Source organism: Bubalus kerabau, chromosome 13 (assembly GCF_029407905.1).
Source record: "Bubalus kerabau isolate K-KA32 ecotype Philippines breed swamp buffalo chromosome 13, PCC_UOA_SB_1v2, whole genome shotgun sequence".
Lineage (NCBI taxonomy): Eukaryota > Metazoa > Chordata > Mammalia > Artiodactyla > Bovidae > Bubalus > Bubalus kerabau.
This window is the reverse complement of record NC_073636.1, coordinates 32,289,581-32,533,373: the sequence shown is the minus strand read 5'-3', so window position 1 is coordinate 32,533,373 and position 243,793 is coordinate 32,289,581. Positions and strand designations below refer to the sequence as shown.

The following is a 243,793-nucleotide window of genomic DNA, read 5'->3' as shown; positions in this document are numbered from 1 at the left end:
TAGAAGCCCAGGCAAAGTTAGTAAGCATGGCGGGCTCCGCGCTCCAGATGGAGACTCAGCCAGAGTTTGAGAGAGAGAGCGACATGGGGAGACCAGTCTTTCGAGAAACTGATCCCAATTCTTTATTTTCCGGAGTCTGTTTTTATACACTGAGATGTTATACAAAAGTCACACGGGGTCAGCAGTCCTGACTTTTATTAAAGTCAGGTGCTTCATACAAATGTATACAGAGGTCTTAGGGGTGTTACATCATCTTCTGGCCAGGGGGGCCTGCTGACAATTTATGACCCTCTCCTTGTGACAGCGGTCAGTCAACCAGAACACTTATTTCTCCAAGGGTGATTATTCTTAAAACAGATGCCACCCAAATACAGTTACATTCCTATAGGGTGAGGGTGTAGTGGGTTTTAGTTAAGGAAAGAATTTACTTGGCCTAAGGTCTAACGTGATTTATATCAAAGGTTAATACTTATTTCTTCTAGATATTCATTAATGTGTATGGGCAGGGGATGTGGAGACTTAACAGTAAACATTGGCTCAACAAATGAAAAACCCTTCACCAATACAATTTCTAATCAGCCCGCTATACTTATACTAATGGTTTTCTAACTTTTCTAAGGAACCTGTTTTTAGAAGGCTTAAAGCATCTCGTGCCTCTCACGGTTGGGAGGCTGTGAGCAATCACGTGTGGCCGGACAAGTCTGTCAGGCAGGCTAGAGAACCTTCAGAGGAGTTTGTAAGTTTGGAACACTCCTGTCATGCCCAGGAATTATTATTAACTGGAGCTCTAAGTTAACTCCTTCTCCAAAAGAGGTGGTGGGGGACAGCCCCCCGTAAAGTCAGAGGTGTAGGTGAGAGCACAAAGTAGTAAAATAGGCAGCCTCTGGTTATGGGGGTAGATGCTCAAGGTTTTTCAGGGGGACTCCTGAGGCTCAATCCCGCCTTTGCGTATGTCGAGCCTCCTTCCTCATGACCTTTGCCAAGGGCAGAGTGCCTCCCGCCAGCCCCCCGCACCACATTCACCGCAGCATTATTCACAACAGCCAAGAAATGGAAACAACCCAAATGTGCACTAGCAGATGAGTGAATATGGAATGTATACACAATGCAATATTATTCTGCCTTTAAAAAGGAAATTCTACTCTTTGCAACAACACTGAAGACATGATGAATGAAATAAGTCAGTCACAGGAAGACAAATACTGAGTGATCCCTCTTATGTGAGGCATGTAATATAGTCAGACGTAGAGAAGTAGACAATATAACGGTGGTACCTGGAGATGGAGGAGGAAATGGGAAGTTGTCACTCAAGGGTACAGAGCTAGTTATACAAGATGTTAAGTTCCACAAATGTGCTCTAAAGCATTGTGCCAGTAGTTAATAATAAAGTATCATGCATTTAAAAATTTGTTAAGGTGAATCTCATGTCTACTGTTTGTATCACAAAAAACAAAACAAAGGGACACAAAGAAAATTTGGAGCTGATGGATATGTTCATCACCTTGACTATGGGGATGGTAACATGAGTATATACACATCCAAACTCATATAAGGGTAATTTTAATTATATGGGTTTTTTTGTGTGTTTATTACTGCAATGAAGTTGAAGAAAAAATTTTGTTCCCAACACTGAAATGACTATAGCCTGTACCTAACTCCCCAGTTGCAATATTAGCGCTTAGCTCCTCTTGTAGTACTGAACACCTTACTAAATTCAACCTTGTGCTATAGCTTTAAATGTATGTGTTTTATTTCCTTACACATTTGTGAACATCCAAAGGCAGTGACAGGACCTTGCTGTGTTGAAGGGACCCCAATGCCACTCGTGGTTTTGATGATCCACTAGGACGACTCTCAGGGCTCAGTATACTGCGCTCATGGCTGTAATTTATTGCACCAAAAGGACTTCAAGCAAAGTCAGAAAAGAAAAAAGGTGCATGGGGGGCTGTCAACGGAAACCAGGTACAAGCTTCTATGAGTCCTTGAACCAAAGTCACACAGGACGAGTTTAATTCCCCCAGCAACAAGGCGTGACAACACGTGTATAATGTTGCCAATCAGGAAAGCTCACTACCCTCGGTGCCTAGCTCTTTACTGGGGCTGATCATGTCCCCAGATTATGTCCTACTTGACATGTCCCCAGATTCCAGACTCCCAGAAGGAAGCAAATGATCAGCATAAAACACATCATTTGTGCAAAGTTTGGGCCCAATGTGCCACTCTTCTCCATTCTGAGAATAGGAGGAACCCTCCCCAAATCCAAGCTCCCAAAGCCAGTCTAGGCCAAACTTGGAAAAGGGACCCTCACAAGATGGCAGTCAGGCCCGCTATGCCAGATTTTTTTCTGTCCACTTAGTCATTGTTAGATCTCCCTGGTATGCAAACATCTGCTGAATTCCATTTTCCACCTCACATTTTTGCTAAAGCGAGATGATGGGAAATAAATGATCACTTCATGTATACAAAGAACTGTTTCATGTTTTAGAACTGGTCTACATGTGTTTTTAAAAACCCTGTGTACAAGACAGCAAAAGAGACACTGATGTATAGAACAGTCTTATGGACTCTGTGGGAGAGGGAGAGGGTGGGAAAAATTTGGGAGAATGGCATTGAAACATGTAAAATATCATGTATGAAACGAGTTGCCAGTCCAGGTTCAACACACAATACTGGATGCTTGGGGTTAGTGCACTGGGACGACCCAGAGGGATGGTATGGGGAGGGAGGAGGGAGGAGGGTTCAGGATGGGGAACACATGTATACCTGTGGCGGATTCATTTTGATATTTGGCAAAACTAATACAATTTTGTCAAGTTAAAAAAAAAATTATAAATCAACTATACAATAAAATTTAAAAAATAAAATAAAATAAATAAATAAATAAATTGACCGTCAGAGAAATGGGGCGATCTTCAACAAGGGGTAGGAGGAAATAGGGAGTGACTGTTAATGAATATAGGGTTTCTTTTTGGGGGCAATAGTGAAAATGTTCTAAAATCGATTGTGCTGACAGTTATACATTATTGATGACTATATTAAAAGCCATTTAATTACATATTTCCAATAAGTGAACTGTATAACATGTGAATTATATCTCAATAAAACTATTTAAAAATAAAAAAATAAAAACTTTGTCTTGCCACTCAACATAGTTTTATTTTACCCTTTAATACGTAAGCTTGGATAAACCAATTTTACATAAACAGCTAGTTAATCACTATAATAAATATAAAAGTAAACACAAAGTAGTGGTTAAATCACCACCACAGAGGTAATGGCCTGGATATGATTTCTATTTTTAATATCTGTTTGGGATCTGACCTAAGGTATTTTAGTCTACAGACCTTCTTCTGTAATGATAACACTTCAAACTTATGTTAACAGTCAGCAGCAGACTGCTAAGTCGATTCTGACTAGTAACAAACTTAGTCTCAATAATAAAGAACTTTGAGTGACTTGGCAGCTCCACTGTCAGGATCCAGGCCTGGTGATGTCAAAGGATGCTTTGGTAAAAAACTGGAGAATTCTGTCACGAGTCCCCATGTTTCACCACCAGCCTGGCAGGACTTTTCCTGTGGGACATCATGGCCCTAAAATTATGCTCGAAATAAGATGCTTGTCTTTGAGAATAGAAAAAAGGTGGCTTGACAGATCAACACAATCTCCTTTTCCTTTTTTTCTTTTTTCCCCTGGACAATGCCCATGACTGCAAAGTATGAAAGCCTGCCTAAATGATTTCCTCAGTTGACTCTCTTGTGTGTTTTGAAGAATTCCTATGGATTGTAAGGAAAGCATACAGGTTCTGTGAATTTAGCTTTTCCATGTGTTCAGGAACACAATATCTAAAATCTGCTCATCTTCACAGCTCCCAACTCTGATGGCAATATTGGGGCAAAAGGGTCCATCAGTGGGATGGGCCAAGCTTAGGGCAACCCTTGATGCCTAGACTGAAAAGTTTTAAACAGATTTTACAGCACAGGGGTTCACAGACAGGATATATAGATGGATTTTAAGTATCTCTGAAACACCTGAAATTATATGCAGCACTCTAGGTGGGGGCATTTTTCTGGGGAGAAGATCCAAAGCTTTCTTTATCTTTTCAAATGTGACTGTGACCTCAGAATGTTTGTGGAAACTCAGGCCAACTGGATAAGGCCAAAAAAAGGTTGCATATCGTCAGCATTTTCCAAACCAGTGTTACCAGGAGGGTCATCTGGGGCACTTGTTAAATTGCATGTAATTCTCTTCTCCAGGAAATTAAAATTGAATCACTTAAAAAATTTTGAGGGACTCCCCTGGTGGTCCAGTGGTTAGGACTTCACCTTCTAATGCAGGGGGTACGGGTTTGATCCCTGGTCAGGGAGCTAAGATTCCCATATATGCCTCACAGCCCCAAAGCCAAAAAACAGAAATAATACTGTAAAAAAATCAGTAAAGACTTTAAAATGTTTTTAATTAAAAAAAATCTTGATATGCATTATGATTCATTGCTTCTATCTCAAAAAGTAAATTAAAACAAGAAGGCAAGTGGTAAACCCCAGTATAGCACGTCAGAAAATTATCAGTAATTATGTTCTATAACATGCTTATCCTTCAGATTCTGTGGAGACACATCCACTGCTGCCCCTATGTTGGGCAAATCCAGAATATTTCACATATTAAGTAAATCAAAATCCTAAAAACTGATGTTTTTCAGATGTCATGAAAAACAATAAATCACAAATTGATGGTTCTGTAACATTCTTTCCCAACCTGTCTGAAATCCTAATCGTCAAGAAATGCCTACTATAGATTTTTCTAGATTCAATCTCAGCAGCACCACCTACTGATAACTTGAAGTCAGTGCTTTATATAAACTCAGCAATAGGAAGATTAACCAACTAATTGGAAATCACCTAGAACATGCTTGGCTTTTCATAAAATATGTACGATAATTTAACTGACAGAGGAAAAATGTTTTAATATTTTTGCAAGTGGTGAATCAAATTGCATTCAATGACAAGGGTTGCTTCAATCATGCAACAGATTGAATACTTATGTTCCCTGAAAAATTTGTTGGAATTCTAAGCCCCAGGGTGATGGTGTTTGGAGGTAGGGCCTTTGAGAAGTGATTGGGAGAGAGACCCATTGTAAATGGGATTAGTATCTTCTAAGAGAGACCCCAAGGAGCTGTCTCCCTCCTTTCTTTTGCCATGAGAGGCTATCATGAGAAGACAGCTATGAACCAAGAAGCAGGCCCTCACAAACTGAATCTCCTAGCATCTTGACCTTGGACTTTACAGCTTCCAGAACTGAGAAATAAATTTGTTACTTATGTAATTTCCATCTCCCCTCTGCTACAGTTTTTTTTTTCGCTTTGCCATGCAGCATGTGGAATCTTAGTTCCCTGAACAGGGATTCAATCTATGAACCCTTCAGTGGAAGCATGGAGTCCTAACCACTGGATCACCAGGAAAGTCCCCTGGCTATGGTAATATTACAGCAGCTTGAAGGGACAAACACACACCCAGGTATGTTTCTACTATGTTGGCTATTCTCCATCCATCTCCTCACCTGTGCCCCCATCATTCTGTATTCCAGTTGGGTTCGGCCAGTGAGATGACTAGCAAGAAATCAGTGGGTAGTGGGAGACACTAGGGTATTTATTCCTCTCGTCCTTCTCTCCTGACCACTGTGCCATTCATAGCTCTGTCCGTCTGTCCCTCCTCCACTAGTCCAGCTCTCCTCTTGTGTTGCTGTGTAACACTTACCCCTCTTGACTCAGAGGTCCTGACAGTAAAGGATGCCTCCACTACCCTTGCTGGCTCCTTCAGTCTTCAGTTAAGGAGTTCTTTTGCAAAAGCCTGTTTAGTTGACCTCCTGTGTGTAATCTGACTTTCTGGCAGGCCCCTGACAAGGACACAGAGCTCTCTGGAGACTCATCGTGCTTACTGTAAAACTGAAGTGATCACTTACTCAACACTTAGGTACCTGAGTACAGTGGAAAAGATATTGCTCTAGGTACAATATACATGAAAATATGAAAAAGATTCCACTATTAGGAATCTCCCATTAATGAGAAGTTCATATTAATAGACATACAAGGGGGTTGGGTTGACTGAAAACTTCAATGATTCCACATAACTATTCTAATTTCTATACATAGTATCACTAATCTTAGGTATCAAATAAGTCAGCCTTTTAGCTATCACGTTTAGCTATCACGTTTCCACAGTGCCCTAAAAGAGTTTCACCGAGTTTATCACCATCAGACTGGAACCTTGTGGTTTATTTAAATAATCTTAAATAAGCCAGCTGGAAACCTGCAACCAACTACTTAACCTGAAAATGTGTATTTTTACATTCTAATGAGGTAGTCTCACCAACAAATGTTTACTTTAGAGTTCTTCTGTGGGACATAAACACACACACACAGTACAAAATTCTCCCTTTATGTGAAGATTCTGGAGAGAAGGGGCTGCCTCATTCTCCCCTGTAGCTTCTAGAGTTCCTATACGTTAGAAAAGGAATCATCATTCTAATGACAAGCTGATGAGTAAGAGCACAAACTTTACTTAGCTTTAAGCCCCAGCCTTGCCCCCATCTGGCTGGACAACCTTGAGTAAATTACCAAACTCTGTGCCTTGGTTTCCTTTCTCCATCAGCCCACTTTAAATGAGAGATTTGAAAAGCACTTAAGAGTGGTACCCATCCTACAGTAAGAACAATGCAAGTGCTTGTTTAATAAATAAAATTAAAGTGATGCCTTTTTTTCACATCACTGCAGGAACAGCAGCTGGAACAGAACTTAAGACATAATTCTCTCATTTTATAGATGATAAAGCTGAGGACCAGGAAAAGTTAATGCAATAAGCCGGGGTAGAAAATGTGACTGAGGGAGATATCACCCCTAGGAGGCTCACTCACCAACACAGCATGCTTTAGAAAGAAATGGAGCAATTTTGTCCAAGGAACAAAACTCTGATGTCAAAATGAACCTATAAATGACCTGCATTTGCATCTCCTGATTTATAAAAGTATTTAAATAAGTATCTACTAAGTGTTATGAAATATAAAAATTTAGAATGCAGTAAACCTGGAAAACCTGATACATGACTCAAAAGTCAGCCAACTGAAGGTCAAATCGATAGTTAATTTTTTAAAAATCAGTGGAAATAATGGCACGATGGCCTTGCCCATTTAACTCAGAAAATGATGGTTTTAATTTTCCTCTTTTCTCTTTTTTTGGAGGGAGATGGCAGAGTTGTCAGTCATATAATCTCACAGATTGTACTTTGGCAAAACACAATTCTTTGAATCTGAACATGCTCACAGGCTCTACTGGGATCCTTTCGACCTTGTAAAGAGGAAAGAACATTTTATATCCTAGATATACCTGATTCTTTTCCAATACTTAAAAACATATTTTTTTTTAAGTTAGAAATAAATGGTGACTAGCCACTCACCCTCCATCTCTAAATGACTTTGAGAGTTAGTATGGATATAACTGCTCTTTGGAAAACAAAAACTTGTTGCAGGAGGTGATACAATTAAGGAACAATGTGAGCAAAATGCAAATTTCCAGGAGAAATTTGTCCAGGAGAAAGGGTAGGTGAAATGCAGGCTTTGTGGCTTTGTGGCTTTTGAAATGTGGCTTTGTCCAGGAGAAACAGTAGGTGAAATGCAGAAGATGCACCCAGATAAACTGAGTCGTGCAGGAACACGCAAAACACCTGCAGAAACAGGCAAAACCCACACGAGGGCGTGCCTCACCCCACCACCAGCAAGCACCCTCAGCTCACCCGGGGCTGAGTCACACATACCCAGATCTGGTGTCACAACAGGCTCTCCTACTCTAGCAGTCCCTATGCCCATCTGCATGTTAATTCACAAATAAATCCTTCCCATATCCACTCCCAAAGGCTCACGTCAGGTCTTTGTCAAGGTAAAGCGTCATATTCACTGTAATGTTCATGTCTTCGTAAACCATTTAACACATGAAACAGTGCTACTATTTATATTAGTTTCCTATTTTTATTCTTAAGCATGTTATTGCAGATGCTCTGCAATGTTGTGCCTCTAATGGGTTTTTCCCATAAACTCTAAGGCTTTTTTTATCGTGTAGTAATGCATGTTGCATAGTGATTTTTAGGACACATAAATGCCCGACAGCAGAATTTCCTGTATTCTGAGCTCCAGGTCATCAAAGTTACAACATTTTAAATCCAATAAACAGGAATTATCTGTGAGAACCACAACCAGTCTTCAGGTTTCTCTTCAGTTGATTTCATTCTGCATAGAATTTTACATTTCTCAAACCACAGCTCTTGGAATAACTATCTAGAAAAAAAATGAGTTATACACAGCATTTGATTAATAAACATGTGAATTACTAGATAAATAGGACTTTCAAAAGATACTATACATAGTAATTTAGATTATTCTACTCAATTTTAATAATGCTCACCTCTTGGTCAAAAATGAAAAATACTTCAGAGTTTTTAATCTCAAAATGTGTTTGACAAAACTGTTAAAACATATTACTTAAACTCAGCTCCTTCAGCTATTAATCTATCCTCCTTTGCTTAATTTTTGAGACCAATTTCCCTGACCACTGTGAATTACAACATACATAAAACAAACATTTGGTATAAACTAGACACTTACTCAATTTTAGTGCTCCCACTGAAAGCATAAATAGAATCATGTTCCAGTAAGTATTCTTTAGCAAGTAAAAACTGGAGAATATTTTTTTTTGGAAGACATTTTTTGGTTTTCAAATAGACAAATCAGCATAGTTAGACACAAATGCTGAGTAAGAGTTAAAATAAAAAATAGAACTTTACTCCCTTCATACTGAAAACCTGAAGGAAATGATTCTCTTTCAAGTCCATGAAAGGCATGCAGAGGAGAGATACTCCTGTTCTGTGGAACGAAGCAAAAGCACAACACTTTACCTTACAGCCTAATAAAGTTCCATTCTGGACACCAGAAGTCTTCCTGTTTCAAATGCATATTTAACTTAATCCGAAGGAAACCCACTGGCCTACCTGCTCCCCCTCCAAATAAATTAAATTTGGCAACCATGTCAATGAAATAAAAGTATCCTGATGTTTTGATATCAAATTATTTCACTAAGACCAATTAGAATGTAAGTAATCTTTTAAAAATAAAAAAGAAACATTACCTATACAAATACAAAATTTATTTTCACTATGACATAAAATAAAGAACTTTGTCTTTTTTTGTTTGTTTGCTTGCTTTGGTAAAACCTAACCAGTATTCACTCTTGAAATTACTCTTAAAAAAATCAGCATTAGATAGCAAAAAAGTTTCTAAAAAGGAACTGACTATTCCTGCTGGGAATATAACACAACCAGTGATAACAACTGGAAATTCTGTCTTTCCCCTCTATAAAAAGCTTATTTACTTTCTGTAATACTTGACAAAAGCCTTTTAATGAGATTCCATGAAATATCATAAACTAATTTAGGAAAGAATTTTTAATGCCAGCAGGATATCTAATTTCCTGAAGTCCAAACAAGAACACTACAAAAAAAAAATATTCGTTTTATTTTTGAAATTGTCCTATATAACTATGGAAAATACTGTACACATGTAACTGACATTGACACATAAGAAAAAGTTGGTTAGAAAAAACTAACCTTTAAAAGCTAATGTTTATGTGTATTAATAACTTGTAATCACACAATACCTTTTTCTAGGTCAAATATTTGTGATGCAAAAAAATAATGCCATTGCTGATTTTGTACCTTATTTGGAATATTCGAAAAAGACTTGCTCAGCCTGTCTCAAAGATGGAAGCTCCTAGTTTCCACAGTTCTCCAGCATTTCAGGTGATCTGCTTATTTGGTAAATAAAACAGAAAAAGTATATATCGGTTTTGTCACCATTCTCACCTCGGTGAGTCCAAGGGTACTGTTCTGCTTACAAGAACATCAAAAGCAATAAAATTTCATAATAGTCTTAGTCTGTTGTTGCCTCTCCTTTAGCTTGAAACAAGATACAAAAATGGTATATGCTTCAGAGCCATAATTATTTAATTTTTCCTCCAAATCGGCACCAGTGAAAGTACTATCACGTCAACGTGCTTCTACTCAAAGCGCAGATATTCCTCATGGGGTCACGCAAACATCAACAAAAGGCTCAGGAGCTGACTAACGCAGGGGTCCCAACCTCCAGGATCTAATGCTTGATGATCTGAGGCGCAGCTGATGTAGTGATAGAGTGCATAATAAATGTGAAGCGCTTGATCATCCTCAAACCATCCCCCTGACCCTGGTCTGTGGAAAAACAGTCTTCCACGCAACCGGTCCCTAGTGCCAAAAAGGCTGGGGATCGCTGGACTAACGGACATCAAGTATCCCAGATTACACACAGGGACTGTTATGACCATATGCTGGGAACATGTTCCCAAGTTTCTGTACCTTGTCTGCCTCTGGGCTGAGAGGTAACAGCAGCGGCACAGATGAGCTGTCCAGGCTGAGTGGCCAGAAGGCTGAGGCTCTGAAGCACAGAATTTCTGCAGGCTTCAAAGGATCATGTAACAGTTATACTAAAGTGACAATTTATAAATAAGTAGAAGGCTGGAGAGATTCATGGAACTGCTAAGGATCACATATCTAGCAAGATAATTTTTTTGACAAAAGACATACCTGGGTTAAAATCTGAATTCCTAAGGGTCATGAACTAAAATGTCCACATCATAGTAGAATAGAACCCCAATAAACTCGTGAAACATAATTTAGTTCTTATTCTTTTCTTCAACCAGAAGTATCACCACATCCTTTACAAAAAAACCCATGTGGTCAAAATGGATATAATTTACAGTGCAAATACTAAAACCATTTGTTTTATCCTGTGCCATCTACCATGTATAGAAATGGGCTTGCTGTAATGAAGCTTCTTTGGTAAATATTTAGTGAATTTACCTGTATTCTTCACTACAACTTCTTTAGTCATGTTTCACAACTCCTTTAGGGTTACCATATTTTAAAACTACAGAATATCAAACATATTAAATTGAAACATTTTTCCCCCCTCTGAGGGAAAAGGAACAAAATTCAAAACCAGTACACAAGTATTTTAATCATACCATATGGACGTTTCATATTTGGCATCTTAAAATACCTTCCAGATAGTATCACACACAATTAATCAAAAACATTCTTAATTGTTTACATACTAGATCTCTTTTTGAAGTAGTAAGATATGTAATTATCCTGCACTTAAGAAATTTCATATAGCCTGACACAGAAACAATGGATTACAAATACTGGGATTTTTTTTTTTAAGCCATTAACCAACTGAAATAATATGAGGGTTTAAACCAGCTAATTAACAACCTGAGAGTGTATATTATTGTAACTTGCATGTGTTTCTAACTTTACTCTGGGTATAAATTTTACTCAGCCTGATTCCAATTTGGCAACCAATCTCAAGTAAAAACTAGATTTTTTTAAAAAGGAAGTACTTCCCTTCCCTTAAAGTGATTTCAGTATCCTAATAGAAGATATGAATAAAAGGTAATGAGTCTTTTAAAACAAACATGCCAAAATGTACACACCCTAAAACAAAGTTCTATACTTGTTGATGCCATTTCTAAAATACTTAAAAGCCACTGCGAGTGAATCAGGTACATACAAGCTTGAGAAAAGCTGATGTGGGTTTGAATGGGGATAGAAGGGAGCCAATTATTTTTAAGGGTTCAGATTTTCTTCATTGACTCTAATTGCAATTTGATAAGAAGGAGACAAAACTACTAAGCATTAGTGGACTGAGCACACAGCCTCTATTTATACAGAATAACCACATCTGAAGGCTCAAAATGTTCACTTATATATACACTTTTCTGATATGAGATTGAAAAATTTAGATTCACCACCTTTAACCATAAATCACATAATTCTGACTAACTTTTGAAGGGTTAAGAAAAAAGAGGACTATAATGAGAACAGAGCATCAAATAATAAATAATAATTAACATAAAAAAAAGAGCGATAAATCCAGAATGTGGAACACACTAAAAGACAAACAGGTTTGATCTTTAAAAAGGCAAAAAAAAAGAAGATTAATCTAGACTCATAGAGAATAAAGGGACATAAAAAATGTGATCTATTTCCTGGAATTTAAAAAAAAACTGTACCTATAAAACAGGGATTATTAGGGATGTTTGATAACAATTATATTACAAAATTGCTACTGTTAAATTTTCTTAGATGTGATAAAGGTTTAGGTTATGAAGGAAGAGGTACTTATCTTTAACAAAATACATGATGAAATGCTTAGGTATATAGTTTAGTGCAAAGTCTAACTTTGTCTATTCACACAATATAGTATTTGTGGATATGCACATAGAGACATACCTATATACAAGCATGAATACACATACACACACATATATATATAAACATAAAGAGATAAAGCAAATGTAACAAAATGTTAATGATTCATGAATCAAGGTGAAGAGTACTCAGGTATTCAATATATTACTTCAATCTTTTTATAACTCTGAAAATTCTCAACATAGAGAGTGGCTAGGAAAAGCAGCACTTGTAGTATCAGATGCTGACTTCAAAGGGCCAAGCTAGTATCACAGTACTTCACTCTGTCTAATCGTAACCTCTAAATCAGTGGTCTCCAAATCGGGCAGATACATTCTAGGGTACCGACTAACGAACCAGAGATAAGCGAAGAAATATTAGAATTTCTAGTCATAATTTTTCCTCTTATCCTTGTAAGATTTCTTGGGTTTCATAATGTACTACATGTATCACTACCGTAGAACTTGTACCATTTGTAAATACACATATTTTGAGGCCATAAACTCAAAAATATTTGTTACTAATGGCATAAGATAAAAAAATTTGAATATACTCTTTTCTAAAATACACATAACTTTCTTAAGTCTATGAACACCAAAAGGTATTAGAACCAGTTCCTTTCATGTTTATCCAGGAGCTTACTGACACTTAATATGTAATCCTTATCAGAAACCCTGACTCGAAAAGAAACAGGGAACGGAGAATAATGGCAATGGCAAGTATTAACATAAAGCTAGGAGTAGGAAAATCAGCAAAGAACAGTGATGAATACAAGTTATCACCAATAAAGAGTTAGGCTTTGTTCAATAAGGAAATCTGTATGGAAACAATATTTCTGAAGCTAGAAAAATCAGGGGGTAAAAATAATCTCAAAGGAAGACCATATTAAAAAAAAGTGCATAAAATTCAAGGCAGTTTTGATTAGAAACAGGGGCTGTAATCATAAATAGCATAGAAAATAATCTAGGGACTTCCCTGGTGGTCCAGTGGTTAAGACTTCAACTTCCAAAGCACGGGGTGCAGGTTCGATCCCTGGTCAAGGAGCTAAGATTCCACATGCCTCACGCTCATAAAAAAACAAAATATAAAATAGAAACAATATTGTAACAAACTCATTAAAGATTTTAAAAATGGTTCACATCAAAAAAAATCTTTAAAAAAAGAAAGAAAATAATCTGTTTAGTAACAGACAAGAACACTTAATCATGATTCTAAAATAAAAAGATAACTGAACATAAGGTCTTTGAGAAATAGTTAAGTTTTTTTCTTTACATTTATTCTAAAGGGTACAAAGATTCATTGACAATGAAAAACTTTTTAAATTAGAAAATGATATGGTTTTGTTATAAATAAATAATGATACAACAGGACTCTATAATTGCTAACTGGTAAGATGAGAAAAAGAAAACAGTGACTTTAATGTCTTAAATGAAAATTTGACCAATTATACCAATGGACCTCAATTTAGAAAATAACTGTATGGTTTTTGCAGTTGCAGAGTTTATCATATAGGACACTAATTTATCTTTTATAAACTTGAAGCCTGGGACTAAAGATAAGTTTCATGCTAAATTATACATGTGTCATTTATGAAAACTATGAGAAAAGAATGCTAGGGGTCTACTAAGCATTTTAATTACAAAAATTAAGAGGTATAGAGACAAACTTTCAGAAGTTTTTAATACAGTGAAGAAAATCTCTGGCACAGAAAAAGGTTCTTCATGAGTAGGAGAGACAGTAACAGCAAAGCAGGACCACAGAGTTAGGGGAAATGAGGGGAAGGACGCACCATGTGTTATTACTAGTAGGTGGGTTTAGGACACTGATGTGTTGGCTACTCATGCTAGACAGTAACTGGGCAGAATTTTTCCATTCAGATGTCACTGGCTTATGGATACACAAACTTTATAAAACTTTATAAAAGTAAAAAAATTTTTTTACTTTTACTTTATAAAAGTAAAAAAAATTTTACCGAGAAGTAAAATTTGCTTCCCAGAAATTCATTTTATAGCTAATTTATTTTATAAATAATTCAATTCCCTTTAAAAGGGGACAGCTACCTGTTAAAGAAAAATTTTACAAAGTGAAGCACATACTCTGGTTGCAGAACAAAATCACTGTGCTCCTAATTGGTCCTTTCCTATTTCTATCCTTGCCGTGTCACCTGAAAGATGGAAAATCCAGTGCTTCCTTTTTAGGGGAATTTTTTCCATCTGGTATTTTCATACCTAGTAAGTGAAAGCTTTTTAGTTGCTAAGTCATGTACAGCTCTTTTGTGACCCCATGGACCATAACACGCCAGGATCCTCTATCCATGGGATTTCCCAGGCAAGAAAACTGGAGTGAGTTGCCATTTCCTTCTCCAGGGAATCCTCTCAACTCAGGGATCAAGCCAGCATCTCCTGCTCTGCAGGCAGATTCTTTACCGCTGAGCCACTGGGAAAGCCTAGTAAAAGAAAACTGCAAGCTTATAATATAGTATTAGTTTTAAGTATTTTTAAGTATTCATCATTTAAATCTTTATAAAAGCCTAGTAATATGACTAGGCAAAGAAACTTACACATGCCTTGTAATAAGGGTAGCCTTTGTTCATTTCACCATTCTTTGACGTTTACAAGGCAAACACATACTAGAGAATATGTCATTGATTTTACAGCACAAAGCTATCAAAATAAAATGGGACAATGATACATTTTGCCATTGGTATTGGGGAATTTATCAAAAGAGAAAAATACAGTATGAATTGAGACAAAGTGTATCACTTAAACTATTCAAATGGCTATGAAAAATATTACAATCTTTTGACAATGTTTAGCAAAAACCAACATATTAAAAATTTTAATGTAAAGTTTGATTTGGAATTTTAAAATTACTGTTTGAGGGCAATGTACTCTAAACTCAGGAAGGCACAAATTAGATATAAGATGGTGATTTAAATTTGAACCTACCTTGAACCTACCTCAGAAAATACAAATTAAATCTTCATTTATGGTGTGAAACCTGTTAATAAATCAATTCATTTACTATGGTACTCAATTCTTCAGTTGTTTCAATAATAGTGTTCAATAACAGCACAACTAGGGGAATTATAAATATTTAAGGAGATTAAAATATCAGTAGAAAACATATTTCATATGGATTAAAAGAAAAAGCATTCACTCAAAACTACTTCTGAATAAGAAGCCAAAATAATTCCATTTGGGAACTTTAAAAGAGAGGAGAGAGAGAAAACAGCTTATAAATCCAGTTTCAAAGACAAGAATAAATATACAAACTGTTAAGCAAAGCCAGGAACCTCGATGACTTTGAAACATCTACTTACACTTATTTTAATGAAGAATTAAAGGATACAATATGTTAAAGACATATTTAAAAGACTAGCAGTGGAATAAGACAGATGAATTGAGTTTCACCATAGCCTAAATAATTACAAGAGACTGAAATTGTAGTGTAATTCATGTTCTCTTTCCAGTTTAAAAACTTCTATCCTTTGCCTCTATCTTTGGTGTCACTGCCACCAATAAACACAGTATACAGCTTAGAAACCTAATTACTATCTTTGACTAGGAAAAAGTAAATTGACATTATCTCTTTAAAAGTTAAGATATAAAAGAATGCAGTCCGACTTGACTTTTGTCTCATGGTCCCACAGTATTCTGATATATCATGCCAAAATGTCAAAGTTTAAAAGGGAACATCATCATTTGCTAGAAGTGCACCAAAAATTTAGCTACTGTACGCTGGTGTGATGACAGCTAGTAGTATTAGAGGCTACAGAATGATATAACATATGTGCGTTCAGCTCCCAATTACTCCCAGGAAGGTTCAACTGAATGGGAAACTGAAACAGGGACAACATAACACCTTCATGTACATATGCTACAGTTTTGTTCTCTTGCAGTTTAAAAGGATAGTGTAATTATCTTCAATTTACACAAAACTTTATGAAACATGGTAGCTGTTCATGATTAAAATAAAATAGCAATGTCAATTAATTTAACAGTGTTAAATATATTCACATGATCACCACTTGTGATTCAAAATGGCCAGTAGTGAAGTTACACAGCAACCTATGTACACAACGTTTGCCACAACAGTGTTGGTAAGATTGACTCTTTGCAGGCCAGGTGATTTTACGAGACAGATAATCTTGCATTGATCCTTTCATATTATGAAAGGAATTATATGTTGTAAGTAGTTTCATTCCTCACAGGGGAGGGGAGGGGAGACCCTCTAAAAAGTCAGTGCAAATTGAAGAGGGATCTCCCTTCTTGAACATTGGAACGTGTTGACCAAGATACGATTCCTATAAGCTGAGGGTAAACCAATCTTAAGATATTAAAGGATCTCGTAACATTGCCATTGGCAATCGGTGGGTATTTGCCACAAAGGGGACTCCAGTCCTATAGCAGAGCCTTCTGGGAGTACGGCTGCTGTGGCTGAGGTGGCTGCTGGCTGCCCCCAGGTTGGGGCAGTGTGGACGGTAACGTATAGTTCGGCACCTGGGACAGGCTGGTCCCTGCATTCTGGTAGATGGTGACGTCAGGAGCAGCTGTGGCGGCAGGGGGAGGACTGTACACTGAAGCCTGGCTGGGATACGTACTTCCCGGGACGGAGCTGACCATTGTGCTGCAGAGGGGAAAGAACACTCAGTTAGGTCAACACTGACTTACACAGCCATTCAGAGATCAATAGCAAAACTGTTCACTAAACAGTTACTCATTCAAGCAATCCATTGCATTAAGTATTTATTAAATGGCTAGAATGTGCCAGACACTGCTATTTGAGGCACTGGGATATCATAAAGGAAGAAGGGGGGAAGTCCCCACCATCATGGAACTTATATTCTAATAGGAGGATAAAAGATGAGAAAAAAAATGTGTAATATGTCAAGAGGTGGTGATAAGAGGTGATATGAAGAAACACTGGGACTTCCCTGGTGGTTCAGAGGTTGAGACTTTTGCCTTCCAATGCAGGGGGTGAGTTTGATCCCTGGCCAGGGAGTTAAGATCCCACATGACAAAAAAACCAAAACATAAAGCAGAAGCAACATTGTAACAAGTTCAATGAAGACTTTAAAAATGGTCTAAATCAAAAAAAGAGAGAAAGAAACAAAGCATCCCAGGAGGACCACTAGCTCCTGGGACAAGAGATGCCTGTGGATCCAGGATGGTGGGAGAGGGCACTCAGATACAGCAACACTGAAGGAGAGACCCGAAAAGGGCGGGAGGGGGTGACACCAACGATCTAGGAAAAAGGGCACGTCAGGCAAAGAGGACAGCAAGCCCGTGCGAAAAGGCCAGGCACGTACAAGAGACAGCAAGGAGGTCTTGATGGCTGAGCAGAGTAGGCAAGGGCAGAGTGGCATGAAGTGAGACAGCAGAAACAGAGGAGAGGAGCCTGCGTACACAGGCCCTGTAGACTCTGGTCAGGATCCTGGCCTGTGGCTGCGGGGGATGGAAAAACACTGGTTGGTTGTGGACAGAAGAGCAATCGGGACTTTGCTGGTTCAGTGGTTAAGAATCCGTCTGCCAAAGTAAGGGACTTGGGTTCGATCCCTGGTGGCAAACTAAGATCCCACATGCCGAGGGGGAACTAAGACTGAGCACCATAACCAGAGAGCCCATGCGCTGCAACTGCTGAGCCTGCGCACCACGAGAGAGGCCCACATGCCACAACCAGAGACGTCCACGTGCTGCAACTAGGCAGAGAAGCCCCTACATGCCGCAGTGAAGACCCACCACAGTCAAAAAAGGACAATGTGATGGTTTTAACAGGCTCACCCTAGGGTGATGGAAGTCTGGAAAAGTGACAACCCGAGAATTGAAAATCTATGTAAAAGAATAAGAAACTGTCTGCTAGATATGGACCAAGGGACACTAAAATACCTGCCTACCAAAAACACAGGAAAAAAATTCCTCTTGACTGTGATTTACAAACACTTCCACCTCCATTTTCACTACTTCCAATTTAGTTAGCGTATGTTTGTTTTGCCATCAGTTTTCTCATTCAAACACACAAAGATGCACATGTACCTACACACAACTGTTCCTAATGTATCTTTTTAAAAATTGCCTCAAGGTCTTTGTGAAGACTTTTCAAGGAACTGAAATGTAGAACTCATTGGCCTAACACAGCCCTTGAAACTCCCATCAAAACATTTATTTATCAAGTATCTACTGAGCTCCTACCAGGTGTAAAACTCTGTGCTACACAGTGTGGCTCTGAAGGTGACAGAGCCCACTCCAGCTCTCAGGATACAATGGCCTAGTTGGGGATACAGACGACGACAGTGCGCTGGGGGCCTGTGACAGCAACAGAGGAGCACCAGTGCCATCGAGGGGGAGAGCGAGACGGCCTTGGATAACGATGGAGCTAAGAACTAGAGAATGAGTAGAACAGCCAAATGAAGAGGACTCAATATTTTGATATTAATGCTCTGCCAAAAGCACCTCTTGAAATGCACCTGTGTTTCTGGAGAGGTGATATTTATAGCTAGCCAATAGCCAAGCTGGGGGATACAGCACAGGCCATGGGTCCAGGACAGGGGTTCATGTCCAGGTGGCAAGAGAGGACAGAACAGTCCCCAGCCAACAATGACACGGCACTCTGACTCTGCAGCACCTACTATCAGAGCAGCTCATTTACAAGGATAATACCTCAAGGCTCTGGACTAAGAGATCCAAGTAGCCTTCAGTGACGAGAGCAACTAGAGCCGCATGTGACAGGGTCACCGAGGACCAGCTGGGATAGAGCAGTACCTCTGGATAAGGCTCAAGTTTCTAAGAGCTTCCTACTTCATTCCGGTACACTGGCTCACTCCTCAACAATTTCCACCTCTACTCACTTTGATCTAATTGTAAAGTAACATGTTACTCTCCTAAAAGCTGCTCCCTATTGATTTCCATGTAAGGGTATTTGGTTTTAACAAACTGAGAATTAAAAAAAATAAAAATGTCCTTGGACAGACAGAAAGGGTTCCACCTAACTTTTCCGCTAAACTCTATAACCCTGTAGGTGGTGCCATCTTTTGGCTGCTGTCATCTGATGCCTGTAACAGGCTTCCCCACTACCCTCCTTCTTAAGGTCACTTCAGAATACAAGATGTGACCACAAAATCATGTTTGGCAATCCCTCAGCATCCCTAGAGGGGGGGCTCCTGAGCTTGAACAGTACAACAGTGAAGGCAGGACAGGAGCTCTGAGACGACTCCAACATGGATGGAGGTTCCTAGAAATTGTGCTTGTGTTACTGAGAAATTTCTGTTGTGAACTCTTAAGTCTACCTGTTTGAGTCAAAGGAATGACTTCCCGTTGAAGTAGAAAAAGCATTCATAAATTATGAATAATATAATGCATACATATAATCATTTACATGATGGGGCATTATATGTAAATGACCAGAACAATGAGCCTGACATTTCATTACCAGCTACTCGCCCCATGAACCATGGGGGTGTCAGCTTCTTGTTACTGTCTCCTTCCACGTGGTTTACTATGCTGTGATATATATATACTAACTTCCTACCAGGGTAAAAAGAAGGAAATATTTGCTTCTAAGATACAGCTCAGAACTATAAATTGTAAAGGAATAATCAAAGAACATTTAGCTTTTTATGTGAAATTTGTATAAAATGTTAAATTACAGTAATCAAAATAAACTTAAGTTTCATTAAAGTCCTTAGCTAATATCACAGACTCAGATAAAAACAATAGAAATTCTGATGGGAAAGAATATCAAAAATACCTAGCTACAATGTTATGTGGCAGCCTGGATGGGAGGGGAGTCTGAGGGAGAATGGACTCATGTATAGGTCTGGCTGAGTCCCTCTGCTGTCCACCTGAGACTATCACAACACTGTTAACTGGCTATACCCCAATACAAAACAAAAAGTTAAAAAAAAAAAAGGTAAAATCACAATCCAGCAGTTCAAGGATCAGTAGGACAGAGGACTGGCATGCTGGCTGGCACTGCCACGCTGCAGGGGGTCCCAGAGAACCCATTTGCCACCACAGACAGGGCTGATCTTCTGCTATCAGTGATGACACCCATCCTGCATTTTTTAAATCCATTTTTCATGATTACAGACGATCGATGGCACTTGAGGGTTTCAACAGCGCTACCCGCCAACAACAGCCAATAATCAAATTACCTGGGGTAGGAAGCCTGGGCTTGCTGAGTAGGAAGGGCCGGGTTTGCAGATGGTGGCACCGCTCCTTGGCTGAGGGAAGACAGCTGCTCTGGGGGCAGGCTGTAGCTCTGCAGGTGGCTCATCTGGGCACTCCCTGCGACCAGGTAAGCACCACTCTGAGGAGGGTACACCTAGAACAGTTCCACATAAAACATGTTAGGTTCCCTCTGATTTTAACAGGCATGCTTTCAATTACAAACAGAACAACAATCGCATCTCTGAAATCCTTTAAGTTACTTCTGCTGTCAGGCATTTGAAAAAATTACTTTTCAGTGAAGTGGACTTGATGATTTTTGTTCTTAGGTAAACAATAGCAAAATTCATGTTCCCCTCCATTCAGAAGCAGTAAAGAAACTTACCTTGAAATCTGATACTAATATAATCTCTCTGTCCATGTTGATACTATATCTCCCTAAAAGGAATCCCTGACTCAATGGACATGAGTTTCAGCAAACTCCAGGAAATAGTGAAGGACAGGGAAGGCTGGCACGCTGCAGTCCATGGGGTCACAAAGAGTCACATGACTTAGTGACTGAACAATAACAACAAAGGGATCCCCCAAAATGCTTAAGAAAGTGTATTTGAATTCACTGTTTTACAGCAACAGTTCACACATGTTTCTCAATACCTATTAGAGATATACTAAATATTTCCTAAGTTACAGTTTATTGAGCACAGAGCAAGCTAAGCTACCCTTCAAAGTCTGCAGGGTCAGCAGACTTTGTGAAGGGCCCGGACAGTACATGTGTCAGACTTTGTGGACCACACGGTCTCTGTCGACACTACTGAGCTCTGCTTACAGAGAAAGCAGTCAGAAACGATGTAAAACCGAAGAGAATGGCTGTATTTCAGTAAAAGTTAAAATAGGTGCAAGGGCTGGATTTTTGCCCTTGGGCCATTGTTTGTGAATCTCTGCATCTAAAAACTGTATTTGTTTTAAGCCAGAGAGATTAAGGTCTCAAGTGCCTCCCAAATCTTAACATGCATAATATTCTAATTTTCTGTAGTATTCATTAGATCCTTCCATTTCACATGTTTGAAAACTGTTCAGGGAGTGCGACTCTCACTAGCTGTTACTGTAAGACGGTAATACTACCATCAGGACACAAAACCACCACCATCTGAGCGCGTGTTAAAGCCACAAGAGACACACTACACACAGAATCCAAAAGGTCTTCATCGTAAACACAGTTAGTCCAGTCCTCACAAATGCAATTGTTTGTACTTTGCAAAACCAACAGGAAGGGGTTCTGTTTGTCTGCTGGCTCGCGCTGGTATCATGAGTCATGGGTGCGTGCTGTCCAGCCCCACATTCCTCAGGTCTGGCTGCTCTTCTTCAGGGTTCTGGCCCCTCCCTGCAGAAGTGCACCTCACCAAAAAACAAAAAAAAACTCACCTGCACAAAGTTTATGGTACTCTGTGTGGATAAAATACAGTGTCTGGCAAACTGCTCCCTACACTCTGCACTTGGTGAGTTTGTGGGAAATGGGCTCTGGAAATAAATGCTGGTGTGACGAGTTTTAGGGGCCTGTGCTGCATCACACATGTTCCCATGTAATGGAACAGAAAAAAATCCAGATCAAGGCAGCTCACTGTAAAACTGAAAATGGTAGATATTCACAAGGACCTAGTAATATTAAGAAACTTTACTCAGACAGACAAAAACTGTCCTTCTTAACCAGAAAATTAGATGTGAAACTTTGAAAATACACAGACCTTTGGATCTCACACCTGGATTCAATATGCCTGGGGCAGGGCCAATGCATCTGTATTTTTTTTTGACTTGATGGTGACTGATGTGCACTTCTGCATAAATATAATTTTTTAGAACAAGAACTATCGGTATAGTTAGCATACTATACGTTGTATTTGTCAATTAAGAAATCTTCTAAACTTTATTTTTACTCTGAACATTACTTTTGGGAAGTTTCACATTTTACAAAAACATAGCTATTTCAAATAATCTCAAATATATTTGAAAATTTTAAATGAGATGCTTGAGCTTTTAAAAGCTTACCTGAGAACCAGAAACTCCAGATGACTGAATATAATACTGCTGATTCTGTAATTTTGCATACATGGAATACATGGGGTCTTCATTCATTAACTTGGTATACAAGGACAGGGCTTCCATCACTTTAACATTCAGTTCTGAGAGTTCTGAATGTTTTCTGAAATATTATACAAGAATGTAAAACATCACTGCTATTTAAATGTTCTAAGTAATAAGATGCATCAAAATAGCAAAAGTAGGCAAGAATGGTGTTAAGTAGACTCTATTAAAAATGTAACTTGGTGACAAAAAAAAAATATCTTATAGTTTAACTCCAAGGCAACCAAAAAAAGATTTAGGTGTTGTATGGGTAAGATTTAGGTGTTGTGCGGGAAGGACTTGAGCTTATTGCACTTGACTTTACCTCAAAATATCTAGGTTTCCCTCATTAGTAACAGATGGGTCATTTGTGGGGCTTGATGATGCCACTAACAGCAAGTATGATTACAACAGTTAACCCTTATTAAAAAACAGGACTAACATCAGAAAGTCACACAAATTCTCACTTTTAAAAGGGGGCGGGGAGACAGATGGGTCTAATTTCGATTCTCACATCTAGTGGAAAACAAGTGAAAACTGGCATATCTGTCAAAATAAAATAAAAAGGCATCTCCATTCCAAGATGCAGCTTAGAGAGCTCTGTAGGGAAGAGGGCACGCAGCACAGGCAGCACACACACGGTCTTACCTATCAATATCCTCCAGCTTCTCATCAATGAGAGGCCCCATCTGGTGACACATTGCTAAGACGACGAGATGGAAGAAATGTAAGACAATGCAGCAAAAGACAGCAACTCTCTAAAAGATGTCATTTGGAATAATAAAAATTCTATCAATTAACCTTAGGCCCACAGAAGCCAAGACTGGTTTTCCTGGATAGTTATAAAATCAATACTTTTGACTGACTGCATTGCTCTCAGAAAACTTTAGTACCAATCTTCATTTTACAACATTTTAAAATGTTGAATAAAATATTTACTTTGGGTAGAAAAGTATAAAAATTTGAATTCTACTAAAGGTTTAAACTGCATGTAAACATAAGACTGGTCACAGAAGAGCGGAAAATGTTTTTATATCGTCTTCAATTTTATTTAATAATAAAAGCACTCTGTAAGAGAACATTAGATATAACCCTTAATTATTTTTCACTTGCAAGGTAAATGGAAAACAAGGTTTACCTTCAAGATGAAGTAACTCTGGAAGATCTGGTTGATCATCACTGGGATCTGTACTTTGCAACATCTGTAGCAACTGGTCCATTTTATCCTACAGGAATTAAACAGTTAATATAAAAAGCAACAAATCACGCTGCCACAATGACTTCTCACTTTGTTAATTAGATAATGGATGAACTTGTAATTCACAGACATGAAAACTTCAATTTTGCTTTAATGTGTTTACTATCCATGTATTTTCTTTACTATCATGTGAAGTCAGAGTCTTGAAACCTATTTCTTCTTGTTTTTGAAACTGATAACAGAAATTCTTTTTTTTTTAATTTTATTTTATTTTTAAACTTTACAATATTGTATTAGTTTTGCCAAATATCGAAATGAATCCGCCACAGGTATACCTGTGTTCCCCATCCTGAACCCTCCTCCCTCCTCCCTCCCCATACCCTCCCTCTGGGTCATCCCAGTGCAACAGTCCCAAGCATCCAGTATCATGCATCGAACCTGGACTGGCGACTCGTTTCATACATGATATTATACATGTTTCAATGCCATTCTCCCAAATCTCCCCACCCATTCTCTTAAATAAGAAGAAATAGAGCAACATTTAAACTTACAACATGTAAGTTCATTAACCTCTTATGTCATGCTAGTGGATTTCGGTCTCACTTTGTTTTGGAGCATCAGTAGCCTGGCCACGGTGACAGGTGTACCCTATCAAGCTGGCATCATTACTTATGACTAACAACTTGGTCACTACTTCTCCACTGGGGAGAATACAGCAGCTGTTTTATAAGGCACAGCTCAGCTCTATTCCAGCTGTTCCTCTTCTAAGTCGCACCAGAAGGATTTATTCTACATTCTCTTTCCACCAATGTTTCAGTTTGTCATCAAAAAAAGGGAGGATGATTTGTGGTTTCTCTATTCTCCTGTGTGAAAGGCTGGAAGGCATCTCAAAGCAGTGACTCAGATCTATTTCAGAATCTTTTGTTTTAGACCAACAGAAATAAAGAAGCCATCATGACATAAACACATGTAAGCATTATATTAGCAGAGATGTATCTATATGTAAGTTTAAAAAATCAAAATATAGATCTCCTGTACCAAACATTACTATAATAATTGCAAACTTTTCTCCATTCATGGTTTTGACAAAGTTATACTACTAAGCATAGCTACTTAGGTAAATTATTTAAAGACTATCAATTCAAAGCCAAGTCGTTACATAAACCAAAACAAAACTACAGTCTGCACAGAAGGAGAATAGTTTGAGAGATGAATTAATCACGGAGTGAAAATGACACAAGTATATTAAAAAAAACTCTCTTGAAGTCAAAGAATTTCATATTCTGAAATAAATACTACTTTTCAATGTAAAAGAGTCCTAATTTCATTTTAAGTAGTCTAAAAGAGAAGGCACATGTCAGCAAAGTGTCTGAAGTCAAAAAAAGAGAAGGGTAAAATGAGAGTCAGCTAACATGTGGGTAACTTCTGTCCTCTTGGTTTACAGAATTCTATACCCTATTTGAAATTATCTATCAGAGAAATGAGGTTTCTAGATAGACCCTACATTCATTTTCCTTATTAATATTTATTTATTTGGCTCTGCCAGATTAGTTACAGCACATGAGATCTTTGATCTTGTTGTGGCATGTGGGATCCAATTCCTGGACCAGGGATCAAACCTGGGCCCCCAGTGTTGGGAGAGTGGAGTCTTAGCCACTGGACCACCAGGGAAGTCCCCACACATTTTCTGATGTCGTGCTATAGCCAAAGCTGACTTTCCCTGCCCCTATACAGGCTCTGGCTCTCCGCACAGCCTTCAAAAGAGTGCTCTTCGAACTTTAGTCCTCTGGCTCCCTCCAAACAAGGCTAAAAATCTACAAATCCCTTCACATATTTTAAACATGAATTCTCATTTTCATCATTAGTTTAAAATGTTACAAAGGATATAACTGCCAAAAAATTAACTACTGAGATTTAAAAATAAAAGTCAAGGACGTCAGTAGCAGTCCAGTGCTTAGAACTCCACATTTCCAACGTAGGGGGCTTGGATTCGATAGCTGGCCGGTGAACTAAGATCTCACACGCTGTGCAATGCAGCCAAAAAGTAAAAAGTAAAGTAAATAAATAATAAAAATAAAAGTCACACATTCTTTTGAATTTATCCAAAAAGTCTCATTACAATAGTGTTTGTAACAGCAAAAAGAAAAAAAAACCCACAGAGAAATGAAAACAACCTAACTGTCCAACAAGAGAATGAAGTCATGATAAACCCACACTATGGAAGATTAAGCAGGAACTTAAAATGAGAAGGGACAACTATACCTACTGACATGGCAAGGAGGGGACTAGAAAGGAAATTTCCAGGAGAATTTTGACTTGGTCTGTATTATTTGAATTTTTGTAACAACAAAATACACACATTAATCAAGGACTGAATTTTTTAGAGAAGAGAAGCAAACCATTTCAACTTCAATATCAAGTAAGGTGCTCTCGGGCACAAAGTCACTTACCTCATCAATGTAGGCTGGTTCTGGCTCTGGTTCTATCGTTTCTACCTGAACTTCATCACTAAATTGTACCGTCTTCTTCTCTGTTTTAACTGAAAAACATGTAACAATTATCTTTTCCATATCATAAATTTACAATTTTATCTTAAAGTACTTTAAGTTCCAGCAAAGAATCTAGGTGTTTCCTATATTCTCTTCAATCTGACAGACTCAATTTAAGGGATACACCGCTAGCAGATTAAGGCAATAATGACAGAACAATACATTATGAAACTGCGTAAAGACTTCTTAATTTTCTCTTCTAAAGATTATATGTTTTCCATAACAGATACTTCACTAAAAATAAGAGCTATATTTCTGGAACAAAGATTAATCACCTATTACAAATGAGAGTTCAGTAAATTGCTGAACGAAAAGCAAAGTTTTACAATGGTATAAATGAACTCTGCTATTTAAAATTAATCCTCTTTTCAAATTACCAGTTCTTTCAAAGAAAAATCTCTGCTTTTCCACAGGCCATATGCTTTCAATATAGTGAATTTGGGAAGTGAGCTGTATATTCCCTGCACGCCACTCAGACTTTTTTTTTTTTTTTACTAAGGGAATGACATTTAGGCCAGTGGAGAACTTTACAAATGGCCTTGGCAGGGATCTGAGCTTTTCCACTAAATCAGTCTGTATTTTTTTTAGTTACATTATTCATTGCAATGAAAGGGTGGTTACTAAGGGATCTGCAAACTAGAAGTACATATTTCTCTTGCTCAACAAAGCAATCTTTAAAAAGTATTCAATATATCACTAACTAGCAAGTATAAGGTTATGATTTCCACAGCAACTGACCTCCTCCAAAGTAATACTGAGAGGCACATACAGCCTTAAAGGAATGAACTTTCTTTGGGATCTTTTTATCCATGTATCAATATAGTTGCCTTCCCCTGTGGCTTAGTGGTAAAGAATCCACCTGCCAATGCAGGAGACACAGGTTTGATTCCTGTGTTGGGAAGATTCCCTGGAGAAGAAGGTGGCGACCCACCCCAGTATTCTTGCCTGGAAAATCCCATGGACAGAGGAGCCTGGCGGGCTACAGTCCATGGAGATGCAAAGAGTCAGACAAGACTAAGCGTCTAAATAACAATAAATCAATGTAGTCAAGCAGTATTCATAAAAATTAAGACTCAAGGTGGAAAAGGGGGGAGTGGAAAGGCACAGAATTAAGGAAGGAAAATAATATTTATTAAACCACTAAATGTGCTTAATGGAATACTGCACTTCCCCCAATGAGTCTCCAATATAATCCTCTAAGATACACCCACCCTGTGAATGAGGTCAACAGTGGCTTAGAAAGATTAAAAGCAAATCAATGGCAAGGCCTGGACCTGAATGCCCATCATTCTAGCTGCACTAGCCCACACTACTGGAATCCAGCCTGTGACTTTACTCTGAGAACAATAAGTCATATCACTTATATATCCTATGTTGGACTTCCCTGGTGGCTCAGATGGTAAAAGCGTCTGCCTACAATGGGGGAGGACCCAGGTTCGATCCCTGGGTCGGGAAGATCCCCTGGAGCAGGAAATGGCAACCCACTCCAGAATATAAATGGAAAAGAGTTTAATCTCCAATAAAGGAATATATTCATTCCACAGAAGTCACAATAAAGAAAAAGTCTACATACACAAGAAATTTCAGCTTATTTTACTTTCCCATGGGAGAAAAAGAGCCACCTGCTATAGACATTTCTGCTTTTTATCCTGAACTATAGACACGTAGAGAGCTGGGACAGCCCTGCAAGGTAGACTTGCCATCCTAATAATCTCCAATAAAGAAATATATTCATCCCACAGAAGTCACAATAAAGAAAAAGTCTACATACACAAGAAATTTCAGCTTATTTCACTTTCCCATGGGAGAAAAAGAGCCACCTGCTATAGACATTTCCACTTTTTATCCTGAACTATAGACACATAGAGAGCTGGGACAGCCCTGCAAGGTAGACTTGCCATCCTAACAGCTGGCCATGCACAAGTCTGCAGTGTTTTTTCTCTTAGGTGCTAATACTGTTACTTTGTTTGCGTGCATTATGTTTGTGTATTATGTGTCACATGTGTATAAATATCATACACACACACATATACACATATATTATAAAGTCCTTTCGCAAAATCTTACTGCCTTGTCAAAATGTAAACAAACTAAGTAGCTCAGGCATTTCTAATGATACATTAAGTGAAGTGGACCTCTATTTCCTCATACAGAACAATACTACAAGGATCTTGCTAACACTCCTTTTCCAAACTTGAGAACTATAACTCCATTACATAAGTTCTGATGCTCTCTTTTAGGTGGTCCAGAATGAAACACGTGAAAATAGCTAGAAAATTCATTTTAAGGCTATCTTGCTATGTGACAGGGAAGAAGGTAAGATGGCTACTTTATCCATGTGACATACTGGATCTCATCTGAAATGGACATTCAACACAATTCTATCCAACAACTAACTCAACATAAACAAACAAAATAAAATCAGAGATAAAAACAAAAACAAAAAATACCTCACAGCAAAATATATAAAAGTTCACCATTATCAAAATGGGCACATTATGCACTGCCATTTAAACTAGGTTCTACAACCTGTTCTTGAGTTTAACAAAAAAGAACTTCATGAAGGAATGGGTATCGGAATCTGTCTGTATTAAAGTGACATAAGACATCCTGACAATAACTATGAGACGGCACTGTTTTATCCAGGATCTGTAATGTATGCTATTGAAGCCTTCTCTTGAAAGAGAAGCATTTCTGTATTTTCAAAGAAAAGTGTATCTTTACTAATACAGACACTTATTTATCATTTATTGTATAAACATTTATACAGTCTGTATTCTGGATATGGAGAAGGCAATGGCATCCCACTCCAGTACTCTTGCCTGGAAAATCCCATGGACGGAGGGCCTGGTGGGCTGTAGTCCATGGGGTCGCTAAGAGTCGGACACGACTGAGTGACTTCACTGTCATTTTTCACTTTCATGCATTGGAGAAGGAAATGGCAACCCACTCCAGTGTTCTTGCCTGGAGAATCCCAGGGACGGGGGAGCCTCGTGGGCTGCCATGTATGGGGTCGCACAGAGTCAGACATGACTGAAGCGACTTAGCAGCAGCATTCTGGATAAGACTCAATACCAAGTACTGCTGTAAATAAAACAACTGAGACAAAGATCTTTTCTTAAAATTCTCGTAAACTGAAAAAGACCAAAGCAAATGGTGATTTATATCTCTCTTTGATCTCTTCTATCTGGCATTACAGAAAGATAAGATGAGCTGAGACATTTTGCCAAGATAACTAACATACAAAAGCCCTTAAAACTCAAAACATTTCAGTCACTAATAGAAATCTTTCTAGATGAGAACATATTTCTGCTTCCTTAAACACAGGAAGAATATGACTTACTCCTGATGACTCAAACTTATCATTAGGAAGATTCATCACAGTATTTTGTGGAAATACAGTGGCCCGCCTACAAACATTTCGATAGGCTACTGGGAGTTGACATCTCCTGCAATGATTATGCCTGCCCATAATACCACTTTTCCTCCTTGGCCCCACTTTTTAGTCGGTTTCTCCTTGTCAGCAAAGCTTTGGAAATCAGGAAGTACTGACATGGTTAGGTATGGTTCCTTCTGAATATCTGACATTAAGTGTAGGAAAGCCATTAAGTTGCTTAGAGGCCACTGCTTCCAAGTTTGAGGCTGGACACTAGGGAAATGAACTAACCTTAGAATAGGAAGAAATCTCCACAAGGTTACACTGCATTTGTTGCACTATTGTCAACTGATGATACCAAAAATACAAGATTAAATTCTACAACACTTAATTTGCATTTCTGCAACGACAAATACACACACACATATTTTTTTTCCTAAATAAAAGTCTACAGCCTGATAAACTGACTAGAGAATTGCATTTTTAATAAACACCTTGGAGGCTCTAAAATTTGAGAATTCTTGCTCCAGAAAGCTGAATTTTAGAGAATGAAGGATTACTGTCCAGTGACAGACCAGAAAATACTTACTCATTTCAGGCTCAACAGTGAGATCTGCAGTCACAAAATTTGAGGGGAAGAGCCCCATGCCTTGATGGGTTTCCCCTTTCCACCAGTTCGGGTCACTAAGAGGAACAAAAAAAAAAGAAAGCTTTACTATAACAAAGAATTCTTATTTTTATATATCTTTACCTTTTATGGTGTTTAACTTATATCATTACCAGATGTGAAGCCCACAAGAATCCAACGAAGGAGGAAATGAATGTAGCATTATTACAAATACAAGATGAGGTCTCAGAGAAGACATGAGACTATAAACACAGTTCTTTTTCATATTTTGGAAGGCTAGCAAATGCTCTGAGGATCTAATATAAGGCTCTGAACTCTCTCCCCCGCAAAAGACAGATCCCCAGACTTAACTGTCAACTTCAGGACTTCTCTGCTGGTCTAGTGGTTAAGAATCTCCCTGCCAATGCAGGGGACATGGTTTCAATCCCTGGTCCGGGAAGATCCCACATGCAGCAGGGCAACTAAGTCCACATGCTGCACTAGAGCTCTAGAGCCCACGCTCCACAAGAAAAGCCACCACAATGAAAAGCCCACACACCACAACTACAGCAGCCAGACCCTGCTCGGTGCAACTGGAGAAAGCCCATGCGCAGCAACGAAGACCCAGCACAGCCACAAATAAAAAATTAATATTTTTTTTAAAAACTGTCAACTTCAGGTGGTTAATAGGCTCCAGCCTAACAATTTTTTGTAACAAGATAGATGGTAGACTCTGAATCCAGACCTCCATTCCTAAATCAGTGTTCTTTGTAGCACACATGAGCATATTGTCCATCCACAAGAGAACACACATGATAGTAACATCACGAGGAGCACAAAATGCTCCCAAGGAACACAATCCCCAGTGCATCCCCATGCTCACCACTGGATCCCCAGTGCCTAGGATAAGGAAAGCTGCTGCTGCTGCTGCTGCTAAGTCGCTTCCGTTGTGTCCGACTCTGTGCAACCCCATAGACGGCAGCCCACCAGGCTCCACCGTCCCTGGGATTCTCCAGGCAAGAATACTGGAGTGGGTTGCCATTTCTTTCTCCAATGCATGAAAGTAAAAAGTGAAAGTGAAGTCGCTCAGTCGTGTCCGACTCTTAGCGACCCCATGGACTGCAGCCTACCAAGCTCTTCTGTCCATGGATTTTCAGAGTACTGGAGTGGGGTGCCACTGCCTTCTCAAAGCTAGCCAGCACTCAAGAAAGATTTTTTGAATGAATGAATGATCAAGGTTTCGTGCAACTTCCAAATAACCAGCTCAAACTACTTCATTTTCTTTCACTCAAGAAAACATATTAGTACGCAAGTGTGATAGATACTACAGGAATAATCTTAGATCTATTTGAATTGATCTTCAAAAACCACTTGCAAAAAATTTTAGCACTTCTTTATGAGTAACAATCACCAGCAGTCATTTTCAAGTAAACATAAAACTATAGTAAAAAAGAGATACGTTGTATCATCTCCCTGATGATATAAATTAATTCAATATATTATGTATTTCTTATAAATTCCATAAATGCATATATATTTAGTGTATTTTCTAAAATCTTAACTTTTTTTACTAATTTAACAGTGTATAGTATTAGATAGACCCAAAAATGAATAGAGTAAACTAGGCCTCCAAAACAAATAGAAAGCATTTAAGTGATAGATGAGAAAAAAATTAAACTATAAAATACAAATCCCAACAGTATGACACAAACAAAGCAACCAACTGCCTGTCCTACAGAGAAAATACCTGAGTCAATATTTGATTTTATTATGTTTGATAAGGCAGTCAGCAGGAAGAAATGAAACACAGAATATATTATGTATCTTCAAGTGAGTATTCAACTTAGTAGTAACCATCACCTGTCATCAAGAACTGTAATAATTTCTCCAGCTTTAAAAGTCAGTTCATTATCTTCAGCAGCTTCAAAGTCATATATAGCACGAACTTTCCGGCCTTCATGTTGATGGTTAGCTAAGAGGTTGGATGTGCTTGGATACAAAGTGGAAAGGGTGGTTGACTGCTGCCTTTGTTCCTTCAGAGACAATTCAATGGCTGGAAAAAAATCAGTTTTTTTTTTTAAAAAAAAAAGACCCAAAATGTTAATACACCCAACAATCCTAAGAAGTACAAAAAAGTATCTGAGGGTAAAAAGTATTCTTTCAATAATGTAGTGGGAAGCTAGAACATATCCCGATATAATAATAGTGAACAAAAATAATGACATTGATTGTATTCATTCATTCACAGCTTAAAAAATAAATAAGCTAACAAAACAGCTGAAGAGCATGATGGCTTTTTTTTACTGAACAGGTACAATTTAAAATACTCTGGGTAATAAAGTGATATAAACTCAAATCTGTTTTTTAAATTTATCTACAGATATTTTATATTTTCTTTCATCTTCTCAGTTTATTTCTAATAGCTTAAGTTTACCAAATAATAATCAAAATCACTTTGGAAGTCAGAAGTCCTAAGCCGGAGTCCTTCACTGGGGGCTCATTAAACAGAAGTCTAAAAGATAGCATTTGAGAGCCTGTGTTTTATTGTTCCAAAGGTCATTCTCAGGAAAGCAATCTAAGAACTGGAATTTGGAAATAAATGCAGTGAAGTCTCACCTAACTAACACCCCAAATAAATCTTAAATGTGTCTGCTCTATCTCCTCCCCAGTGCAGGCCATCACCACTCAGGCTTTGTAATGTAATCTTAATGAATTGACTACACCATTTTCAATTCAATACATAATCCCTTCTTCCCTGCCACCTCTGTTCCAAATAAATAAAAGATTAGATGAGAAAATAAAACTTTAAAATTAACATAAGAAAAAATAGGAAATCAGGAGCCTGGGAGAGAGGAAAATATCTTAAGACATTAAAAAAAAAATTGTAAAAGAAAAGCAAAAATTTTGACTACATCAAAATTTAAAACTTGTTTAATACAACATGCCATTATCAAAGTTAAACTATAAGCCAAAACCCAAGAGTAGACATCCACAACAGATATAACAAGCAAAGGTTGATATCCAAAATAAAAATTATATATACACCATTACTAGGAAAAAAATATAGAAAAAGAGACAATCAAAGCAGCTAATAAACATACAAAAAAGGACTGAACCTCACTAGTAATCAAGAAAATAAAAATTAATTAGGTATCATTTCAAACCCATCAGATTCACAAAAATTACTCTGACGATACCCAATATCATCATGAGACTAGAAATAATAAGTGAATAATAAGAGGTTTCATACACTGCAGATGGGAAAGCCACAACTAGTAGTAAAGTTGAAGATGTACCTACTCCATAAGGTACCATAACAATACCACAAAACGATCTTTCACACACACACACACACACACTGAAGAACATGAAAAAGGATATTCAATGCTGCAAACGTGTTATAGTAAAAGAAATCAGAAAATCCAGATGTCCATCAGTAGGAAGGAAGATAGACTAAAGCAGGTGCTTATCAGAACCTAAAGCAGGTGCTAATACTGGAATATTATACAGCAGTTAAAACAAATGAACTTGACATAAATACCTCATTATGAATAGATCTCAAACATTGCATGAAAAAAACAAGTTGCAGATGGTACCTAGAGTACAGTATTTATGAAAAAAGAATTTGCTGGAAACAAACAAGTATTTGGTATTATTTATGGATACACAGATAGTATAGTAAAAATATTATACAAACAAGACTGAACAGACATACACGCCAGTAGCTGCCTTGGAAGAGGAGAGGAAAGAAGTGATACTGAAGAGAGGAACAGAGGAGAACAAAGCAGATTTCAGCTTTGGCTGTGAATTATTTCCTTTATTTTTAAACATCTCAGGGGAAAAAATATCAAGTAAGAGACCTATCATCTTCCCAGGGTCAGGGACTTGAAAAATGTACCTTTCGCTAAATCTTCCTCTTCTTTTTTGTTAGCCGCAGTACCAGGATCCTTGGCTACCAGAGCTGGGCTTGCTTTCGCTTGTTCTGCAGCCTAACACAGAAAAAAAAAAATGATATTTGAAAGCTGTTCTCCAATTTTCCTACTCCGATTAATCTAAGAACTCACAAGACCCCTCCTTGAATCAATCCACCAGACTTCTGAACAAGAAAGAAATCCAAAGGGGAGAAGTCTCCACTTTGAAAGAAGACAGAGCTGAGGCAGGACTGGAGAAAACAGACTGAGCATTCATTTCTTAGGGCTGTCAGAACAACCACACTTTGCCAGATGTGACTGAAAAGGGGACACTAAAGGCAGCCAGTATGTAAACCAGCAAACACGGGCTAGAGGAGATCTCAACATTTCTGGAAATTTTTATAACCAGAAAACGGGGTGCGAGGGGAAAGGAGATGACTACTTTTAAAACAAGTAGTTTTTAAAACATCTAGACAAGAGTTATATTTTGTTGTTTCCTTCCAGCTCAGAAGTCAGGAATCCAGATTTCTATATAATAATATAAATGCTCATAAGATTATACTATCTTCTAAACTAAAATACTAGTAGTCAATGTTGACAATATATTATTGTCCATCTTAAACATATTTTGTAAATAAAGTACTGGACAAGTAAACAAACACACACATTGATTCATGCTTATAGAATTACAAAGCTTCCAAAGCCTGAATGACCACTTACTTTTTGGTGGCCATCAAGGAGAATTAGACTCCAGCCTCCTTTTTCAACCATTCCATCATTTACCAGAACCGCTGGCACGCGCACACACACGTACACACTTTGACGCCTCTGACACACACTTGATTCTACTCATAACGTCTTCCCCTCTAGCTCCTTTTACTCCATCCACATTTTTTCCTAAGTTTCAACCCAAAAGTCAGGGAACAGCTAAAATATCACTTTCTCAGTGAAACATTCCTAAACCCTCTAAGTAAGCATCTCCTCCTTTGCGTTCCTCTGATTTTCAACAAGGTCCTAGGACATGGGTAGTTAAGAAGGCAGGCTGTGGAGTCAGGCCAATGCGGTGTATGTCCCAGATGTACCACCTTCTAATGCACGAACCTGGAGCCCATAAGCCTCCTTCTGTCTCAAGTTCCTCCTCTACAGAATGAGGCTGCTTACATGTCTATCTCCATAATCAGGATGTGTGTTCCTTGAGGGCTGTTGTGGCAGTTCAGTCGCCAAGTTGTGTTCAACTCTTTGTGACCCCATGGACTGTAGCCCACCAGGCTCCTCTGTCCATTGGATTTTCCAGGCAAGAATACTGGAGTGGCTTGCCATTTCCTTCTCCAGGGGATCTTCTCCACCCAGGTATCAAACCTGGGTCTCCTGCATTGTAAGCAGATCCTTTACCAACTGAGCTACCAGGGAGACTCCTTGAGGGTATATGGCCCTAAATATTATAAGCAATGATCGTTGACTAAATGAAAGGCAAAATATTCAACATTATAGTAAATAACAGTCTTCACATAATATATTTTATAATGTCAAACAAATGCACGAGGCATTTATTTTTAGAAAAGCTGATAAGAAAAGAGCTTTTGGACTCACTGAATAGAACATGAAGTATTTTCAATCTGACCCACCTCTAGCTGTAACCTTCCCTGGATAAAAATGTTTTATTATCACACACCTCTTAACACTGAAGGTATGCTTCATCAGAGAGAACCTTTTTCATTATATATGCTTTTTGTTTCACAATTTAGTGAATTTCACAAACTAGACATGTAGATCTTTTGTGGTCTGTGAAGGGATCTCTACTGGTCAAGAAGGAAGCGCAGAACTGAGCTATATTAAGCTCTCCATTCCTGAACTGCTCTCTTTTCAAAGTTCCTTTCTATCATCAGGTTCCAAGTATAGAACGCTACTTGTCTTATTAACCAGTCAAACGCAGCAGCAGAGCCAGCATCACTGCTCCCTCGAGCTCAAGAGTCAGTGCTATGCGAGAACCACAGCAGCGAGCGTCAGGTGACTCAGGCTGACTTTTCTTAATATTTTTACATTATTTTCTTCTGTACCTGGATGAAAAACCATACTTAGAAAAAAATCCTCATGTTTCCAGAGGCTTTTGTTAAATATGCTAACAAATATCTAGTCTGACTAAAATGTTGTAAGCATTAAGTGACTAAGTGGCTATAAAATTTGTAGGGACTTCTGCAGTTGATTCCAGATGACAGATTTTTTTTTTTTAATTAAACAAGGAGCTCTTTACAAACACGATTTTCAATGACAAACAAGCTCTTCAGAAGCTACTATTAAAAAAAAATAAAATAAAACACCATTCTACCTCATCATAGTTTATACGCATTTTACATATTTCCTGTGGGTGAAACACAGCAGCTATTAACAGAATGAGCTTTCACATACTTCATAACATCTACATGAAAAAAAGGCACTCTTTCCTACTGCTAATCTACATCTGGAATCTTCTGAACAAGACAGGAATCCCATGTCTACACCCATCAGTACGTAAGCACTCTTCCCAGTGTTCACTCCACTTCTTATCCTTCAAATCCTAGTCCGGACAGACACATATCTACTAACCTCAATAGCAAACGGAAGGCAGGATCGTGTAGTGGAAAGAACACTGCACTTAGAGTTGGAAGGCCTGTTCCAGCTCTGTCAACCACTAGCTGTGGCCCTGGGCAAGTCACTTAACCATTCTGGGGCTCAGTACCCTCATCTGTAAAATGAGGGGATTAGATTAGAGGATCACTAAAGTGGCTCCCACAACTACCTGAGACTCGAGGTTAACCCAGCAAAGCTATGGATCAATCAGATCATTAACTCTCCTTCCTTCTCTTACAGGAATGCAGTTTTCACTTGCACTGAAAGTTGTCCTTAAGAGCAGTGCTGCTCACACTTTAATGTGCACAGAGTCATTGGGGATCTTGTTTAAACGGAGCTAATGAATCCACTGCTTGGTGTGGCATGTTTCCACACATGAGTGAGATGACAGTCCTAACAAGCTTCCAGCTGATGATGACGACTGATGGTCCATGAACTACACTGTGAGCATCAAGCTGTAGAACAGGTTCTCAGGGTACAGAAACTGATATTCCACTAAGTAGCTACACTCTTCCATTCTCCATAGTGAGTACAGTCTTTGATAATTCAACGCTGCTTCTGTTGTCATGTTATTATACCGTATCTTGGATTATTCTGCATAAAATTATTCCTTAACTACAGAGATTTAGAAATTATACTGAGTTGTAAAAACGAGCTATCAATTATGAATGACTACTTCTCAAGACATAATTTATCACTGTACAATTAGTCATATGCTAATTTTTTTTTTAAGTAAGAAGAAAAATATCCTTTTCTTCTTTCATTTCCAAAATATATTTCTGGATCTTCACATCTCAAGAGTACTTAGATAAATCAGAAGTGCCTTACAAAGAAAGTCTAGATGAATCACTTCATAATTCCCTTGAAACGGCCAAAACCCTGAATGCAAGCCCTTCACAGCTAAGCGTTTTCCACTCATGTTACCACATCACTCATTACATTCCACCCCAAGCAGTATAGTGGGGAAAAACAATACAGTAAGTTACCAGACATTTTAAGCCTGCTTAGTCAGGTGGGCATCCTAAATAATGGTTACCCAGAAAACAAAAAGAATAAAAAACGTCCCCTTTCATTTTTTTTTCCTATATGACATAAGTTAGAGATTGAGCCCATTACATAAATAATTTTTTAAGGCAAAGTAAGCCTTTCAGTCAATCATATTTATTAGGAAGAAGAAAGAAGACTTCTGTGCTGGTCAGTTCTTATTAACGGGAAAGATATTTTATGTTTCCCCTCCTAATGAGCCCTTTATATCTCCCTCCCATTTAGTACAGGCGCTCATAAATTTCATAGTCCAAATAACCTCTAAACACATCCTTAAATTTTAAGGAAACTTTATTTCAGAGCTGTCATTCTTTGTAGATAAAATTACAGCATGAAGAGCATTTAACAAGAATGTCAGTACTAACTAATAAAGCAACTTGCTCTGTATCATTAAAATTATATTAAAAGAAAAACTTAAAAAACAAAACAGTTAATTCATTTAAAAAGAAGAAACACTGGGGAAATGGAAGTTGGAAAACATTAGCAATCCACTATATATTCTTTTGGGCACCTTTATATGCAAGATTACTATTACTAATAAAAGTCCTCTGGAGTATTAACAACTAACTACCTGGGTTTGTAAGAAAAAAAGAAAAATTCAAATAAACATGGTTAACTTTAGAAACAAACTGCAGCATACACACATGTCTATAAAATACCTGAGAGCCAATAGCAGGAAACGTAACACCCTGTTCTTTCAGGTTCTTAATCATTGCTGATATCAGACTGAGCTGTGGATCATTCTTGAATTCATCTGTCCATTCAACCATAAGGGCCTTCAATTTTTCACATACTTTAGGATGACCCTGAAAAATAGAGAAAAAAATTTAACAAAAAATCACTTTCTGGTTAATGATTTAATACAGTATTTCAGATCTCTCTTTAAATCATAAATTATCCCTAGCAATAGGTGACACATAAGAAAACACAGATGGTTACTAGAAATAAGCTACTTTTATTTTCATATTATGGAAAAAAAATAGATGATACCATCACATACGCCACATCAAATCAAAACATTAGATATACAGTTACTTATTTTGGAGGCCAGAAAGATATGACTTTTCAGAGTATTTTACGACTAAGAGTATTTCAGAGTATTTTACTCACTCATATTTTACTGCATATGAAGAAGACAGGAAAATCTATTTTCTTTTTTTCAGACCAATAAAAAAATAAGTTGTAAAAGAGAATAAATAATACAGTTCTTTTATTTCTAATTCCTGATTGTTTATATGCATGACTGTGTTTTCCTCCAATTACTTGAGGCCCACTACTGTCCATATTCCTGGAAACTTCATTTCTTCAAAACAGCATCTCCCTCTTAAGTATAAAACCAATAAGTTCACTATAAAATATATGTAAAATAAAGTGAAGTTCTTTCTCCTGTATGCAACTGCTTGCCTTTCAATGTAGTTGTTTATATTACTAAGTACTGAGTACACATCTTCAATTAAAGAAAATATTATATTAGAATCTCTTCATAAATAGCTATACATTTTGAATGGACATTCAAGACATCAAAAGAATGGTAAAGAATAAGTAAAAAAACAAACAAACAAACAAAAAAACCCTAAATACAATATAGCTAAATAACTGAATAAAGTAGCACAGGAAAAAATTATCACATAACCACAGTATATTAAAAGAAGTCCAGAATTTTAAATTATCTCACTTCTTTACTGTTTCCTACTAAAATTTGGAAATGCTCATTTTTCTCAAAAAAAATGAAGCATTTCCCCTTTTAACATTAAAAATAATTTTTCTTAATAATTACTCCACCCACCACCAAGAAAGGCCAGAGATAACTACCTTTAGAATGCATGAATTTTTACTGGGAAAACTTAGATATTACTTAGTAATTAAATTTTAAAAATTCCTTCAACTGCTGGATTTGAATGCCTTACATTTTGTTAAGCACATGACCTCTGTGACTAAAAAAGCACAGTAAGAACTGTGCCCAAAATAAACTGGTACCTTTTAATCAGATAGAAAAATGCACATATTTTTCATCAGAAAAAAGGACTGATGAAAAAAAAGGTTAAATGTATCCTAATTTGGCCTCACCAAAACCAACGCTCCAAGTTATATAAACACGTAGTCTCCTCAGCAAACCTAACATGGACTTATACATGGGATAGACATAGTCTACAAAGAGCTAAAAAAAACAAAAACAAAAAAACACAGACTAGTCCTTTGTGATTTAAAAATGTGAAGAACTGAACAATAAAATACATGTAAAATACATGAAGAAAGAAGACAGTCTTAATTCATTTCTGGAAATAATGTTCTTTACCTTGTTTAATACGTTGCTTACTTCACTAGCAAAATCTCTTGAACATACTTCTAAGTGAAAAATTTTGCCACAGTTTGATACACATGCTCCTAGAAGCTAAAAGGATAAAACCGGAAGTTAAAAGGGCTTGATTTTGGCAGACAATTTTGCTGCAGATCTTAAAACGAAATCACTCACGGTGAGAGCCTGCATAGCCACATGAGGATCTTTATGGTTTACCCTCCTCATAATAGACCGAAGACAATCTTTAGGTCTAAAAAATGAAAAGTGTAACAATTAGTTGTATATTCCGCTTCCCCCTCCCACCTTAACTATAAGAGGCAATAAGTTGTGATATAAAAAGGGGGAACCTGGTAGAGAATTTTAATTTTTATTAATGACACAATTGAAAAACTGTACACTAAAAAGTTCCTTCAAATTTTTCAACAAAATTAACAGGCTCTATCCTTAGCAATCACAGACTAGGCATTTGGAGCTAATTCTGGTTGGAAGGTTTTGAAAATAAAATGACAGATCAAGAGTTTTACTTCTAGTCATGATAGAATAAGTGGAACTCCTGTTGTAAATAATCAGAAAACTGGAAAAATATATTTAAAATACACTTGAGACATCAGGCCACAGGTAGCACGGAATGATGATCTGTAAGAAAGAATACGAAATAGATAAACCAGACATTTGCTTCAACTTTCTACACAGCGGCACTGCAGATACTGCAACAGGCTTTCTGTCTACAGGCAGTTTCTGGATCTCAGTGCAGAGAAGGTGATCCCAGGAAGACAGCGGTGATCTCACTGAGTTGAGGGGACATTAGGATTTTAGCAGGCTAATTTTTGCACTTTTGAAAAGCATGTTGACAAATACAAATTATCACTTCAAAGCATGGCAGGGGCCGAATATAAAAAGGATTATCTGAATACTAAAATTGAAATCATTAAAAAATAATGATCCAAAGGTGATTCAGCACTATGAGTAAAACTTTTTAGAAAATAATTCCCAATACTTGCTTTGCCACCAAGGTTTAAATGAAATTTCTCATGTATTGTTCATAAATCACATTAAAAAAAAAAAAAGAATCTAAACTGCAGAGACTTGTGGAAAGGAGGATGGAGAAAGGCACTTTGAAATGGATCTTGTACTTTGTATTTCACTCATTTCTATACTGCTGAAACATTTTGCCACAGCCAATTTTAAAAACCAAAGCAAAGACATGTCTGACACCAAAGTAAAGTTTGCTACGGCAACCATAAAAAGGATAATGCAAAACAGGAAAGTGGACTAGAATGCTTGAGTCCTGATAAACACTTCATATATGCTAACAAAGCAATATCTTTTTAGATACATTAAGCTAAAAAAAAATCCATTCAGAGTTGTATATAAAACTGGTGCTATTAAACAACGGAAGTGACCCACAAAACTCTAGTATTAACTACCTCATTCTGTTCCGTGTTTTTTTAAGTCATCTTTTCAGTATTTCCACAAGATTATAAGTAAAATACAGAAGTGAAACTGAAGTATATGTATACACATACCATTATTAAATCTTACTATGCAACAAAAAATTATGGCTAAAATATTGTTTTCAAAAAGGCGTAAGAGTTTTAAGCGATTTTATATGTATACTTATAGCTGATTCACGCTTTTGAACACAGCAGAAACACAACACTGTAAAACAATTATCCTCCCATTAAAAAACATCCTATGAAAAACCATAAAAAAGAAAATAAAGTTATAACTGAATTTAAAGTAGGCATCCTCTGGTTATTATCTTCTCGACAATAAATGAATGTGGACTACAAACACAGCATCTGTACAATTAATCACGTATACACGTGCCCCTCTGAGAGTGAAAGGCGGTGCTAACCAGGCATAATGTATGCACAGAGTGAAACCACCCAAGTCAAACTGGATGCGTGGTCATCCCAGCCAAAAATATATTCATCCAAACATTGTCTTTTTATGCATGGATCTCGGACATGTAGCTCATACGAGAGTGAGAAACAAAGGCAGTACTTGGATCAAATTGTGGCTTCTAATGTCTTTTCCTTAAATCCTAGGCCAGATAAGAAAACAGGCCTTTCACAAATGGACAGGGCTGCCTCGGCATGTATAAGCTCTGATGAACTAAAGCATCAGTTTCTTTATTCACAACATTATTCCAATCCACCTCAACACACTGCACTGTAGGCTTCAGAGAAAAGACAGCTTTAGGAGGGGGTCCCTGTCTATCCTCTCCCCCCACACCACTCTCGTCATTTAGGTTCTATGCCTTCAACATGGCCGATGCTCGAGAAAAAGTCACTGAGCCAAATGGGACAAACACTACTTTTCATTGTTACACAATTAATTAGTATTTTGAATAAATAATCTTCACTATAGAGCTCTATTTGTTACCAACTTCTGCATCTTCCACTGAGTTTGCTTCCCATGTGGAAAATGTACATGCTCTCACAAAATTTATTTCTGAAACTTGCATGGTAAGGGAAAAATGCACAATAAGAAGTGTGGTGAGAAGCACAGGATGTGAAGAAAGAGACTGATGGTACATACAGATGAAGTATTTTATAAAAATGCCTGCTAAGATAAAATCTGCATGTGCCTTTAGAGAGGACTACCACCAGATTAGATTCCACCACCAATCAGTTAAATCCTGATGCCTCTCAAAACCCTTCCCCAAACCCCATTTTCGTATTTAAACCAATCTGTAAGGCTCATTCACGGAGAAGGCGATGGCACCCCACTCCAGTACTCTTGCCTGGAAAATCCCATGGATGGAGGAGCCCAGTAGGCTGCAGTCCATGGGGTCGCTCAGAGTCGGACAGGACTGAGCGACTTCACTTTCACTTTTCACTTTCATGCATTGGAGAAGGAAATGGCAACCCACTCCAGTGTTCTTGCCTGGAGAATCCCAGGGACAGGGGAGCCTGGTGGGCTGCCGTCTGTGGGGTCGCAAAGAGTCGGAGACGACTGAAGCGACTTAGCAGCAGCAGTAAGGCTCATTCACACTTTTCCTTACCTTGGGGTGGAAAAACAAAAAGATAGGAGGGATCAAGGATACAGATGAGAACAAGGAAAGAACTTTCCCTCACCTTTTCCAGCCCCAAATAATGCTCCTAACTTAGATGTGATAAATGGCCACAGCGTAAATCACACCACTGTAAAATGTAAAGGAAGTATATTGTTTCCTGGGTTTCCAAAGTCAGGGTATAAGGCAAACATGGTGGTTAATCAGTTTTACTTGCTAGGGAGTTCCTATTGGAACTCATACCCTGCCATCTCTCAAGTATGCTCAATATGGGCAACTTCTCCTCAGTTACTGAAGCAAAACTGCTATGTTGTGCACCAAGTGAAGAACATGGCTGGTATATGTAGGGCCATGTTTAAAATATGAATACCCTGAATAATTACTCTCAGTGTAGGGAGATATTCACACTCTGTAAGAGAAACGGGAACTGAAATTCTGAGACAGCACAGAATTCACTCAGTGGACAGCAGACCAAGTTTTCAGGAAAAATAACATGGAGGGGGCTGCAAAAGAACACAGTTAAGTTCGGGAAGCTAAACACGCATACGATGCAACTCAGAGGATCAAAGAAAACTAAAACTAATTTTGCATTCCTGCAATTCTCTTTTCAAAGAACAATGAAATTTCAAATCTCTTTGAATAGCCCTGAGTACATTTCCAAAACTGTCACATTATTTATAAATATCTACTTGTAGGTATGTTGTTGTACAGTTATGATAGTTAAACAGCTCAACATTTGTCCCTGGTTACCAATTAGTGAGACTACCTGAAAAGGTCTTTCCATTAATATACAAAGAGAAAGACAAAAATATTCAGTGATTTTGCTGGATAAAAGGAGTCAAGATTTATGAAATCTTACACTTTGTACAACTTTTTAGAAGTCTCTTATTTCAAATATGCCTCATCTCTACATCTCAGATGAAAAGTACTTTTGTACCATAAAGATATCAGGTTCAACTGTAATAAGATTTTATATGCTTGGGTAAATAATTACCATTCAAAGAGCAGTGAATTTAAATTCTAATTCTGCATCTATTACTAAACCAATGACTTCAGATCAATCAACTTTTCAAAATGAGAATACCACCTCTTTATTATTCCCCTCATGGGGCCTGACAGAAGAACAATAGGGCATTTCCCTTAAAGTATTATAAATATAAAAGAAAAACAGTTAAAAAAAAAAAAAGTAACAGTAATAACAATCCATAGAACAACTCACAAATGTGCTTGCATGGTTAACCTCTCATCACCTTTGAGGCAGGACTGAAAAGGTACAGAGCTACTAGCTGTGTGTTTCTAAATAGGGGCAGAAAAATTCTTGTGATGTAAGACTATCTGGCGTATCACATCTCTGGCCCCTGCCTAATCGATGTCAGTAGTAACCTCCTGTCATCGTGAGAACCAAAACCATTCCTAACAGAGCGACACCACTGGGCTGAGAACCACTGCTAGACAAAAGCGGCACTGTGATTCAGGAGAAAGAGACGCAAGGCCTGACAGACCTCATCTGTAAAAGGGGACTTCAACACTTCCTGCTCGGTATGTTATTATGTTACTCCCAGAATCGTGCCAGGGACTTAGAGACACCCGATGTGAGTTCTAGAAAGCAAAAACGTGTCCTATTCTTCTACTGAGTTTTACTTTTACAGCTTTAGCTTTCAAAGCTATTTTAGAGTGATTTAAACTTTACATTTTCATTTTATATGCTATAAAAAGTACTTTACTACAAACTGTAATTTAAGGATATTGTAGAGTGGGGAGGGACTATATGTATGCATACTTTTACAGGTCTTAGTACCTAGCAGGCATACACTAAAAGAGATGAGAACTCAAATCTTTGCTAATCAAAGTAAAAAAAACTTAATTAACAGATAAGGTAAACCCACCTGGAATACTAAAGGGAGTCTAATTTAGAGGATGACTTTCAAAAGCATAAAGGCATTACATTAACAATAAAAGAAGTTTAATATAAAATACAAAAGAAATCTGAACTGAAATGAATAACTGTATATTCAATGTCATATTCAAAGTGCATATATGATTTGTAATATACATTACATAAAACACAGTCTACACAGCACAAGGGGAAAAGGGCAAAACATTGAATAGAAATAATCAAATTCTCAATTCTAAGCTTATTAAATAGGTATTTCTTACGAGATGACCAAGAACATGAACACGGTATACAAATTACGTTATCTGGTTAGTGAAAGAACAAGTTCATGTTCTGGAAGGACTTCAGCAGAAACACTGAGGATTAACGGAAATGCAGATAACACTCACTGAATTCTTAAATTTAGTATATCTGAGTTTCCCAGATCATATAACACAGAAGTATATATCAGTCAAACAAAACACAAGGTTATATCATGTATGTGAGAAAGAGGAATCACTAAAAACTTAATAAAATCAGTATGTCAGTATGTCTTTATATACATTTGTTGTTTTTCAGTCGCTAGGCTTGCAACCCCATGGACTGCAGCCCTCCAGACTCCTCTGTCCATGGGATTTCCCAGGCAAGAATACTGGAGTGGGTTGCCATTTCCTTCTCCAGGGGACTGTCCTGACCCAGGGATCGAACCTGTGCTTCCTGCACTGGCAGGCAGGTTCTTTTCCATCTGAGCCACCTAAGAAGCCCATTTTATATACATTACCATGTGTAAAATAGATAGCTAGTGGGAAGCTGCTGTACAGCACAAGGAGCTCAGCTCAGTGCTCTGTGAAGACCTAGGGGGCTGGGATGGGGAGAGGAGGGAGGCCTGCGAGGGAGGGATGCACACATACATACACCTGATTCACTTCGTTGTACGGCAGAAACTAACACAACACTGCAGAGCAATTTTAAACTCCAGTTGAAAAAAAAACTGGTACGTCTTACTTAGTTCATGATTTTGACTTTTGAATAACCATACACCATAGGTACTTGAGGACTCAGCACAAAAAGTGCGAAAAAACATAAAATTGGTAAAAATAACCTGAGTAAAGAAACCTGACTTCCAATTTGCCTCTACAACTTTCAGACAAGTCACATTAAAATCTCAGTGCTGTAGTTTCCTCATCTGTGAAATGATCTCGGGAGTCATGAGGACTCTGTAGATCCTGTTCTACTGAATACATGGTGCTTTAAAAAACCATGTAAAATACAAAAGGAAAATCATTGTCTGGGGCAAGTAAAGATGGAAATATCAGATCTAACCAGGCCCACATCCCACTACCTGGTCAAGGTCCTGGCACCTACAGCTGTTGCCAATTTCTCCTCAATCATCAACATCACTTTCCCCTTACAAATGGTGTACCTCTTCAGGGTACACCATTGTTATAATACAGGCTATTTTGAAAAAAGAAATTTCCCATCAAACCACCAGTTAAAGGCTTCACTTAAATAGCACCAAAAAGGACAAAATGGGCTTCTCTAGTCGGTCAGTGGTAAAGAATCTGCCTGCCAATGCAGGGGACGTAGGTTCAATCCCTGGGTCAGGAGGACCCCCTGAAGGAGAGCATGGCAACCCACTCCAGTATGCTTGCCTGGGAAATCCCATGGACAGAAAAGCCTGGTGGGCTACAGTCCGTGGTGTTGCAAAAGAGTCAGACAAAACCTAGTGACTAAACAACAACAAAAGGATAAAATACCTTATCAAAAAACTTCAACAAAAATGAATGAGATGTGTTAACAGGAAAACTTAAAAACACTATTAAAGGATATAAACAGAAAGATATGCTACATTCTCAGATAGGCAATTTTTAATATCAAAAAACTATTCATTTAAAACTAAGCCCATTTAAAAAAAAAAATAGTTCAGTTCATAAACTAGCCAGGCCAATCCAAAAGTTTATGTGAGGACAGTAGAGAGGGACAAGAATATTAAGAAACTGTAAAAAAAAAAAAAAAAAAGAAGAAGAAGAAAACCAGCCCTGCCAGTATTAAAATGTATTATAAGGTTTTAATAATTAAAACCACATGGTAGCAGCACATGAATAGATACATACCAATGGAACAAAAGAGAATTAAAAAAAACCCAAATACATAAAGCAATGTAATATATAAAAGTAGTATTTCAAATCAGAAAGGACAAAGGTCATTCAATAAATGGTGCTGAAATTTTGAGGTAGCCAAACAGAAAAGAATAAATTTAGAGCCATACCTCAAACTACATAATAAATTCCAAATAGATCAAAGACTTAAATGTAAAAAATGAAATCACAACTACAAGAGACTTTGGAAGACAGTTTGCCAGTTTCTTACAAAAGCTATGTACAGTCCAATCATATAATGCAACAACCATGCTCTTTGGTATTTACCCAGTTTTTAAAAATCTATGTCATACATACAAACAAAAAAACTGCACATGCTTTTACAGCAGCTGTATTCACAATCACCAAAAACTGGAAGCAATCAAGATATCCTTCAATAGGTGAATGTATAAACAAACTACAATACATTCACATGAGGAAATACTATTCAGAAATAAAAAGAAACGAGCCAGCAAGCCATGAAAAAAATATAGATGATGCTTAAATGTGTTTTGCTAAGTAAAAGAAGCCAGTCTGAAAAGGCTATACACACTATATGCTCCTAATTGTACATTTTGGAAAAGGGGAAATTACAAAAATAGTTTTTTTTAAAAAAAAAAAAGGTGGTTGCCAGAGGTTGAGAGAGAAAGGAGAGGGATGAACAGGGGGAACGCAGGACATTTTAAAGTTGGTGAAGCTACTCTGTGTGATTCTGTAACAATGGATGCATGTCATTATGGACTTGTCAAAATCCATAAAACTGTACAGTATAGAGTGAGCCTTAATATAAACCACAGACATTGGTTAATCCACGGACAGAGGAGCCTGGAGGGCTACTGTCTATGGGGTCGAAAGAGTCAGACGTGACTTAGCGACTAAACCACCATCACTGCCACCACCACACTGATTCATTTCTTATAATATATACCACACTAACGCAAGACATTAATCATAGGGGAAACTATATATAAGGGGGGTGGGTTATGGAATTCTTTGTACCATTGGCTCAATATTTTTGTAAATCTAAAATGCTATTTTAAAAAATAAAGTACATTAATCATAAAACAAAAACTGAAACTATAAAGAAAACATGAGCTAGTTCTACTAAAACCTTAAAGAAGGAAAGTCTATAACTCAAAATTCTAAAAACCAGAAAACTGGTTAAATTCAGCTATATAAAAATCAAAAACTTCTAAATGGGAAAACAAAGTCAAATGAACAATGGAAAAAATATATACATAACTCATATAACAGATGAGGTATGTATAAAGTCCCTAACACAGATAATAAACAGTCAATAAATGAAAGACTTCAAGACCTAAGGCCAGTCAACTGAGGGTATGACTGTCACAAAACAAAACACTGGAAGAGATCTGTTTCTTGACCTGAAGCTGCCCCTTCTAATCTGAAGACACCTAGGTCAGAGATTACTTTTCCTTAAAAAACAACAACAAAAAAATCAAGACATATTCTATCAACCTCCAGTTAAAGCCCAAAGATAGTCAAAGTCCAGGTCCTGGACAACACAAAGCCAATGAAAAATATTTTTAACAAACTCTTTCCCAAAGGCTTATATTCATATTTTTCACGAAATATCAACACCTATCATTTTCTTCTTCTAATTTTATGTGAATAAATAAAAGACTTACTATCTACATAGATCCCTTAGCCAAGTACAGACAAAAGTTTATCATGTTCTCCACTCTCAGTCAATTGTATTTTGGTCTAAGCAAAGATGGTTAAGATTTAAATAATAGCACAAATTAATCTGGATGTCAATTACAAAATATTAATTTTTTTTGTGGATAATCAATACTTACTCTCACATCTATTTTTTTACATATGAAATTATAAACAAATCAATAAAAACTAACAGACAAAAGCTATGTGAAGACACATTAAAGAAAACTGCTAGTATTATTCTGAAAGTTCTCTTGATTTTGAACAGAGACTTTTCAGTCTATCATATGACCTCACTGGCTAAGCATTTTTCAGTACTTACTCAGACACTGGAACTGCACACTAAACATCATGTGAATATCTTACAAAGTCAGAAAAAAAAAATTTCATAATTTTTTTTAAGTTTTAAGTCCAGCATATTCAAACACTTTAGGGTGACAGGATATGTTAAGGAATTAAGTAATTACAAATGTTTATTGCCTATCAATGTGGGAAAATTATTTTTGTATTTGTATAAAGGAACAATAGAAAGATACAAAGGAAACAGAAATGGTTACCTACAGAGGATGGGGGAGAGAAACAGGGACAGGAGTTATTTTGTTATTTTAAGTTATTTTAATGTTTCAGCCATGTGAGTATTTTTGAAACAAAAAAGTACATATTTCATATAAGCATAAATATTTCTATAAATCAACAAACAAATACACAGATATGTACAGTTCAAAGAAGAAGAATTAAGGAGGGTTTTCTGAAAGACTGCTGGAACCATGTTCCTGGGTCACAGTTCTCTGAGTAAATGAAATTTCACAATAATTGGCTCTTCATTTCCCCTTAGAACTTGAGAATATTTTTCCAAATGACCACAATTCCAAAATAGTTTACAAGAAAGAATTTTTTTTCTTTTAAAAAGGGCCAAAGGATTTTAAAATATTATTTTCTTAGGGGATAAACACTTTAATATAAGTTATTTTATTTATATACTAAATAATTCTACAATATATTGCTGGTAACAAATCATTTTGATTAAAATAAACAAATCTTACAAAACAGAAGTGCTTTTCTTAAAGTTCCCTCCCCCTTCCCTAAATCCATCCTCTTCAATAGATCTGTACATTTTATGAAATCACAGATTAACTCCATATGACAATGTTTTAAAAAAAAAAAAACCTAGACTGTTGCCTAGTACACGAATAACCTTATGAACTTCATACTTCAACCTGCCCTGTCTACACCAGTCTCAGGAAAACGCAAGCCCACTTTCCCTTTCACACCAGTGACATGTTTCAACCTTTTCTAAAGCACACCAGGTACTCAGAATGCTTCACTAACAATCTACAATACGTATGTTCAATACTCATATGCTACCATCACCAACCCATACTAAACATATCTAGGTTGCTAGACAATATAAACCCGATCTCCATGAGTTTTCCATATACCTAATTATAAAATGATTAAAAAAAATTAAAACAAAACTGTAAATGGTTACCAGGTTCAAGGGAAGAGGGGAATGTTAAGTTGTTTGACAAGAAGAGTTCACCTGAGATGATGAAAAGTTCTGGAGATGGATAGCGGAGATGATCTCATAGTAATGTGAATGTACTGAATGCCACAAACTTGGATCAAAGAAAATGTTTTCATGTATAATAATACATTTGTCTATAACAATGCAGCCATAAAATATTTTTATTACTTTTTATGGAGAAAGGGACCTAGGAAGACAAAAGTGCTGAGGGCCCATGAAAATCAAAATGTGGCCCAATCAAAAGTGCTGAGGGCCCATGAAAATCAAAATAAGACCCAAAATGTGGCTTATTTCCTACTATGAAGTCAAGGCACAGCAAGAAGGTGAAAATACAACCAGATATGTATGTAAAACATTATTTTAAAGAGAAATCACACACATAAACAAACTTTGTGGGTTTGCATTTTTTTGAACCCTAGTGAGATTACAATGGTATCTCAACTACTATATAGTCTTTTTCAAACAATTCTTTATTAAAAAGAGCTAGAAAGAGATATCACATTTATATAAACAAACAACTGCGTGAAAATTAATGTAATGAGACTTTAAAGGAACCAGAGAGCAAGAACTTACTATTAAGGAAGAAAAAATAAGTGAAAAGGGAAAAGAAAGAAAGAGGAAAGGAAAAAAATATTAATAAAAAACAAAAAGAACCACCTCTCTATTTAAATTAGCAAAGCTGAGAACATTTCCCGAGTAAATTCACAGATTTGGCACAATGTCAATTAAAATCTCCAAAGGGTAACAAAATATTAAAGAAAAATACTGAGAGAGAGAATGCTCTCTAAAGTAAATATGAAAAAAGTTTAAAATGAGCGTGTATGTAAACCTACTGATACTAGATAACAACAAAATACAAATAAAACACAACTGTTTAAAGCAACAAATTAGTACATTTAAAATGCATATCTAGATTCTTAGACAACATAAACCTGACCTGAGGACAATATGGATGGAACCCTGAGGGCACTGCACTAACTGAAATAAGACAGAGAAAGACAAACACTGATCTCACTGGTATGCGAAATCTAATAAAATCAAAATCACAGAAACAACCGAGTGGTGGTTGCCGGAAGGGTGGAGGGGTGGGCAAGGGGTGGGCAAGGGGTGGGCAAAATGAGTAAAATGGGCCAAAAGGTACAAACTTTCAGTTACAAGATAAGTAAGTTCTAAGGGCGTAATGCAGAGTGCAGAGAGTATAGTTACAATACTTGGTTGTTATGTTTGAAAGTTGCTGAGAGAGTACATCTTTTCACAGTTCTCATCACAAGAAAAAAACAGGAAATAAAATTAACAAATTAGAGTTTCTAATAATAATGTTAGCTGCAGAAAAACAAATTGATCTCTTTAAATCCTCACAACGTATCATATGGGATTTTTAGATGGGTTCAAATTTATTTTTTCACTAGAAAAATATGGAACATTTCTAGTCATGAAAGGGAGTTTGTCTTTTCATTTCAAGCCACTAACCACATTATTATAAAAAGCATCTCCAAAATGAAGAACACCAAACTAATGAAAACTGATGGGGTGAAGAGAGGAGGGGACTTTCCAACTGCACTGCTAGATAAAAGCTTTATCTCCAAAACACACAGGGATGGAGCTAGGTGGATACCTCATCCTCAACAAACTGTCAGACAATATCACTTTAATCAAAAAGAAGCAGAGGTACACCCACTTACCCACACTTTGCATGTAGTAACTAATCTTGCACTCACCATAAACCCTCTATGAAAAAGATACTGTTTTTATTCTCAAGTAGCAAACTAAAGTTACTATGTCCACTGGTAACACAGCTAAGCAGTCAGAGCAGGGTCCCAGCCCAGGCATCTCATCCCAGAGGCCATGCCCTTAACCACTAGGCTACTTGCTTTCCTCTGCATAACAAGCTACAAATCTACATCTACTGGACACATATAAATTACTATTACACAAGACAAAATTAAAACAAGAATGGTTTTGATAGCGTGCTTTGAGGATTTAGATTTTCAGTCATTGGGACAAGGAAAGGCTTTATGGAAGAAATAATATCCACAGTGGGTCTGGAGGATATGAGACACCACTGAGAATGGAGATGAGAATATTCCCCACTGAAGGAACAGAGGGACCAAAAGCAATACAAAAGGCTGAAAAGCACTGGAAACTCAAATATCTGAGTTGAAAAGAATGTGTTGTTGCTGTTTAGTTACTAAGTCATGACCGACTCTTTTGCAACCCTGTGGACTATAGCCCATGAGGCTCCTCCATCCATGGGATTTCCCAGACAAGAACACTGGAGAGGGTGACCATTTCCTCCTCCAGGGGGATCTTCCCCATTCAGGGATCGAAACTGCATCTCCTGCATTGGCAGGTGGATTCTTTACCACTGAGCCACCAGGGAAGTCCATTGAAAAGAATAGTGAGTACAAAAGAAGTAAATGAAAAATAAATGATTCAGAGGCCTAAGGAGGTTACTAGGCTTAATTCAGTGAAAGGCAGAGGAGTAACACGGTCAGAGTTGTCACATGGCAACTGATTATAAGAACTGGACAGAAAAAGACAGAAGGAAGTGACAGAAGGTTAACTCACTAGTCTAAGCATGGTTAAGGATGGCTCAAGTAAAGTGCAGTCAATAGAAGCAGAGAAAAAGGAACAGATAAGCAACATGCAGCAGCTACTTGAACTTCAATTAAATTAAGGAAGCAACCAGGCCGGAAAGAACAAGACTGAGGCTACTAAAATGCAAAGACAACAAAGAGGATGGATGAGACCACGCTTGGAGCCACGACTTTGGGAGCCTGCCAGGAGGAGCACATTATAGGCTAAAAAGATCTAAAGTGAAGGGGCAGAAAGGCCTTAAAAGACAAACTTTCCTGACTAATCTGACCAAGTTCAGGAACTTAACTAAGGAGACTCTATGACATCAACATCGTGAGAGAGATCATGGATCAAACTGACAGAATTCAGTAAGAAGCTGACTGCAGGGGCGAGCCTGAGGTTTTAAGCAGAAATGAAAATAACCTTGTCATTAACAGAGGTGAGGACAAAGGAGGGAATGGAGGTCTAAAGCAAAAAGGGACATGAGTTCAGGGTTCTAGGTGGTGAGATTGAGGCTTATAACATGGGATATTCTGAAATTATGCTGCATCCATGGGAGTAGTGCTTGAGTAAACAGAATCAGAGCTAAAAATATAGAAGTCACATAAAGATACTTGGAAGCTATGAGAGAAAAAAAAGAAAAAGTGCTGGGTAAAAAAAAAAGGATCAGAGAAAGTTTAAGGAACTATGTCTATTTAAAAGGGATTGAAGAAGAGCCTGAGAAGGTACCATCAGAGGGTTAATACTACAACCAGGAGAATCCAGCATGATTTAGCAGTGCTCTCAAACATTCTTCACAGGAAAGTATGTAAATAAGACAGGGTTCATGTGGCACAAAGAGATAAACGTGGCTACTCATAACTGGACGTTATTAGCCCAGGAGTGGAGGAAACCATTACTCTATATACGCCTTGCAAACCACTCTTCAGTTAATCTGCTTGCTGCACTGTTTAGAAAGTCCTGTATTAGCAAAAAGTCTGTAGGCCAAAAAGTTTACAATTCTATTTCCCTAAACTGTCTCTTTCTGTAGTCAATGATTAGTTGAGTCAAATGTGAAGATGTGACAAAGAAGACAAGAATACAGAAATAACCAAAAAATTTGGTATCTGAGAAATCAGTGATGACTTTAAATATCAGTGGGAAAAGAAACAACCTAAATATCCATCAGCAGATGAGTGTGGATAAAGACTGGTGTGTGTATATAATGGAATATTACTCGGCCCCAAAAAAGAAAAAAATAATACCACTTGCAGCAACATGGATGGACCTGGAGATTATCATACTAAGCAAAGTAAGCCAGAAAAAGACAAATGCCATATGGTATCACTTACATGTGGAATCTAAAATATGAAACAAATGAACCTATATATGAAATAGAATCAGAGACACAGAGAACAGGCTGGTGGTTGCCGAAGCGGAGGGGATGTGAGGGAGGGATGGAGTGGAAGTTTGGGATTAACAGATGCAAACTATTATACAGAGGATGGCTAAGCAACAAGGTCCTACTGTGCAGCACAGGGAAATATATTCAATATCCTGTGATAAACCACAATGGAAAAGAATATGAAAAATATATATAGGTAAAAGTGAATCACTTGGCTGTAGAGCAGAAATTAACACAACATGTAAGTCAACTATATTTCAATAAAATTTTTTTTAAAAATCAGTGGGAAAAACTAGATTTTAGGAGACAAATATGGACAAGGGTGAATAATTAAAATATCAATACTGTTACTGGTCATGCTGTCCCTACTGTTACAAGGAATAACCTAAACAAGATGATTCCTCAAATCTTGCTAGTGAAAACATTCTTTTTTCAAACCAAATTGTGATTGTAGTAATAAGCTTTACCTTCTAACTCCAGTTTTATTCCCATTAATAAATAGGACGAAAAAACAAAAATCCTTTGAAACCCTGCAACACTTACCCAGTGCGAGACTGACCGACTTTATCACAAATATCCAAAATGAGGCCCCAATCCTCAGCAGTATTCATCTCACTGGTTGCTTTCTCTGTATATTACAAGAAGAAATTGCAGAAACATTATTTCTAAAAAGTCTTTAAGAGGTAAATGACTACATTCAAATTACCAAACTGTAGTATAACCAAGGACCAACAAATCACAAGAGCTATCAACATCTGGTTAATGAAATATTTACGTCTATCTTTAAAAAGAGGTGGGTACCTTTGTTACCTATCACAATTATTTTCCCCACTTTTACTTCATTTGTTTGTTACTTGGTATTTAAAAAAAAGGGGGGGCACTGATTTTTTGTTATAAAAATGTACACACACACAGGTCTATCCCTATCTGCACACAGAAAGACCAAAATAAAGAACTCTTTCATTATCAATAGTTAATAGTTAGCTTCACTAACTATTTACAACTGTGGCTTCCCTGGTGGCTCAGACGGTAAAGCGTCTGTCTACAATGAGGGAGACCCGGGTTCGATCCCTGGGCCGGGAAGATCTCCTGGAAAAGGAAATGGCAATCCACTCCAGTACTATTGCCTGGAAAATCCCATAGACAGAGGATTTTCATAGTTAATTCATAGATGATTTACATAGTTAATTCTTAGCTTTACTTGCCCTTGAAGGAACATGACAAAGAACATGTCTCTATCAAAATGTTCCAGGGAATTAAATTAACTATCTATTTGTTGAGTTTGGATTCTGAGAAGTAGGGTGGAGGGGGCACTGAACAAAAGAAAACCAAGCTTTAACTGAATATTTTCCCTTAAATCTAAACTTGACAAGTTAAAATAAAAAAAGCCAGAGGTATGGCAGATTAAACCAAATCATTAATTTAGACCCCTTTCTTCATTACAATAAAGGAATTTTAATGAAAACACAAGGATAAGGAAAACATGAGAAGCAATAACAGCAACAATATCTCAAAAGCTACAGAACAACACTGATCCATGGTAAACTATTGAGAAGACCCAAGAAAGGTGAACCATGTATTGTTAGTAAGAAAAAAAGCTTAAGAACTAGTCTGTTGAATCCTCAGGAAATTCAACTATTGCAATTGAGAATGAAGAAAAAGAGCACTTCCAAGTTAGCAAAATGGGTTAATGCTGTTTGAAATGTAGGCAGGCTCTATTTCCTCACTCAAGGGCTCTAGCAATCACTTCCCTATTCCGAGAAAGTGAGTGATGGTTTACTTTCTGTAGATAAAGCAAACTTTTTCTAGACAGGGAGACACCAGGTATAGACTTGGGCAGCAAAAATAAGGAATTCCACCCCCCCACCCCCCCCCCCCACCCTCCCTGCAGTTTTCCAGTCTGGCATGTATGCAGCTTGGATGTATTCACTTCATCCTAACAAGTAAAACACTGAACAAAGTGAAAAATCAACGACTCTTCTTAGAGCCCCCAGAAGTGAGGTCACAAGGCAAACTGATGCCCCCAAATTAGACATACAGATAGGCAGATACACAGAACCACAACTTAACAGAGCAGAAGCTCATCAGCACAAACATCACCAGGAACCAGTATCAGGGGAGGAAAATCTACACTGAAACCATCAAACTGCTGGAGGCTAAGTGTGCACAAGTCTGAGTTAAAACCCCTGAGAAGAGGCGGCTAAGAAGACTTCCCATACTTTTGTGAATTTCAATTCCACCATTCTTCCAGGTTCTCAAGGTGAACATCACAGAAAATTTCCCCTATTTTTCCAGCAGGGGGAGAGAAACTGACCATTCTGAAATACACCAGAGTATTCTCTTCCTAAAAAATCCTACCCTCAAGAGAAATTATTTTATCAGTCTTAACCAACTAGTGTTTTACCAGAGATTAACCCAACTGTGGGAAGAGAAATCCCAAAGCTAGCTTGTTCCAGCCTTCCACGTGGGAGAAGGGGAATATCCAACTCCAGCCCACGGGAGCCATCCCATCCCACCAATGGGATGAGCAGGGGATGGACACTGAGAAGCATGTGAGAATTCACACCCCAGGGGCAGAGAGGCTCACTGAGCCCAAATCCCAGGACAGTCGGCACCTGATTATCACACCACTAAAGGCAGGTGTCCCTTCGTCTAGTATATCATATCCAGCTGCTGGCAAGCCACACTATAAGGCAATGAGCACAATTGGAAGGGTATCAGAGTAGCATCAGAACCAAACTCAGACATGAGAAGGATGTTGGAATTATCAGACCAGAATTTTTAAAGAATATGACAATATGCTAAGAGCTCTAAATGGAAAAAGGAGGTAATATGCAAGAACAGATGGACAATGTAGAGAGATGGAATTTCTAAAAACGAAATATTAGAGATCAAACAACAATATAATATAAATGAACATCCTTGGATGGGCTTATCATCAGTCTGGACACAGTTGAAGCAAGAATCTCTGAACCTAAGGACATGTCACTAGGAATTTCCAAAACTGAAACACAAAGAGGAAAAAGTGATGGAGGGAAGGGGCCGAAGCGGGGGGTGGGGTGGGGGGGGTGGTGGGGGAAACAGATTATCCAAGAGCTGTGGGAAACTATAAAAGCTGTGACAAAGGAATCACTGGAATACCAGAGAAGAAAGAGGAAAAGAAAAAGAAGAAATATTTGAACCAAATATGACCCGGAATCTCTCCCAAATTAATGTCAGACACCAAACCACAGATCCAGGAAGCTGCAGGAACACCAAGTACAATAAATGTCAAATAAAGAAACAAACACACTGGCATATCAAACAGCAGAAAATCAAAAATAAAGGGGAAAAAAAAAGAAGCCAACAGATGTACAGAATGGATTGGTGGACACAACAGAGGAAGGAGAGGGTGGAACAAATTGGGAGAGCAGCCCTGACTTTATACACTACCATCTGTAGAGAGATGGCTAGCGGGAAGCAGCTGTGCAACCCAGGGAGCTCAGCTCGGTGCTCTGTGAGGGTTAGAGGGCTGAGACTGGGGGGTGGGAGGTGGAAGGGAGGCTCAAGAGGGAGCGGGTATATGCATACTTTTAGCTAATTCCCACATGTTTACTGTATGGCAGAAACTAAGACAACATTGTAAAGCAATTATTCTCCAATTTAAAAATTTTTTTAATTTGAAAAAAAGAAGCCAGCAGAAGAAAACACCTTACCTATTCAGAAGTAAACAGAATGATTATACCTGACATCTCAGAAACCATGCAAACAAGGAGAGAATGGAATGAAATAGCATTGAGAAAATAACCACCAATCAAGGATTATATATCCTGTGGAATTATCCATAAGGAAAAGACAGTCTTTCTCAAATAAAGAAACATCAAGGGTATCTGCTGCCACTAGACTGGCCTTGCAAGAAATGTTTCAGAAGTTTTTCAGGGAGAATATAGGAGATATGCATACATGAATGTGTGTGTGCAGGCATATGTATAAATGAAATGAAGCACAGCAAGGACACCAGGAACAAAAGAGAGAAATTAGGAATATGAATATTTTGTTACTAGAAGGTGAGCTGTACTATCACTGAAGTGGCACCATGTTATTTGAAAGTGAACTTGGACTAGTTGTAAATGCATATATATATTGTAAACTCTTAGGCAGTTAAAAAAGTAGAAAAATATATATAATTAATATGCTAAAAAAAGAAAATGGAATCATATAAAATATTCAATTAAAACTCCAAAGGCAGGTCGAAGAGTATCAGAAACAGAAATAAAAAACAAGGGTTACAACTAGAAAATTATAACAGGTATGGTAGATGTTTATCCAACAATATCAATAATCACTTTAAATGTTAATGGTCTAAATATAGGCAGAGATTGTCAGAGTGATCAAAAAATAAGATACAATTAAATGTCAACTACAAGCAACCCACTTTAAATATAAAGACATACATATAAAGTAAAAGGATGGAGAAAGAAACAGCATGCTGACACTAATCACAAAGAAGTGGGATTAGTTATATTAATGTCTGATGAAGCCAACTTTGGAACAAGGAAAATCATCACGGACAAAGACATTACATAATAAAGAGGTCAATTCTCAGAGAAGACAAAAATCCTTAACATACATGTGCCTAACTAGAGAGTGTCAAAGTAACTGACACAAAAAATCATGTGAACTCCAAAGAGAACTAAGTCACTAAGTCATGTCCAACTCTTTTGTGACCGCTGTGGACTTTAAGCCTGCCAGGCTCCTCTATTTATGAGATTTCCCAGGCAAGAACACTGGAGTGGGTTTCCATTTCCTTCTCCAAGGGATCTTCCTGATCAGGGATCAAACTCATGTCTCCGGCATTGACAAGTGGGGGTCTTTACCACTGAGCCACCAGAGAAGCCCCTTGTTGGTTTACTCTATACCTAAAACAAGGTTACTGTAGACTAAGTCTTTCAAGACCTAAAGTTCTTGTCACTATGAAACAGCAACATACCAAGAAAGTCCAGAACACCTGAACTGATACACTATGTCACCATCTGCACCAGTAGAAAAGATCTGTGTCTGGAGTATTTTCTCTTTTGCCTCTTTATTGGAATCCTGAGAAAGTCCACCAGGAAAAAAATGAAGCAAGCAAGATGCAGCTACAAGTAAAAGAATTTCTAGACTCACTAAATTGTTTTAAATGAGCTTTAACCATGAGGGGATCTGTATTAATTCAAGAAACACCAGAGAGCTAAGAAAATTTTGAGCAAGGAAACACTCTGATCAGAGTTGGACTTTTAGGGAAAAAAACATGAATCTGCTGCCAACATGTAAAAAATAGTTTGGGAGAGGGAAAAGAAGAAACTATAATGAGAAACTTAACATAAATCTGGAGACAAAGTAAATGAGCTACTTTGAAAGCAAGTGCTGAAATGCTGTTTAATGTGTTCTCACTGGCAGGTGTGCCAAGATGGTAACAGTAAATTGACCTGTTTAAGCTTCCATAACTGTAAATCCCTTAAAAATAACAACTTCTACTTTGGGTAATTCTTTGAACATTCATGTTTTCAGTCTAAATGCTCAATAAATTCTAAACTTGATCATACAACTGCAATATGAATCCATAAGGGTCACAGAAACATAGACCTTTAGTAACATCTATTTCAGTGCTTTTTTCAAATTTTACTTTTCAATGCAGAAACCCTCTACAAGTTAAATCTAATGCTAGCTACCTGGAGTTAGCACACACACTTCACAGGTTGAAGGTACAGGTCTTCAAGTCTCCCCTCACTTCAGACACAAGAAACAAGCTCTGGGCTTCCCAGGCCACATACATTCTGACCAACTGGCTACAGATTCAGGGGTTTCCACTATCCTCTTGGGTTCAGTGATTCACTATAACCACTTACAGAATGAAGAAAATCACCTATAATTACAGTTTTATTATAAAATATACAAATGTCAACCAGCCAAAGAAGAGATACGCATTGTGCTGGGGCTGGGAGGATCTCAAAAGCAAAGCTTCTGCACCCTCAGGACTCCTCATCCTCCTGGCATGTCACTGTGGATCACCAACCAGGAAGCTCAATGGAGGCTGGGTGTCCACGGTTTTTATTGGGGTTTCATCAAGAAGGTATTGTTGACTGAATGAGGGGCCGCCTCCTGAAACTCCATCTCCAAGCCTCCTCCTCCTTTGTGGAGGGCCAGTTGATACCATGTGACTCAACGCGCCAGCCATCTAATCACAAGATTAGTCTTTTTGGAGCAATCAGCCCCCATACTGAGTGATTTTACTAGTATAAACCAAAGGACTGTCCCAGGAACCCACCATAAATATGAAAGATGCTCCTACCACTTGGGAAATTCCAAGGATTTAAAGGTTCCCTTCCCTGGGTGATCTAGGTTCCATCTCTGGGTTGGGAAGATCCCCTGAAGAAGGGGAAGGCTACCCACTCCAGTATTCTGACCTAGAGAGTTCCATGGACTGTACAGTCCATGGGGTCGCAAAGAGTCAGACACAACTGAGCGACTTTCACTTTCACTTTTCCCTGGTGGCTCAGATAGTAAAGATTCTCTGACTGCAATGAGGGAGACCTGGGTTCGATTCCTGAGTTGGGAAGATCCCTTGGATAAGGAAAATGGCAACCCATTCCAGTATTCTAGCCTGGAAAATCCCACGGACAGAGGAGCCTGGCGGGCTACAGCCCATGGGCTCAAAAAAGAGTCAGACACAACTGAGTGACTAACACTTTCCAGAAAACATGGACAAAGATTAGTCAAATTCTTTATTATTCAACCATTTCTAAGAAAAATTTATCTTAAAAGAAAGCCAACGTGTGAAGTAAATCCAAGGGGAACTGCTCTGAGGAGTCCCAGAACCTTGCCCCTTTTATCCCCCAAACCATTTGACACCCAAAAAGACTGAGTGAGTCATCCCGAACAAGATCCTCCAGTCTAACATTTACAGTCTGCAGATTCAGCATCCATAGGTCAAAACTGTCAGAAAAAGAAAAATTCCAAATGGTTCCCAAAAGCAAAACTTGAATGTGCTGTGCATGGGTGACTATTTACACAGCACTTACACTGTATTTACAACTATTGACATAGCATTTACGTATTACTGCTGCTGCTGCTAAGTCACTTCAGTCGTGACTCTGTGCGACCCCATAGATGGCAGCCCACCAGGGTCCCCCGTCCCTGGGATTCTCCAGGCAAGAACACATATTACTAGGCATTACAAATAATCTAGAGATGATTTAAAGCAGTGGTCCCCAACTTCTTTGGCACCAGGGACCAATTTCAGGAAGGCAGGGGTGGGGTGGGGATGGTTTGGGGGTGATTTAAGCACACTACATTTATTGTGAACTTTATTTCCATTATTAATACCTCAGCTCCATGTCAGATTATCAGGCATTAGATTCCAGAGGCTGGGGACCCCTGACTGAAAGTATATGGGAGTATTCATCTCCTTTGGGATGAACTCAGAGGGAGACGTGCTTCTTCTTCACTCTCCTGAATACCTCGAATCTGAATTTTCCTTCCAGAACCCCTGAGGGGCTTTGGTCTTGTGTGGTTCAATAAGACTGATTGAACAAGTCTCTTAAAATAACTGGAAAAGGAGGAAACACTGGCAGGAAAAGGAAAGACCTCATGTTTACAGCAAAGCCCTCCAATGCTTTATTTTTATATACATACTTTTTTAAATGTGTTCTTTTAAGATTGCAGGTTTCTTTTTGTAACCAGATACTTAAAACAAGCACTAGTAACTGCCAAAAAATATGCTAATTTTCAGAAATAATTGCCTAAACTTTACAATAAAAATATTTCACTTTTATTGTAGTTTCTCGATGTTTAATTATTAGTGAGTCAAGTGTAATATACTGTTTATATCAACTACTTGTATTTTTCTCTGTGACATACATATTCATGGCCTTTGCCCATCTCTCTTTTTGTATGTCTACATAAGTGTCGTAGGGCTTCCCTTGTAGCTCAGCTGGTAAAATATCTGCCTGCCATGCAGGAGACCAGGTTTGATTTCAGGTCATGAAGATCTCCTGGAGAAGGAAATGGCAACCCACTACAGTATTCTTGCCTGGAGAATCCCATGGATAGAGAAGCCTGCAGGCCACAGTCCATAGGGTCGCAGGAGTTGGGCACGACTAAGTAACTAAACCTAAGTGTCTTATTAATTTGTAAGTGTTCAGTATTTGTAAAGAATATTTTTAAAAATTTTCTATGGTAAAAACATCTTTTCCAACTTGTAAAAAAAAAAAGTCTATGAGAGGATGTGCATACGTTATATGAACACATTATGCCATTTTATGAGGGACTTTGAACATCTGCAGTTCTGTGTCCATGGGAAGTCCTGCAGATATTGAGGGATGACTGTACTTCATCTTAGAAAAGGAAAGCAGGCTATCATTCTGATCTGGCAGCGCACTTAAATAATTAATTCATCATTCTTACTGACTGGTAGCCAAGCAGATTTTGTAAAAGCTTAGTGCATTTTTTAAAAGAATACACTTAAATTTTGAAACCTATCAGTTTCTTTATTAAATAATACAATATGCTCTGTAACAGCCTCTATGAGAAGAGAATCTAAAAATAAAAGCGTATATATATATATATATATATATGTATATGCATAACTGATTCACTTTGCTATACAGAAACACACCCTGTAAATCAACTATACTCCAATAAAAGTTTTTAAAAACAGCAAAAAAATATATAATAGTTAAGCTTACTAAAACCTAACTTACTAAAAAGTAAATAGTTAACTAGAAATGACAAGCTTATGTCTGATCAAATACAAATTGTCTATTATCATAACTAAGGATGATCTGAATTAAGGCATACCCAGGGGTGTCTTGGAGAAGGCAATGGCAACCCACTCCAGTACTCTTGCCTGGAAAATTCCATGGACCGAGGAGCCTGGTGGGCTGCAGTCCATGGGGTCGCTAGGAGTTGGACACAACTGAGCGACTTCACTTTCACTTTTCTGCATTGGAGAAGGAAATGGCAACCCACTCCAGTGTTCTTGCCTGGAGAATCCCAGGGACGGGGGAGCCTGGTGGGCTGCCATCTATGGGGTCGCACAGAGTTGGACACGACTGAAGTGACTTAGCAGCAGCAGCAGCAGCAGCAGGGGTGTCTGGTATAGTCATTAGCAGATATTATGCTAAACATTTTCTTATGCATAAACAGGATCAGGATCTAACTCAATCTTAATAGAGATCAGAGATGCCACTCATCTCAGAACACTAAAACTATTCACATTATTTACTGATGCTGCCTCAATAGCTCAGTTCTTCTAGGCTGTAAAATAATAAACATTTTTTAAATCAGAAAAATATAAACTATCGGAGCAGTTCAACATGGATTTGTAAACAGCGACGTCAACACTCTTCATTTTCTAAGACAAAAAACAGGGTTCGCGGGAAAGGGAAAAGTGACAAGCAAATATAACAGACTTGCTTCCAAAGAATTCAAAGCTTCATAATGATCTCATTTTATCCTCAGATTATCCTTACCATTATACTCAAAAACAGGAGACTGAGAAATTTGCCTAGAAGTACCCAGAAGAATCACACAATGAGCCTCATCTGAATTTCAGTAGTCTTCTCAATGGATTGAAGAACTTTTTTCTGATAAGCAGCTACTTCTGATTTTCTCAAAATTTATGACTGCTAGAGATTTGGGGAGGTGCTGCCAGGATGACTGTGTACCATGTTCAGGCTATAGGAAAAACACTCATTCAGTCAGTCTGGAGGTGTAAGAGTTCATCAAATCAGTCAAGGGAAAACACAAGTCCTAAAGAAGTCATCCTCTTTTGGAGATCATCAGACTCAGTTTTCCAGAAATGTTTCACCTAACTTTCCTGTCCATCCTGAGCACTGGAAATCCTACTGGCAGTGCAATCTGAAGCTCTTCTAACCAGACCAGACGGGGAAGCAGGTGTCAAAGGAAAACATGAAAGTGTCTCAGAAAAGAGCCCAAGATAGAAATGAAAACCTAGACGCATCAGAAAGAATAACCTACAGGAGAAGTAAAACAGGAACAGAAGAAACATTGAGTAGAAAATCTCTTAACCCAGTGGACAGCAGACCCTTAACAGATCTGTATTCTGGATTTTCACATTTTCCTCCCCAGTATGTTTTACAATAACTGATTCCACCTCTTAGAATCTGAGTGCGTGCTAAGTCGCTTCAGTCCTGTCCAACTCTTTGCGACCTTATGGACTGTAGCCCACCAGGATCTTCTGTTCATGGGATTCTCCAGGCAAGAATACTGGAGTGGGCTGCTATCCCTAGAAGGCTCTAGGGGATCTTCCCAACCTATGGATAGTACCTGCGTCTCTTCTGTCTCCTGCATTGGCAGGTGGGTTCTTTACAACTAGCGCCACCTGGAAAGCCCTACAGAGGGTGCTTATATTCCGCTAACAATTACCAACTATTTAGTATGAGTAAAGATTGAGTTAGACAACTTGCACTTGAATTCTGGTTCAGCCATTTACTAGCCCAGCGATCTTTATAAAGTTAATTAAATTTGAAAGACAGAAGCTGAATAGCCTCCTCCAAATTGTTGTCTAACTTGATTATAAGAGGATCTGAAATGTATCCCTTGTGCAGGTACTGGGGTGAGTGCTTTACGTGCATCAGCTCCTCAAAAGAGCCTTTAATGGGGATTAATGAAGAGAAAAGTACGTCAGGTCAGAGAATCCACAAACGAAAAAGCCATGGTGTAAAACCAACCAGGAAATATGCCTTGAAGAGAAATGTAGAGGCTGAAGAGACTAGGGTTAGGTCATATATGCTATGCTGAAAAGCACAAATTCCTGTGGAAAGCTGTAGATTTACTCAACTATTTTAATCAGAGGAGCCATAAGATCACATTTACATTTTAGAAATATCACTGTCACCTGGAAAATAACTGGGGACGGACTGGAAGCAGGGATAAGACAGCTGCTGGACCACTCATCAGAGAGCAAGCTAAATGTGCCTGGGTGGAGGCAGTGAGGAAAAAAAGGATGGGAGACATGAATGGAGGGACAGATGAATAAACTTAGAAGCACACAGACTACGGCAGCACCAGAATCCTTGAGGGCAAGTTCAGGGTACCCGGCTCACAGCAGACAGCATGGATTTCTTGTGAGAATCTAGAAAATGACAATTACAGAATTTAAGAATGACACCCAGGCTCTTGACATATGTGACTACATAAACTGAAGCACCAGTCATCAGAATAGAGGAAAAGCATACTCAAGAAGTAAAGTTTGAATGTAATTCTGAACATGCTGAATTTGAATATTCAACTCCAGTAAAGAGAATCTTGTGTGTTTTTAAAGTCCACATTCTGCCCACTTACTAAGAGCTGACGCTGTACCTGTAGTTTAAACCCAAAGACCAAGCAAGGTCTTTCCCTCACACTAAACTGCAGGAGACTGTGATACTGACATTTATGAAAATTAAACACGTGGTTTGATACTGACTGGGCTAACAAAACATGTCCAAGATTGTAGGGTATGAACTGGACCAAAGCAGTGTGACTACGAATGCAAATGCATTATTATAAAAACTAAGACATGATGATTCGGCAGAAGCAGGGTAATGATTTCAAAGATGTCTCTTGGGTTTCAAACCAAGATAACTAGAACATAATAAAATAAACTACATAATTAAGAAAGAACCCATCTGGAAAGATAAGCTCAGTTTTCTGACATTGATTTTTTTAGGTGGTAACACAACACCAAATAGACAGGCAAGGCCAGAGAGGGAGAAAAATATCAACAACTCTTTATTTAATAAATACATATTGAGTGCTTCCTATGTACCAGGCATTGGCCCTATGGTACTAAGAACAGAACTGAAAATTTCTCACCCTCCAGGAATTTATATTCTACACAGGAGACAATCAATCAATCAATCAATCAACGGGAGGTAGCTGAGTACAATGAAGAAACAAAATGGAACAAGGACGCAGGGTGAAGATGGATATGTTTTACAGAAAGAAATTAGGGGAAGCCGCTCTTAGAAACTTATTTGAACAGTCTCGAACAACTGATGAATATAAAATCTTCAAATACTTGGGGGAAGAATGTCCTAGACAAAGAAAACAGCACAACGTAGATACCACAGCAGGAATGAGCTTGGTGTACAAAGAACAAGAAGCTTAGAATGAAAGTGTCTGGAGATCATAATATCAGAACACAGGAAGGACCAGACTGTGAGCCACACTGGGAACTTGCATTTCCCAATAAGTGGCATGGGAAGGCCCTGGAAGATTCTGAGCAGGTAAATGACAGTATCTCAGACTTTTAAAAGAACATGGATCTTTGTAAATGAAAACTGATTGAAAATGGCAAGAACGGAAGCAAAGAAGCCGACAGCTCCTGCCACAGTCTATCAAAGAGAGAAGGATGACTGGAGTAAGATAACAGTCATGAGCGAAGGAGAAGTGATGAGATTGTAGATATATTTTTAAAGGAGAGCCAGAAGAACTGGCTTAGAGTATAGATGTGGAGGGTGAAGGAAAAGGAGAGGAGAATCAATGATGACTCCTAGACATTAGAGCAGAGAAGGCAATGGCACCCCACTCCAGTACTCTTGCCTGGAAAATCCCATGGATGGAGGAGTCTGGTAGGCTGCAATCCATGGGGTCGCTAAGAGTTGGAGACGACTAAGCGTCTTCACTTTCACTTTTCACTTTCATGCACTGGAGAAGGAAATGGCAACCCACTCCAGTGTTCTTGACTAGAGAATCCCAGAGACAGGGGAGCCTGGTGTGCTGCCGTCTATGGGGTTGCACAGAGTCGGACACGACTGAAGCGACTTAGCAGCAGCAGCAGACATTAGATGAGTGACAGTAAATATCAGCAATGCCATCTATTGAAATAGGCAAGGATGAAGGACTGAGCAGGTTTGGGGAAGAAACCAAACACTATTATTATCTCTATTTCCCATACTAACAATAAGGAAACCACGGCACAGTATGTTTAAGCAACTAAGCAAAGTTACATGGCTGGTCAGCAGCTAACCTGGGAATTGAGTTTAGACAGTGCAGCTTCAGAGTCCGAATTCTTAACACTAAGCTAAGTTGCCTCATAAGACTCCAAAGGGGAAAAAAAATATATCAAAAAATAAGTTCTAAGACTGAACATTTGGAAGTCACAAAAAAAAAAAAAAAAAAAAGAGAGAGAGAGAAAGAGAGGGAAGCCAAAAAGACTTAAAAAGAACTAAGCAGAAAGTTAGAAAAAGTTTGGTGTCCTAGAAACCAAGAGAATGAAGTACATCAAAAACAGGAATGCTAAGAGATCAACAAAGAAATGGACTAGGAACTGACCAATGGATCTGGCAAAATGGGATTCACCAGGGACTTTGAAATAAAAGCTTGATGGAATGAGTTATCTTTATAATTCAAGAGTTCAACTGAGCAAGAAATAAAACATCTGAGATTCATGTGTTCAATAAATGTTTACTGGATGTTTATTAGTGCCAGACAGTGGTCTACATGTTGGGGATACAGTGGTGAACAAATCAAACAAAAAGCTCTGTCCTCAGGGAGCATATGTTCTAATAACATATTGAAGTGCTTCTTCAAAGGAAAAGTTATCTTCAGTATTTTACTTCTTTATGTAAAATGATACGTGGTAAAAATCAGTAAATTTCTGCTTTATGGTTTCAGTTTACCAGTTTATTGATCAATAAAGCTAACGGCAATTAATGTTGAAGTGGTAAAAGTATATGCTAATGTTAAGTGATAAATATATCAAGTGAGTTAGTGAGAGTGTATCAATGAAATGCTCACTGATGGATAAAGTGAGAAGAAATAGTTAAATGTATTATACATACTATATTCTGCATGCTATCCTAGTAAAAAAATTTTAAATGGGAGTCTGCTGGACTCTGTCCAAGGATGATTTACTGGGAGTCTCTGGCAAGTCTTCTTAGATAACCTTTCATGATATTTTGATACATGGATCATGGGGAAAGAATTGATCCAAATACTAAAACCTGGCTTTTAAAAGGTAAAATTTTCTGGGACTTCCCTGGTGGTTCAGTGGTTAGAATTCTGTTTCCACTGCCAAAGGCACAGGTTTGACAGGGAACTAAGACTCTGCCAGTCACCAGCCAGAGCAGCCAAAAACAAACAAACAAGGAAAAACTAAGCTTTTCTGGAGCAAAACAATGCTCCTATACTCAAGAAGCTTACCATAACTGATACATTCTCAATTCAACAAACTTTTATAATGCATCTCCTCTGTAGCAACAAGTAAGAGTTAAGGAGCATAACGCAACATATGACTACCTTTAATATGAAATAATTTAGTAAAGACAAAAAGTATTGCAGGAGGTCTGAAAAGGGTGGCAACAACAGTGGGATAGAACAATGTTTCTCAACTGGAAACTATTTTGTGCCCTCGGGGGACATTTAGCTGTGTCTGGAGATGTTTTAAATCATAGGTGTGGGTTGGGTGGGGAGAGGTGCCACTGGCATCAAGCCGGGAGACGTCAGGGATGCTCCTAAACACCCTACATTGCAGAGGCTAGATACCCACGACAAAGACATTTACCTGGTCCAAACCATTTGTAGTGTCACCTATGGAAACCCTAGGTTAGAGTAATCAGGATATGATTCAGGTATGAGCTGGATGCTGAGTTGGCCTTTAATCATGAGGACGTGCAGAAAGGTAGAAGAAACAATACAAGCAAAAGTGTAAAAGCAAGAAGGAGCCTGTGTCTGAATTGGGTGGTGCAGGTACTGGGAAAGGATTTGACATTAAGAATCCAATGGAAATGCAGGTTCAAGGGCAATAGGATATAAAGACGATTGGGTAGGTGGAAGCTCAGTTACATACAACCATGAAAACTAGATCAAGGTGCTGGAAACAGAAGAAGCAGGTATTAAGAAACTGCTTTATTTTAACCATTTGCCCTGGAAATTAATGTAGTAAGTTATAAAACTGCCTGAGAGCAGCGACCACATCTCTTATTCATCACTATCTCTTATGTCACTGAGCAGTGTCCTATAAACAGTGTGTGCTAAGTACTTATTAAGTTAAATGTTACTTCCCAATTATTTATTTATTAAATACTCCTAGTGACCTCTAAAGCTCCATCCACTGCTAAGATGCAGGACATTCATTTAAAATGTCCCAAAAAAGTTTTCTTTGAGTTGATGCCTACTATCTAAAGGCACTGCAGGAGATCCTCTATACATGTTATCTCATTGAACCACAAACAGGATGTATTTTCCTTTTCTTTAAAGATGAGGACACCAGGACTCAAAGAACTTAAGTAACCTGTCCATGATTTCCCTCTGAGCTAGGCAGTGGCGGGGACAGGACTGAAACCTTTTCTAATCTTAACCCAAACCCTCAAGCTTCAGTGGCAGGCTGTAAGTTGGGAATTAAAAAGCAAATTCAAACCTTTCATAATTAAACTACGCAAATATAGAAATAGCAATTCCATAAGGTCGCCCTTATTTTTCTTGACTGTAACAATTAGACATGGTATTTAACCTGCTTTCATTTCACACCTGTGAGCCAAGGTAGTTACTAAGTGGATTCAAATCACCCCAAAATTCTCTCAGGGAAAACTCAAACTCCTCTCATTATTACCCTCAGACCAGGAAAACACACACACACACAGCTAACCTGTTGAATTGATATGGTCAGTACTTAAAACCTGTGATTCACAAAACAAATAAACAAAAAAAAAGACTATTTCAAATTCAGAACAAATTAGCATTTTCAGATCCCAGGTCCTCTTCTACACTTAAAGGACTGAGACCTACACTAGGAAAGCAGCCCAGCGACTCAGGTCCTCAAGCGTGTTTATATTGTTGTCAAGTATTCCATCTTCATCTCTCTCCCAGTATCTTTAAGAGTCTACCCTTAACCAAAGCTCTCTCCTTCCTCTCCCTCGTACAGTTATAAAACAGATTTTAAAGTCGTCTAAGGAAGCTAACCTAAAACATTATTCCAGTTCCCAACGTTTGACACGTGCCCGGGAAACCCTTCATCACACAGCTTATCATCCTACGCCAGCTGGGACTCCCTAGCTCTCGATTCTGTCCTCCCAGGAGCAATGTCCCAGCACCAGATGCCACACCAGCTGTTCCTCCGCGGCCTTCGACACCCACTTCTCCAGCAGTTCTTTAGGAACCCAGAGCCCCAGCTCCAGGCCTATTTCCCAGGCTGTCTCAGTCCCCCCGCCACCTCCTTTTTTTTTTCCAAGAAGATGCGACAAGCCCCCAACCTCCTCCAAACCCTTACAGAAAGAGCCTCAGGAAAGAGGCAGGATTCCGCCCGGCCCGGGGGTCCAGACTGTCCTCCGGGAGCGGGCCAAGAGGGCTCGCGGTCCGCCGAGGGGTGGACAGGGGGCGGCAAAAGCACCTACCGACATCCTGATCGAAGGGATTCGTGGCAAACAGAGGCATCTCCACTGCGTGCAGAGGTGTCCGCAGGGACTCCTCCTCGACACCACGGGAGTCAGGGTGCGACCTAGGAAGGAAGTCTCCTCGGGCAAAAACAGCGGCCGAGACGGACTCTCCGCGTCCCGCGACAACCCCAGCTCTCCCCTACCCGCAGCAACCGCGGCAGCGGCGGCGGCGGCAAGAGCGGAGGAGCCGCGAAGGCCCCGGGCGCAGAGCCTGTCGGGAATCTGGGTGCCCTGGGATTCGCCTGTCCAGAACCTGCCCCGAACTTGCCCCGCAGAAACCGGCCCAACCCCAGAACCCCCTCTGCCCGGACCCCCTTTGACTGGCCCCACGGAACAGTGGCAGGGATGCCTGCCTTTCCTGACTTGGCCTGGATCCTGAGCCTCCGGAGGACGGGGTCCTCCAGGCGTGCCGAAGACGACTAACGAGCTCAAGCGTGAATCAGAGGTTGAGCAGAAAGAAAAGGGGTCGCGTCTTGGTAGAGAGAAACCCTCTTTTCCCCCGTGCTCCGACGGTGGTCACAAATTTGTGGTCCCTAGGGCGGAGGATGGAAACTCCTTTCCTCATCTAAGTAAAAGGGGTTATGAGTTCAGGTCGCTGCCCGCGGTGACAGGAAGCTTGCTCTGGTAAAGTCATGTGAGCAGGCGGCTTGGCCCGAATCCCGAAGAGGGGAGTGTCAGGCGCGCGGCTCCTCGCGGAGGCTGGGGCGGCGCTGGCATCATCCAGCGAGTCCCCGAAGGCCTGCCTGGAAGCTCTGTCGAAAGCTCTTCTAGCTGGGCGTTGGCAGCTACTAGCCGTGTGATCCGCAGGCTGTTAACAGTGATTGGCAGTTGACCAAAAAGGTCTGCGATAGTCAACCCCCCCCCCCCCCCAAAAAAAAGCCGAGCAAAAAAAAAAAAAAAAAAGGCTGAAAAATGGATCTAAAGCTTGATCAGTGGGTAGTAATAACTTAAACTACTTAGTAATTTTATTTATAAGTTTACTTAGTAACAAAAACTCTTCTCTGTATCCTGTAGAAATTCTAAGGAACATCTTCTAGAGATTTGTGCATCCCACTTGGAAGGAACTTGGAGCATCTTGCATGTCATCTTGCATGTAAATTGAAATTATGTAAATTTACCATAACTGCTGACTGCAGGATGTAAACGTTTAGAACGTGTCAACAAAATTAGTATTGTGATAGACGAAGAGTGCTTAGAAAAAACCCATTATGAGGTCCCGTTTTTAAAAGTGAGAAATGCAGATTAAAGTAGCGTTGAGATACGTTTTTGTCAGACAGATTAAAAAGAACCAGGGATGTGGGGAGTCGTACACTCACATTGTTAAATGAAATTATTAGTCTCCCAGTAGAAATACTCGAAAGTGTGTAACACAAGGTTAAAATGTGAATACCTCTGGACCCAACAACTTTTTGAAATTTATCCTAAAGACATTCTTTAACAACATGAACAAAGTTATTCATGGCAACATTGCTTATAATATCAAAGCACTGTTAACTAGAAAAATGTGGGATATTAGGGATTAGACAGATAACTTCCTTCTTGGTGTCTCAATTTCCTCATCTGTGTGAAACAGGAGTGATAATTGGGTTGTAAGGATCAAATGGATTCATACAAAGGAAGCCCTTGGATACCCAGCATATAGTAAGCACTAAATAAGTGTAAGTAATCATTTTAATTCATATTGATCATAGTACACACAGTCTAAAAATTCTCCAGCTATTACAAGTGTTAATACAGATCTGTGTTTATACAGAATGACACCTAAGTATATTCCTTTTAAAAAGCCACTTAAAAAACTATATAGGATTATGCAATACCCCAAATTTTCAGTTTGAAAGGATATAGGTGATAATACTTTGATTATCTCTGAATTGTAAGATTTGTGATGATATTTTGTTCTTAAGCAGTTTATATTTTACAAATATTTTAATGCTGTGTTACAAATACATGAGCCTATGTTTCTTTGAAAAGCAGAAAAATGGTTAACACAACAGTGTGAAAAATGTAAGTTAGTCCCACCGATTCTTTACAGTTTAAGAAGCCAGTACCAAGGCTTGCTTATGTTTCCTTATGACAAGTATAAAATTCTTCCAAAACATCACTGTTAATCAGTGAAGTGGAAAATTCTCTCTGAAAAACCAGTTTTTGATTACTGGGCTGACAGGATCAGGTGACAACTTGTCTACCTCAAGTTCCCAAACATTAGTGTGTCTGGGACACATTAATCATAATTGCCCTGTATCAGAGCCAGATATTTATAAAGAAGCATTTGGATGTGCTTTGTGCATCACTGAAGAACTCTGTTGCCAGCAGTAAGCTAGTGAGCAAATTGTTCAAGCCTTGCTCATCAGTATGTGCGCTCTGGAAATACTGAAGTAAAATAACACACCTAGTAATCATCATAGATAATCATAGAATTATCCATGTATTCTGACCTGGAACAATGATGTTAGCCATTTGAGAACTATGATTAATAGGCTATGAAAGCATTTTTAATATTATTTAACAAAACCAAATAGAAAAAGTGAAAGTGGTTTGTATTTTGAAGTTGCCTTTCCATGATTATCCCTTAAAACATTGAAACTACATGAGTTTCACTTTTACCATAGTTTCAATGGCACCCCACTCCAGTACTCTTGCCTGGAAAATCCCATGGATGGAGGAGCCTGGTGGGCTGCAATCCATGGGGTCACGAAGAGTAGGATACGACTGAGCGACTTCACTTTCACTTTTCACTTTCATGCACTGGAGAAGGAAATGGCAACCCACTCCAGTATTCTTGCCTGGAGAATCCCAGGGACAGGGGAGCCTGGTGGGCTGCCGTCTATGGGGTCGCACAGAGTTGGACACAACTGAAGTGACTTAGCAGCAGCAGCAGCAGTGACACATTCAGGGGCTTCCCTGGTGGCTCAGCAGTGAAGAATCTACCTGCAATGCAGGAGACACAGGAGACGCAGGTTTAATCCCTGGGTCAGGAAGATACCCTGGATAACTCCGGTATTCTTGCCTGGAAAATCCCATGGACAAAGGAGGTTGGTGGGCTACAGTCCATGGGGTCACAAAGAGTCAGACAGGACTGGGCACCAGACGAAACATTCAAGTGTTTCTGTAATATATGTTTATGTTTACTAGATTCTGTGGTTAATTTTGATATATTATTCCCTTTTTCTTGTTTGGTTTGATTTTGAAAAAAAAAAAAGAAGACACCTCCATGCAAATAGAGTTACTCCAGGAAAAATCTGTAATTTTAAGGTTTTAAAAAAGAAATATCCCAGGAACCTTACTAACACTACTTTAGTTCACACTCCTATCATCTTTTAGATGATTTATTACATTTATCTCCTGCTATGTTTTTCTCCTTTCCTACTGCTGTGGACTGAATCATGTCCCCACAAAATTCATATGTTGAAGTCTTAACTACCAATGTGATAACATTTAAAGATGAGCCTTTGGTAGATAATTGCTGCTGCTGCTGCTAAATCACTTCAGTCGTGTCCGACTCTGTGTAACCCCATAGACGGCAACCCACCAAGCTCCTCTGTCCCTGGGATTCTCCAGGCAAGAATACTGGAGTGGGTTGCCATTTCCTTCTCCAGTGCATGCATGCATGCTAAGTCGTTTCAGTTGTGTCCGACTCTGTGCAACCCCATAGACAGCAGCCCACCAGCCTCCTCTGTCTACAGGATTCTCTAGGCAAGAATACTGGATTGGGTTGCCATTTCCTTCTCTGGGTAGATAATTAGGTAATTACATTTATATGAGGACATGAAGGTGGGGCCCTCGTGGTCAGATTAGTGTCATTATAAGAACAGACACCAGGGAGCTTACTCTCTCTCGTCTCCTCTGCCATGTGAGGACGCAGTGAGAAGGCAGCTGTATCTGCAAGCCAGAAAGAGAGTGCTCCCCAGAACCTGATCATGCTGGTACCCTGATCTCAGATTTTCAGTCTCCACAACTGTTTTTAAAAATCTCTTTGTTTAAGCCCCTAGCCTAAGATATTTTCTTATAACAGCTGAGTAAATACACTTACGTTTCTCCATACCCCTGCTGGAATAATTTTTCTAAAACAAAAATCTGATTATGTTATTCCTTTAAAGTTATCACATGGTTCTTCAGTCAGTCATTTAATAAATATTTATTAACTCCTATGTGTACCAAGTACCATACTAGATGCTGGAAAAACAGAGATTAAAGGTCTTTTATAGAGTAGCTGATGGGGAATGCATCATTAAATAAATAATTAAGTCCTAATTCCTTAGTATTACCTCCTTATAGAACTGGCCCCTGAAAATCTCATTTTTTTTTTAAACTAGTCTCTCAGACCCTCTACTTTAGTCTTTCAGATTCCCCCATACTTTGCATGTCTTCAAACAAGCAATTCTTTCTACTCTCCTGCTCTGATTCTATACCTTCTCTCAATCTCCACTCAAATTCCAATTCTGAACTGTAATAGGCACATAGTAAGTATTTGTTAGTTAGTTGATTATTGACCATTTCTATAGTAGCACTTAATGGTATTATATTAAGTATCTTTTACTACATAAAAATCACCCCAAAGCTTCTGACCTAGGATAACAATCATTTCTTTTGCTTGCAAATAAAAAATTTGGACAGAACTCTGTGGGCATAGCTTGCCTGTCTTCCATACAAGGTCAGTAAGAGGGGCTCAAGGCTGGGATCATTCACCGGGACTACGGTCTTTTGAAAGCTTGCACACTTACATGACTGGTGGTTGACGCTGGCAATTGGCTGGGTCATTGGCGCTGTTGGCCGGAACACCTGCAGGGGACCTCCCGTGTGTCAGCACGTTGGACTGAGCATTGTAAGAGGCAGGAAAATGAAACTCCCAGTTTCTCAAGACCTGAACTAGAAAGTGGGCATAGCAGTGCTTCTGTCATATTCCACTGAACAAGCAATTGCAGCATCTACACTCAAGGGGAAAGGAAATAAAACCCACCTCTCCATGGAAAGAGTATTAAAGAATTTGGGGGCCATATTTGAAAGCTGCCACACTATTGCAACTTTTTACTTGTTTCCATAGCATTGGCCTGTGACTCCTTTATCTCTGGGTTCCCAGGCTTTCAACAATAGGTGTTCCATAAACATTTGTTAAATGGAGTAAATAAAATAAGTCATGATTAAATTGGCACACTGCCATTAGCAGCCATGAGGGAGTAACAGGCTCTGGCCTTACCTTTTCACCATAACCAAGTAAAACACTGGACAAAATATATGAAACAAGTGATTGCAGACCTGAAACAGCAGTGTGTGATCCTAAGGAGAAAAAAAAACAAGCAATGAGCCCTATGATTGCCACAGCCTTCTGTCTAGTGTCAGTTTCTGATTATGCCCAGGGAGGGAAAACCCCAAAATTACCATATGGGGTAATGAACGACACTTTACAAAGATACAGGCATAAATTCACTAGAAGACATAGTAATATCCAATGTGTTTAACCTAAAGACTGAACTGAAAAAAGAGGAAGCAAGATTTACAGAACTGACAGAAGAAATAGATATGTCCAGAGTTTTGTTATCTATTTTAATACTCCTCTCTCAGGCAAAGATAGAACAAATAGAAAATTAGTAATTACATAGAAAACAAAGAACTCTCTCAACCAGCTTGACCAAATTGACATTTGTGATGGCCCCACCCAAACACTCCAAGACAAACATTCTTGTCAAGTAGACAAGAACGGTAACAAAGACAGACAATATGCTGGCTGTATAACGACTCAAAACAGTTTAAAGGATAAAATTAAGTTGATTGTTTTCTTGACTAAAACAATTACCTTATAAAGGTAACAGAAAGCTATCTGAAAATTTTCAATTTATGTAAAGATTAAACAATACAGTTCTAAATAATCTGAGTCAAAGGAAAATCAGAGACTATTTTGAACTAGGTGAAAGTGAAAACAACCAATCAACATTTGTGAGATGCAATTAAAGTAATACTTAGAGGAAATACTTTAAGCATTAGATATTAGAAAAGAAACTCTAACATCAATGAGCTAAGCCTACCTTAAGAAAATAGAAAAAGAATTCAAGTAGAAAAGGGAAATAAAACCAGAAATCAATAAAACACAAAATCAATAAAATCAAAATTCAACCTTCTTAAAAGTCAAAATTGATAGCACTCTACCTAGATCGAAAGTTTAATAAGAGGAAACAAATTACCAGTATCAACAATTAAAGAAGAAGCATGACTATAGATCCTGTAATTAAAACATTACACAAAACATTCATAAAGGAATATTCTTTTAAGAATCTTTAGGCTGATAAATTTGATAACATCAGTTCAGTTCAGTCACTCAGTCGTGTCCAACTCTTTGTGACCCCATGGACTGCAACACACCAGGCCTCCCTGTCCATCACCAACTCCCGGGGTCTACTCAAACTCATGTCTATTGAGGCAGTGATGCCATCTAACCATCTCATCCTCTGTCATCCCCTTCTCCTCCCGCTTTCAATTTTTCCCAGCATCAGGGTCTTTTCCAATGAGTTCTTCGCATCAGATGGCCAAAGTATTGGGAGTTTCAGCTTCAGCATCAGTCCTTCCAAAGAATATTCAGGACTGATTTCCTTTAGGATGGACTGGTTGGATCTCCTCACAGTCCAAGGGACTCTCAAGAGTCTTCTCCAAGACCACAGCTCAAAAGCATCAATTCTTCAGCTCTCAGCTTTCTTTACAGTCCAACTCCCACACCCATACATGACTACTGGAAAAACCATAGCCTTGACCAGATGGACCTTTGTTGGCAAAGTAATGTCTCTGCTTTTTAATATACTGTCTAGGTTGGTCATAACTTGTCTTCCAAGGAGTAAGCATCACACACATTGATATATATATATATATATATATATATATTTATATTATACATATTATTTATATTTTATATATATATCAATGTGTGTGCTTAGTCACTCAATCATAACTGTTTGCGACTCCATGGACTGTAGTCCATTCAGCTCCTCTGTCCATGGGGATTCTCCAGGCAAGAATACTGGAGTGGGTTGCCATACCCTTCTCCAGGTGATCTTCCCAACCCAGGGATCAAACCCAGGTCTTCCACATTGCAGGTGGATTTTTTTACCTTCTGAGCCACCAGAGAAACCCATATATATATCAGTAGCAGAAATTAAATTCTTAATTACATTCTACAAAAATCTCTAGGCCCATTAGTTCAATTGTTAATTCTATCAAACTTCTAAGGAAGAAATAATATCAAACATTTACAAAATCTTTTAGAAAATACACCAGATGAGAACAATTTCCTAATTATTGTATGAGACCGAAAGCATCCTGACACCAAAATCAGATGTTATAATTATCAAAATTATTATTAAAATATAATATTTTAAAATATAAAATTATATTAAATAATACCTTTATTAATAGAACTATAACAATCCTTTAAAAAAAGAAATTTATAGGAATATGAAGAGAATACATCATGACCAAGTAGTGTATCCCAGGAGTATAAAGTTACTTTAGTATTTGAAGATCAGTCAACATAGTTCACCATGCTAACAGTATGTAAGAGAAAAACCATATGAAAATTTCAATAGCCACAGAAAAATACTATTTGACATAATTCAAAACCTTTGTGATAAAAACAACAAAGAGTAAAAGAAACCTTTTTCAACCTGAAAGAAGTCATCTCCAAAAAACTTAGACCTAACATCTTACTCAATGGTGAAAGAGAATGATTTTTCTACAGTAAGAAGCAACAGAAGAATGCCCATTTTTATGCTACTATTTAATGACAATCTTGGTGCTAAAGTCACGGAGAAGGCAATGGCACCCCACCAATACTCTTGCCTGGAAAATCCCATGGACGGAGGAGCCTGGTAGGCTGCAGTCCATGGGGTCGCTGAGGGTCGGACATGACTGAGTGACTTCACTTTCACTTTTCGCTTTCATGCATTGGAGAAGGCAATGGCAACCCACTCCAGTGTTCTTGCCTGGAGAATCCCAGGGACGGGGGAGCCTGGTGGGCTGCTGTCTATGGAGTCATACAGAGTTGGACATGACTGAAGTGACTTAGCAGCAGCAGCAGTGCTAAAGTCAAGAAGAAAAAGGAATATACTTTTCAGACTTTGCCGTTAGCCAAGATGGAATAACAGAGACTGGATTTACCATTTTGCCTGAAACAACTGAAAACTAGGCTAAATGATTATACTTGGAAATTTCAATTCCCCATCTCAATAGTAGAAGACTTGAATACTATCGTCAAACTTGACTTAAATGAAACTGATACATCTGATCAAAGCTGATTACATAGTCTTTTCAAATACATGACATATTTACCAAGATAGAGAATATTCCATGCCATAAAACAAATCTTGATAAATTTAAAAGGAGTCAAGTCATACAGAGTATGTTCAGTTCAGCTTGGTCGTGTCCAACTCTTTGCGACCCCATGGACTGCAACACGCCAGGCCTCCCTGTCCATTGCCAATTCCCAGAGTCTACTCAAACTCATGTCCATTGAGTCGGTGATGCCATCTAACCATCTCATCCTCTGTTGTCCCCTTCTCCTGCCTTCACTCTTTCCCAGCATCAGGGTCTTTTCCAATGAGTCAGTTCTTCACATCAGGTGGCCAAAGTGTTGGAGTTCCGCTTCAGCATCAGTCCAACCAAAGAATATTCAGGACTGATTTGGATCTCCTTGCAGTCCAAGGGACTCTCAAGAGTCTTCTCCAATACCACAGTTCAAAAGTATCTGTTCTTCAGCACTCAGCTTTCTTTATAGTTCAACTCTCCCATCCATTCATGACTACTGGAAAAACTATAGCCTTGACTAGTCAGACCTTTGTTGGCAAAGAGTATGTTCTCTGAGTGCAAATGAATTAAATTAAAAATAAATTACAGAAGGATATTTAAAAGTCCCCAAATATTTTGAAACTAAGTAACACTTCTAAATAACCCATTGGTTAGAGGAGAAATAAAGTGAAAAATAGGATGTATTGAGAATGGGCTGATACTGAAAATATAAAATAAAATTTATGGGAAGCAATTATAGCAGTACTTAGAGGGATATTTATAATATAATATAGCATATATGGGCTTCCCTGGTAGCTCAGCTGGTAAAGAATCCACCTACAATGCAGGATACCCTGGTTTGATTCCTGGGTTGGGAAGACCCCTTGGAAAAGGGATAGGCTACCCACTCCAGTCTTCTCGGGCTTCCCTAGTGACTCAGATGGTAAAGAATTCACCTGCAATGTGGGAGACCTAGATTCAATCCCTGGGTTGGGAAGATCCCTTGGAGGAGAGCGTGGCAACCCACTCCACTATTCTTGCTTGGAGAATGCCCATGGACAGAGGAGCCTGGTGGGCTACAGTGCATGGGGTCGCAAAGAATCAGACACAACTGAGTGACTAAGCACAGCACAGCATATAGCATATATACTGAAAAAGAGGAAAGTTCTCAAATCAATGATCTTGATTTCTTTCTAAGGATCTAGAAAAAACTGCAAATGAAACCCAAAGAAAGCAGAAGAAAGGAAGTATTAAACATCAGAGAGGAAAGCAATGAAAAAGGAAACAGAGAAACAATAGCAGAAACCACACTTAAAGTTCATTTTTTGAGGAGATAAATAAAATTGATAAAACTATAGTCAGATTGACAAGGGAAATAGGTAAAAGATACAAATTACCAGTTTCAGGAATTAAAGAAGTGACATCACTACAGATGCTACACATATTAAGAGAATAATATTATGGCCAATTCTCTTTAAAACAAAAATATATATAGGCCTCACAGCTTGCAGGATCTTAGTTCTCTGATCATGGATGAAACCTGGGCCCACAGAAATGAAAGTGACAAGTCCTAACACTGGACCGCCAGGGAATTCCCGTATTATGGCCTACTCTATACCTATAAATTAGATAAGAAGAAAAGGCAAATTCCTTCAACAGCACAAAATTCTAAAGCTCAAGACAGAAATAGTTCACTTGAATAGCTCTATTTCTATTAATGTAATTTCTTATTGTCACTCAATTCCTGACTTCCACTTTGACTCCTTTCTTATTATAAAGATTATAAATTTTCTTTAGCCTAATAATTGCTAATGACTGGGTAACTGGATTAGCAACACTCATCAGCTGGTCGGGGTTTATGGTGATTCTGCTGACATAGTTTGCATCTGGTGTATCATGAAGGATGTTAGAAAATAAAGACATCCCCGAGAAATCTGCTCCTCCCCAGCATTTACCAGTCAAAGACTTTTCAGAGGCTTTCATGCATGTTAAAATAAGCTACAGATTTCCAAAAGAGATAACTACAGTTACGAAGGTGGCTCAAAGTTTCAGGGCAGAATGAATCAAAATATGTAAAATTTCTAACCATACCAAGTGTTGGCTGGGATGTAGGCCCATTGAAACTCCTCCAATGTGCTGGTGGGAACGTAAAATGGTACAACCCCTTTGGAAAACACTTTAGCACTTTCTCTGAAAATTAGACAAATATCAACCATGCGACCCAGTCATTCCACTCCTAAGTATTTACCTAAGAAAAATGAAAGTGTGTCTCTGTACAAAGACTTGTCAACAAATGTTCATAGTTGCTTTATTTGTAACTGGGAGGAAAAAAAAAAACCAAATATGTAAACATGAGTAGATAAACTATGTGGTAAACAGATAAACAAACTGTGGTATATCCATGCAATAGAATGCTTCTCAGCAATAAAAGAGAGTAAATTACTGATACACACTGCCACATGGATGAATCTCTAATTCATAATTGGTGGACACAGCTACATAATTGGTGGAACACAGAGCAAAATGAAAATATGGATTCCTTTGTTCATATATTATTAAGGATTTCAAAACAGTGACAGCAGAGCATTAAAACAAGTGCCAAGCCCTTTTAAGTACAAGATCCTATAGGACTGCACCAGCCACATGTCTGTAAAGCCAGACCTGCTCAAAATAATTATCCTGAGTTAAGGAAGACAGACAAAAAGGATACATAACATATGATTTCACTTATTTTTAAATTAATTTTTATTGGAGTATGGTTGTTTTACAATGCTGTGTTAGTTTCTGCTGTACAGCAAAGTGAATCAGCTATATGCATACATACATCCCCTCTTTTTTGGATTTCCTTCCCATTTAGGTCACATCAGAGCACTGAGTAGAGTTCCCTGTGCTATACAGTAGTTTCTCCTTAGTTATCTATTTTTTGTACATGCGTGCTAAGTCACTTCAGTCGCGTTTGACTCTTGGGACTGTAGGCTACAGTCCAGGCTACCTATGGACTGTAGCCTGCCGGGCTCCTCTGGCCATAGGATTCTCTAGGCAAGAATACTTGGAGTGGGTTGCCATGCCCTTCTCCAGACTATCTTCCTGACCCAGGGATCAAACCCCTATCTCTTGTGTCTCCAGTATCAGCAGATGGGTTCTTTACCACTGGCACCACCTGGGAATCCCTATCTATTTTATATATAGTATCAATAAGGTATGTATGTCAATCTCAATCTTCCAATTCACCCCACCACCCCCTCTTCTCCTCTTGGTATCCATAAGTTTGTTCTCTACATCTGTATCTCTATTTCTGCTCTGCAAATAAGTTCATCTGTAACATTTTTTCTAGATTCCACATATAAGAGATGTATATAAAATTACAGAAAATGCAAATTTATCTAAAGTGATGGAAAGCTGATCGGTGGTTACCTGAGGAAGAGTAAGAGGAGGGATTTAAACGGAGCACAAAGAAGTTCTTTGGAATGATGTATGTGTTTACTATCTTGATTCTGGTGAAGGTTTCACAGATGATACTGTTGTGAGCTGTGCCATCCAGCCCAGGCACTGACCTCTGGAGAGTTTTCCACACTGAAGAGCCTACTTTAACATCAGACAAAAGCAGTGTTTTAGAAAAGTTCTAAAAAGTTTTAAAGTTCTAAAAGTATTTTCTTTGCTAAAAAATAGTTCTCAGAGCATCTTATTTTGTTCTAAATCCAACAAATCACTTTCTGTGGGGGGAAAAATTGCAAAACATTACTTGGCCTTTGAAAAGGATTTTTAAAAAATACAGTTCATAATCTCTATGCAGTTCTTCATCACAGCCAAAACACACACAGTTCAGTTCAGTTCAGTTGCTCAGTCGTGTCCAACTCTTTGTGACCCCATGAACTGCAGCACGCCAGGCCTCCCTGTCCATCACCGACTCCCAGAGTTTACCCAAACTCATGTCCATAGAGTTGGTGATGCCATCCAACCATCTCATCTTCTGTTGTCCCCTTCTCCTCCTGCCCTCAATCTTTCCCAGCATCAGGGTCTTTTCAAATGAGTCAGCTCTTCGCATCAGGTAGCCAAAGTATTGGAGTTTCAGCTTCAACATCAGTCCTTCCAAAGAACACCCAGGACTGATCTCCTTTAGGATGGACTGGTTGGATCTCCCTGTAGTCCAAGGGACTCTCAAGAGTCTTTTCCAACACCACAGTTCAAAGCATAAATTCTTCAGCACTCAGCTTTCTTCACAGTCCAACTCTCACATCAATACTTGACCACTGGAAAAACCATAGCCTTGACTAGACAGACCTTTGTTGACAATGTCTCTGCTTTTTAATATGCTGTCTAGGTTGGTCATAACTTTCCTTCCAAAGAGTAAGCATCTTTTAATTTCGTGGCTGCAATCACCATCTGCAGTGATTTTAGAGCCGAGAAAAATAAAGTCAGCCACTGTTTCCCCATCTATTTGCCATGAAGTGACGGGATCAGATGCCATGATCTTAGTTTTCTGAATGTTGAGCTTTAAGCCAACTTTTTCACTCTCCTCTTTTCATTTTCATCAAGAGGCTCTTTAGTTCTTCTTCACTTTCTGCCATAAGGGTGATGTCATCTGCATATCTGAGGTTATTGATATTTCTCCCGCCAATCTTGATTCCAGCCTGTGCTTCATCCAGCCCAGCATTTCTCATGATGTACTCTGCATATAAGTTAAATAAGCAGGGTGACAATATACAGCCTTGATGTACTCCTTTTCCTATTTGGAACCAGTCTGTTGTTCCATGTCCAGTTCTAATTGTTGCTTCCTGACCTGCATGTAGGTTTCTCAAGAGGCAGGTCAGGTGGTCTGGTTTTCCTATCTCTTTCAGAATTTTCCACAGTTTATTGTGATCCACACAGTCAAAGGCTTTGGCATAGTCAATAAAGCAGAAATAGATGTTTTTCTGGAACTAAAACACACACAAGTATGAGTTCAGTAAAAGCAGAAGATGATATGTAATTAACTGCTAAAATTAATGACACATTACCAGTAGAGTTTTATTTGCAGAATTATAAAGATCCAGCAGGATTTGAAGCCATCAGGGAAAGCCAATCGAAAGGCCTGCTATTGAATATAGCCTTGAAGAGTGAATGAGACTTACACAAACATGAAAGAAGGGAAAATAGCAGTTTGGGTAGGGAGAAAAGAATGGAGGTTTGGATTAAAAGTTATCCAGATCAGTTTAAAGACAATGAACAGACCTGCTTGGTTGGGTCAGTGTATTTTGGTGACAGGCACTTAATAAGAGATAACATTTGATTGGTTCCCCGGGGTTAGGATATTGTAGAGCTCTGAAGGCAAGCTGAGTAATCCATTTTTATCTGAAAGACAAGGGCTAATGTGCAGAGTGATAAAATAAAAAATGTTGTGAGAAGTGAAAGGAGGTTATATGTAAAATGCTATTTCAAATCTTCTTTGCTTTGGGGACCCCTTTCTTTCTTTTATTCTTTTTAAACTTTATTTTATATTGGAGTATAACAGATTAACAATGTTGTGAGTTTCAGGTGAACAACAAAGGGACTCAGTATATATAAAAAAGTATATGTTTATACAAGTATAAACATATATTTGTATCCATTTTCCCCCAAACTTTCCTCCGATCCAGGCTGCCACATAACATTGAGCAGAGTTCCCTGTGCTATACAGTAGGACCTGTTGGTTTTTTCATTTTAAATATAGCAGTGTGAACATGTCCATCCCCAATTCCCCAACTATCCCTTCCCTGCATCCTTCCCCACGGGCAACCATAAGTTTCTTCTTTAAGTCTGTGAGTCCATGTTTTATTTGTATCAAGTTCATTTGTATCATCTCTTACTAGATTTCACGTATAAGAGATGATGTCATGTGATATTTCTCTTCTTTCTGGCTTAGTTCACTCAGTGTGACAATCTCTAGGTCCATCCATGTTGCTGCAAATGGCATTAAATTAGGCTACCACCTCAACTTTCTTTTTCCTTGCCTCAAAATATCTCCACCTCCATTTCCTTTATTCCTGTCTGAGAAAGAAGCGTCCTTTCTCTTTTTGAAAACGAATTCCTCCATCTATCTTCTTAATTGCTTATCCTCTCACATCTTGCTTCATGAAGTAACCTATTTCACATAGACAGTCTCTTCATATCTTAATGGCACCTTTCCTTCAACAAATAAGCAAATAAAAGCTTTTGTTTGGACTCTGCTGTGTCTTCAAGAATATTAGAGATTCCAAGGGAACATTTCATGCAAAGATGGGCTCGATAAAGGACAGAAATGGTAGGGACCTAACAGAAGCAGAAGATATTAAGAAGAGGTGGCAAGAATACACAGAAGAACTGTTCAAAAAAGATCTTCATGACCCAGATAATCACAACGGTGTGATCACTGACCTAGAGCCAGACATCCTGGAATGTGAAGTCAAGTGGGCCTTAGGAAGCATCACTATGAACAAAGCTAGTGGAGGTGATGGAATTCCAGTTGAGCTATTTCAAATCCTGAAAGATGATGCTGTGAAAGTGCTGCACTCAATATGCCAGCAAATTTGGAAAACTCAGCAGTGGCCAGAGGACTGGAAAAGGTCAGTTTTCATCCCAGTCCCAAAGAAAGGCAATGCCAAAGAATGCTCAAACTATTGCACAATTGCACTCACCTCACACGCTAGTAAAGTAATGCTTAAAATTCTCCAAGCCAGGCTTCAGCAATATGTGAACTGTGAACTTCCAGATGTTCAAGCTGGTTTTATTTTATTTATTTTTTTTTCAAGCTGGTTTTAAAAAAGGCAAGGAACCAGAGATCAAATTGTCAACATCCACTGGATCATGGAAAAAGTAAGAGAGTTCCTGAAAAACATCTATTTCTGCTTTATTGACTATGCCAAAGCTTTTGACTGTGTGGATCACAATAAACTGTGGAAAATTCTGAAAGAGATGGGCATACTGGACCATCTAACCTGCCTCTTGAGAAACCGATATGCAGGTCAGGAAGCAACAGTTAGAACTAGACATGGAACAACAGACTGGTTCCAAATAGGAAAAGGAGTACATCAAGGCTGTATATTGTCACCCTGCTTATTTAACTTATATGCAGAGTACATCATGAGAAACGCTGGGCTGGATGAAGCACAAGCTGGAATCAAGATTGGCAGGAGAAATATCAATAACCTCAGATATGCAGATGACACTACCTTTATGGTAGAAATTGAAGAAGAACCAAAGAGCCTCTTGATGAAAGTGAAAGAGGAGAGACAAAAAGTTGGCTTAAAGCTCAACATTCAGAAAACTAAGATCATGGCATCCGATCCCGTCACTTCATGGCAAATAGATGGGGAAACAGTGGCAGACTTTATTTTTCTCGGCTCTAAAATCACTGCAGATGGTGATTGCAGCCACGAAATTAAAAGATGCTTACTCCTTGGAAGGAAAGTTATGACCAACCTAGACAGCATATTAAAAAACAGAGACATTACTTTGTCAAGAAAGGTCCATCTAGTCAAGGCTATGGTTTTTCCAGTGGTCATGTATGGATGTGAGAGTTGGACTATGAAGAAAGCTGAGCACCGAAGGATTGATACTTCTGAACTATGGTGTTGGAGAAGACTCTTGAGAGTCCCTTGGACTGCAAGGAGATCCAAACAGTCCATCCTAAAGGAGATCAGTCCTGGGTGTTCATTGGAAGGACTGATGTTGAAGCTGTCCAATACTTTGTCCAATACTTTGGCTACCTGATGCGAAGAGCTGACTCATTTGAAAAGACTCTGATGCTGAGAAAGATTGAGGGCAGGAGGATAAGGGGACGACAGAGGATGAGATGGTTGGATGGCATCATCAACTCGATGGACATGGGTTTGGATGGACTCCGGGAGTTGGTGATGGACAGGGAGGCCTGATGTGCTGCAGTTCATGGGGTCGCAAAGAGTTGGGGACGACTGAGCAACTGAACTGAACTGAGCTGAACTGCTGTGTCTCTGAATATTTCCTCATTTATTCCCTGATTTATGCTGTAGTTGACCACCGACCTACTTCTGGGCTTTATTACTTCTTAGACTGAAGTATCTCCTTTCCTGCATGCCTTCAGCATTCACTATACTGCTGCCAAATTAACCTTGGGAAAGAGGCTTCTTTAATATGATTTTCCTTCTCTTAAGTCTTCAGAAATTCACTACTGCCTTTTAAAATAGACTGTTTTCAATGGATTTCTATACTACCTTTCTCTTGGTGCTTTTAAGACTTAGTCAAACGGCACAGATCAGTTTTCCTCAAGTTCCTTTTTCCTGCCCGTTCCTGGAGAGCCCCCAGCTTGCAAGATCCTCTTGCAGCTGTCTGTTGGAATCAGATTCATTCTTCAAGTATTTAAATGTAATTTATTGCATGAAGCCTTTTCTGAGTCCCCCAAACAAGTTACTCCTATAGCTCTGTGCCATTCACTTTTCAAGTTTCTTTTACTCTGCATTTGATGATAGGATACAGACTTTGGTGTCAGGCCGAACATCAAAAGCTCTACTTGTTAGCTTGTGAAATTGGGCAAGTTTCTTAATCCCTCCAGACTTCAATTGCCTTATTTGAAAATGCATTTAATAATACCTATCTGTAAAGATTGTTGTATGGATTAAATCAATAGAAGTGCCTGACACATGAGAGGTGGTATGTTTCTAACATTATCTTGGCATACATTTGTTTGTATAATTTTCTTAGCCACTAAAAAGTACTTTTTTGATACCTATTTGTGCATAGTATAATTTATCTACCTTTTAAAGGGACAGTTTTATTTATTTTTTAAGTTAACTTTTATTGAAGTATAGTTGTTTTACAATGTTGTGTTAGTTTCTACTGTACAGCAAAGTGAATTAGCTATATGTACACATTTATCCATACTGTTTTGGATTTCCTTCCCGTTTAGGTCACCATAGAGCCCTGAGTAGAATTATTACTTAAGCTATACCGTAGGTTCTCATTAGTTATCAATCTTGTGTTGTTGCTGTTCTTTAGTGGCTAAGTCGTATCTGACTCTTTGTGACCCCATAGACTAGCCTGCCAGGCTCCCACTGTCCATGGGATTTCCCAGGCAAGAATACTGGAGTGGTTGCCATTTCTTTCTCTGGAGATCGTCCTGATCCAGAGATCTAAGCCGCATCCACTGCATTGGCAGGCAGATTCTTTACCACTGAGCCATAGTATCAATAGTATATATATATATATGTCAATCTTAAAGGGATAGTTCTAGAAGTCTGTTGGCATGTTATGTATTCTTAGGATATTTCAAAGTTGGTTTTTTTTTTCCCCAAAAAAATGTTACATTCAACTTTGTAAAAACATACAGCCATTCTGAAAATCAGTTATATCTCATGTCATGTTCAATGTTTTAAAGTAACAATTGGAGGAACAAATATTAACTATTAATACACAAACCCATTCTGCCACAACATTTGGATTTTATGCTAAACATATCAATATTGTAAATGTTATACTTTAAAATATTTCTTATTCAGGACACTTTAAAATCAACTCTAATAATTTATATACATAAAACACATCTGCTTTATGTGTTTGCATGATGAGTTTTACCAAATATATACACCTGTGTAAAACCACAGTCAACAAACAGAGCACTTACATTGCTCCAAAAGGATTCCTGTGTCTATTCTCAGTCTCTTCTCTTTGTACACATCCCCAGCACCAGGCAACGACTTTCCTGTTTCTTGTCACTGTAGATTTTTAGATTTAGATTTTCCTTTTCTAGCTTCATATAAATATAATTATCTATGATGCAGTCTTTCTATCTGATTTTGCCCAGTGTAGAGTTTATGAGATTCATTCCTGTTGCATGTACAGTAGTAGTTTGTTACTACAGTTTGTTTATTCATTCACATATTGATGGATGCATTGATGATTCTCAGTTTGAGGTTACTATGAACAAAGCTCTATGAACATTGGTGTCCAAGTCTTTGTACAGACCTATTTTCAGTCTCTTGGTTAAATACCTAGGAATGAAATTGCTGGGTCATATGGTCAGTGTATGTTGAGCTTTTAAAGAAATTGCCAATTTGTTTTCCAAAGTAGCATTCTCTTTAGCCATAAATGAGAATGTCAATTGCTCTGCATCCTTGCCAACCTTTGAAAATACTAGATGTAGTGATGTCTTATTGTGGGTTTAATTTGCATTTCCCTAATGACAAAAAAGATTGAACATCTTTGCTTGTGCTATTATTTCCATATGTTCTTTGAGATGTGTCTATTCAAATATCTTGCTAATTAAAAAAAGTGTTATTGTATTCTTGAGTTACAAGGATTCTTAATATATTCTGGATATAAGTTCCTTGTCAGATACATATATTGTGAATATTTTCACTTTTTTATGGTATCTTTGGGATAACAGAAGTTTTACATTTTGATGAAGTCCAATCATATTTCTTATGATTCATGCTGGGTTTTTTTTGGGGGGGGGGGTTGTATCTAAGAAATCTTTGCCTTCCAAGGTCATGAAGATTCTGCTGTTTCCTTCTAGAAGTTTAGAGATTTACCTTTTATGTTTAGGTCTATAACCCACATCAAATTAATACTTGTCTAAGGTGTAAGGTAAGGGTCAAGCATTTCCTTTTTTTTTTTTAATGTGGTACCTAGTTGTTTCAGCACTGTTTGTTAAAAAGAATTAGCTTTGCATCTTTGTTGAAAACCAGTTGACTATATGTATGGGGTCTGGACTTTATTCACTGATCTATATATCTAACCTTGTGCCTATCACACTGTCCTGGAAACTGTAGTTTTATACGAAGTTTTGAAAACAGGTATGCACATGTTCCAACTTTGTTTTTCCTACACATTTCTGTATAAATTTTAGAGTTATCTTGTCAAATTAAAGAAATATTCTGCTGGAATTTGCAGAGAACTGACAGTTTAACAATTTGAGTTCCAATTCATGAAGCCATAATACTTATTTTTAAGTATTTTAGGACTTTCTCTTGATTGTAATTTATCGTGTTCAGGGTACAGGTCTTGCACGTGTTTTGTTGAATTTATCACTCTATATTTCATGGTTTTGGATGCTAAGTATTATATGGTTTTACTCTAAATTTCAATTTACTGATTTTTGTAACATTGACCTTGTATCCTGCAACTAGTTCCAGTAGCTTTTTTGGGTGTGGATTCCTTAGGTTTTTCTAATACAATGTTGTCACTTGTAAATAGTTTTATTTATTCTTTTCCAATGTAAATACCTTTAAAAACACTAGTTATAGTTTTCATCAAACTTCGACAATTTTCAGCCAATATTTCTTCCCCAGGCACACCTCAGACTCCTCCTCCCCTATTGCAAAGTCTTCCTCAATTATGTCTAAGTTCTCTGTATCAGGCTGGAAGTGCCACTTGGGTGGCCAGAACCCAGATCAGAGCCCAGTGTGGAATAGATCCAACTTTGGTCTCTCTGGTCTTCAGGTGCTCCTCCCCTCCCTGAGGTCTGGCTCAGGTTCCAGGTAGCTGGAGAGCGTGCTCAGTCCCTTCTGTTGGACTCTTGCAACAGGAAGAGTGGACTATAGCCCACCAGGCTCCTCTGTCCATGGGATTTTCCTGAGGAGAATTCTGGAGTGAGTTGCCATTTCCTTCTCCCTTTCCCACCCAGGAATTGAACCCAGGCCTCCTGCATCTACTGCATTGCAGGCAGATTCTTTACCACTGAGCCAGCAGGGTACCGAAGAATGACCTAACAAGCAGATCGGTTTCCTTGGCCCGTGCAGCATTTCTTTCATTGGATGAACCGAACCGGGAATTGTCCCAGCAGCGATAACACTGATTTTGGGTGACTCAAACTGTCAGGCCTGTGAGTGGTGTACATGAACGATTTCACTTAAATCTCACAACGACCCCACGAGGTAGGTTTTATATTTATTCTCATTGACGAAATTGAGGTATGAAGAGATTTTAGTTGCCCAAGTTCACACAGCTACTAAGACTGGTGGAGCCAGGAATTTGGGGGTTGAATTTCAGTAATCTGACTCCAGAGCCTGTCTTTTTAACTGTGTGCTTTAGGAGGAAAGAGGAAGAGCTGTCAGGAGCATGTGTATCTGAGGAAGGGGTTTGTTTTTTTTTTTTTTTTTTTGAGGGAGATACAGTGGATAACAGTGAGATACTATGTTTCCTGCGGGAAGGGTTCTTGTTAGCTTTACAGCTATAGATTGCCTCTGTCTGTTCAAACTTCTCTCCTTTGATATCTTGTCACGTCCTGTTTCCCCCTGACTTCCTGTGTTCCGCGCTGCACTGCCATCAGTGCCCTTAGATCACTGGCTCCAGTGGAATCCACGCAGGTGGGGCGATCTGACTGCACCTCCCGCCCCCGAATACCTGCTCCACTGGCTGTGAAAAGCGAAACAGGGTGAAGTGGGTGCTCCTTCCCCAGAATCTCTTAAGAATGAGTCTTTGGCGGGAAGATACCTAGGCCCCTCTCCACATCCAGAAATTTATCTTACAAAAGTCTTGGGCGGGGCAGGGCTACGCCAAGTCCAGGTGCGTTTAGACTCCGTGCACTAGCAAGGCTCCCGTGCACTAGCAAGACTTCCCCGGCGTTTCTAAGAGGAGGTTCCCCAGTCCGTGAGGTTTTCCCGGTAGAGGGCCAAGAGATCGTAACCAGGGGCTCCCAGGACCCCCGCGCACCCGCGCCCAGGCCAGGCGGCCAGGCCCTCGCGCGGCGCGCGCTCCCGCGGGCCGGGGGCGGGGCGGCGGCCGGGGGCGCCCGCTCCTCCCACTGCGGGCGGCCAGTCTGGCGGCGCTGAGCCCCCTGCGCGCGGCACATGGGGCGCCTGACGGAGGCGGCGGCAGCGGGCGGCGGCGCTTCAGCGGCACGCTCGGCCGGGCCCCCTCCCGCTCCCCTGTCCCTCTCGTCCACGTCCCCCGGCTGCGCGGCCGCCATGGCGTCCAGCGAGGAGGACGGCACCAACGGGGGCGCCTCGGAGGCGAGCGAGGAGAGGGAGGCAGTGGGCAAGCGGAGGCGCCTGGGCTTGTTGGCCACTATCTGGCTCACCTTCTACAACATCGCCATGACCGCGGGGTACGTGCGCCCGGAGGGGGCCCTCCCCGCGCCGCCGCGCCCCCGACTTTGCGCGCTCTGGTAGCTGGCAGAGCGTGCCCGGCTCCCGGCAGGGGCGGCGAGGGGCCGGGTGCGCGTGCGCGCGGGTAGCCGGGTGGTCGCGGCGCGGGGGTGCTTGCGGCGCAGGAAGGGGGCGCGGGCGGCTGTCGTGGGGGGAGGGGCGCTGCGCCTCGGGGCTTGAATGGAGCGGTGCGGGGGGGCCGGGCCGTGCTCGCCCGGCATTGCCTAATACGGTGCACGGCGCGCGCGGCGGCCGCGGGGCGCGGGCCGGAGGTTAAGTATAGACCTGGGCAGGAATGCGGGGCCGACCCGCGGGGGAGTCTGCCCCCACGGGCGCCACCGCCGCCGCTGCTGGTGAAGAAACGCCGGGGTCCCACTGCCCCCGAGCCCGGAGCTGTCCGGAGAGTGGCCCCAGCCCTCTTTCCCGGTCGCCGGCCCCTGGACTGCACAACCTCGTGCTCCGGATCGCTGGGCAGAGTTTGCTAACTGTTCCTATCTCTGCGATTTTTTTTTTTTTTTTTAAGTAATAGTGCGCCCGAGAGCTTCTTACCTGGGACGATTTTCCAAATACCCTGCGGGATCGGAGCGTGGCACTGGTGTCCAGGATCTTGTGGCTCCGTGACTGATACTCTGTACTTTTATTTATGGCTTTGAGTGCGATTTACAAGTTAAAGTTACACAATGACTATCATAGCTCTGCAAAGAGCTGCCGCAGTGACTTTTAAAAACCTGCTGGGAAATGCTCTTCCATTTGGCATTGCCTTAAAAAAAAAAAAAAAAAAAGGCTGTTTTCTGTTATCCCACGAAGTATTACTGACCTCTAGAAATGTGGGGGGAAAGCTTAATATCGAAAACTTTCTCTAGAGCTTACAGAAAACTGTGATTGACCGAGATTTGATGAAATGATTTGAGACTGTGCTGAGTACTTTTGTGCTTAATGCCTAACGAGGACTCACTGTGAGGCAGGCACTGTGTCGGTCCATCTAGGTGTAATGTGTAATGTGTCATCATTGGTCCTCTACGACTGTGAGGGGCGCATGATGTTAAATTTGATAGAATGGGAAACTGAGGCACAAATCGATTAAGTAACTTGCTCAAGTTCACACAACCAGTAAGTGTCAGACTTAGACTTCAGCCCAGACAGTTTGACTCCAGTTTTCCACTGGAGTTACTTCTGCTTTCCACTGTTACGTTTTCTAATCTTGAAAAAGAAAACTAATTGCTCACAAGCTACTGGAGAACAGTTGGGTACCCACTGTGTGCTACAGCCTGAAAAAAATTGTCTCTTCTGTGCTCATCTCATCCAGTTAATAAACACTGGGGAAGCCTGCCATTTATTAACTTGTCTGCGGTCCCTTTCCTTTCCAGGCCACTTTCCCTTTTGAAGGCCGAGTTACCTTTTGAAAAAATGAAGATCAGTGCATACCTCCAGTTTAAAGCCTTCAGTGACTCTGCATTACCTCCACTGGTAATGGAAGGGATTTAGGCTGTCATTCAAGGCAATATCTGCCTGATTACTCTTCCCAGTTTTATTGCTTTTGGTATCTCCTCTCAGTCAACTATGCCCTCAAAGCACCGTGCAGTTTTATTTTCACAGCTCTCTCCATCTTTGCTCAGGCTGTTCATCCTGTGGATAATATTCCCTGTGTTCCTGCTATGACTTTTAACCAAGTCACCTCTTTGACGTTTTCTGGGTGTCTTACCCCACCTGGAGCAGAATTAAATGTTCTCTCTGTTGTGTTCTCAAACTTCATTCCTGACTTTCCTGCCTGGCTCGGCAAAATCACTGCTTCTGTGGAAACTTGTCTGTCTCCCAGTTGTTCAAAGGCAAGGGGAGCAGAAATAGAATAATCCATGTAACTAACTCTTTGGAAGCTTTCTAGAGGCGTTGAGATTTGAAGAAAGAATAGGATTTGCATATGTAGAGGGTGGATGTTTCAAGTGAGATGAGTTCTGAAAATAGGCATGAGATGCAATGAAACTTACTGATTTAATTGAAGGGACATAGTGCAGACGTTGTGCAGATGAGGTTGGCAAAGCTGTGGTATGCAAAGTGGGACACACACGTGTACATTGAGTGGTTTGGAGGTTCTTTTTTTTTTTTTTTTGCCTGCTTTTTTCCCCCCAGCTTTTTTGAGTTGTAACTGACAACCTAACACTGGGAGTTTAAGGTGTACAATACGATTGCTTGATGTATTACTTGGTATATGTATATATTACAAAATGATTTTCATCATAAGATTAGTTAGCACATCTGTCACCTTACATAGTTGCCATGTTTATTTTGGGATGGAGAACATTTAAGATTTAGGATCCTAGCAACTGATTTTTTTTTAAATTGAAGTTTAGTTGATTTACAGTGTTGTACCAATCTCTGCTGTATATATGCTCTGTAGCATAGTGACTGGAGAAGGCAATGGCACCCCACTCCAGTACTCTTGCCTGGAAAATCCCATGGACAGAGGAGCCTGGTGGGCTGCAGTCCATGAGGTCGCTAAGAGTCAGACACGACTGAGCGACTTCACTTTCACTTTTCACTTTCATGCATCGGAGAAGGACATGGCTACCCACTCCAGTGTTCTTGCCTGGAGAATCCCAGGGACGGAGGAGCCTGGTGGTCTGCCGTCTATGGGGTCGCACAGAGTCGGATACGACTGAAGCGACTTAGCAGCAGCATAGTGACTTAGTTATACACATATAGACATTCTGTTTTTATATATTCTTTTTTATTATGATTTATCATAGGATATTGAATATAGTTCTCTGTGCTATACAGTAGGACCTTGTGTATTTAGTCTATATGTAATAGCTTACATCTGCTAATGCAGAGGTTCTTTTTGTTTATTTGCTTGGTTTTTTGGCTTTTAGCAGAACTTTGGAAGGTTTATTGATATTTTTGGTAATAGTTTTGAAATCAAACAATATCTGAGAAATGAAATTTTTACATAAGTGTAAAAAAGAAATTGCCTAATTCTATAAGCTCAGCATGACTCTTCATTTTTCCTTGTAATGTCTCATGAGAGTAACTGTTCAGATTTTTACTCAAATTACCGTACTCAGGGAGGCCTTCCCTGGCTGTCTTCATTTAAGTAGAAGCTGCTTACAAATCACTCCTTATCCCCTTTGCCTGCTTTGTTTTTCTCCATCATGCTTGTTACCATATAACTGTATGATGAACTTTACTAAATCATCTTGTTGCTTATTGGTCTGCTTCTCAGACCCTATACAGTGTTAGTTCCATGAAACTCTCAAGAAATATTGGGTTGGCCAAAAAGTTCATTTGAGTTTCTCCATAACATCTTACAGAAAAACCCAAAGGAACCTTTTGGCCAACCCAGTAATTGTTGAGTAAATGAATGTACTGATATTATAGAGTATTGTAGTTACAATATCTACTCTGTTGGATATTCAGTTTTCATGCACTATTTCACCAAATATTTCCATGTAGTTTTCAAAATTACACTTTTTCATGGTTATATAAAAGTGAATAGAGTTAAGTTACAGTGAAAGTCCAAATCATGCCTCTAATCATATTATCCTTTAATTTGTTTCTCTTGAATTACTTGTTTAGGATCAATTCCCAGAGTAGAACTACAGGATGTAATTGATTTAGTTAAGTAATAATGTAATTTAAAGGATGTGAGGATTTTTATGGTACTTGTTCACAATAGATGCTTGGCTAGGAGCATTTTCTCGCTCTTCTTTTTTGCCACAAACACTTTTGAAGCCTGCATGTATTTGTGCATTGTCTTAGGTCAAGTGAGAGGCAAAAGCTAAATATTTTAGGCCCTGTGCTTGGAGAAGTGTTACCAGGGACATTTATAGATTGCAGTAAAAGATGGGATGAAGTAAGTGTTCTGCAGAGGTGTCATGTCTGTAGGTAGGGAGAATCAGAGAAAGGTATGTGTGTATGTGTGTGTGTGTGTGTATGTAACCATTGCATTCTAACTGAGCTTTGAAGGATGAGCAGGATTTACTTGGCAGGGTTGAGGAAGCAACAGGAGTTAGGGTACAGAGATGTGACACCACTTGACATGCTGTTGGGGTGAAAACAAGTGGGTCTGAAGCATAGGCTGGGACAGAAAGATGTACTGGTAACCTGCCCCTTTGCGCAGGCCTGACATGCTTCCCTAACATGTTTGGATTCTAACCTGTAAGCAGTATGGGAAGGTGATAATTGAAGGTTATGTTTTCACCCCTTTTTAGCCGGGTAACCTCAGATAAGTTCCATAACCTCTCTGACCCTGGGTTTTCTCATCTGTCAAAGGAACAACACAACTACTTTGCTAGATTATTACAAGGAATTAAGTGGATATGAAGTGGTTGACGGAGATGCCTGACACATAGTGGGTGTTTAGAAATGATAATTCCTATTGCTAGTGGTGAATTGAAAAGTGCACTTTGTGCAGAAACTGATATATTCTCACTGTGTACATGGTGTATGTTAGCAGAGCACCAGACCCAAGATTCAGGCATGTACATTTCTCAACTTGGTAAGTAATAGACATATATTTTATTCCTGGGGAGGATGAATCCATGTGTGGATCTGTGACAGCTTTTGTTTTTTTTTAAATTGGAGTATAGTTGCTTTACAGTGTTGTACAACAAAATAAATCAGCTATATGTGTATATATATCCCCTCCCTTTTGAATCTCCCTCTCACCCCCCACCACCCCACCCCCCTGCCTACCATCCCTCTAGGTAATCACAGAGCACAGAGCCGGTGCTCCCTGTGTTATACTGCAGCTTCCCACTAGCTAGCTATTTTATACAATGTAACATATATATGTCAATCCTACTCTCCCAGTTCATCCCCCACCCTCTGTGCCCACACATCTGCACTCATGTCTGTGTCTCTGTTCCTGCCCTGAAGATAGGTTCATCTGTACCATTTTTCTAGATTCCACATATATGCATTGATATATAATGTTTGTTTTTCTCTTTCTGACTGACTTCACTCTGAATGACAGACTCTAGGTCCATCCACATTGCTACAAATGACCCGATTTTATTCCTTCATTATGGCTGAGTAATATTCCATTGTATATATGTTCCACATTTTGTTTATCCATCCATCTGTCAAAGAACATTTGTTTATTTATTTATTAATATAAATGTATTTATTTTAATTGGAGGCTAATTACTTTACAATATTGTGGTGGTTTTGCCGTACATTGACATGAATCCGCCACAGGTGTACATGTGTTCCCCATCCTGAACCCCCGCTCCCGCCTCCCTCCCCAAAGAACATTTAGATTGCTCCATGTCCTGGCTATTGTAAATAGTGCATTTTATCCATTCAAACCACTCAATGTCTTCAACAGATAAAGTTTTTGAGAAAGAGAAAGGAGGAGAGATGAGTGGATGGATGGAAGGAGGCAAAATGTATAGATTGACATAGTCATAAAAGACATAGCAACTAATTACAGTGAATGAATCTTATTTCAGTCATGATTTCTTCATTTTTTTTTTTTTTTTTGGCTGTATTGTGTACGAGATCTTGGTTCACCAATCCAGGTCACTCCCATGCCCCCTGCATTGGCAGCACTGAGTCCTAACCACTGGACGACCAGAGAATTCCCCCAATTACGATTTTAAAAAATTCTGAGACAGTTGTATCTTAACTCCAAGTTTTGTGATTGAAGAAGTTCTCATTCAATTTTTCACATGGGATAGTGGTGTTTTGGTTCCATTTATGGACAATAAACCTTTGAGAAATACATCAATAAGCATTTATCAATCATAGAATGTATGAGATTTAATTCAGAATAATCAGAGAGGAAGGCTTGTGGGGAGAGAAGTGAATAGAAGTTTGGATGAAACAAAATTATTTGTAAGATGATATTGGTTGGGTCTTCCTGTGGTCCAGTGGTTACTCTGTGCTTCCACTGCAGGGGGCACAGGTTCAATCCCTGATTAAGGAACTAAGATCCCACATACCTTGTGGTCAAAAAATAAAATGAATTTAAAAAAATTTAAAAGATGGTACTGGTTGAAGCAGGGCAGTGGCAAACAGGGTTCATAGTACCATTCATGCTCTCAGTTCAGTTCAGTTGCTCAGATGTGTCCAGCTCTTGGTGACCCCATCGACTGCAGTACACCAGTCTTCCCTGTCCATCACCAACTCCTGGAGCTTGCTCAAACTCATGTCCATCGAGTCAGTGATGCTATCCAACCATCTCATCCTCTGTCCCCTTCTCCTCCTGTCTTCAGTCTTTCCCAGCATCAGGGTCTTTTCCATTGAGTCAGTTCTTAGCATCAGGTGGCTGAAGTATTGGAGTTTCAGCTCTACACCTTTCATTCATGCTCTACACCTTTGTATATGTTTGAAGTTGTTCATAACTTTTTTTTTAAGTAGTGTTGAAATTTTAAAAAATAGGAGATATAGGTGTAGATAACCACGTTCTTAAAAAAGCAGGTGGTCTCCAAGAGATATTAGGAGAAAAAGAGGCACCAGAAGACATCTGGAAGAGAGCTCCACCTTCAATAAGAATTTTTAGGGTCATCACAGCCATAGCGCGTAAGAAGAAGGAGTTTAGTGAGTGCCTTAGGTGTTTAGGAAATGATACATCTCTCTCCTTGCTGCACTGTTGTGTCGTCTCCACTTACTAGAACTGTCTTATCTCTAATTCCCCAGGACCTAGCACAGTACCTGGCGTAGCAATAAATGTTGATACTGAAGCTGAATGAATAAATAAATGAATCAAGCAAGTAAGAAACCTTCTACATGTGGAACACATGTTTATATTTTCCAAAGAGAGTGTTTTGTTAAGGACTGAAAATGTCTAGGTTCATATTTGTGTAATTGATAGCTCTGAAATATTTTTTAAGAAAACTTTCCAGAAAAGAATTCCCAATTGTAGAAGCTCTAGTTGCTTCTGGAAATCTTTAAAATTATAATGACTTAACTGATGGATGTAACAGTCCAGGGTTACTTAAATGTAGGACCCGTAAGAGAAATTTTGATCCTCACTCTTTGTGATGGAGGGCTTAGGAGGTGAGAATGGATTATTTCAGATGAGCTTCTGGCTGTATTTATTGAAAAACAGGCGAGAGGTTAGCATAGATGGTTCCATGGTCCTTTATAACCCTAGAGTGTTCATTTCTTTTATTTCCAACAGGTTAGTTAGTGGTGGTATTCCCCTACTACTGTACTATTAATAGTTGGTACAATACTGCCACCTATGGGACAACAGTAAAATGTGTTATTGTTAAGGATGCTTGGAGTTTTATATCATGCTTTTAAAAATATACAAAACTTATCATCACGATGAATCTTCTGATGAATTCTTTGGTAGGGTAATAATTTTTGTTTTGCGCATGTGGTATCTTCCTGGTCCAGCGATCAAACCCGTGTCTCCTACATTGGCAGGCAGGTTATTTATGCTGAGCCACAAAGGAAGCTCCAAATTAAAACAACTTATGAAGCTTGTTTTCTTACTGGAAGTCATATAAGGCCTTGGAATTGAGGATATTGAAAATCATAACATTTTACAACTGGAAGGTACCTAAAACATCCTTCAGATGAGCAAACTCAGATGAACCCAGCACAGGATTAAGTGTTGGGTCCAGTGTGGGGTGAAACCATGAGCTGAATCCAGGAAGCCATGGTGCAATAAAAAGAGAACAGCAATGGGCTTTAAGAGACCTCCACCATGAACTTAATCTAAGCCTTAGGATAAGTCCTTAGATGTCTCTGCATGGTGATTATCTTGTATTGAACAATGGCCTTCAAACTTTCCTAATAGCATACTACTATCAGCTGAAGTATCTGAGTATAACACTCTGTATAACTTTTAAAATTACTACAATTTAAATACACGTATTTTTATGATTAGCTAATTCCCCAGGCTGGTAGCTTAACTGGTAAAGAATCTCCCTGCAGTATAGGAGACCCCCACTTGATCCCTGGGTCGGGAAGATCCCCTGGGTTGGGAAGATCCCCTGGAGAAAGGATAGGCTACCCACTCCAGTCTTCTTGGGCTTTCCTGGTGGCTCAGATGGTAAAGAATCCACCTGCAATGCAGGAGACCTGGGTTTGATCCCTGGGTTGGGAAGATCCCCTGGAGGAGGGCATGGCAACCCACTCCAGTATTCTTGCCTGGAGAATCCCATGGACAGAGGAGCCTGGTGGGCTACAGTCCATGGGGTTGCAAAGAGTTGGACACGACTGAGTGACTAAGCACACACACCAGGTACAGTGTAGACTTAGGGCCCGACCAGTACAGCGGAGTAGTTGACGAGCATAGACTGTGAGATGAGTGGTGGGTTTAAGTCCCAGCTGACTGGCTCTATGGCCCTTTCTCCTATTTCCACAGCAGTGAAATAGGATAATAGTAGGTGCTACCTCATAGGGTTATTGTGAGGATGAAACATTAATATGTTAACTATATAAATATATATATGTATGTATAGGACAGTGTCTAGAAAATTGAAAGCACTCTACAAGTGTACTTGCTATTACTTTAATACTTCTGCATTTCAAAGGTCTTTGTGATAGTTTCAGACATTTGCCTGATTTCATGTCATTCTCACTAGAAAGTGATTGTTCTTTATGCATTCTGTGCTGAGGAGGGAGCATTCCCAGGGTTGAAGTGCTGTTCTACTATTTTCTCACTGTTCTATTGAATCTGCTTTTCATCCCACTCAATCAGTCATTTCTTCACAGGCAACTTTAAGCCATTTGTCTATTTTATGAGTGCTTTTTAATTAAAAAGTTAAAACTGTGTAATAATTTTTTAATTCATAAATCCATTTAACTAGTCACTTTGGAGACCACTGTTTCTAAAAGTCTGGGGCAGCTATTCATTTCCATGAGTGTGTTATTAAAGATGTTTAAAAGTTACAGGTGATGCAACTTTTTAAAACTTCAAAGCGCTTTTGTAATTGCAATGGGAAAAATGACCTCTTATCAGGGACTCTTGGAGATTAAGTATCTAACTGGTGAGAAAGCTGGTGTCCACAAGTTTGATTTGTGTTTGTAAGTACCATTAATTCACCACAACTACATTTAATGTATAAGTGGACAAAGGAGCTGAGTGGGCTACAGTCCACGGGGTCACAAGAGCCGGACCCAATTTAGTGGCTAAACTACCACCAAGTTGAAAGGGGTGGGGATGTGCATTTTTTCTTTTTTGAAAATGAACCCTTTTTAAAAAAAGTATAGTTGATTTACATTATTAGTTTCAGGTGTGCAGCATAGTGAGTCAATATTTTTATAGAATATACTCCATTTGAAGTTATTATAAAACAATGGCTGTATTTCCCTGTGCCATATGATATATCCTTGTTCCTTATTTATTTTATACATAGTAGTTTGTGTCTTTTAACCCCCTATTGTCTTAATCCCTCTCCCCTTCCCTTTGCCACTTGGTAACCACTAGTTTTAGAATCAGGCTTGGGTCTTCCCCTGGTGGCTCAGTGGTAGAGTCTGCCTGCCAATGCAGGAGACATGGGTTTAATCTCTGATCTGGGAAGCTCCCACATGCCGTGGAACAACTAAGTTTGTGCACCACAGCTATTGAACCTGTGCTCTGGAGCCCATGCGCCACAACAAGAGAAGCCAGTGCAATGAGAAGCCTGTGCACTAAAGAGTAGCCCCTGATCTCAACCAGAGAAAACCTGCATTCAACAATAAAGACCCAGCACAGCCAAAAAGAAATAAATGAATAAAAAAACATTTTTATAAAGGTTATAAAAGCAGGTTTACATCTGACCTTCTATATGTGTTCCTTCTGCAGCACCACAATTGTTTTTATTTAATGGAAATTATAAAAAACATTAATGGTTCTTATTAATGACTTTTACTTATAGCTATATATTTGTATAAAATACATATTTATACACATAGAGCTCTTTACATCAAATCTTTATATAATTATGAAATACTTTATAATAACTTCATTTTTGGTAGAGAAACCTACTTCTTAAGTCTGTCAGTTTATCTGCTGAAACCAAAAATACAGTGCACAGTTTGACATTTGTATGTAGCTGATATTAAATATGGGCTTCCCTGATAGCTCAGTTGGTAAAGAATCCGCCTGCAATGCAGGAGACCCCAGTTCGACTCAGGAAGATCCACTGGAGAAGGGATAGCCTACCCACTGCAGTATTCTTGGGCTTCCCTTATGGCTTAGCTGGTGAAGAATCTGCCTACAATGCAGGAGGCCTAGGTTTGATCCTTGGTTTGGAGCATAGCCTACCCACTGCAGTATTCTTGGGCTTCCCTTGTGGCTAAGTTGGTAAAAGAATCTGCCTGCAATGTGGGAGACCTAGGTTTGATGCCTTGGTTGGGAAGATCCCCTGGAGATGGAAAGGGCTACCCACTCCTGTTTATTTCCTTGAGGAGTCAATGTAAAAATGATGTTTGTCATTTCTTCCTGTGGGTTTTTGAAAATAAAATAATGAACTGAGCATATTAACACATACATGCTAGTACTGTATAAGTTATGACGTATCTTTTCAGGATTCAGGAGACTTCATTCTGACAGAGCTTCATAAAATGCTTTTCTTTTCTGTAGGTGGTTGGTACTAGCTATTGCCATGGTACGTTTTTACATGGAAAAAGGAACACACAAAGGTTTATATAAAAGTATTCAGAAGACACTTAAATTTTTCCAGACATTTGCCTTGCTTGAGGTAAGTTTTCAACGATGCTTGTTTTTATATCATATTTATTTGAAAATATGTCTGTTGGAGCAGAATCAGTCTTATTTTGCTTATTACTTACTCCCCATAGATTCACTTAAAACCAGTGGTGACAGGGATTTATTTTATGCTATTGACATGTGATTTTTTTGTTTATTTGTTTGCTTACAGATAGTCCACTGTTTAATTGGTGAGTTTTTTTTTTTTAATTGATTTTTATGTTTGGCAGAGATTGCATTTGGGGCAGTGGTTGACGTGTTTTTCTTTTTAAGGAATTGTACCTACTTCTGTGCTTGTGGCTGGGGTCCAAGTGAGTTCAAGAATCTTCATGGTGTGGCTCGTTACTCACAGTATAAAACCAGTAAGTGACATGACACTCTGTCTACTTGAGTCAGCAGGAAAGCTTTCTTATTAACAGGAACCCAAAATATTAACCTGACTATATTTCAGGAAGCAGAACCCTTGGCCAAAGAAGGGTTGAGTTTGGATGTAAGTGGGATTGTACATTGACTTAGCGCATTCATAGAATGGCTTTGAAACACCAGCAAACCCCCAAACTGGCATTTTTATAGCTATAATATACTCTCCTCTGGAGTTTTGTGGTTTTTAAAATCAGTGTTCCTCTGCTCAATGTTATGTGGCAGCCTGGAGGGGGAGGGGAGCTTGGGAGAGAATGGATACGTTTGCATGTATGGCTGCTCTACTGTGCACCAGAAACAAACACAGCGCTGTTAATTGGCTATACTCCAGTATAAAATAAAAATTTTTTAAATAAGTAAAATAAAATAAAGTAAAATGTTCCTATTCTGTCACATAGTGAAATGAGAATTTTCTTTTCTGTTGAAGTTGCGTGTATTGTGTTTGATTATGTAATTGAAGTTGTCAATATAAACAGTTCCTTTTTCCTCATTTAGCCTCAAGCATTGTAGCTAGAGACACACAAAGTTAATCTAGCTCTGTAGCTCTGAATACTTGGAAAAGACTCAATTAAAAGTTAGAAGAGTTAAGGAACTTAGAGAAAAATAAGCTTGCTACTTATTGAAGCATGACAGGAGAGAGACTCGAGTCTAATTAATGGCTTAAAGCCTTTTAGACAAACACCATGTTTAGCATTTCAAGCCATTGGGTCTCTTAAACCCATGACAGAAACATTTCCTACATGGGCCCTCCTGACCTTCTTGACAGCCTCTGGAGCCTCCTGTCTACTTGGGAACTGCTCTCTGGCCTCCTCTCCTTTCCCTCAGATGCCTGACTTATCCTGTCTGCTTGTGGTGACACATAACCTCCCTTCCATGGCCTGCTGGGCTCATGGCCTCCAGTCTGTATGGGGACAGATGGCTGACCTGCCTTTTACTGCTCTACACTTCAACCCTCTCGACTAGAATCTTTCACTCAGCTGACTCAGTCCACCAGGTCCCTAACCAATGCCTGCCGTACAGATGGCCCTGGACACACATGTACACGTATAAAATCAGGCCCTCATTCAGACTGCCTTGTCATTTAAGAGCAGGAGTCCAACAGATAAATAAAAGAGATCAATCAAATAAAAAGAGATGCTATTCTGGACAGTGCATACTGGTTCTGAGAGGCTGATATTGTCCTGGGATGGCTGAGTTATTGGCTGGAGCAAAAGGGGACAGAGAGGACCCAGTAGAAATTCATCCATTCCTCTGTTAACGGCATATTTAAATCTGATGTTGGTAAAGACCTAGGTAGTGGTGACTGCATTGAATTGTCTGTATTGCATCTTTCTAACCCTAACTCTCCGTTATAACAAAAGGCACGTAGTAAATAATGAAAAAAAAAAAGTCTTCATGGAGAAAGAAGTTCAACGAACCTGTGACTTTCTTTGTAATTCCACAGATCCAGAATGAGGAGAGTGTGGTGCTTTTTCTGGTCGCATGGACGGTGACAGAGATCACTCGCTACTCCTTCTACACATTCAGTCTTCTCGACCACTTGCCATACTTCATTAAATGGGCCAGGTGGCGATGATGTCTTGTAGTTTAGTTGCTCATGGTGCTGCGCATGCGTGTTTTGTGTGCTGAGCTAACACAGAAAATTAAAATGTATGTCTTAGCTGTGTGTTGCTAGGAGGCTGTCGTTTTGGATATTAGCAGTTTATAACTTGCATTCTAAAGGCTTAATTTAATGACCAGGGAACAGTCATATTAACATATATCTTGAGTGAAAGCAGTGCCAGACAAATTATGTTAGTCCTTAAATAAATTCCAAATTGGTCATTCATTTTTCCTTGAAAACAAGATATACATCTGTGGAATTATATTAAATCAACTCTTGACCCAAAATATGGCATTTTGTCTGATTGACTAAAATTTTCTTTTTGACAGCTCAGAAACTCTTTATTCTACAAAACAAAGTTAGGAAAATAAACTAAAACACTAAAAATAAACTATAAAACAGGCAAGCTTTAGAAACAAAATGGATATTAAAGAAATTTTTGGAAACTTTCAGCGCCTAGAAATTTTTTTAACATGACAGACTTTCACTGAATTAAATACATAATGTTCTTGTAATTGCTAAAAGTGATCCTTACATCAATCAGTCATTAACTTAATATTCAACCTATGTCATCTCCACATTTTTAGTATTTTGTATATACAATGTCAGCTTTGTGTGTATATTAAATAGCAGAGACGGTTTTTAAACATCATCCTTATTTGGAATTGTATTATTTGGAAGGAGGACAACATTTATATTTCAAAGGTTCTAAATATAGTTCTCCCAAAGCAACAGTTTTTAAAGTAAAAGATATTCTGTCCTTTTTAAAGTTTGCATTCTTGAGCAGCTGATATTTTACAAAGTTATTACAAAAACAAGACTGCTCTTTGGAGAACAAATCACAAATCAGCATAGATTTGTTCATTTCATTCTCTTCATACTTATAATCAGAAATAACAGTGATAATAATAACATACCCAGGTGTGAGGACAACAAAATCTCTATTCTCTTCTGATGCAAGAGAAAAAAATAAAATGACTAATAGGTGTGAGAAACACTGGGTAGGGAGAAATGTAGGGAAGCTGTTAGGGTAAGAGATGTCTGTCCCATATATGGCTATGTACTGGATTGGCCAACAAATTCGTTTGGGTTTTTGGCCAACCCAGTAGGTAGGTAGATAGATAGATAATAATAGATATTAATAGATAGATGAAGTGTGTTAGTTGCTTAGTTGTGTCTGACTCGTTGTGACCCCATGAACTGTAGCCCTCCAGGCTCCTCTGTCCATGGAATTCTCCAGGCAAAAATACTGGAATGGGAAGCATTCCCTTCTCCAGAGGATCTTCCTGACCCAGGGATCAAACCCGGGTTTCCTGCATTGCAGGCAGAGCATCTTTACCATCTGAGCCACCAGGAAAGCCCTTAATAGACAGATAGATGGATAGATATCCCACATAGGTAGGATAAAAGAGTTTGATGGTATCCTCAGTCTTTAAATTTTTAAAATTTAGCTACGAAAGTAGTATGTTTTCATTATAAAAAACACAAACAGTTTTTAGTCTATATAATAAACATCGAAAGTTCTGCTAGTATTCCTACCCGACTGCCCTGCCCTCCCCCTGGAGAAAGTTGGGAGTTTACCATCCAGACTTTTTCTTATTAACAATGGGAACACACAGATGTGAGTTTTTGAAAAATAAATGAATGACATGATACTTGATTTTTGTTTATATATTGGAGCTCTTGTTTTTCTTTTTAAAATTGGTACAGGTCCATTTAGAGCTTGCTCTCTGTCTCTTAATGCTGCATCATATTCCATAGGATGAATGACTCAGTTCTCTATTGCCAGAATTTAGATTACTTCTGGTTTTCTGATACTCTAAATACTGCTTTGTGATATCAAAACAATGCTATATCCATATTTCTGTTATTTTTTAAACAAACTCTGGTATTAGTACATAGCTAAGAAAAAGGTAATCCATATCTAGTGTTAGACTTGTTTTTGATTACCATATACTAAAAACCTAACACTTTTTCTTAAGAATAAAAACTTAAAATTGTCTATATTCCCCTTATAAAAGATAATCGCTGTTAATTATACTATCAATATATATCCTTTCAAACTTTTTTATGTTCTCTAGCTCTTTTTTTGTGGCTTACCATTTTGTATATAAAGTGAGTGAGTAAATCAAAGTCACTCAGTCATGTCTGATTCTGTGACCCCATGGACTCTACAGTCCATGGAATTCTCCAGGCCAGAATACTGGAGTGGGTAACCATTTCCTTCTCCAGGGGATCTTCCCAACCCAGGAATGAACTGGGGTTTCCCACATTTCAGGTGGATTCTTTACCAGCTGAGCTACCAGGGAAGCCCTTGTATATAAAATAAGGCTTTAAAATTATAATTTGAGCTTAAACATTTTATCTGCTGAAGGTTACACTACCATTTATAAGCGTTTGATTGGTTTTATTTTTCCTGTACCAGAAAATTTAATCACTCTAGCAATTGGGCCTTTCACAAGATTAGCAGTTTGGAATGTGGCTGGATGCTAATCCCAGAATGTGACTCAGTGTTGTTTTGCATGACCCCAGTCTTTCAGACCCTCCAGCACCTTTAAAAGTACTAATTCAAGATATAGTCTCTTTTTATTTGCTATATTTATAAAATTTGTTTGTGGAAGGTAATGATCTTTAATATTTTGTCTGCCTTTTAGAATGCATTTGCATGTCTTGAATTTCTGGAAAAGTTCAAAATTCTACCATTGCATGTTTAAATTTGCTGTCAGAAATCCTTTGTCAGTTGCCTTAATGGTAAATAGGTTCCTGTAAAATCTTTCAACTTTGAAATGCATATTTTAACATAATACATCATGTCAGTTCATCATAATCATGAATAATTACGTTTCATGTAAAAACTCATACAGATCCCAAACACCTATAGGTATTTGCCCACCCCATTAAACTAATCTAAAATAGCATTTATATTTATGTTCGAATGTTGAAGCCATTCTTAAATAAAACTTCACTTTAAAAATGGCTTCTTATTTATAAAGCATTGCCCTACTATGATGATTTGGATATTTGGATATGATTTGATTCTATTTATCTGTCAAAAGTGTTCCTAGAAAAGCTCACTGAATAGATAAATGTTTATTGTTATGCTTTCATACTGATTTCTTTTTATTTTCAAAAATGCACTCCCTTAAAAAAGTTTGTGATGACAATTGGGAATCTGTAAGGAAGCATCATATCTTTTTTGGAATATTAGTTAAATCTCTCATGCTGCTGCAGAACTTAGAGAATTGGTGACATACAACCTTTTTAAAGTGCAAAAAAAGTCAAATAAATTATGTAATTTCTTCCCATTTCATTGAAAATAATTAGTTTTTATGAATTTAATATACTTTATTCTGATTTTTTTTTCAATTAAAGAACAGTCCTACCCAAAAAAGTCATCTGAGAGCCACATAAAGTTAAAAAAATACTTAAGTTTGAATGTCTTACTTGAGAAAAGAATATAAAATGTTCAGTTATGTGCTTTTAAATTGAGATGGGACAAGATTGATTTAAGTGATATACACAGAACAACACAAGGCTGATGAGAACGGCGCTATGCACATGGCAAGGAGGGGGCATGCAGGGACTGTTGAAGAATCATTCTTTCTTTCCCAGTTCATCTATTTTGGCAAATAATTCTGCCCTCCTCTGTCATCTCTTGTCTTTGCATACACATCCTTGGCACATAGAAGTAAGGCGACTTTTAAGTTGTCTCTAAGCTCCTGCCGTATTCACACATTTGACTTCTCTTTACAAATATGTCTTAATTCCAACAAAATAATTAAAATCCAGATCAATTTGCTTGCTTTCTTTTTCCACCAAAATTTTGACCTTAACTTCTGTGGTAACTATTATAGAGCAACTGACTTGGAAAAAACTGATTTTTTTTTTTTAAATGGAGAAATGTTATTACCTGGGGTGCTTGAGGCTGTCCTGTTGGTCCACCAGTGGAGACTTTGCAGGGTACCTCTAACTGCAGGCGGAAGTGATGCCAGGCACTTGCAGGCCCAGTGTGTGTGAGAGGATGACCTGCCATCCAAATGAACAAACTGTGATTTGGATTTTGACTAGAACTTTCTCAGCTCCATTTTAAGCAAGCTAACTATTCCTTTAATATGCAGATTCAGGAAGTGACCCATCTTCCTTGTTTTATCATGAAAGCAATTTTAGACTGTAACATATTGGTTAGCAGTTATTGATGATGCTTCAGATGGTTTTTATCAGTTTTCTAAAATAGGAGTTTCTTTTAATTAATAACCACAAAGTGTTTTCCGAATGCCTCCAAACAACTATTTTGGCAGTTTCAAAATTTAGATCTAAAATTAGAATCATAACTGGCCTTTTAAAAACATAGCATTGGATCAACAAATGATTAACTTCAGGGGAAAAAAATCAGTCAGTATGATTCCAGGTGTCCAAGCAGTTACTTTTACAATCTTTTACAGTGCTTATATTTACTTTACAATAGACTGTAATAAATACTTGTAGTATTTATCATACTTAAAAATCAATCATTGACTTTAAAATTTATAGTTCAGTCCTATAGAGTAAGTTGACTTCTTACTTTATTAAGATCTTGCTGTTTAAAATGGGAACTGCTAGAAGAAAAAAACTGACAATAATTAAATTACTAAGCGAATGATTAAAGTAGAAAAAATTAACTTTGTATGTGAGGTTAATATAAGTATATAGGAAGGAGAATTTTTAAACTTAAATAAAGTAGTAGCAAAAGAATTATAAAACCCAGTAAATAATTCTCAGATTATTCTTTCTCCAGATATAATTTTTTTATCATCTTATATCCTGTTGGAGTTGCTGGTGAACTTCTTACAATATACGCTGCCTTACCATATGTGAAGAAAACAGGAATGTTCTCCATAAGACTTCCCAATAAATACAATGTCTCTTTTGACTACTATTATTTTCTTCTTATAACCATGGCCTCATATATACCATGTAAGTATGTATCTGTTAGCACTCTGATGTAGCATATGCTGTGAAAGTGCTTCGAAAGATGTCAGAAGATTGACATATATATTCTATGATATATGAAATAGATAGCTAACCAGAATCTACTATACAGCACAAGGAACTCTACTGTGCTCTGTGGTGACCTAAAGGGGAAGGAAATCCAAGAAAAGAGGGGATATATGTGGACATAGAGCTGATTCACTTTGCTTTACAGTAGAAACAAGCACAATATTGTAAAGTAACTTTACTCAAATAAAATTTTTTTAAAAAGGGAGAAATCATGTCTTACAAATACATCAAAACCTCTGTTCAGTTGCATAATTTGAAATAATTGAAAGGCAAATTTTGAGGAAAAAAGGTAAGTAAATTAACACACAAATGACTGCCTTGTCAAAATCATTTAAAAATAAGCTTAGTATGATTTATGTTTTTAAAGAAAAGATAAGCCTACAGTGAACTCTTTGAAAGCATTTAGAATTATGTATCTGAACAGAAATATTTTATCCAAGGAAATCTGAGGTCATTTTTATTCATTAAGCACATACTTAGAAAAAGTGTCCCAAGGTGCTTTTTAGTCTTATGTGTGTTTCCCTATGTACTAGAAAATAATGAATAAGCTACTTTCTTAAGGTGTTTCTAATAACTCAGCCTTTTCACTAATTTCTTCTCATCTTTGAATAGTTGCAATGAATTGATGAGACTCTATTCATTTCATTTAAATACAGAGTGGTGTATCTTTATGTCAGATTTTGATAATCACTACCAGGAAATGTGAAGATACAGCAAGACGGTTGTTTGCCCTTGTCAATAAAATTAGAGACTCTGAGGTCAGTGCAGGAGAAAAAAGAAATGAGAAACATTTATGGAATAAAAAATCAGCATTGACACAGTATGAAATATTTCATTTAGAGAGGATGAGCATAAAATTTGGCCACTTCTTTGGGGCCTCCAACTTTTAAGTTTTTCTGAAGTAAAAATTGATGTGATGGTCATATAGTGTTTTTATTTTTAGTTTAATTTTTAAAATTAATTTTTAAAATTATTTGGACTATAATTCTTTTACAGGTTGGTGTTCATTTCTGCCATATAACATTGTGAATCAGCCAGAAGTAATACATTTATAACCCCTCTTCTGGAGATTCCCCCCCAGCCCCCAACCATTCCATCCATTTAGGTCATCACAGACCACCAAGCTGAGCTCCCTGTGCTGTATAGCAGCTAGATATCTGATTTACATATGGTGGTTGTATATATGTCAGTGCTACTCTCTCTATTTGTCTCCCTTCTCCCTCCTCCCCTGTGACCCCCATGACCCCAGCATTCACTGCAGCACTATTTACAATAGCCAGGACATGGAAGCAGCCTGGATGTCCACTGACAACTGAATGGATAAAGCAGATGTGCTACATAAATACAATGGAATATTACTCAGCCATAAAAAGGAACAAAATTGGGTCGTTTGTAGTGATGTGGAGAACCTAGAGCTTGTGATACAGAGCAAACTAAGTCAGAAAGAAAACCAAATATTGTATATTAATGCATATATGTAGAATCAGTGGTACCAATGAACCTATTTGTGGGGCAGGAATAGAGAGAGATGCATACATAGAGAACAGACTTGTCATATGTTTTTATTCCCTGATCTTCTCTCTTCTCAGTCTGACTCTCCTCTTTTTCTCCACCAGAATGAGTTCAGGGGGGCTCAGGGATGCTAAGCCTACAATACTTGTTTCTTTCCCTGATTTTCCCAGCGTCTAGTGAATAGCAGCACACCTGGAGCAAGACCACACTTGTCCCCTGATACAGGTTCAGGTCTTGAGTTCCCTTTTTCTTCACAGTCACTGAGGCATGTCTGTGAAAACCCAGGGTGCAAGAGATCATGGTTTGAAACCATGAAACCAGTAACTTGTAAGAGCGCATTTTCAGGTGTCCTGTGAAGACTGGCCTTTGCCAGTAACAGCTTCTCAGTTTATCAGGCTGTCAGTTACCTGAGACCCCGCTCCTGCTGGAGGATCTGTCAGTCAGTAGGGGATGTTTTTCACCTGATGATTAGTATTAGTTTTGATGTTATTGTTTAGTCTCTAAGTAATGTCTGACTCTTTTAAATGCTTTGCCAGTTACAAGTATAAAAGTATATTTTGAGTGTTTATCTTAGCACTCAAAACAAGTCTGATCTAATAAGGATGTTATAGACGTATTTGCAAAACTTGGTCAGTTAGCTTTAAGTCTACATTGCCTGAATATATTTAGACTGTTAGATATAATATGATGGTTACATTTATGAAGGTGGATAGTACCTACTTAAATAAAAAGTAAAATCTTTGATGCATTTTGGCTCCATTTGAGCTAAATTCTATGAGTACTTATACATAGTTCCCTGAGCAAAATATTCAGAGCTTGTTTTGTCATTAAATTCATTCATTTTGGTTATTCTGTTAATCATTTTCAGATATATTTTTACATTTGTATTATTTATAGCTGATGTTAATTTGCTCATCCACTAGCATTTACCCTATAATTCAAAGTACTGGTTCAAATTGACTCAAAATAATTCTCCAAATTCAACAGGGTGGACAACCATTTGTTTAACTAATCTAATACATGTGCATTTGTGTGTTTGTAGGTAACAGACCACCCTTATGCCCAACCAGTAGGGGTTTTTGCTCTAGGCCCACACTGATCACTCTTCCACACAGGACCCCTTTCCTTCAGATCACATCCTAGAAAGCTGGAACCATGGAATTTGCTACCCAGATGGCACTGGGCATGCATCCAGGGACTGCCTTGCTCTCTTCCCCAATCTGTTCTCCTGAGGGTTAACTGCGTCACCTGTGTGCACGTCCCTGCAACAAGGGGAAGCTATTTGGGAGGTGGATGGATGCAGCTGGGTTGCGTGGGGTTGGACATCCACACAGATGTTCCTGAAACCCCTCATGACATAGGACAGCTGTTAGAACACAGAGAAGGGGCCAGATAGTTTTGTGCTGCACTGTTCTGGCACAGTATTCCTAAAAGTTATAGAAATCTTTTTTCTTAATCAGAGTTTAGCTGCTTTACAATGTTGTATTTCTGCTGTACAGCAAGGTGAATCAGCTATACATACGCATATATCCCTTCTTTGTCACCACACAGCATTGAGAAAAGTTCCTTGTGCTATACAGTTGGTTCTCATTAATTACCTATTTTATATATAGAAGGGTATACATGTCAATCCCAGTCTCCCGATTCATCCCACACGCACCTCCCCCCCCACCCCGTGGGTGTTCATATGTTTGTTCTCTATGTCTATGTCTCAGTTTCTACTTTGCAAATAGGTTCATCTGTAGCATTTTTCTAGATGCACATATATGCATTAATACATGATATTTGTTTTCTCTGTCTGAATTACTTCACCCTGTATGACAGTCTCTAGGTCCATCCAGAGTTATAGAGTTCTCAATTCAAACATGGCCTTCCACGTCATTATAAAGAGATATTTAAGAACATAGTTAAGTTTACTAAAAAAACTGACAGTTTATGGCATTGAAACATTTAGGCATATGGTATAGGAGCCTCCATTTGTACCCTTATTCTGAGCCCTGTAAGGATTAGGGCGGTAGCCATGGTGCATGACGGGCTTGCTCTCAAAGATCACCATGTTTGAGAGGCTGCAAGTATAAAACATTTCCAGCAAAAGCTTACCTTCTTGTTCTCTTTTCTCCATTAAGTGTTTCCACAACTCTACTTTCATATGTTACGTCAGAGAAGAAAGGTGCTTCATGGAGAGGTGATTGTCGAAAAGGATGATTAAATGATCCCCACAACAAGGTGCTTTTTCCAGAATAACCAGGATTACTTGACTCCAAGTTTTAATAACAAGAATAAACAACTTGATAAATATTGCGGGTTGTTTTATTTCTTAAACTATAACTTGGGGCACGTGGTATTTGCCAATATTTGTCTTCGGATTGTGCCAGCTCCATTTGCTACGAGTATAAACTCCTGGGTAGGTGATGATCATCAAAAAAAATAATTGGGTATATTTATTACCTGGGGTGGGGGTGGGGCAAAAGCTTCAGTAGTTTTTAAGTTTCACTAAGTAATTTTTGCTACATAGGTTCAAAGCTTTTAAAATCAATATTTAAAAATTAGTTTAATGATTTAACATTATGATGCCTGCCAGTGATATTTGTGTGATATTTATAAATGAAACTAAATACAGAATTATAATAACTTGTTAATAATGTATTGGCATTTCTTGAACCCAGGGTCTATTTCTCTGAAGTATAACAGGTAGCATTTTTGATTAATAACAGCTTTTGGAAACGTGGACATAATTTGCTAGGATAAATCTTTTGATTTAGATAAAGTAGCCATATAAAAGTCAAAAATATTCAAGAAAATGTCACAGTTGGAAAATAGTCTTTAGAAATGTGTTTAGGCCATTGAAATTACTGCTAAGCACATTTATTTTCATTTGAATTGACTACTCAAGGTCAACCTTTCCAACTGTAAGGATTTTAACAGATTAGAAAGAATATAAGTGTATACCTAGTTTCACTTGTAAAAGGAAAAATGATAATATCGAGTCTGATGGTAACATTGGGTCTGTTACATTGAGAACTCTGGCTGAAAAAGGCTGCTCTATACTGTGGGATCATCTAATGAAATTCATCTTGTGATATACCTTTTTGGTACTTAGGTAACAGAAATTTAGGATATAATCTAAAATAGACTTATTTTATTCTGAATTTTGTTGACCAGTAATAAGTCTTATAATAAAGCTTCTGTCCACATGTTTAATAGAAAGATATACTGAAGATAATCTAATCATGCTTTAATTCTTAAGTATATCCTTTAAAATTTTCCCCTCTAATATTAAGGTACATTGCTTTCCTGACCTGTTTTAAAGAGAATTTTAAATATGTGACTTTAAAAAAAAGGAATTTTTTGCTTGCTATAGATGTGTAGGTATAATTTTGGCTTTAATTGTTCTTTATTTTTTCCATTTATAGTTGACACGTAACTTTTCACTTTTTCAGAATTGCTTACTTTGTGTTATCACTTCCTCTTCAAATGATTTCATGTGGAAATTTGTAGTTCAGAATAGTTTTGTAAACTTACATCTTAGACAACTTGATTTTTAAAAGGTGCTATTTCTTTTATTACACTTTAATATTTTCTCTGTAATATTAGGTTACTAATTTTCAAAAATGCAATGTTCATTGTGTATTTATTTGACTTTGATTGTTTTTATCTTGAATTTTTATATGGAAGAAATTTTCAGGGACTTTTCCCCTTTGGTAACATAGTACAAGAAGTTCACATGCTTATCCTGTTAGATGCCTGTCTTATGAAAGGTATTTTCAGTCTTCTTCCTAAAATTTGCATTAATTCACCTTGTATGCCTAACCAGCAGATTTAATACTCTTTTTTTCCCCTTAAGTGATGGAATATCTTGAAGTAGCAATTGTGATCAACTTTAATAAAAATGCAATACATCAGACTATTCAGAGACTATGTTAATATGCTCAAAGTATGCCTAAACTTTAAATTTAGTTTATCTTCGGGATCTTTTATTTCAGCTAATTCTCAGCCATCTTTTGTGTAGAAAATAAAGTGCTTAAATGGTAATTTGATTGCAATAGGGAGAAATATTTGAAAGTCCTTTGCACTTGTCTCCTGTGATAGAATCTTCTTTAGAAAATCTCCAAAAGCCACTATAACATTCCTTTGAGTATGCACATCAGGCTTGAATCAAATAGATTTTGAATTCAGTCCTGAAGATTTTGGATTTGACAAACCATATACTAAGAAATTTTGATGCTAGTAACTTCCAATGGGATTTGACATTCCTTACAATTCTAGTTTTAAATTTTTCATAGCTTTATAGTTTAATATATCACACAATAATAGATATAATATGCATTTAAAAATTTTTCCACAGTCTTTTTTTTTTTTTTTAACTTTTCATGGTTCTCAATTTGTTATTTTTGTTGTTGTTCTTTGGCTATATCATGTGGCATGTGGGATCTTAATTCCCCAACCAGGGATTGAACCTGCATCCCCTATAGTGGAAGCACAGATTCCACACAGATTCTTAACCATTGGACTGCCAGGGAAGTACCTCAGTTTGATATTAATAAAGCAACTTCCCTAATAGTTATAACTTAATGAAAATGCCAAAATAAATATTAAAAAGTCACTTTTCACCAAAGGCTTTTGTTCTTTGACATCTGTAGGATCTCAGAAACATTACATCTTCAGATTGTTAAGCATCTAATTATTATGCCACTATCTCATGGTTTCTGGTGATATATTACAGAAGTGATATAAGATTGTGCAGTAATCCATTCCCCTCCTCTCTGCCCCGAAGAATATTTGTGCTCATTGTGTGCCAAGGACTGTTTTAGGGAATTAACATCTTCCTCCTAGCATACGTCTGTCTATCCAACATACACTGTGAACCTCTGACGTAATTACTAGGTCAGATTGGTTAGAAAATCACAGTGTGAAATGATTACTTGTGCTTTAACAAAATTGGGTGCATAGGTAACCTGATGTGGCAGAGTTTATTGGCTTTTTAAAAACTTTGAATGTATGTTGACGTATAGCTGATTAACTAGGTTGTGATAGTTTCAGGTGGACAGCAGAGGGACTCAGCCATACATAAATATGTATCCTTTCTCCCCATCCAGATGTGGCAAGGTTCTTTGTTACTCATGTGTATAAGTGTATCAGACTGCCATTAAATAGGTAATATTCTGGTTTAAATTTATTTTCAAACCCTTACAGATATGCAACTGTTAAATCATCAAGGTGCAACACTGAAGGAAGAATAACTGTAAGAAGCAAGATTTAAATGAATGTATAAAATGTAGACGTATTTTCCATTAATATATACATAGATCTGGAATATACATATATATACACGATAAAAAGAGCAACATAGTTTTGTAATTCCAATATGAAGGCATTAAATGAAATTGAAAATTCAGTTTGTTTAGTCTAAATTTATGAAACAGATAGACATTTGTTGTTCCTCCAGACTGGAAGCTTAAAAATATGTTCTTAAAATTTTATCTTTTTTTCTAGTGTTCCTTTTCCAGCTTTTAAAAATATATGGTTCACTTTTTGTTTTGAAAGAATTTCAAATTTACAAGAAAGTTGCAAGAATGCTAGTCTTCACTTGAATCCCTACTTGTTAACATTTTGTGATTTTGCTGTAACATTCTATTTGAAATATTTTGTGAACCATTTCTTCAGTGTATGATCTTAAGAACAAGGGCATTCTCTTAAACAGCCACAGTACAATGACCCAAATGAGGAAATTAAAACTGACAGAATATCTAAACTACGAAGTGAAAGTGAAGTTATTTTAGTCGTGTCCGACTCTGCAATCCCATGGAGCCTGCTAGGCTCCTCTGTCCATGGGATTCTCCAGGCAAGAATACCGGAGTGAGTTGCCATTTCCTTCTCCAGGGGTTCTTCCCAACCTGGGGATTGAACCCAGGTCTCTTGCATTGCAGGCGAATTCTTGACTCTCAGAGCCACCAGGGAAGCCTAACTCAACTACAGTCCTTCAAATACCAAGAGGGAAGTTCTGAACATATGTTGTGGGTCAAGAGCCCATCCAGGTTCAGGCACTTCCTTTAGTTGTCGTCTCTTCTTGTCTGTAATGATTTCTTGGTTTTTCTTCATTTCATGGTTTTAACATTTTCAACAGTACAGGACAGTTGTTTTGGAGCAAGTCTCTCGGTTTGGGTTTGTTTGATATTTCCTCATGACTAGCTTTAATTTATGCACTCTTCCACAGGAATATTGATTTGTCCCATTTACTGGTGATACTGACTTGGATGTTTTACGTGATTTGTTTTTTCATATTTTGGTTGCAGAGTAACACATAGGTCTTTTTGGTCTAATTCACTGGAGTTTGGCTTTGAAATGTGGCATTGGGAGTTTTTTTTTAACCTGATTAATATGCCTTGCTCTGATACATGGAGATTGATGTCTTTTTAAGGGATTAAAAAGTGCTAAATGATTTTTACACATGGAATTTCCAGGCGTTTTATGAATTCAAACTTTATGTTGATGTTTAAGCTCCTAGACTGCAAAACTCTGTGATTAATTAATATACTTTGGTTTTGCTTCAAGTTCTTAACTACAGTTTCTGTTCTACTTTACTGTATACTCTCACTGTGATATTCTGCTTTACCAAAATGATACATAATGCAAGATTGAGCGTGCTCTGAAAGTACATTTTAGGGTCTTCTTGGAGGTACAGTGGTTAAGACTCCAAGCTTCCACTGCCAGAGGCACGGGTTCAATCCCTGGTTGGGGAACTAAGATCCCACATGCCATGCAGCGAGACTAAAACATTAAAAAAATTTTTTTTAATACATTTTATTTCTTAATTTAGGGTATTGCCTTTCCCCTATATTTTAAAATGTCATTTGTCACCTCAAGAAGATGCCATCTATGTACCAGGAAGATGGTCTTTGTCATATTGAATCTGCCAGTGCCTTGATCTTTTGATTTTCTAACCTCCAGAACTGTGAGAAATAAATGTCTAGGATATAATAAATAAATAAATAAAATGTCATTTGTACAACTTGAAAATTAAAATTGTTCTTTAAATCCACTTAACATTTTGTGGATTTTACTTTTAGGATTAAGACTGTAGAAAAGATTTTGACCACAGCTTCTATAAGAGTGATCCTAGGACCCCAGACCCCCTGCCTTAGAGATTCTGCATCAGTGGCTTGGTAACTGAGAAATCTGCATTTTTTGCAAGGACCTGGGCAGCTTGATATAGGCAGTTTAGAGGTTCCACTATCCATTTGAGAAACACTGCCTTAGAGAAATACCAGGGGGCCGAGAAAGGTGACTTCTTACAAGTGCCGTATTTCATGTACTTACATAACTGAAAAAAATCAGCATTGCTACATTGTTCTATTGTCTCTCACCAAAATGAACACCATAGGTTTAAGTTTATATAGATGAAAAGCTTGATATTTGCATAGTGTGAGATAGTAAGACATTTTGTATGTGTTTTTAAAGTATGTATTATTTTATAGCCATGCAATTGATCTGTCTGTTCACTTAAGTAGTGTAGAGCATAGAGAACAGTATTAAAATCTAGAGTGATAATCAGGTTATTTATTGTACTGAATTTAATCTTATGAAATAAGTGGACATCATGACACTTAGATTTTAGTTTAGTAGTATTGTTCATTGAACAACTTCTAGTCTCTTTTGGTAATTAAAGACACACGCCTCTTAGAAAGGAATATATTCAAGATTTTGAAAAACATATGTGTTACTGTTTTTGAGAAATATGCACAATAGAAAGCAATTATAATTTGCCTGAGTGATTTATAATTTAATCATCACTTGAGTAAAATAGGTTTGTGGTTAAATGAATATGCTACAACTAGTTTTATTGAGTATACTTTAACTGAACTTTATTAAAAACTTTACAAAAGAAATTAATCTTAAGAACTGAGGAAATGGAAAGACTAATTTACATTAAATTTACTCAAGAAGGAAAAAAAAATGACTTAAACAGTTTTCACCTGGGAAAATGTTGATTTTTAGCATCAAATATTTTTTTTCAAAGGTACAACTTTGTGACTTTTATGCATAAGCATTTGCTCTAAAATCTAGTATTACTTTTTGATTTCAATTCCAAAATGAACTTATATAAGATAATTTATATAAAAGCTTATTTTTATCATTAAAATGTATCACATTTTTTAATTGAAATTTACAAATTTCAGGATAATTTTTTTTTTCTGCAGAAGAGTTGATACTATATGTAGTAGGCAGTGTGAACTAACAATGTGATAGGTAACAACAAAGTTAGGTATGAGCATAAGGTAGCAAAAAAGGCCTATAAAAACAGGTTTGTGAAAATGTTGGTTATTTTACAGGTTGTACATATTCATAGTTATGAAGCATTTTTGGCCCTGAAAAATCCTTATTGTATATTCTGCTTATGGAATTATATACTTTATGTAAATGCATTCAGATAGTTTTTGAAGAAGTATTTTAAAATATTTCCTGTGATTTAACTTTAAATGCTTGTATACCTTGAAAACACTTCCTGAGTTTGCTTATTTTTTGTGTTTTAAAAATTAAATTTATTTTTGGTTTTTAAAAATTGAAGTATAGTTGGTATACAATATTGTGTAGGTTTCAAGTGTACAGCACAGTGATTCACAGTTGTGTTATATATATATATATATATATATATATATATATATATATATATAGTGAAGGGAATGGCAACCCATTGCTTGTCTGAAATTCCCAAGACAGCTATTCTTGTCTGGAAAATCCCATGCACAGAGGCACCTGGATCCCTACAGTACATGGGATCCCAAAGAGTTGGATACAACTAACACACACACACACACACACATTTTTTTTCCTTATAGGTTATTACAAAATATTAAGTATAGTTCTCTGTTCTATACATTAGGTCCTTGTTTGTTATCTATTTTATATATCATAGAACAGTTTGCTTATTTTAAAATACGTGTTTTGTTCAGTAAACATTAAAAGAAGAAATCATTACCACATTTATTTTGAACTTCTGTGGGGTTAAGGCTGAGTTGTTTTAGTACTAATTCTAGTCGTGTAGTGAATAAAATGGATTCATCACAAGCTATAAATATTTATTTAGGGGTAAATTGTCCACAGATATATTTCCTGACAAATACTAACAAAATAAAGTTATAAGCAATACCATAGGTTATTATCATTCAGTTCAGTTCAGTCACTCAGTCGTGTCCGACTGTGCGACCCCATGAATCGCAGTATGCCAGGCCTCCCTGTCCATCACCAACTCCTGAAGTTCACCCAGACTCACATCCATCGAGTCAGTGATGCCATCCAGCCATCTCATCCCCTGTTGTCCCCTTCTCCTCCTGCCCCCAATCCCTCTCAGCATCAGAGTCTTTTCCAATGAGTCAACTCTTCGCATGAGGTGGCCAAAGTACTGGAGTTTAGCTTTAGCGTCATTCCTTCCAAAGAAATCCCAGGGCTGATCTCCTTCAGAATGGTCTGGTTGGATCTCCTTGCAGTCCAAGGGACTCTCAAGAGTCTTCTCTTATTATTAGATATTTAAAAATTCTCTAATCAGCTATTTTCAGCAATAGAATGGTGACAGGTATAATGGTTAAGACCTGGAGCCTGGGAGTGAGACCTGTGCTAAATTTGGGGAAATACTTAATTTTCTTAAGCTCCAGAGTCCTCTTCTGTAAAATGGGGTGAGAAATTGCTTGAGATACAAATGAGATAACATCTACAACTACATAGCACAGAGCTTGGCAAATAGAAATAATCAATGCTAATTGGAATTAATGACAATGTGCTTCTAATGGTTTTATAACAACTATATTGTGCCAGGTGAAATTTCTGGTGTCATATCAAACTCACTCACTTCTGAGGTAGAATTTAATATCATATCCAGCGAATTGTTTTGGTGGAATTTTCTTTTTCTATATTTTTTCTATTTTTATCCTTTTGAATGAAGGCTTCTAGTTAGCTATTTTCCTTATCTTGAATTAGAAGAGAAGGCTAGGGCTTCCCTGGTGGCTCAGTGGTAAAGAATCCACCTGCCAGTACAGGAGACATGGGTTCAATCTCTGGTCCACAAGGATCCCATAGGCTGTGGATCACCTAAGTCCATACATGAGCCCACATGCCACAGCTACTGAAGCCTGTGTGCCCTAGAGTCTGAGCTCATCAACAGGAGAAGCCACTGCATTGAGAAGCCTGCACATGGCAATGGAGAGTAGTCCCCACTCACTGCAACTAGAGGAAGGCCCACACAGCAACGAAGAGCCAGCACAGCCAATAAATAAAATTATTTAATTTTCAAAAAAAGGAGAAGATTATAGTTTCATTTAGCAGGAGAACAGTGGAAAGGAGCAACCTAGGCATTATCTCTTTTAGGATATATGTGGTATTCTGATTGGCAAGCCTTTTAATAGTGAATATTTCCAATTACGCAGAAGTTGTAGTGAGATATTTTCCAGCCAACCTGGCCCTCTGGCATCACTCACAGGAGCAGGGGGAGAGGAGGTGAGCTTTGAGTCACTGACAGGAGGCCCTGTGCTGAAAGGATGTGAGCACTGTCCTTACAACAGAAGATCTTTTTAGAGAATTCTCTTGTGTCAGCATATTACTAATAATTGGGGCTTTCCTGGTGGCTCAGATGGTAAAGAATGTGCCTACAATATGGGAGACCTGGGTTCGATCCCTGGGTTGGGAAGATCCCCTGGAGAAGGGAATGGGCAATCAACTCCAGTATTCTTGCCTAGAGAATCCCATGGACAGAGGAGCCTGGCGGGCTAAAGTCCATGGGGTCACAAAGAGTTGGACATGACTGAGCAAGGCACAGTATATGCTTAGGGCCCAACCAGTACAGCAGAGTAGTTGACGAGCATAGACTGTGAGATGAGTGGTGGGTTTAGGTCCCAGCTGACTGGCCTATGGCCCTTTCTCCTATTTCCACAGCAGTAAAATAGGATAATAGTAGTTGCTATCTCATAGGGTTATTGTGAGGATGAAATATTAATATGTTAACTATATGCAAAGAGTCAGATATGACTGAGTGACACTTTGACTTTATATGTATGGTATTAATCAAAGGATGTAAAAGTATTATAGGTTTCTCAAATGAAGAGTTCCTTCATCAGAATAAGATGAAATAATTGTGTTCAGAAATGCTTCATTAATCTGCTGTTTTTAGCAATAAAATGATTTTCCAGAAACCTTCAGCAACCCCATTAAAAAAATAGGTATATAAAAAAATAGGTATAAATCTCTGACATCCTAAGTGGTGTGCAGAATCTAGATTATACATTATCTTCTTTCATTTCTAATCTGAAAAACTAGATGACCACATTGGTTAGAGTTGACTGAAGTCATATGGTCCAACTGTTATGGTTTCAGATAAGTCAAGTTCACGGGTTTTGTAAGGAACATTGTAGCTTCTATTGGCTGTTCAGAAAGATCAAAATCCAGGCAACACAGAGTGACTCACAGTGAGAAAGTATGTCTCTTCACTTTTCCCTTTTGTTCCAATACTTTAGGCATACATAATAGCTTGGTATCTTTTAGACCTTTATAAAACATATTTATTTTTTCTCTTCCCCTTTACATGCAAACACACACAGACACATACACAAATTGTTACATAAATGGAAACAGTTTAAACATTTTATATGATTTTGCTCACATGTCTTGGAGATTTCATGTGTATACATATGTGCATATGCATGCTACTTCTTAATATATGATGGACATTTTTGTTTATAATTTATAATTATCGATAAGTCCAGAAAATAATGAGATGATAATGATGATAATTGTAATATCAATGTATAATAGGTATATATAATATTTATTGACACTTATATACCAGACCATTTATCTCACTTAATAAGCAAATGAGGTAAGCATGTTTTAATACATACTTTATCAATGAAGGATCAGACTTACAGAAGTTAAGTAAGAGTCTCAAGGACTTTTGGACCTTTGTACAGATGTATTCACGTAAGAGAGATTCCTCAGTGTAAAATTGTTATGTTAAAGAGAATACCCATTTTAAATTCTGATTGATGCTACTAAATTGTGTTCCAAAAATTTTATATCAATTTAATCCCAATAGCAAGGTATGGGAGCACCTGTTTCTTCATATTCTTACACTAAATACTGCAAATCTTTTCATTTTTTCCCATTTATATTTACCCAGTTATTTAAATTGAGTGTGTTTTCATGTATTTATTAGTTATTTGTATTTTTTTCTGGAATTGCCCTCCCATATTGTTTGCCCACACTTTTGTTGAATTGTTAGTCGTTTTTATTGATTTGTATACATATAGTATATATCTGTGCATTCTTTGTCACATGTGTTTCTGTGGTACACTTATGTTTAGTTTGTTTATGATGGCTTTTGTCTTACAGGAGATTTAAATTTTCAGGTACAAGATCTGCCAAAGTTTCCCCTGGTTTTATGTTTTGCTTAAAAAGACCTAGACATCTCAAAATCTTAAGTAATTTTCTTATCCTTCTATGGCTTGTGTAACTTTCTTTCCATTTGAAATTTTGAGTGTTACGGTATGGGGTAGGGTAAGAACTAATTTACTTTTACCTTTTATGAATCTCAAATTGTTCTAACAAGAATAATTTGAACAAGACATTCTTCTCACCAAAGTGGGATGCCTGTGTATATGTCAGGGAAACATTTTATTTCTGCTTTACTTGAATATACATTACTGTTATGAGATGAAAGGAAAGACCTTTTTTAAAAATGAGATTATTTATTTATTTTGCTGTGCCAAGTCTTAGTTGTGGCATGTGGGATTAAGTTCCCCAACCAGGGATGAAAACCTAGGACCCCTGCGTTGGGAACATGGAGTCCTAGCCACTGGACCACCAGTGAAGTCTCTTGGTATTTTTTTTAAACTTTATATTTTTTATTGGAGTATAGCTGATTTTAAAAGTGATTTCCCAGGTGGCTCAGTGGTAAAGAATCCGCCTGTCAACACAGGAGACACAGGAGATGCTTGTTCGATCCCTGGGTCAGGAAGATACCCTGGAGGAGGAAACGGCAACCCACTCTGGGATAATTCCATGGACAGAGGAGCCTGGTGGGCTATAGTCTAAATAATAAAATAATAAAGTAGTTGCTCAGTCATGTCTGACTGTTTGCAGTTCCATGGACTGTAGCCTGCCAGGCTCTCCTGTCCTTGGGGATTCTCCAGGCAAGAATACTGGAGTGGGTTGCCATATTCTTCTCTAGAGGATCTTCCCAACCCAGGGATCGAACCCAGGTCTCCCACATTACAGGTGGATTCTTTACTGCCTGAGCCACCAGGGATGTCTGTGGGGTCACAAAGAGTTGGACACAACTAAGCACACAATGACACTCACAGCCGATTAACCAATGTTGTGATAGTTTCAGGTGGACAGAAACGAACTCATACATACATATGCATGTATCCATTCTCCTACAAATTCCTCCTCCTTTTTTTTTTAATTAAGGAATATGATTTAAAAAATCAAGTTCCTATCATGTAAAAATCCTCCAGGATGTATTGTTAATGTGGACTAGTGTGTGTAAGAGGAATTTGTAGGAGAATGGATACATGCATATGTATCCATTATGTGACCCAGGCTGTCACATAACACTGAGCAGAGATGGGAAAGACTCTTGAACTTATCACAGGTGGAGGTGATTTGTGTGTTTTGGGTCCCATTCTTTTCTCTATTTTTGTCTCCATGTCTCTTCAAGTACAAGCATGGGTCTACTTAAACTCTGAAATTGAAATATTTGTTTGGCAGAGTTATGTTTTATGCTATTAACTAGAAATGCCCTGGGCCCGTACCACCTGGGGGAGCCTCAACAGACACTCCACTGACTGGAGCCAGTCTTGTGATGGTGTGGCTGGTCCAAGGCTTGTGGTTCTTGATATGATTGCAAGACACACCTCAGCAACAACCACCAGAGAACTTGGAAAGGCAAGGTTTGTGACTCACAAGTCTCTGTGGATTACACAGACACATCCCAGGGCCACATAGCAAGATCGTGGGGAGAGAAGGAGAGCTAACTTGGGTTCTGCCTTTACTGGGGTCAAGGATGCGATATCTAAGGTTTCTTGGGTTCACTCTTTATAGGTGAATTTAAAACATAAGAGCAGGAATTGAAGTGCAGAAAGGGGGAAAGTGGGATCACTCAAGTATCATCAGTTATCTAAGTTATCCAGGGCTTTTGTGAAGGGGGACTTCACGACTAGGGGTGCCTGACCCTTTGTCCTGTTGTGCATCTGGCAGTGTGTTTATTTGAGATAGATGTCTCTGAAATAGATGCTTCAGCAATCAGAAGCTTAATGTCAGGCACTTATTACAATAAAAAAAATCTTACACTACAAGATGAAATAGGAAAAGCCCATTATGATACTTATTGATTAATTTGTCTCCTTGTAAGGGCAGGCCTCAGAAATAGTGCTTTTGGGGGGCCATTTGTGAATCTAAAAAGGAAGAGCCACCTATGTTCTAAAATCTCTTACCTTTTTGTGGGATAAACAGCATTTTAATCTAAAACTAGTCATATTGCAGAAGTTTTTTTTTTTTTTTTTTAAATTAAGGAATATGATTTAAAAAATCAAGTTCCTACCATGTAAAAATCCTCCAGGATGTATTGTTAATGTGGACTAGTGTGTGTAAGATGCATATTTTGTTTAAAAAGTGGGAAGAGGAGAAACATAATGTATATTTGTATGTATAGATAGAAACTCGAGGAAGATATCTTACAAAATACGAATGATTTTTACCTATTTGGGACAGAGATGGGAGTGGAATTGGCCAGATGTGGGGAAAAAAACATGAGAGGAAGCTTCTTGCTGGTGACAGTTTTAAGCTTTCCAGTTTCTGAACTATATGAAAGTATTATTACCCATGCATTTTTTTTGGGGGGGTTTACCCATGCATTTTTAAACAAGGAATGGTCAGTAATCAAATGCAGCAGGAATTTCTATAAGGCAAGAATGGGACGTGTCTATCATGTTTCCCAACAATTTGTTAAATTATGAATTTTACCGGAACAGATTTGCAGGAGTGTGAATGGCCAGAGAAAGACTGCATGCAGTGAATTGAAATGTGGATGAGAAGTATTTTGTAAAGAACCCACTCCAGGACTTTCCATGGTTCGGACTCACACTTTCATTGCTGGGTCCTGAAATCAGTCCTTGGTTGAGGAACTAAGATCCTGCTAGCTGTGCAGTACAGCAAAACAAAAAAACACCCCATCATCTCAAAACAGCTTAGTGGCTTAAAACTCGTCATTTTACTCTCCCACCAGCCTCTGAGTTGACTGGGCTCAGCTGGGTGGTTCCTTTTCTCCATGTAATGTCAGCTGAGGTTGCAGTCTCCTGGGACTCAATGGGTCAGAGCACCCATGATAACTCGCACATGTGACTGTCACCTGGGGGCTGAGCTGGGGCTCTTGGCTGGCTTTTGAATGGATTTTTTTGTCTGGGCTTGGCTTCTCTGGGGTAGCTGGGTGCAGAGAGGCTGCGTCCCCAGAGCAAGGAGGGGAGTGAACTGAAAGTCACTCAGTCGTGTCGACCTCTTTGCAACCCCATGGACTATACAGTCCATGGAATTCTCCAGGCCAGAATACTGGTATGGGTAGCCGTTCCCTTTTCCAGGGGATCTTCCCAACCCAGGGATTGAACCCAGGTCTCCCACATTGCAGGCAGGTTCTTTACCAACTGAGTCACCAGGGAAGCCCAAGGAAGCAAGGAGGAGAGGCTGTCCTCATTAAGGTGAGACTCAGAACTGGCTCGGCATTACTCAAAGCCCATTCTGTTGTTCAGGCAGACCTAGGGTCAACCTGGAGTCAAGGGGAGAGGACAAGAAGCCACCTTCAGATGCAGAGAAAGACGATTCATTTATGTCTATCTTTCTTTTTATTTTGGCTCTACTACATGGCATGTGGGATCTTAGCCCCATAACTAGGGATCAAACCTGTGTGCCCTGCATTGGAAGCAGGGAGTCTTAACCACTGCCCCACTGGGGATGTCTCTAAGTCTTTCTTTAAGTAGTCACAGGAAGCCTTTACCAGAAATGTATTGCAACTCAAATGTGCACTGCACAAGTCATACTGAAACAAATCCTAGAAAGGAGATTTACAAACTTATTTGAAGAAAGTTTTAAGATTATAGCTTAACAAAAATTTTGCATGTCCCACCCCCTCAGAACAAGGAGGAATGTAACTGGCTCAGTTCAGTCACTCAGTCGTGTCCAACTTTTTGCGACCCCATGAACCGCAGCATGCCAGGCCTCCCTGTCCATCACCAACTCCCGGAATCTACCCAGACTCATGTCCATTGAGTTGGTGATGCCATCCAACCATCTCATCCTCTGTCATCCGCTTCTTCTGCCCTTAATCTTTCCCAGCATCACGGTCTTTTCCAATGAGTCAGCTCTTCGCATCAGGTGCCCAAAGTATTGGAGTTTCAGCTTCAACATCAGTCCTTCCAATGAATATCCAGGACTGATCTACTTTAGGATAGACTGGTTGGATCTCCTTGCAGTCCACGGGACTCTCAAGAGTCTTCTCCAACACCACAGTTCAAAAGCATCAATTCTTCAGTGCTCAGCTTTCTTTATAGTCCATTCTCACATCCATACCTGACCACTGGAAAAACCATAGCCTTGACTAGAACGGAACTTTGTTGACAAAGTAATGTCTCTGCTTTGTAATATGCTGTCTAGGTTGGTCATAACTTTCCTTCCAAGGAGTAAGCGTCTTTTAATTTCATGGCTGCAATCACCATCTGCTGTGATTTTGGAGCGCCAAAAATAAAGTCAGCCATTGTTTCCCCATCTATTTGCCATGAAGTGATGGGACTGGATGACATGAACTTAGTTTTCTGAATGTTGAGCTTTAAGCCAACTTTTTCATTCTCCTCTTTCACTTTCATCACGAGGCTCTTTAGTTCTTCACTTTCTGCCATAAGGGTGGTGTCATCTGTATATTTGAGGTTATTGATATTTCTCCCAGCAGTCTTGACTCCAGCTTGTGCTTCTTCTAGCCCAGCAATTCTCATGATGTACTCTGCATATAAGTTAAATAAGCAGGGTGACAATATACAGCCTTGACGTACTCCTTTGCCTATTTGGAACCAGTCTGTTTTTCCATGTCCAGTTCTAACTGTTGCTTCCTGACCTGCCTATAGGTTTCTCAAGAGGCAGGTCAGGTGGTCTGGGTCTCTTTCAGAATTTTCCACAGTTTATTGTGATCCACACAGTCAAAGGCTTTGGCATAGTCAATAAAGCAGAAATAGATGTTTTTCTGGAACTCTCTTGCTTTTTCCATGATCCAGTGGATGTTGGCAATTTGATCTCTGGTTCCTCTGCCTTTTCTAAAACCAGCTTGAACATCTGGAAGTTCACGGTTCACGTAATGCTGAAGTCTGGCTTGCAGAATTTTGAGCATTACTTCACTAGCTAACTGGCTACTTTACTAGTAACTGGCTACTTAGTCCAAAATGTTTAGGTAGCTTAGTCCAAATTGTGTTTAGTGAGTTTTGCTCTGGAAATGCCCTATTCTTACCTTAAAGGAATCAATAAACCATCACAGGCAATCTGCTTCTGCATTTCTTTCAGAGTATGGATAATATCCTCTACATTACCTATGTGAAGAGCGTTAAAGAATTTTTTCCAAACCCTAAGTGCTAGGAAACATCATGAGAAGCGCTGGGATGGAAGAAGCACAAGGTGGAGTCAAGATTGCCAGGAGAAATATCAATAACCTTAGATATGCAGATGACGCCAACTTTATGGCAGAAAGTGAAGAGGAACTAAAAAGCCTCTTGATGAAAGTGAAAGAGGAGAGTGAAAAAGTTAGCTTAAAGCTCAACATTCAGAAAACTAAGATTATGGCATCTGGTCCCATCACTTCATGGCAAATAGATGGGGAAACAGTGCAAACAGTGTCAGAATTTATTTTTCTGGGCTCCAACATCACTGCAGATGGTGACTGCAGCCATGAAATGAAAAGATGCTTACTCCTTGGAAGGAAAGTTATGACCAACCTAGATAGCATATTCAAAAGCAGAGACATTACTTTGCCAACAAAGGTCCATCTAGTCAAGGTTATGGTTTTTCCTGTGGTCATGTATGGATGTGAGAGTTGGACTGTGAAGAAAGCTGAGTAGCGAAGAATTGATGCTTTTGAACTGTGGTGTACTTTTGAATTGATACTTTTTGAACTTCTCTCAAGAGAAGACTGTTGAGAGTCCCTTGGACTGCATGGAGATCCAGCCAGTCTATTCTAAAGGAAATCAGTCCTGGGTGTTCATTGGAAGGACTGATGCTAAAGCTGAAACTCCAATACTTTGGCTACCTCATGCGAAGAGTTGACTGATTGGAAAAGACTCTGATGCTGGGAGGGATTGGGGGCAGGAGGAGAAGGGGACAACAGAGGGTGAGATGGGTGGATGGCGTCACTGACTTGATGAACATGAGTTTGAGTGAACTCCGGGAGTTGGTGATGGACAGGGAGGTCTGGCGTGCTGTGATTCATGGGGTCGCAAAGAGTCAGACACAACTGAGCGACTGAACTGAACTGAACTGAAGTGCTAGGAAATCTTTTATTTTCTATGAATAACTGATACACTTGTTTCTTACAGTCAGTGCAAAACTGATTATAAAAAACATCCAAAAAATTTACAGGTCAAATTTAATAATACTATAGCATGTGATCTGTATAAAGTTATGTGTTATTTACACCCTAGTGATGATTTTCTATACTAGCTAGACATTCCATGAAGTTATTTTCTATCTGTATTTCTATTTTCCCAGTTTGGTATATATAATAAATAAATCTTCTAAAATCTTTTGTGAAATAAAGAGTACATGAATGAATAAAACAAATGACAAAACATTATGCTAATAGAGATTAAATGTCTTAAATGTATATCCTATTGACTGAAAGCCAGAGTTTGTTTCATAGAAAGGCTCAAGCAGGAGACTGTTGAGTCTCTAAGTATCCAAAGAAATCTCGGAGGCATTAGAAAGGGCATCCTGGAGTCCCAAAGGTACTTTATCACTCAGAAAACTTTGGTTGTAGCTACCCTGTGCTTTAAGTTGAAAATGAAAGGGATTTTCTTTAACAAATACCTTTTATCTACAAAAAATCCACAGCAGACGTCATACTGAATGAAGGTGATCTAGGGAAGGGGTTCCCAGCCTCCAGGATCTAATGCCTGATGCTCGAGGTGGAGCTGATGTAATAACAATAGAAATAAAGTGCACAATAAATGTAATGAACTTGAATCATCCCTGTTGACTCAGACAGTAAAGAATCCACCTGCAGTGCAGGAGACCTGGGTTTGATCCCTGGGTTGGAAAGATCCCCTGGAGAAGGGGACGGCTATCCGCTCCAGTATTCTGGCCTGGAGAATTCCATGGACAGAGGAACCTGGCAGGCTACAGTCCATGGGGTTATAAAGAGTCGGGCATGACTGAGAGACTTTCACTTTCACTTTGATTCATCCTGAAATCACCATCCGCCCCTGTCTGTGGAAAAATTGTCTTCCATGAAACCAGTCCCTGGTGCCAAAAAGGTTGGGGACCAGTGCTCTAGTGAATGTTTCCCTTCTCGTAACAGGAAACATATGTCCGCTATTACGTTTTCAATTCAGCTTTGGCCTGGAGGTCCTGCCTAGTGAAATAAGAGGAGGAAAAAGCATGAGGAAGAAAGAAACAAAGCTGTCATTCTTCACAGGTGATACTGCAGAGATTCAGGCAGCAAATGAAGTTCTCCTGGTTATTAGGAATAGAGGAGGCTGAGAGCTGGAATAAAGATTGCAGAACTAGAAACATTAAGTGACGAAAGGTGACATTCTGCTTTGTAATTGAGACTTACAGTCATCCTCCAAATCTGTTCTCCTCTTTTATGGTAATTGAACCCTTGAGTTACAACTTGCCACAGGGACTAAAGATATTTCCCAGGGTCCCTTACATCCAGGCATGCCTGTATGACTAAGTTCTAGATGATGGCATGTGAAGAGCAGTGACACATGCAGGTTCCAGTAATTTTGCTCTTAATGGAATGTGGATGCAGTGGCAGCAGTCCATCTTGGAGCATGATGCTTGGAGCAATCCAGCTTGAAGCTCCCCAGAAATAACAGAGCAGTAGGAAATAGGAGCATGGATTTCTCTCTTTGTGGAGTTGGTACAGGACTGCTGAATACGACTGTGCAGTTGGACGTGACATAGTGGGTATCCTTCCCAGGGTCCACAGTGTGAACAGGACCCCATAGAATCATGCAGCAGACATCAGGAAAAATGAGTACACAGCATCCCAGAGTCACCTGCCCAGGTAGGGCTCCCCTGGAGGGAAGCTTACACCTGGACCATTTCAAATATTGTTACTTTGGGGAATTCCCCGGCAGTCTGTGTTTTCATTGCTGAGGGTCTGGGTTCGATCTTTGGTCAGGGAATTAAGATCCCTCAAGCCATGCAATGCAGTCAAAAAATAAATAAATAAATAAACTATGATGATTAACAAGGACCTACCATAAAGCATGGGTAACTCTGCTCAATGTTTTGTAGCCGCCTGGATGGGAGGGGAGTTTGGGGGAGAATGGATACATGTATATGTATGGCTGAGTCCCTTTGCTGTCCACTTGAAATTATCACAATGTGAAATTATCACGTTATGTCGGCTATACTTGAATATAAAATTAGAAGTTTATAAATAAATACATGACTGTTACTTTGGATCTCTGCTACAGCTTCTAAACCTCCATTACAGGTAATGAAAGTGTGTGTGTTAGCCACTCAGTTGTGTCCAACTCTCTACGACCCCATGGGCTGTAGCCCACCAGTCTCCTCTGTCCATGGAATTTTCCAGGCAAGAATACTGGAGTGGGTAGCCATTCCCTTCTCTAGGGGATCTTCTCGACTTGGGGATTGAAAGCTGGCCTCCTGCATTGCAGGCAGATTCTTTACCATCTGAGCCACCAGGGAAGTCCCGTTACAGTTAATACAAGATTCTATATCTGGGATAGGTCCTTTTAGCAAACAAAGGAAGTCAAACAGAGTAGTAGCCATGGCAGTAAGATGAATTTCACATTTGTTGAGTGAGTGCTCTGTGCAAAGATCAGTGGTCAGTGCTGGTGGAATATACATAAAGGACAGTTCCTGCCCTCCAGGAACTTAAAGTCTAGTGAGGAAAAATCCATTTATAAATTCCAACAACTTTCAAGAATATAACCCTCAAGAAATTTATAGTGAAGAAAAATATACCAATAATTTCAATACATAGGCGTGAAGTGAGGCTCTGAGGACAGCAATCTAGTAGGAAAAGACATTCATGCCAATAATATTAATATATGGCAGTGAAGTGGGTACTGGAGGTGTTTCTGATATTAAGCGGAAAATAACTAGCCAGCCTCAAGTTTCCAAATCACGGCATTCATCAGATAGCCTTAAGTTATGAGATGCAGTACTAATTTTTCTATTTCAGTGCCCTTAGACATTTGGCTTTCTGTAGCATGGAAGCAGTTTGCCTAGTGTATTTTAAAGAATTTTTCTTAGTAAAAGAAAGGGAAAAATCAATATTTTTTTATTTGCTCACAGAAATGAAAACATACTTGGCCTCAAAGGAACAAAACATCTAATTTACTTTGCAGTATTTTCTAAATGTTACTCCAGAGAGGCTTATGTTTATGGAGAGTGTCTGAATATGACCTTTAAAAAACTTACATTGATTTGGTGGTTTTTTTTCTAAACAGACTATGATAATAATAATACCCAATAAAAGAAAATGCATTTGAAAAATAACATGTGTGTGTACTGGTTATGTGTGGGCGGGGACCAACCACAAATTCTGAAAATCTTTTCTCAATATTAAGGCTCTTGTCACTGCAGGAGCAATTTGCAATTTAAGCCTACCATGGATATTTATTGAGGATCTATTCTGAGCTGTGCTCTGCTGGGCACTGTAGAGAGTAGGCAATAAAAAAAAACTCTGCATTCTCATACAGAAGGCCACTATCCAAAAGGATATATATATCCTTTATATATACATATATATGTATATAAAACCAATACAGTTTTTTTTTTTTTTAATTCAACATTCCAGAAATTAAGATCATGGGATCTGGTCCCAACACTTCAGGGCAAATAGATGGGGGGAAAATGGAAGCAGTGATAGACTGTTTTCTTGGGATCCAAAATCACTGTGGACAGTGACTGTAGCCATGAAATTAAAAGATGCTTGCTCTTTGGAAGAAAAGTTATGATGAACTTGCTGCTGCTGCTGCTACATCGCTTCAGTCGTGTCTGACTCTGTGCGACCCCACAGACGGCCTCCTACCAGGCTCCTCTGTCCCTGGGATTCTCCAGGCAAGAACACTGGAGTGGGTTGTCATTTCCTTCTCCAATGCATGAAAGTGAAAAGTGAAAATGAAGTCACTCAGTCGTGGCCGACTCTTAGCGACCTCATGGACTGCAGCCTACCAGGCTCCTCCATCCATGGGATTTTCCAGGCCAGAGTGCTGGAGTGGGGTGCCATTGCCTTCTCCGTGATGAACCTAGACAGTGTATTAAAAAACAGAGATATCACTTTGCTGACAAAGGTCTATCTAGTCAAAGTTATGGTTTTTTTCCAATAGTCATACGGATGTGAGAGTTGGACCATAAAGAAGGATGAGCACCAAAGAATTAATACTTTTGAATTGTGGTGCTGAAGAAGACTCTTGAAAGTCCCTTGGACAGCAAGGAGATCAAAGCATCCCTTGGACAGCAAGGAGATCAAAGCAGTCAATCCTAAAGGATATCAACCCTGAATATTCATTGGAAGCACTGATGCTGAAGCTCCAAATACTTTGGTCACCTGATGTGAAGAGCCGACTCATTGGAAAAGACCCTGATGCTGGGAAAGATAGAGGGCAGGAGGAGAAGGGGGCAACAGAGAATGAGATGGTTGGATGGCATCACTGACTCAATGGACATGAATTTGAGCAAACTCCAGGAGATAGTGAAGGACAGGGAAGCCTAGTGTGCTGCAGTTCATGGGGGTCTCAAAGAGTCAGACATGACTTAGCGACTGAAAAACAGCAATCAATATTGAGTGCTAAGTAGAGGCCCAAAGAAATGTGAGTACGTCGGGGAGGAAAAATATAATTTTTTTAATTAAAAAAATATTTACAGCAAGGAGTGGTGGGTGGGTTTGGCAATCAGGCTGTAGTTTTCTGATCTTGTTCTAGAAGTAGAAAGACTCCAGGTGAGGATCTTCCTTTTTGGATGATAAAGAACAATCAGAATTGCCTTAGGTCTTTCCTTTCCTTCCCTGGTTAGCTTGATTTATTCTTTTAAGACAGTATGTACCCTTAGAGTGCATTCCTAGCCTAAAAGTCATTGCCATGGGAATTAGGGCTCTGATCACCTGTTACAGCTATTTTGGTCCAAGAAGAGAGACTCATGGAATCTACTTCTTTGCCTGTGTTGGAGATGTTGTAAGGGAAAAGTCCATGGTCTCATTCTCCAGTTGTTGGCCAGTCTGGCAGGAGACTGGCTGGTCATCATCTCAGAGCCTAAGCGCAAATCTTCACCCACACTTTTATGCACCAGGGAAAAGATGAATTCTTATCTGGTGAAGCTTAAAGTCTTCATTAGAAAGATAGGCATTAAAGTTTATCCTTACTGCTTATTCATTCTATTTATAAAAGCTCACATCTGATAATCTCAACTTCCCAGTCCAACCCTCCCTTTCCACACTCCTCCTTGGCAACCACAAGTCTGTTCTCTATGTCTGTGAGTCTGTTTCTGTTTTGTAGATAGGTTGATCTGTATCATATTTTTGAGTTGACATATAAGCAATATCATATGGTATTTCTTTCTCTTCCTGAATTACTTCACTTAGTATGATAATTTCTAAGTCCATTCATGTTGCTGCAAATGGCATTATTTCATTCTTTTTTATGGCTGAGTAGTATTCCATTGTGTATATAAAATCTTTTTTTATCCATTCATCTGTCAGTAGACATTTAGGTTTTTTTCCATGTCTTGACTATTATAAATAGCATCTAATGAGTAAAGAGAAGCACCTCATTAGGAATTTCTGGTAAACTACTGTTGGTAAATTATAATTGAAAAAAAAAAAAAAGCCTAGTCTTAACAAATCTAAAATCTACAAGATCTTAGTAATCATGCTGCTTCACTGAGTTTTGCAAACTAAAAATTTCTGAGGTGTGTGGTTAGGTTAACAAGTGATTTGGGCATCATTTCAAAATAGCTCTGATCTGCAGAAATCACCCAACCAATCATATAACAAATTCATTAAACAACTATATGTTAACCCTGTGCTCTGGGCATGGAAAGATGGGAGGTTTAACCTACCCTCAAGGGTGTCACAGTCCATTAAAAAGTCAGCTTGCAACTAAAACTGTGTGTGCTGAGTGCTTTGTGAGGATGCTATGATGGAGTGGAGGGGGGCACAGAAGAGAGGCAGCTAACCCAAGTAAAGAGTCCACAGAGGCGGTCAGGCAGAGACTGAGTCTTGGAGGCTTGTTTGGGTTCCATGGAAGTGGAAGAGATGGGACGGGTCATGTTGGGTAGAGGCTATTGCAGCCGTGGGCGTACCATTCTAGAAGAGTTTGGGAAACTCCAAGTAGTTCTTTGTGGCTGGTACACAGGTGCCCTCCAAGAAGTGATGAACATGAGGATGGAGGAGTAGGAAGAGCCTAGATTATGAAATATGAGTAGATACAAAACTAATGTATGATGGTCATTCTGAACTGGGCACATTGTGATAGAAAGGGGACCTGTAGTGACAAGGGAATGAAGCAATCCATACATGTTGTCATATTATAGTTGATATTTAATTAGGGTGTTCTTTAATAGTACTTTTTCTAGAAAAACTATCAAGTATTATATGGTAAGTATAAAAATAACTAATACTGAACCTGAAGATTTTCATACTGAGTGAAGTAAGTCAGACAGAGAAAGACAAATCTTATTTGTGGAATCTAATAAAAGGCTACAAATGAACTTATCTACAAAACTGAAATAGAGTTACAGATGTAGAAAATAGGCTATGGTTACCAGGGGGTATAGGGGGGCAGGGATAAATTGGGAGATTTAAATTGACATATACACATTACTATATATATATAAACATATATATATGTCAGATATAGACATATATAATATAGACAGATATAGACGTATATAATAGATATATATATCTATTCAAGCCCTGGGTCAGGAAGATCCTCTGGAGAAGGGAATGGCAACCCACTCCAGTATTCTTGCCTGGAGAATCCCATGGACAGAGAAGCCTGGCAGGCTACAGTCTGTGGGGTCAGCAAAGAGTCAGACATGATTGAGCGATTAACACACACATACATATATATATTTGTATAACTAATTCACTTTGCTGTATACCTGAAACCAACACAACACTGTAAATCAATTACATCTCAATGAAAATTTTGAAAAAGAATAAATAATACTTTGATCACATCAATTTTGATTAGATTAATTGAATTGATAAGTTAAACATAGATGGAAAGTTACACACTTCTGTTTTATTTGTAGCAGGTAAAGTTAATGATGCCATTTGTGATTTTTAAGATTTTGAAAGTATTTTCCTTTTTGCTTTGAAAGTTCCCGTTTCTAATTCTGTGCTCCTGTGTATTTAAGGCACTTAAATAATTTTGTCAGCTCTGTAAGGCCCTCCCCACTGTCTGAGGACAAACAGCCTCGAACTACAGTTGCAGGATTTTTAGAGAAAATTCCTAGGCTTTGGAGCAGCGGAGGCAATCTCTCATGTTCAACTCACTGATTGATGGTTAGTGGCTGCTGGGGTGCTATGCCGAGGACTCAGAATCATGCCAAGATCAAGAGTGACGTCTGCATGGGAGGAGATTGCCAGTGGTGGCCTGTGTCTCTAAGTGTTATCATCCCTGCTGAGGACAGTACACTCTGTCAACTCAATCTGGTGGCGCCAAGAAATTGGACCACTCTTTTTAGCCTTCTCCTTCAAAGCCTTTGAACTCTTGGAATTTTCCAAACCACAATGACTTTTAAACTCTTTGAATCATAAGAGACACAGGGATTGAATTTCAACACATGAATGTATTTCCTGGCCATAAACTCTTAGACATCTTTTTCCTTGCTCTTGACCTTCCTTTGGCTGCTAGACAGGTTACCTATGTCTGCCAAACACCCCTGGTTTAACTGGTTGTGGAGCAGTCAACCAGTGATGCTCCTGCTTCCATACATATCAGGTAGAGCATTTTCAAACACTTATTGATATGATATTTAAACACCAAAACTATGAGTTTTAGCTTAGGTGAAAACATAAGAAGAAGGGGTGTGGCAGAGAAGAAATTGGAAGTTTTCTTTTTAATTGAAATATAACTGACCTATAACATTATATTGGTTTCAGATGTACAACAATAATCCAGCCTAAGTACATACTGCAAAATTATTGCCATGCTAAGTCGAATTAACATCCTTAGGGAAAGGGTTATCCTTATAGAATCAGGGTTATGTGCATGGGAACTACAAAGTTCTGACGTGGAATTTTTGTAGGACAAAGGTTCAGCTTATTTCTTACTAACTGCTTGCTAAAGTTAATTAGAAACCTCAAACAAAAAGTCAAGGGGTAGTAGAGGAAAACTAGTTCTTCTAACTAGTGTATACAAATGTCTTAGCAACTTACTATAAGGTCAACAATGGATTGTGAGCAGCTCGCTCCCAACAGTGACTGGGGAATCCAGACTCTTTCTCTCCCATGGCTGTGTCATATTTCACATACGGCATCGGAGAACAATGAGCCTGTCTGTATCCAGGGAGCCCAACAGAAAAGACGTACAGATTCACATGTAGGAAGTTTTATGGGCCGGATGTGACCGTGGCATTCACAGAGGTTCCACTGGCAAAGACTTTTTCATAAAGCCAAAGCAAATACTGAAGATGCTGGTGCCCAGGAGGTAAAGCAAACAGGCTGGTGAAGAACTTCCTTATTTTTCAAAGGAAATAGATATATCACAGATTTGCTTTTTCTATAAGGTGACCATGGGCTGGTGCCTTTTGATAAAGGGGCCTCCAGTTTTATTTTTTTTTTAATGTTTTTGACTGTGCCGCTCGCGTGCAATGGATCCCAGGTCCCCGCGGAGCCCCAACCCCAGGCTGCGTATCTCCAGTCTGCTGCAGCTAAGCTGCCCTAGAGCCCCGAGGGATGGGCGGAGCGATCCTGCCCCAGCCCCGCCTCACCCTGCCCCACCCCGCTCCAACCCCGCCCATGGCAGCCCCGCCCCGCTCATCACAGCCCCGCCCTGCTTATCACAGCCCCGCCCTTAACGGACGGACCCCAGGAGGCCAACCCACCTGTGAAACCAGGTCGGTCCTCCCGCTACGCACCATGTCGGCCTCAGGACCCACAACCTCTTTTCAAGGAATCTCATAGTAACTTGTGGCCTCCTGCAAGGCCAGTTATCGTCACAACTTTGGTTGACCTGGATCTGGGAGTCTCCACGGCTTTGGGTTCTGGACGACGCCTGGCTGAGGGGACACAGACAGGAGGTCGTTGTCCTCAGAACACACTGAGGCTTCAGCTTCTGGAAAACTCTGGGTCCTGTCCACGCAGACAGGAACCCAGTGTCTTCAGGACCCGCTGTGGGGAGCGACTGCTGGACTAAAAGGTGAAGAAAAATTGGGGAGCAGCTTCCTGAATGTGGCTGGCTGCTGAGGAGGGAGGGGTTAATTTTCATAGGAGCCCCCAGAGGAAGGGCTTGGTGTGGATAAGTGTGGGTTTCAGGTAGTTTTTTGGCTGTCGTGCAGACAGTTGCTAGTGTGTCTCGGTGGTGTGTGATGGGGTCTCTAACCTTGGGGCCACAGACCGGTACTTCCTGTCAGATCGGTGACGGCAATAGATTAGAAATAAAGGGCACAATCGATGTAAGGTGCTTCAATCATCCCGAAACTATCCCCACACTTCCCTGGTCTGTGGGAAAATTGTCTTCCTCCAAACCCGTCCCTGGTGTCAAACAGGTGGTGGTCTGCTGGTGTGTGGTATCTAGTTTCCTTGGCATCATTTTTTGGTTGTTGTTTTTTTTTTTTTCAGAACATAAAACATGTTTTCTGTTTTATTTCAACCTTTCAAATTTCATTCTAATTTCTATCATAGCTGACCATGTTTTGAACCTAAAGAGAAATTTTTCAAAATATCATTCCAACTTTGGTAGGTTGATAGCATATAAAGCCACCACAGTTTCTAATATTTAAAAAAATATGTTGTATAGGGTCTTTTGTGATAACGTGAAATAACACTGGATTTTAAATTAATGTTGGAGGTGTTATCCTTTTGAATGCTTCTTAATTTTAAAGACTTTGATTCTGTACCTGATTTTACAGATACTTTCTAAATAATGACTAATTATTTCTTCCTTCCTTGTGCTAACCCTTATTTTTGTTTTGCTTTCTTTGCATTAGCCAGGACCTTGAAATATTACAGTATTACCTTGCCATCATTTTTGAAGGAATTTTCTGCAGTATATGACCTTGGCAACTTTGATATAAATTAATGGACCAGATTGTTGTTGTTGTTTTCATTGCTAAATTGTGACTCTTTTGTGACCCTGTGGACAGTAGCCCACCAGGTGCCTCTGTCCATGGGATTTTCCAGGCATGAATAATGGAGTAAGTGGCCATTTCCTTCTCCAGGGTATCTTCCTGACTCAGGGATCGAACCTTCGTCTCCTGCCTTAGCAGGCGGATTCTTTATCATGGAGCCATCAGAAAAGCCCAACGGACCATAGACGTGTGGGTTGATTTCTGGGCTCTGTGTTCTGTTCCTCTGGTGCCTGTTTTTATGCCAGTTCCACCCTGTTTTGGCTCCATAGCTTCACAATGTAGTTTGAAGTCAGGGAGCAAAGTTGACTCCAGCTGTGTTCTTTCTTAGAATAGCTTTGACTCTTTGGGGTCCATTTTGGTTCTATACAACTGAGAGGACTGTTTGTTCTGTTTTTGTGAAAAATGCCATTTTCATTTTGTTCAAGATTGAATATATCCAGTGCTTTGGCTGGATGAACTTTTTTCTTAAGATTTTTTTTTTTTAATGTGGACCATTTTTAAAGTCTTTTGAATTTTTTACAGATGGCTTCTGTTTTATGTTTTTGCTTTTTGGCCCTGAGGTATGTGGGATCTTAGCTCCCTGATCCAGGATTGAGTCTGCACCCTCTGCATTGGAATGTGAATCTTAACCACTGGACCGCCAGGGAAAACCCTAGATGAATGTTTTAACAATATTCTTCCAATTCCTGACCAAAGAAATTTTTTTTAGTTCTTTGTTTCTTCTTCGGTTTCTTTACAAGGGTCCTACAGTTTTCATTGTGCAGGTCTTTCACATCACTGTTTAGATGTATACCTGGGTATTTTGTTCTTTTTGATGCAGTTGTGAGTGGGATCGTTTTCTTAATTTTTCTGATACTTCTGCTTCTTTATTAGTGTTTAAAAAAGCTCAACTGATTTTTGTGTAGTACTTTTATATCATGCAACTTTACTCAGTTCATGTATTACTTCTACCTTTTGGTGATTCAATGTGAAAATTGTAATAAAAAAATACAGTTGTTTCTGCTGTACACCAACTCATTCACAACACCCAAGACATAGTGACTACTAACATTAAAAGGTGCTGTGGGAACATTATATGTGGATTCCTACAAGAGTAATTAGCTTAACCCTTTGGGGTGAACTGAGTCTGGATATGGCTTGTCCCCTAACATGAAGTTTGATGTCTTATCTACTTTTCTGGCATGGTATTGACATGTTTGTTTTGAAAAGTTATTTGCTTTCTAGTAACTTCAAACCTACAGAAAACTTGCAATAGAAGTACAATGTCCTCTTCATTTGTAGGTTCAGATGTCCAGTCATCATTAATTTACCACCTGTGCCGGTTTACATGACAACTTCCATTGTGCTTTACCCCAAAAAGGACATTCTCCCAGGGAACACCCACATAACCCTCAAATGAGAAATCATTATGGTTTTCACTTTCTAATTTAATCCTCAGGCCCACTTCCATTTTCACCACCTGCTGCAAAGCATGAAAGTGTCCTGCCATTCTAATCGAGTTTTCTTTTTCTGAAAATGTTCTTGAGACTTTCCCTCATTTTCACAACCCTGATGGATTTAAAGCACACAGCTGAATATGACCTGCGTGGCCTTTTTTGTATAGCTTCTTTCCCTTAGGATCTTGTCCATGTTCTGCATGTTGTAACATGTACCGGTACTTCGTTCATATTTTCTATGGTGATTAAAGCTGTCAAATATAACATTTACTGTTTAAAGCATCTAAAGTATGTGTTTCTATGACATGAGCTGCATTTACATTGTTGCACAAATATCCTCACCATCCATTTTTCATACTTTTTCTTTTTTTCCAAGTGAAACTGCATCCATTAAGCACTAAATTTCTTCAACCCTTGTCAACCCCATTCTGCCTTCTAACTCTGAGTTTCATTTCTCTGGATACCTCATAGAAGTGGAATCATAATATTCATCCTTTGGTGATGGGGTTATTTCATTTAGCATAAGGACTCTAAATTTTATACATGTTGTAGCATGTGTCTGATTTTTCCTTAGTTTTTAAGGCCGAATGTGTACATATCAGATTTTGTTTATTGTTTCATCTGTCCATGGACACTTTCATGGGTTGCTTCTACCTTTGGCCAATGTGAATAATGCTGCTCTGAATACAGATGTACAAATATCTGTTTCACTCTCTACTTTCAAACCTTTTGAAAGTACATGCCCTGAAGTGGAATTGATGGATAATATGTTAATTTATTTTTAAGTTTTTGATGAACCACCATACTGTTTTTCACAGCCACTGTGCTATGTTACTCTATTTTTGTATATGGCAGAATAATAATGGAAGTTTATAGATATACCCTCTTTTGCTTATTCATTCATTTACTGATGGACATTTAAATTGTTTCTACTATTGGGCCAGTGTCAACTAGGCTGCTATGAATATTCATGTACAAGTTTTTGTTTAAGCACTTGTGTAGCAATTATAATGATTTAAAATAACTATGTCATATTTCATGGAACCAATACTATTTCCATAATTTCTCTCTTTTTGGATATTAATTTGATTTGATGCTAAGCTCTCTTCCTTCATGTTCATATATGACTGCAGTGAGCAAATTCTAGCAGATAATATTTTCATCTTTTAAATTTTTTTTTATAATTAAGCAGTTGCAGTATTATATAAATCTGAAGTGAACACATTTCAGCAGAGTTTTTTTCTTCTACTGTATTATTTTCTTGGAATAAATATATATCAGTTACTTTACTGGTTCAATAGTATGAATGCTTTAATAACTCTGAATGCATTTTTTGGGTTGTGTTGCTTTTCAGACATTTATACTAATTTTCTAATATGTATTAGTATATAGTATATATTATATTATTATATATACTAGTATATTAGTATATATATTAGTATATATTGTTAGATATAATAATAATTTTATATTATATTATAATATATGTACTAGTATGCTGCTGCTGCTGCTTAGTCGCTTCAGTCGTGTCCGACTCTGCGACCCCATAGACGGCAGCCCACCAGGCTCCCCTGTCACATATAAATGTTATTTATTTATTTTTGGATGTGCTGGGGTTCTCTTCTAGTTGCAGTGAGTGGAGACATACTCTCTAGTTGTGATGTGGGAGCTTCTCACTGTGGTGGCTTCTTAAATTGCAGAGCATGGGCTCTAGGGCGCATGTGCTTCAGTAGTTGTGGCATGTGGGCTCAGCAGCTCCCAGGCTCTAGAGTACAGGCTTAACAGCTGTGGCAAATGGGCTTAGTTACTCCATGGCGTGTGGGACCTTCTTGGAAAAGGGATCAAACCCATGTCTCCTGCACTGGCAGGTGGATTCTTTACCACTGAGCCACCAGGGAAGCCCCTATATTAATTTTCACTGCTATTAACTTTACCTTTGTTTTCCAGCCTCACCAGCATTTGTAAAACATTTTCTGAAACTCATTTAATATGTAGGTATAAATGGTATTTTTAGAGTTGTCTTCTTGATGATTACTGAGCTGAACATATTTTCATTGTTTGCATGTATAGAATTCCTGACATTTTCTTTATAAATTTGAAAGAGCTGTTGATCTGGTGGAGATATTTGTCTGTTGGTTTTGCTGCAATTTCTTTTCCTCTCTCTTGTTTCTTGTGACTGTAGGTTTTCCATACTCCCCTCTGCATGAACACAAGTGCTTCTGTGTACACAGGCTGTTTATACTTCCCATTGTGATGTTTCAGTTTAAAATTTGGAACCGTAGAAATTCATGTATAGCGGAATCTCTTTGAGACTTTGTGTGTGTATGTGTATATATATATATATATATATATATATATATATATGGTTTAGTTGCAGCATGTGGGATCTTCATTGTGGTCCCAGCTTCTCTAGCTGTGGTGTGTAAGCTTAGTTGCCCCACAACATGTGGGATCGTAGTTCCCCAATCAGGGATTGAACCCACGTCCCCTGGATTGCAAGGCGGGTTCTTAACCACTGGACCACCAGGGAAGTCCTGAGCCTTTGTGTTTTATTCTCTTGGTCTGTATATTTATCTCTGTGTCAATTCTGTATAGGGGGGTAGTTGTAATGGTACAATGTGTGGTAAAAGGAGAAATCAACCACTTAATTTTCTGCATCTAATTAGATTGACTTAAGTCTCTCAAATAATGGATGAGTATGTGTTAGTGTCTGTGTGTTGTTATGTCTGTGTCAGAAAGAGGGAGAGGTGAGGAAGAACGCAGAAGTTGGTTTTAAATTGTTGGATTGGGATAAAACTAGTGAGCTGGTAAATTGTTTGGCATTCATGTAATAATTAGCCTACATTTCTCTATGGACTTCATGGATTCCAAATGGCTTCTGAATTGTCAAACTTGATAGAGCATTAAATTTGTTTTTGATTATTAATATCTGATTTAAATAAGACTTCAAAATGAGTCATTCATGACAGTGAACTAAATTCAGGTTCTCATATTTTTCCCTAAAACAAATCAGGCAAACAACCTTAAAAGGTATTAAAATTAAGGACATGAAAAAATGCTATCAGGAAGGTAGCAGAGTGATGTTTAATAAAATAATTTTGTTTTTCAGAAAGACTTGGGATACATGACTTTTTGAATAAACACTGCAGTAACTGCATGCAGAATTCATATTTTCTTAGGCTGAAAGACAAAAAAAGGATTACTTCAAGTGCAAAGAAATTTATAGTTCAGTTATGAGAATGCATTGAAAAGTAGAATTATAGCTGCCTGGGGCTTATTTAAATTTATAATGAAGGCCATTCAGAAGGAAAGTACTGAAGACTTAATATACCCAATGTTGTGATCATTCTTAAGACTTTCCAAATTTCTTGATAATATAAAACTTAATTGTAGCAGAATTAGTGAAAGCATATAGAATCTGCACAGAATCCAAAATCTAGGGCAGTCCAAGGGAAAAGTTCTTTTGCGTGGTGAATATACAGAGGCATGATACACACTAACCTTCACCTATTTATTCTAGTTCATGGTGTGGTCATGTCCCTTGCCAAAGCTTTTCTGGGAAGCTGTAAGGAGAAAATGATTTGTTGGCCTAGCTTCTGACTTGACTTCATTTCTCTCTGTGGGGGGATCACTTTACATTTCCTTAATTGCAAGGACAGCTTGTATGGCTGGCAGTTGTTTGAATTGAGAAATGGATTTTAATGAACTACAGTTTCTTTTGCTCAGCTGGAATTGTAGTAGTCATTGACTAAATTAACAGTCATGGTCAAAGCTAAGATGACAGCTGTGTCACAGAAAAGGAAAGGTAAGGGCTTATTTTGAGGTACTATATATGGATCATGCTCTTAAAATAATGGTTTTTGCAACTTCACACTTTTGAGTTTCTTGTTATTCTTTTCAAAGTACCAAAAGGCTCCTCCAAAGCACTTTGGAAACCTCAGATGTCAGGATAGGGATAGAAACCTGGCTAAAAGTCATTCATTATTAATCAGATAGTAATTTGTATTCATCTTGTGATTTAAAGTACATAGTCTTAGATTTTTCTTCATTACAACAAAACACAATAGATCATTAACATTATCTGTCTTGAACATCTAAGGATACAAAGGCAGGTGAATGCTAAGACATATGGACCAAACAGAATAAAAATTGAATTATATTCCCTAACTTTTAATTTGGGCTTCCCAGGTGGCACTAGTGGTAAAGAGCCTGCCTGACAATGCAGGAGACTTTAGAGATGCAGATTCAATCCCTGGGTGGGGAAGATCCCCTGGAGGAGGGCACAGCAACTCACTCCAGTATTCTTGCCAGGAGAATCCCCGTGGACAGAGGAGCCTGGTGAATTACAGTCCATGTGCTGTGTTTAGTTTCTCAGTTGTGTCCCACTCTTTGCAACCCCATGGACCCCATGGACTACAGTCCACCAGGCCCTTCTGCCTATGAGGATTCTCCAGGCAAGAATACTGGAGTGGGTTGCCATGCCCTCCTTCAGGGGATCTTCCCAACCCAGGGGTCAAGCCCAGGTCTCTCGCGTTGGAGGTGGATTCTTTATGGTCTGAGCCACCGGGGAAGCCCAACAATACTGGAGTGGGTAGCCTATCCCTTCTCCAGAGGATCTTCCCGACCCGGGAATTGAACTGGGGTCTCCTGCATTGCAGGCCGATCCTTTACCAGCTGAGCTACAGTTCATAGGGTCTCAGAGTCGGATACGACTAAAGCGACTTAGCACAGCTTTTAATTTAACAAGTAGTATAGTTTTACTATTTCTGTGTGCTTTATAAACCCTCCTTCAGGCAGTTTGAAAGCACTTTTTATTAGACATTATGCAAATTAAAATTATTAGTGTTAAGTTTGTTTATGTTCATTTTTAGTTCATTACTTCCTAGGGAAAGGAACTTACCCAGTCCTTTTCCAGGAAACTGTTAACAATGTGTTTTAAATGCATTCCTATTCATTTATCATTTTGATAAATAGCCTTAGATTTAATGTATTATATGATTTAGTCTCTTTAAAAGCCATGTAGCAATTTTGCAACAGAAAGTGGAAATGCTGTGGCTTAAGTTTAAAATATACGTCTTTCTAAAACCTTGGATGAAACAGAAAGAAAAATCTAGTGAGAAAAATATTTATGGTGTTCCCTAAGTCCCTTAAGCTACCATCACTCCTTTTCATTCTCTTTTCTTTTTGTTCCTCCGACTGGATAATTTTCACCAACATACCTTCAAGATTGGTAACCCTTTCTTCCACTTGATTGAGTCTGCTATTGAACTTCTCTGTTGAATTTTTCAGTTCAGTTAGTGTGTTCTTCAATGCTGTGGTTTCTGATTGGTACTTTTAAAGTATTTTCGATTTCTTTGTTAAGCTTCTCACTTTGTTCAGGCACTGCTATCCTGACTTCAGTAGTATCTTTATGACTGTTACTATGAATGCTCTGTCACATAGATCAGTTTCCAGACACTTATTCTTTTGTTTGGAACATATTCTCCTGTTTCTTCATTTTCCTTTTCTCTCTGTGTTGATTTCTTCACATTAAATAAAACAGTCACCTCTCCCAGTCTTCATAGTCTGGCCTCATGTAGGTGGTGAACTTCTCCAGTCAGCCCAGCTCAACCTTCTGGTTACATTTGTATTTGTCCAAGCTGTTGTTTTTATTTTTAATGACTCCCAGAAGAATAGGGTGTGCCAAGACTCATCAGTGTCCCAAAGGTGTGAGAGAGAGATGCACACATGCCCATTCAGGCTCTTGGAGGACTTTTTTGTTGTTGAAGTTGATTTACAATGTTGTATTAATTTCTACTGTACAGCAAAATGATTCTGTTATATATGTTACATATATATTATTCTTTTAAAATACTCTTTTCCATTATGGTTTATGGTAAGATATTGAATATAGTTCTTTGTGATATAGAGTAGGACCTTGTTATTTATCCATTTTATATATAAAAGCTTACATCTGCTAACCCCAACCTCCCACTCCATTCCTCACCCAATCCCCTTCCCCTTGGCAACCACAAATCTGTTCTCTATGTCTGTGAGTCTTTTTCCATTTCATACATAAGTTCATTTGTGTCATATTTTAGATTCTACAGATAAGTAATATTATATGGTATTTTCTTTCTATTTCTGACTTCACTATCTGACTTTCACTATCATACTTCACTTGGTATGATAATCTCTGGTTGCATCCATGTTGCTGCAAATGGCAATATTTCATTCTTTTTTTATGGCTGAGGTAATATTCCATAGCATATGTGTATCACATCTTCTTTATCCATTCATCTATTTATAGACTTTTAGATTGTTTCCATGTCTTGGTTATTATGAATAGTGCTGCTTGAGCCTGCGGGTAACATACTATCTTTTTGAATTATAGTTTTGTCTGGCTGTATGCTCAGGAGTGGGATTGCTAGATCATATAGTAGCTCTACTTTTTAGTTTTTAAAAGAATCTCTATACTGTTCTCCATAGTGGCTGTACCAATTTACATTCCCATTAACAGTAGGAGGATTCCTTTTTTTCCACACCCTCTCCAGCAATTGTTATTTGTAGACATTTTGATGATGGCCGTTCTAACCAGTATGAAGTGATATCTCATTGTAGTTTTGATTTGCATTTTTCTAGTAATTAGCAGTGTTGAGCACCTTTTAATGTGCCTTTTAGCCATCTATATGTCTTTGGAGAGATGTCTATTTAGATCCTCTGTCCATTTTTTGAGGGTTTTTTGTTTTTTTGACATTGAACTGTATGAGCTGTTAGTATATTTTGGAGAGTAATCCTTTGTTGGTCACATCATTTACAAATATTTTCTCCCATTCTGTAGGTTGTCTTTTTGGTTTTTTTATGGTTTTCTTTGCTGTGCAAAAGCTTTCATGTTTAAGGTCTGTTTGTTTATTTTGACTTTTATTTCCATCAATGTAGGAGATGGATCCAAAAAAATTGCTGAGCTTTATGTCAAAGAGTATTCTGCCCAAATTTTCCTCTAAGAGTTTTATAGTATCTGGTATTACATTTAGGTCTTTGATCTATTTTGAGTTTATTTTTGTATATGGTATTAAAGAATGTTCTAACTTCATACTTTTACATGTAGCTGTCCAGTTTTCCTAGCACCACTTGTTGAAGAGACTGTCTCTTCTCCATTGTAGATTCTTGCCTCCCTTGTAGATTCTTTACCCCTGAGCCATCAGGGAAGCCTTATATGCAGAATACATCCTGCAAAGTGCCAGGCTGGATGAATCATAAACTGGGATTAAGATTACTGGGAGAAATATCAACAGCCTTAGATACGCAGGTGATACCACGCTAATGGCAGAAAGTGAAGAGGAACTGAAGAGTCTTTTGATGAGAGTGAAAGAGGAGAGTGAAAAAGCTGGCTTAAAACTCAACATTCAAAAAAACTAAGATCATGGCATCCAGTCCCATCACTTCATGGCAAATAGAAGGGGAAAAAGTGGATGCAACACATTTTATCTTCTTGGGCTCCAAAATCATTGCAGACAGTGACTACAGCCATGAAATCGAAAGCCGTTTACTCCTTGGAAGGAAAGCTATGACAAACCTAGTATTAAAAAGCAGAGACATCACTTTGCCAACAGAAGTCTGTCTAGTCAAAGCTATGGTTTTTCCAATAGTCAGGTAATGAGTTTAGAACTGTTCTCTCCTCTGAAAAATTTTAAAATAGTTTCAGAAGGATAGGCGTTAAGTCATCTCTAAATGCTTGGTAGAATTCACCTGTAAAGCCATCTGGTCCTGGACTTTTGTTAGTTGGGAGTTCTTAAGTGACAGATTCAGTTTCAGTACTTGTAATTGATCTGTTCATATTTTTTGTTTCCTCCTGGTTCAGTCTTGGGAGATTGTACCTTTCTAAGAATTTCTCATTTCTTCTAGGATGTCCATTTTATTGGCATATATTTGCTTGTAGTAGTCCCTTATGTAATGTTTCATTATGTGGATGTCCAGTAATCCTCTTAGTTACCTCACTGAAAATTTCACTAACCAATTTCATAAGCCAAAATGGAACTTTCTGATAATTTTATATGAGTGAGAGTCAAATATACAGAAATGATAATGGAATCAACTATATAGGCTTTGAGGGTAAAAATATGTCCTTAAAATCTCTAGTAACAATTGGGAAATTTAACTTAAGTCATGGACAATAATTTTACAACAGAGAAGACTCTTGCTTTGCCTTATTAAATAATTAGAACTTCAGACTGCATGACTTGCCTGGAGAATCCCATGGACAGAGGAGCCTGGTGAGCTATAGTCCATAGGGTGCAAACAGTGACACGACTGAAGCAACTTAGCATTGCACACATGCTGCATGATCACCAGAGGATGCAAATACTCCCTTTTCAGAGTGAGGATGTATTTTGCTATGGAAACCATTTTTTCAAAATGCCTCCTAGGAGTATTGAGAAAAGACCTTAAATGCCAACAGTTTAGGTTTTAAGAAAGGTCCAAAGAGTGAAAAAGTATTAAAAGCAGAATAAAGATCGATTATAGTTATCTGGTCATAGTAAAAGCTACTGAAAGAAATAAGATACTGATTTGATAGTATGTCAATAGCTTTCTGAGGGGTTTCCCTGATGGCTCAGTGGTAAAGAATCCACCTGCAATGCAGGAGGGGCAAGAGACATAGGTTTGATCCCTGGGTTGGGAATATTCTCTGGCAGAGGAAATGTCAACCCACTCCAGTATTATTGCCTAGAAAATCCCATAGACAGAGGAGCCTGGTGGGCTATGGTCCATAGGGCTGCAAAGAGTTAGACACACCTGAGCATGCATGCAAGCAATAGCTTTCTGAAAACAGAGTGAAGAATAATGGGTAGATCTAAAAAAGAAATGAAGAGTACCTGCAATCATTTTATTCCTGGACACTTATTTTTGTGATCCTTTAAATAAAAATTAAAAATTTGAGACAGCATATTCAGAGATGATCACCTGCACAGTTAGGGATTATGGCTCCTAGAAAGATTTTCATGTTTAAAAAAGCACAGTAGCAACTACTGACAGCAGGAAAGAAAAAAGCAGCCTTTAGCAGATAGAGCAAGAAGTTCATTCTCAGTTGTTCTGAATTTTGAGAGAAGTGACCCATGGGGACTACCTAGAGCTACAAGATGGGGTATTATCTTCAATTTTATGAGTAAGAGACACAAGATGAGAGCATTTATTAGAAAAGTCTTTTTTGCAGGGGTTTGTTACAGAAGCAAAGAAAGGAAAACTACTGTGCAGGATAAAAAGAGCCAAGTGTTTTATAGAGAGGAGTTCCACTATGTATTCAGTGTCAAGATTTGTCTTTGACAATCACATATTAAATAATTTTAGAATGGTAATATTGAACTTCAAAAAGAAAAAAATAAATGGAAAGAAAAATACAAATATGAAAGGAATAATATCCACAGTTAATTTTCCTGGCATTGTTATAATCTTGAATAAGCATGTATACAGTGTATTTGGTTTAGAAAAATTAATAACATACCCACAGTATGGGAAAAAAGTTGCAAATCATATATTATAAGGGACTTGTGTCCAGGATATGTGAAGAATTCTTAAGACTCAGCAATAAAAAGATAAGTAACTCAATTAACAAATAAGCAGAAGATTGGAATAGATATTTCCATAAAGAGGATATGCAAATGACTAATGATCACATGAAGAGATATTTCAACATTATGATTGGGGAAATGAAGACCAAAACCAATATGTGATACCAGTTCAAGCCCAGCAGAATCATTATAATTTTAATAACATACAACAAGTGTTAATAAAAACTATCTAGAAATTCAACTCTTAGTACATTGCCAGTGGGGTCATAAAATGGTTCAGCCACTTTGGAAAACAACTTGACAGTTCCTATAAAATGTTAAATATAAAATTGCCATATGACTCAGAAAAACCACTCCTAGGTATATACCCAAACTAAATGAAAACTGTTTCTATGCAAATGTTCATAACAGTGTTATGCCTAAATAGCAAAGAGTAGAATATCCCAAATGTCTGTCAATTGATGAATGGATACATACAATGAGGTATATCCATACAATTCATGGGACCTAAAGAGGAATGAAATACTGGTGAATGTTGTAATGTGGTTGAACCTTGAAAGCATTATGCTAAGTAATAGAGACCAGTCACAAAAGACCATATGTTGTATGATTTCATTTAAGTGAAATAGCCAGAGTAGGTAAACTTATGGAAACAGAAGGTGTCTTCTAGTGGTTGCTGGAAGCTGGAGGATTGGGGGATGAGGAAAGACTGCTGATGGGTATAGAGTTTCTTTTTGAGCTGATGAAAATTTTCTAAAATTAGATAATGGTGATGCTTGCACAACTTTGTGAATATACTAAAAACCATGCATTATCTACTTGAAAAGTGTGAATTTTATGGTACATAAAATATATGTGAAGAAAGCTGTTATAAAAATTGATAGCAATTAAATTTAGATTATAAACACAGAATTTCTAAAGATATGGTGCCATTAGATTTCTAGATTCATATATCACCTTTACTTTTTCTTTTAATATTATGAATAACTATACTGCCTTTGTCTACTTGACTGCATCATGAAAGTGAATTAAAGTGGTAACTACTCTTCCATCTGACCAAACTAATCTTGGTTTTGCTTTCATTCATTTATTTAAGTCTCATTTTACTAAAAATTAGGAAGGAAAATGGGACTTCTCCTTTACTTGTTGAGATAAAGGAAACATATTTCCTGTTTTTCAGTTTTAATTACTATTTTTCTTTGTGTGTTTCAATAAATTGCAAATCTTTTTACCCCCTAGAATGCACCATTAAAGAAAATAATTGGCCATACTAAGTGAATTAAGTGAGAAAGAGAAAGACAAATACCATATGATATCACTTATATGTGAAATCTAAAATATGACACAAATGAACTTATCTAGGAAACGGAAACAAACTCACAGACTGGTGGTTGCCAGTGGGGAGGGCAAGGTGGGGGAAGGATGGATTGGGAGTTTGAGATTCGCAGATGCAAGCTATTATATATAGGATGGATAAACAACAAGGTCCTACTTTATAACATAGGGAACTATATTCAGTATCCTGTGATAAACCATAATGGAAAAGAATTTTTTTAAAAAGAATGTATATAAGTATGTATAACTGAGTCACTTTGCTGTACACCAGAAATTAACACAGTATTGTAAATCAACTCTACTCCAATAAAAAAGAAAGATAGGCTAGTGTTGGAATGGTAGGGGAAGAAAAGCACTTATTATCCTGCTATTTTTATGAAACTTTTTCCACAATTAACCCTGATTGTCTATGCCATGTGTACATTTTTATGTGACATATAATTTCAATTGTGTATTTTGCTTCAATTAGCATTGTATTAGAAATACTTTTCCTTGTTTTGGCATAAATTTCCTCATCATTGCAATAGACAGATTAATCATCCTCTTTTCTGCTAAGATGTTCACATCCCAATCCTAGGTCCTGTGAATGTATTGCCTTTTGTGGCAAAAGGGACTTTGCAAATGTGGTTAGGTTAGGTTCCTCAAGATGGGGAAATTTTCTTGGACTATCCTGGATTATCCTGATGGGTCTGATATAATTATGATAGTCCTTTAAGGGAAACAAGGAGGTAGAAGAATCTCAGATGTGACCATGGGAGCAGAGGTCAGAGAGAAACAGGGAGCCAAGGACCAAGGAATGTGAGCTGCCTTAAAAATGCAGAAAACTAGATGTCCATCAGCAGGTGAATGGATAAGAAAGCTGTGGTACATATACACAATGGAGTATTACTCAGCCATTAAAAAGAATACATTTGAATCAGTTCTAATGAGGTGGGTGAAACTGGAGCCTATTATACAGAGTGAAGTAAGCCAGAAAGAAAAACACCAATACAGTATACTAACGCATATATATGGAATTTAGAAATATGGTAACAATAACCCTGTATATGAGACAGCAAAAGAGACACCGATGTATAGAACAGTCTTTTGGACTCTGTGGGAGAGGAAGAGGGTGCGATGATTTGGGAGAAAGGCATTGAAATACGTATAATATCATGTATGGAACGAGTCGCCAGTCCAGGTTCAATGCCTGATACTGGATGCTTGGGGCTGGTGCACTGGGACGACCCAGAGGGATGGAATGGGGAGGGAGGAGGGAGGAGGGTTCAGGGTGGGGAACACATGTATACCTGTGGCGGATTCATTTCGGTGTTTGGCAAAACCAATACAATATTGTAAAGTTTAAAAATAAAATAAAAATTAAAAAAAAATGCGGAAAAGGCAAGCAAACAGATTCTCTTCTAAAGCCTTCTACCAATCCATTTTGGTATGATCTTCATCACTGAAATAAATATAACTTGTTTTGAAGCCATTGAGTTTGTGGTAATTTGTCACAGTTGCAATCAGGATCTAACATGATTATCACTTAAAATTGTTGCCTGTTGTTGTCACAGTGGGCCATAGTTTCCCAAATCATTTCCTTGTTTTGAGATAGCAAACATTCTGAAATAGCAGTGGAGTCAATGAAGCCAGATCTGCATGAGGAGGTTTGGTCTGTGATTGCAGAGTGTGACCGACTTCCATGACGTTAGCCATTTGATTTGGGTGACCTCATGGTGTTCTCCTCTATGAGGGGCAATAAACATTGAACAGGACTCTAGAGCACTTGGTCTCACGGCCACACAAAAACTCTTCATTCAGTCTCAGGTATCAGTCCTTTGTTTTCTTGGGCTCCAAAATCACTGTGGATCGTGACTGCAGCCATGAAATTAAAAGATGCTTGCTCCTTGGAAGAAAAGTATGACAAACCTAGAGAGCATATTAAAAAGCAGAGACATTACTTTGCCAACAAAGGTCCTCTAGTCAAAGCTATGGTTTTTCTAGTAGTCATGTGTGGATGTGAGAGTTGGACCATAAAGAAGGCTGAGCACTGAAGAATTGATGCTTTTGAATTGTGGTGTTGGAGAAGACTCTTGAGAGTCCCTTGGTCTGCAAGGAGATCAAACCAGTCAATCCTAAAGGAAATCAACCCTGAATATTCATTGGAAGGACTGATGCTGAAGTTGAAGCTCCAATACTTTGGCCACCTGATGCAAACAGCCAACTCATTGGAAAAGACCCTGATGCTGGGAAAGATTGAAGGCAGGAGGAGAAGGGGATGACAGAGGACAAGATGGTTGGATGGCATCGCTGACTTGATGGACATGAGTTTGAGCAAACTCCAGGAGATGGTAAAGAACAGGGAAGCCTGGGGTGCTGCAGTCCATGGAGTTGCAAAGAGTCAGACACAGCTGAGTGACTAAGCAACAACAATCAGTGGTCAGGTAATGTGCAACTGGACAGTTGTGGGCCTTGAGTACAGAACCTATATTTTCTGAACCAAGAGTTGAAGGACAGAGTATTGAAAGCTAGACTTGTAGGAAACTTGGAACCCATGACTGTTGACCATATGGCTCAGTGAGTGATGGTTTATGGTCTCTTTAGTTGGTGGATAATAGTATAAGCATTGCAGAGGACAGAGCTCCTTCTTTGGTGCCTTCTTGACTGATTACCATGAGATAACACCAATTTCTTGCTGAAACAGTGGAGTTGCCATTTTGTCTTTTGAAGTTAGTCTGAATTCCAACAGATGGAAAGGCCACAGTGGTTGCAATGGATGACCATGGAGACAGACCTAAACAGAAGCAGAAGATGGCGATTCCCAACCTTGGAAAGTGTAAACCTTCCCAGAATCCAGCATTTATGGGGAAAAAAATTCATGAGGCATATGTTCCATTGAATTCCTTTAATCTATGGGCAGACAGGATAGGTTAGGCTACATGAGCTATAAACTGTGATGATGGTATACCCTGTCCAAATAAACTGAGTCCATCTGACATATTTGGTGCTCTAGATTATTGGTAATAGGCTGCATGGTGATTAGGGAAAATGACAGTTCATTCACATGAATGACTGTAATTAGTATTATTTGCACAAAGAGCCATTTTCAAACACTTGTTTTCTTCTCATTTTTTGAGTCCTCTGGTATTAGGAATCAGAATCACTATTTTTCTCTCAATTCATGCTCCATTTTCCATCCAGGTCATCATATATATTATTCTGCAGAGCAGAATCAGGAGTTTCCCCAACATTTTGCCCTCCATTGTCACTCAAGGTCTGAGATTCCTGACACTTTATTTTTGTGATCCTGTGTTCTATCCAACAGTTCTTCCATCCCCTGCACCAAATGTTCTGCACAGGGAAACTTTGTGCTAAGAGGCTTTGATGTGCTTTCTACATGCCTGGGGAAGGAGAGATGTCAAGGGACATTAAGACTAATGGACAAGAGAGGGTCCAGTAAAAATGTTATCTGAAGTTCATGAGCATGCCAATGCCATGGCAGGGAGAGCAGCCAGCCCCAGAATAGGCAGTAGGAGGATGTGCTGTTTGCAGAGAAGTGGAAAACAAAACTGGCTAAAAGTGGTTTGGCTTTTTGTTATCACCATGGAAGAACAATTCTAAACAATGTCATTGGTAAAATATTCCTCTCCCCTAAGGTCTTTTATTGGTCTAAGTTCTAAACAATTGCTGTGGTTTAGTGTTGAGTCTTCATGCTATATGTATGCTTCAAATCAGAAAATATTAGCTTCTTTCTTTTTAATCTGTATTTGATTCTATATAGAAGTTAATTTGGATAACTCAGTTTTGTAATCACCCCAGGCATACATGGACTCAGCTACACATGTTTGTTTTGAGAGTATGTTTTTCATTGTTCAGAAATTTTGGAGCTCATCTGAGGCACAGTTTGTGTGTCAAAACCTTGTGATATCACATATACCAGTGTTAAAAAAACAGATTAAAATAAAGGATGATAGTAGACTGATTATAAAGACAAAGACAAATTGAATATTTCAGTCTATCATTCTGTGTGACCACTTGGGAATTTAATTTTGTTTATAGTTTCTTGACTGTGGACACATTAGAAAGTCATTAGACTCTATCCCACAGAAACAAATACTTGGATGTATTGCAATATCTGGAATTTATTGTGAAAAACATTTTAATTTCATTTTTATTATTTTAATTTTTCTGACTTTATTGATGTGTAGTTTCTGTATATCATTGTATGAATTTAAGGTGTACAATGTGTTGATTTGGTACATTTACATATGCAAAATGATTGCCACCATAGGGTTAGCTAACATGTCCATCACATCACATAACTACCATTTATTTTTTGTGATTGGAAATGTTTAAGATCTACTCTCCTAGCAAGTTTCAAGTATACAGTATTGTATTATTGATTATAACCACCATACTGTACATTAGATCCTCCAAATTTATTTATTATAACTGGAAATTTGTACCCTTTGACTAACATCTCTCTGTAAAAAGTATTTTTAAAGTCTCTGCCAAACTTAAGATTTTCTCTATGTATCTGTTGCTTTATGTGAAATAAAATTTTTGAAGTTAAAATTAATAAAATGTGCTTTTGATCACCTATAAGCATTGATAGGTTGATAAACCTAGCTGTACTGCATGAATGTGCAAAAGGATTAGTTTTTCAAATTGAAGTATAGTTGATGTACAATATTATACAAATTGTGTGTGCTACATGCTAAGTCGCTTCAGTTGTGTCCGACTCTTTGTGACCGTATGGACTGTAGCCTGCCAGACTCCTCTGTCCATGGGATTCTCCAGGCTAGAATACTGGAGTGGGTTGCCGTGCCCTCCTCCATGGGATCTTCCTGACCCAGGGATTGAACCCACATCTCTAATGTCACCTGCATTGGCAGGTGTGTTCTTTACCACTAGTACCACCTGGGAAGCCTATTATATAAGTTACAGGTGTACAATATAGTGATTCAAAAGTTTTAAAGTTTATACTCCATTTATAGTTATTATTACTGGCTATATTCTCTGTACTGTGTACTATATGCTTATGGCTTTTTTTTAATACATAATCATTTGTACTTCTTAATCCCCTACCCCTATAATGTCCCTCCTCACTTCTCTGTCCTTATTGGTAACCACTAATTTGTCCTCTGTACATGTGAATCTGATTCATTTTTGTTATAGTCACTAGTTTGTTGTGTTTTAGAGTCCACATATAAGTCATATCATACAGTATTTGTCTTTCTCTGTCTGACTTAATTAACTTAGCATAATACCCTCCAATGCCATCCAAGTTGCTGCAGATGGCAACATTTCATTCTTTTATGACTGAGTAGTATACCATGATATGCATGCACCACATTTTCTTTATCCATTCTTCTCTTGATGAACACTTAGGTTGCTGCCATATCTTGGCATTTGCAAATAATGGTCCTATAAACGTTGGTGTAACATGTATCTTTTTGAATTAGTGTTTTTGTTCTTTTGGATATATATCTAAGAGAGAAATTGCTGGGTCATATTGTAGTTCTGGGGCTTCTTCAGTGGCTCAGCAGTAAAGAATTCACCTGCAATTCAGGAGACGAGGGTTCAATCCCTGGGTTGGGAAGATTCCCTGGAGGAAGGCATGACAACTCACTCCAGTATTCCTGCCTGGAGCATCCCATGGACTGAGAAGCCTGGCAGGCTACAGTGCACAGGGTCACAAAGAGTAGGACATGACATGTGACTGAGTATGCATGCATGGTAGTTCTGTTTTTAGTTTTTTGAGAAACTTTCATATTGTTTTTCATAACTTCTGCACCAATTTACATTCCCACCAACACTGTATGTGGGTTACCTTTTGTCCACATCCATGTCAGCTTCTGTTATTAGTGTTCTTTTTGATGATCACCATTCTAACAAGTATGAGATAATATCATACAAGTATGATTTGAACTTCCCTCTGACCTGCCTCTTGAGAAACCTATATGCAGGTCAGGAAGCAACAATTAGAACTGGACATGGAACAACAGACTTGTTCCAAATAGGAAAAGGAGTACGTCAAGGCTGTATATTGTCACCCTGTTTATTTAACTTATATGCAGAGTACATCATGAGAAACGCTGGGCTGGAAGAAACACAAGCTGGAATCAAGATTGCCGGGAGAAATATCAATAACCTCAGATATGCAGATGACACCACCCTTATGGCTGAAAGTGAAGAGGAACTAAAAAGCCTCTTGATGAAAGTGAAAGAGGAGAGTGAAAAAGTTAGCTTAAAGCTCAACATTCAGAAAACAAAGAAGATGGCATCTGGTCCCATCACTTCATGGGAAATAGATGGGGAAACAGTGGAAACAGTGTCAGACTTTATTTTTTTGGGCTCCAAAATCACTGCAGATGGTGACTGCAGCCATGAAATTAAAAGACGCTTACCCCTTGGAAGGAAAGTTATGACCAACCTAGATAGCATATTGAAAAGCAGAGATACTACTTTGCCAACAAAGGTCCGTCTATTCAAGGCTATGGATTTTCCAGTGGTCATGTATGGATGTGAGAGTTGGACTGTGAAGAAAGCTGAGCGCTGAAGAATTGATGTTTTTGAACTGTTGTGTTGGAGAAGACTCTTGAGAGTCCCTTGGACTGCAAGGAGATCCAACCAGTCCATCCTAAAGGAGATCAGTCCTTGGTGTTCATTGGAAGGAATGATGCTAAAGCTGAAACTCCAGTACTTTGGCCACTTCATGTGAAGAGTGACTCATTGGAAAAGACCCTGATGCTGGGAGGGATTGGGGGCAGGAGGAGAAGGGGATGACAGAGGATGAGATAGCTGGATGGCATCACTGACTTGATGGACATGAGTTTGAGTGAACTCCAGAAGTTGGTGATGGACAGGGAGGCCTGGTGTGCTGTGATTCATGGGGTCGCAAAGAGTTGGACACAACTGAGCGACTGAACTGAACTGAACTGAATGATTAGTGATGTTGAGAATCTTTTCATGTGCCTTTTGGACATCTGTATTTCCTGTTTGGGAAAATGTCTAATCAGTTCTTCTGCCTAATTTTAAATTGGGTTTGCTTTTCTGATGTTGAGTTGTAAGAACTGTTTATATATGTTGAATTCTGCTAAGTCACTTCAGTCGTGTCCGACTCTGTGCGACCCCATAGACAGCAGCCCACCAGGCTCCCCTGTCCCTGGGATTCTCCAGGCAAGAACGCTGGAGTGGGTTGCCATTTCCTTCTCCAATGCATGAAAGTGAAAAGTGAAAGTGAAGTCACTCAGTCGTGTCCGACTCTTTGCAACCCCACAGATTGCAGCCCACCAGGCTCCTCCATCCATGGGATTTTCCAGGCAAGAGTACTGGAGTGGGGTGCCATTGCTTTCTCCATATGTTGAATATTAACCCCTTATTGGTCATTGTTCATTTAGTAGTGTCTGACTCTTTGTGACTCCATGGACTGCAGCACCCGAGGCTTCCCTGTCCTTCACTGTCTCCTGGAATTTGCTCAAACTCATGTGCATTGAATCGGTGATGCCATCCAACCATCTCATCCTCTGTCACCCTCTTCTCCTGTCCTCAATCTTTCCCAGCGTCAGAGACTTTTCCAATGAATCAGTTCTTCACATCAGGTGGCCAAGTTATCGAAACTTCAGCTTCAGCATCAGTCCTTCCAATGAATATTCAGGGTTGATTTCCTTTAGGATTGACTGGTTTGATCTCCTTGCAGACCAAGGGACTCTCAGGAGTCTTCTCCAGCACCACAGTTTGAAAACATCAATTTTTCAGTGTTCAGCTTTCTTTATGGTCCAGCTTTCACATCCACACATGACTACTAGAAAAACCATAGCTTTGACTAGAGGACCTTTGTTGGCAAAGTGGTCTCTGCTTTTTAATGCCCTATCTAGGTTTGTCATACTTTTCTTCCAAGGAGCAAACGTCTTTTAATTTCATGGCTGCAGTCACTATCCACAGTGATTTTGGAGCTCCCAAAATTAAGTGTTTCACTATTTCCATTGTTTCCCCATCTATTTGTCATGAAGTGGGGTGGGACCTGATGCCATGATCTTCGTTTTTAGAATGTGAGTTTTAAACCAGCTTTTTCACTCTCTCCTCTTTCACCTTCGTCAAGTGGCTCTTTTAGTTCCTCTTTGCTTTCTGCCATAAGAGTGGTGTCATCTGCATATCTGAGGTATATTATTTGCACATATTTTCTTCCATTCAGTAGGTTACCTTTTTGTTTTGTTCATGGTTTCCTTTGCTCTGCAAAATCTTTTAAGTTTAATTAGGTCATATTTGTTTTATTTCTGTTTTTATTTCCTTTGCTTTAGGAGACAGATCCAAAGATATTGCTATGATTTATGTTATGAGTTTTATGGTTTCCAGTCTTATATTTAGTTCTTTAATCCATTTTGAGTTTATTTTTGTATATGGTGTTAGAAAACACTCTAAATTCATTCTATAACATGTGGTGGTCCAGTTTTCCCAGCATCACTCATCAAAGAGGCTGTCTTTTTTTCCATTGTATATTCTTGCCTGCTTTGTCATAGAGTAATTGACCATAGGTGCATGGGTTTATTTCTGGGATTTCTATCTTGCTCCATTGATCTATATTTCTGTTTTTGTGTGAATATTATACTATTTTTATGACTAGCTTTGTAGTATAGTCTGAAGTCAGGGAGCCTGATTCCTCCAGTTGTGTTTTTCTTTCTCAATATTGTTTTGATTATTTGGGGTATTTTGTGTTTCCATGCAAATTTAAAATTATTTGTTCTAATCCTGTGAAAAATGCCATTGGTATTTTGATAAGGATTGTATTGAATTTTGGAAAGTATGGACACTTGAACAAACAATTCTTTTAATCCAAGAGTTTGGTATATCTTTCCATTTATTTGTGTTTTCAGTTTCTTTCATCAGTGTCCTATAGTTTTCAGAGTATAAGTCTTTTTCCTCCCTCAGTCAGTCAGTTCAGTCCCTCAGTCGTGTCTGACTCTTTGCGACCCCATGAATCACAGCACGCCAGGCCTCCCTGTCCATCACCAACTCCCAGAATTCACTCAGACTCACGTCCATCTAGTCAGTGATGCCATCCAGCTATCTCATCCTCTGTCATCCCCTTCTCCTCCTGCCCCCAATCCCTCCCAGCATCAGAGTCTTTTCCAATGAATCAACTCTTTGCATGAGGTGGCCAAAGTACTGGAGTTTCAGCTTTAGCATTATTCCTTCCAAAGAAATCCCAGGGCTGATCTCCTTTAGAATGGACTGGTTGGATCTCCTTGTAGTCCAAGGGACTCTCAAGAGTCTTCTCCAACACAACAGTTCAAAAGCATCAATTCTTCAGCGCTCAGCTTTCTTCACAGTCCAACTCTCACGCTCATACATGACCACTGGAAAAACCATAGCCTTGACTAGACGGACCTTTGTTGGCAAAGTAGTATCTCTGCTTTTCAATATGCTATCTAGGTTGGTCATAACTTTCCTTCCAAGGAGTAAGCGTCTTTTAATTTCATGGCTGCAGTCACCATCACCATCTGCAGAGATTTTGGAGCCCCCAAAAATAAAGTCTGACACTGTTTCCACTCTTTTTCCATCTATTTCCCATGAAGTGGTGGGACCAGATGCCATGATCTTCATTTTCTGAATATTGAGTTTTAAGCCAACTTTTTCACTCTCCTCTTTCACTTTCATCAAGAGGCTTTTTAGTTCCTCTTCACTTTCTGCCCTAAGGGTGGTGTCATCTGCATATCTGAGGTTATTGATATTTCTCCTGGCAATCTTGATTCCAGCTTGTGTTTCTTCCAGCCCAGCGTTTCGCATGATGTATTCTGCATATAAGTTAAATAAGCAGGGTGACAATATACAGCCTTGACGTACTCCTTTTCCTATTTGGAACCAGTCTGTTGTTCCATGTTCCATGTCCAGTTCTAACTGTTGCTTCCTGCCCTGCATACAAATTTCTCAAGAGGCAGGTTAGGTGGTCTGGTATTCCCACCTCTTGAAGAATTTTCCAGTTTATTGTCATCCACACAGTCAAAGGCTTTTTCCTCCTTAGGTAAGTTTATTTCCAGTACTTTATTCTTTTTGATTTGGTGGTAACTGAGATTCTTTCCTCAATTTCTCTTTCATTGTTAAGTTATAGAAATGCAACAAATTTTTGTGTATTAATTTTGTATCCTGCAACTTTATAGAATTCATTGATGAGCTCTAGTAGTTTTCTGGGTATATCTTTGGGATTTTCTAAGTATAGTATTATGTCATCTACTAACAGTGGCAGCTTTACTTCTTTTCCAATTTGGATTCTTTTTACTTCTCTGATGTTGCTAGGACTTTCAATACTATGTTGAATAAGAGTGATGAGAGTAGAGAGTCTTGTCTTGTTCCTAATCTTAGAGGGAATGCTTTCATCTTTTCAATGTTGAGCATAATGTTAGCTAAAGGCTTGTCATATATGACCCTTATTTTGTTGAGATGGGTTCTCTCTAGACCCACTTTCTGGAGGGTTTTTGTTTTTATCATAAATGGATATTGAAGTTTATCAGAAGCTTTTTCTGAATCTATTGAGATGATCATATGGTTTTTATTCTTCAGTTTGTTAACATGGTATATCATGCTGGCTAATTTCTGGGTATTATAAAATCTTTGTATCCCTGGGACAAATCCAGCTTGATCTTGATCACGGTGTATGATCTTTTTAATGTATTGCTGGATTCAGTTTGCTAAAATTTTGTTGAGGATTTTTGGATCTTATTCATCAGTGATATTGGCCTGTAATTTTCTTTTTTTTATGGTATCTTTTGTCTGGTTTTGGGATCAAGGTGACGCTGGCCTCATAGAATGAGTTTAGAAGTATTCCTTCCTCTGCAGTTTTTTGGAATAGTTTCAGAAGGATAGGTATTAACTCTTCTCTAAATGTTTGGTAGAAATCACTTGTGAAGCTATATGGTCCTGGTCTTTTGTTTGTTGGGAGTTTTTAAGTCACAGATTCAATTTCAACTTGTAATTGGTCTGTTCATATTTTCTGTTTCTTTCTGGTTCAGTCTTGGGAGATTGAACCTTTCTAAGGATTTGTACATTTTCTATAGATTGTCCATTGTATTGGCATATAGTGTTCATAGTAGTCTCTTACAAGCCTTTGTATTTCTGTGGTGTTGGTTGTAACTCCTCCTTTTTAATTTCTGATTTTATTGATTTGAGGCTCTCCCTTTTTTCTCATACGCGGCAAAGTAATGCTTAAAATTCTCCAAGCTAGGCTTCAACACTACGTGAACTGAGAACTTCCAGGTGTTCAAACTGGATTTAGAAAAGGCAGAGGAATCAGAGATCAAATTGCCAACATCTGTTGGATCATAGAAAAAACAAGAGAATGCCAGAAAAATATCTGCTGCTGCTTTATTGACTATGCCAAAGCCTTTGACTGTGTGGATCCCAAAAAACTGGAACATTCTGAAAGAGTTGGGAATACCAGACCACCTTACCTGCCTCCTGAGAAACCTGTATGCAGGTCAAGAAGCAGCAGTTAGAACCAGACATAGAAAAACAAACTGATTCCAAATGGGGAAAGGATTACGTCAAGGCTGTATATTGTCACCCTGCTTGTTTAACTTCTGTGCAAAGTATATCATGTGAAATGCCAGGCTGGATGACGCACAAGCTGGAATCAAGATTGCTGGGAGAAATACCAATAAGCTCAGATATGCAGATGACACCACCCTTATGGCAGAAAGCAAAGAGGAACTAAAGAAACTTTTGATGAAAGTGAAAGAGGAGAGTGAAAAAGCTGGCTTAAAACTCAACATTAAAAAAATGAAGAGCATCACTTTCTGGCAAATAGATGGGGAAACAATGGAAAAAGTGACAGACTTTATTTTTTTGGGCTCCAAGATCACTGTAGGTGGTGACGACAGCCATGAAATTAAAAGATGTTTGCTCCTTGGAAGAAAAGCTGTGATAAACCTAGACAGCATATTAAAAAGCAGAGACATTACTTTGCTGACAAAGGTCTATCTAGTCAAAGATATGATTTTTCCAGTAGTCATGCATGGATGTGAGAGTTGGATCACAAAGAAAGCTGAGTGCTGAAGAATTGATGCATTTTAACTGTGGTATTGGAGAAGATTCTTGAGAGTCCCTTGGTCTACAAGAAGATCAAACCAGTAAATCCTAAAGGATATCAGTCCTGAATATTCATTGGAAAAATTGATGCTGAAGTTGAAACTCCAAACTTTGACCACCTGATGTGAAGGAACTGATTCATTGGAAAAGACCCTGATGTTGGGAAGGATTGAGGGCAGGAGGAGAAGAGGACGACAGAGGATGAAATAGTTGGATGGCATCACCAACTTGATGGACATGAGTTTGAGCAAGCTCCAGGAGTTGGTGATGGACAGGGAAGTCTGGCGTACTGCAGTCTTTGGGGTCAAAAAGAGCTGGACACAACTGACCTACTGAACTGATTGTACTATCTCCATTTAAAGTGAATCTTTTGTAAGCAGCAATGACTAGACTTTGTTATTTATCTAGTTTATTTCTTACTGTAATTAAAGCATTTAGTCCATTTGCATTTAACTTCTGATGTAGTTATGTCATCTTCTTACTCGTTTTCTCTTTGTCCCACTTGCTATTTGTTTTTTCCTCTCACTTCTTTTAGATTAGTCAAATAGTTTCTAGCATTATATTTTAGCTCTTCTATTAGCTTTTGGCTATATTTCTTTGAGTTATTTTAGGAGTTACACAGAGGTTCTAAAATGCAAACTTTGCAATCAACATCTGTCTGAAACACCACTTAGTAGACAATTAAGGAACCTTTGCAAACTGTAATTTACCTTACTCCCCTTCTGACTTTTATGGAATTATTGTCATATATTTGATTTTTGCACATATTAAAAATTCTATAGTACCTTATATAGTTATGACTGCTATAAGAATTTTAAATAAGAAAAAGTTTTGAAGCATTAAAAATTTTGCATCTCTACTTGCATATTTAGCTTTTCCAACACTCTTCATTCCTTCTAGGTTTTAATTCAGGATCATTTGTCTTCAACCCAAAGGACTTCCATTTGTCTTTATTACAGTGCAGGTGATGAATTCTCTCAGATTTTGCTTGCTTAAAAATTTGCTTATCTTGCCTACAGTCTTGCAGGACATTTTCACTAAGTATAGCAATCTAAGTTGACAATTTTTTTTCCCTTTGGCATGTTAAAATGTCATTCCTTTGTCTTCTAGTTTTTATTGTTTTTGAATAGAAGTTTTCTGAAATATAGAGTATTCTTTTTGTCTGGATGTTATTAAGTTTATCTCTCTAAGTGTGGTTTTCTATTATGATTTTTAGCAGTTTGGCTATTATATGTGTAGGTGTAATGTTCTTTCTTTTCCAACAACTTTTGTTTGTGGATTTTTGAGATTCTTGAATATATAGATTGATATCTTCCTTCACTTAAAAAAAACCTTTCTGCTATTATTTCTTCACATGTAGCTGTGCCCTATAATTTTCTCTGTTCTCTTTCTGGGACTCAAATTACATATTGTTCCATAATTCTCTGATGATCTGTTCTGTTTTCACTTTTTGTCTCCAGTGTGCTTGAGCTGGATAATTTCCACTGATCTGTTCAAGAACATTTTTTCTTTCTTTTGCTGTGTCAAATTTGTTATTAAATCTTTCCAGTGAATTTTTCACTTTACATATTATATTTTTTTTTGGTTATAGAATTTCTATCTGATTCTTTTAAAGCTTTTCACCTTATAATGGAAGTTTCCCCAAATTCTCAGTCTTTCCCCACCTTGTGTGCACAACTTCTTTAAAGTTCTTTAGTATATTTGTAATAGTTCTCTTAAAATTCTTGTCTCTAGTTCTAACATCTGGGTCATCTGGGGGTCTGCTTCTAGTGATCATTTTTTTCTATTGATTTAAAGTCACATTTTCAAGCTTCCCTTTATATCTATAACTTTCAATTGTATATCATTATGTGACAAAAGAGCATTAGAGATTGAAGTAGATAACATTTTTTTTCCCAGAAAAGCCTTATCTTTTAGAGTTAGAGGTTGATCTCTTTACTCAGCAGTAAATGAACAGGGTCAGACTTGCTTTGTTGCTTGACTTACTTTCAGTTTACTTCTGGTGCCAGTGGTCTTGCGAAGAGATCAAGACTTGAGAATCTAACTTAACAGACTGCTCTCTGCCTTCCAGCCCCATTTTATTTTCTATTTTAAAAATTTTACTTATTTATTTGATTGTGCTAGGTCTTAGTTACAGCATGTGGAATCTTTAGTTGCAGCATGTGGGATCTAGTTCCCTGACCAGGGATCAAACCTGGGCCCCTTGACATTAGGAGCATGGAGTCTTAGCCACTGAACCACCAGGGAAGTCCCCAGCCCCATTCATCTTCCCCAAGGTACTATTTCCTCAGCATTCTTGTTGAGGCAGGCAGGGACAGCTAGCTCCATCTCTGGAGATTCTCTAATTCTGCCCCACCAGACCAGCCGATGTGTGTAATCTTGGTATCACTCCCCTTTTGGCTACCCCTGTATCTCCACCACAAGTCTGATGGTAAGTGTTTCTTCTGTTCTTTTTCTTTTTTCATACTATAGTGTTTACAAGTTTATAAAGTCTGATGTTTGCATTTCATGTTTTGTTCTGATTGAGAGTCAGCTTGTGTAAGAATACTTGCCTAGTGAGGATATTTAGAAAATGCTCACACCACCAAATGTGTTATTGAATGTGTAATTATTTTAACACAGAAGCTTACCTGGCTACTTTCTCAATCATAATATATTTAAGTGAAATTAAAGTGATGTCTAAACATTATTTGGGGGTGGGTGTGTCTATGAGGGTGTTTCTGCATGAGGTTAACATTTGAATCATTGGACTCAGTGAAGCATATTGCCTTTACCAATGCAAGTGACCAGCACAAGTGAACATCAGCCAATCCACTGAGGACTGAACAGAGCACAGGACAGAAGAAGATTGGAATTGCCATCCCTCTGCCTGCCTGCTTAAGCTGAGATGTGGATCTTTTCCTCCCTTTGTCTGGGAATTACATCTTTATTCTGGTTCTCAGGTCTTTGGACTTCGACTGACCTATATCATCAACTTTCCTGTCTCTGTCTTGTAGATAGTTGATTGTGGGACTTGTCAGATTCCATAATCACATGAACCATTGCCACATTAACAAATCTATATACATACTTATCTCTATCTATCTATGTCTGTCACTTATTGAATCTGTTTCTCTGAATAACCCTGGCTAATATTAATACATGGGGTATTCAATTACTGGTAGTGAGAAGTCTTTAGAGTTACTATAGTGGAAATGACAGAGTAAGATGCTTGAAAAGATCAACAGAGAAGCAGTGTTCAATTCAAATGAGAAAGAATGGTCTGGATGTAGCAGCAGGGAAGAAAGAGGATCCTTAACCCATCTGTACATCTAGTGGATCAGAGCTAGAGGTTGAGTCACAATGGCCACCACTTGAAAAGAGCTGGAAAAGATGCAGCATCCTCAGGGAAAGACAGGTTTGGGCTTCTGAACAAGCGTGGACTACAGTCAGTTCTTCTGTAACACTTGTTCTAAAATTGAAATTTGTTTTAACACAATTGACCTATTAGGGAACACTTTGAGCATAAGGTGAATTTTGCTTGTGCTTAGATGCAATTTCATCTGTGAGCAATACTAAGTGAGACACAGAGGAGCTTGTCAGGCTGACTGAAGTGCCTTAGGCAGACATGAAATGCAGATGCACACTCTCCAGCCTCCATCAGTGTCCTCAGTTTCCTGCAAGTGTTGGGAGCGCATCAGGTGTTACAGAGTCTCTCGGATTTCAGCTGGCTTTTCTCTCGATGCTTTGTGACCACCCACAAGGTGTAAGCCCGCTGACATCCACTTCCGTAGTCACCTAGAGGTCTTGCTTGAGAAAAAATGCCACATTCATTGTCACATTTATGTCTTTTTTTACCATCTCACAGGTGTCAAGTTGCGCCACTGCTTTTGATTCCTATGTTTTTCTGATATGTCACAGACAAATTTCTTGACTATTCTGCCCCCATACTGTTTTTTCCCATAAGCTCTGTGGTTTTTATAAGACAATTTTAAATAGCATCGTGATTTTTGTTGCCTTAATGCAGACCTGACTGTGTTTAGAGATAGGCTGTATTGCGTGGATTTTGCTGATGAATGGCCCATACGCTCCAGAGAGCATCGTGGAAGAGGTTTTGGGAGATAAGAAGGCACAGGAGGAAAGGACAGAGAAGGGATTATGAGAACGCAGGGTATACAGTGTGACCTGGGAACCTGGAGCTGCTTGGGGATTAGACAAGAGACAAAGGGTAAAATGGGATTAATGCTGTTATCTTGAGGCCAACGGTGACAGCTAGGCTGGGAGTGTGGAGGTTGGGAATGGAGGGAGGGGGGCGGGGGTGAAGTTCTGGATCCCTTGTTCCTTCTGCCAAAGGAAGCAAAGAAATGAGGAGGTGAGAGGATCAGGGCAGGTGGAGTTTCTCTGGACAAAAGGGACTTCCCAAGATAATCAGCACTTGAGTTTGAACAAGTTCAAGATGAAAAAGAGGTAATACTCTTTATTACATCTGTTTGGATAGGAGGAGGGGATTTAAAAGTAGGAAAAGACATGACCAGGAAAATCAGAGTGAAGTGGAGAACTTATTCCCATGCAAGAAGGAGAATGTAACAAAAGAAGAGGTTGGAGACACACAGAAAGAAAAATGGTTTCACAGCTTTCCTGGTTTGCCTCAGTTTATTTTCAGTGTTTGAAAATACTTACTTACTATTTATTTTCAGTTTATTTTCAGGAATTGTGATGAGCCCTTGGTATCATTTCTGTTGAAACTGTCAGATACTTTATGAAATGGTTTGAGAAGGAAGGATAACTTTTTGAGTAGAAAATATTCTCATTTTATTAAAAAATTTTATATTTATTTTTCCTAAAAATTATATATATATATATATATATATTTTTTTTTTTTTTCCACTTGCTGAGCCACTTAAGGGATCTCAGTTTTTCCCAGCCAGGGATTGGACCCGTGTGGCCTTCAGCAGAAGCATGGAGCCTTAATCACTGAATAACCAGGGAATTCCCATAAAAAATAAAGTTTTTAAATAAAAAGCTCCCTTCCACCAGAAAAGAGAGTGAGGTCCTGAAAGTAAAAGAAGAAAAAAGAAAATCTCATTCTCCAGCAAGGAGAGGAACCACCTCTTATATTTTAGCATGTTTTCATTTGAATATTTTCAGTGTTTCATCTGAAACACTGTAATGTGAATGGACCCCAAATTAAAAGCATATACAATAAAAGCAGTAGAGCATATTCTGTTGTTGTTTAGTCGCTGAGTTATTTCCAACTCTTTGGGACCCCACGAACTGTAGCCCGCCAGGCTCCTCTGTCCATGGTATTTCCCAGGCAAGAATACTGGAGTGGGTTGCCATTTCTTTCTCTAGAGGCTCTTCTTGACCCAGGAATTGAACCCAGGTCTCCTGCCTTGGCAGGCTGATTCTTTACCACTGGGAACCTGGAACATATTCTAATTATTTTTAAAACCTTGTTTTCTGATTTTAAAAATCAACATCTCAACATGGAAGTTTTGAAACTAGAGAAGTATGAAAATTGAGTGCTAAGAACTCCATCACTTAGAGTTTAATGTATTGTATTTTCTGGAAGGTTATTTTATTTACAGTTTAATTTCACCATGTCATGTGTGTGACATAGTTATCTTGGGTCTATTTATAGATTCTGCATCCTTATTTTTCAAACTGTGGTCAGTGGGCCACCTGCTTCCAGAGCTCCTGTGAGCTTGTTGAAATGCTGAAACTTGGGCCCTGATTCAGGACCAGTAAGCTGGGATCTCCAGGGAGTGGGTTGAGGAGTTGGCATTTTACAACCTCTTCAGCTGTTTCTTACAGTAAAGTCTGGAAATATGATTTAGGTGGGGGACAACATAAAGGGACACTTAGGTATAAATATCTAGTTATTAGACTTTTCTAATTAAAATTGAACCACTGGAGTTTATTAAGCTATGAGGTGCCAAGTATTTGACATATGAAAACTTTATTTCCCTAGGACTCTGAGTACAAATTGAATCATGTTAAAGATCTTATCTTATGAATTGGTGCCCTTACCCCTCTCCAACATTTCCAGTCAGTTCTGGAAACCTGTGTTGTGTGTCTTCTGTGTCCTGGACATACTCGGTCAAGGTTGATGCTTTAAGGTACCCCTGGTGGTCCAGTGGCTAGGACTCCATGCTCCCAATACAGGGGGCCTGGGCTCATCCCTGGTCAGAGAACTAGACCTGCATGCCACAATAATGACCTGGAACAACCTGATAAATAAATTAATTTTAAAAATGTTAAAAAGAAAAATGTGATGCTTTAGTAGTTCCACTGATATTTCTCTTACTATTTCTCTTTCCTGGCTAGTTTCACTGGTACCTGCATGTTTTGGGATTCTGCAGAGAAACAGAGCAGATAGGATGTATACACATGTTTATAAAAAGAAATTTGTCATAAGGAATTGCTCACATGATAGGGAAACTGTCAAGTCCAAAGAACTATACGGTCAGTCAGCAACCTGGATGCCTAAAGAACTGATGGTGTGTTTCTAGTCTCAAGACTAGAAACCCAGGAAGTGCTAATGTTTCAGTTTGATCCAAAGGCCGAAAAAACCTGATGTCTTTGTTTTAGTAAGGAGGAATTCTCAATCTGCCTGCCAATGCAGAAGATGTAAGAGATGTGGTTTTGATCCTTGGGTCGGGATGATCCTCTGGAGTAGGAAATGGCACCTGACTCCAGTGTTCTTGCCTGAAAAACTCCATAGCCAGAGAAGCCTGGCAGACTGCAATCCACGGGCCACAAAGAGTTGGACACTACTGAACGACTGAACGCAGAGTTCCAAAGAATAGCAAGAAGAGATAAGAAAGCCTTCTTCAGCGATCAATGCAAAGAAACAGAGAAAAACAACAGAATGGGAAAGACTAGGGATCTCTTCAAGAAAATCAGAGATACCAAAGGAACATTTCATGCAAAGATGAGCTCGATGAAGGACAGAAATGGTATGGACCTAACAGAAGCAGAAGATATTAAGAAGAGATGGCAAGAATACACAGAAGAACTGTACAAAAAAGATCTTCATGACCCAGATAATCACGATGGTGTGATCACTGACCTGGAGCCAGACATCCTGGAATGTGAAGTCAAGTGGGCCTTAGAAAGCATCACTATGAACAAAGCTAGTGGAGGTGATAGAATTCCAGTTGAGCTATTCCAAATCCTGAAAGATGATGCTGTGAAGGTGCTGGACTTAATATGCCAGCAAATTTGGAAAACTCAGCAGTGGCCACAGGACTGGAAAAGGTCAGTTTTCATTCCAATCCCAAAGAAAGGCAATGCCAAAGAATGCTCAAACTACCGCACAATTGCACTCATCTCACACGCTAGTAAAGTAATGCTTAAAATTCTCCAAGCCAGGCTTCAGCAATATGTGAACTGTGAACTTCCTGAGGTTCAAGCTGGTTTTAGAAAAAGCAGAGGAACCAGAGATCAAATTGCCAACATCCGCTGGATCATGGAAAAAACAAGAGAGTTCCAGAAAAACATCTATTTCTGCTTTATTGACTATGCCAAAGCCTTTGACTGTGTGGATGACAATAAACTGTGGAAAATTCTGAAAGAGATGGGAATACCAGACCACCTGATCTGCCTCTTGAGAAATTTGTATGCAGGTCAGGAAGCAACAGTTAGAACTGGACATGTAACAACAGACTGGTTCCAAATAGGAAAAGGAGTTCGTCAAGGCTGTATATTGTCACCCTGTTTATTTAACTTATATGCAGAATACATCATGAGAAACGCTGGGCTGGAAGAAACACAAGCTGGAATCAAGATTACCGGGAGAAATATCAATAACCTGAGATATCCAGATGACACCACCCTTATGGCAGAAAGTGAAGAGGAACTAAAAAGCCTCTTGATGAAAGTGAAAGTGGAGAGTGAAAAAGTTGGCTTAAAGCTCAACATTCAGAAAACGAAGATCATGGCATCTGGTCCCACCACTTCATGGCAAATAGATGGAAAAACAGTGGAAACAGTGTCAGACTTTATTTTTGGGGGCTCCAAAATCACTGCAGATGGTGACTGCAGCCATGAAATTAAAAGACGCTTACTCCTTGGAAGGAAAGTTATGACCAACCTAGATAGCATATTCAAAAGCAGAGACATTACTTTGCCAACAAACGTCCGGCTAGTCAAGGCTATGGTTTTTCCTGTGGTCATGTATGGATGTGAGAGTTGGACTGTGAAGAAGGCTGAGCGCCGAAGAACTGGTGCTTTTGAACTGTGGTGTTGGAGAAGACTCTTGAGAGTCCCTTGGACTGCAAGGAGATCCAGCCAGTCCATTCTGAAGGAGATCAGCCCTGGGATTTCTTTGGAAGGAATGATGCTAAAGCTGAAACTCCAGTACTTTGGCCACCTCATGCGAAGAGTTGACTCATTGGAAAAGACTCTGATGCTGGGAGGGATTGGGGGCAGGAGGAGAAGGGGACGACAGAGGATGAGATGGCTGGATGGCATCACTGACTCGATGGACATGAGTCTGGGTGAACTCCGGGAGTTGGTGATGGATAGGGAGGCCTGGCGTGCTGCAATTCATGGGGTCGAAAATGTTGGACACGACTGAGTGACTGATCTGATCTGATCTGAGAAACTGAACACTACTCTCTTCCTTGGGAGAGGGTCAGCCTTTTTGTTTTATTCAGACCTTCAACTGATTGGAGGTGACCCACCACCCTAAGGAGAACAGTCTGCTTTACTCAGCCCATCAATTTAAATGTTCATCCATCAAAAACATCCTCACAGAGATATTCAGAGTGATATTTGACCCAATATCTAGGTACCATGTGGCCCAGTCAAGTTGACACATAATTAACCATCACACTGTACCTTACTTAGTCCAACCAGATGGTGCATGTGGTAATATATGAATAAATTAAATACTTTTTATATTACTACCTAATTATTCAGTTCAGTTCAGTTCAGTCACTCAGTTGTGTCCGAATCTTTGCTACCCCATGAATCACAGCACGCCAGGCCTCCCTGTCCATCACCAACTCCCGGAGTTCACTCAGACTCACGTCCATCGAGTCAGTGATGCCATCCAGCCATCTCATCCTCTGTCGTCCTCTTCTCCTCCTGCCCCCAATCCCTCCCAGCATCAGAGTCTTTTCCAATGAGTCAACTCTTCGCAACAGGTGGTCAAAGTACTGGAGTTTCAGCTTTAGCATCATTCCTTCCAAAGAAATCCCAGGGCTGATCTCCTTCAGAATAGACTGGTTGGATCTCCTTGCAGTCCAAGGGACTCTCAAGAGTCTTCTCCAACACCACAGTTCAAAAGCATCAATTCTTCAGCGCTCAGCCTTCTTCACAGTCGAACTCTCATATCCATACATGACCACAGGAAAAACCATAGCCTTGACTAGCCAGAACTTTGTTGGCAAAGTAATGTCTCTGCTTTTCAATATGCTATCTAGGTCATATATTATTATGTGTTTAAATGCTAATTCAAGTGTTTTTTTAACCATGCCATGATCCCAAGCAGGGATCAAACTTGCGCTCCCAGCATTGAAACCAAACCATGCAGTCTTAACTACAGAACCATCAGAGAAGTCCTTAAAATGCTTAATCAGGTTTTAAAAATAAAACACTACATTCTCACAAACTAAATATAAGTACAATAATTAATATAAAAGGAGAGGTATTGCAGTTGGGAATATATTCTGGTCCTTAAATGATTTTGCTTTTATTTTTTTCATTACTTTTTAAAATACTTTTTAAAAGTATTTTAAAAAAATACTTTATTTTTATTTTTAAAAATTAAAAAAATTTTTATTTTTAATACTTAATTTTTAAAAATATGCTTTAAAAAAGTATTTTAAAATTCTTTGCCTATTTTTTTACTATTTGTTGTGTTATTTATGAGTTTCTCAAAAATATCATATTCAGTAATTTTTATTAACAAGTATTTACTGAGATCTTTCCTATGTGTAGTCACTATATGTATTGTAGCTACTCCTGTGAACAGACATGGAATTGCAGACCACTTGTGAAATGCATATTAAGCAAATCAAGACATAAGTAACTTCTAGTAACACTTGTGGTCTGAAAGAAAATTGCAGCATGTGACATATTACAGGGCCTCTGTTCTGGAATTGAAGGTTTTGAAGTTGTGGAAATTTCCTCAAGCTGAGGCCATAAAAGATGATTTAGAGTTAGTTTCATGTTGGGTGTAAATAAAACTATTTCAGCATAGGAAACAGAACGTACAAAGCTTCTGAGGGAAGAAAGAACTCAGAGCATCTGGACTAAAGGAAGTATAAGGTGGTGAAAGCCAAGTACAGGGGTCCAAAGCCTATGCAGGCTTTGTTGAGAGTTTGAGATGTTTTCTCTTTCTCGTCTTTAAATTAATTTTTATTAGGGTGTAGTTGCTTTACAATGTTGTGTTAGTTTCTGCTGTACTTCAAAGTGAATCTGTTATATGTATACATATATCCCCTCTGTTTCAGATTTCCTTCCCATTTAGGCCGCCACTTAATTATTGAGTAGGGTTCCCCGTACTAAAGAGTAGGTTCTCATTAGTTATCTTTTATACATAGGGTATATGTGTTAATTCCAACCTCCCACTTCTTCCCACCCTCCCCTTCTGCACTTAATAACCATAACTTTGGTCTCTGATCTGTGACTTTATTTCTGCTTTGCCAATAAATTCAACTGTACCATTTTCTAGATTCCAAATACAAGCAAAATTATATGATATTTGTTTTTCTTTCTGACTTACTTCACTGAATTACAATCTGTATGTTCATCCATGTCTCTGCAATGGCATTATTTCCTTCCTTTTTATGACTGAGTAGTATTCCACTATATATATGTACTACATCTTTTTTTAAATCTGTTCCTCAGATGTACATTCAGGTTGTTTCCATGTCCTGGTTATTGTAAATAGTGCTGCTTGGGATGTTTTCTTAAAACACATGGGAAACTCTAAGGTTTTAGGCAGATGGTGTGGTTGGATGTGAATTGAGACGATCACTCTGGATGCTCCGTGGAGGTTGGAATGGTGTCGGGAGCTGCGTTAGGCATTACTGACAAAATGGAGGCACGGCCCCAGACCCTTCTCCTCATTCCACAGGCATGGCCCTGGGATGAAGGAGTTAGGCCTTGTAATTCTGACTTGTCTTTTCCTCTCCTTGGCTGAGTTGACTGAAGAGGAATATTAAGGTGCTTATTATTCTTGAGAGGAGCATGAGAAGGCACAAAGCCTTCTGCAGCTGTGCTCAGAAAATAATTCATAAAGTTAATCATTGACATTTGTTCAAGGACTTTTACAAATGAGTGTTCCAAGATGAGCACATAGGCCGTAGCTTGAGGCCATGGGAGGGATTGTTATCTGAAGCTGATTTGTGAGGAGAATGTTTATGGCAAAGGAGTTTATTGAATTTAGGGCTTAGAAATAATTAAAACAGTTAGAAGTTAAAGATTTAAGGAATGTTGTAAAGTTAGCATATTTTACTATAGCTTATAGAAGTTAGGAATTTTTAGAGACACTATAGCTAGAAGCCTTTTTAAGAGATAGTGAGCTCAGGATGAGCTTCTTGGGTTGGAAGAAGCACGAGCTGGAATCAAGATTGCCGGGAGAAATATCAATAACCTCAGATATGCAGATGACACCACCCTTAGGGCAGAAAGTGAAGAGGAACTAAAAAGCTTCTTGATGAAGGTGAAAGAGGAGAGTGAAGGCTTAAAACTCAATATTCAGAAAATGAAGATCATGGCATCTGGTCCCATCACTTCATGGGAAATAGATGGGGAAACAGTGAAACAGTGTCAGACTTTATTATTTTGGGCTCCAAAATCACTGCAGATGGTGACTGCAGCCATGAAATTAAAAGACGCTTACTCTTTGGAAGAAAAGTTATGACCAACCTAGATAGCATATTGAAAAGCAGAGACATTACTTTGCCAACAAAGGTCCGTCTATTCAAGGCTATGGATTTTCCAGTGGTCATGTATTGATGTGAGAGTTGGACTGTGAAGAAAGTTGAGTGCTGAAGAATTGATGCTTTTGAACTGTGGTGTTGGAGAAGACTCTTGAGAGTCCCTTGGACTGCAAGGAGATCCAACCAGTCCATTCTGAAGGAGATCAGCCCTGGGATTTTTTGGGAAGAACTGATGCTAAAGCTGAAATTCCAGTACTTTGGCCACCTGATGCGAAGAGTTGACTCATTGGAAAAGACTCTGATGCTGGGAGGGATTGGGGGCAGGAGGAGAAGAGGACGACAGAGGATGAGATGGCTGGATGGCATCACTGACTTGATGGACATGGGTCTGAGTGAACTCCGGGAGTTGGTGATGGACAGGGAGGCCTGGCGTGCTGCGATTCATGGGGTCGCAATGAGTTGGACACGACTGAGTGACTGAACTGAACTGAACTGAACTGAGCTCAGGATGTTAGGAGAAAACAGGATTTAGGAAGATAAGTAGTAAACTGAGCAATGTAGCATGAGTTACAATGTAATCACAAGTTAACTATAGGACACATTAGAGGAGGTAGATAATAGATGATAAGGCTGATTCCCAGAGAATCACTGAAGCAGGAACTCTGTTTGAAGAGCAACAGTGATTTGTGGAGATAATAAATCTTGGAGAGGGGGAACTGAAAATGTCAAACCTCTGGTCTAATGTTTTTGTAAAAGTATAAAAGAGAATCTTAAACTTGAAATAAACAGGCAGTCAAAGAAAACTGAGAGGCTGCCTCATCGCCGACACCGTCCATCTCTTCAGGTTGAATCCCTGGCTGCTGGAGCTGGACTCCAAATAGGGAGGGCGGGTAGTGGCAATGAGGAGGTGCTTTGGAGGCCATGGAAGAAGGGAAGGGAAGAGAATGGCTGATTCAGGGTTTTGATGGCGATGAGCAGCAGTAGATACTTTTAAGACATTTTGAAGACACAGAATTGATAGACTTGAATTTGGGTGAGGGACAGGGAAGAATAAAAAATTATTGCCAATTTTCTAGGATCACTATCGGAGTGGATGGTTTTGCCCCTTATTGGGAGAAGGCACCTTAGGGGAATAACCACCTTGAGGGGGAAGATTTTGAGCTCACTCCGCACTTAGAATGTCAGCAGAATTGCCGAGTATAGTACCATCAGATGGACAATTTGGAGTGAGGGGTGCTGTGCTGTGTTTAGTCACTCAATCATGTTCAACTTTTTGCAACCCCATGGACTGTAGCCTGCCAGGCTCCTCTGTCTATGGGGATTCTCCAGGCAAGAATACTGAAGTGGGTTGCCATGCTCTCCCTGAGGGGGTCTTCCCAACCCAGGGATCGAACCCAGGTCTCCTGCATTGCAGGTGGGATTCCTAATGGGAGTGAGGGGTGAAGTCTGGGCTACTGGTGTATAAATGCTTTGGTTTTGACCTGATCTGGGAAGACAAATTTTCTAGAATGAAAAATACTGCTTGCAGATCTCCATCTACTTTTCTGTGCAATTGAGTCTATGGTGATTCCAGTCTATGGTCTCCAAATAGATTTTGGAAGAGGAACCTATGACACTGGTGACAAGGGTGGAATAATAGTGAAGAACGACTGAGAGCATTCTGAGTTTTCCAGAAGGACACTCAGGCAGAAGGGTAGCAGCTGCTCAGTCTTCTCCATGGAGCAGATCTTCCTTTATTGAACCTGAGAAATGAGCCTAAGGCAGAAACAACAGAGTCTTTCCTTATTCTATTCAGTAAATCAGGCTCCTTTTGTTTGCAGTTCCACTGGACTTAAGTTGAAATTATCTCCAGTAATAAATTTTTCTAATGGTATTCGTTTTTATTTTCTTCTGTTGTAGTGTGGCATATTTTAAGGGGAGTTTGGAAAGCTAGGTCTGAGATTTCCAGACAGACATAGCTTTTAACCAGTAGTCAATTTTCTTATTTTCTTTTTTTAAATTTTGATTAGAAATTTTTTTATTGAAGTATAGTTGATTTACAATGTTGTGTTAATTTCTGCTATACACCAAAGTGACTCAGCTATATATATATATTCACACACACACACACACACATATATATATATATACATGCTGGGAGCCGGCATATTGCATATTGAGTGCATATTGCATATTGAGTGCAGCACTTTCCACAGCATCATCTTTCAGGATCTGGAATAGCTCAACTGGAATTCTATCACTGCCGGGAGCCAGCGTGAGGAACTTCGCCCGTGACAAAGGTCATGAGGAAGGAGGCTCGGCATACGCAAAGGCGGGATTGAGCCTCAGGAGTCCCCCTGGAAATTCTTGAGCATCTACCCCCCAAACCAGAGTCTGCCTACTTTCTGCTTTGTGCTTTCACCTACACCTCTGACTTTACAGGGGGCTGTCCCCCACTACCTCTCTCTGGAAAAAGAGTTAGCTTACAGCTCCAGTTAATAATTCCTGGGTGTGACAGTGTTTCAACCTACAAACTCCTTTGGGAATCCTCTAGCCTGCCTGAATAGGTTTTTCCAGCCACGTGTGATTGTTCAGAGCCTCCCAACTGTGAGAGGCAGGAGATGTTCTAAACTGCCTAAACACAGATTCCTTTGAGTAGTTAAAAGATTGATTAGAAATTGTATTGGTGAAGGGTTTTTCACTTATTGAGCCAATGTTTGCTGCTAAGTCTCCATACTCCATACCTACTGTGTCCTTGGCATATACACACATTTCTTTTTTCATATACTTTTCCGTTATGGTTTATCATAGGATATTGAATATAGTTCCCTGTGCTATATAGTAGGACCTTGTTGTTTAACTATGCTATTTTCTGATTAAAGGAAATAATTTTGTATTTAGTTGATCTGTATATCCATATCACTGCTATCTTGTTTAGGACATATTCTTTTTTTTAATTGAATGAAGGATTCTTTAAATTCTGTAATGCTTTACAGTTTTCATAAGTTTCACACACACGATTTCTTGTAATACCATAATAACTGTTTTCTACCCCACCCCCTGTCTCCCATCCCTACTGGTAATCACTAGTTTGTTCTCTAAATCTGTGTCTGCTTCTTTCTTGTTTTATTCACTAGTTGGTTGTACTTTTTTAGATTCCACATATAAGTGAGATCATACAGTGTTTATTTTTATCTGACTTATTTTATTTAGCATAATGCCCGCCAAGTCCATCCATGTTGGTGCAAATGACAAAATTTTATTATTTTTTATGGCCAAGTAGTGGTTGTGTATGTGTGTGTGTGTGTTTGTATCACACATCTTATTTATCCATTCATTGGTTGATGGACAGTTAGGTTTCTTTTGCACATTGGCAATTGTAAATAATGCCAGTAGGAATACTGGGGTGCATATATTTTTTTCAAATTAGGGCTTATTCTTTTAAGTCTAATCAAAAACATATGAAAATAATACTATATTTTAAATAATTTCTGCAAATTTTTAAAGACAGAAAATGAAAGTTAGAGTTAGAACTCAACAACCTCTTTAGTTTTTATTTATTTAATAATTATTTGTTTATTTATGTGGCTGCACCGATCTTAGTTGCAGCATGCAGGATCTAGTTCCCGATCAGGGATAGATCCTAGGCCCGCCTGCACTGGGAGTGCCAGTTGGGGTCTTAATTGCCAGGAAAGTCCCAACTTTGTAGTTTTTAAAATCAATGTTTAGCATGAATGAGACATTCTGTTTTATCCCATTGAATATTTTAGGATCCAGAATAAAAATAACAGTAATATAATGGACTATTATGTTTTCTTCAAATCAGAGAATTTGGTATTATATTTTATTTATTTATTTTTTTAATTTTATTTTAATAAACTTTACATAATTGTATTAGTTTTGCCAAATATCAAAATGAATCCGCCACAGGTATACATGTGTTCCCCATCCTGAACCCTCCTCCCTCCTCCCTCCCCATTCCATCCCTCTGGGTCGTCCCAGTGCACCAGCCCCAAGCATCCAGTATCGTGCATCGAACCTGGACTGGCAACTCGTTTCATACATGATATTTTACATGTTTCAATGCCATTCTCCCAAATCTTCCCACCCTCTCCCTCTCCCACAGAGTCCATAAGACTGTTCTATACATCAGTGTCTCTTTTGCTGTCTCGTACACAGGGTTATTGTTACCATCTTTCAAAATTCCATATATATGCGTTAGTATACTGTATTGGTGTTTTTCTTTCTGGCTTACTTCACTCTGTAGAGTAGGCTCCAGTTTCATCCACCTCATTAGAACTGATTCAAATGTATTCTTTTTAATGGCCGAGTAATACTCCATTGTGTATATGTACCACAGCTTTCTTATCACAGAGGTCTTGGTATTTAGGACAGAGGAGCCTGGCAGGCTGTGGTTCATAGGGTCACAAAGAGCTGGACACAACTGAACTGAAGCAACTTAGCACTCATGTAGTCAATTAAGCGAAGAAGGCAATGGCACCCCACTCCAGTACTCTTGCCTGGAAAATCCCATGGATGGAGGAGCTTGGTGGGCTACAGTCCATGGGGTCGCTAAGAGTAGGACACGACTGAGCAACTTCACTTTCACTTTCACTTTTCACTTTCATGCACTGGAGAAGGAAATGGCAACCCACTCCAGTGTTCTTGCCTTGAGAATCCCCGGGATGGGGGAGCCTGGTGGGCTGCCATCTATGGGGTCGCACAGAGTCGGACACGACTGAAGTGACTTAGCAGCAGCAGTCAGTTAAGACATAAGAACCATTCAAGGAAGATTTTGACAATCAGTCACTGTGCTTTGGGACTTCCTGGTGGCTCAGATGGTAAAGAATTTGCCTGCAATATAGGAGCCGCAAGTTTGGTCCCTGGGTCAGGAAGATTCCCTGGAGAAGGGAATGGTTAGCCACTCCAGTATTCTTGCCTGGAGAATTCCATGGACTATACAGTCCATGGGGTCGCAAAAAGTTGGACATGATTGAGCGACTAACACTTTCAAAAGAATTCTATCCTTACCTAAGGATTTATTATTATTACTTAGGCACGTTTTCTTTCCTTCATATCAAGAGTACTGAGTATAGCTTTCAACGTAATTCATAATTAGTGTCTAATTCAGTTGTTTGGAAGATAGCACAGGCTCTAGGCGCACGGGCTCAGTAGTTGTGGAGCTTGGGCTTACTTGCTCCCAGACATGTAGAATCTTCCAGACCAGGGATCAAAACCATGTACCCTGCACTGGCAGGCAGATTCTTACCACTGGACCACCAAGTAAGTCCTTAAAGAGCTTCTGGTCCTAAAGGACAGATATGCATGCTTTAACACAAGAGGGTGAACCAAGTGAGTGAGTGGATGTGCACTAAATGGGGAAGCAGCCAAGCCCTGAATCCTACATGGAAGAGCTGGATTTATGGTTTTGGCAGGGCTGGGAGTAGGAGAAGTGGCCAGATGGAAAGGGCTCTTTTAAATCACCTTTGTGACTGGATCAAGTGATTTGCTAACAAAATTCCCAGTTTGGTACTAAAAATGAGGATTTTTATGATTGAAAAATTTTATGAGTAAAATTAGAAGCCATTAAAAGCAACATTTAGATCCAAATGACTTCACTTAACGAAGGGCCAAAATGTCTTTGTGGATCACAGTTGCTAATGTGAATTGTACCCAGAGATGAATCTGGAGCCAGAACAGACCGAGGCCCTGTTATTGCCTGCATCAAGACAGTACCTCTAAGTGAACCAGCTGCTGTGCTCCAAACCTCCTAGCACTTTCAGCTGTTTTCAAGGGTAGCTGCGAGGAGGGAGAATTCAATCCTGGCAGTGATTCTTTCAGTGGTATTATGGATTCAAGGTAAAAGTGTATGGACAAATAAGCTTTGGAAACATTGAGTAAAACAAAGTTAAGCAAGGTTTTCTACTACAGAACCTCTCTAAATCTTTTTTATTGAGTTATAATGTACATACCATACACTTCACTTGCTTTACTTGTTCGATTCAGTGATATTTGGTATATTTACAGAGTTGTATAACTCTCCACAAGCATAGAATTTTTGTTTCTTTGTTTTGAACTGTGTGGCATATGGGATCTTAGTTCCCCAACCAGGGATTGAACCTGCCTCACCTTCAATGGAAACACAGAGTCTTAACCACTGGACTGCCAGGAAGTACCTTCGTCTAAGATTTTAATACACTTACAAGGATTGTAAACTTTAAGAATATTTCCAAGTTTATTTGTACACTAAACCCTTTTTCCTAGAGCATCTTCCAAGAGTTGTATTCCACATAATATGCTTTGGGAAACATTTTGTTGGACAAATTCTTAACTGGGCTTCCCTGGTGGCTCAGATGGTAAAGAATCCACCTGTAACACGAGAGACCTGGGTTTGATCCCTGGGTTGGGAAGATCCCCTGGAGGAGGGCATGGCAACCCACTCCAGTATTCCTGCCTGGAGAATCCCATGGACAGAGGAGACTGGTGGGCTACAGACCATGGGGTCACAAAGAGTCGGACACAACCTTAGGCTATAACTGAGCACCTGTAGGCTATAACTGGGATGCGTGCATCTCAGTTGCTCAGTCATATCCTATTTTTTGTGATCCCCATGGACTTGGATGTGCCAGAGATTTATTGGGTGTCCCTCCAGGAAAGAATAAAGGGGAAGGGAGGAGAGAAGAGCTTCAGACTGTGATGTGGATCTGATCCCTGGGAAAGGAGAGAAGGAGGGAAGCGAAGGTGGGAAGGAGGAGGATTATGTAGGAAGAACCTCAGATTGTAGCACAGTCCTGAGAAAGACTTGACCAGACTGATGGGTCCCAAAGCAAAAGCTGCACATTGGAAGAATTCCATCTCGAATGGGTGCCCTCACTGTGGGAACCATACGGGGGAAGCTTGGTTTTGACATAGGTACCATGCCAGGTCCCAAGTGTGGTGGCTAGATGTTCCTCTCACTAGGTTCTGTTGAAGAGGATCTGAGAGGCTCATCCCTGTGGCTACCACCTAGGTTAACTTCCCCAAAATTAAATATTGAATCACCATTATAATTGTCTCAGCCCTAGCATTTATACCTTGACATTGAACCTTGACCCAGGTCCCCACAGCCCTGTAGAAGAGGCTGACATTTCTTCATAATTGGGAAATCCTTTTGCTATTGAAAGACTCTTATCCCAAATGGGCATTGAGTGGAGGAGCTTTTAGATGATCCCAGAAGATGCAATTCTTTATGAATAGGTTGAGGGGATTCTATCATGGGCTTACATGCAGACTTGCTTACAATGAAATAACAGTACAATAGATGTGTGGTGTTGCAAGGATAGTAGCGCTGTCATAACTCCAGGGTTTATTATTATACACATGATTCCTGTTCTTGGTAAATTCCAGCAGAGAGAGGAGAAAGCAGAATTTCAGCAAGTTTGAATTCAGGCTTATTCCTTTTCTGGCCTTGGACTTGGCTGTTGAAACATGGCTATTGAAAGTTCAGTGCACTTTATGAAGCATCATGAATGTGTTATCAGAAGTGATGACCTGCACAATAGATTTCTCTGTTCTCCTCGTGGTTGCTTCTAGGAAGAGATCTATTTTGATTCAGCAAAGCAAAATGGAGCATTTGCCTATGACTATATTCCCAAACCCCCAAAATCAATTGTAACTATGCCACTGTGATGGTTAATTCTATGTATCAACTTAGATGGGCCATGGTACCTAGATATTTGGTCAAACTCCAGTCAGTTTGTTGCTGTGGAGGTATTTTTAGCTGTGAGTAACATTTAAATCCATAGACTTCAAGTAAAGCAGAGTGCTCTCCATAACATGGGTGAAAGTGAAAGTTGCTCAGTCATGTCCAACTCTTTGTGACCTCATAGACTATACAGTCCATGGAATTCTCCAGGCCAGAATACTGGAGTGAGTAGCCTTTTTCTTCTCCAGGGGATTTTCCCAACCCAGGGATCAAACCCATGTCTCTCACATTGCAGGGGGATTCTTTACCAGCTGAGCCACAAGGAAAGCCCAAGGATACTGAAGTGGGTAGCCTATCCCTTCTCTAGCGGATCATCCCAACCAAGGAATCAAACTGGGGTCTCCTGCATTGCAGGTGGATTTTTACCAACTGAGCTATCAGGGAAGCCCTAATGTGGATGGGTCTCATCTAATTAGTCGAAGGTCTCAAGAGGAGAAGACTGTGATTTCCCAGGAAGGAGGGAATTCTGCCTCCAAACTGCCTTTGGACTACAGCTAAAGCATCAACTTATCCCTGAGTTTTCAGCCTGCTGGTCTACCTACTCTATAGGATTTGAACTGACCAGTACCTACAGTCATGTAAGCCAGTCCCTTAAAATAAATCTCTGTCTCCATGTCTCTCCCAAGCCCTCCCCCTCTCCACACACACACACACACACACACACACACACACACACACACACAGTGTATTGGTTCTGTTTCTCTGGAGAACCCTGCTCATTACAGCCTCTTAACAGAGAAGAGCCATGGTACACGGCATCCTAAATGGTGACTCATTCAAGTAGTTGGTATTTTACTTTGAAAAGCACTATCTGCCCCTCCCACCCTGGTGTCATTTCTAACGATGAAAAAACCTAAATAATAACAGTAGGAGTGGGAGCGATTGCAGTCAGAGTACCCTGGTGGGGTCCTTACTGGGTGCCTGGTATTGTTCCAGGCACTTCCCATGTATTAACACTTTGAGTTCACACTTAGCCACCCTGTGAAATGAGCATGGCTCTTCACATTTTACACATGAGAAAACCGAGGCACAGAGAGGTTATTCAGCTTGTTCAAGGGCCACAGCTAGGAAGTAGCAGAGCCAGAATGTCCCCAGGACTCAAGAGCCTGTGCTCGTACCCACTGCAGACTGTCACCTTTCAGGAGCTGCTGCACGTGACATGGATCCCACTACTTTTCAGTGATACCTGTTGGGCAACTACCAGTCTCCTCCACTCAGTTTGGTCTCTTGGTCCACAGCCATCAAGGCCAGGGAGCCCCAGACCTACTGGCTTCTCCCCACTTCTCCAGGGTCCCAGGATGAAAGCAGCACCACGTACCTGTCCTATTCAGCTCCTCCTCTCCTTGGCCTTTGTGGAAAGCTGTGCTTTTGTAATGATGTGATGAAACTGCACTTTTGTCTAAACCCATAGAATGGAAAACACCAACAGTGAAGCCTAATATAAACTATAAACCTTAGGTGATGGTGATGTGTCAGTGTAGGTTCATCGACTGTAACAAACCTAGCACTCTGGTTAGGGTGTTGATGATGGGATGTGTGTGATGGGAGGGACAGGGAGTATATAGGAGTTCTCTATGCCTTTTTCTCAATTTTGCTGTGAACCTAAAATTACTCTAAAACATCAAGTCTTTAAAAAAAGAAAATGACATATTGAAGCCCTAACCTCAGAATGTGGTTAGACTTATTGCAACCTTAGACTTATTGCAACTCAGTCAAATTAAGATAAGTTCATACTCAGGTAGAATGGGCCCCTAATTCAATAAGACTGGTATCCTTGTAAGAGAGGAGAACACCTGTAAACAGAAGCATACCCAGAGGGCGGATGGCGTGAAGACACACAGAAGTTGGTCATGTTACTGGGAAGGATACATCTATCAGTCAAGTAACACAGTGGACTGCCAGCAAACCCCAGAAGCTGGGAGAGGAAGGGAAAGAGTGTCTCCTAGAGCACTCAGAGAGCTAGGCTCTGCCCAGGCCTTGACTTCAGACCTCTAGCCTCCAGACTATGAGCTTGTAAACTTTTTTTTAAGCCAAGAGAAAAGAAAAGAGAGGGAGAGAGAGAGAAAGGACTGCTATACTTTGATTTCTAAACATTAGGTTCTGAAACTTTCTGGGAGGGCCTCCAAATTTGTTCAGCTTTTTCTGGACCCTCTGAATGGACCTTAAAGATAGACAATAGGAACTACTTCTTCACAGAATGAATGAGGCCACCTCCCAAGGGATGAGATGTTCAGAGACTGCTTGGATGGGATCCAGGCTCTGGAACGTAAAACAGAAATGTATTTTATTTTGTTTTATTTTGTTTTTTGCTTTGTTCATAAGAACTTTTATTTTTTATCTTTATTTTATATTGAAGTGTTTGTTGTTGTTTAATCACTAAGTTGTGTCTAATTCTTTTGCTACCATGGACTGTAGCTTGCCAGACTCCTCTGTCTATGGGATTTCCCAGGCAAGAATACTGGAGTGGGTTGCTGTTTCCTTCTCCAGGGGAACTTCCCGACCCAGGGACTAAACTTGTGTCTCCTGCATTGGCAGGCGGATTCTTTACCACTGAGCCACCAGGTAAGCCACATATTGCAGTATAGTTGATTAATAATGTTGTGTTAGTTTCAGGTGTACAGTGCAGTGACTATTATACTAAGTGAAGTCATTCATTCAGAGAAAGACAAGTATCATATGATATCGCTCATATGAGCAATCAAAAAAATGGTACAAGTGAATTTATTTACAAACAGAAATAGACTCACAGACTTAGAGAGTGAACTTTTGGTTAGCAGGGGAGAAGATAGGGGAAAGGATAGAATGAGATCTTGGGATTGACATATACACACTGCTGCTGCTACTGCTAAGTCGCTTCAGTCGTGTCCAACTCTGTGCGACCCCATAGATGGCAGCCCACCAGGCTCCTCCGTCCCTGGGATTCTCCAGGCAAGAACACTGGAGTGGGTTGCCATTTCCTTCTCCAATGCATGAAAGTGAAAAGTGAAAGTGAAGTCTCTTAGTCATGTCTGACTCTTAGTGACCCCATGGACTGCAGCCTACCAGGCTCCTCTGTCCATGGGATTTTCCAGGCAAGAGTACTGGAGTGGGTTGCCATTGCCTTCTCACACACTACTATATATAAATAGGTGACCAGCAAGGACCTATTGTGTAGCATAGAGAACTCTGCTCAATATTCTGTAATAACCTAAATGGGAAAAGAACTTGAAAAGGGATACATGAAAAATGCATTTTAATCAGGGATCTGAATCTTCTTAATGCCTATGAACATCTCAGAATGTTTTAAAATGAATTAAATAAAGTACATAGGTACAAAAGACACTAATAATATTGTTACCAAACTATTGAATATGGTTGCAAAACTGTTAAAAATAAATTATGATGTAGTAATATAGGTGCTTTGTTATTAACATCATACTGAAACAGAGCAGGACTCTATGATCTTTGCCCCCCTATCATGTCTTCTGCCTGCCTTTTGCCTGTGTAAAACTTTGGTCAAAGAATAAGTTTAATTGGAGAAGTGAGAAATGCTGAAATAAAGGAAAACAGTCAAAGGAGACAAAACAATAATGATGCATTCATTAAGCACAGTCAAGGACCTTCAGTTCTTTCTCAAGGGCTATAGATAATATTCTAAGCCATATCCTGCGAGCTCTCTTACAGATACTAAAACCTCAGGTGGAAAGTTAACTACATGACAACCAGACTGTACCCAGGACTTGAGCTGCCACAATTCCTAGAATTGACCGCCAAGAAATGGAAAGAAGTGCACCCCAGAACTGAAGATTAATGGTGCCCAAAACATTCAAGATGATGCTAGTCAGACCAGTGATGACCAATTTGAAGATGACTGTTAGAAATGACTATACTGTTTCTGCATGTCAGCTCCCCCCTACCCCAACTCTGTCTATAAATGCTCTCACCTCTGTTTGTCAGGGGCAGGGGAGTCGGCCTTTGGACAGATGTATGCCACCCGCCCCCAAGTTGCTGGGATCTGAAATAAAGCAAACTTTCCTTTCCACCAATCTGGCCTGTTTACTGGCTTTTGAGTGAAGTTCAGCTGGAATCCCCACAGATACCTTCCAGTAACAATACCTCATGATTTAGCAGTGAGTCTCATAACAATATTTCAAAGTACTAACTAGGAATCTTTTGAACGCTCAGATAACTATTGTGATGTGAAAATAGATGATATTGCAACTGGTCATAGAGTCCTCAGTATTGCTGAATAGTACTGTTGATTGTTGCCAACGTTTATACTTGATGAACATCTTCAATTTCGGTTAGAAGACAGTGAAAATAAAAGATGCAATGTTTTTCCGTGCAAGTTTCATGAATGCCATGTTAAGAATGATTGTTTTTAAAAAGTTTCCATATATTTCTAGGCAGAGACCAAAGAAAGGCAATGCCAAAGAATGCTGAAACTACCGTACAATTGCACTCATCTCACATGCTAGTAAAGTAATGCTCAAAATTCTCCAAGCCAGGCTTCAGCAATATGTGAACCGTGAACTTCCTGATGTTCAAGCTGGTTTTAGAAAAGGCAGAGGAACCAGAGATCAAATTGCCAACATCCGCTGGATCATGGAAAAAACAAGAGAGTTCCAGAAAAACATCTATTTCTGCTTTATTGACTATGCCAAAGCCTTTGACTGTGTGGATCACAATAAACTGTGGAAAATTCTGAAAGAGATGGGAATACCAGACCACCTGACCTGCCTCCTGAGAAACCTATATGCAGGTCAGGAAGCAACAGTTAGAACTGGACATGGAACAACAGACTGGTTCCAAATAGGAAAAGGAGTACGTCAAGGCTGTATATTTTCACCCTGCTTATTTAACTTTTATGCAGAGTACATCATGAGAAACGCTGGGCTGGAAGAAGCATGAGGGAATCAAGATTGCCGGGAGAAATATCAATAACCTCAGATATGTGGATGACACCACCCTTATGGCAGAAAGTGAAGAGGAACTAAAGAGCCTCTTGATGAAAGTGAAAGAGGAGAGTGAAAAAGTTGGCTTAAAGCTTAACATTCAGAAAATGAAGATCATGGCATCCGGTCCCATCACTTCATGGGAAATAGATGGGGACACAGTGGAAACAGTGTCAGACTTTATTTTTTGGGCTCCAAAATCACTGCAGATGGTGACTGTAGCCATGAAATTAAAAAGACGCTTACTGCTTGGAAGGAAAGTTATGACCAACCTAGATAGCATATTAAAAAGCAGAGACATTACTTTGCCAACAAAAGTCCGTCTAGTCAAGGCTATGGTTTTTCCAGTGGTCATGTATGGGTGTGAGAGTTGGACTGTGAAGAAAGCTGAGTGCCAGAGAATTTATGCTTTTGAACTGTGGTGTTGGAGAAGACTCTTGAGAGTCCCTTGGATTGCAAGGAGATCCAACCAGTCCATCCTAAAGGAAATCAGTCCTGGGTATTCTTTGGTAGGACTGATGTTGAAGCTGAAACTCCAATACTTTGGCCACCTTATGCAAAGAGTTGACTCATTGGAAAAGACTCTGATGCTGGGAGGGATTGGGGGCAGGAGGAGAAGGGGACGACAGAGGATGAGATGGCTGGATGGCATCACTGACTAAATGGACATGAGTTTGGGTAAATTGGGAGTTGGTAATGGACAGGGAGGTCTGGTGTGCTGCGATTCATGGGGTTGCAAAGACTCAGACATGACTGAGTGACTGAACTGAACTGAGAGACCAAAAATTCGCTTTTGCCATGAATTTATTCTTAGAAGGGCTGGTTAAGTGGACTCTGTCTACCCAGATGGGTAGGGACCTGATTGCTGTGCAGAAAGGATCATCCAGTATGTTTTATTGCTTGTCAAAGACTCTGCTCTAGACTTGGTTATGTACTGGGAAGTAGTGAAGTGGAGAGAGAGGGTAAACCTTATACAGGACTCAGAAAACTTCCTGGAAGTGAAGAGACTTCAATCTCTTTTGTTCTGATATTTTTTAGATGAATTTTTATTGAAGTATAGTTGCTTTACAATGTTGTGTTAGTTTCTAAGGTACAGCAAAATGATCAGCCATAGGTATACATATCAGTTCAGTTCAGTTGCTCAGTCATGTCCGACTCTTTGTGACCCCATGAACCGCAGCACGCCAGGCCTCCCTGTCCATCACCAACTCCCAGAGTCCACCGAAACCATGTCCATTGAGTCGGTGATGCCATCCAACCATCTCATCCTCTGTCATCCCCTTCTTCTCCCCTCAATCTTTCCCAGCATCAGGGTCTTTTCAAATGAGTCAGCTCTTCGCATCAGATGGCCAAAGCATTGGAGTTTCAGCTTCAACATCAGTCCTACCAATGAACCCCCAGGACTGATCTCCTTTAGGATGGACTAGTTGGATCGCCTTGCAGTCCAAGGGACTCTCAAGAGTCATCTCCAACACCACAGTTCAAAAGCATCAATTCTTCTGTGCTCAGCTTTCTTTATAGTTCAATGCTCACATCCATACATGACCACTGGAAAAACAATAGCCCTGACTAGATGGACCTTTGTTGGAAAAGTAATGTCTCTGCTTTTTAATATGCTGTCTAGGTTGGTCATAAATTTCCTTCCAAGGAGTAAGCATCTTTTAATTTCATGGCTACAGTCATCATCTGCAGTGATTTTTCCACTGTTTGCCCATCTATCTGGTATACATATCAGTTCAGTTCAGTTGCTCAGTCATATCCAACTCTTTGCGACCCCATGAATTGCAGCACGCCAGGCCTCCCTGTCCATCACCAACTCCCGGAGTTCACTCAAACTCACCTCCATCGAGTCGGTGATGCCATCCAGCCATCTCATCCTCTGTCATCCCCTTCTCTTCCTGCCCCCAATCCCTCCCAGCATCAGAGTCTTTTCCAATGAGTCAACTCTTTGCATGAGGTGGCCAAAGTACTGGAGTTTCAGCTTCAACATCATTCCTTCCAAAGAACTCCCAGGACTGATCTCCTTTAGAATGGACTGGTTGGATCTCCTTGCAGTCCAAGGGACTCTCAAGAGTCTTCTCCAACACCACAGTTCAAAAGCATCAATTCTTTGGTGCTCAGCTTTCTTCACAGTCCAACTCTCACATCCATACATGACCACAGGAAAAACCATAGCCTTGACTAGACAGATCTTTGTTGGCAAAGTAATGTCTCTGCTTTTTAATATGCTATCTAGGTTGGTCATGACTTTCCTTCCAAGGAGTAAGTGTCTTTAATTTCATGGCTGCAATCACCATTTTGCAGCCCCCCAAAAATAAAGTCTGACACTGTTTCCACTGTGTCCCCATCTATTTCCCATGAAGTGGTGAGACCAGATGCCATGATCTTAGTTTTCTGAATGTTGAGCTTTAAGCCAACTTTTTCACTCTCCTCTTTCACTTTCATCAAGAGGCTTTTTAGTTCCTCTTCACTTTCTGCCATAAGGGTGGTATCATCTGCATATCTGAGGTTATTGATATTTCTCCTGGCAATCTTGATTCCAGTGTGCTTCTTCCAGCCCAGCATTTCTCATGATGTATTCTGCATATAAGTTAAATAAGCAGGGTGACAATATACAGCCTTGACGAACTCCTTTTCCTATTTGGAACCAGTCTGTTGTTCCCTTCCTTTTTGGACTTCCTTCCCATTCAGTCACCACAGAGCATTAAGTAGAGTTCTCTGTGCTATACAGTAGGTTCTCATTAGTTATCTATTTTATCTATTGTATCAATAGTGTATATTTGTCAGTTCCAATCTCCCAATTCCTCCTGCCCCCGTTCTGTTCTGATTTTAAGGATGATGCAGTTAAGAGCACAGAATTTGAGCGAGGCTTTTCCTAGTTACTAGCTATGTTACCTTACTTTTCTCTGTCTCCATTCTTTGATCAGAAAAATGGGGCAAAAATTAATATTTACTCCATAGCATCTCTATGAGGATTAAATGAACAAAGTGCTAGAACAGACCCTAACTATTAATTATTATTATTGCTTCAGTTATTAAAAGTCAGTATATTATATTGTCTGTGAGATCGGAGGGAGTGCTGACCAATGTCTCCTTCGCTTGCAGGAATACAGAAGTTTTACATAATGGAGCTCACGGCAGGGAGAAAGTGCCTGGGCTGGTGGCACAGATTTCCTATGGGCTCCCTGGGTGGGATGGGCTGGTTCCAGGGCAACTTTGGGTTGAGGCCAGAAATCTCTCTTGTCCCTGCTATCCTGGGTGGGTATGGGGCACAAGACCAAACCCGTGAATGCAAATAAAATAACTATGATCATAAGAGCCTCATGGTGAAGTACCATCAAAGGAAAGGGATATGTCTTATTTTAAGAAAACGTGTGGATATGGATCAGCTATGAAATCATTTAGACAGTGATCATGGCATGACCTTCAGAAAACTCTCTGTCTGCAACAAAAGCAATGATGATGAAACAGGGACTGATCAGATGCATAATTCTCTCTCTACCTGTTATTTGAAAGCCAGACTGGCTGTTGTAGAATAGAGAAACTTCCAGAGTTCTTCCACAGTTCCTGGCAAGTGGGTATTTGAGCGGTTAATTTGAAAATTACAGAGGTATAACCTTATTTGCCACCTTAAGCTGGCCAGGTAGTCATACTACTAAAAATATTTTTTGATGGATATTGTAATTAATTCACATTCTATCTTGGAAGTGATACACAAACTGGGGAATAAAGGAGGACTCCAATCTAAGATTTAAAATATAATTGAGATTTGTTTTACAAATAATTTTTTATTTGCCATTGTTTTGAAATACTGCAAACCATTTTCTAGTCCTTTGCAGCAGTACCAATAATCCAAAATTAATTCCACTTCTCCCCTGCAACTTCCAGAAACAGATGCAGAAATTCAAACCATAATAGATGCTTTCCAGAGTGTCAATGAGTCATATCAGAAGGGCAACAATCAGGAGAGGTAGGCTGAAAAAAATGTGTAGTCACTCATCCGATGGACTGTGGGTCTGATTACAGTGAAGCTTGTCCTCTAAAGGGCATTCTTGTTTTCAGATTTATTTTAAAGCATCTGGAAAAAAACTGTCGTCTTTTGACTAGTCTGTACATTGCCAGCCTCCTTTATAGAGCTTGTATGACTAAGCTGGTTAGCTGGTGATCAATGACTTCACCTCTGCATTTCCCCCAGCAGGCTGTGTCCTCTTGTTACAGCAACACCAAGAGGATGGCAGGTACTTCCCTGTGGTCTGGTGGTTAAGACTTCTTTGCCTTTCAATGTAGGGAGTGCTGGTTCGATCCCTGATTGAGGAGCTAAGATCCCACATGCCTTGGTGCCAAAAAACCAAAACATAAAGCAGGGGCAAAGAATTCAACAAAGACTTTAAAAAATGGTCCACACATAAAAAAAAGTTTTATAAAAAGAGGATGGCATCATGCTGTAGGGCTCTTCCCAGGTGGTGCTAGTGGTAAAGTACCCAGCTGCCAATGCAGGAGATGTAAGAGACATGGGTTTGATCCCTGGATTGGGAAGATCCCCTGAAGCAGGGTGTGGCAAATCACTCCAGTATTTTTGCCTGGAAAATCCAATGGATAGAGGAGCCTGGTGGGTGGCAAAGGGGTTCATGGGGTCGCAAAGATAATGGGACATGTAGAAGGAAGATATAGGTCTTGTTTACTTTCCACCACTTTGTGGCTATGTGATCTGAGAAAGTTACTTACCCTTACTGGGGAAAAATTGCTTTAGGTATTCAAAGTAGAACTGGATCAGATAATCTTAAGTTTCTTCCAAAAAGGATATTTTTGCACAGCTGTTTGTACCATGTTTGTACCATGTTTCTGGGTATGATTATTGTCTTTTAAATTTTTTTCTGGTTTTTGAGTGTTATGCAATGAATGCTAATTAAAACCATTAAAAAAGACTTGCACTATTAGTATTTTCATTTTCCCAGTTCATGAATTGTCAAAATGTTATCATTAAACATTTAAGAAATTTTCCTGATGTAACTCTTGTCTCTGTTATTTTTAAATTGTAATGGAAGCATGATCATCTTAAATCTTTAGTGGCACTATCAACCTGGTGCTTCTGGATAGAAAAGAGGAAATTGTCTCTGGTGTTGCAAAAGCCATCAGAATTCTCGTTTTGGGTTTACACTGTGAGGATTAGCTGTGGGATCCCTCATTCCTTGTTGGTTGTGAGAACAGAAGCTGATGTCTTTCTCTTTGTTGCCATCTGTGAAATAGAAGTTGCTGTACAGATTAAATAGTGACCACAATACTTTATAGATAGTATCATTCTTTAAAGAGTAGATGTTTATTATCATTTCATAGGAGAAGACAATGGCACCCCACTCCAGTACTCTTGCCTGGAGGGTCCCATGGACAGAGGAGCCTGGTGGGCTGCAGTCCATGGGGTTGCTAAGAGTCGCAGACGACTGAGCGACTTCACTTTCACTTTTCACTTTCATGCGTTGGAGAAGGAAATGGCAACCCACTCCAGTGTTCTTGCCTGGACAATCCCAGGGACGGGGGAGCCTGGTGGGCTGCCGTCTATGGGGTCGCACAGAGTCGGACACGACTGAAGCGACTTAGCAGCAGCAGCAGCAGCAGCATTTCATAAGTTAACTGTGCTAACAGAAGGAAATTCTGCTCTTCAGTATTTTTTTTTAAGTATTTTTTTTCATTTTCCAATTACAGTGTCTGACACTGAATTGCCAAACATAAGCTATTATTTAATATGTAAAAAATTTTGAGTTGTCTTAAACTCATATCTTAATATCATGTTTTTGTTTTGTTTTTATGTAATTATAAATAATTTTTATTTATCTTTTAAGAGTAGGACATAAACATTTTCTAAGACCATAGAAAACACTCAATGCACATATCATTCACTATCATATTCTGTTGGATAGATAGGCCATAATTTAATCACCTTCATTGTTTATTATTCTGTTTCCAAATTGTTACTACTATAAATATTACTTTGATGAATATCTTTTTATTGAAGTATAGTTGACATAGAACATTGTATTAATTTCAGGTGTACAATATAATTCAAATATTTGTATATACTGTGAAATGATCATCACAGTAGGTCTAGTTAACATCTGTCACTGTACATAGTTACAAGATTTCATTTTCTTGAGATAAAAACTTATTATTTTTAGTCAATGTATTTTTGTTTTTGGCTGCCCAGGTCTTCGTTTCTGCACATGGGCTTTCTCTAGTTGTCTCAAATGGGGGCTACTCTCTATTTGCGGTGCTTGGGCTTCTTATTGAGGTAGCTTCTCTTGTTGTGGAACATGGGCTCAAGGGCACAAGGGCTTGCAGCTCAAGGGCTCAATAGTTGCAGCTTGCAGACTCTAGGGTGCAGGCTCACTTGTTGCGGCACACAGGCTTAGTTGCTTTGCAGCACATGAAATCTTCCTGGACTAGGGATTGAACCTGTGTTCCCTGCATTGGCAGGTGGATTCCTAACCACTGGACAAGCAGGGAAGTCCATAATAAGAACTTTTAATATCCTCTCTTAGAACATCCCCTGGTAGCTCAGACAGTGAAGAGTCTGCCTATAATGTGGGAGACCTGGGTTCGATCCCTAGGTGGGAAGATCTGCTGGAGGAGGAAATGGCAATCTACTCCAGTTTCTTGCCTGGAGAATCCCACAGACAGAGGAGCCTGGTGGGCTACAGTCCATGGGGTTGCAGAGAGTCAGACATGACTGAGCGACTTTCACTTATCAACATTAAAATATGCAAGACAGTGTTATAGATTTGTCCACCTCATTATGAAAGTGAAAAGTGAAAGTGAAGTCGCTCAGTCATGTCTGACTCTTTGCGACCCCATAGACTGTAGCCTACCAGGCTCCTCTGTCCATAGGATTTTCCAGGCAATAGTACTGGAGTGGATTGCCATTTCCTTCTCCAGGGGATCTTCCCAACCCAGGGCTCAAACCCTGGTCTCCTGCATTGTAGACAGACGCTTTACTGTCTGAGCCACCAGGGAAGTCCACCTCATTATAACTGACTCAAATATGTTCCTTTTTATGTCTGAGTAGTATTCCATTGTATATATGTACCACAGGTTCTTTATCCATTTATCTGTCGATGGACATCTAGGTTGCTTCCATGTTCTAGCTACTGTAAATAGTCCTAGCTAATGTAAATAATTATTGTAATTAACTATAGTCACCATGCTGTACATTACATCCCATGACTTATTTTGTAGCTGGAGGTTTATTCCTTTTAACTATGAGCTCAGGTTTTTTGTTGTTGTTGATTTTTTAGACTCTACATATAAGTAGGATTATATAGTATTTGTCTTTTTCTGTCTGAATTATTTCACTTAGCATAATGCCCTCAAGATCCGTTTATACAGTCTACCACATTTTCTTCATTACTGATGGACACTTAGGTTGCTTCCATATCTTGGCTATTGTAAATAATATGGCAATAAACATGAGGACACATATGTCTTTTTGAATTAGTGCTTTCTGTTTTCTTTGGATAAATACCCAGAAGTGGAATTGATGGACCATATAGTTCTTTTTTTAATTTTTTGAGGAACCTTCATATTGTTTTCCATAGAGACTTCCCCAGATTTATATTCCCACTAAGAGTGCACAAAGTCTTCTTTGCATCATGTCCAACACTTGTTATTTCTTATCTTTTTTAAGAAATAACAACCATTATAATAGGTGTGAGGTGATATCTCATTGTGCTTTTGATTTATATTTCCCTGGTGATTAGTGATTTGAACACCTTTTCATGTACCTGTTGATCATTTGTATGTCTTCTTTGGGAAAATGTCTGTTCAGATCCTCTCAGTTCAGTTCAGTTCAGTTCAGTTGCTCAATTGTGTCTGACTCTTTGCAACCTCAGGAACCGCAGCACGCCAGGCCTCCCTGTCCATCATCAACTCTTGGAGTTTACCCACTCAAGTCCATTGAGTCGGTGATGCCATCCAACCATCTCATCCTCTGTCGTCCCCTTCTCCTCCTGCCTTCAATCTTTCCGAACATCAGGGTCTTTTCAAATGAGTCAGCTCTTCGCATGAGGTGGCCAAAATATTGGAGCTTCAGCTTCAACATCAGTCCTTCCAGTGAACACCCAGGACTGAGCTCCTTTAGGACGGACTGGTTGGATCTCCTTGAAGCCAAGGGACTCTCAAGAGTCTTCTCCAACACCACAGTTCAAAAGCATCAATTCTTCGGCTCTCAGCTTTCTTCACAGTCCAACTCTCACATCCATACATGACCACTGGAAAAACCATAGCCTTGACTAGATGTACCTTTGTTGACAAAGTAATGTCTCTGCTTTTTAATATGCTATCTAGGTTGGCCATAACTTTCCTTCCAAGGAGTAAGCATCTTTTAAGTTCATGGCTGCAATCACCATCTGCAGTGATTTGGTTTTTTGCTGTTAAGTTGTATGAGTTCCTTATATATTGTGAATATTACCCCTTTATCAGGTATATGCTTTACAAATATTTTCTCCCATTCAGTAGGTTGCCTTTTCATTTTGTTGATGGTTTCCTTTGCTGTGCAGAAGCTTCTCTTTTTGATATAGTCCCAATTGTTTATTTTTGCCTTGTGCTGTGATTCATGGGGTCGCAAAGAGTCGGACACGACTGAGCGACTGATCTGATCTGATCTGATTCAAAAAAAGTCATTGCCAAGATCGATGTCAAGGAGTTTACTACCTATGTTTTCTCCTAGGAGTTTTATGCTTTCAGGTCTTATGTTCAAGTATTTAATTCATTTTGAGTTGATTTGTCTGTGTGGTTTAAGATACACATTCATTCTTTTCATGTGGCTGTCCAGTTTTCCCAACACCATTTATTGAAGAGACTGTCCTTTCTCCATTTTTATGTTCTTGGCTCCCTTAGAATAAACTAGTTGACTGTATAGGTGTGGCTTTATTTCTTGGCTCTGTATTCTGTACTATTGATCTTTGTATATTTCTATGCCAATATCATACTATTTTGATTACTATAGCTTTTGTAATATACTTTGAAATTAGAGAGTGATGACTCCAGCTTTGTTCTTTTTTCTTAAGATTGCTTTGGCTAGTCAGAGTCTTTTGTGGTTTCACAGAAATTTTAGGATTATTTATTTCTGTAAAAAATGAAATAGGAATTTTGATATGTGTTCATATTTTGATTTCTTAGATTAGGGTATTTTTATTAGAATAGCCATACTGTAGAAACAATAAGAATGAAAAATTAAAGATTAAGAACAAAGTAGTCATTCAGTTCAGTGCTCAGTCGTGTCCGACTCTTTGTGACCCCATGAATCGCAGCACGCCAGGCCTCCCTGTCCATCACCAACTCCCGGATTCACCCAGACTCACGTCCATCAAGTCAGTGATGCCATCCAGCTATCTCATCCTCTGTCGTCCCCTTCTCCTCCTGCCCCCAATCCCTCCCAGCATCAAACTCTTTTCCAATGAGTCAACTCTTCGCATGAGGTGGCCAAAGTACTGGAGTTTCAGCTTTAGCATCATTCCTTCCAAAGAAATCCCAGGGCTGATCTCCTTCAGAATGGACTGGTTGAATCTCCTTGCAGTCCAAGGGACTCTCAAGAGTCTTCTTCAACACCACAGTTCAAAAGCATCAGTTCTTCGGCGCTCAGCCTTCTTCACAGTCCAACTCTCACATCCATACATGACCACAGGAAAAACCATAGCTTCGACTAGCCAGACCTTTGTAGGCAAAGTAATGTCTCTGCTTTTGAATATGCTATCTAGGTTGTTCATAACTTTCCTTCCAAGGAGTAAGCGTCTTTTCATTTCATGGCTGCAGTCACCATCTGCAGTGATTTTGGAGCCCCCCAAAATAAAGCCTGACACTGTTTCCACTGTCTCCCCATCTATTTCCCATGAAGTGATGGGACCGGATGCCATGCTTTAATTTTCTGAATGTTGAGCTTTAAGCCAACTTTTTCACTCTCCACTTTCACTTTCATCAAGAGGCTCTTGAGTTCCTCTTCACTTTCTGCCATAAGGGTGGTGTCATCCACATATCTGAGGTTATTGATATTTCTCCCGGCAATCTTGATTCCAGCTTGTGCTTCTTCCAGCCCAGCGTTTCTCATGATGTACTCTGCATAGAAGTTAAATAAGCAGGGTGAAAATATACAGCCTTGACGTACTCCTTTTCCTATTTGGAACCAGTCTGTTGTTCCATGTCCAGTTCTAACTGTTGCTTCCTGACCTGCATATAGGTTTCTCAAGAGGCAGCTCAGGTGGTCTGGTATTCCCATCTCTTTCAGAATTTTCCACAGTTTATTATGATCCACACAGTCAAAGGCTTTGGCATAGTCAATAAAGCAGAAATAGATGTTTTTCTGGAACTCTCTTGCTTTTTCCATGATCCAGCGGATGTTGGCAATTTGATCTCTGGTTCCTCTGCCTTTTCTAAAACCAGCTTGAACATCAGGAAGTTCACGGTTCACATATTGCTGAAGCCTGGCTTGGAGAATTTTGAGCATTACTTTACTAGCATGTGAGATGAGTGCAATTGTGCAGTAGTTTGAGCATTCTTTGGCATTGCCTTTCTTTGGGATTGAAATGAAAACTGACCTTTTCCACTGTTTATCTTATTAAATTATAATACATACTTTAATCGCTCCTTTACAGGGGCATTTCTACCTGATGAATTCATATAGCAGTACACAAAAATAGAAAGAAAAATAAAATTATGAAAACCTTTAAATAAACATTAAGCATATGCTTTTGATAGTTTATCAGTGGGAATAACTAAAAATCATGATCAATTTAATGGGCTAATGCTTAAGTGTCTGCTGCTGCTGCTAAGTCACTTCAGTGGTGTCCGACTCTGTGCGAACCCATAGACGGCAGCCCACCAGGCTTCCCCATCCCTGGGATTCTCCAGGCAAGAACACTGGAGTGGGTTGCCATGTCCTTCTCCAATGCATGAAAGTGAAAAGTGAAAGTGAAGTTGCTCAGTCATGTCCGACTCTTTGCGACCCCATGGACTGCAGCCCACCAGGCTCCTCTGTCCATGGAATTTTCTAGGCAAAAGTACTGGAGTGGGGTGCCTTTGCCTTCTCCGGTTTTAAGTGTCTATATTTTAATAAATACCAGGTACATAAACAATTAAATTGATTTATGAAGAAGCTGATCAAGATACAAAAATTAGAAAGCAGAAATGCCAATCTGATTTTTTCTTTCATTTTATTCAGTTGCTTAATATTTTACTATAGTTGCTTAATATGCAGTTTTTCTCATCACTTTGAAGATTTCTGCCATGAAAATAATAATTCATTTGTTTGACATTTTGAAATAGCAGGCTTCTCAATTATTATATTTTATCTCATTACTGAATAAAATTTATGTCCTCATGAGATACAGTTTTTATTAGTGGTGTGAAATAGATGGGGAAACAGTGTCAGACTTTATTTTGGGGGGCTGCAAAATCACTGCAGATGGTGACTGCAGCCATGAAATTAAAAGACGCTTACTCCTTGGAAGAAAAGTTATGACCAACCTAGACAGCATATTCAAAAGCAGAGACATTACTTTGCCATCAAAGATCCATCTAGTCAAGGCTATGGTTTTTCCAGTGGTCATGTATGGATATGAGAGTTGGACTGTGAAGAAGGCTGAGCGCCAAAGAATTGATGCTTTTGAACTGTGGTGTTGAAGAAGACTCTTGAGAGTCCCTTGGACTGCAAGGAGATCCAACCAGTCCATTCTGAAGGAGATCAGCCCTGGGATTTCTTTGGAAGGAATGATGCTAAAGCTGAAACTCCAGTACTTTGGCCACCTCATGCGAAGAGTTGACTCATTGGAAAAGACTCTGATGCTGGGAGGGATTGGGGTCAGGAGGAGAAGGGGACGACAGAGGATGAGATAGCTGGATGGCATCACTGACTTGATGGAGGTGAATTTGAGTGAACTCTGGGAGTTGGTGATGGACAGGGAGGCCTGGTGTGCTGGGATTCATGGGGTCACAAAGAGTCGGACATGACTGAGTGACTGAACCGAACTGAATTGAGCGGTTCACTTGGCTGCCTATAGAAAGTTGTGACATAAAGGAAGGAGTCATGACTTTCTGACTGCCAAGCCTCTGGTATATTTCATTTGTGGTTATCTTTTCTGTGGAGGAATTCCATTCAATTCTGAGATGAGGTTGCTACTTGTCTAGCTCCTAATGTGGCAAAGATCACAGACAGTGAGTTCTTTTTCACAAAGATTGTCTATTGATTCCACTGTTAGCATCAATCAATGTATCTGTTACTTTGCCTTTCTCCAGAAAGTTAGTTTCCTGGAATATATTAGGAAGCATTTTCACTCCTTTTTCCAGCAATCTTGGAAACCTATCTATGTATCTATCATCTGTGTATCTACTTGCTTCCTTCCTCCTTTCTTCCTCCCTCCAAGTCTCCCTCCCTTCCTCTCTCCCTCTCTGTCTCTCTTCCTGTCTTTCATCTGTTTCTCCTGTCTGTCTATCAATGTGTCTATCATCTATTTATCAACTATCTAATCTGTCTACCTACCTACCTGTCATATGTCTGTCTATTATCAATAGATGAACATATTTATTCCACTCTCTGACTGTGAAGCGTGCATCTGAGGTGTTTATTCTGCATCACTTCCCAGAGATTCCCAGTCTCCAGCTCCCATAACTAACTTACTAACTTTGGTTGCCTTCATTCTCTGTATCAGTTTTCTCCCTCACCTGTCTTTGTTCCTTATACCTCCTGACAAACTACTTTCATTCAAATCCTTGGCTCAGGGTCTTCTGTGAAAATCTAAAGTAAGAGATCCTATAACTGCTTTTTTTTTTTTTTTTTTTTTTCAGGCTGGCATGGGAAACCTTGGAAAGGACTCTTTCTGTTTTGTATCACTTAGACTTCTGGGACTCCACCATGTGGTCCGAGTTTAAAAGTGTCCAGGAAAATCTTTCTGCTTAATCCCAGTTTATCCGCCCTTTGTTCATCCTGGCAGAGCTGATGTCAGCGTTGTTATTGCTTAAATTGTTACTTTCTATTTTTCTTTCTCTCCAGAAGCCCATTTGCTTACCCCAAAAGTTGTTCACCTAGGTAGTTTACTCATCAGTCAAGGCATATATATCTCTTCATTGTCACTGGGGACAGAGTATCTGTCTTGGTTATCTACTTATTACTCAAAGCTATCTTCAAACAACAACCACTTATAATTTCTCAATGCTGTGGGTGCTCTGAGCTTCATTGGGATGCTCTTCTGCTCCACTTGGTCTTGGCTGTATTCAACTGGGAGCTCTGCTGGAATTTTTTTTTTTTATATTCAAGATGGCTTTGTTCATGTCTATTTCCTCAGCTGAACTGGAAAGTCTGGGCTGATTGGCCTCTCTTTCTCCATCTGGTCCCTCATCATGTGATAGTCTAGCCGAAGCTTCTTTATATAGTAGCTGGCTTCTAAGAAGGTGAAAGTAAAAGCTACAAGATCTCTAAAAGTCTTGACTCAGAAGTCCCAGTGAATATATGTGGAATCTAGAAAAGTGGCATAGATGGTCTTATTTGTGAAGCAGAAGTAGAGACACAAACATAGAAAACAAGTGTATAGATACCAGGAAGAACTGGGAGATTGGGATTAATGTATATATACTATTGATACTACATATAAAACAGATAACTAATGAGAACCTATCATATAGTGCAGGAAACTCTATTCAGTGCTCTGTGGTGACCTAAATGGGAAGGGGGTCCAAAAGAGAGGGGATATATGTGTACATATAGCTGATTCACTTTGCTGTACAGTAGAAACTAACATAACATTGTAAAGCAACTATACTCCAGTAAAAGTTAATTTTAAAAAGGAAGTCCCAGTGAAGTCCCATCACTTCCATTGTTTTCTTTTGGTCAAACCAAGCCATTAGGCCAGCCCAGATTCAAGGGGGAGGGAAATACAGTCCACCTCTTGATGGAAGAAATGGCATGTACATGCACTGCTGCTGTTGCTAAGTTGTGTCAGTCGTGTCTGACTCTGTGCAACGCCATAGACAGCCACCCACCAGGCTTCCCCGTCCCTGGTATTCTCCAGGCAAAAACACTGGAGTGGGATGCCATTTCCTTCTCCAATGCATGAAAGTGAAAAGTGAAAGTGAGATTGCTCAGTCGTGTCCGACTTTTAGTGACCCCACGGACTGCAGCCTACCAGGCTCCTCCGTCCATGGGATTTTCCAGGCAAGAGTACTGGAGTGGGGTGCCAGTGCTTTCTCTGATGTACATCACAGATGGGAGGATTTGTTGGCCACCATCACAGGAAATGATGTACATGGCACTTCATCACTTTCATGGCAATGCCTTGAAACTATAGTCAACACCATGTTTCTCTTTCTCTACCAATGGTTCAGCCTTACTTGGCCAGAGATGTTCTTCTCATTTTCATTGGTCCTTCAATCCGCCAGTGCCAATCCTTTCTAAATAATGTGCCTCCCTACACATACTCCACAAAGCACAGCAGAACCCCCAGGTACAACTGCAGAGATCTCTCTCATGAAACACCTTGGTAACACTTACAGTAGTACCTTCTGTCCTTAACAGTCAAATTAATTATTTGAAAGCAAAACCTTGCAAACATCTTAAGATGACATTTATCTTCCAAATCTTTCCGAGTGCCTGGAAAAACTGGCATGGCTGTTCAAGTGTTCTTGCCAAACAGTCTTCTTGTTATTTTATAGGAGGCACATGTAACAGGAAGTTTGAGTTGGCTGCTTGCAAATTTAGCCTCCTTTTCTTGGAATTTTAATCGGTGAGAAATGTAAGAAACTTACAGTTGTGCTTTTGGAACTGCCACTCGAAGCTTGTTGGCCTTGTCCTTGGGGAGCCCTGTCAAGCAATTCTGTCTCATTATCTTCCAGACTTTCTCCCCATGGAAAAGGACCACAGATCGAAACAGTTTACACTTCTTCCCCACCCGCACTCCTCAGAGAGTACTGCTTGAATCAAAAACAAGTGTGAGACCAGTCTTTGGGTGAAAGGCATTCCTTTGTCATTTATTATCCTCCTTTTTGTTATTAAAAAAATTTTTTTTGTTCTATTAAAAGATGGCCCTAGAGCTAAGAGAATTTGTGGACAGTGTTTGGAGATTAATTAAAAAGTCACAGTTTCTGTATCTTTAGTAGTCAATGAAATGAAAGTATTTACTGTTTACCCTTTTCTCAGCAGGGAAATTGTTACTCAGATGACTGAAACCTGTCCTTTCACCTCATTTTACAGATATTTTGAAGTGCTCTTTTTACTCAGTTCAAGGAACAAAGGAATTTGCATATTTAATTTGTCATGTTATAACTGTAAAATAGAACCATCTACAAGACAGAGAAGGTATTTCCCCTCACATTACTATTAGTGTACTAATGCTGGAGCAGATGCTGGAGAAACTCCACATAGGGCAGAACACAATATTCAGAGGCGATATCAACCAAGTGGCAGGCAAGCTATCAGTTGTGGCGAGGGGGGGTGTCTGACAAAAGTGTGTTACAGTGCTCCAAAGCCTAGCTAATTCAGTGAGGAAGAACACTAACACAAGTAATGTTGGAACCCTAATTGTGAACTCTTAGACTTAGGGAAGTCTATTAGAGCTTGTAAGACCTCCAGCTGTTTCTCGGGGCTTTAAGAGGGAGATTGGAATTTCCCGAGCAGTTGATTAGCAACAGCAAGGCAGGTTTCTTGTTGTTTTGTCACTAAGTCATGTCTGACTCTTTTGTGACCCCATGGGCTGTAGCCTGCCAGACTCCTCTGTCCATGGGATTGCCCAGGGAAGAATACTGGAGTGGGATGACATTCCCTTCTCCAGGGGGTCGTCCTAATCCAGGGAGTGAACCAGATCCTGTATTTCAGTTGTATTCTTTACCACTGAGCCACCAGGGAAGCCTAACAAGGCAGGACCTTAGTCCCAAAATAGCTAAGATTATAGGTAAGTTTTCTAACTGGAAAAGGAGGTGAAGACCATTGATCAGACACAGAACATAGACATTAGGATGTTGTCATTGACTGGACTAGCACTCTTCAGATTCCTTCTAAGTAAGATGCCTGCAGTGGTCACTTTGCTTCATCCATGGGAAGATTAAGACTTCACGGGTTAGAAGTTAGGCAAGCCACACCCAGGCATTTTGTACCATCTCTTGTCACCAGTTGTGACAAGGTAGATGAGAAATGAGGGTTTGTTTTATTCCAAAGAGATTTTGTGAATCAAAGAAGCCTTTCTTAGTTGTGACCCATATATCCCACAATTCTAGGTGGGGTTCTGTCTCCAGAAAAAAATTTTTTTTCTTAAAATGATTTAGGTACAAAAATTCTTTGGAACTTCTTTGACTCTATACAATGAGATGTAGTAAATGACAGTAATGGAGAGAGGATGACAGTGACAAGGCTGGATTGTGGAGAGAGTTTGAAGTTATAAAAGAAGAAATGAGAAAGGAAAAAACCTCCCTTACTTCAGAGCTGCAGTGAAGGTTGGGACAGGTGTGGACCACTGCCTTATTCATATCCCATATTTGCTAGCTAGTTTGTCGTTTCCCAAATTAACTAATTTTTTAAAAAGCATATTTATTGGTTTATTTATTTATTTAATTGAAGCATAGTTTATATAATTGAAGTATAGTTGATGGCAAACCACTTCAGTATTCTTGCCTTGAGAACCACATGAACAGCATGAAAAGGCAAAAAGATATCACACCAAAAGATGAGCCCCACAGGTCAGTAGGTGTCCAATATACTACTGGGAAGAGCAGAGAAATAGCTTCAAAAAGAATGAAGAGGCTGAGCCAAAGTGGAAATGATGCCCAGTTGTGGATGTGTCTGGTGATGAAAATAAAGATGCTGTAAAGGACAGTACTGCATAGGAACCTGGAATGTTAGATCCATGAATCAAGGTAAATTGGACATGGTCAAATAAGAGATGGCAAGAGTGAACATCGACATTTTAGGAATCAGTGAACTAAAATGGACTGGAGTGGGTGAATTTAATTCAGATGACCATTATATATACTACTGTGGGCAAGAATCCCTTAGAAGAAATGGAGTAGCCATCATAGTCAACAAAACAGTCTGAAATGCAGTACTTGGGTGCAGTCTCAAAAACAACAGAGTGATATTGGTTCCTTTCCAAGGCAAACCATTCAACATCACAGTAATCCAAGTATATGCCCCAACCGCTAATCCTGATTAAGCTGACGTTGAACAGTTCTATGAAGGCCTACAATACCTTCTAGAACTAACACCAAAAAAATATGTTCTTTTCATCATAAGGGATTGGAATTTGAAAGTAGGAAGTCAAGAGATACCTGGAGTAACAGGCAAGTTTGGCCATGGAGTACAAAATGAAGCAGAGCAAAGGCTAACAGAACACACAGACCAAGAGAACATACAGGTTGTAGCAGACACTCTCTTCCAACAACTGAAGAGATGACTCTACACATGGACATCATCAGGTGGTCAATTCAGAAATCAGATTGATTATATTCTTTGCAGCCAAAGATGGAGAAGCTCTATACAGTCAGAAAAACAAGACTGGGAGCTGACTATAGCTCAGATCATGAGCTCCTTATAGTAAAATTCATACTAAGTTGAAAAAAGTAAGGAAAACACTAGGTCATTCAGGTATGACTTAAATCAAATCCCTCAGATTATACAGTGGAAGTCACAAGTAGATTCAAGGGATTAGATCTGATCCCTTGAATGTGACCAAAAACATCCCCATGAAAAAGAAACACAAAATGACAAAATGGTTCTCTGAGGAGGCCTTGCAAATAGCTGAGAAAAGAAGAGAAGCGAAAGGCAAAGAATAAAGGGAAATATATATCCAACTGAATGCAGAGTTCCAAAGAATAGCAAGGAGAGATAAGAAAGCCTTCCTCAGTGATTAATGCAAAGAAATAGAGGGAAACAATAGAATTGGGAAGACTAGAGACCTCTTCAAGAAAATTAGAGATACCAGGGAAACATTTCATCCAAAGATGGGCTCAATAAAGGACAGAAATGGCAAGGACTTAACAGAAGCAGAAGATATTAAGAAGAGGTGGCAAAAATACACAGAAAAACTGTACAAAAAAAAGTCTTAATGACCTAGATAACCACAATGGTGTGTTCACTCACCTTGAGGCAGACATCCTGGAGTGTGAAGTCAAGTGGGCCTTAGAATCATTACTATGAACAAAGCTAGTGGAGGTGATGTAATTCCAGCTGAGCTATTTAAAATTCTCAAGGATGATGCTGTGAAAGTGCTGCACTCAATATGCCAGCAAATTTGGGAAACTCAGCAATGGCCACAGGACTGGAAAAGATCAGTTTTCATTCCAATCCCAAAGAAGGGCAGAGCCAAAGAATGTTCAACTACTGTACAATTGCACTCATTTCACATGCTAGCAAGGTAATGCTCAAAATCCTTCAAGCTATGCTTTAGCAACATGTGAACCAAGAACTTCCAGATATACAAGCTGGATTTAGAAAAGGCAGAGGAACCAGAGATCAAGTTGCCAGCATCCACTGGATCATGGAAAAAGGAAAGGAATTCCAAAAAATATCTACTTCTATTTCATTGACTATGAAAGTGGATCACAACAAACTGGAAAATTCTTACGGAATGGGGCTACCAGACCACCTTACCTGCCTCCTGAGAAACCTGTATGCACGTCAAGAAGCAACAGTTAGAACCAGACATGGAACAATGTCTGCTGCTGCTGCTGCTGCCAAGTCGCTTCAGTTGTGTCCGACTCTGTGCGGCCCCAGAGATGGCCCACCAGGCTCCGCCATCCCTGGGATTCTCCAGGCAAGAATACTGGAGTGGGTTGCCATTTCCTTCTCCAATGCATCAAAGTGAAAAGTGAAAGTCAAGTCGCTCAGTCATGTCCGACTCTTTGCGACCCCATGGACTGCAGCTTACCAGGCTCCTCCATCCACGGGATTTTCCAGGCAAGAGTACTGGAGTGGGTTGCCATTGCCTTCTCCCTGGAACAATGGACTGGTTCCAAATTGAGAAAGAAGTAAGTCAAGGCTATATATTGTCACCCTACTTATGTAACTTCTATGCAGAGTGCATAATGCAAAATGCCAGACTGGATGAAGCTCAAGCTGGAATCAAGATTGCCAGGAGAAATATCAATAACCTCAGATATGCAGATGACACCACCCTTACGGCAGAAAACTAAGAGAAACTAAAGAGCCTTTTGATGAAGGTAAAAGAGGAGAGTGAAAAAGCTGGCTTAAAACTCAACATTCGTGGCATCTGGTCCTATCACTTTATGGCAAATAGATGGGGAAAAATGGAAACAGTGAGAGACTTTATTTTGGGGGGCTCCAAAATCACTCCAGATGGTGACTGCAGCCATGAAATTAAAAGACGCTTGCTCCTTGGAAGAAAAGCTATGAAAAGCTAGACAACATCCAAAGATCTGTATAGTTAGAGCTATGATTTTTCCAGTAGTCATGTAACAGATGTGAGAGTTGGACCATCAAAAAGGCTGAGTGCCAAAGACATGATGCTTTTGAACTGTGGTACTGGAGAAGACTCTCGAGAGTCCCTTGGACAGCAAGGAGATCAAACCAGGCAATCCTAAAGGAAATCAACCCTGCATATTCATTGGAAGGACTGTTGCTGAAGCTGAAGCTCCAATCCTTTGGCCACCTGATGCAAAGAGCCAATTCATTGGGAAAGACCCTGATGCTGGGAAAGATGGAGGGCAGAGGAGAAGAGGGTGGCATAGCATACAGTGGTTGGATGGCATCATCGACTCAATTGACATGAGTTTGAGCAATTTCCGGAATGCTGAAGGATAGGAAAGCCTTGTGTGCATCCATGGGGTCGCAAAGAATTGGACACAACTTAGTGACTGAACAGCAACAGCAATAGCAATAATTGATTTCCAAAGTTGTGTTAATTACTATTGTACAGTACTCCAGTACTCTTGCTTGGAAAATCCCATGGACGGAGGAGCCTGTTAGGCTGCAATCCATGGGGTCGCTAAGAGTGGGACACGACTGAGCGACTTCACTTTCACTTTTCACTTTCAGCATTGGAGAAGGAAATGGCAACCCACTCCAGTGTTCTTGCCTGGAGAATCCCAGGGACGGGCGAGCCTGGTGGGCTGCCGTCTATGGGGTCGCACAGAGTCGGACATGACTGAAGTGACTTAGCGTAGAGCAGTGAAGTGACTCAGTAATACACATATATACATTCTTTTTAAAAATATTCTTTTCCATTATGGTTTATTATAGGATACTGGATATAGTTTACTATGCTATACAGTAGAACCTTGTTATCCATTCCATATGTAATAGCTTACATCTGGTAACCCCAACCTCTCACTCCATTCCTCCCCCTCCCCCCTCCCCCTTGTAAATCACCAGTCTGTTCTTTATGTCTGTAATTCTGTTTTTGTTTCATAAGTAGGTTCACTTGTGTTATATTTTAGATTCTACATATAAGTGATAATCATATGACACCAAATCAACTATTATTCACTGAATGCAAATACTTAATAGTTTTGTTTACCTTAGACTTATAGCAGAAGATAAGAATTAAATGAATTGTACAATCTGGTTTTCTGCCAAGATAAATTTTAGAATTTGATGGATTGCTAAAGAAAGAATTGTTTCCTGTAATAGCTTTAAAAAAATTTCTCTCAGGTCGGGAAAATGAGATTGTGATTTCTCTGCAACTTCATCTTTTCTGTCCTCAAGTCTGTAATCACTTAAAGTCAACGAGTATATATTAGGCATCTTTTATAGCCTAAATATTTTGAGCAAAGCCAAATGCATTGAAGAGTTAGCCCTTGTTAAGTCCCATCCACTGAGGGTTTATTTTGCTAAACACCAATCTCATCGCTTTATATACAAGTCTCATTTAATCCTCATAATAATCCTTTGAGGTATTGCTGTGCAACAAATAATCCCCAAACTTGGCAGCTTGAGACAACAATTTTATTGTGCTGACAGATTCTGGGTCAACAATTTAGACAGAGCACAGAGGAGATGGCTTTCTAAGATTCATGAAGTCTCAGGTCTTAGCAGTGAGAGCATGAAATCTAGGGCTGGAATCATCTAGAAATGTCCTCACTCACATATCTGGAAGCTGATGCTAGCTGTCAGTTGGGGCCGTTGACTGGGGTACCTACATTTGGCTTTGGCATGAATAGCCTCTAATGTCATTCATCATTATTTGAAATGCATTCTATTGATTACCATTGAATTTCAGGTCTGCTCTGTATTCTCTGTGCTTCTGAACTGGAGGCTTGTCAAAGAATTTGTGGACATTTTAAATAACTTTAATGAGTATTATCACCTTATTTTATAAATGACATTAAGTCACTGAACCCAAATTCAGTTGACTCCAAAGGCAAACCTTTTGATCATTAAGGTAGATTGCTTCTATGTATTCTACAATGTAAACATTAATCACAGAAGGGAGATAATTTGGGGCTAAAAGATACAGTTCTGGAGCTGAACTTGAGAAGGAGTGATGAAACGAGAATTTTCTATGTTAATAAAAAATAAGAAAATCAAGGATTTTTGTTGTTATAAAAATAAAACACTCATAATAATAATCACTAACAATTTGACTTTTTCCATATTAATCTAGGCTGGGAAGCATGTTAGAAAAAAAGGGCAACAAGAATTATTTTTTGTGTGGTTTGGAAAGAGGGGAGGGGGAAAGGCATAAAGGTGGGGAGGGAAGGGAAGGGCTTGTCCAGAAATGCATTGTACAGATTCACATGAGTGCAGGATACATTGGAGACAGGCTGGGAGATAAGCCTGGACAGATAAGATGGTGGTATGTTGTGAAGGACTTTGAAAGCCATGTTTAGGAATTTGAGCTTTAATCAGTGAGTAGTACTTCTAAGGTATCGGAACAGAAAAGTAGTATAATGTGATCTGTGTTTTGGAAAGATAATTTCAAAATATTTTAGATGGGGACTTCCCTGGTGGTAGTGGTTAAGAATCTGCCTTGCAATGCAGGGGACCCAGATTTGATCCCTGATCGGAGAACTGAGGTCCCACATGTCTTAAGGCAACTAAGCACTGCAACGAAAGACTCCACCTGCCACAATGACGACGCAATGCAGCCAAATAAATAACTATTTAAAAAAGTTAGCTGGATTATATTGTGGTGAGTTTGGAGGCAGATATCTGGAGAATAACTATTAGGCATGATGCTATTGTATTTAGATATATTTTTCTGAAGAAACATTATTCTTTTGTCCTAATTATCCCCTCCTTAAAAAAAAAAGACTAACACTCTAAACTGCATTTTATAACTGAATTTATTTATAAGCTTATATCCTTATTTATTCTGTGAAGATTATAGTATGGTTTACAGGCAATATAGAATGTGAGAGTAATTTTAAAAAAAGATCAAAGTCAAAGAAAATATAGGTACCTTAGTCAGATAAGAGACTGCAGAATATTTTGGAGCAATGTAAGACATCCAACCTGGGACTTCCCTGGAGGTCCAGTGGTCAAGGCTCCATGCTTTAAAAATATACATATTAAAACAAAACAAAACAAAAAACTGATCTTCTACATTAGGGATTAGCACCTTTTTATGTAAGAGGCCAGATAGTAAATATTTCACAAATTGTGGGCCATATGATTTCTGCCATAACTAGTCAACCCTGTAATTATAACACAAAAACAACTATAAATAATACATAAACAAATTTTTTTTATTTATTGACTACACCAAAGCCTTTGACTGTGTGGATCACAACAAACTGGAAAATTCTTAAAGAGATGGGAACAAGACCACCTTACCTGCCTCCTGAGAAATATGTATGCAGGTCAAGAAGCAACAGTTAGAACTAGACATGGAACAACAGACTGGTTCCAAATTGGGAAAGGAGTATGTCAAGGCTGTATATTGTCACCCTGCTTCTTTAACTTAAACTCAGAGTATATCATGCGAAATTCTGGGCTGGATGAAGCACAAGCTGGAGTCAAGATTGCCAGGAGAAATATCAATAACCTCAGATACACAGATGACACCACCCTTATGGCAGAAAACGAAGAAGAACTGAAGAATCTCTTGATGAAAGTGAAAGAGGAGAAAGAAAAAGTTGGCTTAAACTCACCATTCAGAAAACTAAGATCATGGCATCTGAGCCCATCACATCCTGGCAAATAGATGGGGAAACAGTGGAAACAGTGAGAAGCTTTATTTTGGGGGGCTCCAAAATCACTGCAGGTGGTGACTGCAGCCTTGAAATTAAAATACACTTGCTCCTTGGAAGAAAAGCTATAACCAACCTAGACAGCATATTATAAAGCAGAGATATTACTATGCCAACAAATGTCCATCTAGTCTATGGTTTTTCCAGTAGTCATGTATGGATGTGAGAGTTGGACTACAAAGAAAGCTGAGTGCCGAAGAATTGATGCTTTTGAACTGTGGTGTTGGAGAAGACTCCTGAGAGTCCCTTGGACTACAAAGAGATCCAACCAGTCTATCCTAAAGGAGATCAGTCCTGAACATTCATTAGAAGGACTGATGCTGGAGCTGAAACTCCAATACTTTGGCCACCTGATGTGAAGAAATGACTCATTGGAAAAGACCCTGATGCTGGGAAAGACTGAAGGCAGGAGGAGAAGGGGACGACAGAGGATAAGAGGTTGATGGCATCACTGACTTGATGGACATGAGTTTGAGCAAGCTCTGGGAGTTAGTAATGGACAGGCAAGCCTGGCGTGCTGCAGTCCATGGTATCACAAAGAGTCATACATGGCTGAGTGACTGAACTGAACTGAACTGAAACAAATGTTCCAATAAAATCTTATTTTAAAAATGGCTGGGTGCTTCCACTGCAGGCGGCGCAGTTTCCATCCTTGTTTGGGAACTAAGATCCCACATGCTGCCTGGTGCAGCTGGAAAAAAAAAAAAAAGACATTAGACTCTGAGTTGGCTACATTGAACTGCCAAATGGGTTCTGAGCATCCATGAAGCCACGACAAAAAGGAAAACACAAAGTACTACAAAACATATCATCCATGAGATATGATCCAGATCACCCATGCCAATTCCTAGGGAGAAATAGAGCAACTGGTAGTGATGTGAATTTGAAAGCAGTTATCACATAGAAGTTGAAGGAAATTCATCACTTGATTCTCATTTTAGTAACAGAAGGAGGACGATTGTGTAGATTTTGATGAGAAACTCTCCACTGAAGATAGAAACAGCAGCATAATTCAAGCAGCATAAGGACAATGCAGCAAATGAAGTCCAAAGTCAAGGATTAGAAAAAGAATGAACCTGTCAGTCCTGGCTGGTCCTTCTCAGGGTCCAGTGAGAGGCTGGGAGAGACAAGGAGAGTCTCATTGTCATTCTGCACAGAAAGCCTTTCTACAAACTGGTGAACCATCTGTTTTAAAGCATTTTAGTAGGTATTTCATGCGAGTTTGTCACTCTTTCGTTCTGCAGCATATTTAATTTGTAATTTAAGAAATTAAAGGGTTGATTTATTAATTGACTTGTAGCATAGAATCCTATTAATGATGGCATCCTAGCTGCAGATTTGACTTTATAGTAGAAATCATTCCAAGGTCTATGGAAAGAGACAGGGCTTTTTACAAAACCAAGTGTGTTTCTGTGCCTGTTCTGTGAGTCTTTGCCAGTGGGATAGCTTTCATTAGCATTCATACCTTCTTGCTTTTATCTTTACTTTTTTCAATAAACATCTTATTTTTGAAATATAGTTTTTTAAGGCAATTGATCAGGGCTAATTTTTAGGGAAACATGCCTAAAACAAGACCTTTGACGGCCCTGAACTGAGTAGTAATGATTATGTAGCAGGCAGAACTTTGAGTCTCTTGATAGACAGATTTCTTTCATCAAAAAAATAGCCAATATCATCAGCATCCAACCCAAACTTCATCCATTTTTTCCATTTGTAGCAAGAACTATTTGATGCCTGAATTTCTGGCTTGTATTAAAAGCTTATGAATCTGAGATCCATAAATTGAAGCCTACTACATCATTGTTAATATCTTTTTCTTCCCAAAGACTTCAAAGGAATGCTTCCCCCTTACCCCCTGTCATTTTTCTGGTACATAAAAGCTTCAGTTTTAAGATAGGAGACTTCAATTCTAACCATGCATTTCTTGGATTCCTACCTGCTATGTGCAGGAAGTCACAGACATTAAAGCTGAGATAACAAAGGCCTAATTCAGGAAATGGATAGTCTAGGTAAGGACTGTGACAAGGACACAAACGGCCAGAACTCAGGGGAGGTACAGATGACAAGGATGATGGATTATGGAGCAGTGGGGGTTGTTGCTTGCATTCTAGACAAGATCCTATCTGATTGGGAGTGGGGAGAATCAGGAAAAGCTCTTTTTTGTTGTTAATGTTTGCTTATTTATTTGTCTGTGTCAGGTCTTAGTTGCAGTATGCAGGATATTCATTGTGTCATATGGAGTTTTTCGTTGATGTGCATGGGCTCTAGTTGTGGCTCGAGGGCTCAGTAGTTGAGGCACGTTGGCTTAGTTGCTCTATAGCATATGGGATCTTAGTTCCCTGACCAGGGATTGAACCTGCATCCCTTGCACTGGAAGGAGGATTCTTAACCACTGGACCACCAGGGAAGTCTCAGGAAAAGCTGTTTAAAGGAGGTGAGAAGTTTGGTATATAGAAACAGGGTGACAACTTGAGGAAATTTAACTTATCACACTTAACATACTCAAAATGGATATCTAATATTTGGAAAACATCTGTAGCTCTACTACAGATTTAACACCCAAATTGTAGGTGAGTAGCAGAAGAAATATTTCCTTGATAGAGTTATGCTAGCCAGGAAATGGAGTGTCCCTTCAGGTTGCTATCGGGAAGAGAAGGTCTCATTCCTCTTCCAAGATCAACTCATAACTGCGCCTGGAGGAGAGTTCAGTTGGAGTCATCGTATCTGCACCTCCAACTGTCCGTTCATGAGAGGCACTGCCCTTGAGTCATCTTGGAATAGTAGGTCAGTGTTAAAGTGTTTAAAAATAAGGAAGTTTGTTGCAATGTGTTCCTCGGTGTCCATCTTCCTCCTCCCTCTTCTCTTCCCAATATACAGTTGTGGTAGCTTTTAGGTGTTTGTTTGTTTGTTTGTTCCTTTTTTAAAAAAATTAATTTGTTTATTTTAATTAGAGGCTAACTACTTTACAATATTGTAGTGGTTTTTGCCATACATTGACACGAATCAGCCATGGTGTACATGTGTTCCCCATCCCGAACCCCCATCCCACCTCCCTCCCTGTCCCATCCCTCAGGGTCATCCCAGTACATCTGCCCTGAGCACCCTGTCTCATGCATCGAACCTGGACTGGCAATCTGTTTCACATATGGTAATATACATGTTTCAATGTTGTTTTCTCAAATCATCCCACCCTTGCCTTCTCCCAGAGAGTCCAAAAGTTTGTTCTTTACATCTGTGTCTCTTTTGCTGTCTCGCATATAGGGTGATCGTTACCATCTTTCTAAATTCCATATATATATGTTAATACACTGTATTGGTATTTTTCTTTCTGACTTCACTCATGTAATAGGCTCCAGTTTCATCCACCTCACTAGAACTGATTCAAATGCATTCTTTTTAATGGCTGAGTAATATTCTATTGTGTATATGTACCACAGCTTTCTTATCCATTTGTCTGCTGATCACCATCTAGGTTGCTTCCATGTCCTGGCTATTGTAAACAGTGCTGTGATGAATATTGGGGTGAATATCTCTTCTGTGATGAATATCTCTTTCAATTCTGGTTTCCTCAGTGTGTATACCCAGTAGTGGGATTGCTGGGTTGTATGGCAGTTCTATTTCCAGTGTTTTAAGGAATCTCCACACTGTTCTCCATAGTGGCTGTACTAGTTTGCATTCCCACCAACAGTGTAAGATGATTCCCTTTTCTCCTCACCCTCTCCAGCATTTATTGTTTGTAGACTTTTTGATAGTAGCCATTCTGACCAGTGTGAGATAATCTGCAATTCAAGTAATGACCATGCTAGGAATGACCCTACTTCAACTGAATTTTCAAGGGAAGATGAACTCGCAGTCCAAGACAGTGTGACCTTTTATTTCAAATATGTCATCCAATTAAGGCCATAGCTAATGGAAGCTTTACTGATTTCTTGAGAAATAGCTTATAAAGAAAGCTTTAGCTCATAGATCCAAAATAATGGAAGGGTGACAAAGAAGAGAGTATGGTGCATATAAAAATGATTTAAAACCCTGGCTGGTCTTCATTTTAATAAGTCATTGACTGACAGGACATTCATAACCTTAACACTCCAAAAAGAAGGCTTAGCATAAGAGGAATAGCTTCTGTACAAGATCGATCTATTGAAATAACAGGAAAAACCCAAAGGAAAACCTGAAATATTAAACTGTAAGATAAACAGATTGGAACAAGTCCTCAGTTTGTGTTAAGATTCCTTATTTGTTTGAACAGAAGCTGAAATGATCAGATGAGGATCATGTGATGGGAAAAGGAAGGTTGAGCAGGGAGCCAGGAGACTGTTTTCTTTCATTCATTTCTTTTGCCACTCTTTGAATTTAAGTTTTTTCATTTGTAAAAAAATCATCTACTGCCATAAATCTCACAAATCTCTCCTAGGGCTTTTGTTGGAATAAAATCAGATAAAAGATGCAGGAACTTCTTGGAGAAGGGCAAAGAATAAGCCAGTAATAATCATTACCATTTATATACAGAATGCTTCACATATACCAAACACAGTCTTTCAGTATATTATCTTAGCCCCAGAACAATCTTGAAGCAGGTGTATAAATATATATACATCACTATTCTATCAGTTAGGACACTAAGGGTAAGAAATGCTAAGAATTTGCATATAATCATGGCAGTAAATGATAAAGCCACGGTTCTGTGACTCTATTGCTAACCGATTATATAAGCATTTAGAACTGGTAGGACTAATGGGCTGCTTTGTTCAATGCTACTGTTTACAAGGTGCACCTGTTTTCTTACCTTTCTCTTTCATTCCAAATCATGTTTCTCCATTTCACACCAGTTCCTTTCCTCAGCACCACTGAACTTTATCTTGGTCTAAACACTCTCCCACTGATAATTCTTACAACTCAGATAGTTCTTAAACATCTTTCCAGTCTCAATTCAAACACATCATCATAAAAACGTGATACTACACTTACCTCTGTATTCCTAGAATTAGCACAAAGCTGGTCACTTAGTAGGTGTGTAAATATACCATTCAATATTTATATTCAATGAAAGATTGAATGAAGGAAACAGACAGAGAATAATAAAATGTTCAGGTCAATGCCATGTGGCACAGCAGACATCCAGACATCCAAATCTACTGTTCTTCGTACTTTCCCACTGGGTAAGTTGATTTCCTGTCAAAAATAATGGATTTTGAAGCTGAATACTTTAATCATAATCCATTAATTAAAACCTCAGTGATTCCCTAAATTAGTCATGCACTGTAAAAATAGAATGATATATTATTTTGGTTAAGAAAAAAAAATCAGCTGATAGGAATGTGGAAAAAGCTAAAACAAGATTTGGGACCAATTAATGACATGAGAATGAGAAGCTAGAAGCAATACTCAGATATTAGAGAGAAGGCTCAAGGCTACTTTATATTAATTTTTGCAGCATATTGAATACTTTGTGTCAACCTAGTTTGAAGAATATAAAATTCTTCCTCCTACTTAACTAGGCAATGTTCAGTTTCTTTCTGACAGGCTGCAGCACTGTTAAAATAAACTGAAAGGTGGAAAAATGCAAGAATGAAAATTACTATACGAAGAGAGTTTTTTAAAAACTGTGTTTAGGTGAGCTTGTAGTGCAGAGGCAAAATAAACATTTTAAACAAGATAAGATATTTCTGTCCACTAAGAAATGGGATAATTTCAAAAACTGATGTCACCATGCCATAGCACTGATGGCATGATGTATTATCCATGTCGGGCTTCCCTGGTGGCTCAGTGGTAAAGAACCTGCCTGCCAGTGCAGGAGACGCAGGTTTGACCCCTGGGTTGGGAAGTTACCCTGGAGAAAGAAATGGCAATCCAGTCCAGTATTCTTGCCTGGAAAATCCCATGGACAGAGGAGCCTGGTGAGCTACAGTCCATGGGGTCGCAAGAGGGTTGCCCATGACTTAGCGACTAAACAGTAACAAAAACAATTATCCATGTCAGTGGGACAATCCATTTTCTCTTTTGTCTCTTTAGTATGAAGCAATCACTATGCCATCTAGTGTTTATTAAAATCATTGACAAGAGATATATACCAATAGCAAAAGAAATGTGTCACATTTACTGGAAGATTCATTTTTTCAACCTAGAGCCCATTTTCAAGTGGCTTGGTAAACTGGAATTTTAATCGACCACGCTCACTGTAGAGAGATTGGTTCAGATAAAGTTGGAATGAAAAAAAAAACCATGTGTGTTTTTTAAAATTTTCATGATGGAAGATTTCAAACACATAAAAGGTATAGAGAATTACACAGGAAACCACAAGTTTCATTTGCTTGCTGTTTGAACAATTTGAACTCAGTTTGAACAATTATTAGCTCAAAGCCAGCCATTGCCTGTTTACACTGTCCTTCCTCAGTAGATTATTTTGAGGCAAGTTCATTAAAAAAAAAATATTGGGTACAGCTGATTTACAATGTTGTGTTAGTTTCAGAGGCATGGCAAAGTGATTCAATTATACATATATTAATTCTTTTTCAGATTCTTTTCCTATATAGGTTATTACAAAAGATTGAGTAGAGTTCCCTGTGCTATACAGTAGGTCCTTGTTGGTTATTTCATATTTAGTAGTGTGCGTGTTAATCCCAAACTCCTGACTTATACCTCCTCTCCATGTTTCCCCTTTGGTAACCATAAATTTGTTTTTAAAATTTGTGTATCTATTTCTGTTTTTAAAATAAGTTCATTTATATAATTTTTAAATTAAATTCCATGTATGGGAGATATCATATATTTGTCTTTCTCCACCTGACTTACTTCACTTAGTATGATTATCTCTGAGTCCATACATGTTGCTGCAAATGGCATTATTTCATTCTTTTTTATGACCATCGTGTATATGTACCACATCTTCTTTGTTCATTCCTCTGATGATTGACATTTAGGTTGCTTCAGTGTTTTGGCTTTAGTAAATAGTGGTGCAGTGAACATTGGGGTGCATGTATCTTTTTGAATTATGGTTTTGCTTGGTTCTATTTTTAGTGTTTTAAGGAACCCCCATATTGTTTTCCATAGTCCTGCTGCTGCTAAGTCGCTTCAGTCGTGTGCGACTCTGTGTGACCCCATAGATAGCAGCCCACCAGGCTCTCCTGTCCCTGGGATTCTCCAAGCAAGAACACTGGAGTGGGTTGCCATTTCCTTCTCCAATGCATGAAGGTGAAAAGTGAAAGTGAAGTCGTTCAGTCCTGTCTGACTCTGAGCAACCCCATGGACTGCAGCCTACCGGGCTCCTCCGTCCATGGGATTTTCCAGGCAAGAGTACTGGAGTGGGGTGCCATCGCCTTCTCCGCATAGTAGTCCTACCAACTCACATTCCCACCAGCAGTGTAGGAGAGTTTCTTTTTCTCCGCACTCTAACATTTATTGTTCATAGGCTTCTGACCAGTTTGAGGTAATACCAAACTACCCAATCAAAAAATGGACAAAAGATCTAAATAGAGATTTCTCCAAAGAAGACATACAGATGGCCAAAAAACACATGAAAAGATGCTCAGTGTCACTAGTTATCAGAGAAATGCAAATCTCAACTAAAATGAGTCAGTTCATTTTTTTACTGAACCAAATCTTATGATATTCTTGATATTCTTTGATCCAAAAATATGTTAGTATGCATCCCTGAAGCATAAGGGGCCTTTTAAAATACAACCAGAACATCATTATTAAGCTTAAAATTATTAACAATAATTTTTTCATAGTATCAACTATTCAAGAAGTGTTCAGATTTGTCTGAGTCATAATTTTGTACAATGGGTTTGTATGAATTAAGAGCCAAATAAGGTCCATACATTGCAACTTGTTGATATATTTTTAAAGTTTTTTTTTTTTTTAACCCAGAGGTTCTTCTTCTTTCTTTAATTTTTCATTATAATTGATTTCTTAAGGAAACTAGGGTACTTGTCTGCTAAACTTTACATATTTTGAAAATTTCTAATTGCATCCCAGTAGTATATGGTTTCCGGAGAAGGCAATGGCACCCCACTCCAGTACTCTTGCCTGGAAAATCCCATGGACGGAGGAGCCCAGTAGGCTGCAGTCCATGGGGTCGCTAAGAGTCGGGCATGACTGAGCAACTTCACTTTCACTTTTCACCTTCATGCATTGGAGAAGGAAATGGCAACCCACTCCAGTATTCTTGCCTGGAGAATCCCAGGGACAGAGGAGCCTAGTGGGCTGCCGTCTATGGGGTCGCACAGAGTCGCACACGACTGAAGCGACTTAACAGCAGCAGTATATGGTTTCGGAGAAGGCGATGGCACCCCACTCCAGTACTCTTGCCTGGAAAATCCATGGGCGGAGGAGCCTGGTAGGCTGCAGTCCATGGGGTCCCAAAGAGTAGGACACGACTGAACAACTTCACTTTCACTTTTCACTTTCATGCATTGGAGAAGGAAATGGCAACCCACTCCAGTGTTACTGCCTGGAAAATCCCAGGGACGGGGGAGCCTGGTGGGCTGCCATCTATGGGGTCACACAGAGTCGCACACGACTGAAGCGACTTAGCAGCAGCAGCAGCAATATATTGTTTCACGTCTTTCTTTTTCTTTTTCCTGTTAACTGGTTATTGAGATTTAGAGGTTTGATCATTCAGGTTTAAGGTTTTGATGGTAATAGTTCTTAAGTGGCTTTGTGTGCTTCCATCAGAAGGCAGCTTATCTGGTTGGTTTTCTATGATATCAATAATCATTTGCTAGGTCAGTGATCAATAACTAATGATCATTGCCTAGATCTAGATTCATTATCTCATTAAGGCTTGCAAATATGGTGATATTCTATCACTCTCTCATTTCTTATCTAAAATACTGTCAAATTTCCCCTCTTCAATGATTGTCCTGAGGCATATTCAAGTGCATAGGCAAGATAACTACTTGACTTCATAATTTAACCTCATCAGTTTTCAAAATAACTAATTGATTCTTTCCAAATGTGACTGTCTTCCAAATATTACCAGTGAGATATTTTTTTTTAGTTTCATTACTAACTAATGAATTTAAACATATTTGATGTCTTTCAATTCATTGCAGTCAGCTGTTCTTTCATGCTCAAATTTTTCCATAGTTTGCCAGTTAAAGACTCTTCAACTCGTTTGACTTGATGCTTTAGGCTCATTTTTGCATTACAAGGTATTTTAGGCTCATCTTGTATATTTCTTGCCCGAGACCTGGAATCAGACATTTACCCAAGAAACCCTGATTTCTTTTAGTACAAAATAGTGTTTATAGGGTATAACCTGGACTCTGGGAATGCTCTTTGCTAATGTATTGTTATTAAACCCTTTTAATGGATAGAACTAAGACATATATATGCATATGTATATATTTTAAAATTATATTGATAGTACACATTAGTCCATTTTCAATAAAAAATTTAGATTATAGAGTTTTAACTTGATTCCTTGATTTTATCTTTTTTCTTCAGGCTGAAAATCTTAACAATATTCATAGAATTACCTATTAGAGTTCTCCTATAGAATACATGATAGCTACAGAATATCAGTACCAGTATTATTACTAAAAATAATTTAAAATTTATTTTGCTTGTTTATAGGGTATATACCACAAGAGATGTATCACCAGATTACCATAGTTTAAAGTCACTTGAAATACTTCTTTACCGTCAACTGGATGAATAAGTAGGTCTCATTTTATTTTGCTTTGATTTACAGGGATTGCTTTTTAAAGGAAGTTTGAATTGTAAGTATTAAGTAAAGTTGTGTTGTATCATGTAACAGTTATAATCTACACTTCCTTATGCTGCCACTTTGTGTTAGTTTTACATATAATCATATATTCAATTCTCACAGTCAATAATTATGCCGGTTCTTCAGATATTTGGTATCTGAGTCATTTTCTAATGGATCCTTCAGGAAGGGCATATGAGCACCACACTCCTGAGTGCTTGCATGTTCATAATAGTTTGTATATGACTTTAAACTTGAATGTTTTACTGCATATAAAATACTTGGTCACCTTTTCATAGCTTTTGTAATATAAATGTTACTCTATTGTCCTGTGGCATAAAATGTTGCTATTGAGAAGTCTAATATCACTTTATTTTCTTTCACTAAAGAGGGCTTGGTCATTTTGCTTTGATGTTCAAAGGTCTTTTTTTTCCTTTTAAGTTTCATAGATTTACTAAGTTATGTCTTGTTTTGGCCACTGTGGGTTGATTTTCCAGGGTCCTCATGTGCCCTTTAAATATACAGGTTCAGATCTTTATATCAGGAGCATTTTCCAGAATAAGCTATTGCTTTCTCTCCAGTCCTTTTATCTTTTTCTTTATTTCATTTCTATTTTTAAATTTTCTTCCTGTTCTTCCTTATGATATTATTTGTCCTTGTGTTCTTCTTACTTTTGTTCATTTCTGAAATTTTTTTTTTCTTTTAGTTCTAATTCTTAACATCTCTCAGACCACTTTCCAAGCTTTCTTTTGTCCAATCACATCATTTTCTAATCCTGATTTATGGCATTCTTCCATAGCTTCTATAATTATCTCAAATTCTCTCTCTCTCTTTTTTTAATCATTTATTTCTTTTTTTTAAAATTTTATTTTATTTTTAAACTTTACAATATTGTATTGGTTTTGTCATATATCAAGATGAATCCGCCACAGGTATACATGTGTTCCCCATCCTGAACCCTCCTCCCTCCTCCCTCCCCATACCATCCCTCTGGGTCATCCCAGTGCACCAGCCCCAAGCATCCAGTATCGTGCATCGAACCCGGACTGGCGACTTGTTTCATATATGATATTATACATGTTTCAATGCCATTCTCCCAAATCATCCCACCCTCTCCCTCTCCCTCTCCCACAGAGTCCAAAAGACTGTTCTATACATCAGTGTCTCTTTTGCTGTCTCGTATACAGGGTGGTTGTTACCATCTTTCTAAATTCCATATATATGCATTAGTATACTGTACTGGTGTTTTTCTTTCTGGCTTACTTCACTCTGTATCATAGGCTCCAGTTTCATCCACCTCATTAGAACTGATTCAAATGTTTTCTTTTTAATGGCTGACTAATACTCCATTGTGTATATGTACCATAGCTTTCTTATCCTTTCATCTGCTGATGGACATCTAGGTTGCTTCCATGTCCTGGCTATTATAAACAGTGCTGCGATGAACATTGGGGTACACGTGTCTCTTTCCCTTCTGGTTTTCTCAGTGTGTATGCCCAGCAGTGGGATTGCTGGATCATAAGGCAGTTCTATTTCCAGTTTTTTAAGGAATCTCCACACTGTTCTCCATAGTGGCTGTACTAGTTTGCATTCCCACCAACAGTGTAAGAGGGTTCCCTTTTCTCCACACCCTCTCCAGCATTTATTGCTTGTAGACTTTTGGATTGCAGCCATTCTGACTGGCGTGAAATGGTACCTCATAGTGGTTTTGATTTGCATTTCTCTGATAATGAGTGATGTTGAGCATCTTTTCATGTGTTTGGTAGCCATCTGTATGTTTTCTTTGGAGAAATGTCTATTTAGTTCTTTGGCCCATTTTTTTTATTGGGTCATTTATTTTTCTGGAATTGAGCTGCAGGAGATGCTTGTATATTTTTGAGATTAGTTGTTTGTCAGTTGCTTCATTTGCTATTATTTTCTCCCATTCTGAAGGCTGTCTTTTCACCTTGCTTATAATTTCCTTTGTTGTGCAGAAGCTTTTAAGTTTAATTAGGTCCCATTTGTTTATTTTTGCCTTTATTTCTAATATTCTGGGAGGTGGATCATAGAGGATCCTGCTGTGATGTATGTCGGAGAGTGTTTTGCCTATGTTATACTCTAGGAGTTTTATAGTTTCTGGTCTTACATTTAGATATTTAATCCATTTTGAGTTTATTTTTGTGTATGGTATTAGAAAGTGTTCTAGTTTCATTTTTTTACAAGTGGTTGACCAGTTTTCCCAGCACCACTTGTTAAAGAGATTGTCTTTTCTCCATTGTATATTCTTGCCTCCTTTGTCAAAGATAAGGTGTCCATATGTGCGTGGATTTATCTCTGGGCTTTCTATTTTGTTCCATTGATCTATATTTCTGTCTTTGTGCCAGTACCATACTGTCTTGATGACTGTGGCTTTGTAGTAGAGCCTGAAGTCAGGCAGGTTGATTCCTCCAGTTCCATTCTTCTTTCTCAAGATTGCTTTGGCTATTCGAGGTTTTTTGTATTTCCATACAAATTGTGAAATTATTTGTTCTAGCTCTGTGAAGAATACTGTTGGTAGCTTGATAGGGATTTTAGCTAATTTGAAAGTATTAGGTTAAGATATTTATTATTTTATGATCATGTCTTTATGTTATGATTTCATTGTCTATAGCAGGGATCCCCAACCTCCAAGATCTAGTGCCTGATGATCTGAGGTGGAACTCAGAAATAAAGTCCACAGTAAATGTAATTGCTTGAATCATCCCCAAACCATTGCCCCCACTGTCTGTGGAAAAACTGTCTTCCATGAAATGGGTCCCTGGTGCCAAAAAGATTGGGGACTGCTGGTATAGGAATAGTTCTCTGTCCATTATTAACTTTCTTCTTAAAATAATATTCTATGGATTCAACCACAATCACTGCTGAGGTCATGGTGTTTTGTGCTCTTCCAGGGGAGGATGTCTGAAATATCTTTCCTAGATTGAATGCTCTAGGGCTCCATTTTCCCTTGTTGTTATGGCATGTACGGCTCTTTCTGAGATACGTTGTCTCCACCCCGACCACCCCCAACCTCTCTACCTTAGTCTGGCTCTTCTTTTCCTTTTGCCTTTGGTGTCCTGATGTGTTCTGTTTCCGTGCAATGCCCAGCGGTTTCTCTTCTGTCTGGGGATTTATCCTATAGTCTCTGCTTTATGAAAGTTACATGGAGTATTTTAGTGCAGAATTATCCATACTCATCATATATTCATTGTGAATGTTAGCTTTTAGAATTACAAAGATTTCATCATCTTTTAATTTTACTTTTTCTAGACTTGCCTGTTCATAGTAGCATTATTATTTTTAAATTAATTTTTATTGGAATATATAGTCACTTTACAAAGCTGTTAGTTTCTGCTGTACATCAAAGAGAATCACCTTTATGTATACATATATCCCCTCTGTTTTGGATTTCCTTTCTTTATCTTTTTTAAATGCATTGTGATCTGAGCTATCTGAGAGTTGGCAGGGCGTCTGGAGCCTGCAAAGCCCCTTCCCAGTTTTGGCAGCTCTTGTCCGATGGACCTGCAGAGCTTTCCATGCTAAGAGGAGACTCTTCCATTTGGGAGTGGGTACCTGATGGTGATCCAGTTTCTGAGATGTTGATTGGAGACCCCTTGTGTTTCTTCTTCCTACTGTAGTTGTCATTACGTGTCTTGTTGCTGCTAGTGTCCTGGCCACTCCTGCTTGTGGTTGTAGATATTGTCTGTAGGGTTTTGTTGTTGTTGCTGACTCAATTGTATTTTTGTTGAGGGTGATCTGGGGAAGTGGAGAAACTGTGTGATTGCCACCACTGCTAGCCTTCTATCTCTGGGTGATTTGGGAGCAAATGTGCTGCTGTGGATATTTTAAAACATGTGAAACCTGAGATGAGATTTTACTTGTTTTTCTTTGTAACAGTTTTGTTCCTCCCCAACCCCCACCGCCAAACATATAAGATAATAGACACAATCCTGTTTGAAAATACAATGAAAATCATTGAATGGGATTTGGAAAATATCAAGGATCTCAGGAGAAAATGCTGTTTTGTCTGTGCTTGTCATATTATGGAATAAATCATTCCAATCCCCTTCAAAATACAGAGAATTATGACCTTTTTTCCTAAGATAAGCCTCTCAGAAATTCATGCTTACCGAATGTATGAATAATAAGCCAAGAAACACAAACTGGAGGAATTAAAAGGGAATTGAACTTCCACATTTAAAAAATCTGCCTATTGTTATTCTGTTGCTGTGTAGTGTGGGATTTGCCAAAAATCTTATATCATTTATTTTTAATCAAAGTGATTAATGACAACTAATTTCTTATGATATTATAACAATCAACTTATGTAATTGCTTTCTTTTTTTTGAACTTTTTTTTGTCTAAAAAAGATCTCATTCATTTCATGGAATAAATAAGTACAATATGCAACACACAGAATCATGTCAGCCTAAATCTCTGTTGTGTATACAGCTAGTGCCAAAGTCTCTTTGACTTGTCTAAGCTTCCTTAATTTCTAAACCAGGAAGACTCCTTCAGGTGTTTTTTGTTTTTTTTTTTTCCCAATTAAAATTCTATTTCCATTAAAATACATGGGCAAATGGTTCCCCCAACATGCACTGCTTAGTCTGCACTCTTTCCTAAAAAAACAAACAAACAAACAAAAAAAAAACTACTGATTTCTTTTCATGTATCAATCATATATTTATTTATTTATTTGGCTTCACAAGTCTTAGCTGTGGCATGCGAGATCTAGTTCCCTGACCACAGTTTGAACCTGGGCCCCCTGCATTAGGAGCATGGATTCTTACCCACTAGACCACCAGGGAAGTCCCTTATTCATACATTTATTAATGGCTTAATCCTTGAAAGTCAGTATACCAGATACATTTCAGCTATTTTTATTCATTTCCTGTGGTCACAACTATGCCATATAAGTATTGCTATCTCCATTTTATAGATGAGAAACTTGAGGTTCAAAGACTTGCAGTATTTTGTTCAAGAACTAATAATAAGTTGGTGAAAAAAATTGAATTCCATTCTAACTTCCAAATCTGGCCACTTGACATTGGACTGAGTTGGCTCATTTAATTTGGTGTTTCTTTACTTTCTTCCCCTCTCACTTCCTCCTCTCTTCTCTTTCTCTCCCTTACTCCATGTCTCTCTTCCTCTCTCCCATCCTCCCTTCTTTCCTTCCTCCCACAAACATTTACTCTAAGTCTGGCACTGTTTTAGGTGATGGGAAAACAGCAAGAAATACACCATTTCTGCCTTCAGGAATCTTGCATTTGAGATTGGATTGTGTTTAGAGACAAACAAACAAATTTGTGTTATGTATGTGTGTTCAGTATATCAGATAATGATCAGTACTAACTCCGCAGGACTCCCCTCCCCACCATCAAAAAAGACAGAAGGATATGAGACTAGAGAGTGCTTTGCAGTAGAAGGCTGTTACTTTGAGTAAAGTATACCTAACTCAATGAAGCATAAGACCCATACATTTGTTGGGGTGGCCAAAAAGCTCATTTGGGTTTTTCAAAAGCAATTTAAAATTCTTTCCACAAGTTTCTCTTCCAGACGAATCTTTACAAAAGTGAAAAATAAATTGTCATTTGCATCATTCTTTTCTCTATAAGTTCTAAATGCTTGTAATTAACATGTAGCAATAATATACTATCTTCTGTCCAATGTTCCCTAAACTTTGCCTTGTCAACCTGTTGATAAGACAAAATTGAATGATTACCACAGTTAGGGGCAACAGTATCTCAACCGAGTTTTGACCAGATCTCAAGGGAGAAAGGCAAGTCAGATTTTATTAAGAGTTTGCAACTTGGTTTAAAGTGGGTGCTTGATGAGTATTGTGACATAACAGTTTGGATTGGTGGAAGCAACAAAACAAAAAATTTGAGGCAAGGAATTTAAAGAGTCTCAAGGAAGCATAAACAAATGGTGATGCTTCATATGGAAGCCCTTCCTGGGTGTTTCCAGAGTTTCCTGTAATGATCAATCAAGTCATATGCAGGCAAGAGTGTCCTGGAATAGTAAAATCATGCTAATACAGTATGTATTTTCACCAGTGGGTGAAAGAAAGTGAAAGTAAAGTCGCTTAGTCCTCTCTGATTCTTTGCAGCCCCACGGGCTGTAGCCTACTAGGCTCTTCCATCCATGGGATTTTTCAGGCAAGAGGACTGGAGTGGGTTGCCATTTCCTTCTCCAGGGGATCTTCTCAACTCAGGGATTGAACCCGGGTCTCCTGGACCGCATACAGACGCTTCACTGTCTGAGCCACCAGTGAAGCCAACAGAACAGTGGGCAGTGAAGTCATATTAATGCAGATCCTTTCATTGTGTACATTAAATACATACAATCCGGGTTGAAAATCTTTATGTGATTCTCACACATCATAATATGGATACCTTTTTTAATTTCTTAGACGATGAATTTGAAAATTATATGAAATGTCCTGATTAGAAATGATGGTCTCTTTCATAGAGAACAAACCTATGTACATGGGGAGAGGGAAGGAGAGGGTGAGATATATGGAGAGAGTAACATAGAAACTTACATTACCATATGTAAAATAGACAGACAGTGGGAATCTGTTGTATGTCTCAGAGAACTCAAACAGGGGCTCTGTATCAACCTAGAGGGGTGGGATGTGGAGGGAGATGGGAGGGAGGTTCAAGAGGGAGGGGACATATGTATAGCTATGATTGATTCATGTTGAGGTTTGACAGAAAACAATAAAATTCTGTAAAGCAATTATCTTTCAATTAAAAAATTAATTAATTAAAAAAAAAGAAATGCTGGTCTGTTTCAAATTTATTTCCTCTATATTCTGTTTTGAAATTTCAGTGGCATTTAAAAAATATTTATTTATTTATTTGGCTACACTGGGTCTTAGTTGTGGCTCGCGGAATCTTTGGTCTTTATGGTGGCATGTGAACTCCTTCAGTTGTGACATGTGGGATCTAGTTCCTTGACCAGGGATCAAATCCGGCCCCCCTGCATTGGGAGCCTGGAGTCTTAGCCACTAGAACATCAAGGAAGTCCCTTCAGCAGTGTTTGGCACCCATTCTTTTCTTCATCTGGCCCCACCATCTGAAATAGGACATGAAATTCTGTTTCTGACCCATCTTAAATCTGTACACATAGATTAAATGAAACTATATTGTTGCCAACTATATAAACTTGCCAACACTGGCTCTGGTTCATGCAACGGAGATTCTAGGCCAACCTGTATTATCCTTTGCTACATTGTCATTTGGTTTTTGATCCCCAGGTCTTTGCTTTTCATCACCCCTTTTTAAATGTGCCCCCACTTTTACACACTGCTTCCTAGATGTGGTCCCTTTATGGCATCAGTGGTGGTTAGAATGGGGGTGAGAAGGAGGAATGGATAAGAATTGGTTGGCAAGTTCCCTGAATTATTTTTAAGATGCTTTGGCCAATTTGGAGAAGTGGGTCATAATTCATGTGTCATAGACTGGCTCATTCATCCTCTTTGATACATTTCAGCTACAGCAAAGTTGTCACAATAAGGAAGTTATAAATCTTTCTACATGTTAACATTCAAATTTAATTAATACTAATGGGCAAAGCTGTCTTTAGGGGCAGATGACATGATAAGGAATGAAGTCTGAGAAGCAGATAATAAAGGTAGAGTGTGAAAGTATTGTTTGGGAATCAATCCAGGTTTACTGCCAACAGTATTACCCTGTGTTCATATTGTCCAGATTTTGCTCTTTAGAATGGCCCTGCCACGGTTTGGATTTGGGGTTTTCTAATGTTTATTTTTAATTTATTTTTTTATTTGTATAGTTCTTCTGTGTATTCTTACCACCTCTTCTTAATATCTTCTGCTTCTGTCCTTTACTGAGCCCATCTTTGCATGAAATGTTCCCTTGATATCTCTAATTTTCTTGAAGAGATCTCTAGTCTTTCCCATTCTATTGTTTTCCTCTATTTCTTTGCATTGATCGCTGAGGAAGGCTTTCTTATCTCTCCTTGCTATTCTTTGGAATTCGGCATTTAAATGGTATATCTTTCCTTTTCTCTTTTGCTTTTCGCTTCTCTTCTTTTCACAGCTATTTGTAAGCCTTCTCAGACAGCCATTTTGCTTTTTTGCATTTCTTTTTCTTGGGGATGGTTTTGATTCCTGTCTCCTGTACAATGTCACAAACCTCCACCCATAGTTCATCAGGCACTCTATCAGATCTAGTCCCTTAAGTCTATTTCTTACTTCCACTATATAGTCATCAGGGGTTTGATTTAGGTCATACCCGAATGGTCTAGTGGTTTTCCCCACTTTCTTCAATTTAAGTCTGAATTTGGCAATAAGGAGTTCATGATCTGAGCCACAGTCAGCTCCCAGTCTTGTTTTTGCTGACTGTATAGAGCTTCTCCATCTTTGGCTGCAAAGAATATAATCAATCTGATTTCAGTGTTGGCCATCTGGTGATGTCCATGTGTAGAGTCTTCTCTTGTGTTGTTGGAAGAGGGTGTTTGCTATGACCAATGCATTTCCTTGGGAGAACTGTGTTAGCCTTTGCCCTGCTTCATTCTGTACTCCAAGGCCAAATTTGCCTGTTACTCCAGGTATTTCTTGACTTCCTACTTTTGCATTCCAGTCCCCTATAATGAAAAGCACATCTTTTTTGGGTGTTAGTTCTAGAAGGTCTTGTAGGTCTTCATAGAACCGTTCAACTTCAGTTTCTTCAGCGTTACTGGTCAGGGCATAGACTTGGATTACCATGATATTGAATGGTCTACCTTGGAAATAGAGAGATCATTCTGTCATTTTTGAGATTGCATCCAAGTACTGCATTTCGGACTCTTTTGTTGACTATGATGGCTACTCCATTTCTTCTAAGGGATTCCTGCCCACAGTAGTAGATATAATGGTCATCTGAATTAAATTCACCCATTCCAGTCCATCTTAGTTCGCTGAGTCCTAGAATGTCAGTGTTCACTCTTGCCATCTCCGGTTTGATCACTTGCAATTTGCCTTGATTCATGGACCTAACGTTCCATGTTCCTATGCAATATTGCTCTTTACAGTATCAAACCTTGCTTCTATCACTAGCCCCATCCACAAATGCGTGTTGTTTTTGCTTTGGCTCCATCCCTTCATTCTTTCTGGAGTTATTTCTCCACTGATCTCCAGCAGCATATTAGCACCTACTGACCTGGGGAGTTCATCTTTCAGTGTCCTATCTTTTTGCCTTTTCATACTGTTCATGGTGTTCTCAAGGTAAGAATACTGAAGTGGTTTGCCATTCCCTTCTCCAGTGGACCACATTCTCTCAGAATTCCAGTTGAGGTGTTTCAAATGCTGAAAGATGATGCTGTGAAAGTGCTGCACTCAATATGCAAGCAAATTTGGAAAACTCAGCAGTGGCCACAGGACTGGAAAAAGTCAGTTTTCATTCCAATCCCAAAGAAACGCAATACCAAAGAACACCCAAACTACCGCACAATTGCACTCATCTCACATGCTACTAAAGTAATGCTCAAAATTCTCCAAGCCAGGATTCAGCATATTGCTGTGAACTTCCAGATGTTCAAGCTGGATTTAGAAAAGGCAGAGGAACCAGAGACCAAATTGCCAACATCCACTGGATCATTGAAAAAGCAAGAGAGTTCCAGAAAAGTGTCTATTTCTGCTTTATTGACTATGCCAAAGCCTTTGACTGTGTGGATCAAAGCAAACTGTGGAAAATTGTAAAAGAGATGAGAATACCAGACCACCTGACCTGCCTCTTGAGAAACCTGTATGCAGGTCAGGAAGCAACAGTTAGAACTGGACATGGTACAACAGACTGGTTCCAAACAGGAAAAGGAGTATGTCAAGGCTGTATATTGTCATCCTGCTTATTTAACTTATATGCAGAGCACATCATGTGAAACGCTGGGCTGGAGGAAGCACAAGCTGGAATCAAGATTGCCAGGAGAAATATCAATAACTTTAGATATGCAAATGACACCACCCTTAGGGCAGAAAGCAGAGAAGAACTAAAGAGCCTCTTGATGCAAGTGAAAGAGGAAAGTGAAAAAGTTGACTTAAAGCTCAACATTCAGAAAACTAAGATCATGGCATCCAGTCCCATCACTTCATGGCAAATAGACGGGGAAACAGTGGCTAACTTTATTTTTCTGGGCTCCAAATCACTGCAGATGGTGATTGCAGCCATGAAATTAAAAGATGCTTACTCCTTGGAAGGAAAGTTATGACCAACATAGACAGCATATTAAAAAGCAGAGACTTTACTTTGCCAACAAAGGTCTGTTCTAGTCAAGGCTATGGTTTTTCCAGTGGTCATGTATGGATGTGAGAGTTGGACTGAAAGAAAGCTGAGTGATGAAGAATTGATGCTTTTGAACTGTGGTGTTGAAGAAGACTCTTGAGAGTCCCTTGGACTGCAAGGAGATCCAACCATTCCATTCTAAAGGAGATCAGTCCTGGGTATTCATTGGTAGGACTGATGTTGAAGCTGAAACTCCAATACTTTGGCCACTTGATATGAAGCACTGACTCATTTGAAAGGACCCTGATGCTGGGAAAGATTGAGGGCAGGAGGAGAAGGGGATGACAGAGGATGAGATGGTTGGATGGCATCACTGACTCAATGGACATGGGTTTAGGTGGACTCTGGGAGTTGGTGATGGACAGGGAGGCCTGGCATGCTGTGGTTCATGGGGCTGCAAAGAGTAGGACACAACTGAGCAACTGAACTGATACTGATAATGTTTATTTTAAAAAACCAGACATCTCTACCTTTCCTTTGGAAAAGGCAGGATAACAAACTCAGACCCACCAAGTTGCTCAGCAAGATTTTAAAACTTTTACTCTCGTTCCTGACATCCATCAGTGTAATTGTAGCCCAAGTTTCTTTTGGGTGTTTAGCTAAGACGACACCCAGAGGCTGTGATTTCTACGTGGTCCTTGGGGTCAAACTCATGTTGGCTCAGTAGCACTGAGCTATGTGGGCATTAATTCATCCAGCATTTTTACATGTAAAGTGGCAGCCTAAATGATGACCTCCCTAAAATCCACAAGACAAGACCCTTTTGAGATAATGAAGAATCCCTGAAGATTTGAACAAAAACAGCACACCCAGGACTATGTCATTTCAGTTGTGTTTAATGTGCAATATTATACACTGATGGGTGATGGAAAAGAAAGCTTTATTGAACTTCTCTCTTTGGCTGAGATCTGTTCAGCATCAGAACAAGTCCAAGTAAGGCCTGATGAACTGAGGTGACTCTCTAGTGAATTTTAAAATGTTGATCTACTCTAGATCACATGTTTCCCCAGAAACAGTCTCACTGATGATTTGAGTAACTTGAAGCTACCTGTAGGGTATGAATAGACTGTCCCAGCCAGGTCCCATTTGGTTTAACTTATTTTCCTTTCCAGGATCTACTTAGAGTCTCTTCCCTTCCTTCTAGGTCTAATGGTTTACTCAGATCTTCTGCATTGCAGGCAGGTTCTTTACCAGCTGAGCCACAAGCAAAGCCGTTAATATGCTACTATCTCCCTAAATTACTGTGCTCATTTCACATGCTAGTAAGGTTATGCTCAAAATCCTTCAAACTATGCTTCAGCAGTACATGAACTGAGAATTTCTAGATGTACAAGCTGGGTTTCAAAGTTAGAGGAACAAGAGATCAAATTGCCAACATTCATTGGATCATGGAGAAATCAAGTGAGTTCCAGAAAAGCATCTAACTCTGTTTCATAGACTATGCTAAAACTTTTGACTGTGCAGATCACAACAAACTGTGGAAAACTCTTAAAGAGATGGGAACACCAGACCACCTTACCTGTCTCCTGTGAAACCTGTATATGGGTCAAAAGTAACAGTTAGAACCAGACATGGAACAATGAACTGGTTCAAAATTGGAACAGGAGTATAACAAGGCTGTATATTGTCACCCTGCTTATTTAACTTCTGTGCAGAATACACCATGTGAAATCCTAGGCTGGATGAGTAAAAAACTGGAATCAAGATTTCAGAGAGAAATATAAACAAGCTCAGATATGCAGATGATACCACACTAATGGCAGAAAGTGAAGAGGAACTAAAGAGCCTCTTGATGAAAAGTGAAAGAGGAGAGTGAAAAGCTGACTTGAAACTCAACATGAAAAAAACTAAGATCATGGCATCTGGTCCCATCACTTCATGGCAAATAGAAGGGAAAAGGGGAAAACAGTGACAGATTTTATTTTCTTGGGCTCCAAAATCACTGCAGACAGTGACTGCAGCCATGAAATTAAAAGACACTTGCTCCTTGGAAGACAAGGTATGACAAACCTAGACAGCATATTAAAAAAGAGACACTACTTTACCAATAAAGGTCTGTATAGTCAAAGCTATGGTTTTTCCAATAGTCATGTATGGATATGAGAGTTGGATCATAAAGAAGGATGAGAGCCAAAGAATTGTTGCTTTTCAATTATGGTGCTGGAGAAGACTCTTGAGAATCCCTTTGACTGCAAGGAGATCAAACCAGTCAATCCTAAAGGAAATAACTCCTGAATATTTATTGGAAAGACTGTTGCTGAAGCTGAAGCTCCAAAACTTTGGCCACCTCATATGAAACGCTGATTGGAAAAGACCCTGATGCTGGAAGAGATTGAAGGAAAAAGGAGAAAGGAGCAGCAGAGGATGAGATGGTTAGATAGTATCACCAACTCAATGGACTGGAATTCGAGCAAACTGTGGGAGATAGTGGAGCACAGAGAAGCCTGGCATGCTACAGTCCACGGGGTTGCAAAGAGTTGGACGCAACTTAATAACTAAACAACAACAACAATCTCCCTAAGACCATTAAAAGATTCTGGTGTCTGATTTTGGCTTCCCATTAAGATGATGAGCTAGGATGGGTTGCTAGCTTTCTCTTTTCAAATAGACTATAGGGAAACTAGAAATGAAAAGAAAGCATGGATTTGAGAACTAACAACAATAGCATGAACTTTCTGGTAAGAGTGAATGGTGTAGTGACTGCTGCGTGTGGAGGGTAGATTGGAGGTACCAGGGTTAGTTTGAGGAGGACACTTCAGGGGCAGTAAGAGTACAGACTGGACAAGAGCTTTTATGTTTTATTCTTGCTTCTTCCTTATGTGGCTTTGAGTCAATAGTTGATGGATCCTTCACCACAGAAATCAACTATTAGCACCCTGGTCTCTGGTGCCAGGGCCTTTGGAGTAATGTGAGGGCAGAGTGAACTGCTTACAGAAGTGAGAGACTTATCAAAATAGACAAGGAGTGCCAGACACAGTGTGGCACTGTCTTCGCTTCTGTGCTTCTGAACCCCCATGGCTAGTAGATTACAACTGATGGAGATGAATTACTAACAATGCCTATTTTTTTTGACAAAAAATTTACTTAGTAGTTATATAGAAAATAATAACTGTATGTGTTGCTCAAACATGAACCCTATTGTACACATGATTACCTAAAAGAAATAGAAGTCTTAACAAAGATTATCTAAAGATCATACAATTTCCAAAATGTTTTAGCAATAACTACTGATCCTGTAAAAACTTGAAGTAAAAGCTCATTGTTAAAATATCAGATGTTAATTGGAGTTTTCATTTTACTTGCCATTGTTGTCATCATTTTAATTTAATGAAGGTATTCTAGCAAGGCTAAACTGAGTAAGGTTATACTATATTGAAATTTATCAGTTGGCGAAAATTAGAGGTTTTTTTTCTAATTTCTGAAAAAAATGCCTATTTTTTTTTTACAATGCCTACTTTTAAAAGGTGTTTAAAGATGAATCCCTGACCAGCACAGGGGCCTCATTAAGTGCCAAGTATGATGTATATCATAAAAAACAAACCAAAAAACAAAAAACCCCTCACACCTAGATGCTAGAGTAAACTTTAAGAATGCCAAAGACAGAGTGAATGATAACGGTTTCTAGAGATAAACAGATTTCCTGCAAGGAATCAACAAGCAAATGCTGAAATAGTAGTCCCAGATACAAGAAAACAATGGCTTAATATTTAAAAATATTGGAGAGAAATGAACTTTGAGCCAAGAAGTTTATATTTAATTATATTTAATTGGCATTTAAACATGAGGGTATAAATAAAAAATTAAGTGCTTCTTTCAAGGATATTGTTTGGCACAGCAGTTCAGGACTAAAAGGGCAATTTCATGCTTGCTAGGGGCCCAGGCTCCTTCCATCATGTTGGTGGGATATCCATCTAGGGTTCTGGCCTCAACTGTGTGATCCATGATGGCTACTCCAGCCATCACCATTATGGCCATCAAAAACGAGATAGAGAAAGCTGTGCCACTTCCTTTTTGAAAAAGTTACAACTAGGACTTCCCTGTTGGTCCAGTGGTTAAGAATATGCCTGCTGATGCAGGGGACACACGTTCGATCCTTGGTCTGGGAAGATTGTACATGCAGCAGGGCAACAAATCCCATGCTCTATAAGTACTGAGCCCTTGGGCTCTTGAGCCTGTGCCTCACAAGAAAAGAAGCCACTGCAATGAGAAAGCACACACAACCAGAAGAAGCAATGAAGACACACTGCAACCAGAAGAAAAAAGTTACAACTAAAAGATGAACACGTCGCTTCCACTCATATTCCATTGACTAGAACTTAGTCACAAAGTCATGTCTAGTTGCCAGAGAGGCTGGGGAAGGCAGTCTTAATTCTGGCTGTATGTGAGTCCAGCCAAAAATTCAAAGGTTCTGCAATAAAATAGAAAAGGGGGAAAAATGGAGAATTTTTTAAACCACCATTATATATCCAAAACCAACAATATTCTCTTTAAGGTAAGGAAAAGACAAGAATGTCGACTAGTACCACTACAGTTTAACATAATTCTAGTGAATGCTATAAAGAAAGAAAGAGAAGTTATTAAGAAAGAGGTGAAACTTTCATTATTATAGATAATATAATCTACCTAGGGGAAAAAACAACAAAATCAGTCTATAAACTACTAGAGCCATTAAGGGATTTTTAGGATTGTTGTTAGATATGCCCATTTACAAAAATTGATTTTTATATGCTTGTATTAACTGTCTAGAAAAATACAATAAAATAAGATGTGATTCTTAATTCCAATAAAATTTAAAGATATTTAGGTTTTAATAAAGAATGTGTGAGTGTGTTCAGTCACTTCAGTCATATCTGATTCCTTGTGATCCTGTAGATTATAGCCCAACAGGTTCCTCTGTCCAGGGGATTCTCCAGGCAATAATACTGCAGTGGGTTGCCATGCCCTCCTCCAGGGGATCTTCCCAACCCAGGGATTAAACTTGTGTCTCCTGTTTCTCCTGTATTGCCGTGGAAACTTTACCGCTGAGCCCCTGGGGAATCCCTAGTAAAGAATACACAAAACTTTTCTTGAGAAAAAATTTAAACTGAATAAAAGACAAAGAAATACATCCAAATAAACAATCAAGTGTCTCTGGGGGGATATTAATATTGTAAAGATGTCCTCCCAAATTAATTCTATAATTCTTCTCAAATTTATATATTCAAGGAATCTCAGTCAAGGTTCTTGGTTGAACTAATTATAAAGTTTATGTGAAAGATTAAAGGTCTATGAATGGCTTAATCTGTCTTTAGAAAAGACAATTTAAAGAGGGTTTTTGTCTGACCAGATATTGATATATTGTGAAGCCCCAGTAATTTTTTTAAATTCAAAATTTTTAAAGGTGATAAAAGCAAGCAAATAGATTATTAGAATAGAATAGATAGTTTAGTGACTTAATATATGATAAAGGTTCTAAAAATAAGTGAAAGACTGCATCTTAGATGATAGTGGGAAAGCAAATTCTCCATATAAAGAAAAATGAAAATAATACCTATCTAACACCACATGCAATGGTGGACTCCAGATGGATTAAAGACCTCAATGTGAAAAGTATGCATTAAAATGGAATAGAAGATAATGTAGGAGAATATCTTCTTTTTTAAAAAAGTTTATTTTATTGAATAAAAGCTGGACAGGAGGATATCTGCCTTTAGCTCCTTTTCCTGACTTAAAAAAAAACCTAAAACTTTATTTTGTATTGTATTGGGGTATAGTCTGTTAACAATGTTGTGATAGTTTCAGGTGAACAGCAAGGGACTCAACCATACTTACACATGTATCCATTCTCCCCCTTGTATAGTTGAGTTACATTGTTGTGTTAATTTCTGCTGTACAGCAAAGTGATTACATTTGACTCATTGGAAAAGACCCTGATACTGGTAAAGACTGAAGGCAGGAGGAGAAGGGGATGAAAGAGAATGAGATGGTTGGATGACGTCACCAACTTGATGAGTTTGAGCAAGCTCTGGGAGTTGATGATGGACAGAGAAGCCTGGTGTGCTGCAGTCCATGGGGTCACAAAGAGTCAGACACGACTGAGTGACTGAACTGAACTGATATATTCTTTATTATATTCTTTTCCATTATGGTTTATTCCAAGATATTGAATATAGTTCCCTGTGCTACACTGTAGGACCTTGTTGTTTATTTATTTATTTTTTAATGCATTTATTTATTTTAGTTGGAGGCTAATTACAATATTGTAGTGATTTTGCCATACATTGACATGAATCTGCCATGGGTGTACATGTGTTCCCCATCCTCCCCCCTCCCACCTCCCTCCCATCCCATCCCTCTGGGTCATCCCAGTGCACCAGCTCCAAGCACCCTGTCTCATGCATCGAACCTGGACTGGCCATCCATTTCACATATGATAATATACATGTTTCAATGCCGTTCTCCCAAATCATCCCACCCTTGCCCTCTCCCACAGAGTCCGAGACACAGATGTTTATTTATCCTATATATAATAGTCTGCATCTACTAATCCCAACTTCCCAGTCCATTCCTACCCTACCGTACCCTCCACCCCTTAGCAACCACAAGTCTGTTCTCTATGTCTGTGAGTCTGTTTCTGTTTCATAGATAGGTTCAGTTCAGTTCAGTCATTCAGGTTCACTTGTGCCATATTTTAGATTCCACATGTAAATGACGTCATATGGTATTTATCTTTCTCTTTCTGACTAACTTCACTTAGTATGATAATCTCTAGGTTTATCTATGTTCCTGCAAATGGCATTGTTTCATTCATTTTTATGACTAATAGTCCAGTGTATATATGTACCATGTCTTCTTTATCCATTCATCTGCCATTGGATGTTTGAGTTGTTTCCATGTGTTAGCTACTGTGAATAGTGCTGCTATGAACAAGGGGTGCACATATCTTTTTGAATTATAGTTTTGTTCAGATATATGCCCAAGAGTAGGATTGATGGTCATATGGTATTTCTATTTTTAGTTTTTTATGGAACCTCCATACTGTTCCCTGGGCTTCCCAGGTGACACTAGTGGTAAAGAACCCGCCTGCTAATGCAAAGACGTAAGAGACGTGGGTTCAGTTTCTGGGCCGGAAAGATTCCCTGGAGAAGGGCTTGGCAGCCCATTCCAGTATTCTTGCCTGGAGAATCCCATCCATGGACAGAAGAGCCTGGTGGGCTACAGTCCCTAAGGTCACAAAGAGTCAGACATGACTGAAGCGACTTAACCACAGCACATACTGATCTCCACAGTGACTGCACCAGCCTCCATTCCCACCAAGAGTGTAAGAGTTTCCTATAGGAGAATATCTTCTTACAATGGGAATCAAAAGAACTTCTTACACCTTCACAAATAAATACCATAAAGCAAAACTAAGGATTTACATTCAGTGAAAGATGCTGTAGACAAAGTTACAAGTGAAAGATATGGAGAAATTATGTAACAGTGCCTAAGGATGAAAACCTAGAACATGTAAGGAACTGGAAAGGAAATGGAAAGTGAAGTCAGTCATGTCCGACTCTGCGACCCTATGGACTGTAGCCACCTAGGCTCCTGCATCCATGGGATTTTTCAGGCAAAAATACTGGTGTGAGTTGCCATTTCCTTCTCCAGGGGATCTTCCTGATCCAGGGATTGAACTTGGGTCTCCCGCATTGCAGGCAGACTCTTTACCGTCTGAACCACCAGGGAATAAAGGAACTGGGGATATCTGTAAATGAATCAGAAAAAGCTAGGAATCCCAGCATGAAACATGAGTCAAGAATGTGAATTGTCAGTTGGGCTACCCTGGTGACTCAGTGGTGAAGAATCCACCTGCCAGTGCAGGAAACACGGGTTCAGTCCTTCATCTAGAAAGATCCCACATGCTTCAGAGCAGCCAAGTCCATGCACCACAACTGTTGACCCTGTGCTCTAGAGACCAGGAGCTTTAACTACTGAGCCCAAGTGCCCTAGAGCCTGTGCTCCGCAACAAAGAAGCCACTGCAATGAGAAGGCTTTGTACCACAACTAGAGAGTAGTCCATGCTCACTGCAACTGGAGAAAGCCCTTGCACCAAAGAAGACCCAGCACAGCCAAAAATAAATAAATAAAATAAAATAATTATGAACCCTCGGTTTACAAAAGGGAAACCCCCAAACTTAAGAAACACAGTAGAGTTACCCAAAAGCTTTATTCATCATAAATGTAAATTAACATTACAATGAAATATCCCTTCACACGCATTAGCTTGGTAGAATGACAGGGAAATGAAGTTAAAAGCACCCTCATGCATGGCTGATAGGAATATAGATTGGCATAGATATTCTGGAGAGTATTTAGGCAGAAAATGATCAAATAAAATATACATATATCCTAAAATCCAGGAATTCTCTTCCTTGGCATTTCTCAAAGGAATTCACACACAGGCCCACAATAGAACACGTACATAGTTGTTCATCAGAGCACTATTTGTGGGGGTTGAAGAAAATCTGGGTGTCTGTTACTGGGGTAGAACATAGATATAATACAGGGTAACAGCCAGGGGCAATGCACTGAACATACACCCAGCAATGTGGATGTCTTTTAAGACATGGTGCTGAGCAACTAAAGTAAGAAAGAATGGTATCTGTAGCCTAGTACCATTTATGTAGGCCTGTAAGAAATGCATGGAACACCAAAATGCTATTTTATAAAAATAACCACAGATAAGAGAATATTCATCAAAGATACTAGAAACGCTTCCAGGGAGGGATATTGGAGGGATGAGACTGGAAATGATAATCAAAGGAAATCAATAGATGAAGGCTGCACAGAGTCTTCCTTTTGCTTGATTCATGAAAATATTAGGGTGGGTTGGTCCCTCAAGGGTCCCCACCCTGAAGGAGCAGGGCACAAATATTTCTGCTAGACTGGGTGGGCAGTGACACAGGGACAAGAGTGAAGGAATCACCAAAGAGGAACCTGCGCCTGGTAAGAATTTCAAAGGCAGAGAACTGGATGCCAAGGAGAGTACTGTCCATCTTCCTAGTTTTGCCTACCTTTCCATAAGGAAAATGTATAATCTTTGGATTAAAAATAATCCAAGGCCAAGTACCATACCACATGGGGGCATTTTTCTTTTAGTGTAAGTGAAGATCCACCATCTGAGGAAATGAAGCCTTAAGTGGGGTACACGGTGGGGATGCTCAGCCTTATTTCATGGGGGAGTTTCTGACTCCACTGTTAATTGGCTGCAGCTGGACTAATTTCCTCAGGTGTAATTTGTCTCCACCAGAGGCTAACCTTTAAAACCTCACAGTGCATCAAATACAGCATAAAAAGTGAAGTGGAAGGGAAAAAAGTCATCCAAATTTTAAAATCATCTGTGAAATTATGGTAAATGGTACAATACTGACATAATGCTTTCCCTTCTTCAGATTCCTCAGAAATACTTTGCGTTTATACTTCAAAAATATTTTAAATCTGTTCTTTTAAAAACCTCCTTAAACCCTAAGACATTATGCTTTTTAGAAAGCTCTAATTTATTTCTTCCTAAAGCTAGGTTTTTTTCTGGTTTTGTTATTGAAAAATACTGTAAATTCTAAGTCGCAAACAAATGGGATAAAATAACAACGATAAAAAAATTTGGAGTATGGCTGCAATAGAGGATAAATTTAATCAAAATGGTTCTTTACTATATATATACAACACACACACACACACAATTTATCTATACTACATATGGATCAGTTAGTCATTCATGTCTGACTCTTTGTGACCCCATGGACTCTAGCCTGCCAGGCTCCTCTGTTCATGGGATTCTCTAGGCAAAAATACTAGAGTGAGTTGCCATTTCCTCCTCCAGGGGATCTTTCTGATCCAGGGATCGAAATTGCATCTCTTGTATCTCCTACATTGCAGGCGAAATCTTTACTGCTGAGCCACCAGGGAAGCCTATAGATTCTATAGGATATATCTTATATAGAGATTTAAAAATTCTAAAATCTGTATTATTCCATTTACTATGAGTAAAGACAGGATGACTTGTCAGCACACACTGTAGGATTTCACCCCACTGGGGGCCTTTGAGTCAACAACTCCTGCACTGAAATGGACATAAGAGGGGCAATGGGAGGGGGTAGGGAGTAAGACTTTCATGGTTGTGGAATTTTGGTTTTATGAGATGCAAAGTTCTAGGGATGGTGGTGATGGCTCCATGAGAAGGTGAATATATCCGATTCCTCAGAAATGTGCACTTAAAAAGGTGATGATGGTAAAGGGTATGTGACTTGTGTTTTATTTCACTTAAAAAACTGAAAAAAGAAATAAAAGGGGAGATATCCAATGGGATTCCAGAAAGAGGCATTTTCTCCTGTTTATTAATAGAAAAGGAAAATACCCATCAAATTTAGGAGTTAGTTAAGGAGCAGTGGAGCTATTCCATGCCCGCGGATGTTCCTTGAGGATCAGAATCCAGGGGAAAGGACCAAGGACTGAACATTAGGAGGATAATGCCTGGCTTTTTCAATGGTTTTTGACCTTTCTCCCATTCCCAAAGCCTGAGACACAAAACACACTAATGTCACTTAATAGAGCCTTTAATTGATAGTCATGAGACTCACATTGGGTTTAGGATAGGTAGCAAAACCAGGGCCATCACTAAGGCCACTCTTGGGTGTTGATAATGAAACCTTGTTTCTGATAAGAATCATTCCCTGTCTGCCTCCTTCCGCTCAGTCCTAAGATGTGGCTGAGCGTGGATTCAATGGTGCATCCATTTCTTCCAGCAGTGGCTCTTCATCCACAAGCTTCTATTTAATACTTTCTGGCTTTCCTGTTACTGAAGGAACACTGCTAGTATCTGTGCCACCACTTCTAAAATAGATCTTGTCTTGTTTCCCCAATAAAAATGACTTTTTCATCTAGCTTGCTAATGACCTCAGAAGAAAATGTTTTGCTCTGTGTATTTGCTGTTCTAGTGAATTCCACAGATCTGCCATTTCATATTCAAGAAGTCACTGGTTTTTTTTTTTTAAAGCTCAAGGTAGAATGAAATTTATGTATACTTGGAAGACATCATAATAATGCATATTTTGCAAGTAAACTCTTAAGCTATGTTTTATATATATCCTCTCATGTCATTCATTGTGCAAACATTTGCTGTCACCTACTTAAGTCTCAGTGTGGTTCTCAGTACCAGGGCAGCAGGGGAACAAGGCTGGTAACACCCCTGCATTCAGGGAGCTTGGCCTTCCAACCAGAAAAACTATAAGTTTTATATATTTTCTTAAATGAAAAACATTTTTATAAAGGAAATAAGAAATATTGGAAAATTAAAAAATTTTTTAAGATTTTTTTTTTATGTGGGCCATTTTTTAAAGTATTTTATTGAATTTGTTTCAAATTGCTTCTGTTTTGTGTTTTGGTTTTCTGACCGTGAGGCATGTGGGATCTTTGCTCCCTGACCAGAGATTGAACCCAAATCCCCTGCATAGGAAGGTGAAGTCTTAACCACTGGACCACCAGGGAAGTCTCTAAATTTCTTAAATATCTAAAAACATAAAAATCAGTGAGACATGGTTAATTGGTCATTCCCAGGGGAAAAAAAAATTGTGTGAGAACTCTTATTTACTATTGTGTTTGGTTCAAATTTCTTCCCTAGTGGTTCAGATGATAAAGAATCTGCCTGCAACGCAGGAGATTTGGGTTCCATCCCTGGGTTGGGCAGATCCCCTGGCGAAGAGAATGGCAACCCACTCCAGTACTCTTGCCAGGAGAATCCCATGGACAGAGGAGCCTGGCAGGCTACAGTCCATGGGGTTTCAAAGAGTTAGACACGATT

General features: G+C 38.9%; 2 protein-coding genes and 3 long non-coding RNA genes across 16 annotated transcripts; 3 read left to right on the top strand and 2 right to left on the bottom strand.

The window, feature by feature from the left end:
* Window positions 1–4,515: 4,515 nt before the first annotated feature.
* On the bottom strand, window positions 4,516–70,958 carry STAM (signal transducing adaptor molecule). 11 transcript variants are annotated; one of them, XR_008701473.1, is made up of 17 exons: window positions 70,752–70,957; window positions 54,937–55,021; window positions 40,372–40,447; window positions 40,195–40,290; window positions 38,558–38,704; window positions 34,235–34,325; window positions 32,197–32,389; window positions 30,319–30,413; window positions 26,255–26,343; window positions 23,745–23,832; window positions 23,255–23,309; window positions 22,532–22,685; window positions 20,476–20,645; window positions 16,826–16,952; window positions 10,428–10,529; window positions 9,753–9,841; window positions 4,520–8,904 (listed from the first exon to the last, which is right to left on the bottom strand). XR_008701473.1 is itself a non-coding variant. In XM_055543928.1 (16 exons), exons 1-16 carry the CDS (start codon window positions 70,789–70,791, stop codon window positions 9,833–9,835), a joined length of 1,620 nt encoding a protein of 539 aa, XP_055399903.1. In that variant the 5' UTR covers window positions 70,792–70,958; the 3' UTR covers window positions 4,516–9,832. The 11 variants fall into 11 exon arrangements, 6 of the variants coding, with proteins under 6 accessions (XP_055399903.1, XP_055399904.1, XP_055399902.1 ...); XR_008701471.1 differs by having other exon boundaries at window positions 6,824–8,319; window positions 9,753–9,844; window positions 70,752–70,958; XR_008701472.1 differs by having other exon boundaries at window positions 6,824–8,315; window positions 9,753–9,844; window positions 70,752–70,958.
* Window positions 70,959–71,505: 547 nt separating this feature from the next.
* Window positions 71,506–72,100, top strand: LOC129625496 (uncharacterized). Its single transcript, XR_008701477.1, has 2 exons — window positions 71,506–71,633; window positions 71,808–72,100. It is a non-coding gene; the product is annotated as an uncharacterized LOC129625496 (long non-coding RNA).
* Window positions 72,101–72,350: 250 nt separating this feature from the next.
* Window positions 72,351–92,918, bottom strand: LOC129625495 (uncharacterized). The gene is made up of 4 exons (XR_008701476.1): window positions 92,663–92,918; window positions 75,988–76,067; window positions 75,515–75,659; window positions 72,351–73,721 (listed from the first exon to the last, which is right to left on the bottom strand). It is a non-coding gene; the product is annotated as an uncharacterized LOC129625495 (long non-coding RNA).
* Window positions 90,766–113,628, top strand: HACD1 (3-hydroxyacyl-CoA dehydratase 1). 2 transcript variants are annotated; one of them, XM_055543935.1, is made up of 7 exons: window positions 90,766–90,901; window positions 102,633–102,750; window positions 102,931–102,949; window positions 103,032–103,120; window positions 104,623–104,744; window positions 109,556–109,734; window positions 113,457–113,628. In XM_055543935.1, exons 2-7 carry the CDS (start codon window positions 102,655–102,657, stop codon window positions 113,537–113,539), a joined length of 588 nt encoding a protein of 195 aa, XP_055399910.1. In that variant the 5' UTR covers window positions 90,766–90,901; window positions 102,633–102,654; the 3' UTR covers window positions 113,540–113,628. The 2 variants fall into 2 exon arrangements, with proteins under 2 accessions (XP_055399910.1, XP_055399909.1); XM_055543934.1 differs by lacking the exon at window positions 90,766–90,901 and adding an exon at window positions 91,737–92,073.
* A 25,010-nt stretch (window positions 113,629–138,638) lies between these two features.
* LOC129625490 (uncharacterized) lies at window positions 138,639–187,876 on the top strand. The gene is made up of 3 exons (XR_008701469.1): window positions 138,639–138,968; window positions 186,293–186,439; window positions 187,541–187,876. It is a non-coding gene; the product is annotated as an uncharacterized LOC129625490 (long non-coding RNA).
* Window positions 187,877–243,793: the final 55,917 nt, after the last annotated feature.

What these genes read in the sequence shown, in the direction of transcription:
- STAM (XM_055543927.1), bottom strand. Translation starts at nt 70,791, where the DNA reads ATGCCTCTGTTTGCCACGAATCCCTTCGATCAGGATGTCG. An exon ending in TGGCTATGCAGGCTCTCACC is followed by an intron (nt 40,291 to 40,371) that starts GTGAGTGATTTC and finishes TTATCCTTTTAG; the next exon opens with CTTCTAGGAGCATGTGTATC. An exon ending in CTGGAGTTTCTGGTTCTCAG is followed by an intron (nt 20,646 to 22,531) that starts GTAAGCTTTTAA and finishes GAACTGTTCTAG; the next exon opens with GTGTACCCTCCTCAGAGTGG.
- HACD1 (XM_055543934.1), top strand. Translation starts at nt 91,817, where the DNA reads ATGGGGCGCCTGACGGAGGCGGCGGCAGCGGGCGGCGGCGCTTCAGCG. An exon ending in AACATCGCCATGACCGCGGG is followed by an intron (nt 92,074 to 102,632) that starts GTACGTGCGCCC and finishes TCTTTTCTGTAG; the next exon opens with GTGGTTGGTACTAGCTATTG. An exon ending in TTACTCACAGTATAAAACCA is followed by an intron (nt 103,121 to 104,622) that starts GTAAGTGACATG and finishes GTAATTCCACAG; the next exon opens with ATCCAGAATGAGGAGAGTGT.